Source organism: Saccoglossus kowalevskii, chromosome 5 (assembly GCF_978046115.1).
Source record: "Saccoglossus kowalevskii chromosome 5, keSacKowa6.1, whole genome shotgun sequence".
NCBI classification, from domain to species: Eukaryota; Metazoa; Hemichordata; class Enteropneusta; family Harrimaniidae; genus Saccoglossus; species Saccoglossus kowalevskii.
Window position 1 is genome coordinate 37,982,749 of NC_140645.1, and position 288,358 is coordinate 38,271,106.

The 288,358-nt window shown below is 35.3% G+C and overlaps 9 protein-coding genes and 1 pseudogene across 11 annotated transcripts in view; 4 read left to right on the forward strand and 6 right to left on the reverse strand.

Annotated features, from left to right (window-relative positions):
* The window catches only part of LOC102805485 (GPN-loop GTPase 1-like), an 18,628-nt gene extending 12,871 nt beyond the window's left edge, over positions 1–5,757 (reverse strand). The window contains exons 1-4 of the mRNA XM_006822704.3: positions 5,618–5,757; positions 2,546–2,639; positions 1,528–1,672; positions 138–216 (exon numbers count right to left, since the gene is read on the reverse strand). Coding sequence (XP_006822767.2) covers positions 138–216; positions 1,528–1,672; positions 2,546–2,639; positions 5,618–5,752 — 453 coding nt within the window. The 5' untranslated portion in view covers positions 5,753–5,757. The remainder of the gene's footprint in view (positions 1–137; positions 217–1,527; positions 1,673–2,545; positions 2,640–5,617) is intronic.
* A 34,315-nt stretch (positions 5,758–40,072) lies between these two features.
* On the reverse strand, positions 40,073–46,056 carry LOC102805360 (homeobox protein BarH-like 1). Its single transcript, XM_006822703.2, has 3 exons — positions 45,837–46,056; positions 41,638–41,927; positions 40,073–40,702 (listed from the first exon to the last, which is right to left on the reverse strand). The coding sequence occupies exons 1-3, from the start codon at positions 46,054–46,056 to the stop codon at positions 40,616–40,618; spliced, it is 597 nt and encodes a 198-aa protein (XP_006822766.2). The 3' UTR covers positions 40,073–40,615.
* Positions 46,057–106,324: 60,268 nt separating this feature from the next.
* On the reverse strand, positions 106,325–108,976 carry LOC144357229 (uncharacterized). The gene has a single exon (XM_078011649.2). The coding sequence runs from the start codon at positions 108,974–108,976 to the stop codon at positions 106,325–106,327; it is 2,652 nt and encodes an 883-aa protein (XP_077867775.2).
* Positions 108,977–111,943: 2,967 nt separating this feature from the next.
* LOC100376254 (short transient receptor potential channel 4-like) lies at positions 111,944–129,034 on the forward strand. The gene is made up of 15 exons (XM_078007454.2): positions 111,944–111,976; positions 114,670–114,877; positions 117,707–117,834; positions 118,431–118,538; positions 119,880–120,047; positions 120,243–120,470; positions 120,815–121,002; positions 121,648–121,865; positions 122,947–123,095; positions 123,536–124,194; positions 124,879–125,074; positions 125,206–125,373; positions 127,041–127,082; positions 127,401–127,525; positions 127,914–129,034. The coding sequence occupies exons 2-15, from the start codon at positions 114,709–114,711 to the stop codon at positions 128,305–128,307; spliced, it is 2,940 nt and encodes a 979-aa protein (XP_077863580.1). The 5' UTR covers positions 111,944–111,976; positions 114,670–114,708; the 3' UTR covers positions 128,308–129,034.
* Positions 129,035–130,897: 1,863 nt separating this feature from the next.
* LOC100376101 (short transient receptor potential channel 4-like) lies at positions 130,898–153,732 on the forward strand (annotated as a pseudogene). The gene is made up of 15 exons (XR_014929450.1): positions 130,898–130,982; positions 137,542–137,731; positions 138,588–138,706; positions 140,614–140,721; positions 142,426–142,593; positions 142,919–143,146; positions 144,000–144,187; positions 144,502–144,719; positions 147,738–147,886; positions 148,327–149,009; positions 149,564–149,759; positions 149,907–150,074; positions 150,636–150,677; positions 151,792–151,916; positions 152,156–153,732. The product of XR_014929450.1 is annotated as a short transient receptor potential channel 4-like (transcript).
* Positions 153,733–156,146: 2,414 nt separating this feature from the next.
* LOC102802814 (uncharacterized) lies at positions 156,147–165,961 on the reverse strand. The gene is made up of 6 exons (XM_006813796.3): positions 165,875–165,961; positions 162,840–162,958; positions 161,368–161,464; positions 160,949–161,158; positions 160,024–160,112; positions 156,147–159,179 (listed from the first exon to the last, which is right to left on the reverse strand). The coding sequence occupies exons 1-6, from the start codon at positions 165,947–165,949 to the stop codon at positions 159,128–159,130; spliced, it is 642 nt and encodes a 213-aa protein (XP_006813859.1). The 5' UTR covers positions 165,950–165,961; the 3' UTR covers positions 156,147–159,127.
* An 85-nt stretch (positions 165,962–166,046) lies between these two features.
* On the forward strand, positions 166,047–201,167 carry LOC100375955 (TBC1 domain family member 23-like). 2 transcript variants are annotated; one of them, XM_085499397.1, is made up of 16 exons: positions 166,047–166,186; positions 177,660–177,768; positions 183,261–183,366; positions 183,884–184,088; positions 184,920–185,043; positions 185,655–185,779; positions 187,064–187,214; positions 188,383–188,520; positions 190,073–190,168; positions 192,074–192,244; positions 192,723–192,765; positions 194,865–194,971; positions 195,095–195,231; positions 195,565–195,647; positions 196,981–197,116; positions 197,708–201,167. In XM_085499397.1, the coding sequence occupies exons 1-16, from the start codon at positions 166,161–166,163 to the stop codon at positions 197,982–197,984; spliced, it is 2,034 nt and encodes a 677-aa protein (XP_085355523.1). In that variant the 5' UTR covers positions 166,047–166,160; the 3' UTR covers positions 197,985–201,167. The 2 variants fall into 2 exon arrangements, with proteins under 2 accessions (XP_085355523.1, XP_077863578.1); XM_078007452.2 differs by lacking the exon at positions 166,047–166,186 and adding an exon at positions 176,342–176,586.
* Positions 201,168–201,174: 7 nt separating this feature from the next.
* LOC100375807 (uncharacterized) lies at positions 201,175–209,739 on the reverse strand. Its single transcript, XM_085499398.1, has 9 exons — positions 209,630–209,739; positions 209,135–209,267; positions 206,969–207,101; positions 205,072–205,150; positions 204,713–204,801; positions 204,097–204,112; positions 203,146–203,213; positions 202,883–202,987; positions 201,175–201,905 (listed from the first exon to the last, which is right to left on the reverse strand). Exons 1-9 carry the CDS (start codon positions 209,736–209,738, stop codon positions 201,759–201,761), a joined length of 879 nt encoding a protein of 292 aa, XP_085355524.1. The 5' UTR covers position 209,739; the 3' UTR covers positions 201,175–201,758.
* An 8,491-nt stretch (positions 209,740–218,230) lies between these two features.
* LOC100375359 (uncharacterized) lies at positions 218,231–223,289 on the reverse strand. The gene is made up of 7 exons (XM_002732561.4): positions 223,152–223,289; positions 222,584–222,764; positions 222,088–222,313; positions 221,751–221,865; positions 221,377–221,537; positions 219,972–220,155; positions 218,231–218,706 (listed from the first exon to the last, which is right to left on the reverse strand). The coding sequence occupies exons 1-7, from the start codon at positions 223,216–223,218 to the stop codon at positions 218,360–218,362; spliced, it is 1,281 nt and encodes a 426-aa protein (XP_002732607.3). The 5' UTR covers positions 223,219–223,289; the 3' UTR covers positions 218,231–218,359.
* A 106-nt stretch (positions 223,290–223,395) lies between these two features.
* Positions 223,396–231,750, forward strand: LOC100375663 (intraflagellar transport protein 57 homolog). Its single transcript, XM_006813795.3, has 9 exons — positions 223,396–223,890; positions 224,576–224,684; positions 225,661–225,833; positions 226,361–226,451; positions 226,650–226,724; positions 227,049–227,243; positions 228,619–228,750; positions 229,403–229,532; positions 229,962–231,750. The coding sequence occupies exons 1-9, from the start codon at positions 223,724–223,726 to the stop codon at positions 230,141–230,143; spliced, it is 1,254 nt and encodes a 417-aa protein (XP_006813858.1). The 5' UTR covers positions 223,396–223,723; the 3' UTR covers positions 230,144–231,750.
* The last annotated feature ends 56,608 nt before the right edge of the window (positions 231,751–288,358 follow it).

Consider the following 288,358-nt stretch of genomic DNA (forward strand, 5'->3'; position numbering starts at 1 on the left):
ATGTTGTTTATTGTGTGGGTGTAAATGTGCTTTGGTCAATTTCCATTATTATGTAAATGATATGCAAATGATATGCAAATTAGACCGCCACAGTGGTTTAAATTCCTGGGGAGAACACTGATATATTATGTACTCACCAGTGTTTCTGATATAATAGCCCCTGACGCAGACCATGTAAAAACTTCAATCTGTCCTGGTGTGTCAAATAATATATATCTAATAATGCAAATAGTGAGAAATACAATGTTAGTTTAAAAAGCTGGTTTTATTACAGCCATGTGACACCATGCTTGGCCCCTAAAAACAAAGTTCACATATGTTGAATTGCAAACTATAAGGTACTGACTTAACATGATGTTCATGGCGAAACTGAATTTCTAAGCATGTCTTCAGTTCGCACCAATTTATCACAATTCACCATTAAAAAACTAATGGTTGACCCATCAATGTCAGCAAAGTCAATCCCAGATGTAATTACAAGCAAATTTCAATGTGATTTGCATTGTAAGTGTGTCTCTGTATATCTACTGTAGCATTTCCCCTTTCAAGGTGAGTTTCAGTTGTTTTAATTAATAACTGACGATTCATCAAACCAATGTAGTTGTTTAACATCATAATTGGTAACAATATCCATGACATCCAGAGTTCATTTTATTATGATCTGTCCTGTACTCAGCGGCAACACTGGTTTAGATCATTCCCCAAATTTTTGACAAACAAAACACAGGGCAGTAAGATTAGAAGAAATTTGCTGCCAAAAATTTGTGTATCCCATATACACACATTTTTGGCAGCAAATTTCTTCTAATCTCTTTTAAATAAATACTTTTTGTATAATTTAAAGTGCTGCAACACGTTATCGTAAGTTTCACACATTCTAGTGGACCATCAGAACCACTTTCACCGGTTAAGGTGATTTTATTACATATATTATCCACAGTTGATTTTTCACACCAACCGTTTATGCAATGTCAGTCTAAGCCAAATACAGTTCAACTATTTTTTTGAATCGCAACATGATAACTGTGAATGCTACAGTCAGTGTGTTGTTCAAAGTCTGCGATGTACAATGTTTCTCCTTTTTCCTTGCTTAGAATTCACGCACGTCTTCTTAGCACAGGTTAACATTTTTGAACTTTTTTTACCTTTAGCTCGTGCTAAAGAGCTGTATTTGAACGCAATTATCATCATTCAAAAAATGACTGAAACAATAGAAAAGTTGGGATGACATATGCATGAATATATGACAAGCACAATACGATAAATGTACGTTATCCTTTTCACCACCAGACTTTCTCACCCAAAACGGTTTTGTACTTTTTTCTTATATTCTTCAATATTTCTGGAAATGAACCCTAATTTTGGAGCAAAGGGACAAAATTTGAGTCAATTTTCAGTTTTTACTCACAAAAATTGAAATTTGCAGACTAGCACAGGGACTATTTTGTGAATTTGTGATAAAAAGAGAGAAATGGTGGTGAAAATGTTAATCTGACTAATTACAATTTACAATGTATATATCCTTACTCGTATTCTTGACTTCTTTTGTCAATAAACTTCATAACTTGATCAAACCTAGTAGCGAATAAATTTAGCGATGTCATAATTCCACCATTCGGTCCCAATCCGTACTGCTTCATCACTTCTTTGTAATTCACAGTGTCGCGCACATCTATAAATAACCACAATTGACAGCATATTTACGACATGGTTTGTAACTTACAATCAGTTCTGGCAGGTTTACTTCTCTCAGTCTTTAAAGCAAATTTTGTTGTATTTTTTGTAATATTTGCCACTTTCACTGATTTTTAGTACAAACAAGTAGAATTTGATATTGCATACAGAAAAATGAAAAGTTTAAAAATTGTGGTTACATGTATTAAAATTTTTGGGAGAAATTACTAAATACACAAATGTAGAATAGGAGACTTGTTGTGAAATGCGACAGAAAGTAACAAAGAAGGTTAATGGTGTAAAGGTCGAGGGTTCAGGGTCCAAAATAATAATGGGAGTAAAAAGCTGTTTTAATACAATTTATCGCAAATACCATAATTTTCCTTCCAATATGTTTTTTTTTCATTATATGGATTAATCAACAATCAGTGTTTTATTACAAATGTACTGCAGTTGATTTTGATTTGTCACTGAAATAAAAATCGGTATTTCCACACCTCATATGCAAATGAGGTCTGACAGCAAACTAAGTAGGCCATTCAGGAGTACCGTTTTTCGAAACATAGCAGAAATGAACAATATTTAGTATGATATTTTTCCCTTGGGGTACCATGAATATACTTGCCAAGGGAAATGAAATTTGAACAAGAGTAATGGTATTTTTAGGCAGTCACTTATTTTGACTAAAACTAATTTGCGTGTCACCCATGCAATAATGTTTTCGGTATTTTCACGGTCTATAGGCAAATGAACATGGTATGCTTGTGCACGGCCGCAGGATACACCGCATCACTCGTGAAAATAACTTCCATACGCAACGAAAGCCACGGGCAGGGTGTGGGGTTCTGTCATATTATTAAGAAACAGTTACCTATATTTGCAGGAAATGGCACATCATGAACGGCAGGGTCTAAATTCACGACATACGGCGGCCGTTTCTTGGTATATAAATATGCAGTAAGGCGCTGAAAAAAAGATGAAGAGTAAACGATGAACATTACATAATAAGAGGAGGGATGTAGTTGGTGTCATGTGAGATAATTATAAAACAAATACTAATTAGTGAGTCTGTGAACGAATTGGTTGGTGTTCATCTTGGGTTGGTTGGTTTGTAAAGCAAATGCTATGTAGAATACAGCAATAATTTCACTCATTTCTGTTCATGCAATCAGATATTTACAAACCTCTACAGTGTTATTGACAATTTTGTTTGGAAATATGTTTCAGACTTTCAATGCCTATCTGCATACATAGATATCTGAGTTGTATCTTATCAGTCATTGATATATCATGTATTTCATAAATCCTTAATTATATGTTACTATGCCAACAGACAGACATGTTAATTATATATATAGTATAATTTTATAAATGATAAATATACCTGTTTTCATTTGAAATCCACCAGGCACCTCTCTCCATTCAGGCAAGTGTTTGTGTATAAATTTGATTATGTTAGAACAGCCTACGTCACTGCGCACTGTACAATATCTAACTGTCATTTATAAATATTTTCGTTTATAAAAATGTAAAAGTACCTATGTAATGTTCTTTCTACAGTGAATGGCAGAAACATGGGGACATTATAAACATTTCATAAAATTTTTTTTTTATAAATCAAAAAAACTGTTAGATTTCAAATAGACAAATCCAGAAAAGGAGTTGTACTAATATTCATGCACATTTGTGTCCAGATGTCGAATGGCGAGAGTGTCCAAACTTGCAGGGCCATATCGTACGACCTAGGGCAGCATAATCCATATCCAGTCCATAAAAGTTTATCATACACCTTATAGGTGTAATTTTACCATGGCGTGACATCAATTACACAACATAATTTAGAATGATGCATTTTGTTTTGATTGATGAATGCCAGGTAAGCTGGACCGAGCGCGATATGGGTAATTATTGCCCTGATGTGAGGGCGCCCTTCCCCTAGAGTTACAAGGCCGGACAATACACGGTATATGATAATCTCAACATAACAAACCCAATAAGTCATATTCTGCTCACTGCGAGATCTCGCGTGGCCAAGCTTTACATCCTTAGCAACCAGTTTTGATCATGTGACACAGGTCAAGCTTTCCCCTAGAAACGATGGCAGTGCCATTGATCACTCTGTTGTATTCTGTTCACACAACAATATCAACTGTAAATAAATGCAACAATGGGAGTTGAATCGTGCTCTTACAATGAAAGCAAGCGTGATTCTCGATTTCATTTAAGGGATTACACGAAAATGCGTGAAATGGGACAACTATCACGCCTAGTGGCATCACGATAACTTATTCAAGATGGCGGCAAACACAGGGATTTCGCTGTAGTTTTTCGCGGTTTTCGTCTTGAAATCGACCAATTTCGGACCATCGCCCTCAAAATAATTGATGAAATAGTTCTCGGACCCATCAACAGTAGAAAGGTAGAAATTAAGGAAAATAGTGAAAAAAACGGCTGTTACGACCAGACATGATTTCAGTTCGGTAAAATAGGGTAACTCGCAAAGGATGGAACTGTAGCTCCATGGTTTCACGTTAACACCACGACGAACGAAATAACCGACAGCAAAACCAAGTGAGCTACAGAATTGCAGCTAGGTTCAACCACGGTTTCGTTCAACACAATGGCAACAGCAGACTGCAACCTCTGCGGTCGATCCACACAACCACAACTTTCGGAAAAGACTTCTGCCAGTCACTAAATTCCACGCAAACATGATTTCGTCAGTCCCAAGAGTTCCACAACATTCATAACCACTTTAGTTCAGTCTTTGGAAGGAATTCAGTCGATTTAACAGAAGAATCGACCTGCCCACACAGACGGAAACAATTTGACTGACCGGCACGGGACGCACAGACTTATTCATAAACAAAGTTATTCCAACACCATACTATAGATGGCGCTCTCTCTATAGACCGCCACAGTAGAGTTTTGGGGGGCTAATTTGCATAATTTTTGGCAGATCGACTTCTCATGAACAAATTACCATCTACACTCATCAAGGCATCCACACACCAAAAATCGAGTCAAATGGTTGGGTGGTTTTTGAGAAGAAGTCATGCACAGACAGAGAGACAGACAGATACAAATGTAGACAGACGGACAACAGACGCAGGACAGAAACCCATCCCATAGGCTCAGTGGACCTATGGTCCCTTGAGCCAAAAACAAGCCCCTCAAGAAATATTCTCCCTAATAGTTCTGAGTGGATGTATTCTGGCCACAGTCCTGGCTGACTTTACGTTAGCCACAGTCCCTCTATAGTCTATAGAGGAACTGTGCATTAGCCATTCGGCCGTTACGTCAGCTGACGTTACGCCAGTCATTCCAGTTTGTATCCACACCCCCTACATGGATGGTTATAGTAAAAAATGTACCCCTCGGATTAGTTTTTGATAACTCCTCCCTGGAAATATACAACAGCATTTCAGCATCCAGGAAAACATTTTTTTACCCAAAATGTACCCCATGTAATTAACAGTCCAAAATTGCAGATACAAACTGCAATAACCCAACCCTGTAGGAGCCCACAGTAAAATCATCACCCTGTGGATTCATTTACGGTGACCCCCCTCCTCCCGGAACAGAAAAAGTACATTATTTTATACCCTCCGGAATTATACATGTACCATCCATATGGGGGGTGTGGATACAAATTGGAATGACCCGTAAACAACACCAAGCAACAACGTTGCATGTACATGTACGTGTTGTAAGTATTCAGAAATTGCAGGAATATATAGTACATCCTTCTGAGGCCATAACGTTATGGCTAACTTCAACGGAAAATTCGTATTATTAATGAAAGGTGCCGAATACCTGTGGAAAATGAAACAAGGCAGAAACACAATCACGACGTGCAGCCTTCGTACATGAAAACTCATGTCGTTGGTGTTGAGAGGCTGTGGTTTAGGATCGTTGCCTCAGTATCTTTAGAATTACTTACTTGTACAAATGTAGTCTTTCCGGATCCTGCCATGCCGAGAACAATCAAACACGGCGGTTTTTTCCCCTTTTTTACGGGGTCTGCTTCGCTGGACCCAGAAGCGGCAGACATGCTTTCTTCATTGGCAGCAGCCATTTTGATTTTGTAAATAGCGCCAGCATAGTCTAAATTACAAGTGCTTTTTTTTTTTTTTTTTTTTTTTTTGCTTTTGATTTGAGGGCGCCAATCAAACAGCATTACAACTATGCCGAACATTGTAACGTTTAGGTGTATCGTGGAGGTAAAAGACATATATAAACCATGATTGATCACTCTGACGCAACACACAATATAGAATCGAATATTTTATTTGACTCGAAATAATGTAAGAAATTACATAACTTATGGCCAAAAAACAACATAGTAACGCACAAATACAACAATAATAAAATAAAAATTAAAAATTAATTTCTAAGATTTTATGTATATAACTCCTAAACTGCTGGCAATGAAACTTTCTTTAGAACTCACCAGTTTCTTAAACATGATCTGCTTAGGCAAACTTTGAAATTCTTTGTGCATTGAGATTGCTCTCATAAATTTGCCCCTAGCAGATTCAATCTCTGGGTTCCTGTAATCTAAGAAAGCATGCATCTCATTGCCAACAGCTAGATCATCACATAGCATACATAGCCTTTCCTTTGTAAATACCTTAATTTCTCTATTGGTAGTTTATGTGCAGAAATTCTGAATTTAGTGATGGCAACTCTGTGTTTGACATTATTTACATATTCCAAATATGGTTCCAAAGAGTATTTAGATTTGAAATTGTTATATGTACGTAGCTTGTTATTTTCTTTTTTATGTAAGGTAGGAGACCACAAATCTTTTATAAATTTTTGCTTTAATTTGTTTTCAAAACTGTCAACATCATGGCCAATCTCATTGGTTTTAGTATTTTCTGGTAGTTTACGTACAAAATTTGTCCATGTGTTGCCTGTATTTTTGCTTTCATTGTTGTAGACAGAATGCACTAACACATTACATTCATCTGTTACAATTCTGTCATGATACCTAATCATCTGTCTGCAAGTATCAATGATAATGATATAAGACTACATTATTCAAAACAACGACAACAACCTAAACACGGCAGTCAGAGTTGTAATTATATTATTCCAGTCGTTATGGGTGTTTTGTTCTATTTTCTATGATTTCCCACTCTATTCAAATCTATCATGGTGAAAAAATTCTTTTCCGAAACGTTTATTTATATTGCATAATTAATTATTACAATTACCTACTACCATTTTCTATATATTATATATCGCCAGAGGGCGAAGTTGTGATAACATTACAACAAATCCAAAAACAAACAAACAAAACTGAAATTGACAATACTAGTAATATAATTGCACTGACAACTGTGAAGTCACTTTTAAATATTAGAATTGATGGCTGTAAATTTATTCTTTAAGGTATTTTGAAAGTTGCATTGCAAATCGCATAATTGTCACAAACATGGAATGTTTATTTTTAAGGCTTATTTCGACCGGATGCATTACCCCCACACTCAACTATGAACTGTCTCTCGTCTCCAAGTCTTGCGTCTAATGGCGGCCAGGTAAATTTCTAATATGTTCTGGATTCTAGCATTTTGTTTTTTGACGTTATTTTAATTGATTAATTGGCAATAAGTAATCACAATTAAGATTTTAGCTGTGATTCTCGTAGTTAGAAGTTGTGCCTGTGGCGGCGACATTTAGTGTTCGACGACAACAGTTTGAAAGGACGACAAAAATCAAAATCCTATTTTCATTTTGAGACGTTTCAATTTATTGAATCGCTAGGGGGCGTTTTCGGTTATTTGTAGATCTTCATTTGACGCCAGGCCAATAGCAAATGATAGTAGATCAAAGAATAGTGCAAACTGCAATGCTACCAGTCAGTTTCCGTTCTGATGGCTCTCTTTCCTGGGACCCACAACTACTGCTGGAAATAGTGTTGATTCCACTTGCATTTGATGTATCAGTATTTTCTGTGGGGCAAATAACTAAAAATACTCCACGGTCGTCAATAAAATGAACAGTTCCAAATTAAAAATAAGATTTTGATGTTTGTTGTTCATTTCAAAATCCTGTTGTTGGAAGAGACTTCGTTCTCGCTAACGCCAATTCATTAATTCAAATTACGCCAAAAACCAACATTCACTTGGCCGTCATTTGACACGGATCCTCCATTCACACCAACATTACATTTTCACAGATACTTTTTCCTTTTAGACCTTGTTCAATTACTAAATCATGAACACTGAGGCGAAATTTAGAAATAATTTACGTTCAGAAAAATTCTTAATTTTGTCGAGATATTCTTCTAACATTGCAACTTGACTTGTTTGTGTGTTCTGAGTTTTGTCCCTGTCTTTTTACGACAGTGGTTATTTTTTTATTTTCATTAAACCAATCACATGTTAGCTACATTACAATATTTCGCCTTTTTATAGTAAAGTATTGTTAATAAAGTAAGTCAATTTCTGTTTTAGCATCAATTAGTGATAAAAGTGAGTGTTAGGTCCAACTTTATATCCCAGAAGAGACCACACTTATCCTACACTCATCGGCCAATTTTTCTAAGTATGTGATTTGAGTTGATTCATGAACTAGATTTGGTGCGCCATGTTCTTTTAAGTCAATGGTGATGCCATTGAGCTATTTGATGATGTCACTGAGCTACTTGATGATGTCACTGAGTTACTTGGTGATGTCACTGAGTTACTTGGTGATGCCATTGAGCTATTTGATGATGTCACTGAGCTACTTGGTGATGTCACTGAGTTACTTGGTGATGTCACTGAGTTACTTGGTGGTGTCATTGAGCTATTTGATGATGTCACCGAGCTACTTGGTGATGTCACTGAGTTACTTGGTGATGTCACTGAGCAACTTGGTGATATCACTGAGTTACTTGGTGATGTCACTGAGCAACTTGGTGATGTCACTGAGTTACTTGGTGGTGTCACTGAACAACTTGGTGATGTCACTGAGTTACTCGGTGATGTCACTGAGTTACTTGGTGATGCCACTGAGCTACTTGGTGATGTCACTGAGTTACTTGGTGATGTCACAGAGTTACTTGGTGATGTCACTGAGTTACTCGGTGATGTCACTGAGTTACTTGGCGATGTCACTGAGTTACTTGGCGATGTCACTGAGTTACTTGGTGATGTCACTGAGTTACTTGGTGATGTCACTGAGCTACTTGGTGATGTCACTGAGTTACTTGGTGATGTCACTGAGTTACTTGGTGATGTCACTGAAATACTTGTTGATGACACCGAGCTACTTGGCGATGTCACTGAGTTACTCGGTGATACCATTGAGCTACTTGGTGATGTCATTGAGCTACTTGGTGATGTCACTGAGTTACTCGGTGATGTCACTGAGTTACTTGTTTTTTAAAAAAACCGAATCCAACGGATCTTTGAGGCTTACTTTCAATAGATGCTTACTTTCAATTTGATGCCATTGAGCTACTTGCTGATGTCATTGAGCAACTTGGTGATGTCACTGAGTTACTTGGTGATGTCACTGATTTACTTGGTGATGTCACTGAGTTACTTGGTGATGTCACTGCGTTACTTGGTGATGCCATTGAGCTACTTGGTGATGTCACTGAGTTACTTGGTGATGTTACTGAGTTATTTGGTGATGCCATTGAGCTATTTTGTGATGTCACTGAGCTATTTGATGATGTCACTGAGCTACTTGGTGATGTCACTGAGCTACATGGTGATGTCACTGAGCTACTTGGTGATGACACTGAGCTACCTGGTGATGTCACTGAGCTACATGGTGATGTCACTGAGCTACTTGGTGATGTCACTGAGCTACTTGGTGATGTCACTGAGCTATTTGATGATGTCACTGAGCTACTTGGTGATGTCACTGAGCTACATGGTGATGTCACTGAGCTATTTGATGATGTCACTGAGCTACTTGGTGATGTCACTGAGCTACTTGGTGATGTCACTGAACTACTTTGTGATGTCACTGAGCTATTTGATGATCATTATTACAAATAGGGTTGATCGTTATTATAAACAGGGTTCGTCGTTATTACAAACAGGGTTGATCTTTATTACAAACAGTGTTCGTCGTTATTACAAACAGGGTTGATCTTTATTACAAACAGGGTTGATCTTTATTACAAACAGGGTTCGTTGTTATTACAAACAGGGTTGATCTTTATTACAAACAGGGTTGATCGTTATTACAAACAGAGTTGATCGTTATTACAAACAGGGTTGATCGTTATTGCAAACAGGGTTGGTCGTTATTACAAACAGGGTTGATCGTTATTACAAACAGGGTTGATCGTTATTACAAACAGGGTTCGTCGTTATTACAAACAGGGTTGATCTTTATTACAAACAGGGTTGATCGTTATTACAAACAGGGTTGATCGTTATTACAAACAGGGTTGATCTTTATTACAAACAGGGTTGATCGTTATTACAAACAGGGTTGATCGTTATTACAAACAGGGTTGATCTTTATTACAAACAGAGTTGATCGTTATTACAAACAGAGTTGATCGTTATTACAAATAGGGTTGAACGTTATTACAAATAGGGTTGATCTTTATTACAAATAGGGTTGATCGTTATTACAAACAGGGTTGATCGTTACTACAAACATGGCTGACCGTTATTAAAAATAGGGTTGATCGTTATTACAAACAGGGTTAATCGTTATTACAAACAGGGTTGATCGTTATTGCAAACAGGGTTAATCTTTATTACAAATAGGGTTCGTCGTTATTACAAACAGGGTTGATCTTTATTACAAACAGGGTTGATCTTTATTACAAACAGGGTTCGTTGTTATTACAAACAGGGTTGATCTTTATTACAAACAGGGTTGATCGTTATTACAAACAGAGTTGATCGTTATTACAAACAGGGTTGATCGTTATTGCAAACAGGGTTGGTCGTTATTACAAACAGGGTTGATCGTTATTACAAACAGGGTTGATCGTTATTACAAACAGGGTTCGTCGTTATTACAAACAGGGTTGATCTTTATTACAAACAGGGTTGATCGTTATTACAAACAGGGTTGATCGTTATTACAAACAGGGTTGATCTTTATTACAAACAGGGTTGATCGTTATTACAAACAGGGTTGATCGTTATTACAAACAGGGTTGATCTTTATTACAAACAGAGTTGATCGTTATTACAAACAGAGTTGATCGTTATTACAAATAGGGTTGAACGTTATTACAAATAGGGTTGATCTTTATTACAAATAGGGTTGATCGTTATTACAAACAGGGTTGATCGTTACTACAAACATGGCTGACCGTTATTAAAAATAGGGTTGATCGTTATTACAAACAGGGTTAATCGTTATTACAAACAGGGTTGATCGTTATTACAAATAGGGTTGATCGTTATTACAAACAGGATTGATCTTTATTACAAACAGGGTTCGTCGTTATTACCAACAGGGTTTATTACAAACAGGATTGATCGTTATTATAAACAGGACTGATCGTTATTACAAATAGGGTTGATCGTTATTACAAACAGGCTTAATCGTTATTACAAATAGGGTTGATCGTTATTACAAACAGGGTTGATCTTTATTACAAACAGGGTTGATCGTTATTACAAATAGGGTTGATCGTTATTACAAACAGGGTTGATCTTTATTACAAATAGGGTTCATCGTTATTACAAACAGGGTTGATCGTTATTACACACAGGATTGATCTTTTTTACAAACAGAGTTGATCGTTATTACAAACAGGGTTGATCTTTATTACAAACATGGTTGGTCGTTATTACAAACAGGGTTGATCGTTACTACAAACAGGGCTGACCGTTATTACAAATAGGGTTGATCGTTATTACAAACAGGGTTGATCGTTATTACAAATAGGGTTGATCGTTATTACAAACAGGGTTGATCGTTATTACAAATAGGGTTGATCGTTATTACAAACAGGATTGATCTTTATTACAAACAGGGTTCGTCGTTATTACAAACAGGGTTTATTACAAACAGGATTGATCGTTATTATAAACAGGAATGACCGTTATTACAAATAGGGTTGATCGTTATTACAAACAGGGTTAATCGTTATTACAAATAGGGTTGATCGTTATTACAAACAGGGTTCGTTGTTATTACAAACAGGGTTGATCTTTATTACAAACAGGGTTGATCGTTATTACAAACAGAGTTGATCGTTATTACAAACAGGGTTGATCGTTATTACAAACAGGGTTGATCGTTATTGCAAACAGGGTTGATCGTTATTACAAACAGGGTTGATCGTTATTACAAACAGGGTTGATCGTTATTACAAACAGGGTTCGTCGTTATTACAAACAGGGTTGATCTTTATTACAAACAGGGTTGATCGTTATTACAAACAGGGTTGATCGTTATTACAAACAGGGTTGATCTTTATTACAAACAGGGTTGATCGTTATTACAAACAGGGTTGATCGTTATTACAAACAGGGTTGATCTTTATTACAAACAGAGTTGATCGTTATTACAAACAGCGTTGATCGTTATTACAAATAGGGTTGAACGTTATTACAAATAGGGTTGATCTTTATTACAAATAGGGTTGATCGTTATTACAAACAGGGTTGATCGTTACTACAAACATGGCTGACCGTTATTACAAACAGGGTTGATTGTTATTACAAACAGGGTTGATCGTTATTACAAACAGGATTGATCGTTATTATAAACAGGACTGACCGTTATTACAAATAGGGTTGATCGTTATTACAAACAGGGTTAATCGTTATTACAAATAAGGTTGATCGTTATTACAAACAGGGTTGATCTTTATTACAAATAGGGTTGATCGTTATTACAAACAGGGTTGATCTTTATTACAAATAGGGTTCGTCGTTATTACAAACAGGGTTGATCGTTATTACAAACAGGATTGATCTTTTTTACAAACAGAGTTGATCGTTATTACAAACAGGGTTGATCTTATTACAAACATGGTTGGTCGTTATTACAAACAGGGTTGATCGTTATTACAAACAGGGCTGACCGTTATTACAAATAGGGTTGATCGTTATTACAAACAGGGTTGATCGTTATTACAAATAGGGTTGATCGTTATTACAAACTGGGTTGATCGTTATTACAAATAGGGTTGATCGTTACTACAAACAGGATTGATCTTTATTACAATTAGGGTTCGTCGTTATTACAAACCGGGTTGATCTTTATTACGAACAGGGTTGATCGTTATTACAAACAGGGCTGACCGTTATTACAAATAGGGTTGGTCGTTATTACAAACAGGGTTGATCTTTATTACAAATAGGGTTCGTCGTTATTACAAACAGGGTTGATCGTTATTAAGAATAGAGTTGGTCGTTATTACAAACAGGGTTGATAGTTATTACAAATAGGATTGATCGTTATTACAAACAGGGTTGATCGTTATTGCAAACAGAGTTGATCGTTATTGCAAACAGGGTTGATCTTTATTACAAATAGGGTTGATCGTTATTACAAATAGGGTTGATCGTTATTACAAACAGGGTTGATCGTTATTACAAACAGAGTTGATCGTTATTATAAACAGGGTTGGTCGTTATTATAAACAATGTTGATCGTTATTGCAAACAGGGTTAATCTTTATTACAAATAGGGTTCGTCGTTATTACAAACAGGGTTGATCTTTATTACAAATAGGGTTGATTGTTATTACAAACAAGGTTGATCTTTATTACAAACAGGGTTGATCGTTATTACAAACAGAGTTAATCGTTATTACAAATAGGGTTGAACGTTATTACAAATAAGGTTGATCGTTATTACAGATAGGGTTGATCTTTATTACAAATAGGGTTGATCTTTATTACAAACAGGGTTGATCGTTATTACAAACAGGGTTGATCGTTATTACAAACAGGGTTGATCTTTATTACAAACAGAGTTGATCGTTATTACAAACAGAGTTGATCGTTATTACAAATAGGGTTGATCTTTATTACAAATAGGGTTGATCGTTATTACAAACAGGGTTGATCGTTACCACAAACATGGCTGACCGTTATTAAAAATAGTGTTGATCGTTATTACAAACAGGGTTAATCGTTATTACAAACAGGGTTGATCGTTATTACAAATAGGGTTGATCGTTATTACAAACAGGATTGATCTTTATTACAAACAGGGTTCGTCGTTATTACAAACAGGGTTTATTACAAACAGGATTGATCATTATTATAAACAGGACTGACCGTTATTACAAATAGGGTTGATCGTTATTACAAACAGGGTTAATCGTTATTATAAATAGGGTTAATCGTTATTACAAACAGGGTTGATCTTTATTACAAACAGGGTTGATCGTTATTACAAATAGGGTTGATCGTTATTACAAACAGGGTTGATCGTTATTACAAATAGGGTTGATCGTTATTACAAACAGGATTGATCGTTATTACAAACAGGGTTCGTCGTTATTACAAACAGGGTTTATTACAAACAGGATTGATCGTTATTATAAACAGGAATGACCGTTATTACAAATAGGGTTGATCGTTATTACAAACAGGGTTAATCGTTATTACAAATAGGGTTGATCGTTATTACAAACAGGGTTCGTTGTTATTACAAACAGGGTTGATCTTTATTACAAACAGGGTTGATCGTTATTACAAACAGAGTTGATCGTTATTACAAACAGGGTTGATCGTTATTACAAACAGGGTTGATCGTTATTGCAAACAGGGTTGGTCGTTATTACAAACAGGGTTGATCGTTATTACAAACAGGGTTGATCGTTATTACAAACAGGGTTCGTCGTTATTACAAACAGGGTTGATCTTTATTACAAACAGGGTTGATCGTTATTACAAACATGGTTGATCGTTATTACAAACAGGGTTGATCTTTATTACAAACAGGGTTGATCGTTATTACAAACAGGGTTGATCGTTATTACAAACAGGGTTGATCTTTATTACAAACAGAGTTGATCGTTATTACAAACAGCGTTGATCGTTATTACAAATAGGGTTGAACGTTATTACAAATAGGGTTGATCTTTATTACAAATAGGGTTGATCGTTATTACAAACAGGGTTGATCGTTACTACAAACATGGCTGACCGTTATTACAAACAGGGTTGATTGTTATTACAAACAGGGTTGATCGTTATTACAAACAGGATTGATCGTTATTATAAACAGGACTGACCGTTATTACAAATAGGGTTGATCGTTATTACAAACAGGGTTAATCGTTATTACAAATAAGGTTGATCGTTATTACAAACAGGGTTGATCTTTATTACAAATAGGGTTGATCGTTATTACAAACAGGGTTGATCTTTATTACAAATAGGGTTCGTCGTTATTACAAACAGGGTTGATCGTTATTACAAACAGGATTGATCTTTTTTACAAACAGAGTTGATCGTTATTACAAACAGGGTTGATCTTATTACAAACATGGTTGGTCGTTATTACAAACAGGGTTGATCGTTACTACAAACAGGGCTGACCGTTATTACAAATAGGGTTGATCGTTATTACAAACAGGGTTGATCGTTATTACAAATAGGGTTGATCGTTATTACAAACTGGGTTGATCGTTATTACAAATAGGGTTGATCGTTACTACAAACAGGATTGATCTTTATTACAATTAGGGTTCGTCGTTATTACAAACCGGGTTGATCTTTATTACGAACAGGGTTGATCGTTATTACAAACAGGGCTGACCGTTATTACAAATAGGGTTGGTCGTTATTACAAACAGGGTTGATCTTTATTACAAATAGGGTTCGTCGTTATTACAAACAGGGTTGATCGTTATTAAGAATAGAGTTGGTCGTTATTACAAACAGGGTTGATAGTTATTACAAATAGGATTGATCGTTATTACAAACAGGGTTGATCGTTATTGCAAACAGAGTTGATCGTTATTGCAAACAGGGTTGATCTTTATTACAAATAGGGTTGATCGTTATTACAAATAGGGTTGATCGTTATTACAAACAGGGTTGATCGTTATTACAAACAGTGTTGATCGTTATTATAAACAGGGTTGGTCGTTATTATAAACAATGTTGATCTTTATTGCAAACAGGGTTAATCTTTATTACAAATAGGGTTCGTCGTTATTACAAACAGGGTTGATCTTTATTACAAATAGGGTTGATTGTTATTACAAACAAGGTTGATCTTTATTACAAACAGGGTTGATCGTTATTACAAACAGAGTTAATCGTTATTACAAATAGGGTTGAACGTTATTACAAATAAGGTTGATCGTTATTACAGATAGGGTTGATCTTTATTACAAATAGGGTTGATCTTTATTACAAACAGGGTTGATCGTTATTACAAACAGGGTTGATCGTTATTACAAACAGGGTTGATCTTTATTACAAACAGAGTTGATCGTTATTACAAACAGAGTTGATCGTTATTACAAATAGGGTTGATCTTTATTACAAATAGGGTTGATCGTTATTACAAACAGGGTTGATCGTTACCACAAACATGGCTGACCGTTATTAAAAATAGTGTTGATCGTTATTACAAACAGGGTTAATCGTTATTACAAACAGGGTTGATCGTTATTACAAATAGGGTTGATCGTTATTACAAACAGGATTGATCTTTATTACAAACAGGGTTCGTCGTTATTACAAACAGGGTTTATTACAAACAGGATTGATCATTATTATAAACAGGACTGACCGTTATTACAAATAGGGTTGATCGTTATTACAAACAGGGTTAATCGTTATTATAAATAGGGTTAATCGTTATTACAAACAGGGTTGATCTTTATTACAAACAGGGTTGATCGTTATTACAAATAGGGTTGATCGTTATTACAAACAGGGTTGATCTTTATTACAAATAGGGTTCGTCGTTATTACAAACAGGGTTGATCGTTATTACAAACAGGATTGATCTTTTTTACAAACAGAGTTGATCGTTATTACAAGCAGGGTTGATCTTTATTACAAACATGGTTGGTCGTTATTACAAACAGGGTTGATCGTTACTACAAACAGGGCTGACCGTTATTACAAATAGGGTTGATCGTTATTACAAACAGGGTTGATCGTTATTACAAATAGGGTTGATCGTTATTACAAACAGGGTTGATCGTTATTATAAACAGGGTTGATCGTTATTACAAATAGGGTTAATCGTTATTACAAACAGGGTTGATCGTTATTATAAACAGGGTTGATCGTTATTACAAATAGGGTTGATCGTTACTACAAACAGAGTTGATCTTTATTACAAACATGGTTGGTCGTTATTACAAACAGGGCTGATCGTTACTACAAACAGGCTGACCGTTATTACAAATAGGGTTGATCGTTATTACAAACAGGGTTGATCGTTATTACAAATAGGGTTGATCGTTATTACGAACAGGGTTGATCGTTATTATAAACAGGGTTGATCGTTATTACAAATAGGGTTGATCGTTATTACGAACAGGGTTGATCGTTATTATAAACAGGGCTGACCGTTATTACAAATAGGGTTAATCGTTATTACAAACAGGGTTGATCGTTATTACAAATAGGGTTGATCGTTACTACAAACAGGATTGATCTTTATTACAAACAGGGTTCGTCGTTATTACAAACCGGGTTGATCTTTATTACGAACAGGGTTGATCGTTATTACAAACAGGGCTGATCGTTATTATAAACAGGGTTGATCGTTATTACAAATAGGGTTGATCGTTATTACAAACAGGGTTGATCGTTATTATAAACAGGGCTGACCGTTATTACAAATAGGGTTAATCGTTATTACAAACAGGGTTGATCGTTATTACAAATAGGGTTGATCGTTACTACAAACAGGATTGATCTTTATTACAAACAGGGTTCGTCGTTATTACAAACCGGGTTGATCTTTATTACGAACAGGGTTGATCGTTATTACAAACAGGGCTGACCGTTATTACAAACAGGGTTGATCGTCATTACAAACAGGGTTGATCTTTATTACAAATAGGGTTCGTCGTTATTACAAACAGGGTTGATCGTTATTACGAATAGAGTTGGTCGTTATTACAAACAGGGTTGATAGTTATTACAAATAGGATTGATCGTTACTACAAACAGGGTTGATCGTTATTGCAAACAGAGTTGATCGTTATTGCAAACAGGGTTGATCTTTATTACAAATAGGGTTGATCGTTATTACAAATAGGGTTGATCGTTATTACAAATAGGGTTGGTCGTTATTACAAACAGGGTTAATCTTTATTACAAATAGGGTTCGTCGTTATTACAAAAAGGGTTGATCTTTATTACAAATAGGGTTGATCGTTATTACAAATAGGGTTGATCATTATTACATACAGGGTTGATTGTTATTACAAACAGGGTTGATCGTTATTATAAACAGGGTTGGTCGTTATTATAAACAATGTTGATCGTTATTGCAAACAGGGTTAATCTTTATTACAAATAGGGTTCGTCGTTATTACAAACAGGGTTGATCTTTATTACAAATAGGGTTGATCATTATTACAAACAGGGTTGATTGTTATTACAAACAGGGTTGATCTTTATTACAAACAGGGTTGATCGTTATTACAAACAGAGTTGATCGTTATTACAAACAGAGTTGATCGTTATTACAAATAGGGTTGAACGTTATTACAAATAAGGTTGATCGTTATTACAGATAGGGTTGATCTTTATTACAAACAGGGTTGATCGTTATTACAAACAGGGTTGATCGTTATTACAAACAGGGTTGATCTTTATTACAATCAGAGTTGATCGTTATTACAAACAGAGTAGATCGTTATTACAAACAGGGTTAATCGTTATTACAAACAGGGTTGATCGTTATTACAAATAGGGTTGATCGTTATTACAAACAGGATTGATCTTTATTACAAACAGGGTTCGTCGTTATTACAAACAGGGTTTATTACAAACAGGATTGATCGTTATTATAAACAGGACTGACCGTTATTACAAATAGGGTTGATCGTTATTACAAACAGGGTTAATCGTTATTATAAATAGGGTTGATCGTTATTACAAACAGGGTTGATCTTTATTACAAAGAGGGTTGATCGTTATTACAAATAGGGTTGATCGTTATTACAAACAGGGTTGATCTTTATTACAAATAGGGTTCGTCGTTATTACAAACAGGGTTGATCGTTGTTACAAACAGGATTGATCTTTTTTACAAACAGAGTTGATCGTTATTACAAGCAGGGTTGATCTTTATTACAAACATGGTTGGTCGTTATTACAAACAGGGTTGATCGTTACTACAAACAGGGCTGACCGTTATTACAAATAGGGTTGATCGTTATTACAAACAGGGTTGATCGTTATTACAAATAGGGTTGATCGTTATTACAAACAGGGTTGATCGTTATTATAAACAGGGTTGATCGTTATTACAAATAGGGTTAATCGTTATTACAAACAGGGTTGATCGTTATTATAAACAGGGTTGATCGTTATTACAAATAGGGTTGATCGTTACTACAAACAGAGTTGATCTTTATTACAAACATGGTTGGTCGTTATTACAAACAGGGCTGATCGTTACTACAAACAGGGCTGACCGTTATTACAAATAGGGTTGATCGTTATTACAAACAGGGTTTATCGTTATTACAAATAGAGTTGATCGTTATTACAAACAGGGTTGATCGTTATTATAAACAGGGTTGATCGTTATTACAAATAGGTTTGATCGTTATTACGAACAGGGTTGATCGTTATTATAAACAGGGCTGACCGTTATTACAAATAGGGTTAATCGTTATTACAAACAGGGTTGATCGTTATTACAAATAGGGTTGATCGTTACTACAAACAGGATTGATCTTTATTACAAACAGGGTTCGTCGTTATTACAAACCGGGTTGATCTTTATTACGAACAGGGTTGATCGTTATTACAAACAGGGCTGACCGTTATTACAAATAGGGTTGATCGTTATTACAAACAGGGTTGATCTTTATTACAAATAGGGTTCGTCGTTATTACAAACAGGGTTGATCGTTTTTACAAATAGGGTTGATCGTTATTACAAACAGGTTTGATCGTTATTATAAACAGGGTTGATCGTTATTACAAATAGGGTTGATCGTTATTACAAACAGGGTTGATCGTTATTATAAACAGGGCTGACCGTTATTACAAATAGGGTTAATCGTTATTACAAACAGGGTTGATCGTTATTACAAATAGGGTTGATCGTTACTACAAACAGGATTGATCTTTATTACAAACAGGGTTCGTCGTTATTACAAACCGGGTTGATCTTTATTACGAACAGGGTTGATCGTTATTACAAACAGGGCTGACCGTTATTACAAATAGGGTTGATCGTCATTACAAACAGGGTTGATCTTTATTACAAATAGGGTTGATCGTTATTATAAACAGGGCTGACCGTTATTACAAATAGGGTTGATCGTTATTACAAATAGGGTTGATCGTTATTACAAATAGGGTTGGTCGTTATTACAAACAGAGTTGATCGTTATTATAAACAGGGTTGGTCGTTATTATAAACAATGTTGATCGTTATTGCAAACAGGGTTAATCTTTATTACAAATAGGGTTCGTCGTTATTACAAACAGGGTTGATCTTTATTACAAATAGGGTTGATCGTTATTACAAATAGGGTTGATCATTATTACAAACAGGGTTGATTGTTATTACAAACAGGGTTGATCGTTATTATAAACAGGGTTGGTCGTTACTATAAACAATGTTGATCGTTATTGCAAACAGGGTTAATCTTTATTACAAATAGGGTTCGTCGTTATTACAAACAGGGTTGATCTTTATTACAAATAGGGTTGATCGTTATTACAAATAGGGTTGATCATTATTACAAACAGGGTTGATTGTTATTACAAACAGGGTTGATCTTTATTACAAACAGGGTTGATCGTTATTACAAACAGAGTTGATCGTTATTACAAACAGAGTTGATCGTTATTACAAATAGGGTTGAACGTTATTACAAATAAGGTTGATCGTTATTACAGATAGGGTTGATCTTTATTACAAATAGGGTTGATCTTTATTACAAACAGGGTTGATCGTTATTACAAACAGGGTTGATCGTTATTACAAACAGGGTTGATCTTTATTACAATCAGAGTTGATCGTTATTACAAACAGAGTAGATCGTTATTACAAACAGGGTTAATCGTTATTACAAACAGGGTTGATCGTTATTACAAATAGGGTTGATCGTTATTACAAACAGGATTGATCTTTATTACAAACAGGGTTCGTCATTATTACAAACAGGGTTTATTACAAACAGGATTGATCGTTATTATAAACAGGACTGACCGTTATTACAAATAGGGTTGATCGTTATTACAAACAGGGTTAATCGTTATTATAAATAGGGTTGATCGTTATTACAAACAGGGTTGATCTTTATTACAAACAGGGTTGATCGTTATTACAAATAGGGTTGATCGTTATTACAAACAGGGTTGATCTTTATTACAAATAGGGTTCGTCGTTATTACAAACAGGGTTGATCGTTATTACAAACAGGATTGATCTTTTTTACAAACAGAGTTGATCGTTATTACAAGCAGGGTTGATCTTTATTACAAACATGGTTGGTCGTTATTACAAACAGGGTTGATCGTTACTACAAACAGGGCTGACCGTTATTACAAATAGGGTTGATCGTTATTACAAACAGGGTTGATCGTTATTACAAATAGGGTTGATCGTTATTACAAACAGGGTTGATCGTTATTATAAACAGGGTTGATCGTTATTACAAATAGGGTTAATCGTTATTACAAACAGGGTTGATCGTTATTATAAACAGGGTTGATCGTTATTACAAATAGGGTTGATCGTTACTACAAACAGAGTTGATCTTTATTACAAACATGGTTGGTCGTTATTACAAACAGGGCTGATCGTTACTACAAACAGGGCTGACCGTTATTACAAATAGGGTTGATCGTTATTACAAACAGGGTTGATCGTTATTACAAATAGAGTTGATCGTTATTACAAACAGGGTTGATCGTTATTATAAACAGGGTTGATCGTTATTACAAATAGGGTTGATCGTTATTACGAACAGGGTTGATCGTTATTATAAACAGGGCTGACTGTTATTACAAATAGGGTTAATCGTTATTACAAACAGGGTTGATCGTTATTACAAATAGGGTTGATCGTTACTACAAACAGGATTGATCTTTATTACAAACAGGGTTCGTCGTTATTACAAACCGGGTTGATCTTTATTACGAACAGGGTAGATCGTTATTACAAACAGGGCTGACCGTTATTACAAATAGGGTTGATCGTTATTACAAACAGGGTTGATCTTTATTACAAATAGGGTTCGTCGTTATTACAAACAGGGTTGATCGTTTTTACAAATAGGGTTGATCGTTATTATAAACAGGGTTGATCGTTATTACAAATAGGGTTGATCGTTATTACAAACAGGGTTGATCGTTATTATAAACAGGGCTGACCGTTATTACAAATAGGGTTAATCGTTATTACAAACAGGGTTGATCGTTATTACAAATAGGGTTGATCGTTACTACAAACAGGATTGATCGTTATTACGAATAGAGTTGGTCGTTATTACAAACAGGGTTGATAGTTATTACAAATAGGATTGATCGTTACTACAAACAGGGTTGATCGTTATTGCAAACAGAGTTGATCGTTATTGCAAACAGGGTTGATCTTTATTACAAATAGGGTTGATCGTTATTACAAATAGGGTTGATCGTTATTACAAATAGGGTTGGTCGTTATTACAAACAGAGTTGATCGTTATTATAAACAGGGTTGGTCGTTATTATAAACAATGTTGATCGTTATTGCAAACAGGGTTAATCTTTATTACAAATAGGGTTCGTCGTTATTACAAACAGGGTTGATCTTTATTACAAATAGGGTTGATCGTTATTACAAATAGGGTTGATCATTATTACAAACAGGGTTGATTGTTATTACAAACAGGGTTGATCGTTATTATAAACAGGGTTGGTCGTTATTATAAACAATGTTGATCGTTATTGCAAACAGGGTTAATCTTTATTACAAATAGGGTTCGTCGTTATTACAAACAGGGTTGATCTTTATTACAAATAGGGTTGATCGTTATTACAAATAGGGTTGATCATTATTACAAACAGGGTTGATTGTTATTACAAACAGGGTTGATCTTTATTACAAACAGGGTTGATCGTTATTACAAACAGAGTTGATCGTTATTACAAACAGAGTTGATCGTTATTACAAATAGGGTTGAACGTTATTACAAATAAGGTTGATCGTTATTACAGATAGGGTTGATCTTTATTACAAATAGGGTTGATCTTTATTACAAACAGGGTTGATCGTTATTACAAACAGGGTTGATCGTTATTACAAACAGGGTTGATCTTTATTACAATCAGAGTTGATCGTTAATACAAACAGAGTAGATCGTTATTACAAACAGGGTTAATCGTTATTACAAACAGGGTTGATCGTTATTACAAATAGGGTTGATCGTTATTACAAACAGGATTGATCTTTATTACAAACAGGGTTCGTCGTTATTACAAACAGGGTTTATTACAAACAGGATTGATCGTTATTATAAACAGGACTGACCGTTATTACAAATAGGGTTGATCGTTATTACAAACAGGGTTAATCGTTATTATAAATAGGGTTGATCGTTATTACAAACAGGGTTGATCTTTATTACAAACAGGGTTGATCGTTATTACAAATAGGGTTGATCGTTATTACAAACAGGGTTGATCTTTATTACAAATAGGGTTCGTCGTTATTACAAACAGGGTTGATCGTTATTACAAACAGGATTGATCTTTTTTACAAACAGAGTTGATCGTTATTACAAGCAGGGTTGATCTTTATTACAAACATGGTTGGTCGTTATTACAAACAGGGTTGATCGTTACTACAAACAGGGCTGACCGTTATTACAAATAGGGTTGATCGTTATTACAAACAGGGTTGATCGTTATTACAAATAGGGTTGATCGTTATTACAAACAGGGTTGATCGTTATTATAAACAGGGTTGATCGTTATTACAAATAGGGTTAATCGTTATTACAAACAGGGTTGATCGTTATTATAAACAGGGTTGATCGTTATTACAAATAGGGTTGATCGTTACTACAAACAGAGTTGATCTTTATTACAAACATGGTTGGTCGTTATTACAAACAGGGCTGATCGTTACTACAAACAGGGCTGACCGTTATTACAAATAGGGTTGATCGTTATTACAAACAGGGTTGATCGTTATTACAAATAGAGTTGATCGTTATTACAAACAGGGTTGATCGTTATTATAAACAGGGATGATCGTTATTACAAATAGGGTTGATCGTTATTACGAACAGGGTTGATCGTTATTATAAACAGAGCTGACCGTTATTACAAATAGGGTTAATCGTTATTACAAACAGGGTTGATCGTTATTACAAATAGGGTTGATCGTTACTACAAACAGGATTGATCTTTATTACAAACAGGGTTCGTCGTTATTACAAACCGGGTTGATCTTTATTACGAACAGGGTTGATCGTTATTACAAACAGGGCTGACCGTTATTACAAATAGGGTTGATCGTTATTACAAACAGGGTTGATCTTTATTACAAATAGGGTTCGTCGTTATTACAAACAGGGTTGATCTTTTTTACAAATAGGGTTGATCGTTATTACTAACAGGTTTGATCGTTATTATAAACAGGGTTGATCGTTATTACAAATAGGGTTGATCGTTATTACAAACAGGGTTGATCGTTATTATAAACAGGGCTGACCGTTATTACAAATATGGTTAATCGTTATTACAAACAGGGTTGATCGTTATTACAAATAGGGTTGATCGTTACTACAAACAGGATTGATCTTTATTACAAACAGGGTTCGTCGTTATTACAAACCGGGTTGATCTTTATTACGAACAGGGTTGATCGTTATTACAAACAGGGCTGACCGTTATTACAAATAGGGTTGATCGTCATTACAAACAGGGTTGATCTTTATTACAAATAGGGTTCGTCGTTATTACAAACAGGGTTGATCGTTATTACGAATAGAGTTGGTCGTTATTACAAACAGGGTTGATAGTTATTACAAATAGGATTGATCGTTACTACAAACAGGGTTGATCGTTATTGCAAACAGAGTTGATCGTTATTGCAAACAGGGTTGATCTTTATTACAAATAGGGTTGATCGTTATTACAAATAGGGTTGATCGTTATTACAAATAGGGTTGGTCGTTATTACAAACAGAGTTGATCGTTATTATAAACAGGGTTGGTCGTTATTATAAACAATGTTGATCGTTATTGCAAACAGGGTTAATCTTTATTACAAATAGGGTTCGTCGTTATTACAAACAGGGTTGATCTTTATTACAAATAGGGTTGATCGTTATTACAAATAGGGTTGATCATTATTACAAACAGGGTTGATTGTTATTACAAACAGGGTTGATCTTTATTACAAACAGGGTTGATCGTTATTACAAACAGAGTTGATCGTTATTACAAACAGAGTTGATCGTTATTACAAATAGGGTTGAACGTTATTACAAATAAGGTTGATCGTTATTACAGATAGGGTTGATCTTTATTACAAATAGGGTTGATCTTTATTACAAACAGGGTTGATCGTTATTACAAACAGGGTTGATCGTTATTACAAACAGGGTTGATCTTTATTACAATCAGAGTTGATCGTTATTACAAACAGAGTTGATCGTTATTACAAATAGGGTTGAACGTTATTACAAATAAGGTTGATCGTTATTACAGATAGGGTTGATCGTTATTACAAACAGGGTTGATTGTTATTACAAACAAGGTTGATTGTTATTACAAACAGGGTTGATCTTTATTACAAATAGTGTTGATCGTTATTACAAACAGGGTTGATCTTTATTACAAATAGAGTTGATCGTTATTACAAATAGGGTTGATCGTTATTACAAACATGGTTGATCGTTATTACAAATAGGGTTGATCGTCATTACAAACAGGGTTGGTCGGTATTACTAATAGGGTTGATCTTTATTGAAATAGGATTAATCGTTATTACAAACAGGGTTGATCGTTATTACAAATAGGGTTGATCATTATTACAAACAGAGTTGATCGTTATTACAAACAGGGTTGATCGTTATTACAAACAAGGTTTATTGTTGTTACAAATAGGATTGATCTTTATTGCAAATAGGATTAATCGTTATTACAAACAGGGTTGATAGTTATTACAAATAGGATTGATCGTTATTACAAAAAAGGTTGTTCGTTATTACAAAAATTGGGTTACTGTAAAATAACTAATTTTCACTGATGTGCTATTTCAGACATATTCATTGGGTTTTAAATTTACGATTTTATCATTTAGATAATGTGTTCTATGCTAAATTTTACATATTCACTGGGTTTTAATTTAGCGCATTTTCCAGTCAGCGAAATAAGCAAAATTAAAAACCAGTGAATAATTAACTCTTTTACAGTAATATCACAAATAAAGTTGATTTTCACAATTTGGGGTGATACAGTAGCAAACACGATATCACAGTAGTGACCTTAGCGGGCGCTATGACCACGATCTATCTAGGTTTATTATGCCAAAACTGTTACAGATATAAGTGCCGCCCATAACAAAAATAGAATGACTCACATAATGAAATAAACGCATGGAAATTATAAACTACCAGAATGGATAGTACTCGCTTGAAATAAAGAAAGGCCACTGAAATTAAGGCACGGAGAGTTGATGCTACAACAATGGACAGAATCCATAAAAGCACGGAGAGTCTAAACGGTCAGAAATAACAGTACTTGTTTGAAACATGGAAGGTACTAACGGAAGGAGCCACGACGCCAATCAATTGGCCACTTAAGCCACTTAACTGGCTTATTTCCTTTTGTTTCAACCAAAATTAATCCTGATAAGGCCATTGTCTAGCTCATCTTTGATGTCCATGATAGTTTGCGATTGTTTACACAAGTAACGAGTTAGCGGAGTATGATACAACCCCGCCATTTTTTTAATGTGACTATAAAATATATGCGCATTATGAAACTACGGTCATCACACATGCGCACTGGGTTTGTTTAGGTGTAAAAGGTCAAAATACGTATTTCACAACCGGAAATTCAACTGATGAACGTTTGACTTCACAAATTTCCCATGTTTTAAATATTAGCAACTGTAACTAGAACAAGATTTCGAGTGCATACAACAACAATTCCTAAGGACTCCTAAGAAATATTATCACAGAGAATGTGTCGAGGCATGCTCTTCTTTCGATACTATCTTTTCTGTTGGTGTTCGCCGATGTCCGGTGGTCAAAAATTTCGGGCGCCAAACCTACGCACTGACAATGGTACCATTGAATAATGCAATCGTCACAAGCAATCATTGATTAACTCTCATTACCATTACAAGTACAAAATTCACGATATTTCATCAGTTCTTCTTCAATCAATGTTATATCTGACAATTTTCCATTAAGTTCGCCATTTTCAATATTGTACAAGCGAGGTACGACTATCGCTTCCGAACATGCTCCGAATATTACCGAATGCTCTAGATGAGCATAACCCATTGTGTAAAGCTAAAACAATAGCGTCGTGGCTCCTTCCGTTAGTACCTTCCATGTTTGAAAGAAGGGCACGGAGAGTCTTGGCCAACATACGGGCACAGTCCCTCTATCACTCTTATAGAGGGACTGTGATACGGGGAAGCACCCGTTCGAAAGTGTATACAGTGTCGTATTAGTTGCAATATTGTTGATTATCATAACATGTACGTGCGCTGATGCCTGTTTGTTCAAGGCGCACTACAAGACATCGGCTTCGTTGCATCCATTATTGTGAATGTGGGGTGTAAAACTTAATTTCTCGCAACTGTTTGCGAGAACGCGTTTAGTCTCACTTTTTAACTGTGAGAATTGTATCTGTGAGATTTTCGGTCGTGGAAAAAATAATTTTCACAGTAAGATTATTAGAATAATGGCATTCTTTCCAACCAATGGTACGAAGTCTTACAATCTGTTTGCGGGATTTTATATACTAGTACACTAAATGTCTTCTTCTCAAGTCAAATCTCTCATGACTTTTATATAGGTCACTTGATATCAACGTTTTACTGTGCTATGAAGAAACAAAAGAAGTTGGGTTCGACATTACACAACGGTCGACTTCACGAACACGCTATTCACTGAATTATCTGGAATTTGATGTCGTATTTGGCTTTTAGGCTAAGCCATGAATATTCATAAGTTAGTCCCTATGCTGATGAAGCGTATAACGGCCCATCTGCCCTAATTTCAGTATGAAAATTGTAGGAGAACAATGACCAAACAAAACCCGAAAGGTCAACACTCACGCACATGTGTACTGGATTCAGACAAAGTGTGACACATTTTATAGCATATGCCATTTGAAAATAAAAACATGGTCCTTTTCCCAATTTTCTTGCAAAACAGGACTCACAGAGGGTCTTCAAAATATGAGAATTTCCGCCAAATATATATCTATAAATGGTTTGAGACGGTGGATTTTAAGTCAGATTAAGCCCTCCTACTTAGACTCTTTAGGGGTAATGTGTCCTGCCCGCGACACAATTTTATTTCGGGTAGGACTTTATATCAAACAAGATTCCTCGTAGTCAGACGTTATCTGACTAACGACATAAACACGTGTAACTGGTGTACATATTTATATAATAATTCATTTTATCGGTAATACCTAAAAAAACAAATGTTGAAAACTCAAAATTGGTTGGCACAAATTGTATCTGTTTAATATGCACATTTATGCAAATTTGAACTTACGGCGTACATTGGTGTAAGCTAATTTCGTAAACAAATTATCCAGATAAAATGTTAACACATTACTATTTGCAATAGTGAAATGGTTGTTTAATTTCTTAGCTTTTGGTTCCATATGGTCATGAATATTCGAGCTATGAGAAAATAAGCGGAGAACACGTGCACGTCTACCTCCATGTACCACATGGTAGTGGAAACAGGGATATGTGACAGTGATAAACAACTTCATGACAAGTTGGATTTTTGTACTATTTAACTAAATACAGGGATCACTATGTAATATTAACACACTGAATACAAACAGATGTTTTGAATTATTCTCCACCAACAAGGTAAAGGTTACGTTGAACTTCAACGTTGTTATTTGATATTGAAACATATTTGTGTGAAATATCCGCATTCCACGGCCATAAGTTGTCACCAATTCTACAGAACATCTGCGCATGTCGTGTTCTAAGTTATGTTTATTTCATTACATGTAGTCGTATAAGTCCAAACAGAATGAAACCGCACGCTTTCACATGCATGTTTAAAATTGTCGTAAGTGTCTGTTTAGAGTTTTGTGTGGTGTATGTTTCCACTAAACACTAGGCTGACAACACAGTGTGTAACAGTGGGCCTTCATCTGTATGTAGTTTGCATACCTTCCTATTAAATCTAATATTGTTTAGAATCTAAACATTTACGTACGTTAGTAAGAAGCTTTAATGATATCAATGGTGTTACTATAAAAACATCCATTGCACGATAAGACCATGTCAGATAATAACATAGATTATACGCCAAGGGCAGTCGGGTATTACCACTCCTACATCAGTGTTTCACAATCCTAAAACGTTTCTCTTAAGGAAGTTGGCTATCATTAAACAAGATGGTGATATTTCCTTGACTTTTACAATATGGTTTTTTTTTAATGTTTTTTTTTCCATAAAACTCAAATAAAAATCTATGGTAAGCGAACAACTTTTCGGGCATAACAATGCATATGCAATTAAGATTCTAGATCAACATTTCGACCTGTGTCTAATATTTGCGTGATATTTTTGAAATACTAAGCACATTATTGATTACTGCATGCTTATGAGAATCGTCTCTAGATTTGACGCACAGTTCATATCTGGACACTCTCGGGAATCTCCAGAAGGTTTATTTTGATTTATTTATACACTCATTTTGAGATTTTTGCAGTATGCTATTGTGCTATAAATAAATAATTATCGATTCCAACTCATCATAGAAATGAATATTCTGGACATAGTGTCGTTCAGGGCTGGAATCAGCAAAAGCAGTGTCAACTAAACAGTTCAACAACACATTGGTGCACGCACACACGCACACGTCCAATATTAGTCTTATTTGTTCCGTATAATGCCGAGCGTAACCTTACTTGACACTCTCACAGTGTGAAAAGTTAACCCTACCGATAATTAGGCATAGATCAACATCTCACATCACCGGGATGTTGGTTTATCTTGTTGTTAAAATGTTTTCTGTGTCAATACGACGCGCGTTAATGAAGAGTTGATACCACGCTTCATTGATTAGACAGAGGTTGGGCAGCTCCCTAACACGAGATAACACATCAAGTTATCGTCTAGAGTTCCGTTACAGAACGCTGCATATATTCAATAGATCCGAGCTGCTCCATGTCTCCACGGGAGACACTCCCGGGCTGCGGCCGCATGTCTTTACTGTCATACCAGAGTTCATACCATTAGTACGAGTGCCAGTATCTTCATTTTTTGTATGCTTGAAAAAGTCGAAGTTTATTCGCAACTAATAAATTACCAAAACAAATCGAACATTAAGTAATAACGAGCCTTGTGGACTGAAACAGAGCTGGCTCTCTCTTTTTTGTTGATTTAACCGATTTTGTTCTTCCATTTTTAATTCAACGTCTAGGCAGTTCCTTGACTCGCTCATTTAGTGAAACTATAGCGAAGAGATATCATAATCGTGCAATTATTTTAAGATCGAGTTGTATCTGTTTCATCGTATTTGATCATAATTGTTTTCCTCCGTGTGTGTGGATCAGCATGTTGTACCCAACACATATACCGCACCAGATATGCCATTTACATTGCTTGTAGATCATATATAGAGCAAAGTGCTAGTAACATTGTTATTAATGGTGATACTCTGGCATTTCTCTGAAGAAAATTTCTCGTGAAATATCGATTCTCTATTACAACGTATGTATGTACTACAAAGAACAGTAACACCAGCATCATCATTATAGTAAAAGTGTTTACGGTGTTCCACTCACTATACTAAGCCACTGCACTAATGTCTTTGCACGGTGCTAGTGTTTCATTACCTAGTCAGATTTATGCAAATATACCGCGAAATAAATACTCATTGTACTCCGGTCACATTAACTTCTGCGTTCATGATATTCACCATACCTATGCAATCTGCGGGTGATTGGTTCTGTTTTGTTACCGGTACTTTCAATCAAACATATTCGTGATTCATTGCTGACGGAATGTAAACATTTTAGAATCGTATCTCTATGCATTTGCGCAGTGAAAAGAAGACTGCGTAAATTCAAGGAAGGAATCGCCATTACATCATAGCTGTAATAAAGATGCTAATTTATCTGAGCACCTCAACTTTGAATCAATTTATTTGTTTTGTGACAATAACGACTATGTCACATGTTTCTAAGAAATAACCATTTCAAAAAACTTTTGATATGATTCATAGAAAATGACAACTATCACAACGTCAAATGTCGCATACTTATAAATACTTGGTTGAAATATAATGTGTATGACGTCATTAGTGTTTAATAAGCATATTATGTCAAAAATGTATCCTACTTCCATCCGACCCTTTTTGGAAAGCTTCAATGAATCGAAATTAATACTAGTTACTTGAGAAGTTACGAATGATGATTAAACTAATAATTAGTCAGTAACCAGTCTAACAGTAAACGTCGTTGATATGGGACCTATACGACGAATACATCGGGTCGTCTTTGATATTGGTCTCATACGGCGAATACATCCGGTCGTATTTGATATGGGTCCCACATGTCGAATACATCGGGTCGTCTTTGATATGGGTCCCATATGACGAATACATCGGGTCGTCTTTGATATGGGTACCATACGACGAATACATTGGGTCGTCGTTGATATGGGTCCAATGCGACGAATACATCGGGTCGTCTTTGATATGGGTCTCATACGACGAATACATCGGGTCGTCTTTGATATGGGTCTCATACGACGAATACATCGGGTCGTATTTGATATGGTCCTATACGACGAATACATTGGGTCGTATTTGATATGGGTCCCATATGGCGAATACATTGGGTCGTATTTGATATGGGTCCCATACGACGAATACATCGGGTCGTATTTGATATGGGTCCCATACGACGAATACATCCGGTCGTATTTGATATGGGTCCCATACGACGAATACATTGGGTCGCTTTGATATGGGTCTCATACGACGAATACATCGGGTCGTCTTTGATATGAGTTCCACACGACGAATACATTGGGTCGTATTTGATATGACTCCCATACGACGAATACATCGGGTCGTCTTTGATATGGGTTCCATACGACGAATACATTGAGTCGTCATTGATATGGGTTCCATACGACGAATACATCGGGTCGTCTTTGATATGGGTTCCATACGACGAATACATTGAGTTGTCTTTGATATGGGTTCCATACGACGAATACATAGGATCGTCTTTGATATGGGTCTCATACGACGAATACATCGGGTCGTCTTTGATATGAGTTCCACACGACGAATACATCGGGTCGTCTTTGATATGGGTTCCATACGACGAATACATTGAGTCGTCATTGATATGGGTTCCATACGACGAATACATAGGATCGTCTTTGATATGGGTTCCATATGACAAATACATTGAGTCGTCTTTGATATGGGCCCATACGACGAGTACATCGGGTTGTCTTCGATATGGGTCCCATACGACGAATACTTTGCATAGTGTCTGATATGGGTTCCATACGACGAATACATCGGGTCCTCTTTGATATGAGTTCCATACGACGAATATAACTCACCGTGTTTGGCGTGAGTCCCGTACTTTGTTCAAACGTGTAATACGTAGGCACTTTAATTAAAATATATGTGTATAATAAAATTTGACTTAGCTGAGTAAATACGCTACAAACAAACATATGTACAGAATGCATATTGGAGGGTTTATTTCAAGACAGTAAAACATGGTTTCAACTCGCGTATTTACAGTTTAAATGAATTGCATGACGGGTACAATCATATTTGGTATATATCAAAAGATGATGGCTTATATAACCCAGATCGTTTATTAGTTTATACGACCTTGAACATTCTGAACTAGTTGTCCTACATGTTCGACAATGCATGACATGTACGGCTACTCATGAGTGAATAATAAAGGAGAATCCAGTAGTGACTCAGCACTGAAGTCATAATGACCGAATTGTTATATACCGCGGGGGGGGGGAGGTATTCAAAGTCCAACCTGGTACCCACACTGAAGTATAGCTTTTCAAAAAAAGTCTCTAAACACGTACTTATTTTAGTGAAATTATACCCCTTTTCAAGTGCAGAAACTTAAAATAGATACCCTATATACATACTAACATCATACTGTTTCCAAGTTGAGGTAACATGAATTCATGAGATTCCTTTTTTACACTTTATTTATATATTTTAAAATATTCGACCCTAAATACGGTACACGCATATACGCGTCAAATAACTAAATAGCACCCCCGTTTTTTTTATTTCAGCTTGCGTACCATATTTTATTCAGAGACCCCACCCTTGGGTGATATATATGTCCGATCCCAGTTGCCTCGTTGATAAAACCCAAAACTACCAGCTCATATTAAAGTAAACACGTAACACGTGAATCTGACACTAAATAAAATAACGTCACATTGCTGTTTTCGTGCAATGTTGTAGTTGGCATTGTGATATGTAAACAATCTTCTTGAGTGTGACACGGTTACTAAAAGACTAATATCTTTTTTTAGTAACCGTGAGTGTGAGGATTACCCAGTAATAAAACAAACAAACAATTTATTAACTCATAACAACCTACTGAAGGAGGTTAAAGGTTACAACAACAACAAAAATTACAGATAACAATTAATCAAATTCCAATGGCTAATAGTTTAAAGACAACCAAAAACAGACTAAATTGAAGTTAGTAACGGAAATATATAATAAAGTAAAATGAAACACCAACAAAAAACTATAAACTGAATATAAAAACAAAAACCCAATGAATAGGTTTAAAAAAAAAAGTTAATGACTAAGTAGGTGCTGCTGTCTAATAGCAAAGCTGTATTTCAGATATTGTGCCAGAGGAATTGCTAAGTTATTATTTGACATTATTTTTATGAATTTATTTTCAGGTGTGAGATTAGTAAAGTCAGGAATAATCTTTTCAGCTTCATTGTATAAAATGACCCTCTCTTTACTATATACTGGGCATATTATGAGGAAGTGATGTTCATCTTCAATATCATTTTTATTACACAATTTGCAGATTCTGTCGCTACTTTTGATTCTGTTGTGTCTTCCTTTTTCAATTTCTAAACTGTGATTGCTCAGTCTGAATTTAGTTAGGGTACTTTTCAGTTCTTTATTTTTTAGCTTAATTAAGTAGTTTTCCAAAATGAAGTTTGTTTTAAATTTTTTGTAAGTAATGTGTGGACCGGTTTGGTAAACTTTTTCCACGAATTACTAATAAAACAAAATGCAATCAAAGACAGCTAGAAAATACATGTATTTTATGTAATGTATTTTCGTGTGTCTTTGGTGCAATTTATGCACGTCTGTCTATGACAAAGAATGACGGCATGGTTTACACAGAGATGTTGTTAATGCACGGGATGCGGTGATTAACAATCTCTAATGTACAGACAACACAGTGGTTGTTTGCCTTTCCTCCAAAACTAACAATTAAACAAACAATCACACAAACAAACTGATTTTGCGGCTACCAAACTTTACCACTAGCCACATTCCCTTTATAGTAGAGGATAGATAGACTGTGCACTAACGTTAAACGGTTCAACGACCCATTGTATGTAGGGAATAGGTTTGTACCCCCTTGCCTGTCAGCAGATAGGGTACACATTTAGGGGAGGTACCTCATTGCGCGTTTTTATATTTTATATCTGTATACCACTGAACTTGATCAATGTGGTTTTCGCGACGACACATGTACGATGATGTTATAATGAAGTGCCAGGTCATTGCTACAGTGTTTCTACTCGGCAGAGCTAATTACTTCACACGTGCACGCCTCATTTAGACACCGTCCCGCATCAGCTGAAAACACGATGCCATGAGATCAGAATGTGCCAGTGTCCGTTGTCCACAGCTTGCAGGCAGTAGTCGGCAAACTATTATTGCGGTGCGGACTGCGATAAAGGCTTACCAATTTCACGGCTAGCTAACCGGAAAATGGACTGATTGAAAAGTTATTAAAATGTGCAAATAAAGTATCACTTAACTGTTTAAGAAAGCAAAGGTGGTGAGTGTTGCCGACGGCTATTGGTATACAAAACCCATTTCGACTACGAGGCTTGATCTTCTACTTGGTTTACAAGGACGATTATCGTAGATTGCGATTTAAACCATAGACCCTCTTTTAGAGTATGACTTATAGACCCTCTTTTAGAGGGTCTATGTTTAAACGTAGTATAATCATCCGCACAGTATGGTTACAGGATTATATTGTGGTAACTCTCCTCGTATTAGCTATATCTCCGTGAACTTGGGCACATGCACGACGTAAACCATGCAATACTTATAGCAAAGCAGTAGTAAAGCGTGAATAAAAAATACTACAGACTAATTTAAATCTCGGGATTTATCAAAGAGATTAACATGCGTATTTTTGTTTTCAGTGAATAGCAGAATGTATACAACATAGATCTATATTTCCTGGTTATAATTGTACTACATTTGTGGAAATAATTTTGGAAATCGCCACCAGTGTATTAAAGTGATCCCCTAAGCTATTCAGATGTTTTAGAAGTTTTAAATTTTAAATTCAGACGCGTCATAACACAGCGCGTATTTTACGTAAGCAAGCACATTACCATATTTGATCATAGGCTGCCATTAAAATAAACCTTTTTATCAAAAAAGGATTTTAACGATTATAACCCGAACGCCGGATTGAGTGACCGCTTTATTAATGTGAAGCATCTGTTTATTAGTTTATTACGGAGAGTATCAGTTAACATTGTCACAGATTTTATATATCCGCTTACGTTAGCTTCTGCAAGTATTGAAACCAATCGATTGATTTGTCTGGTCTGTATTTTTGACTGGTTTATCCACAGTTGTCATAGAAACGATGCATAGTTGTTGGATTGTCATGTTATAAAACTTTCATTTGTATGTCGTATCATATATCAGTGATATTTTATCGATTTCGTTCAAATATGTCCCGATTTAAACTTATCATTTATGATCCTAGAGTATTTTGTAAAACATGTAAATATGAGTATGACTTATAGATGGACAATGGTAATTACGCTACAGATATCAAGCCATCACACGAAATAGTGTATGGGTATCGATCAAAAATCACACTTTCACTGTCAAAAACATTTTCTTCGTTTTGTGCCAATGGCAAATTAATGGACACATTTTTCTTCGCAAATCGTGGTAGGTATTTTTGTGGAACATATATTGAAATATCCAATATGTTCGATTATAACACTGGAATATAAAACACCAATTTTCGATTCGCTGGCGACTTTGTGACATAGACTCTAGAGTATCAATTAAATAATAGTCTGGTGGTGTGTGCACTTCCTATAAGCAACAAAATGATCACAGTTCGGTAAAATGTCCATTGTATCTCTTACATGTCATGATTGATCGGAATTCGTCAAATTCTGGGGTCAACATGTATCGAGCTAGCCACGTAGATTATTCCGTGACTATTGGCAATGTTCACATTCTATCCAGTAAAAAAATGTAATAAACGACATGTGAGATATGCGAAGACTCACCAACCAACTATTTCCCCTGAGTGCGAAGGTTTGCTTTAGTAATTTGCCAATCACTATATAGCTTCATCAAATATGACGCTAAGTATTGTCTGGTAATTATGAACAGAATCATTGAATTAAGGTATTCAAGCAGCAAGGGCAATGCCAGGGGTGTCCAATACCATGTTGTTTGCAGCGAGAACATTCCTGCGTAACATAGTTGTGAGTTTCGCTCCTTTAAGAAATTATCGTGAAGGTCACACTGTACGCATACAGATTGGTGTATCTGGTATTCATAGACTACTTTATGTTTAACATGCAAGATAGTTTTATTTCAACGCGTTTCATATTAGTAACCAAACTATTATACCCAGACACTACTATAGTATGATATATTTACCAATAAACGCGCTTGAAAATAACGTTGCTCCGTTGAGTGTACTGTTGTATCTCCTGGCACTGTCTGTCATTTCTAATAATGCATATAGCGCATATTTTACCAGAAACCATATTCATGTTTGGTAAACGACATTTCTCTATCAAGTGGCAAGTTAATCAACGCCGGCATCAACCGGGCCTACTGGAACACAACTTGCTTCACATATGTCTGTGTGACTTCCCTTATCGAGTATTTGGCTCACTGAACCAGGGACCGCTTTGTTGGTGTCCTGTTGGTGGGTCCATAATCCTAGGTAGGATCTGAATTCGGAACCTACACTTTCAACAATTATAAGTTGTGTGTAGCAATCACAACGCCACCACTGACTTAGATCAATTTTCCTATTGTTATACGTTTTCATTGTGTAAATATACTTGATAATACAGAACTTGTTTCGCTTGTTACGAAGTGATGTCAGTGATGTGAAAGTATAACGACCAAGGAATTATGTTATACGACCCCCACCACAAAAAATAAACTAGCGAATATACCTAAACCAAATTAACAACTTGATTAAGGCTTAATTTGAACCCAAACTCGCACCTAATTTCTCGAAGTTCTAATCTTTTGTAGTACACATTTGTCGATAGTCAAATATAAAATAAAGGATATAACACCCCTCCCCCTCCCCCTCACACACAAACACGTTCGGTAAATACAACACATGATGATGGTGAGAACTAGTGAATGGTTGCGAAGTGTATTAATTAGATAATCGCCCAGTTAGTTAACCCCCTCTTTAATATTTAATATCATGGAATACGATATACCCTATAATCTCAGTGAAGATCGTAATAGTTGGTGTCACTTCACAAGAATTAAATATTTTACCCGAAAGTATGGAAGATATAATTTCAGTATGTTATGTAACCTTTCACCTTCATCTGGGTCTTTGACTATTTTAAGGTGTTTTTCTGAATCCCTTCGTTTCTCCGTGTATTCATGAACAAGATTGGTCCAAAGGCAACGATATTCATATTCACGATGTGTTTACACACTATAAGTACGCGACTATGTATATTTAATAGATTATAATCAATAAGGCGTAAACGTGAATTAAACATTTAATAACTGTATGGAGTATTTTATTACAAATCGACTGTGCCAGCCCATCGCATTCTATCTATGGATGTGTCAAAATAATCAAGATAAACATGCTCGTTTAAATTAGGAGATTGTGTCACAGATGTAATCGCAGTTGTTCTCGACACATCCGTCATAAATCTATGTATTTGATTAAACAACAATGGAGGGGGAGTGATGCTGTGAACTATATAAATGATCACGCAGTTTCGTGTCAGTTCAACATCTGTACATTTCTATCAACTTCAATATCACAAAGTATGACTAAATCTCGTGAGACCAATTATATCTGTCCGTGTTTGTTTCCGTCTCGATTACGTGTGATTGCAGGGAACGTTTTGGACCAAAGCTACCGGATGGTCTTATTCGTGATGCATTGTGGGTATATATGATCATTGGATAAAGGTTGAATATGATTGTATGTTTATGTCACCTTTGCGTGTAGACTCATGTGGCGAATCTATGACAGAAATCTAATAAACTTTCACTTTAACAACAGTAGAAATTCCGACTCACTTAGATACTAATATGTGTCTGCTTTAAGTTTATATTACAGCCTGAAAAAGTCATTTTCACAGCACTTCGTGTCAGTTGGAAGTATTTCAAAACGGCAAGTGTTTGTGTCAGTGCAGCGGACTAAGTGAGAAATTAATTAAGGTAGTTTTGTAGGACATACCGTTAATTGTTAGTATTCACTACGACATTAGACCACCAATGTAGTTACATGACTTAAAACTACTGGGATACATAATGACAATTGGACTCCCTAGCTCCGTAAACAATTTATAGACCAATATAACAGTCTGTCGCGCGCACTGACACTGATTTATTTCCTGACATGGGATGATCGCTTGGGGCATTGTATCTTTCGACAAAAATAACAGGTCGAGTATGTGCTAGTCGGTAACATATTTCAGTTTCCAGTGGAAATTTTACAAGTTTTTTTTTCTGTGTCTCAAATTGTGGGAAAAGGACGACATGTGTTTTCTGCATAGTCGAAAGTTGTTGTAAGCAAACTTAGTTGTATTTCGTATTGTAAAACACTGAATATGTCGACCCGAGAAGTTCGAAAGTGAAAGTCACGTAGTAGCAGCCGTCGATTCGAATATACTCACTGTATTTTAGGGAAGTCATCATCCATATTGTCGTTTTTTGTTGGGAATTTTGTTCCTGTGAATCTAACGTATTCTTCATGGTATAAAATAAACCCGTGTACTCGTGGATCACGATCATATCATCACCAGTCGAGCGCCTCGTATTCAAGATCATTGAAACTAAACGGTTTGTAAGCGTTTCACGGAGCCACGCAAAAGGGGGTTTCAGTGTGACAAGGCCGCCGTAGAAAAGTGAGTGTGAATCATCATAAAAGGAGAGCTGCATTAAAATATTAGAATATTGGGATGAGGCGGCGGAGAGGGAGGGAGGGAGGGGGGGGGGTAAATAGTATATACGGAATACAATTAAATATTGAATTGCAATGCTTTAAAAACATGTTTATGTACTATATTAAAAATAGAATGTCATATTTACAGAAAAGCGTAAAAAAATAACTTGAATATCGTACAGATCAGTTGAAGGTTGGCAGAAGTATGATTACACCGAGAGCTAATACAGTCACGTAACTCTTGGAATGTTCCGGGTTTATATGAAAAGAGTTGATCACAGGTTAACCAAACTATATGAGAATTTACAGAGCTGTCAACAATTAGATAATTGTATCACTAGTAATCATAAAGAGTTTATAACAACAGGAATATTTGCAGCATTGTTTTTTTTCTAGTCGCGTACAGTGCTCACTCAAAGTTTGATAGATGAAATAAAAAAATACACAAAATGTAGCTACAATACAGTATTGCCATTACAGACATCACGTGACGGTTCTGTCACTGAAATTCATTTTGTTGTGTTCAATCTGGACAAATACGTAACTGTGGATTGCGTAGAATGAATAATCGATTCAACCATGGCATAGTATGACGTAGAAGTAAGCAAGGAGATTGCCATGCAGTAAGAGGATACTAAAAGTTATGCTTAAAACATAAAAAAACATGCATTTTATTTGAACAAAGCACTATCATAACCTGCATATATCTGCCGTCAGATTGTTTCAGGGCGTGGTATTGTTGGTGATCAATCAAGTTTGCAACACATGTCGGATTTCATTGTATTCTCCGTGTTTCTGCGCCAATTGGATTATCGCAACACATTTCAAATGGTACTTTAATACCAATATCGGTTCAAGAAAACAATCACCACAGTCACGTGACTATACACTTATGACCAGCTGAGTGGCATGAATTTCATAATCGTTAGAAAAAATGACTATAATAAAGCAGCAAACCGTATTTGTGAATAAATGTAATAAAGTATTTACAGAAAAAAATAAATAATGCTAGTTTGCTACCAGTACGACAAATGTTAACGCTACCCCGGGCTTTCAAAATGAATTATTTGGCGCTCCCAATACACCAACGATTCGACTAGTCTCCTCTTATTTCCAACTATGATAGTAAAAAAGATTGGTCCGTGTTCATATCATAAAAAAACGCTCTTTCACTAGACGGATCATCAGTCAGTGTTTTGTGGAACTGTTTGTATTTTCTTCGGCCTTCCCTTTGGCTTCGTTGGTGCTTCGGTACTTCCCCCTTGAAGGACCTGCGAATAAACAAACAAACCGGAATTTAATTTTGGTTTCAATGTATCACATGGGGTAGGTCAATTAACGCATGATTTGTGCCACCATTGACTACCTTCCCACGTTACTCGTAATCTGGAAAATTTAAAATGGCCGCAACTTTAAATCATTTACACTATTGTCGACATTTATGCATGTTTTCGTAAATCGAATTATTCCATCGAAATATAAAAAATAATATCATGTATTGTCTATTTATTTATCTGTCTATCTATTTTGTCTATTTAAAACAATATTGAATTAACAGAAGTTTAAACAAATCCCGCAAATAATTGCGCCGAAAAAGCAGAGAACATTCATTCCGTAAAACAACTTTGAAGTACATGAAATTTTAATAATCTGACACCAAACTTGAAAATAGAGGCAATTGATGGACTCTGGCCTGAGAGCGGATGATGATAAGTTGTAATAGATACGTATTGAGTGAGATCAGTAATTTCCATCGAATAAAGTTTCTTTCGTCGGAATATTTAGGCAGTATGAATGAGCACACCTCGAAATTGTTTTCACGGAGAAAACTAGTTTGTAAGTAAATCTAGCGACCATGAAGCCGCCATGTGTTTGCGTCACAAATGAGAAATCGTAAAACGTAACTTTGGTATATCAACATGCGTCTTAGATTGAACCAATCATTTCTGATTGTAATTTTGATATTTCGCTGCCGATGCAATATGAACCTTCCCTCCATTTCCGTAAAAGACTGTTAAAAATGGGTTGTGTTACAAATTCACAATATCGATTTGGTCAAAATGTTACACAACTTTATTCTAGGCACACTAAGTTGATAAATATCAGCACCGTTACTTTTCTCTAATATTTCGCCTAGCAACATTGTTTTTAAATCTTCGTACCCCACTTTCTAGTTGTTGCTGCTATTAGAAGTCACGTGACTGACCTGTTTTTTCCATTTCATTCTTCTATTTTGGAACCATGTCTTCACCTGTAACTGAGTCAGTCCAAGCGTCTCGGCTAGATCCATTCTGTCTGGCGTTGAGAGGTATTTCTGTTTGTCAAATCTTTTCTCTAAACCAAGCAATTGCATTTCTGTGAACACTGTTCTGCTACGTCGACATTTCTTGTGTTTGGAACTCAATTCTGGTGACGTAGACCCCTTTCCTCTGAGATAGACTGGTACTGGGATGGACAAGGATGATGGCGACGATGATGACGTCAGTGTTTGGAAACCTGGATACGAGCAGTCAAACAATGACATGATAAATAACAAAAAAAGCATTTTATGGTGATACTCAACACACAGAGAGCCATGATTTCCATGGCAACCAACGGTTAATGTTCGACGGTAAGTTTTTTTATAATCGTTACTATTGTGAGTATTGTTGAGACGTTCGGGATTTTGCATATTAGAATACCATTCTAGTTAATATACTAGCTTTGGGCAAAAAGACGACTGACGCGTGTTTTATTCTAAACCCCGGTTTAAATTTCCGGATTGTATAGAACATTTTAAAACGAAGACAAAATTATAATTTTAAAGGGCATTTGTCGTTCGAATTTATGTTGTTACAAACAACAAACAGACAATGTATTTTGCGCGCGAAGTACGCGTTGCACGGGCGTCCTATCGAACACTGTAAGCCGCGATGACCGCCACCCTTTAATGTAATGAATGAACTCGCATTGGTTATCTCAACGTTTTTCGCGCGAAAACAAATAGATGTATGTCTTCGTGTTTGCGTTTTTCAAGTAGTTCTGTAGAATACCCAGCATGGTATCATCGTTGGACACAGCACCATTGTATCGCTGCAGTGGTCGGTGTAGTCGGATATTCACTGGTTGCATGCACGCTACTCTGTACGCTCCATAAGGTCAGATCATTTCTATCCGGCAGGCAAGTCGGCAAACCGCTAATTAATTGTTTTCAACAACTTAAGCGTTTAGCCCTCGAAATCTGAGATAAGGTCACGAATATGATAGGGAACTTTAAGAAGGCGATAATATTTCCTCCTCTGAATGAGTCCAACTTCATCGCTCAATGCCGACAACTCAACTGTGTAGAGGTAACGCTAGGAGAGTGACGTCCAACGATTCATTACCGTGTGACGACATAAAACACATACGAAAAGTTAGTTTACAGATTACCACTTTGCGCTGGCAGTAGATAATACGGAGCAGGGAAATAAGTTGCTAATCATCATTAAGTTACTATTATCGCCAGACCTTGACAAACTAGAGTACAGAGTACATTTCTCATTCCAGTCCAATGTTTGACAAGCGACAACAAAAGCGACAACAATTATTTACTCACACTGTATACAACAGTATATCATTATAAGTGTCTTCTGAAACGCGCCCGAGGCTTGCAACCTTGATGGAATCGTCCACAAAGAGGCGACACGTGTCAGTGTCGGGCCAGGTGGCAGACGCTTGTGAGTCTGTCCTAAATCAATAGATTGATATATTCAAGCAGATTACCCATGTGACAAGACATATTTCTGGTCTTTGACTTTCCTGAAAGACTCTTGTATGTAGATGAATCCAAATCTACAAGCACCGACATCCAACGACAATCGTTCTAGTAGTTGTGGAGTCTTGTCTCGATACCGCGACTATGACCACTTTAATGGAGGCAAGCACTGTTAATAACCGAGTATTTGTAGTATGCTAAATAAAAGAGCTTGACATTATATCTTCACATGAACAATATAGAGCCATTTATTATTACAATAAAACACCTTGGTCTGCAAACATAACAGTATTCGATGACAAAATTATGAAAAGCGAAATACAACGTGGCTCATATTTGCATAGTATACGTACACGTAATTCGAGGCGCATGCGCACTAATATGCTGCCAAGACAACGTTTTTATTTTACGATAAATCATACCTCTTGTTTTGTTTTGTTTTGTTTTGTTTTGTTTTGTTTTGTTTTGTTTTGTTTTGTTTTGTTTTGTTTTGTTTTATCTTGACCAACTATCAAACAGGATTATTTAAACATGTTCATCACTGAAAAATTTTCAAATTCAGAATTGATTTCAAGTCTAATCATGTATTATTTACACGAGGGTATATGCCTGAGGTATGCGCCGACTGTGAAACAAATATAGTACATATCTAGTTTTGTTTTAGTTTGGATAAATTAATTATTTAGTGAGTTTTAGTTAGGGTTCAGTCATTCTTTCGATTCGAGAATTCATTCATAAAAAATCCTGAACACCGTTTCCCATAGCAGCCCCTAACAAATTAAAGCGTCTTGTTTGACACATAGCGATCTTTCGAATCTTGTATACGTCGCATGTTATTCAACTCATCGGATAAATTGTGGTCTTATTTACTTGCGTATCGAAGATATATTCTGAATATTCGAAAGAAATGTATTGATGGGTATTGAAGAGTTCATTACCTTTTCAGAGCGCATTGTGGACAAGATAAGGACTGAAATTTTCATTTATCAGGCAGGGATTGAAATAGAATTTTTTCCCTGCATGCACAGTGTGCATGTTGAATTTGAAATTTACCTGCAAATGTATTGATGGGTATTGAAGAGTTCATCACCTTTTCAGAGCGCATTGTGGACAAGATAAGGACTGACATTTTCATTTATCAGGCAGGGATTGAAATAGAATTTATTCCCTGCATGCACAGTGTGCATGTTGAATTTGAAATTTACCTGCACAAACTTGTTGTGAAATGCACCACTTTTAAAGTTTAAATAACATTTACGGTTTATCGATTGATGATTGATTTTTTAGTTGTCTTACAATGTTGGTTGAACTTAATTTAGGAATATAATGAATATAATGAGAAAATGTTAATTTCTACATGCACAGTGTGCACATTATATTTTGAGTTTACTTGCACTAGCTAATAATCTATGTGCATAGTGCAGTGTGCACACTATATTTTGAGTTTACTAGCACTAGGTAATAATCTATGTACATAGTGCAGTGTGCACATTATAGTTTGAGTTTACTTGCACTAGCTAATAATCTATGTGCATAGTGCAGTGTGCACATTATATTTTGAGTTTACTAGCACTAGCTAATAATCTATGTGCATAGTGCAGTGTGCACACTATATTTTGAGTTTACTAGCACTAGGTAATAATCTATGTGCATAGTGCAGTGTGCACCAGAGTATTTCGACCCCTGTCAGGATCATTGTATTTGCATGTCTCTGTTGTTTCATTTCCAAAATAATGTTGTTGTTTTTTTTACAATAAACCGTTAATCCGTTACAATTTGTCGCAAGATGTGTATTTATCTGGCGTAATACCACAATTTGAAAGACACTTTTTGTGACAAAATTCAGAAACGAAAATAACGCAATTATTTTGGTTCATGATTCTCCTTTATGCGGTAGTAACCTGCTTTCATTTGACACGACCACGAATAAACTTGTCCCGTTTATTGGGGAGACACTGAATCGGCGGCAACCAAATGTGGAAATCGATGAGGGTTGATTGAATAATCTATGTGTGAGTTTATAAAGGAGAGCGAGGAGTAAACGTATCACAATTAGTTGTTTTAAAAGTGTCACATAATTATTAAGTTGCACACATGCCATCAACTTGTCGTTTATTTTGTGCAGTATAAAATATTGTTTTGCTAAAAAAATAAACTGAAAAAATTAAATCCACGTTAAAGCATTAAAAAAATAGGTTTTATAAGAATCTCCAATAATATGATATCCATTTTTTAACTACATATGTTTTTTTTCATCTTATGTAACTTAGTGAAATCATGCGATATGATGGGACCTCTTATCTTTTGAAACCAATTGTACTCAAAAATTACCATTTTCATTGATGCTACACCCTGGTGTAGTACGAAACGTAGCAACTGAACATATTTATCTGCTTTTTGCGATCAACAGAATACAATTAAAACCATTTTGTAAATATTACTGAATTGTGAAACTCTGTTTGAATGATAGCCAACTTAATATAAAACGATAAAAATGTACGTCGCTCGCTATCGATCTATATAAACCGATGGACATGGACACCAAGTATTAAATGAAATAGGTTTTCATGGATGTGCATTTGCGATATGTGTGTAACGGACAGTGTGTTGAAAGCCAGTGTGTAATAAAACTGATTAAGCTGGCGTAAAAGAAAACTTGTTTTAATTACCTGTAAGGGGGTCATTGCAATGCCTTGAAACGTGTCTAAATAAATCGGATACACCGTATCTTGACTCTGCATCGCAAACATTACCGACTGCAGGAAGGTCATCTTCTGGTCGTTTGGAGTCTGATTTTAAAATGTCATCAATGAAAAAAGTTGGTTTTCTAGAACGACAAGCCGGTATATGACGCGGTGCGAAGACTGGCATTGCCGGCATAGGCCCCATCATGAAGTTTTGCCCGCCGAGAGATGTGAAAATCGACTGTGGCATTAACGACATAGGCTGAACCCGTATACACTGCATGGTTCCAAAGAATACTGGATGGTGTAGGCGTTGTCACTGCACTGGGTTGCCTGAAGTTGTTGAAGAGCGCTACGTAATATATTGCACGATTAGCCACAAATAACCAGTATTGTTGGTGACTGGGTCATTGACTAGTTTACTGGGCACGTTACTACAGGTAGAGAGACTTCGCTAGAAAACTTCTTCTGAGTCATGCTCTAGCCACGCTTTATGTTTACACTTTCCCTGGGCGGATTGTTCGATTATCCCATTGAGGGGTGGAAGCCACTCCACGGATAATCTTCCATCCGTAACCAAACTCTACACCCACCGGTCAACCAAACGTTTTTCGTGGTATGCAGTCCATATTTTGTCACAGACGCGACTTTTTTGTTTTTGCTTAGTTTTAGACAGCTTGAGTTTTTTTTATCAGCTACCAATAACAGTACAAGATTTCCAATCGACGGTCAGTGATGGACATACTTGATTTAAGATGAACAACGAATAGAGCCTCATTTCAAAGGATGTTACTGAGAATGATGTACTTTTAACCCCACGCTAGTTACACTAATGAATTCCCATAGAATGCGAGCGCACACCATGTAATGCTGCATAGCTGAATCGCCCCCATTTTCAATTGTTGAATTTCCGTCGGCAAAGTCCGTGTGACATTTCACAAAGTGGCATACCGCCTGCCATTGCACATGGATGAGTTTAAAGAGCGTCGCCATCTCTCTTCAATTCATAGGTTTCTAGACCATTACCAGTGAGCGGAGCTACGCTCTGGTCGAACAAACCATCCCGAACAAATTACTTACCAAATATTTGCGTCAGAATTCTCAACTGACTTGAAATTTCAATAATTTTAAGTTTGGTTGCAATAGAATTCCCTGTAACATGGTTGTATAAACTAAATTCGGTGTAACGTGGTCGTATAACGCCCTCATAAGTTACCCCAGATGCATGTTTAACATACGATACCACTGATGTTATACTAATGGTACAAGAACACGTCAATGGTAGCACAGTTATGTGCGTTCATTACTACACTTGTATCGCATAAAACAAATAATTCTATCATATGTATTTGCATCCCAATAGATGGCGCTGTATATTCACGGAGCTTTGACACTCAAGAGAAAGCAGGTTTTCACATACAAATATACCTAATATATATGAGTTTTTTTTGTTTATTGATTACAAACAGTATTGTAAAATCACGTAACCGATGCAAACAACCGATACTAGAAGTTATAATTTGCACAGAAGGGATATAATTTGCCGTTTGGTTTTAGAAAAGCGAAAAGTTGACTTGGCGTACAGAGAATCAAGAGCGAACGACGCCTAGTGAATAGTGCGGAATATGTATTTATTTGTGTTTTTGTGGATATTAAGATACAGTTACCTGTTGTACTAAAATGTTCGTAATGTATTTTGTGACGTCACCGTTATTGATTTATGTATGTGACAGGATAACGTAAGATCGAACTTGTCTTGAAAGTTTATTACATTTTACTAAGTGACAAATACGTCTATGTATATCCTACTCCGATGATCGTAGTTGTCGTTGTCTCAGTAACCGGTAGACTCCGATTACGAATTCAAATGGAAGGTAAAATACTTCGTCTGAGATTCAGTCACTAAAGAATGGAACTTTCGAGACAGATGATTGTGTTGACCGGACCATGATTTCCATAGCAACGTGCATTAGAAATATATATACTCAGCACTTGTAATTATAATAATAAGGTTATCTAGAGAATAACGCTACGTGTCGGTTGATACGATCACCGCATTGTATTCGTGCATAGTTTGCAATACCACCGTAATAGCCTCATATTATTATACACCTGGCATCGAAATTTGCAAAACGCACAAAACGTTTTTCGCTGCCAATTCATGCTTTTCATACAAGCAGAAAAATATGTGTAATAATACGGTTAGCATGAGATTACTGCAAAGAATGCACTAAGGCAGTACGGGAACGCCTTAACCTCCTGATACGCGGCGGTCGATTTAATCCCGTCGTTTAGTATGACTTTTGTTTTTATTTAAAATGCATAAAACGGGAAAATATTGTCGAGGATATTTATCAGGATAGAGGGCGCCCGAAGAAGTCTCTGGACATTCTACTTTGCGATAAAATCGAAAAAATCCATCTATATATTTATAATTATATTTTCCGAGACACTCAGTTATCAGCATGATATGGATGGGAAACAGGGCTATGAAGTTGACTCAAAACAAACTAGTTGGGTCATAGAGTAGTCCGCATTCCCTCTGTCACTATTAGAAGGACTGTGAATAGACGAGCGCTTCACGTAATACGATAGACGGTTAACGTGGGTTATATGGTAGGCAAGTTGTAGGCTGTTATTGTAGATGATTACTTCGGGTCATAGAGTAGACGAGTAATTCGGATCATATGGTAGACAACTTGAAGTACTTAGATTAGAGAAGTACGTCCAGTCATAGGGTAGATGAGTGATTCATGTTATATCGTAGACCAAATTTCAGGGCCATAGATAATCGTCACAGATTATACGAAAACTTCGGGTCATGGGGTAGATGAGTAATTCGGGGTACAGGGTGGACGAGTAATTCGGGGTATAATGTGGTCGAGTAATTGGGGTATACTGTGGTCGAGTAATTCGGGGTATAGTGTACACGAGCAATTCGGGGTATATAGGGTAGACGAGTAATTCGGGATGTAGTGTAGATGAGTAATTCGGGGTATAGTGTAGACGAGTAATTCGGGGGATAGTATAGACGAGTAATTCAGGGTATATAAGATAGACGAGTAATTCGGGGTATAGTGTAGACGAGTAATTCGGGGGTATAGTGTAGAGTAATTCGGGGTATATAAGATAGACGAGTAATTCGGGGTATAGTGTAGACGAGTAATTCGGGGTATAGTGTGGTCGAGTAATTGGGGTATACTGTGGTCGAGTAATTCGGGCTATAGTGTACACGAGCAATTCGGGGTATATAGGGTAGACGAGTAATTCGGGGTGTAGTGTAGATGAGTAATTCGGGGTATAGTGTAGACGAGTAATTCGGGGTATAGTATAGACGAGTAATTCAGGGTATATAAGATAGACGAGTAATTCGGGGTATAGTGTAGACGAGTAATTCAGGGTATATAAGGTAGATGAGTAATTCGAGGTATAGTGTAGACGAGTAATTCGGGCATATAAGGTAGACGAGTAATTCGGGGTATATAAGGTAGATGAGTAATTCGAGGTATAGTGTAGACCAGTAATTCAGGTATATAGGGTAAACGAGTAATTCGGGGTATAGTGTAGATGATTAATTCGGGGTATATAGGGTAGACGAGTAATTTGGGGTATAGTGTGGTCGAGAAAATCGGTGTATATAAGGTAGATGAGTAATTCGGGGTATAGTGTAGACGAGTAATTCGGGATATATAAGGTAGACGAGTAATTCGGGGTATATAAGGTAGATGAGTAATTCAGGGTATAGTGTAGACGAGTAATTCGGGGTATATAGGGTAGACGAGTAATTCGGGGTATAGTGTAGACGAGTAATTTGGGGTATAGTTTAGACGAGTGATTCGGGGTATAGTGTAGACGAGTAATTCGGGGTATAGGGTGGATGAGTAATTCGGGGTATAGTGTAGACGAGTAATTTGGGGTATAGTGTAGACGAGTAATTCGGGGTATAGTGTAGATGAGTAATTCGGGGTATAGTGTAAACGAGTAATTCGGGGTATAATGTAGACGAGTAATTCGGGGCACAGGGTAGACGAGTAATTCGGGGTATAGTGTAGACGAGTAATTTGGGGTATAGTGTAGACGAGTAATTCGGGGTATAGGGTAGACGAGTAATTCGGGGTATAATGTAGACGAGTAATTCGGGGCACAGGGTAGACGAGTAATTCGGGGTATAGGGTGGACGAGTAATTCAGGGTATAGTGTAGACGAGTAATTTGGGGTTTAGTTTAGACGAGTGATTCGGGGTATAGTGTAGATGAGTAATCCGGGGTATAGGGTGGATGAGTAATTCGGGGTATAGTGTAGACGAGTAATTTGGGGTATAGTGTAGAGTAATTCGGGGTTTAGGATGGACGAGTAATTTGGGGTATAGTGTAGATGAGTAATTCGGTGTATAATTTGGAAAAGTAATTCGACAATTGTGTTAACGAGTAATGAGGAATTCGGGGTATAGGGTAAACGAGCTCTTATCTATTTAATAATAAATATATTTCCCAGTACACGGCTAGACAGGTAATGATGTCACTCATATTGGCTACTCGAATCAAATACCTCGTCGGAAAAATAAATACAAATTCATTTGTTAATGTTTGCATCAGGTCGTTAAACATCAGCTGGGCTTAGCCGCGAAAATTGAATTCACGTCGTGTTCAGAGTGCTACAAATACTAACAATGTATTGGATATTGCGAACTCTTTACTCGTTACTTAATACTTTAATTATGTTTCTCAAGCCTGAATAAACTTAACACCTCACAACAGGAGCTCTATGCAAAGCTCTGCTTACTTTTGGATATTATAGCAATGTTCCAAAACACACACGGAAATCTGACACGCCAGAAATCCTGCGTGTACGTCGGATTGTTCCTTGGCGTGATTCTTTGGGTTGTTTACATTAGGTTAAGTTGCTGATACTGTTAGATGGAAGGCAGAAATGGTTATTAGTGAGGCTCGACGTGTGATTTAACCAAACGTTACATAGTTATTAAGCCATATCCGCTCCATTGCGCACAACTGTGCCGAGGACGGACCTCACACGAAATTGATCTCAGTCTCATTTCAGGCGTTACAATAAGAATTTTGTTTTTTTAACGAATTTATAAAAAAAAAAAGAACTGCAATAATCATCAATTACGAAGTCAATGGGCGAACTTTCGTAACAAAATATTAATTCCAAAGTGAGTTTTACAGTTCATTACTGTAAAATGACTAAATTTCACTGGGTTAAAATTTCGCCGATTTACCATTTCAGGCATATTCCGCAGTGGGTTTTAAATTCACGGTTTTATCATTTAGATAATGTGTTCTATGCTAAATTTTACATATTCACTGGGTTTTAATTTAGCGCATTTTCCAGTCAGCGAAATCAGCAAAATTAAAACCCTTCTACAGTATTATGTAAATGTGTTACTGTGAATTACTTTTATTATATTTAAATTACAATTGTTGAATTTAGTGACACAAAATCTAACTGTACGTCGATAAAATATAATTTATTATACCTAACTATTGCTCTGAGAACACAGGGAAGCTCTGTTTAAGTTCTCTTATTTCAAATCAAAGATTCGTTGTTGAAATGTATATTATTGAATTTGTTACACGGGCATTGACGACAACAGTGGTGGTCTTGTAGCTGAGTGGGTGGTATTTTATTTTTATCCACACCTGGTCCGTTGGGCTGCATCCACGTACAGACACTGCACTGTTTTCTGCAATACAACTAAGCGTGTGTATAACGTAATGTAGGAAGAGGTGGTCAAGGCGTGCACTGTAGCTGATGGTAATGTTACCGCTAACGCCACAATCGTTACTCTTTACTTGGTAAGAGCATATGGTCACACGTGCAGAGTGTATTCGATTACCGTGTCTCACTTCAACTTGTTCCTTGCTGCTTTTGTTGGTTCTCCGATAAAGACGATACCATAAGCTTCGCCTAATTGGCAATAACTGCCTTCCAAATGATGGATCACTTCACCTCATGAAGTTTTCAATGTCGGTTAAAATTAGATCGATATGATGTCATCACATTGAAATCTCATTGGTTAATGCAAATCATGTGATATACGTTACAAGCGACCAATGTTTCGAATGTTCGGAATTTGTACAACGAACAAGAATAAGATGTATGCTTCTAGCCGTGGAATTACAGTTAAACCTCTTTCATCATGATGAAAAAAATAAATTTGAAAAAAAAACATTCAACAATACTATTTAACCGTGCTCCTATAAACGCTAAAATAAATATTTGTAAAAAAAATATTGTCAAATATATTGCTCAAAACTTAAGGAACAAGTTGAATAAAAAATAATAAAATCAATGAAATTAAAACAGTACGAAATGTTCCAATATCTAGGCGGAGGAATTATGGCGATAAAGAGGTTGTGAAGTTCACTTATTATTAAGGTACCAGTTATACGGGTTAGATGTTTAATCTGAAAGGGTTCCGTCTATTTCCCCATTTTTAACGTTCAACCACGAGTATCCATGTTCCAGCATGGCTAACACTGCACTTCCGTATCCTCGTTTTTTTTTTTTTAAATCACGCCAAGTGCTTTATTTATTACCACTTCACAACTATATTAACACCGGGAATTCTACATCGAAATCTGCGGTTTGTGTCGTTCGAGTCACACTCACAGAACATGTTTACTTTGATTAAACCTCAATAGTAGTCAGAGATTAAACCGCAGTCCCTCTATAGACTATAGAGGGACTGTGATTAAACATAGTATTTACCTTTCCGTGTTATGACGGACGCTGTTAGTTTGACATGCACTGTTTACATACGTACTTTTTAATTAAAAATATATCCCAAACTAAACGCATTGCATTGTGGTACACCATCATGGTTCATGTACGTGTTCAGGTTAAAGGATGTGTTGTCACTCCCTGGGATTGCACCATGTCATCGTAAGAGCCATTTTACTGTATTGTGTAAATTGTGACGTATAACTGTCAGGCACCAAGTCATTGCACCGATGCATCATGGGACACCGGTACCGCTGTCTGTAATGCATGTGGTCTGTGTTTTATCCGATCCATTATAGTTAGATCCATTGCAATAATATTCAGTCATTTTTCTGAGATAAAACGTATGTAATTGTTTGCCTATTACGTTATTACACAGCTCTATATTTTTTCTCAAACGACCAGTGAAGATAGGAATCCGACATCCCGATATTTGGGTTACGGCGACTCACCCCCGTGTCGTGTAGTGTAAACAACGAACACAGAAATGTAAGCGAAAACCTGATACTATCGGCAAAATAAACTTTTCTGGCCAGTGGGTGAGAAAAGCAAAGTCTTGATTACTGTTTATTGAGAAATCAAGCTGTCAATGGTAATGTTGACACGAAACGATCAACAAAACAAACTATTAAACGGCCAATGTCAACAAAGTCATCTTGTGAACGAGTAAGTAAAAACGGTAATGCGCTATTGTGATAAACACCCCGGGGTAAACACGGACATTGGAAGACAGGCTGATTGTTTAGAAATTATTTTTGGCTGATAACACATATAATACATTGTATTAATGAATAGAATCTTAGGTAATAGCTGAAACAACCAATCAGTACAAATGAGATTGAGAACCAAACATATAATACATTGTATTAATGAATAGAATCTTAGTTAATAGCTGAAACAACCAATCAGTACAAATGAGATTGAGAACCAAACATATAATACATTGTATTAATGAATAGAATCTTAGTTAATAGCTGAAACAACCAATCAGTACAAATGAGATTGAGAACCAAACATATAATACATTGTATTAATGAATAGAATCTTAGGTAATAGCTGAAACAACCAATCAGTACAAATGAGATTGAGAACCAAACATATAATACATTGTATTAATGAATAGAATCTTAGGTAATAACTGAAACAACCAATCAGTACAAATGAGATTGAGAACCAAACATATAATACATTGTATTAATGAATAGAATCTTAGTTAATAGCTGAAACAACCAATCAGTACAAATGAGATTGAGAACCAAACATATAATACATTGTATTAATGAATAGAATCTTAGTTAATAGCTGAAACAACCAATCAGTACAAATGAGATTGAGAACCAAACATATAATACATTGTATTAATGAATAGAATCTTAGGTAATAGCTGAAACAACCAATCAGTACAAATGAGATTGAGAACCAAACATATAATACATTGTATTAATGAATAGAATCTTAGGTAATAGCTGAAACAACCAATCAGTACAAATGAGATTGAGAACCAAACATATAATACATTGTATTAATGAATAGAATCTTAGTTAATAGCTGAAACAACCAATCAGTACAAATGAGATTGAGAACCAAACATACAATACATTGTATTAATGAATAGAATCTTAGGTAATAGCTGAAACAACCAATCAGTACAAATGAGATTGAGAACCAAACATATAATACATTGTATTAATGAATAGAATCTTAGGTAATAGCTGAAACAACCAATCAGTACAAATGAGATTGAGAACCAAACATATAATACATTGTATTAATGAATAGAATCTTAGTTAATAGCTGAAACAACCAATCAGTACAAATGAGATTGAGAACCAAACATATAATACATTGTATTAATGAATAGAATCTTAGGTAATAACTGAAACAACCAATCAGTGCAAATGAGATTGAGAACCAAACATATAATACATTGTATTAATGAATAGAATCTTAGGTAATAGCTGAAACAACCAATCAGTACAAATGAGATTGAGAACCAAACATATAATACATTGTATTAATGAATAGAATCTTAGTTAATAGCTGAAACAACCAATCAGTACAAATGAGATTGAGAAACAAACATATAATACATTGTATTAATGAATAGAATCTTAGTTAATAGCTGAAACAACCAATCAGTACAAATGAGATTGAGAAACAAACATATAATACATTGTATTAATGAATAGAATCTTAGGTAATAGCTGAAACAACCAATCAGTACAAATGAGATTGAGAACCAAACATATAATACATTGTATTAATGAATAGAATCTTAGTTAATAGCTGAAACAACCAATCAGTGCAAATGAGATTGAGAACCAAACATATAATACATTGTATTAATGAATAGAATCTTAGGTAATAGCTGAAACAACCAATCAGTACAAATGAGATTGAGAAACAAACATATAATACATTGTATTAATGAATAGAATCTTAGGTAATAGCTGAAACAACCAATCAGTACAAATGAGATTGAGAACCAAACATATAATACATTGTATTAATGAATAGAATCTTAGGTAATAGCTGAAACAACCAATCAGTACAAATGAGATTGAGAAACAAACATATAATACATTGTATTAATGAATAGAATCTTAGTTAATAGCTGAAACAACCAATCATTACAAATGAGATTGAGAACCAAACATATAATACATTGTATTAATGAATAGAATCTTAGTTAATAGCTGAAACAACCAATCAGTACAAATGAGATTGAGAACCAAACATATAATACATTGTATTAATGAATAGAATCTTAGGTAATAGCTGAAACAACCAATCAGTACAAATGAGATTGAGAACCAAACATATAATACATTGTATTAATGAATAGAATCTTAGTTAATAGCTGAAACAACCAATCAGTACAAATGAGATTGAGAACCAAACATATAATACATTGTATTAATGAATAGAATCTTAGGTAATAGCTGAAACAACCAATTAGTACAAATGAGAGTGAGAACCAAACATATAATACATTGTATTAATGAATAGAATCTTAGGTAATAGCTGAAACAACCAATCAGTACAAATGAGATTGAGAACCAAACATATAATACATTGTATTAATGAATAGAATCTTAGGTAATAGCTGAAACAACCAATCAGTACAAATGAGATTGAGAACCAAACATATAATACATTGTATTAATGAATAGAATCTTAGGTAATAGCTGAAACAACCAATCAGTACAAATGAGATTGAGAACCAAACATATAATACATTGTATTAATGAATAGAATCTTAGGTAATAGCTGAATCAACCAATCAGTACAAATGAGATTGAGAACCAAACATATAATACATTGTATTAATGAATAGAATCTTAGGTAATAGCTGAAACAACCAATCAGTACAAATGAGATTGAGAACCAAACATATAATACATTGTATTAATGAATAGAATCTTAGTTAATAGCTGAAACAACCAATCAGTACAAATGAGATTGAGAACCAAACATATAATACATTGTATTAATGAATAGAATCTTAGGTAATAGCTGAAACAACCAATCAGTACAAATGAGATTGAGAACCAAACATATAATACATTGTATTAATGAATAGAATCTTAGTTAATAGCTGAAACAACCAATCAGTACAAATGAGATTGAGAACCAAACATATAATACATTGTATTAATGAATAGAATCTTAGGTAATAGCTGAAACAACCAATCAGTACAAATGAGATTGAGAACCAAACATATAATACATTGTATTAATGAATAGAATCTTAGTTAATAGCTGAAACAACCAATCAGTACAAATGAGATTGAGAACCAAACATATAATACATTGTATTAATGAATAGAATCTTAGGTAATAGCTGAAACAACCAATCAGTACAAATGAGATTGAGAAACAAACATATAATACATTGTATTAATGAATAGAATCTTAGGTAATAGCTGAAACAACCAATCAGTACAAATGAGATTGAGAACCAAACATATAATACATTGTATTAATGAATAGAATCTTAGTTAATAGCTGAAACAACCAATCAGTACAAATGAGATTGAGAACCAAACATATAATACATTGTATTAATGAATAGAATCTTAGGTAATAGCTGAAACAACCAATCAGTACAAATGAGATTGAGAACCAAACATATAATACATTGTATTAATGAATAGAATCTTAGTTAATAGCTGAAACAACCAATCAGTACAAATGAGATTGAGAACCAAACATAAAATACATTGTATTAATGAATAGAATCTTAGGTAATAGCTGAAACAACCAATCAGTACAAATGAGATTGAGAACCAAACATATAATACATTGTATTAATGAATAGAATCTTAGTTAATAGCTGAAACAACCAATCAGTACAAATGAGATTGAGAAACAAACATATAATACATTGTATTAATGAATAGAATCTTAGGTAATAGCTGAAACAACCAATCAGTACAAATGAGATTGAGAACCAAACATATAATACATTGTATTAATGAATAGAATCTTAGTTAATAGCTGAAACAACCAATCAGTACAAATGAGATTGAGAACCAAACATATAATACATTGTATTAATGAATAGAATCTTAGGTAATAGCTGAAACAACCAATCAGTACAAATGAGATTGAGAACCAAACATATAATACATTGTATTAATGAATAGAATCTTAGTTAATAGCTGAAACAACCAATCAGTACAAATGAGATTGAGAACCAAACATATAATACATTGTATTAATGAATAGAATCTTAGGTAATAGCTGAAACAACCAATCAGTACAAATGAGATTGAGAACCAAACATAAAATACATTGTATTAATGAATAGAATCTTAGGTAATAGCTGAAACAACCAATCAGTACAAATGAGATTGAGAACCAAACATATAATACATTGTATTAATGAATAGAATCTTAGTTAATAGCTGAAACAACCAATCAGTACAAATGAGATTGAGAAACAAACATATAATACATTGTATTAATGAATAGAATCTTAGGTAATAGCTGAAACAACCAATCAGTACAAATGAGATTGAGAACCAAACATATAATACATTGTATTAATGAATAGAATCTTAGTTAATAGCTGAAACAACCAATCAGTACAAATGAGATTGAGAACCAAACATATAATACATTGTATTAATGAATAGAATCTTAGGTAATAGCTGAAACAACCAATCAGTACAAATGAGATTGAGAACCAAACATATAATACATTGTATTAATGAATAGAATCTTAGGTAATAGCTGAAACAACCAATCAGTACAAATGAGATTGAGAACCAAACATATAATACATTGTATTAATGAATAGAATCTTAGGTAATAGCTGAAACAACCAATCAGTACAAATGAGATTGAGAACCAAACATATAATACATTGTATTAATGAATAGAATCTTAGTTAATAGCTGAAACAACCAATCAGAACAAATGATATTGAGAAACAAACATATAATACATTGTATTAATGAATAGAATCTTAGGTAATAGCTGAAACAACCAATCAGTACAAATGAGATTGAGAACCAAACATATAATACATTGTATTAATGAATAGAATCTTAGTTAATAGCTGAAACAACCAATCAGTACAAATGAGATTGAGAACCAAACATAAAATACATTGTATTAATGAATAGAATCTTAGGTAATAGCTGAAACAACCAATCAGTACAAATGAGATTGAGAACCAAACATATAATACATTGTATTAATGAATAGAATCTTAGGTAATAGCTGAAACAACCAATCAGTACAAATGAGATTGAGAACCAAACATATAATACATTGTATTAATGAATAGAATCTTAGTTAATCGCTGAAACAACCAATCAGTACAAATGAGATTGAGAACCAAACATATAATACATTGTATTAATGAATAGAATCTTAGGTAATAGCTGAAACAACCAATCAGTACAAATGAGATTGAGAACCAAACATATAATACATTGTATTAATGAATAGAATCTTAGGTAATAGCTGAAACAACCAATCAGTACAAATGAGATTGAGAACCAAACATATAATACATTGTATTAATGAATAGAATCTTAGGTAATAGCTGAAACAACCAATCAGTACAAATGAGATTGAGAACCAAACATATAATACATTGTATTAATGAATAGAATCTTAGGTAATAGCTGAAACAACCAATCAGTACAAATGAGATTGAGAACCAAACATATAATACATTGTATTAATGAATAGAATCTTAGTTAATAGCTGAAACAACCAATCAGTACAAATGAGATTGAGAACCAAACATATAATACATTGTATTAATGAATAGAATCTTAGGTAATAGCTGAAACAACCAATCAGTACAAATGAGATTGAGAACCAAACATATAATACATTGTATTAATGAATAGAATCTTAGTTAATCGCTGAAACAACCAATCAGTACAAATGAGATTGAGAACCAAACATATAATACATTGTATTAATGAATAGAATCTTAGGTAATAGCTGAAACAACCAATCAGTACAAATGAGATTGAGAACCAAACATATAATACATTGTATTAATGAATAGAATCTTAGGTAATAGCTGAAACAACCAATCAGTACAAATGAGATTGAGAACCAAACATATAATACATTGTATTAATGAATAGAATCTTAGTTAATAGCTGAAACAACCAATCAGTACAAATGAGATTGAGAACCAAACATATAATACATTGTATTAATGAATAGAATCTTAGGTAATAGCTGAAACAACCAATCAGTACAAATGAGATTGAGAACCAAACATATAATACATTGTATTAATGAATAGAATCTTAGTTAATAGCTGAAACAACCAATCAGTACAAATGAGATTGAGAACCAAACATAAAATACATTGTATTAATGAATAGAATCTTAGGTAATAGCTGAAACAACCAATCAGTACAAATGAGATTGAGAACCAAACATATAATACATTGTATTAATGAATAGAATCTTAGTTAATAGCTGAAACAACCAATCAGTACAAATGAGATTGAGAAACAAACATATAATACATTGTATTAATGAATAGAATCTTAGGTAATAGCTGAAACAACCAATCAGTACAAATGAGATTGAGAACCAAACATATAATACATTGTATTAATGAATAGAATCTTAGTTAATAGCTGAAACAACCAATCAGAACAAATGATATTGAGAAACAAACATATAATACATTGTATTAATGAATAGAATCTTAGGTAATAGCTGAAACAACCAATCAGTACAAATGAGATTGAGAACCAAACATATAATACATTGTATTAATGAATAGAATCTTAGGTAATAGCTGAAACAACCAATCAGTACAAATGAGATTGAGAACCAAACATATAATACATTGTATTAATGAATAGAATCTTAGGTAATAGCTGAAACAACCAATCATTACAAATGAGATTGAGAACCAAACATATAATACATTGTATTAATGAATAGAATCTTAGGTAATAGCTGAAACAACCAATCAGTACAAATGAGATTGAGAACCAAACATATAATACATTGTATTAATGAATAGAATCTTAGGTAATAGCTGAAACAACCAATCAGTACAAATGAGATTGAGAACCAAACATATAATACATTGTATTAATGAATAGAATCTTAGTTAATAGCTGAAACAACCAATCAGTACAAATGAGATTGAGAACCAAACATATAATACATTGTATTAATGAATAGAATCTTAGGTAATAGCTGAAACAACCAATCAGTACAAATGAGATTGAGAACCAAACATATAATACATTGTATTAATGAATAGAATCTTAGTTAATAGCTGAAACAACCAATCAGTACAAATGAGATTGAGAACCAAACATAAAATACATTGTATTAATGAATAGAATCTTAGGTAATAGCTGAAACAACCAATCAGTACAAATGAGATTGAGAACCAAACATATAATACATTGTATTAATGAATAGAATCTTAGTTAATAGCTGAAACAACCAATCAGTACAAATGAGATTGAGAAACAAACATATAATACATTGTATTAATGAATAGAATCTTAGGTAATAGCTGAAACAACCAATCAGTACAAATGAGATTGAGAACCAAACATATAATACATTGTATTAATGAATAGAATCTTAGTTAATAGCTGAAACAACCAATCAGAACAAATGATATTGAGAAACAAACATATAATACATTGTATTAATGAATAGAATCTTAGGTAATAGCTGAAACAACCAATCAGTACAAATGAGATTGAGAACCAAACATATAATACATTGTATTAATGAATAGAATCTTAGTTAATAGCTGAAACAACCAATCAGTACAAATGAGATTGAGAACCAAACATATAATACATTGTATTAATGAATAGAATCTTAGGTAATAGCTGAAACAACCAATCAGTACAAATGAGATTGAGAACCAAACATATAATACATTGTATTAATGAATAGAATCTTAGTTAATCGCTGAAACAACCAATCAGTACAAATGAGATTGAGAACCAAACATATAATACATTGTATTAATGAATAGAATCTTAGGTAATAGCTGAAACAACCAATCAGTACAAATGAGATTGAGAACCAAACATATAATACATTGTATTAATGAATAGAATCTTAGGTAATAGCTGAAACAACCAATCAGTACAAATGAGATTGAGAACCAAACATATAATACATTGTATTAATGAATAGAATCTTAGGTAATAGCTGAAACAACCAATCAGTACAAATGAGATTGAGAACCAAACATATAATACATTGTATTAATGAATAGAATCTTAGGTAATAGCTGAAACAACCAATTAGTACAAATGAGATTGAGAACCAAACATATAATACATTGTATTAATGAATAGAATCTTAGGTAATAGCTGAAACAACCAATCAGTACAAATGAGATTGAGTACCAAACATATAATACATTGTATTAATGAATAGAATCTTAGGTAATAGCTGAATCAACCAATCAGTACAAATGAGATTGAGAACCAAACATAAAATACATTGTATTAATGAATAGAATCTTAGGTAATAGCTGAAACAACCAATCAGTACAAATGAGATTGAGAACCAAACATATAATACATTGTATTAATGAATAGAATCTTAGGTAATAGCTGAAACAACCAATCATTACAAATGAGATTGAGAACCAAACATATAATACATTGTATTAATGAATAGAATCTTAGGTAATAGCTGAAACAACCAATCATTACAAATGAGATTGAGAACCAAACATATAATACATTGTATTAATGAATAGAATCTTAGGTAATAGCTGAAACAACCAATCAGTACAAATGAGATTGAGAACCAAACATATAATACATTGTATTAATGAATAGAATCTTAGTTAATAGCTGAAACAACCAATCAGTACAAATGAGATTGAGAACCAAACATATAATACATTGTATTAATGAATAGAATCTTAGGTAATAGCTGAAACAACCAATCAGTACAAATGAGATTGAGAACCAAACATATAATACATTGTATTAATGAATAGAATCTTAGGTAATAGCTGAAACAACCAATCAGTACAAATGAGATTGAGAACCAAACATATAATACATTGTATTAATGAATAGAATCTTAGGTAATAGCTGAAACAACCAATCAGTACAAATGAGATTGAGAACCAAACATATAATACATTGTATTAATGAATAGAATCTTAGTTAATAGCTGAAACAACCAATCAGTACAAATGAGATTGAGAACCAAACATATAATACATTGTATTAATGAATAGAATCTTAGGTAATAGCTGAAACAACCAATCAGTACAAATGAGATTGAGAAACAAACATATAATACATTGTATTAATGAATAGAATCTTAGGTAATAGCTGAAACAACCAATCAGTACAAATGAGATTGAGAACCAAACATATAATACATTGTATTAATGAATAGAATCTTAGTTAATAGCTGAAACAACCAATCAGTACAAATGAGATTGAGAACCAAACATATAATACATTGTATTAATGAATAGAATCTTAGGTAATAGCTGAAACAACCAATCAGTACAAATGAGATTGAGAACCAAACATATAATACATTGTATTAATGAATAGAATCTTAGTTAATAGCTGAAACAACCAATCAGTACAAATGAGATTGAGAACCAAACATAAAATACATTGTATTAATGAATAGAATCTTAGGTAATAGCTGAAACAACCAATCAGTACAAATGAGATTGAGAACCAAACATATAATACATTGTATTAATGAATAGAATCTTAGTTAATAGCTGAAACAACCAATCAGTACAAATGAGATTGAGAAACAAACATATAATACATTGTATTAATGAATAGAATCTTAGGTAATAGCTGAAACAACCAATCAGTACAAATGAGATTGAGAACCAAACATATAATACATTGTATTAATGAATAGAATCTTAGTTAATAGCTGAAACAACCAATCAGAACAAATGATATTGAGAAACAAACATATAATACATTGTATTAATGAATAGAATCTTAGGTAATAGCTGAAACAACCAATCAGTACAAATGAGATTGAGAACCAAACATATAATACATTGTATTAATGAATAGAATCTTAGTTAATAGCTGAAACAACCAATCAGTACAAATGAGATTGAGAACCAAACATAAAATACATTGTATTAATGAATAGAATCTTAGGTAATAGCTGAAACAACCAATCAGTACAAATGAGATTGAGAACCAAACATATAATACATTGTATTAATGAATAGAATCTTAGGTAATAGCTGAAACAACCAATCAGTACAAATGAGATTGAGAACCAAACATATAATACATTGTATTAATGAATAGAATCTTAGTTAATCGCTGAAACAACCAATCAGTACAAATGAGATTGAGAACCAAACATATAATACATTGTATTAATGAATAGAATCTTAGGTAATAGCTGAAACAACCAATCAGTACAAATGAGATTGAGAACCAAACATATAATACATTGTATTAATGAATAGAATCTTAGGTAATAGCTGAAACAACCAATCAGTACAAATGAGATTGAGAACCAAACATATAATACATTGTATTAATGAATAGAATCTTAGGTAATAGCTGAAACAACCAATCAGTACAAATGAGATTGAGAACCAAACATATAATACATTGTATTAATGAATAGAATCTTAGGTAATAGCTGAAACAACCAATCAGTACAAATGAGATTGAGAACCAAACATATAATACATTGTATTAATGAATAGAATCTTAGTTAATAGCTGAAACAACCAATCAGTACAAATGAGATTGAGAACCAAACATATAATACATTGTATTAATGAATAGAATCTTAGGTAATAGCTGAAACAACCAATCAGTACAAATGAGATTGAGAACCAAACATATAATACATTGTATTAATGAATAGAATCTTAGTTAATCGCTGAAACAACCAATCAGTACAAATGAGATTGAGAACCAAACATATAATACATTGTATTAATGAATAGAATCTTAGGTAATAGCTGAAACAACCAATCAGTACAAATGAGATTGAGAACCAAACATATAATACATTGTATTAATGAATAGAATCTTAGGTAATAGCTGAAACAACCAATCAGTACAAATGAGATTGAGAACCAAACATATAATACATTGTATTAATGAATAGAATCTTAGGTAATAGCTGAAACAACCAATCAGTACAAATGAGATTGAGAACCAAACATATAATACATTGTATTAATGAATAGAATCTTAGGTAATAGCTGAAACAACCAATTAGTACAAATGAGATTGAGAACCAAACATATAATACATTGTATTAATGAATAGAATCTTAGGTAATAGCTGAAACAACCAATCAGTACAAATGAGATTGAGAACCAAACATATAATACATTGTATTAATGAATAGAATCTTAGGTAATAGCTGAATCAACCAATCAGTACAAATGAGATTGAGAACCAAACATAAAATACATTGTATTAATGAATAGAATCTTAGGTAATAGCTGAAACAACCAATCAGTACAAATGAGATTGAGAACCAAACATATAATACATTGTATTAATGAATAGAATCTTAGGTAATAGCTGAAACAACCAATCAGTACAAATGAGATTGAGAACCAAACATATAATACATTGTATTAATGAATAGAATCTTAGGTAATAGCTGAAACAACCAATCATTACAAATGAGATTGAGAACCAAACATATAATACATTGTATTAATGAATAGAATCTTAGGTAATAGCTGAAACAACCAATCAGTACAAATGAGATTGAGAACCAAACATATAATACATTGTATTAATGAATAGAATCTTAGTTAATAGCTGAAACAACCAATCAGTACAAATGAGATTGAGAACCAAACATATAATACATTGTATTAATGAATAGAATCTTAGGTAATAGCTGAAACAACCAATCAGTACAAATGAGATTGAGAACCAAACATATAATACATTGTATTAATGAATAGAATCTTAGTTAATAGCTGAAACAACCAATCAGTACAAATGAGATTGAGAACCAAACATATAATACATTGTATTAATGAATAGAATCTTAGGTAATAGCTGAAACAACCAATCAGTACAAATGAGATTGAGAACCAAACATATAATACATTGTATTAATGAATAGAATCTTAGTTAATAGCTGAAACAACCAATCAGTACAAATGAGATTGAGAACCAAACATATAATACATTGTATTAATGAATAGAATCTTAGGTAATAGCTGAAACAACCAATCAGTACAAATGAGATTGAGAAACAAACATATAATACATTGTATTAATGAATAGAATCTTAGGTAATAGCTGAAACAACCAATCAGTACAAATGAGATTGAGAACCAAACATATAATACATTGTATTAATGAATAGAATCTTAGTTAATAGCTGAAACAACCAATCAGTACAAATGAGATTGAGAACCAAACATATAATACATTGTATTAATGAATAGAATCTTAGGTAATAGCTGAAACAACCAATCAGTACAAATGAGATTGAGAACCAAACATATAATACATTGTATTAATGAATAGAATCTTAGTTAATAGCTGAAACAACCAATCAGTACAAATGAGATTGAGAACCAAACATAAAATACATTGTATTAATGAATAGAATCTTAGGTAATAGCTGAAACAACCAATCAGTACAAATGAGATTGAGAACCAAACATATAATACATTGTATTAATGAATAGAATCTTAGTTAATAGCTGAAACAACCAATCAGTACAAATGAGATTGAGAAACAAACATATAATACATTGTATTAATGAATAGAATCTTAGGTAATAGCTGAAACAACCAATCAGTACAAATGAGATTGAGAACCAAACATATAATACATTGTATTAATGAATAGAATCTTAGTTAATAGCTGAAACAACCAATCAGAACAAATGATATTGAGAAACAAACATATAATACATTGTATTAATGAATAGAATCTTAGGTAATAGCTGAAACAACCAATCAGTACAAATGAGATTGAGAACCAAACATATAATACATTGTATTAATGAATAGAATCTTAGTTAATAGCTGAAACAACCAATCAGTACAAATGAGATTGAGAACCAAACATAAAATACATTGTATTATTGAATAGAATCTTAGGTAATAGCTGAAACAACCAATCAGTACAAATGAGATTGAGAACCAAACATATAATACATTGTATTAATGAATAGAATCTTAGGTAATAGCTGAAACAACCAATCATTACAAATGAGATTGAGAACCAAACATAAAATACATTGTATTAATGAATAGAATCTTAAGTTATAGGTGAAACAACCAATCAGTACAAATGAGATTGAGAACCAAACATATAATACATTGTATTAATGAATAGAATCTTAGTTAATAGCTGAAACAACCAATCAGTACAAATGAGATTGAGAACCAAACATATAATACATTGTATTAATGAATAGAATCTTAGGTAATAGCTGAAACAACCAATCAGTACAAATGAGATTGAGAACCAAACATATAATACATTGTATTAATGAATAGAATCTTAGGTAATAGCTGAAACAACCAATCATTACAAATGAGATTGAGAACCAAACATATAATACATTGTATTAATGAATAGAATCTTAGGTAATAGCTGAAACAACCAATCAGTACAAATGAGATTGAGAACCAAACATATAATACATTGTATTAATGAATAGAATCTTAGTTAATAGCTGAAACAACCAATCAGTACAAATGAGATTGAGAACCAAACATATAATACATTGTATTAATGAATAGAATCTTAGGTAATAGCTGAAACAACCAATCAGTACAAATGAGATTGAGAACCAAACATATAATACATTGTATTAATGAATAGAATCTTAGGTAATAGCTGAAACAACCAATCAGTACAAATGAGATTGAGAACCAAACATATAATACATTGTATTAATGAATAGAATCTTAGGTAATAGCTGAAACAACCAATCAGTACAAATGAGATTGAGAACCAAACATATAATACATTGTATTAATGAATAGAATCTTAGGTAATAGCTGAAACAACCAATCAGTACAAATGAGATTGAGAACCAAACATATAATACATTGTATTAATGAATAGAATCTTAGGTAATAGCTGAAACAACCAATCAGTACAAATGAGATTGAGAACCAAACATATAATACATTGTATTAATGAATAGAATCTTAGGTAATAGCTGAAACAACCAATCAGTACAAATGAGATTGAGAACCAAACATATAATACATTGTATTAATGAATAGAATCTTAGTTAATAGCTGAAACAACCAATCAGTACAAATGAGATTGAGAACCAAACATATAATACATTGTATTAATGAATAGAATCTTAGGTAATAGCTGAAACAACCAATCAGTACAAATGAGATTGAGAACCAAACATATAATACATTGTATTAATGAATAGAATCTTAGGTAATAGCTGAAACAACCAATCAGTACAAATGAGATTGAGAACCAAACATATAATACATTGTATTAATGAATAGAATCTTAGGTAATAGCTGAAACAACCAATCAGTACAAATGAGATTGAGAACCAAACATATAATACATTGTATTAATGAATAGAATCTTAGGTAATAGCTGAAACAACCAATCAGTACAAATGAGATTGAGAACCAAACATATAATACATTGTATTAATGAATAGAATCTTAGGTAATAGCTGAAACAACCAATCAGTACAAATGAGATTGAGAACCAAACATATAATACATTGTATTAATGAATAGAATCTTAGGTAATAGCTGAAACAACCAATCAGTACAAATGAGATTGAGAACCAAACATATAATACATTGTATTAATGAATAGAATCTTAGGTAATAGCTGAAACAACCAATCAGTACAAATGAGATTGAGAACCAAACATATAATACATTGTATTAATGAATAGAATCTTAGGTAATAGCTGAAACAACCAATCAGTACAAATGAGATTGAGAACCAAACATATAATACATTGTATTAATGAATAGAATCTTAGTTAATAGCTGAAACAACCAATCAGTACAAATGAGATTGAGAACCAAACATATAATACATTGTATTAATGAATAGAATCTTAGGTAATAGCTGAAACAACCAATCAGTACAAATGAGATTGAGAACCAAACATATAATACATTGTATTAATGAATAGAATCTTAGTTAATCGCTGAAACAACCAATCAGTACAAATGAGATTGAGAACCAAACATATAATACATTGTATTAATGAATAGAATCTTAGGTAATAGCTGAAACAACCAATCAGTACAAATGAGATTGAGAACCAAACATATAATACATTGTATTAATGAATAGAATCTTAGGTAATAGCTGAAACAACCAATCAGTACAAATGAGATTGAGAACCAAACATATAATACATTGTATTAATGAATAGAATCTTAGGTAATAGCTGAAACAACCAATCAGTACAAATGAGATTGAGAACCAAACATATAATACATTGTATTAATGAATAGAATCTTAGGTAATAGCTGAAACAACCAATTAGTACAAATGAGATTGAGAACCAAACATATAATACATTGTATTAATGAATAGAATCTTAGGTAATAGCTGAAACAACCAATCAGTACAAATGAGATTGAGAACCAAACATATAATACATTGTATTAATGAATAGAATCTTAGGTAATAGCTGAATCAACCAATCAGTACAAATGATATTGAGAAACAAGCATATAATACATTGTATTAATGAATAGAATCTTAGGTAATAGCTGAAACAACCAATCAGTACAAATGAGATTGAGAACCAAACATATAATACATTGTATTAATGAATAGAATCTTAGGTAATAGCTGAAACAACCAATCAGTACAAATGAGATTGAGAACCAAACATATAATACATTGTATTAATGAATAGAATCTTAGTTAATAGCTGAAACAACCAATCAGTACAAATGAGATTGAGAACCAAACATATAATACATTGTATTAATGAATAGAATCTTAGGTAATAGCTGAAACAACCAATCAGTACAAATGAGATTGAGAACCAAACATATAATACATTGTATTAATGAATAGAATCTTAGGTAATAGCTGAAACAACCAATCAGTACAAATGAGATTGAGAACCAAACATATAATACATTGTATTAATGAATAGAATCTTAGTTAATAGCTGAAACAACCAATCAGTACAAATGAGATTGAGAACCAAACATATAATACATTGTATTAATGAATAGAATCTTAGGTAATAGCTGAAACAACCAATCAGTACAAATGAGATTGAGAACCAAACATATAATACATTGTATTAATGAATAGAATCTTAGGTAATAGCTGAAACAACCAATCATTACAAATGAGATTGAGAACCAAACATAAAATACATTGTATTAATGAATAGAATCTTAGGTAATAGCTGAAACAACCAATCAGTACAAATGAGATTGAGAACCAAACATATAATACATTGTATTAATGAATAGAATCTTAGTTAATAGCTGAAACAACCAATCAGTACAAATGAGATTGAGAACCAAACATATAATACATTGTATTAATGAATAGAATCTTAGGTAATAGCTGAAACAACCAATCAGTACAAATGAGATTGAGAACCAAACATATAATACATTGTATTAATGAATAGAATCTTAGGTAATAGCTGAAACAACCAATCATTACAAATGAGATTGAGAACCAAACATATAATACATTGTATTAATGAATAGAATCTTAGGTAATAGCTGAAACAACCAATCAGTACAAATGAGATTGAGAACCAAACATATAATACATTGTATTAATGAATAGAATCTTAGGTAATAGCTGAAACAACCAATCAGTACAAATGAGATTGAGAACCAAACATATAATACATTGTATTAATGAATAGAATCTTAGGTAATAGCTGAAACAACCAATCAGTACAAATGAGATTGAGAACCAAACATATAATACATTGTATTAATGAATAGAATCTTAGGTAATAGCTGAAACAACCAATCAGTACAAATGAGATTGAGAACCAAACATATAATACATTGTATTAATGAATAGAATCTTAGGTAATAGCTGAAACAACCAATCAGTACAAATGAGATTGAGAACCAAACATATAATACATTGTATTAATGAATAGAATCTTAGGTAATAGCTGAAACAACCAATCAGTACAAATGAGATTGAGAACCAAACATATAATACATTGTATTAATGAATAGAATCTTAGTTAATAGCTGAAACAACCAATCAGTACAAATGAGATTGAGAACCAAACATATAATACATTGTATTAATGAATAGAATCTTAGGTAATAGCTGAAACAACCAATCAGTACAAATGAGATTGAGAACCAAACATATAATACATTGTATTAATGAATAGAATCTTAGTTAATAGCTGAAACAACCAATCAGTACAAATGAGATTGAGAACCAAACATATAATACATTGTATTAATGAATAGAATCTTAGGTAATAGCTGAAACAACCAATCAGTACAAATGAGATTGAGAACCAAACATATAATACATTGTATTAATGAATAGAATCTTAGGTAATAGCTGAAACAACCAATCAGTACAAATGAGATTGAGAACCAAACATATAATACATTGTATTAATGAATAGAATCTTAGGTAATAGCTGAAACAACCAATCAGTACAAATGAGATTGAGAACCAAACATATAATACATTGTATTAATGAATAGAATCTTAGGTAATAGCTGAAACAACCAATTAGTACAAATGAGATTGAGAACCAAACATATAATACATTGTATTAATGAATAGAATCTTAGGTAATAGCTGAAACAACCAATCAGTACAAATGAGATTGAGAACCAAACATATAATACATTGTATTAATGAATAGAATCTTAGGTAATAGCTGAATCAACCAATCAGTACAAATGAGATTGAGAAACAAGCATATAATACATTGTATTAATGAATAGAATCTTAGGTAATAGCAGAAACAACCAATCAGTACAAATGAGATTGAGAACCAAACATATAATACATTGTATTAATGAATAGAATCTTAGGTAATAGCTGAAACAACCAATCAGTACAAATGAGATTGAGAACCAAACATATAATACATTGTATTAATGAATAGAATCTTAGTTAATAGCTGAAACAACCAATCAGTACAAATGAGATTGAGAACGAAACATATAATACATTGTATTAATGAATAGAATCTTAGGTAATAGCTGAAACAACCAATCAGTACAAATGAGATTGAGAACCAAACATATAATACATTGTATTAATGAATAGAATCTTAGGTAATAGCTGAAACAACCAATCAGTACAAATGAGATTGAGAACCAAACATATAATACATTGTATTAATGAATAGAATCTTAGGTAATAGCTGAAACAACTAATTAGTACAAATGAGATTGAGAACCAAACATATAATACATTGTATTAATGAATAGAATCTTAGTTAATAGCTGAAACAACCAATCAGTACAAATGAGATTGAGAACCAAACATATAATACATTGTATTAATGAATAGAATCTTAGGTAATAGCTGAAACAACCAATCATTACAAATGAGATTGAGAACCAAACATAAAATACATTGTATTAATGAATAGAATCTTAGGTAATAGCTGAAACAACCAATCAGTACAAATGAGATTGAGAACCAAACATATAATACATTGTATTAAGGAATAGAATCTTAGGTAATAGCTGAAACAACCAATCAGTACAAATGAGATTGAGAACCAAACATATAATACATTGTATTAATGAATAGAATCTTAGTTAATAGCTGAAACAACCAATCAGTACAAATGAGATTGAGAACCAAACATATAATACATTGTATTAATGAATAGAATCTTAGGTAATAGCTGAAACAACCAATCATTACAAATGAGATTGAGAACCAAACATATAATACATTGTATTAATGAATAGAATCTTAGGTAATAGCTGAAACAACCAATCATTACAAATGAGATTGAGAACCAAACATATAATACATTGTATTAATGAATAGAATCTTAGGTAATAGCTGAAACAACCAATCAGTACAAATGAGATTGAGAACCAAACATATAATACATTGTATTAATGAATAGAATCTTAGGTAATAGCTGAAACAACCAATCAGTACAAATGAGATTGAGAACCAAACATATAATACATTGTATTAATGAATAGAATCTTAGGTAATAGCTGAAACAACCAATCAGTACAAATGAGATTGAGAACCAAACATATAATACATTGTATTAATGAATAGAATCTTAGGTAATAGCTGAAACAACCAATCAGTACAAATGAGATTGAGAACCAAACATATAATACATTGTATTAATGAATAGAATCTTAGGTAATAGCTGAAACAACCAATCAGTACAAATGAGATTGAGAACCAAACATATAATACATTGTATTAATGAATAGAATCTTAGGTAATAGCTGAAACAAACCAATCAGTACAAATGAGATTGAGAAACAAACATATAATACATTGTATTAATGAATAGAATCTTAGGTAATAGCTGAAACAACCAATCAGTACAAATGAGATTGAGAACCAAACATATAATACATTGTATTAATGAATAGAATCTTAGGTAATAGCTGAAACAACCAATCAGTACAAATGAGATTGAGAACCAAACATATAATACATTGTATTAATGAATAGAATCTTAGGTAATAGCTGAAACAACCAATCAGTACAAATGAGATTGAGAACCAAACATATAATACATTGTATTAATGAATAGAATCTTAGGTAATAGCTGAAACAACCAATTAGTACAAATGAGAGTGAGAACCAAACATATAATACATTGTATTAATGAATAGAATCTTAGGTAATAGCTGAAACAACCAATCAGTACAAATGAGATTGAGAACCAAACATATAATACATTGTATTAATGAATAGAATCTTAGGTAATAGCTGAAACAACCAATCAGTACAAATGAGATTGAGAACCAAACATATAATACATTGTATTAATGAATAGAATCTTAGGTAATAGCTGAAACAACCAATCAGTACAAATGAGATTGAGAACCAAACATATAATACATTGTATTAATGAATAGAATCTTAGGTAATAGCTGAAACAACCAATCAGTACAAATGAGATTGAGAAACAAACATATAATACATTGTATTAATGAATAGAATCTTAGGTAATAGCTGAAACACCAATCAGTACAAATGAGATTGAGAACCAAACATATAATACATTGTATTAATGAATAGAATCTTAGGTAATAGCTGAAACAACCAATCAGTACAAATGAGATTGAGAACCAAACATATAATACATTGTATTAATGAATAGAATCTTAGGTAATAGCTGAAACAACCAATCAGTACAAATGAGATTGAGAACCAAACATATAATACATTGTATTAATGAATAGAATCTTAGGTAATAGCTGAAACAACCAATTAGTACAAATGAGAGTGAGAACCAAACATATAATACATTGTATTAATGAATAGAATCTTAGGTAATAGCTGAAACAACCAATCAGTACAAATGAGATTGAGAACCAAACATATAATACATTGTATTAATGAATAGAATCTTAGGTAATAGCTGAAACAACCAATCAGTACAAATGAGATTGAGAACCAAACATATAATACATTGTATTAATGAATAGAATCTTAGTTAATAGCTGAAACAACCAATCAGTACAAATGAGATTGAGAAACAAGCATATAATACATTGTATTAATGAATAGAATCTTAGGTAATAGCTGAAACAACCAATTAGTACAAATGAGAGTGAGAACCAAACATATAATACATTGTATTAATGAATAGAATCTTAGGTAATAGCTGAAACAACCAATCAGTACAAATGAGATTGAGAACCAAACATATAATACATTGTATTAATGAATAGAATCTTAGTTAATAACTGAAACAACCAATCAGTACAAATGAGATTGAGAACCAAACATATAATACATTGTATTAATGAATAGAATCTTAGTTAATAGCTGAAACAACCAATCAGTACAAATGAGATTGAGAACCAAACATATAATACATTGTATTAATGAATAGAATCTTAGTTAATAACTGAAACAACCAATCAGTACAAATGAGATTGAGAACCAAACATATAATACATTGTATTAATGAATAGAATCTTAGGTAATAGCTGAAACAACCAATTAGTACAAATGAGAGTGAGAACCAAACATATAATACATTGTATTAATGAATAGAATTTTAGGTAATAGCTGAAACAACCAATTAGTACAAATGAGAGTGAGAACCAAACATATAATACATTGTATGAATGAATAGAATCTTAGGTAATAACTGAAACAACCAATCAGTACAAATGAGATTGAGAACCAAACATATAATACATTGTATTAATGAATAGAATCTTAGGTAATAGCTGAAACAACCAATCAGTACAAATGAGAGTGAGAACCAAACATATAATACATTGTATTAATGAATAGAATCTTAGGTAATAGCTGAAACAACCAATCAGTACAAATGAGATTGAGAACCAAACATATAATACATTGTATTAAGGAATAGAATCTTAGGTAATAGCTGAAACAACCAATCAGTACAAATGAGATTGAGAACCAAACATATAATACATTGTATTAATGAATAGAATCTTAGTTAATAGCTGAAACAACCAATCAGTACAAATGAGATTGAGAACCAAACATATAATACATTGTATTAATGAATAGAATCTTAGGTAATAGCTGAAACAACCAATCATTACAAATGAGATTGAGAACCAAACATATAATACATTGTATTAATGAATAGAATCTTAGGTAATAGCTGAAACAACCAATCATTACAAACGAGATTGAGAACCAAACATATAATACATTGTATTAATGAATAGAATCTTAGGTAATAGCTGAAACAACCAATCAGTACAAATGAGATTGAGAACCAAACATATAATACATTGTATTAATGAATAGAATCTTAGGTAATAGCTGAAACAACCAATCAGTACAAATGAGATTGAGAACCAAACATATAATACATTGTATTAATGAATAGAATCTTAGGTAATAGCTGAAACAACCAATCAGTACAAATGAGATTGAGAACCAAACATATAATACATTGTATTAATGAATAGAATCTTAGGTAATAGCTGAAACAACCAATCAGTACAAATGAGATTGAGAACCAAACATATAATACATTGTATTAATGAATAGAATCTTAGGTAATAGCTGAAACAACCAATCAGTACAAATGAGATTGAGAACCAAACATATAATACATTGTATTAATGAATAGAATCTTAGGTAATAGCTGAAACAACCAATCAGTACAAATGAGATTGAGAAACAAACATATAATACATTGTATTAATGAATAGAATCTTAGGTAATAGCTGAAACAACCAATCAGTACAAATGAGATTGAGAACCAAACATATAATACATTGTATTAATGAATAGAATCTTAGGTAATAGCTGAAACAACCAATCAGTACAAATGAGATTGAGAACCAAACATATAATACATTGTATTAATGAATAGAATCTTAGGTAATAGCTGAAACAACCAATCAGTACAAATGAGATTGAGAACCAAACATATAATACATTGTATTAATGAATAGAATCTTAGGTAATAGCTGAAACAACCAATTAGTACAAATGAGAGTGAGAACCAAACATATAATACATTGTATTAATGAATAGAATCTTAGGTAATAGCTGAAACAACCAATCAGTACAAATGAGATTGAGAACCAAACATATAATACATTGTATTAATGAATAGAATCTTAGGTAATAGCTGAAACAACCAATCAGTACAAATGAGATTGAGAACCAAACATATAATACATTGTATTAATGAATAAAATCTTAGTTAATAGCTGAAACAACCAATCAGTACAAATGAGATTGAGAAACAAGCATATAATACATTGTATTAATGAATAGAATCTTAGGTAATAGCTGAAACAACCAATTAGTACAAATGAGAGTGAGAACCAAACATATAATACATTGTATTAATGAATAGAATCTTAGGTAATAGCTGAAACAACCAATCAGTACAAATGAGATTGAGAACCAAACATATAATACATTGTATTAATGAATAGAATCTTAGTTAATAACTGAAACAACCAATCAGTACAAATGAGATTGAGAACCAAACATATAATACATTGTATTAATGAATAGAATCTTAGTTAATAGCTGAAACAACCAATCAGTACAAATGAGATTGAGAACCAAACATATAATACATTGTATTAATGAATAGAATCTTAGTTAATAACTGAAACAACCAATCAGTACAAATGAGATTGAGTACCAAACATATAATACATTGTATTAATGAATAGAATCTTAGGTAATAGCTGAAACAACCAATTAGTACAAATGAGAGTGAGAACCAAACATATAATACATTGTATTAATGAATAGAATTTTAGGTAATAGCTGAAACAACCAATTAGTACAAATGAGAGTGAGAACCAAACATATAATACATTGTATTAATGAATAGAATCTTAGGTAATAGCTGAAACAACCAATCAGTACAAATGAGATTGAGAACCAAACATATAATACATTGTATTAATGAATAGAATCTTAGGTAATAGCTGAAACAACCAATCAGTACAAATGAGATTGAGAACCAAACATATAATACATTGTATTAATGAATAGAATCTTAGGTAATAGCTGAAACAACCAATCAGTACAAATGAGATTGAGAACCAAACATATAATACATTGTATTAATGAATAGAATCTTAGGTAATAGCTGAAACAACCAATCAGTACAAATGAGATTGAGAACCAAACATATAATACATTGTATTAATGAATAGAATCTTAGGTAATAGCTGAAACAACCAATCAGTACAAATGAGATTGAGAACCAAACATATAATACATTGTATTAATGAATAGAATCTTAGGTAATAGCTGAAACAACCAATCAGTACAAATGAGATTGAGAAACAAACATATAATACATTGTATTAATGAATAGAATCTTAGGTAATAGCTGAAACAACCAATCAGTACAAATGAGATTGAGAACCAAACATATAATACATTGTATTAATGAATAGAATCTTAGGTAATAGCTGAAACAACCAATCAGTACAAATGAGATTGAGAACCAAACATATAATACATTGTATTAATGAATAGAATCTTAGGTAATAGCTGAAACAACCAATCAGTACAAATGAGATTGAGAACCAAACATATAATACATTGTATTAATGAATAGAATCTTAGGTAATAGCTGAAACAACCAATTAGTACAAATGAGAGTGAGAACCAAACATATAATACATTGTATTAATGAATAGAATCTTAGGTAATAGCTGAAACAACCAATCAGTACAAATGAGATTGAGAACCAAACATATAATACATTGTATTAATGAATAGAATCTTAGGTAATAGCTGAAACAACCAATCAGTACAAATGAGATTGAGAACCAAACATATAATACATTGTATTAATGAATAAAATCTTAGTTAATAGCTGAAACAACCAATCAGTACAAATGAGATTGAGAAACAAGCATATAATACATTGTATTAATGAATAGAATCTTAGGTAATAGCTGAAACAACCAATTAGTACAAATGAGAGTGAGAACCAAACATATAATACATTGTATTAATGAATAGAATCTTAGGTAATAGCTGAAACAACCAATCAGTACAAATGAGATTGAGAACCAAACATATAATACATTGTATTAATGAATAGAATCTTAGTTAATAACTGAAACAACCAATCAGTACAAATGAGATTGAGAACCAAACATATAATACATTGTATTAATGAATAGAATCTTAGTTAATAGCTGAAACAACCAATCAGTACAAATGAGATTGAGAACCAAACATATAATACATTGTATTAATGAATAGAATCTTAGTTAATAACTGAAACAACCAATCAGTACAAATGAGATTGAGAACCAAACATATAATACATTGTATTAATGAATAGAATCTTAGGTAATAGCTGAAACAACCAATTAGTACAAATGAGAGTGAGAACCAAACATATAATACATTGTATTAATGAATAGAATTTTAGGTAATAGCTGAAACAACCAATTAGTACAAATGAGAGTGAGAACCAAACATATAATACATTGTATTATTGAATAGAATCTTAGGTAATAACTGAAACAACCAATCAGTACAAATGAGATTGAGAACCAAACATATAATACATTGTATTAAAGAATAGAATCTTAGGTAATAGCTGAAACAACCAATCAGTACAAATGAGAGTGAGAACCAAACATATAATACATTGTATTAATGAATAGAATCTTAGGTAATAGCTGCAACAACCAATCAGTACAAATGAGATTGAGAACCAAACATATAATACATTGTATTAATGAATAGAATCTTAGGTAATAGCTGAAACAACCAATCAGTACAAATGAGATTGAGAACCAAATATATAATACATTGTATTAATGAATAGAATCTTAGTTAATAGCTGAAACAACCAATCAGTACAAATGAGATTGAGAACCAAACATATAATACATTGTATTAATGAATAGAATCTTAGTTAATAGCTGAAACAACCAATCAGTACAAATGAGATTGAGAACCAAACATATAATACATTGTATTAATGAATAGAATCTTAGGTAATAGCTGAAACAACCAATCATTACAAATGAGATTGAGAACCAAACATATAATACATTGTATTAATGAATAGAATCTTAGGTAATAGCTGAAACAACCAATCATTACAAATGAGATTGAGAACCAAACATATAATACATTGTATTAATGAATAGAATCTTAGGTAATAGCTGAAACAACCAATCAGTACAAATGAGATTGAGAACCAAACATATAATACATTGTATTAAGGAATAGAATCTTAGGTAATAGCTGAAACAACCAATCAGTACAAATGAGATTGAGAACCAAACATATAATACATTGTATTAATGAATAGAATCTTAGTTAATAGCTGAAACAACCAATCATTACAAATGAGATTGAGAACCAAACATATAATACATTGTATTAATGAATAGAATCTTAGGTAATAGCTGAAACAACCAATCATTACAAATGAGATTGAGAACCAAACATATAATACATTGTATTAATGAATAGAATCTTAGGTAATAGCTGAAACAACCAATCAGTACAAATGAGATTGAGAACCAAACATATAATACATTGTATTAATGAATAGAATCTTAGGTAATAGCTGAAACAACCAATCAGTACAAATGAGATTGAGAACCAAACATATAATACATTGTATTAATGAATAGAATCTTAGGTAATAGCTGAAACAACCAATCAGTACAAATGAGATTGAGAACCAAACATATAATACATTGTATTAATGAATAGAATCTTAGGTAATAGCTGAAACAACCAATCAGTACAAATGAGATTGAGAACCAAACATATAATACATTGTATTAATGAATAGAATCTTAGGTAATAGCTGAAACAACCAATCAGTACAAATGAGATTGAGAAACAAACATATAATACATTGTATTAATGAATAGAATCTTAGGTAATAGCTGAAACAACCAATCAGTACAAATGAGATTGAGAACCAAACATATAATACATTGTATTAATGAATAGAATCTTAGGTAATAGCTGAAACAACCAATCAGTACAAATGAGATTGAGAACCAAACATATAATACATTGTATTAATGAATAGAATCTTAGGTAATAGCTGAAACAACCAATCAGTACAAATGAGATTGAGAACCAAACATATAATACATTGTATTAATGAATAGAATCTTAGGTAATAGCTGAAACAACCAATTAGTACAAATGAGAGTGAGAACCAAACATATAATACATTGTATTAATGAATAGAATCTTAGGTAATAGCTGAAACAACCAATCAGTACAAATGAGATTGAGAACCAAACATATAATACATTGTATTAATGAATAGAATCTTAGGTAATAGCTGAAACAACCAATTAGTACAAATGAGAGTGAGAACCAAACATATAATACATTGTATTAATGAATAGAATCTTAGGTAATAGCTGAAACAACCAATCAGTACAAATGAGATTGAGAACCAAACATATAATACATTGTATTAATGAATAGAATCTTAGTTAATAACTGAAACAACCAATCAGTACAAATGAGATTGAGAACCAAACATATAATACATTGTATTAATGAATAGAATCTTAGTTAATAGCTGAAACAACCAATCAGTACAAATGAGATTGAGAACCAAACATATAATACATTGTATTAATGAATAGAATCTTAGTTAATAACTGAAACAACCAATCAGTACAAATGAGATTGAGAACCAAACATATAATACATTGTATTAATGAATAGAATCTTAGGTAATAGCTGAAACAACCAATTAGTACAAATGAGAGTGAGAACCAAACATATAATACATTGTATTAATGAATAGAATTTTAGGTAATAGCTGAAACAACCAATTAGTACAAATGAGAGTGAGAACCAAACATATAATACATTGTATTAATGAATAGAATCTTAGGTAATAACTGAAACAACCAATCAGTACAAATGAGATTGAGAACCAAACATATAATACATTGTATTAATGAATAGAATCTTAGGTAATAGCTGAAACAACCAATCAGTACAAATGAGAGTGAGAACCAAACATATAATACATTGTATTAATGAATAGAATCTTAGGTAATAGCTGAAACAACCAATCAGTACAAATGAGATTGAGAACCAAACATATAATACATTGTATTAATGAATAGAATCTTAGGTAATAGCTGAAACAACCAATCAGTACAAATGAGATTGAGAACCAAATATATAATACATTGTATTAATGAATAGAATCTTAGTTAATAGCTGAAACAACCAATCAGTACAAATGAGATTGAGAACCAAACATATAATACATTGTATTAATGAATCGAATCTTAGGTAATAGCTGAAACAACCAATCAGTACAAATGAGATTGAGAACCAAACATATAATACATTGTATTAATGAATAGAATCTTAGTTAATAGCTGAAACAACCAATCAGTACAAATGAGATTGAGAACCAAACATATAATACATTGTATTAATGAATAGAATCTTAGTTAATAGCTGAAACAACCAATCAGTACAAATGAGATTGAGAACCAAACATATAATACATTGTATTAATGAATAGAATCTTAGGTAATAGCTGAAACAACCAATCAGTACAAATGAGATTGAGAACCAAACATATAATACATTGTATTAATGAATAGAATCTTAGTTAATAGCTGAAACAACCAATTAGTACAAATGAGAGTGAGAACCAAACATATAATACATTGTATTAATGAATAGAATCTTAGGTAATAGCTGAAACAACCAATCAGTACAAATGAGATTGAGAACCAAACATATAATACATTGTATTAATGAATAGAATCTTAGTTAATAGCTGAAACAACCAATTAGTACAAATGAGATTGAGAACCAAACATATAATACATTGTATTAATGAATAGAATCTTAGGTAATAGTTGAAACAACCAATCAGTACAAATGAGATTGAGAACCAAACATATAATACATTGTATTAATGAATAGAATCTTAGGTAATAGCTGAAACAACCAATCAGTACAAATGAGAGTGAGAACCAAACATATAATACATTGTATTAATGAATAGAATCTTAGGTAATAGCTGAAACAACCAATCAGTACAAATGAGATTGAGAACCAAACATATAATACATTGTATTAATGAATAGAATCTTAGGTAATAGCTGAAACAACCAATCAGTACAAATGAGAGTGAGAACCAAACATATAATACATTGTATTAATGAATAGAATCTTAGGTAATAGCTGAAACAACCAATCAGTACAAATGAGATTGAGAACCAAACATATAATACATTGTATTAATGAATAGAATCTTAGGTAATAGCTGAAACAACCAATTAGTACAAATGAGAGTGAGAACCAAACATATAATACATTGTATTAATGAATAGAATCTTAGGTAATAGCTGAAACAACCAATCAGTACAAATGAGATTGAGAACCAAACATATAATACATTGTATTAATGAATAGAATCTTAGGTAATAGCTGAAACAACCAATCAGTACAAATGAGATTGAGAACCAAACATATAATACATTGTATTAATGAATAGAATCTTAGGTAATAGCTGAAACAACCAATCAGTACAAATGAGATTGAGAACCAAACATATAATACATTGTATTAATGAATAGAATCTTAGGTAATAGCTGAAACAACCAATCAGTACAAATGAGAGTGAGAACCAAACATATAATACACTGTATTAATGAATAGAATCTTAGGTAATAGCTGAAACAACCAATCAGTACAAATGAGATTGAGAACCAAACATATAATACATTGTATTAATGAATAGAATCTTAGGTAATAGCTGAAACAACCAATCAGTACAAATGAGATTGAGAACCAAATATATAATACATTGTATTAATGAATATAATCTTAGTTAATAGCTGAAACAACCAATCAGTACAAATGAGATTGAGAACCAAACATATAATACATTGTATTAATGAATCGAATCTTAGGTAATAGCTGAAACAACCAATCAGTACAAATGAGATTGAGAACCAAACATATAATACATTGTATTAATGAATAGAATCTTAGTTAATAGCTGAAACAACCAATCAGTACAAATGAGATTGAGAACCAAACATATAATACATTGTATTAATGAATAGAATCTTAGTTAATAGCTGAAACAACCAATCAGTACAAATGAGATTGAGAACCAAACATATAATACATTGTATTAATGAATAGAATCTTAGGTAATAGCTGAAACAACCAATCAGTACAAATGAGATTGAGAACCAAACATATAATACATTGTATTAATGAATAGAATCTTAGTTAATAGCTGAAACAACCAATTAGTACAAATGAGAGTGAGAACCAAACATATAATACATTGTATTAATGAATAGAATCTTAGGTAATAGCTGAAACAACCAATCAGTACAAATGAGATTGAGAACTAAACATATAATACATTGTATTAATGAATAGAATCTTAGTTAATAGCTGAAACAACCAATTAGTACAAATGAGATTGAGAACCAAACATATAATACATTGTATTAATGAATAGAATCTTAGGTAATAGCTGAAACAACCAATCAGTACAAATGAGATTGAGAACCAAACATATAATACATTGTATTAATGAATAGAATCTTAGGTAATAGCAGAAACAACCAATCAGTACAAATGAGAGTGAGAACCAAACATATAATACATTGTATTAATGAATAGAATCTTAGGTAATAGCTGAAACAACCAATCAGTACAAATGAGATTGAGAACCAAACATATAATACATTGTATTAATGAATAGAATCTTAGGTAATAGCTGAAACAACCAATCAGTACAAATGAGAGTGAGAACCAAACATATAATACATTGTATTAATGAATAGAATCTTAGGTAATAGCTGAAACAACCAATCAGTACAAATGAGATTGAGAACCAAACATATAATACATTGTATTAATGAATAGAATAATAGTTAATAGCTGAAACAACCAATTAGTACAAATGAGATTGAGAACCAAACATATAATACATTGTATTAATGAATAGAATCTTAGGTAATAGCTGAAACAACCAATCAGTACAAATGAGATTGAGAACCAAACATATAATACATTGTATTAATGAATAGAATCTTAGTTAATAGCTGAAACAACCAATCAGTACAAATGAGATTGAGAACCAAACATATAATACATTGTATTAATGAATAGAATCTTAGTTAATAGCTGAAACAACCAATCAGTTCAAATGAGATTGAGAACCAAACATATAATACATTGTATTAATGAATAGAATATTAGGTAATAGCTGAAACAACCAATCAGTACAAATGAGATTGAGAACCAAACATATAATACATTGTATTAATGAATAGAATCTTAGGTAATAGCTGAATCAACCAATCAGTACAAATGAGATTGAGAAACAAGCATATAATACATTGTATTAATGAATAGAATCTTAGGTAATAGCTGAAACAACCAATCAGTACAAATGAGATTGAGAACCAAACATATAATACATTGTATTAATGAATAGAATCTTAGGTAATAGCTGAAACAACCAATCAGTACAAATGAGATTGAGAACCAAACATATAATACATTGTATTAATGAATAGAATCTTAGTTAATAGCTGAAACAACCAATCAGTACAAATGAGATTGAGAACCAAACATATAATACATTGTATTAATGAATAGAATCTTAGGTAATAGCTGAAACAACCAATCAGTACAAATGAGATTGAGAACCAAACATATAATACATTGTATTAATGAATAGAATCTTAGGTAATAGCTGAAACAACCAATCAGTACAAATGAGATTGAGAACCAAACATATAATACATTGTATTAATGAATAGAATCTTAGGTAATAGCTGAAACAACCAATCAGTACAAATGAGATTGAGAACCAAACATATAATACATTGTATTAATGAATAGAATCTTAGTTAATAGCTGAAACAACCAATCAGTACAAATGAGATTGAGAACCAAACATATAATACATTGTATTAATGAATAGAATCTTAGGTAATAGCTGAAACAACTAATTAGTACAAATGAGATTGAGAACTAAACATATAATACATTGTATTAATGAATAGAATCTTAGGTAAGAGCTGAAACAACAAATCAGTACAAATGAGATTGAGAACCAAACATATAATACATTGTATTAATGAATAGAATCTTAGGTAATAGCTGAAACAACCAATCAGTACAAATGAGATTGAGAACCAAACATATAATACATTGTATTAATGAATAGAATCTTAGTTAATAGCTGAAACAACCAATCAGTACAAATGAGATTGAGAACCAAACATATAATACATTGTATTAATGAATAGAATCTTAGGTAATAGCTGAAACAACCAATCAGTACAAATGAGATTGAGAACCAAACATATAATACATTGTATTAATGAATAGAATCTTAGTTAATAGCTGAAACAACCAATCAGTACAAATGAGATTGAGAACCAAACATATAATACATTGTATTAATGAATAGAATCTTAGGTAAGAGCTGAAACAACAAATCAGTACAAATGAGATTGAGAACCAAACATATAATACATTGTATTAATGAATAGAATCTTAGTTAATAGCTGAAACAACCAATCAGTACAAATGAGATTGAGAACCAAACATATAATACATTGTATTAATGAATAGAATCTTAGGTAATAGCTGAAACAACCAATAAGTACAAATGAGATTGAGAACCAAACATATAATACATTGTATTAATGAATAGAATCTTAGTTAATAGCTGAAACAACCAATCAGTACAAATGAGATTGAGAACCAAACATATAATACATTGTATTAATGAATAGAATCTTAGGTAAGAGCTGAAACAACAAATCAGTACAAATGAGATTGAGAACCAAACATATAATACATTGTATTAATGAATAGAATCTTAGTTAATAGCTGAAACAACCAATCAGTACAAATGAGATTGAGAACCAAACATATAATACATTGTATTAATGAATAGAATCTTAGGTAATAGCTGAAACAACCAATCAGTACAAATGAGATTGAGAACCAAACATATAATACATTGTATTAATGAATAGAATCTTAGGTAATAGCTGAAACAACCAATCAGTACAAATGAGATTGAGAACCAAACATATAATACATTGTATTAATGAATAGAATCTTAGGTAATAGCTGAAACAACCAATCAGTACAAATGAGATTGAGAACCAAACATATAATACATTGTATTAATGAATAGAATCTTAGTTAATAGCTGAAACAACCAATCAGTACAAATGAGATTGAGAACCAAACATATAATACATTGTATTAATGAATAGAATCTTAGGTAATAGCTGAAACAACCAATCAGTACAAATGAGATTGAGAACCAAACATATAATACATTGTATTAATGAATAGAATCTTAGGTAATAGCTGAAACAACCAATCAGTACAAATGAGATTGAGAACCAAACATATAATACATTGTATTAATGAATAGAATCTTAGGTAATAGCTGAAACAACCAATCAGTACAAATGAGATTGAGAACCAAACATATAATACATTGTATTAATGAATAGAATCTTAGTTAATAGCTGAAACAACCAATCAGTACAAATGAGATTGAGAACCAAACATATATTACGTTGTATTAATGAATAGAATCTTAGTTAATAGCTGAAACAACCAATCAGTACAAATGAGATTGAGAACCAAACATATAATACATTGTATTAATGAATAGAATCTTAGGTAATAGCTGAAACAACCAATCAGTACAAATGAGATTGAGAACCAAACATATAATACATTGTATTAATGAATAGAATCTTAGTTAATAGCTGAAACAACCAATCAGTACAAATGAGATTGAGAACCAAACATATAATACACTGTATTAATGAATAGAATCTTAGGTAATAGCTGAAACAACCAATCAGTACAAATGAGATTGAGAACCAAACATATAATACACTGTATTAATGAATAGAATCTTAGTTAATAGCTGAAACAACCAATCAGTACAAATGAGATTGAGAACCAAACATATAATACACTGTATTAATGAATAGAATCTTAGTTAATAGCTGAAACAACCAATCTGTACAAATGAGATTGAGAACCAAACATATAATACATTGTATTAATGAATATAATCTTAGTTAATAGCTGAAACAACCAATCAGTACAAATGAGATTGAGAACCAAACATATAATACACTGTATTAATGAATAGAATCTTAGGTAATAGCTGAAACAACCAATCAGTACAAATGAGATTGAGAACCAAACATATAATACACTGTATTAATGAATAGAATCTTAGTTAATAGCTGAAACAACCAATCAGTACAAATGAGATTGAGAACCAAACATATAATACATTGTATTAATGAATAGAATCTTAGTTAATAGCTGAAACAACCAATCAGTACAAATGAGATTGAGAACCAAACATATAATACACTGTATTAATGAATAGAATCTTAGGTAATAGCTGAAACAACCAATCAGTACAAATGAGATTGAGAACCAAACATATAATACATTGTATTAATGAATAGAATCTTAGGTAATAGCTGAAACAACCAATCAGTACAAATGAGATTGAGAACCAAACATATAATACATTGTATTAATGAATAGAATCTTAGGTAATAGCTGAAACAACCAATCAGTACAAATGAGATTGAGAACCAAACATATAATACATTGTATTAATGAATAGAATCTTAGGTAATAGCTGAAACAACCAATCAGTACAAATGAGATTGAGAACCAAACATATAATACATTGTATTAATGAATAGAATCTTAGTTAATAGCTGAAACAACCAATCAGTACAAATGAGATTGAGAACTAAACATATAATACATTGTATTAATGAATAGAATCTTAGTTAATAGCTGAAACAACCAATCAGTACAAATGAGATTGAGAACCAAACATATAATACATTGTATTAATGAATAGAATCTTAGTTAATAGCTGAAACAACCAATCAGTACAAATGAGATTGAGAACCAAACATATAATACATTGTATTAATGAATAGAATCTTAGTTAATAGCTGAAACAACCAATCAGTACAAATGAGATTGAGAACCAAACATATAATACATTGTATTAATGAATAAAATCTTAGGTAATAGCTGAAACAACCAATCAGTACAAATGAGATTGAGAACCAAACATATAATACATTGTATTAATGAATAGAATCTTAGGTAATAGCTGAAACAACCAATCAGTACAAATGAGATTGAGAACCAAGCATATAATACATTGTATTAATGAATAGAATCTTAGTTAATAGCTGAAACAACCAATCAGTACAAATGAGATTGAGAACCAAACATATAATACATTGTATTAATGAATAGAATCTTAGGTAATAGCTGAAACAACCAATCAGTACAAATGAGATTGAGAACCAAACATATAATACATTGTATTAATGAATAGAATCTTAGGTAATAGCTGAAACAACCAATCAGTACAAATGAGATTGGGAACCAAACATATAATACATTGTATTAATGAATAGAATCTTAGTTAATAGCTGAAACAACCAATCAGTACAAATGAGATTGAGAACCAAACATATAATACATTGTATTAATGAATAGAATCTTAGGTAATATCTGAAACAACCAATCAGTACAAATGAGATTGAGAAACAAGCATGTAATACATTGTATTAATGAATAGAATCTTAGTTAAAAGCTGAAACAACCAATCAGTACAAATGAGATTGAGAAACAAGCATGTAATCTGTCGTATGATTACATATCACCGTCAAATTAATGTATCGTTTAAATTTAATTTTTATTAGAACACACGAAACGTTCTGTGGTATTCTTCCGTTCATCTACGGGAATGATTATTGTCGATATTGCCGGCCATCACACAAAAGTTGTGAAAATTTGTTTTTTAAATGTTGGTTATTTTCATAAACAGATTTTATATGCCATTTGCGAATCAAGATCTCGCTGAGAGCGAAAGAACCACGTGACTTGTTTTCGATCCCCAAAATAGTGTCCCATTTGTCATCGTCTACTATTCTAAATAGCATGGTTACATGTTCTGAATAGCATGGTTACATGTTTGGTTATGTCATGAATTTGTTTTCGCGTATCTGTTGGTCGACTTAATTAGCTGATTATTAGCGAATTGCTGTGTTATGTCTGTCATCGTTTAGGTCTATTTGAAGTTTTGGGCGGAACTTGGCTCAGTGATTTGGAACTAATTACCAGATAACCGTCGCGATTTTGACAGTTGGTATTCATAGTTATTAATGTAGTGAACGATTAATCAAAAGATATGACGTATTCAGTACTTAGTGTGATTGGCTTTATGATTGAAGGTTACGCCCTAGAGTCTTTTTACTGTTTTGTAATTGGTTAGAGTTTTGAAAATGAATAAAGGGAGTTTGAGTTGGTCTTGGCGAATACTCCACGACAGACGCAGTCGAGAGTCCAGTCCAGGGGCGAGCCTTGAGGCAGTCCAGTCTTGGGCGAGTCTTGGTTCAGCCTTGTGAGAGTCTTGGGGACTTTTCCCCAGGGCGCTGTGTCTTATAGAGTGCTCCAAAAGATCGACTAAGACGAGAGTTGAAACGTATTTCGTTGTGTGTGCCTTATTTGACTGTAAAGTTAAAGTGACTTTCCCGATCCCGTACCTCAAGGAGACGCGATAGAGAGACGAGACGAGATTTCCCCCCTGACAAGTGTGGAGACCCCGAGAGAGAAGAATTTTACCCCCTGACAGTTACATGTCCGGACGGGATGTGGAATAACACACCTTTTTGGAAACAACAAAACGTCGCGTGGTCAACTCTCGCGCTCTCGCGCAAATACGGTCATTTGATAGTGTATCCAAGTTACTGATTAGTCTGTATTTATGAAGAATGAGGCAGACTCGTTTTCATCGCAGTTAAATGTGGGCAGCATACACGTTAATTGCTAAAAACAAAAATGTGAAGAAACAAAAACAAAAGATCATGTTGCAATTAGAATTCTGTTGTTACATATCAGTAACATTAATTTCATTTTTTTTATTAAAACCATTAAACAAGCCATCTCCGAAAATATGTTCTATTTTAATACAGACCCGCGGGTAGATGGCAAATTAGATGGGAGCTGAATCCATCCATTGTTTGTTTTTGGCGTTCGACGTACATATATGGTGAAAACGGTAGTTTAATATGGAGGCTGATGTCTGCAAATTGCATGTCAATCACAGTTTGAGTGAGCATTGGGTATTTTATTACACCTCCAGGCTTTAAGAAAACTAAAATGGTGACCCCCTTGATGTTTATTCAATCTATAAAGCTTGTTGATTTACAAACAGTAAAAATGTAAAAACGTAGTGTCACGGTGTCTAATCCCTTGTCTTTAGTATAACAATGATTTGTGACCTCCCAGATACCGTTGTGATAGGTATTTTTGATGGTTAAAAACCTTTCACTTAGGTAACCGGGGTTCGGTCGTTTCCACGCTAGGCTAACAAAAGACACACACAAGCTTCGTTCATGTTCCCAAAACGATTCTCTGCCAAGTCCCTCATTTTCACCCGAGACAGCATTAAATCCATCTTTATTTCTTGTCACCCCTTAACCAATTACAATCAGTATAAGAGACTCCAAGGCATTGCCTTCCAACAAACAACCAATCACATGAAAGTTTTACACATCATAATCAATTAATTACTCGTCAAGCTGTCTAGAGAAAACATTTCTATACATTGTCAACGCTAACTAATATTGATGGGGTAATAATCTCGCACTAACATTCCACAAAGATACTACCTTATTTAAAATCACAAACAACATTGGTTTAGAATTACAGCTACTGTCTTGTATCTTAAAAACTCCAGAGTCATAAGATGTTTTTGGTTGATTTCGACCAGCTCGCCATCTGGTCTTGTCATTAACATTTATCAGTATATGTCATGGCAACCACTGTCAAACTGACTGAAATATAAATCATGATACAACCCCCTGTTTTACATTCTGCATGTTCTCCGAACATACCGTTCCAATACTAAGGATGTCATCACATTTATATTTCACACGTCAAATACATCAACAATTGTTAAGCAAGTAAAATACACTCTAATATAACAAAATACATAGTTTCAAATGAGTAAATACAATGATTACATATGGTGATTATAATTTCAAATAAAAAGCTATAAATTTAAACACTACCGTTATGATTCTAAAATACAATAGTTATATATATTTAAATAAAAAGATTATGAGGTTAAATACATTGGTTATATTTTCGAATATCCTACTCTATCAAGGAGAGGTGCCAGCACTTCACTTGCTATCCCAATTATTCAGTATTGGGTTCCCTATCTACTGCATACTAGTAATATCCCTGGGAATCTCGGTATATACTTCAGATAGACCTACCAATAATCTATAATGATTCCCTACCCCTTCCACAGCCATGCACTTACTATCTTTCCACTTTGGTATCTTAACGGCTTTGGGCAAAGGAATTACACGTTCTACACCATGAAATTTGTATTTTAAATCACCCCATTCGGTATTCAACACGGACGAAATTATACCACGTTCAACTGTTAAATTCTCTATCACGGGTCGCTTTGTAAAGGCCAAATGACTCGGAGACACGTACAGGGTCATAACATTTACCAAGACATACAGCTTGTCATTGGATATCTCTAAAATTAACTTAGTACGGGGCAATTTAGGTGCACGATACATTATAGAGCGATTACGATAACACTTGCACAATCGAATAACCGCCAATATTAATAAGAATCCTGAACACATTAAAATCAGAATTAACGTTTCATTTCGAAGTTGGATCATGGAACTCTTCAAATCTCGCAAGGGATGATCCGTAATTAACTCGTCTACTGGCAAATATAATGTTTTAGCCCGGGCCCTGGGAAGGGTTGCAATCAATATGCTCAAAGTTCTCACCTTACAAACTGTATATACTGACAAAATTAGTGACCCTGTGCTTATAATAGCCAGAATGGTTTCAATTATAGTAATAGTTTTGACTTCCAAAAACGGTAAGGCAGGGGTTTCATCCGTAATGTCGCTAAATAATTTGTCTACTTTAGAATAATAAATTGGTTTATTTTAAATTTCCTTAATAAATCTGCCGTTCTGTTTAAATCTACCACCAAACGTGCATCAGAACGTACAATTTCCTCGAAATTCCCTCTGTTAATGGTGATGTTAGGGAGTTGTACTCGCCACGGGTTTTCAAACATCGATTCCCCCGTAATTTCTGTCAAATCATCTGGGTCATAAAAGGGTATTAAAAATGGCAAATTTACCGGATGCAGAAACGTGGGGGCCTCGTCTTCTGTGCAACTGGTTAACAATGGCGATATATAGAGATTGTCGGAATTTATAGCGCATCCACAGGGCAATTTAATTATACACATTGTACAACCTTCAATAGGCTCAGGGCTTTTATCCCCGCATGCTATTAACCATTTAGTATCATTGCTATTTACCAAAATATTCCCCTGTCCGATTTCGAGAATCTTAGGGTTGTATACTGGGTTGAGTATTAAATCTATTTTACATGTGTTATGAATTTCCTCTTTATTATCATAGAACAAGGCCTTCGTACACGACGACTTACGCATATTTATCATGGTAATCACAGAGGGACAATCTTTTACTGTCAGACCAGTACAAGACGAAATTTGGTCTGCACTCATTTCAACGTAGTAAGTTTCATCTTCATTAACCCCAAAATACTCTGCAACTGACGTTACCTTCGTGCGCCCGTTCTTTGCTGTATTATTGTCGAAATGCTGAGGTTTATCACCTAAATCATAAGGGAGGGGCATAGGCATGACTATCACTTTATACACTTCGAATATGTCGTTTTTTATAGTAATGGGGATTCCAACCTTTATGTACACATTATTGTCTGTACGCCGAAATGTCACTCTCGCATTATGGTAATAATAATTCAAATTCGTGTATGCTATATCAAAATTAGGATATTTCTTTCGTAGTTTCTTTCGCACTGCCCTTAAAGCATCCCCTAACACTCTCGGTCCTATCAACTGCAAAGGTAACCTTTCTTGTAATAACACGTCAATCGAACTCACCCTACGTTGTGTCTCCCTTTCAAGTAACTGTAACGCTTGTAGGCGTTGAATAGCATATCGAAACATTAAATGTGTGGATCGCCGTTCATAATTTAATTCTTTTTCTAACGCCTCTTGATTTAGTTCCATTCTGTTCAAGCGCTTTCTCCATTGCGATAAATCAGATACGATCGAATAAATGGCCTCATGATTTTCCTTAATCCCATTCAGAGCATTCTCTATTCTTTTATTCGTTGTGAAAACATATGAATTTAAATCATCTTCGTACGCAACAATTTGATCTGTCATAACCTCGGTGGAACTTTCCAATGCCGCTACATGTCGTCTCAAAATATTTACGTCGTTCGACGTGGCCGTTCCGAATAAAGATTTCGATACCTTCCCTACAAAGTCTAATAATCCCCTTTTCTGCCGTTCATTTCCCAAATTCTTTTTCTCTATCTTTGGAAATAACACACGAATCGCTCGTTCATCTCTCGAAATATGATACATATAGAACTTATTCTGTTGTTCGACTAACTTCAAAGTTTCCCCGTATTCCTCACAAAACTTCGGAATGAGGTGAACTGTTTCGTTCGAACATAATGACTCATTCACACTCATCATAGGAATATCTAAATAAGGTATTGCGAACGTATGATGCCAGTACGTTAGGCTGTTATCGATGTTTGCTACCCGTTCAAACAATACTCCATAATTGGGGCGCAGAACATAATCTCTCATCTGCACAGACGGTTTCCATCGTACGACCAGTAATACACTAATAAATATCAACGCTATTCTCATCTTGACATCAATTTCTCGGGAGACGCACTATAAATTAGTAATGAAATGAAAAGAAAGGGGTATGACACATGATAAATGAAAAATTCGTGGCCAATTCTCAATTTGCGTGGTCGAATGGTAGAATTAAGTACCCACCTAAAGCGTTTCCTAAGTTCTCATCAAATTGTCCATGGCGTCACCGCCCGGCGTCTTCATGAAAGTGTGACCCCCAACACCAAACCCGTACGTAGCTATAGTGCGGACATCACACCTCCATGTAATTTAAACTTAGGCTTTATCATGGATTCTTTCCACGCTCCTTGAGAAATGATCTCGTATGAATGAATTCGTTAAGTATTATCGTTAGTAATGAATGATGTGCGTCCCAGGGCCTAAATAACACTCGTCTTGTCACACACTAATCTCTTTTTAATATACTTCTAAACCATTAATCAACTTTTCCCGCCTTCTTTTATTCGCTTTTGTCGACCCCATAAGGGGTATCGGATGGTCTTCTAAAAATAATCTCGCCTGTTCGTTTAAATTCTCATAACATTCCCAAGAATTTTGATCTTTTGGGTACCCCACCCATTTAATAAGATACTCTTTTCTACCGTTCCTTAGCCTACCCTTAATAATCTTTTCGATACCAAAATATCCGCTATTCTTACTATTCATCTCTGTGTCTCTGGGCATACATACAATTCAATACCACAAAAAAAACGGTAAAAAAAGATAGAAAAGCAAGCAATACATTACATTACTGAGCAATAGGGTTAGGGTTCTGGAAAAGAGTTCAACGTCCTGAGTTACACAGTGTCAGTTACAGTGTCCAGCGAGCAGTTCTCTAAGCAATACACAGATAGCTAAAGTTCTAATTCAAAGTCTATATAGCGTCTTCTTCTTTCGTCGCGTTAGTCCGGGGTCGTTCTTTCATCTTCTTCTTGTCTTTAATGTCGCACAATTCTTAATTATACAGTCCTATCCGGTACTGGTCCTTCCGAAGGGGTTCTGAAATCTTCATCTCTTCTGCGTCGTTCATCGGTGCCATACTGTTAACGGTGTTAGTCGTCAAGCGCGGTTTCTGAGTCGTCTCTGCCATGGAGCTGTTAGTTCGGTTCACAAGAAAGACACCTCTTCGTCATTTCACTTTTCTTCACAGGATGATTTTTGTGTTGAACACAATGCCCAAGGGTTATCCACCACGTGTGATAGGTATTTTTGATGGTTAAAAACCTTTCACTTAGGTAACCGGGGTTCGGTCGTTTCCACGCTAGGCTAACAAAAGACACACACAAGCTTCGTTCATGTTCCCAAAACGATTCTCTGCCAAGTCCCTCATTTTCACCCGAGACAGCATTAAATCCATCTTTATTTCTTGTCACCCCTTAACCAATTACAATCAGTATAAGAGACTCCAAGGCCTTGCCTTCCAACAAACAACCAATCACATGAAAGTTTTACACATCATAATCAATTAATTACTCGTCAAGCTGTCTAGAGAAAACATTTCTATACATTGTCAACGCTAACTAATATTGATGGGGTAATAATCTCGCACTAACATTCCACAAAGATACTACCTTAGTTAAAATCACAAACAACATTGGTTTAGAATTACAGCTACTGTCTTGTATCTTAAAAACTGCAGAGTCATAAGATGTTTTTGGTTGATTTCGACCAGCTCGCCATCTGGTCTTGTCATTAACATTTATCAGTATATGTCATGGCAACCACTGTCAAACTGACTGAAATATAAATCATGATACCGTACCTGTAGATTTCGTTTTCTTTTTCTTTCCAGTCATATCCGTTTTAAAAAGAGTATAGAATAATTATGTCGTGATTGTACCGCACAAGTTATTAGTAGACGAAAACAAAGATGCAAAGCTTGTTGTACCACGCATGTACACACGTTTTTAGTAACAAGAACATAAATAAATGGTGCTAATCGTATTCACCATGAAAATAAATCGGTTTGTGATACAGCATGAGCAGGGCCGAAATAACCGCTTTCTAGACGTTTGTAAATTTAAAATTTCGCAATTTTTCATTGTACTTTTAATTCTCAGTATATTCAGTCTGGTTCAGTTGAATAATGAAATCGCAAATCTGAGCATATTTCTTCTTCATGCGTATGTACGGTAATGTCAATAATAATATATTTACTTGGGACCAAGCGCCATCACGTGACCTGTGCGTGATAGCCCGATTAGTAGCATGACATTAAATAGTTACTGTTGGTATATAGCACACCTACTATTTCAACATATTTGGGGCACTATACATTTGGTAAAACCACGGCAAAAAATATGCCATTGTACCTTCTTAGAAAAAGTTTGACAAATGTTGGCAAAAGTCTACCCCAGGCGCTGGAGGTTTTAATGTTCCGCCCGCCCGGTTGAATAATGCTTGTGTAGCATTATCCTATCGGGCGGGTGGGACATTACAACCACCAGCGCCTGGGGTAGCAAAAGTAAATAACAAAAAATATTTCCCTGAATTTGCTCATAATGTATTTGTGGTATTCTGGGGTGGACCCGTAGCAAAAGCACGCACACGCAGTACAATGACAAGACACAAACACGACCAAGGCTTATAGAATACTGACCACATTTTATTGAATTACATTTCTTTTATAGCAGCGCATGCCAGATGTACTGGCATACCAGGTGTACATTAATTAGCATATCAATAGTGTGTACAAATCACGACACCTCTCTTCACCTTTAAATAGTAAGCTCTACAACAAATTATGATTAACCAGTATTCGATTTTTTTATATGCAATACATGAATAACTATACTTTTACAAATACAAATTACAATTGTTAGTACATACAATACTTGTCTAAATATATACTTTTTTTAATTAGTTTTATTTATTATTCAATTTTTTTTTTGGATTAGAACAATTGTTTTTATTTATTTTATTTAATCTATACATTTAATAAATAATCTAATAATATAAATAATCTGATCTACTATTTGGTTTTCTTATTCGTGTTGACCTTCTAAGTGGTCGTGCTTGCTGTGTGTTTTGTTGCGTAATCTGTGCATCTTGCACTTCAATATTTGGTGCATTGTTTTCCGCAGGGAGTTTTTGGTTATTAATTTCATTCATAATTCTTTCTAACTCTTCATCTTCATTATACTCATCCATATCAACATTATCTACATTTGGACCATGGTGACTTTTAAAGAAGGATTTATCTCGAGTAATTTGTTTATTATGTGCGTTGCTGGCTGTCACCATACTGCCTTTGGAACGCACAACACGGAATATATCTTTCTTGTACCTTGGTTCATATTTTGTTCGTTTCGTATTTTTCACAAACACTCTCTCCCCATCAGGAAATGATGTTTGCTTCACTCTAGCATGTTTATCGTGAAACATTTTATTTTTTTCATGCTACGATTATGTCTTAACAGTATACTCTGATCACCTTTAGATAATTTCGTATCGAGATCAAAAGAAGGAAGTTTATTTTTAATTTTTCGATTGAAAATAACTTCTGCTGGACTTTTCCCAGTTGACGGATGGGGAGTCGAACGGTAGTTGAACAAAAATTTTCTGATTTCAGTTTTCCAATTTTTTCGTTCTACTAATGAGCAACGAATTATTTTACCCAAGTTTTTCATAAAGTTTTCTGCCAACCCATTCGCTCTAGCGAATTCGGGGGTGATTTTTTGATGTTTAAAACCAGAAACCTTTGAATATGTCTTGAATTCTTTTGAATTAAACGGAGGTCCGTTGTCACTTTTAAGTTTATCGGGGTATCCATAAGAAGTGAAAATGCGATCAAGCTTTGGTATAACCGCTGCCGAACTTATAGAGCTCGTAATTTCAACTTCTGGAAACCGCGAATACTCGTCTATAACTACAATTAAATATTCACCGGACGGCAGAGGGCCATACATATCCGTTGCTAGGGATGACCATACCGCTTTAGGTAGTTTCGTTGGTTTTAATGGTTCTTTGACCTTTGTGTCAATATTAAGTTGACATGCATAACAATTAGACACTGCAGATTCAACGAGAGAATCCATTGCAGGGAACCAAATTTTCTCTCTTACAAGGGCCTTTGTTTTGGATGACCCCAAATGACCTTCATGTGCAGTCGAAATAATTTGATGCTGTAGTGAATTTTTCATTGTACTTTTAATTCTCAGTATATTCAGTCTGGTTCAGTTGAATAATAAAATTGCAAATCTAAGCATATTTCTTCTTCATGCGTATGTACGGTAATGTACACTTAACTAATCAATAATAATATATTTACTTTGGGACCAAGCTCCATCACGTGACCTGTGCGTGATAGCCCGATTAGTAGCATGACATTAAAGGGCTCATACCACTAATTGAATTTCCATAGACGACAATGTTAACATATGACGAGATTGCTATATGAAAATGACGAAGAAAGTTGAAAATATGGCTCAAAAATGGGAAATCAACATGCCAGTAATCAACCATATGAAAAAAACTAACATGTTGGCCAGCTCAAACTCTTGCAAATCTCAGGTAAACAAGACACACCTACTGTATTTGGATTGCACCAAGAGAAATCACTGGAAAAACACCAAGATTAGAACATCCATTAACACACAGAATAAACCCACAGGTACACAGCCGCTAAGTAGTAAACAAAAGACCACATGTTGGTCTCACCTCTGACCCAGGTGATTACGCCCTCAAACAGGGAGCACCTGAGAAAAATAATATTTAAAAAATTTCATTGGTTCTTGCAAGGCATTTAAATTGGTTAATTAGTAGCATGACATTAAATAGTTACTGTTGGTATATAGCACACCTACTATTTCAACATATTTGGGGCACTATACATTTGGTAAAACCACGGCAAAAAATATGCCATTTTACCTTCTTAGAAAAAGTTTGACAATTGTTGGCAAAAGTCTACCCCAGGCGCTGGAGGTTTTAATGTTCCGCCCGCCCGGTTGAATAATGCTTGTGTAGCATTATCCTATCGGGCGGGCGGGACATTACAACCACCAGCGCCTGGGGTAGCAAAAGTCAAAATAACGAAAAATATCTCTCTGAATTTGCTCATTATGTATTCATAAGTGTTGTAGATAAAAGTATCAAAGATTTACCGATTTGAACTGAAACAACAGCCTTCAAAATTTTAATGCTCGTATATTTCATTTCCGGTTAGAGCTGAACTTATTCAACTGCGTCACGGTTTGTCCGATAATCATGGCAGCCATGTTTTACAGCCAGCTCTCGACTGCATTCATTTACAAAATCAAAAGTTGTTGTATTTCGTTTTTTCTGCAGTTCAATAGTTTGTCCATTCTATTTGCAGTCTGCTGTGTGTAAAATATATGTTTGTATATCATTTTGTTGGCATAATATTCAGGCTCAGTGCGACAGGAAAACAGGACAGTGGCGTTTGACAGAGCAAATCGTGTCCGGTTTGTTTTTCCTTTGTTTATCGGTTATTGTATTTAAATAAGTACTAGTATTCATTTCATAGGATGTTCACCCCAGCCGTTGCTATTAGCGACCAATGAGACAGAGGGGGGGGGGTGGTATTGGAATGCCAACTTGATACAATACCTAGGATTGAGCGGTTCTCCTTTAAAAAAATAAGTTGTCTGAGGAGATACATTACTTGAATTGTTATTCATGTGATATTAGAAAATCGCTCCGCTGTGTAATATGTAGTGGAGGCATGAGTTATATGAAGTTGAATCGAAAAGTTTATCCGAAGCCAGTGTACCATTGCTCTGCCGAGTTCGGAGGTAGACTATTTTTCTACAAATTCGTATAGGAAAGTCTCTGTGAACATTGCAATATAGCGATGGACTTTTTTATTGGCGCTATTATACGATCAAATGTTCTTCTCGGCAAAGCAAGTAAAGAAATAAGTTGTTTTACTTGTCGTATATATTTATTAATTAAAGATTTAAAAATAAAAATACCGCTCCCATGTTTCCTAAATCCCAATTGTGATTCTTGGAAGTATTGTAATATTGGAAGAACGGTTTGTACTCTAGTATATCTAGAATTGCATTGAGTAATTTAGAAAGAAATATAAAGAGCAATATTTCTGTAATTATTTACATTTTTAATTTCATCGGATTTACGTAGTGGTATTAGATGGCTTACACTCAATATTCAGTACATGTATTTTATCTCTGAGTCACGTGATAAGAGGTCAAACATGCAGACGTTACTGTGATCACATGTTCAGAGTGACACGATATGTTGGTTTAAATAATGTCAAATAAAAGTCATATCACACATGTTATATGTAATTTGATCTTACTTTAGGTGAGAGAATAATTGCCAGTTGGAATCAGTTCGGTCACGGAAGGAAGCAGGTGTTCGTAACGTGGGGAAGGAGAGGTGGTGGGTGTCTCTATTGATTTATAAGATTTATTTTCTTTGTAAATAAGCTACCAGAATTATTGTAGAGTTATCACGTTTTACCGGTCAAATTTGACGTGTTTTACAGGAGATTACGTGTGTTGGTCAAATATAACAAAAGTAAATCACTTCCATCGACCCGATTTATGGGACTAGCGCCCTCTATGGCTGTTTTCAAGAACGTTTGCAGGAGGAATATTTAGACTTACATTCAGTCTCTTGTTATATATAAATATTAGGTGAGTATATAAATGGCAAAGCCTTGGTACCGAGAAAGCCAAATTACCACAATACAAGCACGAGACTTGTGTCCCCTGAAAATTGGCGTAATTTACACATCATAGGACTTTATAGGCGGAATATTTATACATATACATTACATTAGCCGTGAAGTTAAATACATCAATTATTTTGTGGGTTTTCTGTATTCAGTCAATGTGTAGATTTCACTACATATGACTGGAAATTTTTGCTGATGAAAACAAATTGGATTGATTCATTCTTTGCTGTTATAGCTTCGAAATTAAATTTTTGAAGACAATATTCAGCAAAGTTAACAATGCACAAAACCAAAAATAGATGCACAAGTGTCAATATATTATATATCCGTTTAAATAGTCTCTTAAACTTAGTTAACATATAACTTTAGCAATGTATACGTTTTGGGGAAAATATGAAATAAACTACACATTACGAGTTATTATATTGAAATTCCCAATAGATCAAGTCAGTCAAGTTAACAAAACTGTCGTGAACAGTCGGGAAATACGTGAAAATGCACAAATACGGTCAATTGGAAATAGTTTACAGCTTGAGCTTTTTTTTCCTGGCTGCACATGGGGGTAATCATGTATTGTATATGCTAGTACTAGCCCAATTAAAGGGCGGTAGTCGTCGCGCCACGCATGCGCGAGATATATGGGTCTCATATTAGCAAAGATGGCGACTTTGACTGTTGTGCAGGTCAACGAGTATAGACTGAGACGTTGTCAAGCTTTAATTAGGTATTAGTGCAAGTCGCGCCCAGGTCAAACCTCATACTTGTGATTTCCATTAGAAGTGCGCATGGGATTGTGGGAAAATCAATGTATATCAACACAAATGTCGCACATGCGCAGCGCGATCATGACCACCGCCCTTTAACGTAATAACATAAATCTAGTTCATGTGTGAATGGTACGGACAACATTTCATCAGAGTACTTCTGGCAAATTATAGAATTGATTTAAACATGCATATGGCATAGTGTAACAGTAACACAACTATACAATGATACCACTTTCCTGGCAAATTGATCAAGCTTAGAAATATTAATATGAATATTGAATGTACACGTGCCCACGATGGGACAGCCATATTGAGTATCTAACAATAAGGTACCAATGCACGACTAACAAACGCACATTCACATTTATTTAATCACTAGAAAACAACAAAAACCCATAATATATAACAAACCGTACCAGTTTACAAGTGGGGGAAAGGTGACTACATTAATACAGATTCTATTTGAAAGTGGAACCAAATATGAATTTGACAGTGCAGCCACAACCGCTGAGGGCGTAACTGGTTATGAGTCAGTCAGTAACAAACATCCCAGGCTGCAAACATCCCAACTAAGCAACTGAAAGACTGAACGACAAAGTAGCTCTGATTGAAACGAACGATCAAGATAGACTGTGCTTGCTTGAATGAGGGCGCTAAATAAATATATCCAACATAATCGTTAACAATTATCTATCGCGGTAATGTACTAGATATAGCAATGTATATATTTTCAAAAAGTTGGGGTGTAATATATGAGAATACTGTATATAATTTAGCGTAAAGATTAAGTTACAAAAAACCTAATAACACAAAGTTTTTTTCTTGTTGCTGTGTTCAGCAATACTATACTACTTAAACTACAACAATTGATTTGCAATTAAATATGATTTAGATTTATTAGTATTTGACTAAAAACAACAATATTGCGACCATATGGCGGAAATCGAGTATAAACACATGTATTATATGTAATTTAAGAATAAAAACAACAAACTATACGAGACATACTAATTATAGTAGGAATCGCATGAGAAAACACATGATGTGTTACAATTAGAAACAAAAATATTGCAAAGAGATCGCAAATTAATAAACTTGTTAGTTGGGGTTTAGACCTTAAACTTGATGTACTGCATATAAAGGTGAATGGCTTTCTTTTTAATATGTTGACAGGCGTGGCAGATTGTTTTAAAGCGGGAGGGTCGTCAACTGCGCACGCTCGGGAATTGAGTTTCAAGCCGACGATAACAACACACGCTAAAAACGCAAAGGCTCATGGGTAGACGCTTGCTTGTAAACAATGACAATCACCACATTCTCTAGGAAGGTAAGAGTATGTATTAGAAACGGGTATCCAGTGTGTTGGTGACCTACTCAGTGTGAGGGAAACTTAAATAGAACTGAAGACAGGCCTCAAAATACTAGTAGATTGTTTATGTGGTGTGGTATTATGTCTGCATCATGATTGTCAATTACCAGTAAGTGGAAACGTTGACATGTCACAATCAAATTAATATGTTGGGTATAAAATGTATTGGAGCACATTATAATTTATCTCAGTGTCTAGTTAGGTCGATGGTTTCGGGTATATAATAAATCAATACTTTCATCAAAATTAGAAATCTATTTTGTTAAAATGTTGGATACCTATATACGCCATTTAAACTCACAATTGATACAAGAGCTTAGAAAATTTCAGTGTAAAATTATACATTATGTCCTGCCCATCAATACTTTTTTGTTATACGAATGACGTCATCAAAGTGCATGCAAAAAAGCAATGAAACATTGTTTCATCTATGTGTAAGTAGATTTTGGAAATTCTTTCAAAAGAAACGGGGGAAAAATGTGTGTTATCCTGTTGGGAAATCTGACCTGAATTTGTTTTATTGGGGTTAATCTGATGTCAAAACTTTTAGGTTTTTTTCTCTCGGTTGTCTGGAAAATCATTATATAAAGCGATGTCAACAGCACATCAAGAAATAGAAAACGTTTCTAGAAGTGCTGCGCAGACCTGATCTGCATTCATGGTTTTTGAATTATTTGTTATAAAAGTATAGTTTTGACGAACATTGAAAAATCAATAAACGCAAAACATATCTCATGAGTAAGCATAACGTTCAATCAGTTGTCAATTTGTTGCATAATATAAGTTGTTGTTACATCATATAAGTTGTTGTTACATCATATAAGTTGTTGTTACATCAAATAAGTTGTTGTTACATCATATAAGTTGTTGTTACATCATATAAGTTGTTGTTACATCAAATAAGTTGTTGTTACATCATATAAGCACCAGTTGGTAGAAGTATAATGAACTTTTTGCATGTACGTGTTTTGTACTCTCTAAGTTTGTTGGTGTAAGATATATATCTTTAACCGGACACTATGGCAGTCATGTTTTCGTTGAATAAGCTACTACCAAGATTAAAAATATGATATATACATCATAATAATGCTACGTCACTGGAGGATGATACTCAGACGGTAAATTATAACGTAATATTTTTATCCCAAATGACAGAGGAACGAGTTTAAGAATGAGACCTCAATAACTGTAAAGTCATTTTTGTTTACGATGTAATAGTTTGATTCGCAGCTTTTGTCGCTCCCAGCACTCGCATATAGTGAACAACTGAATAAAACGCTCCTGTGATTAGAAAGGACATGATCTAACATTCTCGGATTTTAATTCATTATGTGCTTATCAAAACTGGTTGTTGATCGCCCTCAAGATATGTTTGTTTATCATTTCATTAAACTCGATGTCAGTTTGACCATAGAAGTTACCTTCAAAACTGCCTTTTTGTCGTGACAAAAGCATTAGTTATTACACTATTTGATAGACTAGGAATGGTCTGTTCTAGTCTTTCTGATAACCTAAAATAAAACTCCTTACTTCATTTACAATGACGTTTTATGTAGTTAAAAGTTAAACATTTAATATTCCAAAGGAAACTAAAAAATAACGTAATAGATGCTCAGTGTGAAAATGTCATTTTTAAAGGCGACCGCGTTGCAGCTGATAGAGACAAGCCATTGTGTTAGTGGCCATAGCTGCAACTGGCCTGGTAGTTTCAGTGTTGCTGTTGCATTCATCCCAAGTCGGTTCGTCCCACAAGTCGATTTGTCCCACAAGTCGATTCGTCCCACAAGTTAATTCGTCCCAAAGTCGATTCGTCCTACAAGTTGATTCGTCCCACAAGTCGATTCGTCCCACAAGTCGATTTGTCAGATTTAAGGTTAGCCCACTACTAACTCGCCCAGTAAACACAAAAAGATCTGAACAACAAACTGTTCACGTGCTCGTCATACACTGGCATGTGTAAATGTTCATTACGCCATTTTGTTTTTACCGACGTTGGGTTATACCACGTTTTCTAGTAACCGTGGTTATACCATTCGAATCATCAATTTTACTACAGGAACGAAGCAGTCCATCGTCTACTCAGCTCTAAAAATCAAGAGTCAGACACGTTTTGTTGAGTAAATAAGTGGACGCGATGACGGGTTGAAAGGAAAAATAGACTATGAGACTTAAAACAAAAGGCTTGAAACAAAAGAGTTAAATCTGGATTAAATTAACAGGGAGTAAAACACAGTATTGGAAGAGCTGTTCATACGGCCAATCACACAAGAACTCATAAACACCAACAACGTATTTGCTGTTGTGCACTCACTGTTATACTGTGGATTAGTGGCGGATCCAGAGGGGGGCCAGGGGGCCATGCCCCCCCCAAACGCATGACGATTCGTATCACCTGGATTACGCATAGCTTCTCTGCGATTTACGGTCCGTATATCTTAAGCATAGCTTGGACCCCCCCCCCAATACATTTTTCTGGATCTGCCACTGCTGTGGATTAAATTGTTTAAAAACTTTAGCCCAAAATGGACTCCCTGTTCAATCTTTGATTGTAGCAATAATGCTCACGTCACGGTCGCTGTACGTAAAAACACACTCTCGAAATTGAAAACATTCACTCTCGGTCCACTAAGCAAATAGATGGAAATACCAGTTACATTACTCATGAAGATTGATGATTCGATTGCTGACCGGGACAGTGTTCATTTTTATGCAATGTGTCTACACTTGCGATTCTCAATGTCCATGCGTAAAATCACATTGCTGCTGTGGACTACGACGGCTGACAGATTGTTTTGGTTCTGTGGCTCTCGGCATGGGAAAGTGACTTTTAGCTTTCCTTTTTACTATTCTGACGTTTTCGTGCTCACATTTTGTATATGTCAGTAAGACACTGACAAGAATAAACGAGCAATCCGATATTTATGCTGAAGTACACAGAATACAAGTACTGCAAACTGTCGAGTACATAGTGTATTCAAATCAGTAAGAAAAAATACTATGAATCCTATGGTATTCATGAAATGTAACTACAAAATAAATGCCTGTACAATATTTTTTTTCAAATCCTGTAGCTACCATGGACAAGTTGACAATCCCTAATATTGCTAAACCGAAAATTGTGAACTGCAAATCTCATTTATTGCCAAGCCAGTTTATAAAATTGTGAACAAATATTTTAGTTAATAACACTGACTGCAAAATACGCTCATTGAGAAGTGTTACTATTTCATTACTGACAATGATTTCTCTATGATTTCTCATCTATATTGAAAAATTGTTTTGGGGATTATTAATTTTAATCAACGGTAATCAACTATCCTTCTGCAACACCAATAAAATCATTACTTACAGTATTTCATTAAGCAGTATAACAAAAATGCACGATTCAAATCCCATACTATAAATGGTCAAATGTTTCTTGGTTGAAGTTAGAAACTAAGGGCAAATTAATAATAATAGCTCCTAAAATGGTATTCCCAAATTAGCACCAGTTGTTAAAGACACATAAAACATTATTGTAAAAGCCACTCGTCGCCAGAGCCACTCATCGCGAAGCTACTTGTAGATATTTATAAAAAGGGAACGATATGTGATGGGGGTAGTACGGGAGTACTGTGGACCGCCCACCACTTAGTACTGACACAAATCACAGCCATGTGTACATGAGGAGATACTAGTAGTACTTGTGGTAAAAGGGATTTGTGTTGTGTTCTGTTATATTGAAGCTTTCACAAGGTGTATGCGTAAGTGAGTTGTCAATTAAATTACAGCCCATGAAGGCGCGACAATGTCATATAAATCATTATCGGATAATTATCGTCTAATGAAATGTTGGCAAAGATGTCTAACGATATTATCTGAGAAAAACGAACTGCCCCAACAGTTACCCCAAAAAGAGATGTATAACTTAGTCATTTTTAGACATTATTAGACGATACTATACTATGACATCAGGAGTTTTTCCTTTATCCTTATACTGTTCATGTTTGTTGGATATATGTGTGACTGGATCCTTGCAGCTTTGTAGGTCTTGTCTGCCAGTCTGTCTGCAGTTGAGGTTATTGATCCATTGGCCTTAAATGTTACTCCAAGATATGTGTATAATCCTGTAGTTTTTATTTCTTCATTGCCACATGTAAATCGCCTTGTATCTGGTTTGCATCCCGAATTCCTGAATATAATCACTTGCGTTTTGTTTGTGTTTACTTGTAGCCCCCAGTCTGAAGTGTATTTATGGAGAAAGTCTATTGCAGTTTGTAATCCTTCATATGATTTTGATAGTAGTGCAATGTCATCAGCATACAATAGGCTATTGATAGTTTTATTATCCAGTTCTGGTGCATTTGTTTCAATTTCTGTGAGTCCTGTGATAAAGTCATTTATAAAGATGTTGAACAGGGTTGGACTCAGAGGGCAACCTTGCTTAACTCCATTTTTAGTTTTAAATTGTTCTGTTATTACATCACCTAATTTGACTACTAAATCCATATTAGTGTACATGTTCTTAATTATGTTGTATACTTTTCCGTTGATGTTGTTACGTAGTAGTTTATAGTACAATGCTTTCCTCCAAATTGTGTCAAAACACTTTTTGAGGTCCACAAAACAACAGTACATTGTTTTCTTTTTTTCTTGTTGTTTCTTTATAATTGTGTGGAGAGTCAAAATGTGATCAACTGTTCGTTTTTTTCGTCGGAATCCTGCTTGGTTCGGATGAATAATCTTATTATTTTCTGTATGATTTGTGATTCTGTTGTTTATGATTATACTAAATACTTTAGCTATGACATTACCAACTGATATGCCGCGATAGTTGTTTGTGTCCATCTTGTCTCCTTTCTTGTGTATTGGAGTAATAACACTAGTGCTCCATATTTCTGGGTAAATTCCTGTTTCTAGCACACGATTGTACATATGTTTCAATGCTTGTTTAATTTGTATGTTGCTGTATTTTAACATCTCTCCTGGAATACCGTCTGGTCCACTTGCTTTGTTATTTTTTAATGCTCCTGTTGCCTGCACAACTTCTGTTAATGATATTGGTTTATTCAGCTTATGGTTGTCTTCTGTTTTATTCTCTAACTGTTCTAGTTGTGTTTTCATTTGTTTTATTCTATCTAATGTGGCAGAGTTATTGTTTCCAATTCGTTGAAAGTGTTCAGTCCACACTGAGTGTGGGATTTCTTTCAGTTCGTAATTTACTTTGGTTTTCGTGATTGAGTTTATTTTCTTCCAGAATTCTTGTGCATGTTCATTTTCATTTGCTGATTCAATGAGAGATAATATTTTTTGTTTCTTGTCTTTTTGCATGCTTTTTACATACTTCCTGAAGTCTTTTTTCTTAGTGTAGTAAAGCATTCTGAGAGTCCCATCTGAAGGTTTTTTTTGTAATATATTTGCAAGAGTTTGTAGTTCTTTTTTCTTCATGTTACATTGCCTGTCTGTGTACTTAACTTTCCTACGCATGGTCTTCTTCTTTGTTTTTAATTTTATGGAGCATTTGTTTGCTATTTTGTGTATCATCTCTTGGAATTGTATTGCCATATCATGACTTGTGTTGTTATTATTGTTTACTATGAATGTGGACACAATATCTTCACTCTCCTTTGTCTTCATATATAGCTTGTACATGCCTTTATTCATTGCATTCCATTGATAGCATTGATGTACTGGTTTAAGGACTTCATTCATATCAGTGAATTGCTTGTATTTTGGTATTTTCAAGATAGTTTTGATAGGACAGTGGTCACTTGCCTGTTGTAGTTGTTCAACTTTAAAATGAAGGATATTCTGTAGTAGTGTTTCACTTGTGATTGCATAGTCCACTGTGCTGGCACCATGATAACCGTAGCATGTCAGTTGACCTGACCAATCTCCTGAAGTCCGCCCATTTAATATCCGTAGACGATTTTCTTTACATAGTTGTGTTAGTTCCTCTCCAAATTCATTCTTCCATGTATCCGTGTTTCTCCTTTTTTTGACTATTTTATCATATGTATATGTATCTGGTAATGGCATGTTTATGTGAAGGTTGTCCTGTTCATCTTGAATTGTATCTTCAAGGTCTTTTGTTCTAGCATTAAAGTCTCCTTGTATAATGACATGTCCATTGAGGCTATACTGTTGGATTTCTTTGTTGATTTCGTCATATGGATTGCAGTCATTGTCATTGTAGAAAGTGGAATTTTTTGGTGGAATATATATAGTACCTATGTAGATGTCCATTTCAAGGTTGAAGAAGTCTTTCGACATTTGACACCAAATAGAGAAGTTGCTAGACTTTGACATGATCTTGACTCCACTTTTGATACTATTTCTGATGAAAATACTGATTCCTCCTGATGACCTCCATGCTTTTTTATTTTTTGTCCTAATGTTGTGATAAGTATAATATCCCTTAGGTTGTGGTATTAGTTCTTTACTTTCAGTATTCAGCCATGTTTCTGTCATTCCATATATGTGATAATCTTTAATGTGTGGTTCTATATCTAGTGAACCTTCTGTTTTAATGTCTATAGTTCCTTCTCTTGGTTTGTAGTTATATCTTAGACCAGCAGTGTTCCAATGACCAATTGTAATGCAATTTGGTGTCATAGTATCATTGTACTTTTTATTTCTTTTTTGTTGTACTGTCATTAACAGGTTATTTCAAATTGTGTTTCAATGCTATGCCCTTTGTTGTATCGATCATATCCTCTGGGAGTATTTCTTTCTAAGGGCAGTACATATCTTCTTTGTCTTCTTGTATCACTGTACTCATTTGTGGTGTCTAGAGGATCACTTTTTTGTTGGTGAGTATGGTTGGAGTGACTATATTCTCTGGATGCAGGAAATTATCTTGGTTCTCTTGGTTGATTTCTTCTCGGTCTTCTTTCCAGTGGGTAAGACTTGTTGATTTTTGTATTTATGTTAGAAATGAAGCAATGAGTTCCTGTATCAATGTTAAGATGTATTCCGTCTCTTCCTAACAGGTTGGGTGTTATGTTATCCATTACAATGAATGCTGTATCATGTGATTCTGTGTTTCTGATGTATCTGTTTACTGCGTTCATAGTGTTGGATGTTGATTTGCTCCAGTGTTGGCGAGGGAAGATTTCACATAAGAACACCTTTGTTCTTGGATACTTCCTGTGTGTTTCTTCTAGTAATTCTTTCATTTCATTCTTTATTGATTGAACATCTGAGTCATTGTCGATATCATTTCCACCAACGTTGATTGTAATACTTCTAAGACTTGTTGGAAAGTTATTATCAGCTATGACTTCTCTAATGTTGGATATTACAGCACTGCTGTAGGTGAGTACCATTTGGTTCTTGGCGAGATATCTGTTTTGTATGTATTTTGACTGTGAATCACTGATGAGTAAGTGTTCTACTTGTTCTGGGTTTCGTCTTATTTTGGATGGTCGTACATTACTCATGTCTTTTGTATTTGGTGTTAAATTTTCCCTGCTGACTTGGTTTTCTTTTGGTGTGTGAGAGTGTTGTCGTACTACGTCACTATATTTTTTGTTTTGATTTCGCACTGGACTTTTATGTGGTGTTAACATTTTTTCTTGAGTATAATCATCCTTCTGGTATTTGTTTCTCTTTGATACCACTGTCCATAGTTGTTCATTTACTGGTGTACAAGTAGATGTATCTATCTTCTCATGAAGTTGTTGGAATTCTGTCATAATTGTAGTTGTTATGGATGATTTAATGTCTTGTACTTCCTTCTTAGTTTGTTCTTGTGCATTTATTTTGTCACTTTGGAATTGTTGTAGTTGTTTTGTATGTTCCTCTTTTAGTCTTTCAATTTCTGCAGTTTTCCTTTGTACATCATCTTTAAGTCGTGTGATCTTGATAGATTTCCAGGCATTGTCTTCTGATTCCTTATTTAATGACTGTTTTGTAGTTTCTAATATCTTTTCTTTATTTTGCAGCTGTTCTTTTAGGGACTGTATTTCTTTATCTTTCTTTGATATTTCACTTCCGATTTGTCCTTTGTTGGTGTCATTAGATATTTTCTTGAGAATGTCGTTATGACTGGTTGAGACTTTTGCATCCAGTTCAGTTATCATCATCATATATTTGTCATGTTTTTCTTCCATCATTTCTATAATTGTTTGTAGCATATTAGTATCATCTTTGTTGTAATCATGACTTGTTATCGATTTGTTTATGCTTACAGGAATTTTACTTGGTGTTTCTTCTCTTATCATCGATGTTGGTGTGTGTTGATATCTGGGCCTGGTGCTTGGTGTTCTTGTTCCAATATTTGTCGTAATTGAGTTAGCGATCCTAGTCTGATTAGTTGTGATGTCATCATTCAGTTGATGTTTGTTGTCAGGATCAGTGGTTACCTCTTCAGATTCTGAGTCACTTGAACTACTATCTCTGTATCTTATAGGTTTTGTGGTCGTTCTTCTTAGCCGTTGTCTTGTTGTATGTTTCTTTATTGCTGATTTTTACTTTCAGTTGTAGTTGTTTCTGTATGTGTCTCATCAGTATTAATCCTTCATTCATTATCCATTTGTGGTAGGAGTTTCCTTGTATCAGCAGTGTTCCATTTCTATAAACCTTAATAGTTACAGAATGGCCATCTTGATTTGTTAAATGCAGTTGTTCAGTTTTTTCCTTCAGTTTAATTTCATATTGGTGTTGGTTCTCTGGGTACGCTTTCTTCAAACAGCTTAACCAGATGTCAGTATAGTTCCTATTTGATATCAATGTAACTGATTGTTTGTTTATCTTGACCTCCACATTGTTTCCTTGTAACTGGTCAAAGGAACTGAAGAAATCTTTCAAGCTCTCTTCCTTAAATGTTTCAACTGGTATTGTTGCTATGACATCTACAGTATTACTGCCCATTTCAAATTTGACCTGATTTGACCAGTTTCGTAGTAGGCTTTCACTGTGTTTTGTTTTGAGTAATTTGTCTCTCCTTTGTTCTCATTGTTGTTCTTTGTTCAAGTGTCCATTTTGTTTTTTGAGCATTATTGGTCATACAATGCACAAACATGTAACAGTTTTACAGATGATTTGGCTCAAGTTTTACAGATGATTTGGCTCAATTAGACTTGAGAGTCCTCTAAATGGTTTTCTTCTGAGCAGTTAACTTTACTGGTTGTCTTCTATTGTCCTCCAGTTAATTTATTAGTGTAGCCATTGTTTACTCTGCTTGTTCTTCTTCCTGTTGTCCTTGGAGTGTACATGACAGCATGTAGTCAGAGTTAGAGTAATCTAAAATCACTGTAGTTGGCTTCAGCAACAAAATTCAGACAAGAAATTGTACTCACTGTTATCACTGTATATTCATGTAGCTGTAGGGTATAATTCTCACTGTAAAAGCTTCTAAAAACGGGTGAAATTTTAGCTTTTTAGTAGAGCTAAAACAATGAGACAGGCTATTATGCTGGGAGACTTAAAATTGTGTTTTACGAGCCTTTACAGCCAACTTATTTCATGTTATCTGTCGAATTTTACAATTTGGTTATTGTTATGTTAATTTAATTAAACAATTAAAGCCGTTCTTGCTGTGAGTGAAAGCCCCGGATGAAAGGGTGTGCCCTATGACATAGTTAGTCGGCGTGGGAGCTGCTGTAAACACAGGTATGTATTGTGTACTGTACATGACTTATTCCGTTGAGTCTAAATGCCGTTTTCTGTCTTACAGCACATCAATGATCGGGTTAAATTGTGGAGCGGACGGTGTCTGATCACAGTGTGTTTTGATGTACAACAGCCCCCCGGGATGTGCGTCGTGAAATCGAACACAAGCCACTGGTAGCAGAGAGTGATTTCGATGTAAATGTACGCACACTGAGAAGTGCTTTCGGCTGTAATGCTAATGTACATGCAAATATTTCAAGCGTGACTTTGGCTGTTGGGGACGTCACGTAGAACACACCAGAATCAATAGCTTGTTGCTATTGTTGATGGGTCTCTATAGAGCATGTGACCGACCATGTTTATTAACTTATATCGGAGAGCAGTTGTTGTTGTTGTTTTTTTTGGATCTGAGGAATCGTTTTGTATTTGTGGGGACGATATGATCCCATGTGCCGTGGGGTGACTCCTTCACGAGTTACTCAAGTCTAAATCAACAGGGAACCACCTTGAACAAGAACGATTTACACCAAACGTTCGTCATAGGTAACAAAATCGAAGGTGTAGTCTGAAATCGAAAGTGTAGTCTGAAATGAAATGTTGTAATGTATTAGAATGAAGCTGAATTATTTCTGAAAAGTAATATTCACCATAGACTCGTTACGTAACACTATAGCGTAAAATTGGCACCAAAATCTTAAAAATCAATCGACTGCACCATTTTCGGTCTATGAATGCACAGGGTGACCTCGGAAAAATGTCACTGCACATGTCCAATGACATTGTGTATGAGACGCGTATTCTATTTTATGAAAGGGTTATTTATTATCGGTGGAAATCAGGGTTAAACACTTCGTTCAACTGTACAAACAACCATGCCGTGTAAAGACCATACCATGGAAGGTAATTGGAAGGTATTACCTTCCATGACCACACTATGCTAGCAGTATCCAAATACCAATGTGATATAAGTGCATTTTTGATTTTTAATAAGCAGGAATCACAGTGCCTCTATCATAATAGAGGGACCTCTATCATAGAGGCACTGTGTAGAAATAAAGGACAGTTTGGCAGTAAAGCGTCGGTGGCACCTAATTAACACCTAAGATTGTATTTGTCGAAACGAAAGTTACAGTGCTCCTAATTATTCACCACTTTCTTCCATATATAACATGAATTGCTAAAGTTTTGTATTTATTTTATCCATTAAAATTAAGACATTCGGCGAATTATTGACTACAAATGAAAAATTGTTTCATGGGGAGGGGTTGGTGCATCAACACCCAGTCTTAGTGAAGTAGTCCCGTGAAATACCAGTCGACACTTGGGCGAATATAATTGAATATAATAATGGAAAGTCAGTTCTAAGCCCAAATTCACAGTGCACACATTAATTCATTAAAAGCCGGCGTATCAAACACATGGGCAATTTCAAACATCTCTTTGCAAACCTTATAAAAGATGGGGTATATAGAGATATCATCTGAATCGTAGTCTGTACCACACTGGCTATGGTTGGAAATATTGCATCATGATAAGTTAAAGCGGAAGGGTCGTCACCTGCGCACGCGCGGGAGTCCCAAGCGACGATAACAACACACGCTAAAAACGCAAAGGCTCAATTATTAAGTTACTCCTACGTGAACTCCAGCCATGGTGCGCCATGTTCAAAATAGATTTGCACACAACACACACTGATTTCCGGTGATGTTTGTTTCAATTTTCTAAATAGCTTTTATATTGTGATCTAACTAGATCAGAAAAATAAATAAATTAAAAAGGTCATGTCATTGTTTGGCGCACCAAGTCATTGACTTCACGTCACGACTTTATACAAAGAACCTTCGAAGTGCATCGGTTGATATGGTATTACGGGTATGCTACTTTTACTAATACTAATACACACGTATTAGTGGTCAAATGACACTGTGCTATGAAAACCATTTTCAGTGAAATTTAAACAGAACAGTCATCTAGGATTTTAATTAAATTGTAACCGCTGAGAACATTTCTTGTTCATAATAATCAAATGACTTCTCAACTTGGTAAACAGATCTGAGACTCCCTAACTTGGTATTAAACAGATCGATGATTCCTTGAAGCGCGGTAGTCGTCGCGCTGCGCATGTGCGAGATATATGGGTCTCATATAAACAAAGATGGCGACTTTGACTGTTTCGCAACGAGTACGAACTGACACGTTTCCAAGTTTTAATTAGGCAATTTTCATGTGATTGGATGGTATGGAAGGAGTCACTGTCGGTAATCAATGCAAGTCCCGCCCAGGTCAAACCTCATACTTGTGATTTCCATTTGAAGAACGCATTGGAATGTGGGAAAATCAATGTTTATCAACACAAATGTCACACATGCGCAGCGCGACGACTACCGCGCTCGGTAAAAATATACTCTACTTCCTAAGTTGGTAAACAGATCTACGACTCTTTAACTCCATGGTTTGGTAAAAAGATCGTTGACTCTAACGTGGAAAAAACGATTGATGACTTCCCAACTTGGTAAAACGATTCTGACTCTTCAATTCAGTAAAAAAGTTATATGACTCCTTAATACCTTAACTATGCAAGAAGATGACTTTCTATTTGTTTGACAGTTTCTAATATATTGTGTATAGAAATCAAATAATTTGCGAAATTAAGGTAATGAATTCATCGCAATGACATTCTTTTTGTTTTACAGAGAAACTGTGTTGTTCAAGATACGACTACAGTGTTCAAGATGAATAATTCGGAAGAAATATTCGCATCACTGTACCTGAATGCAGTGGAAGAAGGCGCAGAGGACGCTGTTCAATATGCTCTCCAAAATAGCCATCTTTTTGACAAAAATTGTGTGGATTATAAAGGCCGATCAGCGCTTATATTGGCAATTGATAATGAGAACATAGGTATGTTTATAACCAACTGTCCTGTTACACATTGGTTCCTATTGTACGGTCATCTACGATTGTTTTTTTCTTTGTTTTTTTCTTTTTTTTTAAATTTTTTTTTTGTGCCAGGCGACAGTTCTGGACATTGAATGTCACTGCTGTCTCTCCTGACATTTTTTTTGTATGTGCAAATTGCAAGTGCTAGTGCTGACACATTGTGCATTTTGCCACAGAAGTCATATTCCTGTTTGGGACTACATGACAGGGCTGTGTGGCCATCTCTCTGTCAAATGGCATTTTTTTATGCACTATCCTGGCGTCAACCAGGCTCGGTCAAACACAAGCACCTGCGGACCTTAACCAAGGTTCCCCCAAAGTCGCATTCGTTAGTGAATGAATCTTGGCCAGTGGAATTGGCCTTCCCATTGAGTCTGTGGCACACTAACCCAGGGTAGGGGTCAACCCTTTGATGTTCAGCCTAATGTAGAATTTGAACTTGGGTCTACCGGTCATGAGTCTGATGATCTACGATTGTTTGATGTAATGTTCGCCACAAACAAATGAGGTGATTGCGATATTTGAAACATGATTACGTTATCCATTTGAAATTGGTTCGTCAATGTGATCAGCAGACGACCTTCCGATGTCGGCCTAATATCGAGGATACCAAGACACTGATAGTACTCAACAGTAAACGACATTCTGATATGAGCCTAAAATCGAAGATATGTTGATCAGCAGACGACATTCGGATATGGGACTAAAATCAGAGATATGCTGATCAGCAGACGACATTCTGATATGGGCCTAAAATCAGAGATATGCTGATCAACAGACGACATTCTGATATTAGATTACAATCGGAGATACACAGATGAGATACAATCGGAGATATGTCATGAATTTGTTTTCGCGTATCTGTTAATCGACTTAATTAGTTGATTATTAGCTGAATTGCTGTGTTATGTCTGTCATCGTTTAGGCCTATTTGAAGTTTTGGACGGAACTTGGCTCAGTGATTTGGAACTAATTACGAGATAACCGTCGCTATTCTGACTACGATTTATGACAGTAAATATCCGTAGTTATTAATGTAGTGAACGATTAATCAAAAGATATGACGTATTCAGTACTTAGTGTGATTGGCTTTATGATTGAAGGTTACGCCCTAGAGTCTGTTTACTGTTTTGTAATTGGTTAGAGTTTTGAAAATGAATAAAGAGTTTTGAGTTGGTCTTGGCAAGTACTCCACGAGAGACGCAGTCGAGAGTCCAGTCCTGGGGCGAGCCTTGAGGCAGTCCAGTCTTGGGCGAGTCTTGGGTCAGCCTTGCGATAGTCTTGGGGATTTTTCCCCAGGGCGCTGTGTCTTATAGAGTGCTCGAATGACCGACTAAGACGAGAGCTGAAACGTAGTTCGTTGTGTGTGTCTTATTTGACTGTAAAGCATAAGTGACTTTCCCGATCCCGCACATCAAGGGGACGAGATATAGAGACAGAGACGAGATCCCCCCTGACACGTGTAGAGAACCCAGAGAGAAGAGAATTACCCCCTGATAGATACACACTTTCACGCCAAACTTGTTAGCAAAATGCGTTTTCATCATAGCGGTTATTTATTCACTACTGATCCGGTTTTGTCTTCGAATACCGTGACCTCCATTCGGGAAAATGCATTTGTACGGTAACAGCTTTTTCTATAAAATGCTAATTACCCAAACTTTCTACTTGTGTTTACCAATTGCTGTAACGTGTCAGGTCAATGACCTTTATATTAACGAGTTTGCCATGACATCACTCCAAAACAGCCTAAATTTATCGATTACTTATGCCTGAATAATTGAACTGTAGCATCTGAATCTAGCCCCGCCTAATCTAGTTCTTGACTGAAACTAGAAAAGTACTATGACAGAACCCCACACCTCCCCCGTGGCTTTCGTTGCGTATGGAAGTTATTTTCACGAGTGATGCGGTGTATCCTGCGGCCGTACTTTCACGAGCAAAGCGAGTGAAAGTACAGCAGAATACACCGCATCTCGAGTTATTGCATGGGTGATATGCAAATTAGTTTGGGCCAAAATAAGTGACTGCCTAAAAGTACCATTACTGTTGTTCAAATTTCATTTCACTCGGCAAGTATATTCATGTACCCCAAGGGGAAAATACCGTACTTCTAAATATTGTTTATTCCGAAAAACTGTACTCCTGAAGGGACTACTTTGTTTGCTTTCAGACCTCATTTGCATATGGGTTGTGGAAATACCGCTTATATTTTGATTTCAGGGACGAATCAAAATAAACTGCAGTACATATGTAATAATAGACTGTTCTATTTAAACGCGCCATTGAGGGCATTCAACCCGACGTAACTCGCTTCACCAAATTTAGCTCCGTGTATGTAAATGTGGAGGCTCTCGTTTGAAATTGGGGCATTGTCGTGCCGTCACGCCCCATGTAAATATCACCCCTACAGCAGCCTTGTTCGCAGACCCACATGTGTGGCACAATTGTTAGAGTGACCGCCCACCAGTATATTATGCCCACTTGCCAGGTTCGCGACATAAGTATTTTTTTAATTTATATATTAATTTGGGAGAATGGTTCCGTATTCTGTTCCTAACTTCAGTGCACTTAAAAAATCGAAAGTAGCAGTTTCCATGGGAGAACTGACGGATTCCTCGGAATACATATGCATGCTTGAGTTGTGTTCAATGCGGTAATATGCATCTTCAATCCGATAAATAAACTTGAGATACAACTACATCGTGACTGACCCTTTTGGATAAGTTTACTGATGATTCCACATGATAGCATATTAACTATTGATTGTTATATTTCATCTCTTTAAAGATATGTTACATTTGCTAATCCAGAATGACGTCATAATAGATGAAGCCTTCCTTCACGCCATAGATGAGGGTCAGTATGCAGCCGTTGAGGTATTCTGTAAGCGCGCCCTCTACCTACGGGTAAGTTACGTGAGATTCACCTGATTACATTAGATATTTAACCTTTGACCTTTGTGCTGATCACCGTATTAATCCATGACACTCCATGTACGTCATGGGTCAGTAAATTGTACGGGATGAATTAAAGGAAATTATTACTTACAGAACCTTTGTAAGACATTCTAATCATAACGAAGCATGTACAATATTTATAACCTTGACTCTGGATTTTCACATATTGTACACGCTTTAAATAACTGGTACGTACTAGTAATTCAAAGCGTGCGTATGTGTTAGTTAATTATTTTCTCAAATGAATTAATTATAAAAAAAAATATCAAAATTGCGTAATACCCTTTTCAATTAAGTTAAGGTATACGAGTATGCACCGCTGTTTTTGCCGATCTTTTTGACCCCAATTTTAAAATTTCTTTCCATTTTATAAAAATTTCAGTTATTTTTTTGACGAAAAACGCCATTTCAGGCTTAAAGCGCCCTTAACGTCGATCTTTTGGTCCAGTATTCAACTGGCTGCGGAGCACTCCTACCCTAAATGAAAGTGAGCACCCCGGATATAATACAATCACTAAATCTTGCTAAGATTTCTTATGAATTTGACCAATCAGGCACGTGGTATTGATATCCTCAACTGTGGTGCGGACAGTTCGTTGTCGTCATGTGACGTCACACCTATTGTAAAGGCAGCGCAGTGTAACGAACTGCACATCATCAAGGTGGGTAAGCTTTACTTAATTGCAAACTAGACTGATTTGTATCCATACGTATTTGTACCATGAATTGTTTTTTTTAGTAGCTGGAGTTATTTTGACAGTTGGATGTATAACACTAACGTTGCGTGTCATAAAATGTCACAGTTGACACTGGTATTTATAATGACCGTACCTATATATATAGTGTCATAATTATATATGTTAACATAAGTGTTTGAACCCGAAATTACTGATGAGTTATCATTTGAATCACGATTTAATGATGTTATCAAAGTAAAATATGTATGTGATTGATCGTTGTCGTTTTATGGACGTATACTACGCCTAAGCATTTTGAATTCAAATGTAACAATTCTATCTAATGTAATCATTGCGTAACATAGTGAGCAAAATACCATTACATTTAGGGTGACATCATGGTACTTACCGACGCTTTAGACACAATGGGTTACATGTACCAAGATATACATTGATATTCTATATTGTTCGAAATCAAGATGAAATCACAATCTACTATTTAGAAAGGTAGAAACACAAAACCCGAAACAACACTGTGTATGACAAAATTCTCTCACAAAAAACAACAGAAGGTGAAATATGATTTTTTTTTAGATTTCGCAAAACGATATTGAAAGAAATAAACTGCTAAATAATATATTACAATTGTAACGTATCGTCCAATCGCACGGGTGTGTATCTGTTCATCTTTCTATCTATATATGAGTCAGTAAGTTGGAACATTATACCTTGATTCAAGATGTGGCAATCATAATTAACATATTTATCGTAAAATAATTTTACAATCAAGTCATTGTATTACCAAGCATGCAATTTTAGGTCATAAAATTGAATATTGACATAATTATTTATGATTGTTGAATAATTTTATTTAACTTAAATGGCGGTAGTCGCCGCGCAGCGCATGCGCGAGATATGGCTATCATATAAACAAAGATGGCGGTTATGGTTGTAGCACACAGAAACTAGTATAAACTGAGAGGTTACCAAGCTTTAATTAATTATTTTATTTTGGTGTTTTGGAAAGTATTGAAAGAGTCGCCGGTAGTAATTAGTGCAAGTGGTGCCCAGGGCAAAACTCGTACTTGTGTTTTCATTAGAAAAGCGCATTGGATTGTTGTACAAGCAATGTTTATCAACACAAATGTCGTACATGCGCTGCACGACGACTACTGCCTTTTAAGTAAATGCAATGTGGATTTCACCGAGTATTGTTGGGCATGTTTAAATAATTTGGTTAAATAAACGATACAAATCATTCGAAAAAACAGGTGTTGTATTGGAAAAAACAGTAATATTCGTGTTTAATGAAAACCCTTTTCGTAGCTTCTTCTTGATTACGGAGCTGTAATGCCAGACCCGGCAGTGGTATCCCCAAGATCAGAGCCAAGTTCATTACAATCATCATTAACGCGATTGCATATCTACCAAGCACTGTCCAGCGAGGCCTACATTTCACTGACTTCAGTTGACCCTATCGGTGATGCTTTTGTTGTAAGTATACAACGGTATATTCTCCAGTTTCGTGTAATACCAATCATTGCGCATGCGCACAATTTATAATTTTTCATTTGAAAAAAAGTTTTATTTCATGATTATTCATAATCTAATAGTTCATCAACACCACCTTGCAATACTGACAAAATGCATGTTCAGTTTAATTTATTATTTTTCCGCCGTCGTATTCAGTTAAGTGTGACATTACGAAAGTTGAGTAAAGAAGAATACGAGTTTTCACAGGAGTACGAAGAGATGTCTATCAGATGTGAACAGTTTGCTGCTGATTTGCTGGCACAGACACGTGACCAACGTGAAATTAGAAGCGTATTGGAGTACGATTCTAAACTAGATGCAGAAAGTGTGTACGATGAGTCTGTACAACGTGTCACCGAGGCAGTTAATTACCGACAGAAGAAGGTGAGATGTTCGTAAACACATGTCTTTATTTCCCAAATATGCAATGATTATGTTGATACATTTTTAAATTGTATATATTCTTGTATATTTGTGTAACCAATGTCTGTTTAAATTTCCGTGAATCATTTAAGAAATTTTGGTTATTTTTTTGAGAATTGGAGATGCATTACGAGAATGTCAAGATCGTAGACAACACACATGGAATTCAGTTTTATTGTTTTGATTGGCAAAGCAATTTTCACATTAGTACAACCCTCGGATATATATGCGTTTTATTCGTCTCATTAGACACGTGTGACTTTATCTCGCAACTATTTATATAACTACAGTATTTATTTCATTAGTTTATAGCACAGGCACATTGCCAGCAGTATCTGATTGGTCAATATTATAAGCAGCTGAAGAACAAGGTGGATACAAGTACATTCGTCATGCTTTTGACGTCATTTCTCATCTCAATTAGCTATCCTGTACTATCAATCATATACCTTTTCTGGCCAAAAGGAAAGTTTGCTGATTTTATACGTATTCCGTGAGTATTCATATACAACACATGTGCTATTTATTGCAACGGCGCCACCAACGTCCATATCTTTGGATGACATGACAAAGAACATCTAAACTCATTGTTACCAATTTTATAAGTCTTCCTCTGCTCGTTTGACTGCTTATTTTGCTTTATTAGTAATATAATTAATTAGTATTATATAATTAATTAGTATTACTGTATCAGTTCCGCGTTCTAACCGATATTCTTCTCGGTATTTTAGTGCCACTTGACACTTTTGTCCGAGTACTTCATAGAACATGACGTCTCGTTCGTAGTTAGTTCATCACTACAATTCTTCTTCAAATATCTGTTTTCGAATCACTGCATGGAAGAAATTGATTTGTAACTTCGCGAAATCTTGAAAAGTTGCATTCACGTTTGGGTTATTTGTATGAAAGCGACAATGTATACCAAATGCGAACGAGGCTACAAACTGCTGACGTAATCAATATCACGTGAACTCGAATCTCGCAAATGATAAATTGTAGGAGGACCATTATTTCTACTGGGGTGGGGTAGTATACTATTGATTTTAGCAATATTCACTTTAAAGATTTTTTTCAATTTTACGCTCGCGAAAAATAGTATCCATCCTTCAATGTTATAATTATCTACATTTATCTGTAGATATATCAAGTTCTTGATGCACGCCATGTCTTACCTAACCTTCCTAGTGCTGTTGTTTATGACCTCCACGGAAGAAAACAATGCATCAGCCGAATGCAGTGCGCTATACACAGAGAGAAAAGATGTTTTGAAGTGTCTGAAAGTAGCTGAGCTTGCGCAGCAACAAAGAGGACCACCGCCCTCTATACTTGAATTGATAATAGTTTTATGGATTGTAGGTGAGTAGAATATTCAGTGATTCCCAGACCAATTTAGCAATACTGTGATCAATACAGCGATTCTTTGATCGATATATAGCTGATCGGATCGATACATTGATTTCTTGGCTGGTTAAACAATTCTTGGATCAATACACCAATTCTTGGGGTGGTCACACCGATTCACTGGATTTATACAGCGTTTTTCGGGGTCAATACATCAATTTATGGATCGATACAACAACTCCTGGATCGATACAGCTATTCGTGGGTCGATACAGCAATTCGTAGGTCGATACAGCAATTATTTGATCGATATATCGATTCCTGTATAGATGTAGTGATTTCGTGATCGATACAGCATTTCCTTGGTAGATACACATATTCCCGGGTCGGTACAATTATTCCAGGATCGATACATCGATTTCTAGATCGATGCTGCAATGCCGGATCGATGCAGCGATTCCTAGATCGATGATTCACACAAGCATGCGATAAACATCCAAACATTTACTTGACTTATTTCAATCTATTCGTTATCAAAGATAGATGTTAGAGACACAGATATAAGCATAAAAATATCACAAACTGTATCATCCATCGGATTTGTAAATTCTTTCCACGTTCATTGGATGTTGTGTATTTCGATCCCCCTTGCTATATGTTGACTGACATATACACATGAGTCGCTCCCTCTTGCGGCAAAAAGTTCTGTGACGTAAACTGATAAAAGGGCGGTGGTCGTCCCGCGACGCGTGTTCGATTTTCAAACAAACAATGTATTTTACACGCGTTGTATACGTCGCTATGAGTCCCACATCGAAAAGTATGCGGCTCGACGACCACCGCTCTTCAAACAAGAACCTTCGTAGAGTTATTATCATTTTAATATATACTCGTATGTCAATAAAACAATAATTTCCTTGAGAGATTCACTATATTCTAAATGTTGGCGTCACAGATGCATATCTATGTTATTATAGTAAATACGTATTGGAGAATTATTCGCTGTGGAAATAACATCTCGAGGCGGGGTTCTTGTGACGTCATATTGCGTAAATCAAAACACAACACTAATATGTCATATGTTACTGTACTACAGGCATGACATGGAGAGAGATTAAGGAACTCTGGAGTGGTGGCGTCGCTGCATATTTACGTGATCCTTATAATTTCATAGATTGGAGTCAGTTGGCATTATATTGGGCTGTTATAGCACTGCGGATTGTCGCATATCTACACGTATATGATGTAAGTACAGATTTTTCTTTACTTTGGGGTCACTGTTTAGTTTTTTAGAAGCGACTGTTTTGGCATTGTAATTTAATGTGTTCGAAACCTTGGAGGCGAATGTCATAGTGCTGGGTTTACGTGAATTTGAATGACGCGCCACACTTTTAGTTTATTTTAGTCTACTAATCAAAAAACATCATATACAGTACATTTCAAAAGTGCAACAAAGACAACTAACTGACTCATATCACTCCTATTATTCTTAATTGTCTGTAGTTTCATGAATGATTTGCGTTTTCAACAAGAAATGTAATGTACAATGTAGGGTGTAAAGACTGCCATCAACGACGCATCACTATTTTGTGGAGCATCTTATGAAGTCTATATATCATATGCACTAATTGATGACGTGTGCCATTCCTGTAGGCTAATGAATGTGATTTGTTTTACATTGACAGTATATACCGAACTTTGCTACTGCTGATGGAAGCATAATTTCAGTGAGTAAACGGCAGACGACAGATGATTTTGTCAGAAAACAACACAATGGAACCCGTGTCTTCACAGAAGAACAGATCACATCTGTTGCCAACGATATTATTGGGACTCTGTCTTCGGAAATGCAGATATCGCACGAAAGACTTGGAGAATCTATTACAGAATTAAGCATTGTCTTAGGGCAAATCCTTGGTTTGGAGGCGATATCCAATGGCACGACGAAACAGGACGATTCCGTCGGGTTTGATGACGATACTTGGTGGCAGGACGATTCCTACTTTCAAGAATTCCAAGATGATCTATCCTATATTATCCCACGTTCTCAGTGGAATCAGTGGGACCCAACTCTAATTGCTGAATGTATTTTTGCAGTTGCTAATGTTCTCAGCGTTCTGCGCATCCTCAGACTTACCGTTATCAGTCAAAAGATAGGACCCATGCAAATCACACTTCAGAAGATTGTTTTGGATATCTTTAAATTTTTGTTTATATTTTTTTGTGCTTGGACGGCTTTTTCTCTTGGTTTGACACAGATATATTGGTCGTACAATGCCGAGGCAGAAGTACAATGTTATCAAACACCAAATGCGACAGACTGTGACAAACAGCCATTTAGCAGGTAAATGAATTCTGCTCTAGAGAGGGCGCATTTCTATGCACCCAATTATAAATATCGAATTCTTCTTTAACTTCTAAATTGTTTAACTTGTTTTAATAACGAGCATGTGTAAGCTAATATTTAATTTATGTGATTTGCATAGAGGAATGGGGCATGCCGGTCATTAGATGTGTAATGGCATACAAATATCTTTCACTAAAAAATAATTGATCCTGGAGTTTCATGCTGAATATTATATTTGTTTCATTAATTTGACATTATAGACTCTACTACCTGGCAAAATAAGCTATTTGTACAGTTAGTGAACCAATATAATGGATAACATGTAGAAAAAAATAAAGCGGGTTAGTAGACACCTGCGCGTTCGATAAACGACCATAGCGTGTCCTTGTTTACGAACAAGCGTCCAATCACGAGTGTTTTCGTGTTTGGCCTACGTTGTTATCGTTGCTTAGGACTCAATTCCCGTGCATGCGCAGGTGACAGCCCCTCCGCTTCAACGACATGTCGAAGGCGTGTATATAAAGTATATTAGTTCACAGCGTGATTTGTTGGTTTACTCTGTATATGCAACATATCCTACATCTACTTTAGATCCACCAGTTATTTTTTTACTTCCATCACGCTACCTTACTATGTGATAAATTACCAGTATTGTTACGTCATATGTTTGTGTGCTTGCAGTGTTGGTTCGAGTATGGCAACTTTACTGTGGTCACTATTTGACCTTACTGCTCTGACAGATCTGAACGTGAAAGCCGATCACCAATCATCGGAAGGGTTTGGACGATTTCTCTACGCTATGTATATGATAATCGCTGTAATCGTTTTATTAAATCTACTTATTGCTATTATGAGTAACACGTATTCTAAAGTACAGGTAAGATGACGTCATCATAGTTGATGGGACCCAGCAATGATAAAATACTAGTACATGACAATTCAGTAAATATAGCAACATTCTAAAAATCATTCTAATGTGTAATTAATAAATATTAACTTGGTTTACAGGACAATTCCGACATTGAATGGAAGTTCTATCGGGCTGAGATGTGGGTGGGTTACTTCCAGGAAGGCGGTACTCTCCCTGTACCATTCAACATTATACCAAGCCCAAAATCTGCTTTCTATTTCCTAAAGTCTATATTTTGTTGTACCCCATGCAGGAGAAATCCAAAGGTGAGTGTAGTGTATTTTTACGTAAGTGTATCTTGGACAATTACAGTATTGGAAAATATAAAAAGTGAGTTGAGTTTCCTGAATACTAGGATGCTTTGCGTCGCTGTGTAATAATATGTTGCACATTGTTACGTCATACTCCATTATGTTGCACATTATTACGTCATACTTTATTATATGTTACACATTATTACGTCATACTCCATTATATGTTACACACTATTACGTCATACTCCGTTATATGTTGCACATTATCACGTCATACTCCAATATATGTTGCACATTGTTACGTCATACTTTATTATATGTTGCACATTATTACGTCATACTCCATTATATGTTACGCACTATTACGTCATACTCCGTTATATGTTGCACATTATCACGTCATACTCCAATATATGTTGCACATTGTTACGTCATACTTTATTATATGTTGCACATTATTACGTCATACTCCATTATATGTTACGCACTATTACGTCATACTCCGTTATATGTTGCACATTATCACGTCATACTCCAATATATGTTGCACATTGTTACGTCATGCTTCATTATATGGAAAAAGGTTGAATGAGTTTCAGTTTTCAGTGTTTATGAAATTTGTTAAAAGAATCAAAGTCTCGGAACAAATATTAATTATGATTATTACACGAGTTTAATAAATCTAATATTGTATGGTCACGAATATTATATCTTGATAATATCGTTGGTAATATCGTTACTAATGTTGAAGTCAATTCACATCGTGGTCGTTTCACAATCCGTGACGTCACTATGCATAGAAGTTTGTGTTTGGTAAATTTAATGAGTTCTCACATATACGCGGCTTTATATCACCCACGCGTTTTAGTCGGCATCTGAAACTACCAAAATATTCGAATTAATATAATAATAATAATAATAATAATAATAATAATAATAATAATAATAATAATAATAATAAATAATTCGAGAAATATTGTGTAAAACCAATATCTTGAAATATTAGCCTACTAGTACTTCGCTATAGGCAGTCACAATGCCTAGTGAACAATCTGCTTGCGCGGACCAATCAGATTGCTGGGATTTTCATTACATGGTATGAAAATATAGACAATCACTACACTGTTTTATTACACTGCCACGATATGTGGGATAACACGTGGTAGTACAATAAATGTCGCAATTCATTTCGTTGTGTCTCATTTGTAACGTCATACAGTTTTGTCTCATTTTGACATTCTGTAGTGGTGTGTCCCATTTAAATCATGTTGATGTTTTGCGTGAACTTAAAACTGCGTAACATGTTTTTGTGTTATGTTGTCATGGGCCAAATTTCCCAAACCGTTCTCCGTGTGGTACATTACACTGCATAAAACATTACACTGCATAAAACCACGGCCCCTCCTCTTTATGAAATGACTGTAATATATATTTTGATCTAAATCCCATCTTAAGATATCCTTAATATTATTGTATTGAACAATATTCCCGTCAATCATTTTTTAATGTATACTCAATGTGTGGAATGCCCGGTTTACTGGGGGTTTTGGTGGTAAAAATCAAAATGTGACTATTTAAATTTTTTGCAGATTCGCACGACCTTAAAAATTATATTATGGCGCTTTTTCATACGTGTATATTGACAAATGCGTTAGCCAACTTTAATTGTACATTTTCAGAAAAACTTGGAGATGCTGAAACGAAAAGAAGTTTACTATCGCGTAAGTTTTATATGATAACAATTTTATAACAGTGTTTGTGTGTGGTTTGCATTACACAGACTATTACATGTACAACCTCATTTTTGCAAACCAAGGTTCGTTTATTTGGTCATGATCTCACGGTGATTGACGACCGTGGTACAACATACACTTGTCTCAATAAATGATTTTAGTGTGAATTTGATGCAGATGGCCTCGCTCTCGGTTTCATTATCATCTGTTTACTGATCTCATGATGGTTCTGTTTGTGTCTGTTTACGTAATCACACGTATAAGTTACACTTGTCATATATTGGTGTTGATTTCATCTTCCCTCAGAAAACTGTACATCAACTTGTAGAACGTTATTTTGCCAGAAGACAGTATGTAAACCGACATCACGATTCAAATCCATTAACTCTCTCAGAATTCAAAGAATTTAGAGATGAGATGACGTCATTCAGGTGTGTTTTATTTTTTATTCAGTTAAAGCGAGGGAGTCGTCACCTGCGCATGCGTCAGATGACCATATCGTGTAAATGTTTACAAACATGCGTCTACCCATGAGCCTTTGCATTTGTAGCGTGTGTTGTTATCGTCGCTTAGGACTCAATTCCCGCGCGCGCGCAGGTTACGACCCTCCCGTTTTAACGTGAGATTGCTTAGCGCTAGTACGACAGGTTATTCTATAGAATATCCGCATCAATGCCCTTCCTTAAATGGATGTACATGTACTACATTATTATAGGCATTGAATTTCGTCGGTGTTTAATAGTAATATTGATCATATTCACTGGGTTTTAAATTCATGGTTTGTACTTTAAAATATACCGCTGTGTCCTTGTATTACAGGAAGAATGTACAAGACATAACAACTGATGTGATGAACCGAATATCACAACTCGAAGGCAGTCTTCAGAAGACAGGCAGTGTACCGTTATCAGCATATGACGGGTTGAATGTTAACAACTTGAAAGACGAAGACACTAAATCTCGATATAAAACGCTTAAGCAGAGAATGATCGAAGAAAAACTACAGATAATGGGAGCGAAATCGACGCCAGAGAACATCCGCCATCGAAAATTTGATCCGAAAGCTCCTCACTCTGAGACCACTTTTATACATCCTATCTCGCATCACGATGTTATTGCACCCAAGTTTGCTCAAGCAGGTCCGTTTGGCCCCAGACATAATGTTATGAATCCTATGTTTCATGTAGGTGACATTGAACTTGAAATAAGATAGTAATAATCAACTTAATTAATTTGTGGACAATAATTAATGCAATATTCACATATTTACCGGAGGTTATTATCATGGTCACGTAACCACAACGAGACTGACATTGACAAGCAATTAAGTAATACCCACCATTTTTAATAGTCGTTAATTGTAAAAGAATATACTATTTGTTGTTTTTAATTATGGTTATTTTAATAGATGAGGATATATGATGTTATAATATTGTCGGAAATCACGTAATTACTATGTGCGCGAGAAATATAAAGAAACCACGTTTGAACGGGTATTCAGATGAGATGTCATTTGTTACTTCTGACTTTATACCTACATGAACGATCGTCTTGAAGACAATGGAAAGCAAACTAGATCTCGTAATGTCGGATTGTTTGGTGACTGTAATGCCATATACGTATATATTTTTTAAATGCCACTACGAAAAACTTTTAAGGTTCTTTTTGTATGCAATATTGGGGGAAAATAATTTACCTCTGAAGATGAAATATGATGGGATAGAATTGATCGAACATCATTTAAACTATGAAAGCTGACGGATTATATATATCCGCATATTTTAAGTCTTAATGATATATATATATATTTTATTTCACGTGTATTTTTATTTCGAGGTTTGAGAACGGCTTGCTAAGATACTGGTCAATATTTGAGTCTTTTTTATTTTGTTATTGATGTATATTTTGTTATTGTAAACTAAGTATGATAATTATCCAAATCAATGTGTTCTGTTTGAATCTTTTACTTGTATATGTGTATTGTGTCAACGAATTTTCAGCACCGTCATTTTAGTTTTAGTGCCCGAGAAGTTTGCAATTCTTACTCAAGTAACTTCATAGTCAAATCAAGTCAAATTCTGTAAAATGTATGCAAGATTGAGTTATAAATTGAAGTAGGCTTTATTTTCGAGAAGCACGAGATCTCTCCAGGTTATTCTTCTATTAGCAGGAACACCATTTGATCACCACTTATCTATCGTTTTTATTAGTCCTCGTTCGGACACAAATTCAAAATGGCCAACTGGCAGGCATTTTTGTGTTAAAAAATTGTCAAAAATCAAGCATTTCTGGCATTCCAGAACTGGATCTTGGTGCTTATGGATGGATTTTGTTCGAACTTGGTACATACTTTAAAGATTAGGGGTTCCTGATGCACGTCATTTTATTTTTCAGATATGACTGACTGGCGGCCATTTTGTTTAAATGAATGCGCTTCAAGAGCCATATCTCTAATGTGCTTTGACTGATTATGTTCAAATTTTATATAATCGTTTTACATCATGTTATAGATATATACATGTATTCAAAGTGGCTGATTTTGTTTTAATTAATGCTGTTCCAGAGCAATATCTCTCAATATAGACAAGTACTCGTTTGACGATCAGATACAAGATGTCAATCATTTTAATGTTAAAAAATCATCATAATCAAGCATCATCTTCTGGATCCATACTTCTGACATGTTTATGTTCCTATATTACTATAAACAAAACTATACTATTATATCTAAAATTTGATAACTAATGGGGACTGTGCAATGCATGGCTTGTTAATATTAGTATACATTTACGATAGCAAGACCGTAGAGCCAGCTACGGAATTGGTGAATACACTCCAGTAGAAATGATATATTTTATCTATTCGGTAAGTTTACTAGATTATCCATATTTGTTTGAAAAAAAAAGTTATCAAAACATCTGACATACAGCGTAACATAATCATATTATAGTTTATTGGCTGAATATATTAAAAAATATACCTAGAAATTGGATTGGCCTTGCGCACTATAAAGTGAAATAAAAAAAGAAAGAAAATACAATTATTATACTAGATGCAGCAAAGACTACTATACCTAGGGGCCTTACATAAATTTGACGTCATGCGTCGGACGGCTATAGGGTAGAAGCATTTGGCTGACCGGAACGATGTGGATGCCAGAGTCCGATAGAGATAAAATAGTGATGTAATGCCGTGGTAGCCCAGCGTCAGGAAAATGATAGATTCACTCTACTGTCAACTCCCAGTGGCTGGCTGCCTACTTAGCAGTGAAAAATGTGGCATTCATGTTTAACATTGTGGCGTCTACTCTGAGGGAACGTATAACTGCTGGGCCAGTGTGCTGTGTCTGTCCTCAACGAACAATCACAGTATTCTTGTCGTCACATGTTGTGGGTCATCGCGGAACAATGGAACTGTCTACTAAACTCGGGCTGCTGGGAAACCAAACATTATAATGATAAATACAACTTCACAAAGTTTAAGTTTTCCCTAACAACTGAAATTCACAAAAAATATCTTCCCAGAATACACGGGTTTCCACTCGTCTACTATAGTGGTTCAAAATGTGCTTTCCCTCTAAGATATAATAGCATTACAATTAATACTTCTGACAGTTTTATGAAGTTTCCTATTCCGTGACTGAAAGCAGTGAAATGTCCACTGAAATGTTCGTTATATATGGAGACGAAGTGACTAGAGAGCCCATATGAACACACCATCAGAATGGCAGCCATCAACTCCGTCCCTTGGTTAGAAACAGACCATTGTTATGTTGATTTACACATTTACATTTCACTTTACTGTTTAATGATGTCGATATCGTAAGCCTGGGTGAAAGGAGTGTTCAAGTTACAGAAAGGCGGCGTAAGATTCGCTGTATACGCATAGGTATGTATATCGAGTGTCGAAAGTAACTAGTTTTTTTAAATATACAACAGCAATACTTGGAATCTAACTATGGTATTTGTATGAGGCACGAGACCACCTTGGTGAACGAACATGAAGGTTATTTGTCGTTTTCTATCGTACGCCATGTCACAGTCATGGGTCACCTCATTGTGTTCAATTAGAAAGTGCTCGGTGCACTAGAGTGACGCATTAAACTAAATACGTGGAGTCATTTCACTACAATAACTCAAAGAAGTTCAAATTGTACACATAGAGTAGTTTCATCTGCAATGTACATACAACTGTGATTCTAAATGTGGTGGACGTGGTAAGACGTGGAACAGGCCCGGTAAAGTTGACATTGAGTCAGGCCAAGGACGTCCATGAATCAGACAAATTGAAAGTATAAACTCAGTCTAAATAAGATCAGTGACTCTATGTAACTATTGAGACCCTCGCCACTCCCAGAGTGTCCCATGAACATAATTGAACAGGTATGATTACTGTCGACTCGTCTTGTCGTGAAGTGTGTCTACAAAATTAACTACTTGAACAATGTGTTACTCGACCCCAAGCGAGAGCAGAGGTGTAATACTAGCACATATTGACACTAGGGCGAACTCGATAATCATCGAATAATGGAAAGGTAGTCGTATAGTCATATAAAATTAGTTGCAGTTGACATCAGTGTTCTCAGCAGAAAACTGTCTTCGGTCTGCGGCTGATTTGCATATTAATTTGTTGATAGAAATGTTATTTACTGTATGAAGTGACGCCCATTAGTTGAATAAAATAAGATTTATTACCAAAATTATATTTTTCAATATTAATAATTAGTTAACATTATGTAAAATTCGTTAATCAAAATACATGAAAAAAATATAGTTCTGCTGTGTGAGAATCACAATTGTCAAAGGAGTTTGATCCAAAATATTGAAGTTGACAATACAAACAGAAACCCCCTATGTGCATAAACCCCAGTTAACTAATACAAGCTAATTGGCGAACATTAATCGGGGAAATCAAGACTTATTGTTCACCATTAAAAACAATCTCAAATTTGACAGTGGATTTGAAACTTCAGCATTATTATTATAATCAAACATTACATTTGTATTTGAATTCCAAAAAACAAAATGAATTAAATTGAATTAAATCGGGTTACTATATTTTACAATTATTTTGAAATAATAAATTTTTGAAACTCATTAAAATCGATCTATATTTGAATAAAATACTAAATTAACTAAAATAAATTAGGACGCAAATAACATATATTGTTATCCAAAAATATAACTTTGTTTTGATAATCGCATGCAACCACATAATATATTGTTGGATTGTGTATTTTTCTGATTCATAATTACATCATACCATTGTTCAAATGATATAAATAACAAACTGGCCATGAATACAGTGTTCAAAAAGTTTATTTTTATTTTATTACATGTGAAAAATGATTCCATACATCACAAATAACTTTGTTTGTTTAATGGTGGAACTGCTAAAAATGGGAAGTTCTAGAAATAAGATAATTAATATTCACAGATGTCAGCCGAAAAGTAATCGGATCTGAATATCACAATTTGTGTATCGTATTTCATTGACATATGTAGAACGGTTTATGAGATATAAATCGAACAGTTACAAATCGTTTAATTATTATGCATATTAGGTAATTAATAAGAACAGATTTATACCATAACCTCACAATGGCTGACAATCAAGATTCATTGAAATAACTTGAATTGGCTCAAATGCAAATGAGATTATTAATGTGCAGGTCAACAAAAAACTTATCAGGTCTGCCCACTATCTCAAAGTATCTGTATACCAAGTGTCATGAAAATCCAAACACAGGTTTTTGAAGTACTGGTGATGCATATTAACTATCTGGAATAGACAGACTGATCGAAGGACGGACGACGACAGGCGGAAGTATAAACAAGCGTGCCGACAGACGGACAGACATACATACGTCGAGGGTCGGCAAAGGGTATTTTCTTAATCAATTGTTTTTATTTTCGTAATAATGTAGACATGAGTAAAGTGTAAAATGTAATCAGCTATTTTATTCGTCCGTAATTTTTACAAAGATATTATTTTTTGTAAGTGTATAAAGCATTTTTCAAATTAAGTTTCATGATTCGTAGTCAATTTCCAATTTTGATTCTTAAACACAAATTATCAAATATATCATACAAATGTAAAATCTAACTTGAAATTTGCTTTATCTGTAAAGTGTAAAAACCTATTTTTTACTGTAAATGGAATTTTCATTGTATTTCCTGTAAAAACGTAAAATGCAGTTTTTATATTCTGTAACCTTTACCAGCTACCCCCTTGCTCCCCTCTATGTACCCTGACCTTTTTTTCCTATTTTGCATAGCACATCAGATCAACAGGTGGCCGTAGGCAACTGTTCATTATAGTTGGAGTCTATTTGTAATTTATTGTCAAAGCGCAGGTTTATTGAGTTTACTAAAAAATTCAACTGCATTCCTTTCTTAATCAGTAAGTAAATAATCAGCTGATTATGAAACTAAATGCACGTAGTGACGATTTACCCGTAAACTTCCTTTATTGTGTGTGGTCGTCGAGACATATGCCACAGACGTATACAGTTTACTTATGTATTTCAAATCATGACCACACTGACACCGCAATATTTTTTTTAAAAAGTATGAACATCCAACATGCATGCCTTATACCGGTACATGTACCACCTAAACTTAAGACCACAGGGACCTTACCCCGGGGCTCTTACCAAGCATGAGCAGTCCTTGAAATATCAACACATTTTTGAGGTCACTCCAACAAAATGACCAAATCTACAGTATCAAATGTAGCACTCAAGTCTAAAAGGACTTGTGCTTTTTAAACTACCAGGTTTCATTATGCAGATGACGCTCAATCGTTGTACAAGGATTCGTGCTTCTCGGAAAGCATACAACGCGGGTCTTTGCAGTTAGTCTATCTGTGTGTGTGTGTGTTTGTCCGTTCTACTGATATCCCAAGAACCACATGTTGGTCTTTGATAAAATTTGATGCATATATGCTCTGGAATAATGCGCAGATTCGACTAGGTTTTGCATGATAATAAGCTAATTTTTAGCTGTTCCATGACTGTTACACTGATATCTAAAGAGCCACTCATTGGATTTTGAAACTTGTACATATATGCTCTGGACTACTGCACATATTTGATTAGTTTTGGGTAAAAAAATCCATGCATATTAATTACCCAGTTTGCATAATTTTCGGCTTTTCCACTGATATCCCGAGTATTAATCATGACATTTCAATAGAAGTTATAGGACAATGCACAAGCAGGTTTAGGTTAATAACCGTGCATATTAATTACCTAATTTGCGTAATTAATTTTGATATTTCAAGTATATACAAATCATTACATTTCAATGAAGCTTGGTACATAGTTACTCTAGGATTATGCAGAGAACTGATTAGTTTTGGATAAATATTTGTGCATATTAATTACATAATTTACATAATTAGTTTATTTCAGCTTTCACACTGATATCTCAAGTATTAATTATTCCATGCCAATGAAACTTTGTACATAGATGCACATACCTGCCCAGTTTTTGGTTAAAATTTGTTCCTATTAATCTTCTAATTAGCATAATGATTCAATGAAACTTGTCACATAGATGGCCTGTGACATTGCACAGACCTCATTAGGTTTGCACTCAACTCTGTGCATATTAATTACAGTATTTGAATTTGAATTAATTTTTATTGTGTCTACTCAGCACACGGGCGATTTTTCTGAGCTTTATTTTTTTCTAAGTAATTGCATGAAATAATCGAGCTTACTTTTGATCTCAGCTTTAAAATTATCACAATCAGATCGATTCGCATGCGACACCTCCCACCAATAGACCATTTTCCGTTCACTGCGAGAATCACGCGTTATGCGTGAAATCGAACGTAAAAACAGGACAAACAAAGGTCATAGCGTCGTAGTCGCGTCAAACATCGCGTGGGATCCGACAAACGCGAAGTATTTTGGGGGACATTTCCATGTTTAATAATGTGCTGTCCACATTTGATGATAGGCAATTTTGATTAAGTGAGGGTATTCGAAAGCAATATTCCTCTGTCGAACATCGGCCGGTCGATATGAGTTACGAAATAAAGAAATTCGAGTTCAAAATCAAATCGTTCGACTTTTGCGGCAGACGTTCGACGCGCGTCTTTCATGCATCTCGCGAGATCTCGCAATTGTACGGAAAATCCCGCACACAGCTTGTTAGCACGTGTCTGGGTTGAGATAATAATTCTTACCTGGTCAAGCCGCTAGCGCAGTTTGCGCAAAAGGTTAGCGAGGGCTACGCTGGAATGTATCATGCTATTGTACAAAATGCTATTTTATTCGTTGTTTTTTAAAGATTTACTATTATATCCATATCGATTCAGTTTGAGCAAAAAAAGTTACAAACTTCGAGTTTCAGACTTTATAGAAGATGATTTTATGGTTCCATCGAATTAATTTGTGTTATAATGTACATTATTATACATCTGTCATGGGGGAAATTTTCGTCTTGTCTCTATCACGTCTGCTTGAGATGCCGGACCGGGAAAGTCAAATAGACGCACACAGCTAAATACGTTTCAATAGCTAGTCTTTAGCCACATCGTGAACGCCTCAAAGCAAACTGCCTCGTCGGGGTCTCTGTCCAGCACTGACCAAGACTCTCTCGCCTCGTGGAGCTCTCTCCGGGACCAAGGACGTAGACCGTTTATTACGTATCAAAACTTAACCAATTACAAAGAAGTTTAACACATTCAACTGGCAGATGGCCAATCACACTAAGTACTGGATACGTCATATCTTTTGATTAATCGTTCACTATATTAATAACTAATACCAAACGTCAGAAATAGCGGTCCTGATGACGACGGTTATATCGTAATTAGTTCCAAATCACTGAGTTAAGTTCCGTCCAAGACCTCGCATGAGCCTAAATGGTGACAGATATAACACTGCCATTCACTAGTAACCAGCTAAATAAGTCGGTCAACAGATACGCGAAAACTAATTCATGACACATCTCTCACCGTGACGCCATAAAAGTACAGCATCACGTAAGTTTGCGGTATTTTACGTGGTATTTTCATCCTACCATATTAGGAAAAGCGAATTCCAAATATGGAATGATTACACGCATAAGCGTCCTCTAATAATTATAAAGCAAACATGACTGCCAGTAGGGTTCGACCGGACTCCATACAAAGAAGTTCGCTGATTCTGTTCTAAACTTTTTAGATTTCGGCATTCCCATGATGTATCTTTGGAAGGAAAAGATGTATAATAATAAGGTTATTACGAGGATACCTTAAAGTATGTACTCAGACAATACACCGTCGCATCGACCTCCGCTGCCCGTTGGTCGATACTCCCACTGTACTGTCTTCGTGCATACTTTGAGGCATCCTCTTTATAACCTCATAGTATTCTAATCAGAATTAAATGAAGATGTATTTGACGAAAATTTTGTATCTTCTGTAAATTTTGCCGTTTACCCGCTCGGCCTGTGGCTAATGGCAGTTAAGAGATTTTCTAATATTTTCTGGAATCTAACGTTTTGGTTTTGGACGTAATTTCCCTTGACGAATTTGGTGGTACGTAAGTAATCACAATTTAGATCTTAGCTGTGATTCTCGAAGTTATGCCTATGGTGGCGACATTTAGCTTTCATTAAAAGGATTTCGAAATGAGCGGCGAATATCAAAATTCTTACATTTTGTGATACTCAGTCATGATGTCAAAAGTTCAATCTGCTTGCATGGACCAATCAGATTGTCGTGATTTTTATCACATTGTATGGAGATATATAAAATTATCACACTGTTTTATTACACTAAAATACCGTGAGATATGGGATGATTTCTAGACAGCGGTGTGACCTCAAACATTTGATTTAATCATCTAGTTTTGTGAACATGACGTTTTACTCAGTCTAATACTAGTAGTATTTCATAAACGCAAATTTTATCACATTGTCTGTTTTGCACGAACTCCGTATGAGTTGATTTTTCCATTATGCTGGAAAACTAACTCAAATCCTTTGGGATTTCATTGAATCGTGGCACTTATTTGTAGACAATAGCTCACCGTGATAATATTGTCACTTTGTATTCTTGCTTTTAAGGTAGTTTATAAATGAACAACACAAGAATGGATCATCGAAATCGTTCCAATGAAAATTGTCTTTAAAATTAGAATATAATTCAGTGTATTATTGAGCTCTATCTCGGTAAACATATTTATGCCCCCCTCTACCTTAGTAAAAAGATCGGAAACATCATAAATTGGTAAAATGATCGACGACACCCTAACTTGGTAAAAAGATCGGAAACATCATGAATGGGTAAAAAGATCGACGACTCCTTAATTTGGTAAAAAGATCGGTAACGCCATAAATTTGTAAACATGATCAATGACTCCCCATTTTTTGACTATTTCAAAATATATTGTGTATAGAAATTGATGATAAATTATTATTATATAAATTAAATTTTTGTTGTTTTACAGAAGAAAGTGATTTTTTTCAAGATGAAGAATTCGGAAGACATCTTCGCATCACTGTACCTGAATGCAGTGGAAGAAGGCGCAGAGGACGCTGTTCAATATGCTCTCCAAAATAGCCATCTTTTTGACAAACATTGTGTGGATTATAAAGGCCGATCAGCTCTTATATTGGCAATTGATAATGAGAACATAGGTATGTTTATAACTCCATTCAGTTACACATTGACTCCAAAACACACAGCATTTTACAACTGTTCACCTCAACAACGGTCACATATAATTTTAGCGACCCGAAGAGGTCAACCAAGACATTTGTATTATTATCTTCGGGGGCGGACATCCGGGCATTTTCACCGCCTGGCAACCCGCGGCGGTGAAAACAAAGGCTCAAAACTCGCAGAAAACGGTACTTTGGGGGTGATTGTTGAGACTTCTCTGAACAGTGTAACAAGATTAGCCCTACGTGTGTAACATATATAAATTTGATTGTTCGGGATTACTTCAAAGTTGAGTTTGTGTTGTTTTCTCGAATTTTCACCGGCTCGACCGGCGTTCCACAGCAGTGCGCAGAGAGCCCATAGAAATGCATGGTACAGTGGTGCGCGTCTTAGCAACGTGGAACGTCTGTGACGTAGCTCCGCCCCCGAGGATACCAAATAAATCCAAAACAGAAATGGTGGCACTCAATCATGGCAATCTTTCAGGTCACGCTCGTAGGTCTGAATGCATGTATGAACACAAATATACAAGTTGAAAGATTTCAAAAGCAGATTTTTTACAAACACACTCGGCACCACCCTGTGCGCAACTATGCGCCTCACTGCTTTCCAGATCGTATTAGAACACTGAGACGAGCTGCACGCGAAGCTGCACACTGCTCGAGTATAGGTTTATGTAAGAAGTCCCTTTTTTCGGACTTTGTCCTTGGTGGTTTGTGACAAAGATACAATAAGTACCCTTACATCGTCACTTTTCGGACTTCTTCATCACCAAAATGGCGACACCGGATTTGATCGAATTACTAATCGTTATATTTATTGTCTTCAAAGATATGTTACATTTGCTAATCCAGAATGACGTCACAATAGATGAAGGTTTTCTTCACGCCATAGATGAGGGTCAGTATGCAGCCGTTGAGGTATTCTGTAAGCGCGCCCTCTACCTACGGGTGAGTTACCAGTTATGTAAAAAATGCTTCAGAATAACATTTAGAGGGTTAACCTTGCCTCTTGTGTTGATTATCGTAATAATCGCCACACACGCACATACATGCTGGAAGAAAACGCCCTCTCAAAGACGTAGCTACGTCACGATCCCCCAAACGTTGCCAGGACGACTACAAACAAGAATAGACAATGACTTTTCGGATTAACACCTCTGTTTTCCCACTCTAACGAAAACATCTTTTTTTATATCTTCTACTGAGTTCCTCTTCCGGCCAGTCTTTGAGAATCGCTTATACGTCATGGTTACCAATAAATTGCACATGAAGTAATTGGTTTGTTTTCCAATTTTTATTTTTGACATACGCCCTACCGCGTTGCGTTTGATAGGTAGATAGATAGATAGATAGATAGATAGATATTTTATTTGACACAAAATTTAGCATGAATGAAAAAAACATACAATAAATCAATGGTCAAGAAAAACACAAATAAAACAATAGACTAAACTAAAGCTTAGATATAAAATCAATAAATTTTCCCAAGCAATTGACAATAAAGCTATCTTTAGTGCCTAGCAAGCACTTGAATTTCTCATGAGTTGATAACTTGCAAATGTTATCATCATAAATTGCTAATTCAGCTTCAAATTTAGTACGAGCTTGTACAATCTGACTATTTTTACATGTGAGTAATACATGAAATTCATCCCCAATAGCCTGTTCATTACATAGAAAACAAAACCTTTGCTCTGGAGGTGTTTTATTATATCTAAGTTTTTCAATTGGCAACGCGTGAGAAGAAATGCGAAACTTAGTGAAGCTGACCCTGTGTTGCACATTTTTGATTTGTTCTAAATATGGTTCAAATTCAAAATTTTGTTTAAACTTGTTAAAAGTACGTAGCTTATTCTTTTCTGGTTTAAATACCGTTGGCAACCAGACTTTATTATAGTAAACTTGTTTGAATTTGGTTTTGAATTCTATAGTGTTAGATTCATCGCTAATTTTAGTTAATGTGAATAATCTTTTAACAAATGCTGTCCATGAATTACCGTTCATTTTATTGTCAGTATTAAAAGCACAGTCCAGAAGATGATTATGTTTAATTGATTTTAGCCTTTCATAATACTTCAATGTTTGTGAACTAATGTCAATAATGAGAGGATAGCTACCAAGTTCAGCTCTAGTTGCTGCATTGCTGGCCTTATTATTAACACCTAAAATCTGTTTGCAAAGTTTAATGTGGAGTTGTTCAAAGTATGTTTTGTCATTAAACAGACTTTGTATAAAATTGTCTTCAGTTATTTCGTTATTTTTTGTTTTAACAAGTTTGAAAGTAAAAGCCCCCCATATCTCAGATCCATATAATAAAATGGGCAGGATTGTACTGCGATATAACTGAATAGCATTTTTTGGCGAAACTATATAATTGTGTAGGCTAAGTGTTTGTTTTAATGCACCTATTGCACGCATTGCTTTTTTGACTAGATTATCGATAGCAATTGTAAAATTACCACTACTTTGAAAAGTGATACCTAAGTAGGTATATGTTGGGACAACTTTTACCTGTTGGTCTCCTAAGTAAAATTTGCCATCTATCTTTCTTCCCCTGTTATTAAAAATAATAATTTTAGTTTTGTTAATATTAACTCCAAGTCTCCATTTGATACAGTAGCTTTTAAACAAATTAAGATTATCTTGTAGTCCTGTACTTGTGTTTGAAAAAATGACAATGTCATCTGCAAAAAGTAGGCAATTAATATTGGTGCCATTAAGACTGACAGACTCAGATTTTTGATATGTGACACATGCGACGTACAGAGGGGTATTCATTCCGATGCACGTGACTAAATGTAACATCTTTGAATAATGCTATGGTTATTTATGATTTTATGGATTTGACCAATCAGGCACGGGGTATTGATATCCTCAACTGTGGTGCGGACAGTTCGTTGTCGTCATGTGACGTCACACCTATGGTGAAAGCGGCGCAGTGTAATGAACTGCACATCATCAAGGTTAGTAAAATTTGATCGATAAAAATGGCCGCCGTGATCTCGTAGATGGCAAGTGAGTCACGAACGAAACTTGTCCCCATCCCCGTGAGGAGTGTTTTTTCTCTCTCACGTCATCGCGACCACTGTCCCAAATACCATGATTAAATAGATTAGAGGTGTCCACTACACGAATAGGGCATTATTCGTGGTTCTCTCGTTCTCAACGAGATCTTAGCGGCCATCTGGTTGAAGGTCCATTACAAACTGATTTTTACAGTGCAACAACATTATTGAATTCAACAAGCAGTACACCACGGTAAATACGATGTAGCATCAACTACTTGACAAAATAACACATTCACATATTTATTTTACAATAAATCCAGTCGATATTTGTATTAACTAAGTAATAGGAAATAGTTTAAGGTAGCGAGACTATTATTTGTGTTGAAAATTACGATTTTCACATTTATTTATTAATTGATGAAATGCACCATAAACTTTCATATGATAAAGTCAATATAACATAGAATGTCATGTAAGTTGGTTAAAATATAGATTTTCTGAAGGGAAGCAAGGCAGCCTCAGTAGTGTTTTCCAAAATCAACAACACAGGTTTAATCTGTGTGCCTATAAGTTTCAAAGATAAACTCAAGACAAAGCAATGTTAGGATGTGTTATCAGTAGCTATCTGACACACAATGAGTGTTTCCAAACATTTGAGTGGTTTGTCTCCGCCCCTGTTTGTTTCACAGATTAGTCATTTGCATATGAATGTGTCAGACACAAGGTCACACAGCCACTGAAAAAAAAATCATTGATTTTGGTATTTTCATATGCCGAATTTATCCAATTATAGCTATCCCATTCCTTTATTTTTTGGTTTCCAATAGCCTTACACATTTGGATGTCCCTACACATGGTAAAACAGACCTTGATGGGAAAACAAATTGATTGTGCCGATAAACAAGCTTGAAAATCTTTGCTGTTACTTCATGGACGTTTTCTAGGAGTTTATGTTTTTTCAAAATACAAGGTCTTTAACAAAAAATAACATATACTTATTGTCGTCGGATTAACACCAAATTTTCACAGCTTTAAGGTGACAATGAGAGGAACTTGAATGTGTCCAGACAAACTATTTCATCGATTATTTACCAATGTGTTGTGGTTTGAGTTGGGGGCAATGCGACTAAAACAGTAATTGAAATTCAGGACACTATTTTTTAAAACGCGTTGCTTGAATATAACTAACCAGACACATTCAATTTACCAGACTATTGAACAACTAGGAAAAGTGAAAAAAATACTTCTTATCGCCAGCATAAATGCGTAATTATTTTTTTTACAGAAAAAGTAATTTTTCAACTTTGATTGAGTAACGCGTCGTAGATTGCAGATACGGGCATGCAAAATACACTTGTGAAAAGCTTGAAGTTAGGCGATTCTAAAAATATATACTTTCCCGGGTCTATTTGTAGTCATTTAGTCACAATTAGAAGATGAAAATAAGTATGCAAATAATAGTCCCGCTACCTTAAGGTCATAGAGTTGAATAGTGCATACTCACAATTTATAAAACCAGTTAAATGTATATATACCTAATTTCTTATTTTAAACATATTCATTGTTATAACCAGATGTAAACACATTTTCCGATGAGACAATACATATTATTATGTAAATGTAAATGATGCTGAGCACTGACGTCATTTCATTTTGTAGCTTCTTCTTGATTACGGAGCTGTAATGCCAGACCCGGCAGTGGTATCCCCAAGATCGGAGCCAAGTTCATTACAATCATCATTAACGCGATTGCATATCTACCAAGCACTGTCCAGCGAAGCATACATTTCACTGACCTCAGTTGACCCTATCGGTGATGCTTTTGTTGTAAGTATTCAACAATATATTACTCCAGTTCCATGAAACATTTGTACCTAAACATATGAATGACAATATGGATGGGTTTTGCAACGCTCAATGAAACAATGACAGACTCTAACACGCGCATGCGCAATGATTGTTCTGATGCGCACAATACAATCGGCATTAGAAATATGTACTTATTAGAACTAATACTATGTTATGTGCTAAAAATATATTTATTCTACGACAAATACTATTCGAATGTGTGCATTCACGTGTAGCATTAAATAACCTCATTAAAAAAATAAATGTTCAGTTTAATTTAATGTTTTCACTCCGTCGTATTCAGTTAAGCGTGACATTACGAAAGTTGAGTAAAGAAGAATACGAGTTTTCACAAGAGTACGAAGAGATGTCTATCAGATGTGAACAGTTTGCTGCTGATTTGCTGGCACAGACACGTGACCAACGTGAAATTAAAAGCGTATTGGAGTACGATTCTAAACTAGATGCAGAAAGTGTGTACGATGAGTCTGTACAACGTGTCACCGAGGCAGTTAATTACCGACAGAAGAAGGTGAGATGTTTGAACTTATTTTGTATTGGTTAGATGTTGAAATAATTCCATTTGATATTCTGAACCTCTCAAATGATCAATGGTTGGTTTTGTTGACAAAACTAATACCTATTTAAATTTTCGTGAATTATGCGAGAAATGATGGAATGAGTGTAATAGTGATATGAACACAGCGTTGAGTTCAATGATCAGGGAACCCAAATGAACACACATAAGTTCATTACAGATAGTCCACCTTTATTCACACAAGCAGTCAGCTGACGTAAACCCTCGCTGCACCGTTCTCTGGTTCTCCCCTTACAATTGCTGCAGTCGTTGACATGATCACGTGATTACCAGTGATGTGTCTTAGACGGTTAAAGCCTTGCAAAGCTGCCACTACTAAATACAATCTATTTGTCATATTCCTGTAATATATGTTTATAATCTCCACCCTAAATATGCCAGTTGTTAATTCTAAACAATAGTCTAACGGCGTGTGGGCCGAATGTGCAAACGTGAAGTCTCTATTATAACAATAGTCTAACGGCGTGTGGGCCGAATGTGCACACGTGAAGTCTCTATTATAACAATAGTCTGGACTTAATACACGTTAGATATAAACAGAGATTATGACATCCAGGACTACGCAATGTAAGTGAAATTGATTTTTAGAACCTAGTCACGTGCAAAGCACGTGAGGGGATTTGGGTCTATGTCATGTGAAAGTAACGTGATATTTACAACAAGCGTACAAGCCATGCGGAAGTACGAGAAAAAGTCGCGTGAAAAACATGTTCAGATTAGTCGCATACAATACACCTGTGATCTGGGTACTTTGTCTCTAACTAAATTACACTATGCATTTCTTTAGTTTATAGCACAGGCACATTGCCAGCAGTATCTAATCGGGAAATTTTATAGGCAGCTGAAGAACAAGGTGGATACAAGTACATTCGTCATGCTTCTGATGTCATTTCTCATCTCAATTAGCTATCCTGTACTATCAATCATATACCTCTTCTGGCCAAAAGGAAAGTTTGCTGATTTTATACGTATTCCGTGAGTATTCAAAACTATGATAAACGGCCATGCGTTATTATTTTATACTTGCGTTATAGTTTTTTAATTTACTTTTTTAAAATTGTTATCAATATTTTCTTCCAAGATTTTTCCATTAAAGCGGGAGGATCGTCACCTGCGCACGCGCAGGAATTGTGCCCTAAAAGCGCAAAGGCTCATGGGTAGACGCTTGTTTATAAACAATGGCACGCTATGGCCATCTGACGCATGCGCAGGTGAAGACTCCTCAGCTTTAACCTTCGTAAAACGAAGTTCTTTTCCTTAATTTAAAACGTATTCTTATTTATCTGTAGTTATATAAAATTTCTGATGCATACCATGTCTTACATGACCTTCCTTGTGTTGCTGTTTGCGACCACTATCGCCGAAAACAACGCAGCAGCTGATTGTACAGCGCTACATACAGACAAAAAAGATGTTTTGAAGTGTCTGAAAGTAGCTGAGCTAGCGCAGCAGCAAAGAGGACCTCCGCCCTCTATACTTGAATGGATAATAGTTTTATGGATTGTAGGTGAGTATTCACTTGTGTTGTCTTTTTATTCGATCAAGACGGATACAGCTCCTGAAGAAGTTCTTTTAATTAAAATTATGGTATTTTTTTGGTCAGAGCGCCCTCTAGTATTTGTGAGGAGTCATGTTTATTTGGAATGCTCTGATTGGATGGAAGTTTGAGCCTAGCAAGGTGTGATAGTCAATAAGCATGAACTACTAATTTGACAGGGAAGTGATACTCAAAATGCAGCAAGCTGTTTTAATTGCTGTTGTGGTAGAGTTTTTATCCCTGTCAAATGGATTTATTGGTCCACTGAAAAATCAAAATAACGTTTCCCTGCAACTTAGACTTATATTAATCAAGGCATTTTTAAAATCATGGGTGTTACCTCTCCTCAAGTTACGACCCGTTTCCCCCATAAAATAATGGTTGCATCTAATAATAAAATAAAGATGGCGGACTATAAGTTGATTCATCTCGTTCTACTCTGGATTAGTTGGAGCAAATAAAGACCCTAGAAAGTTAGTATGTATATGCCTGTGTGTTTTTTTACTGTCTTTGACTTTCCCTATGTATATGTTTGTTGCTATTGACAACAATTCAGTTCTTTGCAATGCTTCAGTCAATGTTTGTCTTCACTATCTACCCAGCTCCTCGTCGGACGCTATGTGGCTCTGGTGTGGTATATTTAGCACAGACAGTAGGATAATTGTCACATTTATTGCTCCAAGAAAATATTCTCTGTCCATGTGTATTTATATAAATAGATGCAGTTTCTTTGGCTTGAATAACATTCACTGGCTTCATACATACAGGTATACTGGTTTACCTGCTTCTAGTTGAAATTTAACCAATTTTATTACCTAAGACAGTTGGACATTTGCCACATGTCACAACACTCATGTTCAAGTGCCACAGCTTGAAACAAGTAGTCAAATCTAATATTGGCTGGAGCTTTTGTTTATATGGAAATTGTCATGTGAATGGAAAACTCGATGGTCAGAAAGTAATAAAAATAAGCACAGGCTTACTCTGCCCACCCCACTATGAATTAAAAGACTGCTTATAAGGCCATTTATGATGGTTTCATCGTGTTTTTTATGGAAAACAATTTTAATTATAAACTTCTATGCTCTTGTAACCAACCGTGGGGATTCATCAAACTAAACAACATGTGTCACTATTACTAAGAAAAATGTACCTATTTTATATTAAAATTGCTGATATATATATATACCAAAAGATTAACTAATACAGTACGAGCTATCACCAGACTGTCTCCAAATATGTTTTTAAATAAATTATATTAAATTGCATTATTAGTTTTAGTTAACTTATTGCACTTATTTTTTGCTGGTATTGGTGATACCACCCACAAAAGCCTTTTTCGACACTGTTTTGGCATTAGATGAGAAAGATATTATTGATAATGTGAACAATATATATCGATATAAAATTCTATGTTAGAAAGGAAATGAGACGAACTTGAAATTATGACGCATAACTGGTTGTGAATTAATACAAATTTACAACAACAAAAAAATATTTGTATATGTTATTTTATGCTGGCGACATCGATATATCGAGCTCTGTGTAGTTAAATACCTATATTGCCGTTTGACTCATGCAGAGAGCGATGAATGTTTACTTCCGAAAACGTACAGCGTCCTTTATCAGCATTTGCTATGGAAGTACCGTTTCGTTGTTCTTTACATTCCTTACCAAACAATACAGATCGAAGAGGCGTACATGTGTTGGTGCATGGTCCATATGAGGGTCGGCAAGGGGTATTTTCGTAAGCTGTAATCTATTGTTTTTGTTTTCGTAATAATGTCATTTAAATAAATAAAAAAAAATTAAATTTGTAGACATGGGCAAGGAGAAAAATGTAATCAGCTATTTTATTCGTCTGTAAATTGTACAAAGATCTTATTTTTTGTAAGCCTATAAAGCATCCTAAACACAAATAATCAAATATACCGGGGGTATTATGAAAATGTAAACTGTAATTAGGAATTTGTTTTATCTGTAAAATGTAAAAATATATTTTTTACTGTGAGTGGAAATGTCATTGTATTTCCTCAGGCTGTAAAAACGTAAAATGTTTTTTTTTTATTTCCTGTAACCTGTACCAGCTATCTCCCTTGCCCCCCTTCTCATATCACTGAATGAGCTAAGCAGAATGTTGTTGGAATGCAACATGTAGTCTATGATACACATATTTATAAGTGTTTTATCCACAGATCCACAGATCATTGGCATATTGTAATAATAATAATAATAATAATGTTTATTTGCCATAGATTACATAAAAAAATAACAATACAGCAATAAATAATAACTAATAAATAATAATAATATTAATCTATGGCTGGGAAACAGAAATTAGCTCATGCAGAGCTAGTCTAGTCTATTTCCCATCAAAATATATTTGTAAATAGCTATTTATTAAAAAGGGCAATCAAGTAGACAGAAGTTATACAAAAGGAGTTGCGTAACACATACGCTGTGATAACACAAACCCCGCAAATGAGCTACAGACAAAATACACCTAAAACGTAAAATAACCGACTGTGTTTTGAGTCCTAGGCTCTAAACATTCCGTTAGTCATATTCTAATTAACATAAATAGTAGTATAAAGAAGCAAGAACAAGTTCGAGCGTACGAATCACCAGAAAAAAAAGCAAAAAGACGTGTGGTGGCGTGAAGCTAGGCGATTAGGTGCCGTACGCGAGCGCCGGTTCGAGTCACGCACGCAGTACGTATTTACTATAATTAGACATAGTCTTTACCTTGCCGTTTATTCGGTGTTATTTGCTTACTTTACTTCCTATGTCGACAGCAACTATGAGAGAAAAAAAAGCAAGTGGGTGTGAATACTATGATTTCGTTTAGTAGTATTATCCAATACTTCATATGATGACAGCAATTTAGCTATTGACGGGCAGTGTGGATATACAGGCAAAATGTAACACAGTGAAATGGGGTCACCTTCAACCTCAAGTCATAATATACCATATGTTACTGTACTACAGGCATGACATGGAGAGAGATTAAGGAACTCTGGAGTGGTGGCATTGCTGCATATTTACGCGATCCTTATAATTTCATAGATTGGAGTCAGTTGGCATTATATTGGGCTGTTATAGCACTGCGGATTGTCGCATATCTACAGGTAAATGATGTAAGTACAGATTTTTCTTTACTTTGGGGTCACTGTTTAGTTTTTTAGAAGCGACTGTTTTGGCATTGTAATTTAATGTGTTCGAAACCTTGGAGGCGAATGTCATAGTGCTGGGTTTACGTGAATTTGAATGACGCGCCACACTTTTAGTTTATTTTAGTCTACTAATCAAAAAACATCATATACAGTACATTTCAAAAGTGCAACAAAGACAACTAACTGACTCATATCACTCCTATTATTCTTAATTGTCTGTAGTTTCATAAATGATTTGCGTTTTCAACAAGAAATGTAATGTACAATGTAGGGTGTAAAGACTGCCATCAACGACGCATCACTATTTTGTGGAGCATCTTATGACGTCTATATATCATATGCACTAATTGATGACGTGTGCCATTCCTGTAGGCTAATGAATGTGATTTGTTTTACATTGACAGTATATACCAAACTTTGCTACTGCTGATGGAAGCATAATTTCAGTGAGTAAACGGCAGACGACAGATGATTTTGTCAGACAACAACACAATGGAACCCGTGTCTTTACAGAAGAACAGATCGCATCTATAGCCAGCGATATTATTAGGAATCTCTCTTCAGAAATGCAGATATCACACGAAAGACTTGAAGAGTCTATTATAACATTGGGCAATGCCATAGGGCAAATCATAACACCAGAGACACTGTCGAATGTCACAACGACACAGGACAATGACATAGATTTCGAGTTCTCATTTCTTGACGACTGGTATGATGAGATATGGTGGCAGGAAGATTCCTTCTTCCATGAATTCCAAGATGATCTATCCTACATTATCCCACGTTCTCAGTGGAATCAGTGGGACCCAACTCTAATTGCTAATTGTATTTTTGCAGTTGCTAATGTTCTCAGCGTTCTGCGCATCCTCAGACTTACCGTTATCAGTCAGAAGATCGGACCCATGCAAATCACACTTCAGAAGATTGTTTTGGATATCTTTAAATTTTTGTTTATATTTTTTTGTGCTTGGACGGCTTTTTCTCTTGGTTTGACACAGATATATTGGTCGTACAATGCCGAGGCAGAAGTGCAATGTTATCAAACACCGAATGCGACAGACTGTGACAAACAACCATTCGGCAGGTAAATGAATTCTGGGACAGAGAGGGCGCATTTCTATGCACCCAATTATAAATATCGAATTCTTCTTTAACTTCTAAATTGTTTAACTTGTTTTAATGACGAGCATGTGTGTAGTTTTACTGTAAATGTTACAATAGTTCATCCTTCAACTGCAGTTTAAAGGGCGGTAGTCGTTGCGCTACGCACGCGCGAGATATATGGGTCTCATATGAACAAAGATGGCGACTTTGACAGTTGTGCAGATCAACAAGTACAAACTGGGACGTTTCCAAGCTTTAATTGGGTATTTTTTAGGTGATTGGAAGGTATCGAAGGTGTCACCGGTGGTATTTGGTGCTTGTCGCGCCCAGGTCAAACCTCATACTTGTGATTTCCATTTGAAGAGCGCTTTGGATTATGGGAAAATCAATGTTTATCAACACAAATATGGCACATGCGCAGCGCGACAACCACCGCGCTTTAAGTGTTTCATGTTGTATATGTGTGTGTTTGTTTTCTTTTGTACAATTATTAATACAAATGCGGTACAATGACCATTATGTGATTTTTTGCAGTGTTGTTTCGAGTATGGCCACTCTGTTTTGGTCTTTATTTGACCTTACTGATCTGACAGATCTGAACGTGAAAGCCGATCACCAATCATCGGAAGGGTTTGGATGATTTCTCTACGCTATGTATATGATAATCGCTGTAATCGTTTTATTAAACCTACTTATTGCTATTATGAGTAACACGTATTCTAAAGTACAGGTAAGATGACGTCATCATAGTTAATTAAGTCCAGCAATGATGAAATACTAGTACATGACAATTCAGTAACTATAACAACATGCACTAAAAAAATCAAAATCATTCTGAAAGTCATTCCTAATCATCAGATATTAAATTGGTTTGCAGGACAATGCAGACATTGAATGGAAGTTCTATCGGGCTGAGATGTGGGTGGGTTACTTCCAGGAAGGCGGTACTCTACCTGTACCATTCAACATTATACCAAGCCCAAAATCTGCTTTCTATTTCCTAAAGTCTATATTTTGTTGTACACCATGCAGGAGAAATCCAAAGGTAATTTCTTCATTTATATCACACTACTATGATTATGAGGTTATTACGAGGATACCGAAAAGTATGCACGAAGACAGTACAGTGGGAGTATCGGTATCCTCGTAATAACCTTATTATTATACATCTTTTCCACCCAAGGATACATCATGTGAATGCCGAAATACAAAAAGTTTAAAACAGATTGAGCTAACTTCTTCGTATGGGGGTCCCGTCAAACCCTGTAGGCTGCCATGTTTGTTTTTATTTTTCTTAAAGGACGTGTAAGCATTCCATATTTGGAATTCGCATTTCCTAATATGGTAGGATGAAAATATCCAGTGCAATATCGCAAAATTACGGCACCCTGTAAATTTTGGCGTTACGGTGACAGATGTATAACAATATCTTTTATTGAGTCTCAATGTAATAATTATTTGTATACGGTACCACGCTATGGCCATCTAACGCATGCACAGGTGACGACTCCCCCGCTTTAAATTACGTTACTATATGGTAACATCAATCAATGTATACCCATGTGATACAGCGACCCATGAATAAACCGTCTTTGTTTATTTTAAGAAAAACTTGGAGATGCTGAAACGGAAAGAAGTTTATTATCGCGTAAGTCTCATGCCATATACACTACACGTGCATGTACAACAAATACATAATGTGACATATTATCGTAGTAAGCCCAACGAAACAACGCACTCACAATACAAATCTATCACCTCTCACACTTAATAATAATAATAATAATAATAACTCTATTTAATTAAGCGCAACAATTCCAACATATGAAGATCAAAGGCGCTGATACAATAAACAATCAGTCAAATATTAAAAGCACATTTAAATAAGTGCGTTTTCAGTCTGGATTTAAAAATGTCTACTGAAGGACTAGAACGAACAGACAGAGGTAATTCATTAAAAAGTTTAGGACCTAAATTTTCAAAAGCACGGTCTTTGTATAACACCTTGGACTTTTTACTACACATCTGACGAGTTTTAATAAGAAACTTCGATTCAGATCTTAAACTACGACTCGGTACATAAAATTCGATTAATTCACATAGATAATTTGGGGCAAAACCATACAAAGATTTATACACTAGTAAAAGTAATTTGAAATTGATTCTTTGTACAACTGGTAACCAATGAAGTTTAATAAAAATGTCTGTAATGTGGTCATATTTTCGAGCACGAGTGACAAGGCGGGCTGCTGCATTTTGTACACGAATAAGAGGTTTTATCTTAGTTACAGGGAGACCAGACAATAATGAATTACAGCTGTCTAAGCGAGAAGATATGAAAGCATGTACCAACTTTTCAGTATCAGATTGGGATAATGATTTACGAATACGATTAATATTTTTTAGATGGGAATATCCAGATCTACAAATAGTAGAAATGTGTGTTTCCATAGATAGCTGCGAATCAAACAAGACACCTAAGTTTCTAGCACTTGACGAAGCACTAACCAATTCTTCACCAATTGCGATACTAGACAAAGGACACGAGTCTTGTGAGAATCTCCGAGACGACATGCACACAAATTCGTAGTTATCGTAGTAAGCCCAACGAAACAACGCACTCACAATACAAATCTATCACCTCTCACACTTACACATTGTCTGTTTTTTTTAATTTTCCGGTGGATATGTTTGTGTATGTTAATGTATTTATAAGTATCACGTGACACTTGTTGATTGGTGTTGATTTCATCTTCCTTCAGAAAACTGTTCATCAACTTGTAGAACGTTATTTTGCCAGAAGACAGTATGTAAACCGACATCATGATTCAAATCCATTAACTCTCTCAGAATTCAAAGAATTTAGAGATGAGATGACGTCATTCAGGTGTGTTTTATTATTGATTTAGCTAATGTGAGATTATTTATCATTATTACGACCAACTAACCCATAGAATATCCGCATTAATGCCACCATTGAATTGATATACATGTACTACATTAAGTGATAGCTTACTGTGGGCATTGAAATTCATGGATATTTTAATAATCGTATTGATCATATTCACTGGGATTTAAATTCACGAATTTGATACTAAAACAATTCTTTGTGTCCTTGTATTGCAGGAAGAATGTACAAGACATCACAACAGATGTGATGAATCGAATATCACAACTCGAAGGCAGTCTTCAGAAGACAGGCAGTGTACCGTTACCAGCGTATGACATATCGAAAGTTAATGAAGACGGCTACACTAAATCTCGATACAAAACGTTGAAGCAGAGAATGGTCGAGCAAAAATTACAGATAATGGGAGCGGAATCGACGCCAGAGAACATCCGCCATCGAAATCCAAAAGATTTGCATTCGGAAACCACTTCCATCCATACCATATCCCATGATACCATGGCCAGGTTTTCTCAAGCAGGACAGTTTGGTACCCAACTGGGTATTAGAAATCCCATCTTCAATGAAGATGATATTGAACTTGAAATACGACAGTGATAGTTTCTCAAACATACTTTATGTAATTTCAATACACATATGTAACAAACTAGTGAGATTGAAACACGCAACACGAGACAAGAAGCAATTAAACATATCCACCGTTTTAACTAACGAATTGACCTCCGTGAGTGCGTCTTTCCGGGTGTGCGTACGTATCCATATCCTACACATGCTTAGGCCGGTCAAGTTCAAACACTTGCATCAGACATTATATCGTACATATGCACATGAATTTGTTTCATGATTCCATTCAAGATGGCCAACTGGCAGCCACTTTAAGGCCAAAATCATCGAAGTTACACTTTTTCACCTTTTCGGAACCCGACCTTCGTCTTGAATGGACGGATTCTGTTCTAACTTGGTACAGACCTTGAACGTAATTGGGCCTCAATGCAATTAAGTTTATTTCTCGTGTCAAGTTCAAAATTGGCGACTGGTGGCCATTTTGTTTCAAAGAATGCAGTTCCTAGTCCATATATTCGACATGCATGCACTGATCTTTTCATTGTCAGTGGCATATTAAGTTGTAAATAAATGTACAATTCAGTTTTGATTACTGTCATTTTGATAGGCAAGGAGAATCACCGAATTTAATGTGTTATGTAATCGGAAAAGTGCACAAAATGCACAAACTTTTGAATGGATATTCAGAGGTGGTGCTCTTTTAATATTTATTAAATAATATTCTATCGTTTTGAAGTCGATAGATATATTTTGCGAAAAACAATGTTCGTAGATGGTTTTCAGCAATTTAGCCATAATTTTTGTAATATTGGAAAATATAAATCCATTTCCATAAACATTTGGCTAATAAAAACACGATAAATACCAGACACGTTGGGGAGAACCCCCCCCCCCCATCTGACGACACGTTCGTATAAGCTTTGTATTCAAACTTGCTAGACATGTTCAACAATATTTGATTAGAATACTGGAGACTGAAAGTTAATTTTATATCCAAATATTTGATAAAATTCATTCATTCATACTATGACAACTTTTGGTTTTATATTGTTTATCATCTTTTTTTTTTTATTTCATATTTTTTTTTTTTTTTTTTTGAAACACATCATAATTTTTACACCATGGTTTCAGAACATCTTCACGAGTTGCTGGTCAATATTTTAAAACTTTTTTTCATTTTTTAAAATTCAGTTTCATTATTGATTAAACCTACTTTTGCATCCCTACACAATGTTCTCTGTTCTTCCTTTTCGCGTGTATATGTGTATTGACATACAGTAGAGATAGCCCATTCCTTTAGACTTTTTTATTTATTCACTTTTATAACTACATAGTCTTAAACCAAGTCCAATTCTACAAAAGGTGCATGATCTGTGTAGATTGAAGAGTGTAAAATAGATGATAAACAGGAATCATATTAAATCAAATCAAATCACCAAGTTGTTCTTCTATATGTTACATTTTATACGAAGACTTCCTCAAATTCATCACCAATCACTCCCACTGACACGTTGTAATTATCGCTAATTATTTTATACATTCGTTAAGAATTCATTAAGGATCTGAAAAACACTAACACTAATGGAAATTGGGAAGATCCTGAATAAGATTACACAAGAGCATACGACGATTTTAATTTCGACGTTTCAACAATAGGATTTTGAAATGAACATGAAAATCAAAATTTTAAATTCCTCTTTTGGATTATTTGCATTTCCATATTTCATTCGACGGCCTAACAGCAAATGATAACAGATCAAAGACAAAAACTTAAATCTTACCAGTCAGTTCTGTTCCCACAATGATTTATGACATTTATATACTAGTAAGTTGTTAACTTTTGTGAAGACAGTCGATTTTGTATGTTAAATGGAAAGGAAAATAACGATTATAATTGTTATAACGTCGGTCTTTACTGGAGGCTTCACAGTAATAGATCACTGTTTAGTCCCAATTCAGGAAATGTATACATAACGCTCGTGTACATAATAAATCGGAAGTATGGCCTATTGGGAGTGTACCAGACCACGGTGTTTTTACTTGGCATGTTAAAACAGAGCACTATGACAGATATCTGCAAGTGGAAAATAATACATTGCTAACATGTCTGCGAATATATAAATTTCACCACATACTGATGAAGTTCATGTCATCCCCAGAAACCTGCGTTGACTATAAATTACCTACAAGGTGTAATTCGATCAACACCCAGGAGTAGTAACAAAAAAAAAAAAAATCTAATGAATTACTGAGGAAATTACCGGGTATGTGTTTAAAAGAAGATGAGGAATAACTTTGATCATATCTTTGTTTTGTATCCAGTCATAGCACAGGGAGCCCAGGAACTATGATCAACTGTACACACTCCCTATGAGGGGGGGGGGGGGGGGTATCGGCTGGTATCTAGTGTAAGAAATAGACAAGGGATGAATGCTCCAGCCAGCTCGTATTTTTCAAAAAAAATGGAAAAAATAGATGTACAGAGTGAAAAATAAAATCTATAAAAAATACCAGGTTGAAGAAAATTAGTTGCTCTTTCAAACTTCGCCAAAGCCCTGCCTATATTTTACCGATATCTGCAGAATAAATCAAGAAAACTACACAAATTGACTCCATTTACGACTAATTAACGGTTTGCCGGAACGCACGGCACAGTTGGAGGCGTGGCCTGTTCAAAATTTGTCAACAACCAATCACAAGACTGGTTACAAACCAGTTGAGCATAGCTAACCGAGTCGTGACCTCGACGTGCTCCCTGTGGTCATAGGCTGAAAATAGTACCTGCGTAAAGCATTCTCTGGAAATGATCACAACTACCTGTGGTAGAGTACAAATGAGTGTTCGGCTAGAGATTTTGTACTTTCAATTTATGTAATACGTTAGACTTAGATCTGTATCACTATACTAAATATTACTACTACGTAGTCAATAATGCAATTTTTTAATGTTAATTTGTTTGGTTTCCCTATTGCATAGTGTCAGCATCCTTTATTTTATGTTTTTGTCATATTACCACAAACCCTGCAAATAAGTGTGCATGGAATCATGGGAAGAAACAGTGTGCATTGTGATAACTGTCATAAAGGTGATTGACAGGTCATACTTGTTACAACTCTAGAAGGATGATTGGGATCTACCAGGTGTGCTTCAGATTTACATAATCAAAGAATCTACTGAGTTGCCTACATCAGACAGCTGCTGGCAAGACCACATTCTGATTGGCTCATGTGAAAACCCAGGTGGTGTCCCTGAATCTGGGCCATTTATAAATATGCTAGACTGATACATGATCTTGTAATTATTTTGAGAAGTATTAAAGCCAGGCGCTTTAACTTGATATTTTTGTTTATGTGTATTTCATTTCCAGTGCTATTGTCTTGTCTACCCCATACTAGCAGTGAAAGAACCCCCTGCCCAGTGTGAGTTCTGTGGATGCCCCTCTTAATAGCAATAAGCAGGCCTTACACTGTGACACAGCCAGGGAGCAGTACAATTTGGGTAAGGAAATAGTTGCCATATTGAAACCAATAAATTCATAATGACTAATATCACTCAAGGTTCTTATAATTTTGGTACATAAATTGTGATGAAAGTTTTGTCTTGAATTTACAGTACCGGTAGTTTTTGAAAAAAACAACTCAAATCTTGTGTTATTATAATTAATCATAAAAACATTTCTCATTTATTTCTGGTATATGTACAATGATACAAATACATCTTTGTAAGAATTATTTTTTAAATTAAGTAAAATCAAAATATACAAAAATCAATTAAGTGTTCAGATGTCAATACAAATATTCACATAGAAAGAATCACATAACATAGTCTGAAGTCACTAGAGTTTGACCTCTGAAGACTGATTAAAAGTAAACTTAGAACAGAGATGTGAAAGAAACAATGAGGGAAAAGAAGTGCAGCATACACTCATTCAATATATGTTCCACTCTCTGTACATACTGAGCCATGTCAAGTTCAATCTGCTTCCAAGGATCAATTACTGGGAATTGTACAAAGATATAAAAATTATTACACGGCTTTAACACACTAAACTGCCATAATATATGGAATACACATACTATAATGCATACATACATACATGTACATTGCCAACAAATGTACCAGATTTGTGTATTAAGACTGGCTATCATTTTAATACTTTAGAAAAAATCACAGAAAAAATGTGACATGTACCTTTCAAACTGACATGCATACTTTCAAGAAATAAATCTTTTTGTTGGCATTATATAAAAATATACTGTGTTTCTGTTTACAAATTTACATGTACATATTTTGTATTCACTGATTGGTTGTATCATATATTAAGTGTAAAATTAATCTTGCAGAACTTGCACTCTATAGACAAATTTATTTCAAGTCTAAATACAATTTGATTATTATCAGATCCTAGTAGTTTTCTTTTAAATATGTATTCAATTATTGTTTTTTCATACATATTTCATTCTATTTTAATATACTATTTAATAACTGTACTGGTAGTTTTTTTAAAGTTTTTGGTAATCATAAAAAGTTCAAAAAACAAGATGCATATAATAAATAAAAAATCGACAAAAAATTACAAAATAATAAAAAATACATGCGGTACAATACATTAGATTTTACTCAGATTGGACTACATTTGAAATACTTGCATGGAGTATTTTATACAATTACTGGTTTTATATTGAATAGAAAACTCTTAGAAGTGAAAGAGAGAACCTGATTTCCCACTGGGTGACAACTTTCATCCATGAAGATCCACTTTACTGAGTAGTTCCAGCACATTTATGCATGAAATGTGACTGGTAAAAAACGTTATGCAGTTTGTCATTGTTTTTCTAAAAACGTTTCTACCATATGCGTTATTGACATTTGGAAATGTACAATCAAATGAAAAGGTTTAATAATTCAATTTAGATAATTCAAAACACTTTATTTCAAGTAGGATTTTTCGTAAAATCATTGTAATCATCATGTTTATAAAAGCAATTTCTATCTATGAAAACTATTTTCTTTCGGTTTTATCAACACATCACCATCCACTGAAAAAAAAACATTTATTTTTTTAGTACCGGTAGCACATGTGCTTACAAAAATAAGAGTTTTTTTTCTATGGTCAAAATAGAAAATATTTTCATTATTCACAGCTGCCACTATTGCAAAGTTAAAGATTCATGACACTTTTCAAGATAATGGAATGTGTGACGATTGAGTCGCTTAATTTGTACTCAAGATTTAATGTTTTGAAACTTAATTATTCATACGTTTATATGTTGTCGCTATTACATTAGGTAATCCTTGAATTATTTCTATATCGAATAAGTTTATTGACAATTATTGCTTAGATTACTTTTTAGCTATAGATAGCCATTATTGTTTTATCACTTATTGTTTATTTACAAATAGCTTTAGTTAACCCCTCCTCCTGTATCATATACTATGAGGTTATTACGAGGATAGCTCAAAGTATGTACGAGGACAGTACAGCGGGAGTACTGATGCACAGCAGAGGTCAATGGGTCTGTGTACAGTCTTAGTGTATACTTTGAGGTATCCTCGTAATAACCTTATTATTATACATCTTTTCCTTCCAAGGATACATCATGGGATGCTGAAAGCTTAAATTTAAGAACAGAATCAGCAAACTTCTTTGTGTGGAGTCCGGTTAAACTCTGGTGGCAGCCATGTTTGTTTTTATTATTAGAGGACGCTTATGTGTGTAATGATTCCATATTTGGAATTCGCATTTCCTTATATGGTAGGATGAAAATACCCCGTGAAATACCGCTAAATTATGGCACGCTGTAACTTGTGGCGTTATGGTGACAGATGTATAATAATGTAATTTAATTATAGATTTCTTAGTGAATAAACCAGTTGTTAGTTGGCAGTCATAGTGAAAACATTGTCTTGCACATACCATCTTTTCTTGCCGACCATAAGTTGATACAAGCATAAAGACCCAATCTTATAACTACATATACCGGTAATTATTTTTCTATGTGTTAATTTTTCACCATAGAAACTAATGGGAAATGGCCCAAAAATGGTCATTTTTATGGGTGCTTGGTAACCATACATTTTTTTCTGGCTTTCATGAGCAACTATATAAAAAAAAAAAAACTGTATGGTAAAATGGAATGAACACGATGCGGCTTCACTTTTGTGTAAGAAATATTATGAAATTAGAAGAAATTTTGAAGCATTGGATAATCCATTTCGGTTCTTTAGACGCAACGGCAAAATTACCGATACCTTTGTGAAGAGTAATTCTAAATTATTAATCTGTATACTTGATAATATCTTTGAGAGATTCAGGTTAAATACAGTCAAGTGCTTTCATATGGTAATGTAGTTTGTTAATTGTATACTATGTTTTAGCTTGTGGAAACCATCGACAGAAAATATGTGAGTGATATTTAAATAAATAAATATAATAAAAATGTTTGACATAAGATAGCACCTGTTGTTCCTAATCACCTGAACCTCAAGTACCTGCACTACTATATTGGTAATCACTTATATAACACGGTTTAAAAATGACAGTTTACACTGGTGCATATAGAAAAATGCATGCTGGGAAGAGGTCACCATGGAAACAAATGATAATGCTCCATCCTTTCATTTCTCTATGAGAAAGGATCATCGTCTTTAGGTGCCTGGGTCTGCAGCTGAGTTCTCCTGAAAAAAAAAAAACATCCATATTTTTCAGTGTTGAAAGTAACATTATCTATTATTTTGTTCTCAAATATCATTAATTGTTAATTTGATTGCTTTGTTTTAAATTTAAATTAAAGGTGTATTAGTCTTTTGCTACATTTAAACTCTCTGCAGTTGAAAATATAAAAACTTAAAGCTTACACATAGAGCTTATCACAAATGTCCAAAATTGTGTTTCTATTTTAAAATAATTGATACACAGTATAATAATAGTACAGGGTATCATTGCAAGAGATGAATATCCTACTGACCATAGAGGCAAAATATTAGAAGAAATTCCTGATTTCTATAGAGAGTAGAAAACCAAAGATACTCTGGTACCCAGGCTAATTTATTGACAAACTCTTCAACTACTGTTAAATTACTAATTTTCACTGGGTTTAAATTTCGCTGATTTACCATTTCAGGCATATTCAAGGGGTTATAAATTCATGGTTTTATCATTTAGATAATGTGTTCTATGCTCAATTTTACATATTCACTGGGTTTTTCCAAATAAGCGAAATAAGCAAAATTAAAACCCAGTGAATAATATAACGCTTTTACAGTATTGTGGTGAACCCCGATGCTACTCCAAAATGTTCAAACAAAAAGATTTGTACTGTATTTGAGCTATTAGAAGTGCAAAGATGATGAACTCTCTCGGTTTCACTGCACCAATGTGGCTACACTCAAAGATCTGATTCATCAGCAACACACTGTTCAGACTTGGCTTGAAATTATAAAATGCCATTAAATACAAATGTGTGATTGATTAGAAATTCAACAAGGTTTGCTAAAAACATCCCTGAAAACATATACTTACAAAAACTGATTGACTTTCTGTAAATCTGCAATTTTCTGTTCAGTTTGTTGCATCCATTCTCTGTACTTCTCTCCCCATTGTAACTTGAGCTGAAAAAGATGATATGAATAACTATAAGCAAAATAATGCAATCAATTTCTAGTATATAACACAATACACATTATATAGAATCCTCCATCATCATCATCAGCATATATAGTAACACACTCCTAATGTAATGAGTATTTCATTTTTGTGTAAATGATTTTCAAAATTCTGTGTTGTATTCATTTTATCAACCATGACATGGAGCGGTGATTTAAAGCTGTCAGTATTCAAAACCAAAACATTTTATTTATGGAATAAATATCCATATCTTGAAACAATCCATGCAAGTACTAAATCATATACTGTGAAATACTTTATTTTAGCTGGAATTAATTTTCACTGAAAATACTTGGGTGTTTTGTATGCAATTGATTTTCACTGATTTTTGATGAGTTGAATGTAAAATATAGGAAAAAGGTATATTCGCTGGAATCTATTTTCACTAAAGCATCCTTTCAGCGAAAATAAATTCCAAGCGGAAATGAAGAATTGATACTTAAGTAAATCACAACTAATTTGTATCACAATAATTTTTTTTAAACAGATTTCTGTACATGGGTCTGTAAAACCACAAAAAACAATTTGTTGATACTGGTAATTTGAAATTTTTATTTTTTATGTGTAATTGTGGAGGATCACTATTTAATAGGTGCTGGTCATCTATGTAACCCATTGTGTCAAAGTTGAATGAATGAATGAATGAATGAATGAATGAATGAATGAACAAACAAACAAATAAATGTAAAGTATGTATTAAATCAAAAACTTCCTTGAATATAGACATGTTTATTATATAAAATGGTATTTTATAATTGCATGATTTTGCTGCCCTACATACTTTTATATTAAGCTGTTCCTCTTTTTCACACCATTCTGCTTCCTTTATACTCAGTTCTGTCAGTAATTGCTGATATTTCTCACTCAGTTCTTGGTTTTCTTTACCCATGATATCATTCAAGTATAACGCTTCCTGTTTTTCCTTTTCTAAGACTTCACATTTTTTTGTCATCTGGTCAATGACAGAGGCATGTCCACAGTCTTTGTTTTCCTGTATACAGAAGTTGAATATTTCTCCTCTGTATCCTTATAGCAAACACAGGCTGCTAATGATCTAGACTTGCATACAGTCTCTTCTTTGTTTTTTTTTAGTGTTTTTTCCAATAAAATAAATGTTACTGTATAAATTACATTATTATCAAAATTGAAGTGCAATCTATGTTTATGTAATGTACTTTTATTACACAATTTAAAATTTACCTTCACTTTTTCATCTTGCAGTTCTTTGCTGTGTTTTATTTTCAGTTGTTCAATCTGTTTTTGTAAATCACTAACTTTTCCGTTATCAGTAGTTGATCTGCAAAGAGTCAAACTTTTTCAAATCATTCTACTGGAATGACCAAAAAAAACAAGAACAGGTAATTCAGACATAGAGAGTATGTGTGTATCTCTCAGTCTTTCGGACTCAATACAATATACATATTGTATTGAGCTTCTACTGAGGATAAAACAGTAGGTGGTTAATGCTATGCTGCTTTTATCAGTAAATTACAAAAATGTTTAACCGCTTCAGAAACAGGGTGAAAGATACCTGTACAAACTAAAATAAACTGTATTTATCTGAAACAACACCCTGGGTGATATTTTGGATAATGGGTCATATTTTTGTAGATCATCGAAACCAAATTTAATGACATCAAGAGACTTCCAATGGGACTTTCAGTCACTGAATGATTTAACTCCTCCAAACAGCGCCCTCAATGTTCATTATGTTGTTATCACAGTTTTTCCTATAGAATCTGTACCTATCAGAATATCTAATTATCCTATAACAATTTAGGAACTCTACATAAATCAGTGGTCACAAGTGAAAACTCTCATTGTAATGATAACTAAATTTGCATATTAAAATGTATTTTAAAAAATTACCGTAAGTCAATGACAATACTTATTTACACTTATGTGACAGACATTGTACAAAGTGGAGCCAGTTTGTTTGTGTGATTTGTGTGATGACATTCATAATGCATTTGTAACACGAAAATGGTGATCAGTCATCTTGAATCAGATTTTGAAACAGATGTATGTGTAAAGTTTGAACTTGATGGCCATCAGTCAGCCATTTTGAATCAAATCTGTCAAAAAAATGATGTGCATCAATGACTCTTCGTGTTTAATACCAGTTAGAAATAAAATATATCCATGCATGACTAAGATCCAGTTTCTGAATGGCAGAAATTATGATGAAATTTCCCATCTTGAATTGGATCAAAAACACAACTGCATATACATATGTACATGTATGTATAATATAATGTGTGTGAGGTTTGAATGACATTGGCTTAGGCTTATCTGAGATACAGATGCAAACAGATGCACAGATGGAAGGACACACAGAGGTGAAATTATAAGTTTCCAATTTTAGACTACATCTAAATAGGGACTACTGTAAAACTATTTATTTTCACAGGCATTTAATTTCACTATTTTTATGTTTTTAGCATATTCACTGTGTTTTAATGTCAAGGAAATAATGAGTAGAAAAAAATCTGTCTACCACAATATTTACTGTAAAAAGTTCACAAATTTTAAAAGGCAATGAAAATCATGAAGTTTTGTAGCTGTAAACATTTTGCAAAATTTTGTCTACAAAAAAAATTTCCAGCAGTGAAACAGTGTATAGTAGCTAGCCTGTTACTGGAAACACAGATTTTTTCAGTTTATAGTCTTACTTTGAAATGCTTGGTTCTCCAACTGACACATACTGCTTTTCTTTTTTCAATATAGTGGTGTTCTTAGCTTTTCTTAACTCATCTAATCTTCTCTTCAATGAGGATACTTCACTTTCAAGCTGAGAAATAATCATATCATGAAGTTTTTAAATTCACTGGTTTGTGAAAGAATATATTCTGTGGACAACTTTGTATATTCACTTGACCTTCATAAGTGAAAAAATTAACCAGCACATGAGTTTGTTCATACAAGTTTCATATGATATCATCTGGACAATTAATATTTAATAACCAAATATTATTGTAATCCATTATTCTTGCTTATTTCATTACTGTTTATTATTACTGTGTGACGCTACGTATAAATATACATATGTTAAATGATATGATATGATATGATATGATATATGATATGATATGATATATGATATGATATGATATGATATGATATGATATGATATGATATGATATGATATGATATGATATATGATATGATATGATGGTTTATTACCCATATTATTTGAGAAAAATACAATTCTGAAATAAAATAAATATATTTACAGGTAAAAGGAATTTGAAATAGCTTTAGGAAGCTAATCTTGTCAAATTCCTTTAAACATAAATAAATATACAATAATTTAAATATTTGGCGCTAAACTGGATAAGTAAATAGAAAAAAATGCAGCCATATAGTACTTCATGAAATACTGTTTTTACAAAAGCGAAGAATATAATAAAACAGCAATATAAAGTTATGTGGTGTATCTCGCCAATAGTAAATCCTTCAGTTTTTGTTTGAATATATGCTTTGGTTGTGATCTTAATGTGCCAGGCAGACTGTTCCATAATTTAGTTCTTAAATACGAGATTGAAAATTGGCCTATAGTTCTATTCATTTTTGGAACAAGTCAGTCACATCGGTGCCTTTGTCTGGTATTGTGACAGTGCTGAATGTACTTAAAGTTGTATGTTTGCAGAGTGTGTGGAAGATTACCATGGATAATATCATATACAAAATTACAAATTGAGTATGTGCACAATTTAGGGACATCAAGTTGTTTGAAAATAGGTGTTTAGTAAGTTTAGTAATCTTATAACCACATTGTTTTACCAGTAATAAAGTAGTTGTTGAAATTATTGTCGTGTCAGTGTTGTGTGACTTGTATATTGTTGAAGAGTCTGTGGCTAATGACAGCCAAGTGAATTTCTAATATTTTCTAGAATCTATTTTTTGTGTAATTTCATTTCAATTATTTTCAATTTGAAGTTATTTGCACATTGAGTCGGTGGCCATGGACCGAATGAGAATAATGATAGATAATGGGCTAGTGGAATCAACAATGTTTCTAGTAAGTTATTATTTCATGCTTCGTTTACATGATGACCTGCAATGCACACTATAGAACTGTGATATTTTTCATTGTAACAAAATTCAGTTGTATTTTCAGAAAATACAAGTTGGAATATTATTGGGGGACTTTTGAGTTATTTTCTGGTCCGTTTTATATTGTGAGGCAATGTGCTGAGAGTTTTACATAACTTGACATCAAAAGAAACAACAAAGTACAAACAATGTTGTCATTCTCGTGCAGAGAATCAACCAGTCATTCGTTAGTTATTATTCAAAAGTGTTATCCCCTTTTTGAAATCGTCACTTCAGTGCTTGAAAGTGTTGAATGAGTGATTTTAGGGCTGGAGTTGAATCGTGCAATGTCCATCCATATTCACATTTTTAAATGAAGTGTTCAGGCTGATATCTTTTGTTAACTGTGGTGCAGCTCAATACTTTGTCTGGTAACAAGGTCATGTATCAGTTAGTACCACTTCAATTCTACAATATAATGTAATGTAATGTACATTTATACTGTACTGTAAAGAGGTTAAGTATTCACTGGCTTTTAATTTTGCTTAATTCGCTGACTGGAAAATGCGCTAAATTAAAACCCATTGAATACGTAAAATTTACCATAGAACACATTATCTAAATGATAAAACCGTAAATTTAAAACCCACTGAATATGCCTGAAATGGTAAATCAGCGAAATTTAAACCCAGTGAAAATTAGTCATTTTACAGTATGCATGACAATATGTTGAACTATATGAATATTACAAAGTGGGTGTTTTTTATTAGAACAGTAGTTGTGGGTCTTCGAATTCCCACAGCCGCATGACAACAGACCTGACTGGCTTGTCTCTAATTTGTTGTCATTTATTGTTGGGCTCCCTGTCAACTAAAAGTACGCAAACCTAACTGTGAAGGCCCCCTAAGTGATTCAATAAAATTAAATGTTCAAAAATGAAAATAGATTATAATTTTCACCGTTCATTTTAAAATCCTATTGTTGAAAACTAAATGTTGCCACCACAGGCATAACTTCAAGAATCACGGCTAAAATCTAAATTGAGAATACTTAGTAACTTACTATCAATTCATCAAATGAAATTATAACAAAATTAGAAATTCACTTGGCCGTCATTAACCACAGACCCAAAACTGGTACTTCTATTTTATACTTATTTCTCTCCTCTTATGGGGGAGTATGAGTGTTATGAATTCTTAATATTGACCAATCTCGAAATGGTGTTGTCACATCATTGTCAGATCTAATTGATATTAGAGCGAGCTTACTTTTTTTTACTGTGCATACACCCAACTCCCGCACCTGGTAGGCAATTACCGAGGGACTTTGCAACATACCCAGACACCACTCAGGTAACAATAGAATTAGAATAGTTTGCGAGATACAATTTGAAACAATGGCAACATTATCTAAAACTGATAAAGTGTTATATTAACTCAACTTTGTACACCAACCCTGTTAACTGTTAACTCTGAAACCCCTGTCACAACAAATGTTAATAAAATATCAATCACCATCCATCGATGAAATCTACGTTAACGCAAGCGATTGTTTGCTTTATCTGTGAAACATGTTTATTGTCAATAACGTTTAACAGTTGAGTTACGACTGTGTTATAAATACAATTGTTTATAACTGTCAGAGTTTACTCTTGTTCAAGAATACGTCTCACCTCACGGACTCGTTCTTTGAGCAGGGAATCGGTGACCTTTTCACCTTTGGATGGAACGCTTGCACGGCGAGACATATTCTATGTAGTTCTTCAAACACAAGTCGATATCATTGCGAGCTATGGAAGAGAAGACGTAACGGGATATGGTGTTTGTTGTGAACATACAAAACTTTGACCCCCGTGTACGTTTGTCGGTTGTTTGTTACTGTAAATTGCCGCAAAACTAAAAAATCCATTTTACGACGTAGTCACTCTTTTGCGACTAATCCAACGTCACTGATTCAAGATGGCCGACATAGAAGATACAGTGTGGTAAGCAAAAATACACATAATTTTTTTATTTTAGTCATCACATTGATACACATTTGTGTGACACCAAAGTCATATTAAATCAAGTCATGCTTCGGTGTAAATCTAGTGTAACCTGACAAATCTACTGACATTTGTTCAGAAACTTGTTCTTCCACCCAGAGTCTGTCACTACTATTGTGCGTGTGAGGTCATCGTTCGTCTCTTGCCAACGATTGTTGCATTCGTGTCAACTTTGACACAATTAAATCAGTGCGCCCTAATGATTCATCTAATAGGACTATATAGTTTAACGAAATGTTGTGTCCACGGATGTTTAAGATAGGTAATTTCAGATAGATTATTATTACGGAAGTGGTAATCAAACGGGCATTCGTGCGTCTCCGTTCACTTAATTATATCTATTTATAGTACATGTACTCGTTCACCTGTATCTGATGTGTAAATGTGTATATACATCGATGGTCGACAGTCGAATTGTATCATTAAAGTAATAAGTTATCATTTCTATATGACAACACTGAATTAATACACCCTTATAACTAATAATTCATTGGTGTACAGTAGTAAATGTGTATGTAATAGTCCTGTCATACACCATTTGTAATTACCCTAGTCAAGAGTGCAATACTTCAGGATTATTCAGTTTTGGGTGAAAAATTAGTGTTCAGGTTGGGGTAAGTTAGGGGTATGTAATAATAATAATAATGTTTATTGTTATTGCATCCTCTATGGGACTTTGATTATAAAATACAATAAAGGTATAGCAATGAAAAAAACTAAAATGAAATTAAAAGAGTAAAAGGGTTTAGTTAAAGGAGAACCGCTCAATCCCAGGGATTGCACCAAAGAATCATGGGACACTATTGTTTATGTTGTTTACAAAGTTAATCTATCTTTTGTTATCCATTGTAATTTTAATCCAGAAAGTAAATTTGTTGTGAGATTAGGCTTAACTGGAAGTGCCTCTTTAAGGTTTGCCATGGTTTGGGGTTTGAAACCTTGAAAATAATAATTATATATCAGCGGTGACATAATTTCACCCTGGAAGCCTCTGATATAAATATCTATGAATATAAGCACGGAATTTAAAATTTAATGCAGTAGAAGAATAGAGAATAGTATAGAATGTGTTCATCATAACATATTTCTATTAGGCTATAAATGGTAATACTGTAGAATATTTTATTTTCGCTTGGAATTTATTTTCGCTATTTTCGCTGAAGGGATGATTCCGTGAAAATAAAATCCAGCGAATATACTTTTTTTTCTATATTTCACATTAAACTCATCAAAAATCAGCGAAAATTAATTCCAGCGAAAATAAAGTATTCCACAGTATTAGGCAATGTCTGGCGTGTGAGAACAGAAGATTATAGATTTACAAAAAAATTCATATAACCATACAATGGTGACCTATGTGAACTGGGCGCAGGAGTTATTAATTCATGTGGATTGAAAATGGCACTATGCATGACTTGGCATCAGAATGACCCCAATCATTCATTTAGTTAAACTATGGTCAGTCCATTGTCAGAAAACAATTGCCGTATCATTAAAGAACATTTCTGAAGTTGTATTGCCATGAATGAGCTGGTCGCTTTGGATAATTTGTGAAAAACAAAACAATGGTGTCTCCCATAGATCGGAAGTGCACCATTTTCAAACTCTCAGGGTACATGTATTTATGATATACATTTTATCTAAAGTGATTGCTTCATGAATGGCTAAATGTTCTCACTGTATAGAAATGCATGTACTACTACTACTACTACTAATGTTAATAAGAAGTAACATTTTTTTTAATTGTCAAGTGCTAAGAGAATTGCTGTAAATATGACTGAGACAATTATGTAAATATTTTTCTAGCAAGTAAATCTGAAAGAGGGTTGCACAGCTGCCACTTTTATTGTCTCACTAGTGAATAATTCTTATTCTATGAAATCCCAAACCATGAATGCTACCGCTGCATGTACATGTAACTTTAGCATACCAATGCTGCATGCTAGTGATCAAATTTGCTAATCAGCAATGCCACTTTTAGACAAGCATCTGCTTTTAAAATTGAAACACCACTATGCGGAATGAATTCAAATGAATATATTTTATGTCCAAATTCATAATTTGTAAAGAACAGCCTACCATGTACCCCAATGCTAACTCAGACTAAAATATGACTTAAATAATAGACTAACATCAGTTAGCTGCACTCATTTCTAATTTTGACTGCATCTGTCACTTGCTCTCACTTCATTCATCATAATTATTCTAACTTTGAAATGCCTGTGAAATGGCTGTTATTTTCACGCCTAAAATTATCAATTGATACATAAATATTTTACTTAACAGGGACTAAATGGTCTCTATAAAATGATAATCAGGATCGCAAAAAAAGTCAACTGATTTGAAACACTTGCCGGACGTCTCTCTCTCTTCTGACAATCGCCTCGGTGATCATGGGCTGGTCTGGAATCTATTTCTTTCAAAAGTGTTGCGCCAGGTTTAGGTTGTCAGCGTTTCTCTTTAAACCTAGTCGTTTTTTTTATGGACGAGGACAGTTGAATGAATCTATTAAAGGTTAAGTGATGTCGCACCTTTGGATCGATTAGAAACTTGTGAATACATACACTATGGCTATACGTATCACTGCAACTGCCCACAACACAACATCTAAAAACTCTCTCTCTCAAAAAAAATGAAATAGACAAAAAAAAGAAAAAAACGCCGACCAAAAAATGTATATCGTTTAAAAGTATACTGAACGACCAGTGTTATTACATTTTGTCATTTGGTGGCGCACTTTCGGCGAGAGTCGGAAATCCGGAAACAGTCGACCGTTTCACGATAGGTGGGCGTGGCTACAACACGAGAAATATCCCAAATTTACTTGGATACGAGTAATCATTTTCAGCAAAAAAATCAATATCTACCCTTTTCAGTGGGACACAGATCTAAAATAGGAAACGTGAGGGTGGGTATTTCACAGGCACTTTAAACTGATGTTAACACTCTGACTTATATAGAACGCATACAAAATGAGGAAGTAGTGGAGACTGGCTGTTTCCTGTTCTTAGAATTGGAATTTGTTTTTGTTTACAGTGGTTTGATGTTAGAACACTGCCCAGTACTGTAGTTATAAGGGTTATTATCTGATTAATTTAGCAGAAAATCTACCGAGTAAATTAAAATGACAATAGGGAACAAAGGACAGATTCTTAGGTGCAAACAACATGGCAGTGATTTTCATAATAATCTCAGAGACAATAGCTTTCTCCTTTGGGTGATAAGAATTTCTATTTCCATACTAATGTTACAGTAGCATTTCTGTGATAGGGGCACTAGGTATATTTGCAGGTAGTTTGTTCTTGATCATTTGCTTACCCTAAAATGATGAAATCCAGTATTCATCCAAATAGTGTAGTGATATAAGGGACGACGTCAAAAGATCGATGTTAGATAAAAAAGCTTTAGTTTGCGGGGGTGGAGGAGGAGTGGGGTGTTTGACCTCAAAAAGTTTCCATCCTACAAAAACGATTTTATTTTTTAATGAAGTTAAAAAAATCTTGTAGACTTTGTAGTTCGTTTTTTTTCTATCCAATCTTAGAAAAAATAACAGTAAATGAAAAAAAACACATCCAAGCCGGGAAAAAAATGGTTTAGTCCGAGTGTAAATATGTGCATCAAATGAGGTCAATTTCAGGGCATCGACCTAGAGCATGCGCAGAACCAGAAAAGTAGTTTGCGCATGCGTATACTTCCCTTCATAACTACAACCAACTGCTATGCCATACTACTGCCCGATTATCAATTTGTATTTAATGGTGAATGTAGTCTGACGCCATGATCAATATTTTTGGGAAAAAACTAAAGGAATTAAGTTTTTTTATCCGACATCGATCTTTAGACGTTGTCCCTAACAAAATTTCAAGTAAATGTTCTTTTAGACTCAGGGAAATTAAGATAATAACACAATTTCAAAACATTTTATCTTGTGTGTACCATACCATACTGTGACAAATAAATTTCTCATAATATTACCTTGATTAACATAGGATGAGCAAATTGTGTGCGTCTTGCCAGACAAAAAATGCAAAACTGGGTCTAATGAAGGTCACTGATCCATGTACTTTTTTCGATATTCTTTCGTGCTCGTGATCAGCAGATATTTTAGTATACTAACAAATTAGGCCCGAGGACTGTCGACAGTCTAGCGCCCTCCCTATACATGGTTTTGTTGTCGCAAGGTGCCAAACTCTGTGTACCATAGATTTATTCTAATTCTAAGACCTACATGTTAGTTAGTACATGTTAGTCAGTTATCTTATATGGATTGTAATTTGGTACATGAATATACTTTACATATATATACTTTTATAATATTCAACTTGGTAGACGCAAGGGGTTGGTAATGTAAATATGTTTGTATCCGCCTTCAAACAAAGATCGTCTGATATTGCTGCATGACAATGGTCAAGCTTGACACCTATTGTCTCTATAAAAATTATCTGGTTTTAGAGGAATATCTGTTCTTTATTGATAAAGATAACTCGTTTCTACTGTTTCAAATCAAGATTCAATATTATTTTCAATGGCGTGATCATTCCTTTGTTTTTGTGAACTTTTTGTTGTATACTGTATAAGGCCAACAGCCTACAATACTGCAATAAAATTAACTGAACTGAATTAAAGTTTTTATTGTTCAAATTCCATCATTTAGGTGACACTGGACACATGGTGGTGTTAAAATGTTTGATCTTTATTTGGAACATGAGTTCACGCCACAGTTGATTCTAGAATTTTAGAAATTGGGTTGATATGATATAATACTGTATCTGTGTGTTCTATGAAAACTCAAAAATTGCTAAAAAATAAAATAACAATTTTGACATGCAATTATCTCAAAACTCAAAATATAAGTTGTTAATTAATTAATACTCAGGATTAACAGGATTGTTATCCACTGTTGACTAATCTTCTTTGTGAATACACAAATTTAGACATGCATATTGTGGTTTCAGGTTATTCTAAAATAGGCCAAGTAAGTTTTTTTTTTTTTTCTTAAAAGTTGCATGTGATTCTACATTTGAAATTACACTTACACTTGTTTTTGACTCCTGTATGTGAAGCACAGTTAGCCTGTCTGTCTGTACGTGTTTGTGTCGGGTAGTGTGTATGTGCGTCTGTCTGTTCCACTGATATCTCAAGAACCATTCATTGGATTTTGATGAAACTTGGTACATAGATGCTCTGGACTAATGCACACATTTGATTAGTTTAGGGTAAACATATATGATGTAAATAACCTAATTTGCATAATGATTAGTAAATTTTCGGCTTTTCCACAGATATGTGAAATATTAATTACCTAATTTGCATAATTAATCACTTCATTATTTTCAATGAAACTTGGTACATAGATGCTCTAGAATATTCCAAAGACCTGCTTAATTTGTGATAAAATGTGTGCATATTAATCAAATAATTTGCATAATTAGTTAATTTTTGGCTTTGCACTGATATTGCAAGTACCAATTATTTCATTTCAATGAATCTTGGTACATAGATGTTCTAGGACAATGCACAGACCCGCTCAGTTTTGGGTTAAAATCAGATCATATTAATTACCTAATTTGCAGAGGACAATGTAGACAATGCACAGACCTGATTAGTTTCGGGTTAAAATCAGTTTGTATTATTACCTAATTTGCATAATTAGCCAAATTTCAACTTTTACACAGATATCACATGTACTAATTATTCCATTTCAATGAATCTTGGTACATAGATGCTCTAGAACAATGCACAGACCCGCTCAGTTTTGGGTTAAAACTCAGACTAGTAATACAACAGACTCGCAACGCCTATTGTTTAAGGTGTTAATCGGCTTAATTGTATATGCTATGTGTGCCACGCTCTGTAGCATTGGCATTGACACCGTCAAAGTTTACCGAGCACTGGATATTCTGCAAACTTTGCGCTTCTTCGGAAATTGCGTATTTCTTCGTAAAACGGATCAGGATATTTTTAAAAAACGGGAGATGCGTTCTGGACATTTTGACCTTTGCAGCTGTGTAAGAATTTTAAGAATCGACCAAGAATCAGGGGAGTTACAAGTAACTGAATGTCTTAGTGTTTACCTCAAATAGTTTTTGAATATATAATGAGCAACTTTGAAACGATATTTCTCACTGTTGCGGATTATGCAGAAGATTTCCAATATTTTTTCGGAGAGAGCATATCGCTGTGTTTTGAACAATCATACTTCTTTGTGTGTTACCCGTTTTGTTTTCGTGTTCCGGGATGCCGAAACATGAGATAGCTAGTGTCATGTACATACTAATTCTCTCAGCATATCAGCGTGATTCGGTAACGGTAAAAACTGGAGGTGTTATTTTTGTCGCGTTCGACTTCATAGTACGCGATATTCGCGTTGTTCAGTGACTGTTTCAATTTTCTATTGCGTGTCAGTATTGTTGCTATTTCGAGTTTCACTGATTTTGTTAGACTTCCATCTTAGTTTTGTATAAAAATAGCCCAGTATATTTCTTTTTATTCTTAATTTCAGGAAATGAAAAACACGAGATCGATCAGGGGTTGCAAAGTTCTACAGAGAAATTGTCATTACCTTCGTCAAAATGTTCTACTAAAATAGCTTCCCACTCGTAATTATCGTCCTCAGATTCGCCACATTTTTCCGTAAATGCCATTTCCGAAGTTCACTGACAACTGCTGTCGTCTATGTCACTTCCTGTCTTTATGTCTCGCGATGCATCGCGATAGTTGATTGTAATATGAATAGATCTCGCGTTATTTTGTGAAATATAATGAAAATGTTGTTGCTCAGCAACGTTTACTCGGTACGATAAGAACTGATAACCTAAACAAACGTGGCATGCATTACTTCAAAAGAAAACGCCGCGTTGCGAGTCTGTTGTATTACTAGTCTGAGGTTAAAATCAGATCATAATTAATTACCTAATTTGCAGAGGACAATGTGGACAATGCACAGACCTGATTAGTTTCGGGTTAAAATCAGTTTGTATTATTACCTAATTTGCATAATTAGCCAATTTTCAACTTTTACACAGATATCACATGTACTAATTATTCCATTTCAATGAAACTTGGTACATAGATGTTCTAGGACAATGCATAGACCCGCTCAGTTTTGGGTTAAAATCAGATCATATTAATCACCTAATTTGCACAGGACAATGTGGACAATGCACAGACCAGATTAGTTTCGGGTTAAAATCAGTTTGTATTATTACCTAATTTGCATAATTAGCCAATTTTCAACTTTTACACAGATATCACATGTACTAATTATTCCATTTCAGTGAATCTTGGTACATTGATGCTCTAGAACAATGCACAGACCCGCTCAGTTTTGGGTTAAAATCAGATCATATTAATTACCTAATTTGCATAATAATTCAAATTTGTTTGGTTTTAATCACATTTCATTGAAACTTCATACATACTAGTAGATGGTTTGTGACAGTACTTATCTTAATTCAATGAATCCTGGCACATATATATTCTAACACAATGTGATGATCTAATTAGTTTTAGGTTTATATACATCTATAATAGATACCTAATTTGCATAATAATTTACTTTTCAGTTTTCCACTAATTTAGTTAGGATTAATCATCACATGATAATGAAACTTTGTACATGTGCGCCCTGCAACAATATACAGACCTAAATCTATGCATAATAATTGCTTAATTTGTATAATGCTTCATTTGGTTCATTGAGGCAATCCACAGACATGATTAGTTTAATGTTGATAAACATGCATATTGATTATCTATTATTAGCCCATTTCTGATATCTAAAAAATCAGATTTAAATTGAATTCATCATAGAGGTGCTCTGAAAAACCATGGATGAAAAATCAAATGTATTTTCTGTATGTATTATATATTTTAATAATGTGACTCGCATTGTTTTCATGTTGTGCATCTCAAATAGCAGACAAAGCTTCTCGTTTGAAAGGCAAATCTTAAATTTTGAATTAATTTTAATGTGTCTCCAATACTCTCAGCACACAGGAGTTCTTTTAAGCTTTCTTTGATTATTCAATGTCATGTGACTGATTCTCAACCAATCATAGCATACGTAACAACAGTGAGATGTGATAAAGTATTATATCCAGTATAGTTACGTGATAATACATCATATTACTACATTTTTGTTTTTAATCAGATATCGATTCCTGTTTCCAGTCTTGAAATGTCGGACTACTTACTGTAAGATTCTATATACACTTCTGTCTAATGTGCATGTGTACAGTTACCTTAGCCTATCACCTTATTTTAAATATGTTGTCTTGTTTGTCTGGCTAAGTTATCTTTACATGTGGCTATGTAATTTATATGTAACAGCCTGTGAGCATGGACTGAATTAATACAATGTAACCAGAGACATTGATGATAATATTATCCGGCCTCAAGGTATACTCATTGTAATTACATAACATTTTACAGAGGACAATGTCATTTTACAGTGACTGAAAAATAACAAGAAAATATGAAAAGAACATGAACTGTCAGACCAAAAACAGAGAACAGAGTTTTATTAATGAGCCAAGCTGACTTTTGTATAAACATAGGGTGAAATATTAGGATATACAAATTTACACAAAAACACCTAGACAAGCAGCTTAATTAAATTAAATTAAATTAAATTTGTTTGGACAATATTTATTTCTAGCCATAAAATAGAATATTTATTACATTGGTTTAGAAAATACATTTCTTATTTTTGTGAAAAGCAATAAATGTTCACAGTGCTTACAAGGAATATTTCATCTGCATATAAACATGGATTACAAAAAATTGCAAAAATATATGCTTTTGGACCTTTAAAATAATAATAGCTAGTTACAAATCCCTTTATCCAAATATTAATTGCTATTGATTTTTAAGATATATATGCAGTTGTAGCCAATCACAGTAAGTTTACATTGTATATCAGGTCCCTGCTTTTATTTCTATCACTAAGAACATGAATATTGCATGTCTGTGAATATTCATAAATTATGAATAATTTCCATGAAATTAAAATCCAGGGTTGGGGTTTGGTTTCACAAATACAGGCTCATCCAGCCAGGCTTTTCTCTCACACACATTATTCACAGCTGTTGATTTATCTTAAGTTAATATGGTAAATTCCTGAATCCAATGGACACGTGTTCATTTTTATTTTAACTGCTACTCCTAAAAAATAAATACACAAAAAAACCTGTACAAAAATAAAGTTTTATTTCCAGTTTAAGCCATTTGAATATTTTGTACAGTTCGGTCCAGTTATAACTTGACTTCAAAGCTGCCTGTCAGCTGGCCTTTTCATAAAAACTTCTAAATTTGCAAAGCAAGTATCATTGCCATTACAACTTATTTTTAAGACATATTCCGGCACATTACTCTGCATAATTTAGTTTGAAATCATAAAATGTTAAAGCGGGGGAGTTGTCACCTGCACATACGTCAGATGGCCACAGCGTGTCATTGTTTACAAACAAATGTCTACCCATGAGCCTTTGAAGTTTTAGCGTGTGTTGTTATCGTTGCTTAGGACTCAATTCCTGCGTATGCGCAGGTGACGACTCTCCCGATTTAAGTGGTACTCAGACCATATTATATATATCCATTAGTATAATGTAGAAATGACAAGGGTGTCATTTTTTGGAAAGCACAGATGTCATTCATGTGATACATGTATGTCAACAATAATCAATTAGTTTCTGCCATTTGTAGATTCTAAATTTAATTTAAAACATTCACATTCATTTGAATTCTTGTTACTATATTTCATCAACACAACATTGTATTAATAATAATCACAGTAGTGTACATTTGTATTTTTCAAAATAATCATTCTTTAAAAATTAATCTGTTTAGCTACATGCCTCCTCTACATTCTGGCTGGTTTATCTCTTAGAACGCAACTCAAATTTTATTGTATTTCACAAAATAGGCCTGTGTCCATAGTCCAGTTTATGTTCATGTAGCTCAGAACATGGAGGTACCTCCATGCTCAGATTAACAAACACATTTGGGAATAACAAATGTTCAAAATATGGGTGCAGAATAAATCATCTAAATAAATCTATGTGACTAGGATTTGTAAATAAAGCTGTAATGTATTCATCCGCACTGCATGCATGCACAGCTGGCTTGAAGTATCGTCTGTTTTCGTGATCGCACCACTTCAACAAATGGCTGACTGTCTGAAACACTGCGTATGAACTGAAACAAATCATATTTCAACACAAAATGGAAAACAAAGTCCAGAAAGATGGGAAATATTTCAAGTCAATTTTTGAAAATAGTACTAATGTTAATGAGGATGCATGTACTTTAGAGAAACGAGAAGAAAATGCTGCTGAGATGTAAGTTTTTATCCACAATCAAACATTGGGGTAATAATCCTTTCATTTGTTTAAATCTAATTTATTCTTTTGTTAATAATTTTGTGACTGTAAAGATTGGTCCTGCTTTTTTTGTGATTCAAGGAAATTTCTCCAAAAGGTGGATTCCCTGTAACTCATGTGATGCCATACATACTGTAGTAACAAGAATCAGACAGTTGTGCACAGATTGTAGTGGTGTTATGATATCACTTATTGTCTTGTATGCAGTAAAACAAGTGGTGTTTTTTAGCACCATTTTAATATTGTGATGTTTTACTTTGCACCAATTGACAACCAAAACCAGAACAGAATAGTGTCTCCTTTGCATGTACATGGCATCGTGTAATACACAAGTTATCATTATTTTGTTATTTACTGCCATGTCTCATGTGGCAGTGCTTAATAATTTTACACGCTTTTTTACTGTGCAAGGCATCAACCACCACAAAAAACAAGGCAGCATGTGTGTGCTTGATAAACATTATTTCAATACCTCAGTTGTATATTTGTTTCTCTCTCGCATTAATTCAGTCCACTCTATATTTATTTTTCTGCATATATGTCCATGTAAATATTAAATTGTTCTCTGATTCCAATTCTTCATATCGCGATTGAGATCCAAGCCATATTGAATGTGATTGATGCATTTTGCTTTGTGGCTATAAACACTAAACATAATATTAATTAACATAGAATGTGTGTTCATCAGAGATTTTCTTCATCTTGACAACAAAAGTGATTTAGGGACATGTACATGTATACTTGAAGCTTATTGAATAAATCACTTATAAATTACAAATAGCATTACAAGGCTTGAACTTCACAGAAGCATTAAAGGCAATTGCCTCCAGGCCCAAGGAATTTTCAGCTTCTCTCCATACTATCATTTTCATGAAATTTTGCCTGGAAAATGGATGCCCTCTCAACTCTGAAATTCAGGCCCTGGTTTTGCAATCTGTGGAATAGTAATAATGGTAATGCAGTACAGATAATTTCCTCATAAGACCAACTCTATCCTCTATTAACTCTCCATATTGTTTGGTGTATTATAGGCATCGTGAACTGGAAGAGGCCCTTATTGAAGGATGTGACTTTGGCGCTCTGAGAAATATTTGTAAAGGAAGGAAAGTTCCTGATAAATTCAGGTCACAGATATGGAAGGTGGGTGTGTTATATTACATTGAGTCTGAGAAAGGGCAGAATACACTGTAGCCTCGCTATAACGAACTCTTTGGGAGACATACAATTAGTTTGTTATAGTGAAATGTTCACTATAATGAAGTACATAATACATTGGGTTTGTTGTGAGAGGGAGACACGCTATGTGTTCATTATATCAGGAAGTTCATTATAACGGTGTTCATTATACTGAGGTTACAGTGTATTAGCAAACTGCCTATCTTTAGTCTAGATTAGCGCTTGTACATAAAGACAGGAAGTGACATAGACGACAGCAGTTGTCTTGTATTCATGTCTGCTCAGGATAACCTCATTAAAACAAAGACTGCTGCTCGATTATAAGTTACCATAAAAAATATGTTATAATTACGACTACCATATAATTTGGTATAACTTATGATGCATAAAATGGTCACATTACCGTGAGTATAAACTGCTTTGTGCAGGCTTGTACAAAAGCCACAGTTCAGTTCAAGACTCCATAGCTCTCAGCAGATCTTGTCTTTTCATCCAATTATAATTTTTAAAGTGAAAATCAATGTCATCAATAATTCCAATGTGAGGCATATTCAGCCTGATTGCTCAGCTTAATTTAGATACATGGTATTTTGAAAGCAAAATAAGCTAATGTTAAGCCACCTGAAATGTTTAACACTTGAACTATTCAGTATATACATGTATACAATGTCTGTACGTTATTTGCATAATACATTACATTTCCCAAATTTTCTAATTGTGATTACCCTGGTTTTCATCCTCAAATTGTTGTGTATGAACTAATATTGTTGGACAATATTATTGCGAATCCATAATAACTCGGCATACCTGAATATATTATATGCACATGCAGAATTAGATAAACCAAATTTTCTCTATTAGGAGTGCACTCAGGTACATCATAGGTGTATTTTTAATGGGAAAAAAGTAATATTTTAATGATTCTGTATACAACACATGTAATTTTTGTATTATAGGTGCTACCGGTACTATTAAAAATGGTGCTTATATTAGAGCAAATACAGTACATGTTTTATCATATTTGATAACTATTTAAATTTTCTACTCTCTGCTAAATACAGACTATAATAACCATCAGTAAATTTCCTCTGCTAGGATTTTTGCAGTTTGATGATTTAATTGCGAAAGTCACTGTCAAATTTTACTGTGCAAAAATTTGTCATTGTATCTTAGTGAATAGTAATCATTGTAATTGTTGTGAGAATATACCATAAATATATGTTTGCTATTTCATAAATGTCACTAAACATTACATAATATGTTATGTATGAAGGTATTTGATTCAAACAAAACAAAATTAACAAAAATTTATAACTGTTGTGGTGTTGAATTAATTTAGCAAAGATTATGTATAGGTAATAAACTGTTTGGATTCAGAACGAATCACCTAAATCCACATATACATTCTACTGTGGAATACTTTATTTTCGCTGGAATTAATTTTCGCTGAAAAGGCTTTCTGGATGTTTTGTATGGAATTTATTTTCACTGATTTTTGATGAGTTTAATGTGAAATATAGGAAAAAAGGTATATTCGCTGGATTTTATTTTCATGGAATCATCCCTTCAGTGAAAATAGCAAAAATAAATTCCAAACGAAAATAAAGTATTCTACAGAATATGAATTAATTGACAATAAACCATTTCACAACATTCTGTGGTTGCGTCACTTTTCTCTTGATAAGTTCTCGCAAACATGACAAACCCTAATAAAATATAGGTACCTCAAATAACCAATACAGACAGGATAGTATTATTTGGGTTGTTGTGTTTTATGCACAAGCTATTCTGAGTATAGGGATTAAGTATTTGGTAACATATGGCATATAGATTGCAGGCAAATCTGACATGTTAGTACCTATGTCTATGCATTTATTACCATATGTTGGTGTTATTATTAAATATAGAAATACAATATCAATTTTTTTCTGAAATAAATACCATTGTGACTAAGTGAAAAAGATTATCATATTATAATGTGCATCTCCAATAGATACTTGTACTATGGAAGTGTATCTCTCATACATGTAAAAACATACATAAAACAAAAATTGCATTTTCTGTATGCTTGATTTAGCTGGCTTTTTAAACAGCTGCTCGAAGAAATTTTAAAAACTATACATGTAGTTATTTCAGCCAAAATATACACATGTTAGTAATTTGATAATTTTACATTGGATAATTATGGTAGAGCAATTTCTGTATTTATTGTTATGGATTGACCTCTGTGTGTGCGTGCGTCCGGTCCTATATCTTAGACATGCCTTGCCTAATTACATTCAATCTCTACATGTACATCATACATATTATTATACATATGCACATCAATTTGTTTCACGATCGGATTCAAGATGATCGAATGGCAGCCATTTTTGTGCTGAAAAATTATTGAAATCAAGCATTTCTGGAATTCCGGAACTGGATCTCAGCTGTTTACAGATGGATTTTGTTCAAACTTGATACATACATTGGATATTATGGGATGCATGTCATTTTGCTTTTCGGATCCGATTCAAAATGGCCGACTGGCAGCCATTTTGTTCTAATGATTGTAGTTCTAGAGCCGAACATGTATTCCTGACATGATTTGATGTTCAAATTTTATATATTTGTTATACAGATGTATTGGTTTGACGATCTAATTCAAAATGGCTGAAGAATGGCCGTTTTTCTGCTAAAAAATAATTAAAATCCAGCATCAGCTACTGGATCTATATCTCTGACATATTTATGTTCAAACTATATTACTATAAACAAAACTTAAATCTTAAATTTGATAACTAATGGACTATCCCATGCATGATTTGGCATATATGTATTTGCCTGCTATGATAAAAGTGGCAGTATGGAAAAAACATGAATTTCAACCCCTGTGTCTGTCAATTCTTTGACATCAGATCAGGATGCTTGTTTGAACACTAAATGAAATCCACTAAAATTGGGCTGAAAAATCAAACATTTATTTAGCATGACAGTAATAAACTTGCAAATTCTTAATGTACAGTGTACTAGGTGGTATTTTGATTTTCAAGTAGATTTGATGAATGGCAAGCTGATTGAAGTTCTCAAATTCGCTTACCGGTAATCTCAGTATTTAACTTTTAACTTCTTTTACATTTTACTACGCATTACAATACGTAGTGAGATTTTCAAATAATGTCAAAGTTGTCATTGCATGTACCGTATTTGTTCTATTAGTAGTACACAAGTCACTGACATAAGACAATGATCTAACTATTTTTTAATATTGTATTTGCTATAATAGAATTTTGTTATAATAGGTTACAATTACGAAACAGGTGGTATGCCTGTTTTTTTTAAATGTGTTTTTTCTTTATAAAAAGTCTCGCTACTGCAGATGCACTTAATATAGCAACTACAGTATGATTTGAACGCAACTTTCATCAATACTGCCACATATCTAAATTGTTCAGAATATAACGCCTTGTATTATTGACATTGGTAAATACTACAAAGAATAATTTAGTTTAAATTATTGATGACAAGGATACTCAGTTTAAAAATTGTTATGGAATTTTTTTAAAGTTTTTATGGAAAATCAAAGCTATCTGATTGCTAGTGTGCAGGTGTAATTGTTATGACACCAAATCAAAATTCAGTTGCATTAGCAGTATTTCTTGTCACTCATGTCTGTCTGTAGTGTGAGTAAAGGTCATGAAATGAACTTTAAAATCACAGCACATTTGAGTCCTATTATATTGTTAGTGTTATAAATGGTGTAGACTAATAGATGATGATTACTCTCTCTTTGTCAACTGCCACAACAAATTTACCTTTTCTAGTCAGTCTATATAAATAACTATTCACATGATCTGCTCACTGGTAACACCTTGAAATACCGTGAATGACTTTATTTTAGCTGATATTTATTTTTGATGATTTACCTCTACCCAGTATTCAGCAAAATATTCAAAGTACCTACCTACATATGTAAATGTAATTATTCTGAATTTTTCTCAGTGCACAATCTGATTGATTGTGGGGTTATTTTGTTATTTCTTTCCCGTTTTCATTATTTCGATGTCACTCTATTTTTTCTCTCTGATCATGAAATCTCCACATATTCAAAAAAAAATGAAGTGACACTAAAAATAATGAAAAAGGGAAAAAGTAACAAAATAACTGAACAAAGATCTTGTTTTAATCAGATTGCTTAATGCATGAATTATCAGGAACTTAATTTACCCGAGATGCCAACAATAATTATAGTGTTTTGTTGAATCTGTCTCATCTTGATTTAGATTGCATCAGTCTTAAATCTCCCAAAATGATTGATGAAGTGATTTGCTACAAATTTGAATCACAGAGATTATTTAACTTATTGAATTCCATAACTCTTGCCAACATTTTGTACATTTTTAGGTAACTTTCTATAATTTTGAACCAAGTCTCCAAATTTTGTGAATAATGAATAAAGTTGACTTTGGCACACATAGGGTTAAAATTATCATAAGGTCACATAAAATGAATAATTTGTTTCTAGTTAGCGCAAAAAAAGTTTTGAGGTAAAAGTCAATTGGTTTATAATCACTCACAATATTACTGGAAATGTTGCAGATACAATTAATGTAATCTTAATGTTTGTGTCAAAAAACATTTCCCACAAAACTAATCTAATTCACAGAGAACAAAAAGTAAAACAAAACCAAATGAATAACAAAATAAAAATAGTTTTTGGTGGGGGTTAGCAACTTAAAAAAAAAAAAAAGCTGCATTTCAGATAGTGCTTAGCAGTAGGGGGTGCAGATGACAAGTGTAATAGCTCAATTTGTTAGCTGCTTATATTTACATATTCTTATAAGATGGTGTTGTAAATTACCTTTCTGTCTGCGTCAATCACTTCACCTTTTGACCTGCACAGTAATTAGGTGCTAAATTGAGATAGTACATTAGGCAGCTGAACTGCGGCATTCCATGGTGATTTCTGTACATATTTCAACTCATAGTTAACAACAATTGTGGATCAGTGCCACAAGTCAAGAGCTTTTTGAAGGGAGAAAAGGGATATTGGAGGAGTGTTGTCTGATTCAGTGAAAGAGACTGGTCATGGTGAATGGTAATACTTCACTGCCAAAGACAGCATTTAATAATAAAAATTAATAAAAAGAATGTTTGATTGTACTTGTCCCCGCATTAACATAGGTCATGTCAAATGTCCACATACATACCTGTATTGCTTTCATTCAAGATGGCTGACTTGTTGTTATTTTATTTGTAAAAATGCATGAAAATAAAGTATTTGTACCATAATTTCAGACACAGATATCATTGATAATTTTAGCATTTTTAAACCTGCATAATTTTGTCCATTTGTAGCTTGTGTCTGTTTGATCCAAAAATAACTAAGAATTATAGAAAAATACATGAAAGTGAATATTCAAAGGGTTAATTGTGTGACTCATTGTATAAATATTCTATGCATTTCGTTATTTCAGATTTGTTTGAATGTTGCCGGTAAAGGAGACTCATTGGACTCATTTGATGGCATATTTGATATGACAGAGCAGGACACACTTAGAACTGATAGCAAGGATTTTATTGGTAAGATTTTCCTGCATTTATGCTTTTTTTTTGTTATTTTAGTCACTGTTCGAATGCAGTCCAAAAAAACGACTTATAGACATCAATGCGTGCAAACGTGTGTTTGCGTGTGCGTCCAGACATGTATCTTAGACATGCCTGTACCGATTACATTCAAACTTCACACATACATTATACATATATACAACAGTTTATTTCACGATCTGATCCAAAATGGCAGCCATTTTTATACTGAAAAATCATTGAAATCAAGCTTTTCTGGTATTCTGGAACCGAATCTTGGTCGTTTACTGATGGATTTTGTTTAAATTTGGTACATACATTGGACATTATGGGACCTTGATGCATGTCATTTTGTTTTTCAGATCAGATTCAAAATGATCAACTGGCGGCCATTTTGTTTTAATGAATGCAGTTCTCGAGCCATATCTCTGACATGCTTTGACTGATTATGACTGATATATCACATTTTATAATATAGTGATATTTATTCAAGTATACTTTTTTTGATTTGCAGATAAATTCAACAACTCAGAAGAAGAAAAGTTGTCGCTTGTGAGTGACTTGGAATCTGTAATTACGTTTTACTGCAAATCACGGGATTTGACGTACACAAGTGGCAATGGCTGGTTGGATATACTTGGTGCTTTTATTGCCTTAAACCTTGAACGATCAGATCTTTATAACTGTTTTTATGCTGTTATGAGTAAATATATTCCTAGGTAAGTAAACATACGTACTCAGCCTAGTTAAAATACAGTCTATGCATGAACTATGCAGATGAGTGCATATAATATTGCAGTATAAAAGAGATTCAAACTGCTAATACCGTAAAAGTCCTAATATAAACCGTGCTTTATATTAAAATGTATCAATTTAAAAAATTGGGGTCGAAAGCTAGAGTTTGGGGTGCAGTTTATATTACAAACATATTGCAATCACTTAATGGGCGTGGTCATTTTTTCTCACAACAAATGCAATACACCGTATAATCTGTCGAATAAGCTTCACTCTAATTTAGGAAGAGTGAGACCCTAAAATAGGCGTCATGAAATGTTGAAAAATTACCGTCAATCATAAAAAAATACTTAATGTAATTATTTCTTCAGCGAAAATAGCGAAAAAGTATTTTACAGTAATTTATTCTTTTCAGAATTTCATATTGGTGTTATCAACTTCTTTGGATCAGATTTCCTCTAACAGTAAAGCTGTATGTAAATCACCCAGTGATGCCAATTTGTCAATCACTGGTTCAATTCTAACTTGGCCACTTTTCATTGGCTACATTTGTATATCTGGAAGTACTAAAATGAAACTAACTGGGACTATGTTATAAAATAACTTGTTATTCATTTAATGAATTTATTCATGTCCAGATATCAACTTGAAGCGATTAAAACTAAGTAAGAGAACCTTAAGGTTGTACTTTCATAATACAGAATGAATGAAGTCTGATTTGTTTCATAATCCCTGCAAGATTATGAATAGCAAGTGTTGTACTCACAGTAGGTGAGTGAGAAAATAATGCGGTATTTATATATATTTCATTTCAGGGATTGTAAAAAAGACAGTAAAGCATTTAGTTTATTCAGATTATTATTATTATACCATGATCCAGAATTATGTAATTTTCTAGATACAAAACGAGTAACTCCAGATTGTTATGCTAGGCTTTGGGTAAGTCTTACATGCTATTATATGTATTTGTGGTGTGTAAAGGGTGGTAAGTCTACCCTCTTGTGTCTGGTGGCACTGTGCTTCTTCCTAAGCTGATACCGTAGTTGTCTGGGTAAGCACCAAAGGTCCTGAACATGGATAATTGGCCAAAAATAGGGGTGGGCATATGGCCGGACATCCCCTGCAAAAAAAACGAAAAGTCGGAAAAATTGACGACACGCAAATCGAACTACAACAGGGAAAAGAATGGCAAATGTAAACATGCAACGAAAATAAATGAACAATATGCACATTATAACGTGCAGCACTGAAAGCAGAACCTGAAATTACCTATTTTGCTATCACAGATATTTCACATTTTTCAAGAATTGTTATTAGAATCACAACAAACTGCAAGGAAGTCAACTGTTAATATAATGAACAAAAAATAGGTTTACCTAGATAACCATGGTATAACATTTTGATAACATCAAAAGGGAGCATTCCTGGGCCTAATTTTGTGCAAGTGGATGTACATGTAATTCTGTAATTTATCACATATAATTAGAGACTTGTGTAGTAGGAGTTATGTTCTGTATCTTTGTACTTACTGAATGATATTTTCATTACAGCTTGGTAGTTTATTTACTAACAGTTGTACATTATCGGTTGTACAAGCAATGTGGGATATTTACGTACAGCAAGGGGATCCATTCCTTGTCTTCTTCCTATCATTAGTCATACTTATCAATGCAAGGTAAGTAGTCATCAGCTAATACCAATAGTTTAATGGTAATCAGGGTCTGAAGTTCATTTGAAGTGGTGCCCCCAGGGCTTGGTTCACCTCCCCCCTAAAGGCCTTTGTGCCCCTTCCAGCCCTTGGTCCCCCATTCCTATAAAGCCCTTGGTTCTCCATTCCTCTAAAGCCCTTGGTTCCCCCTCCTCCTGAAGGCCTTGGTTCTCCCTCCCTCTGAAGGCCTTGGTTCTCTCTCCCTTTGAAGGCCTTGGTTCTCTCTCCCTTTGAAGGCCTTGGTTCTCCCTTCCTCTGAAGGCCTTGGTTCTCTCTCCCTTTGAAGGTCTTGGTGCCCTCTTTCCTGAAGGCCTTGTCTATATATATCTAATATTTATTTTAGAATTTCAATCAGTCTTTGAAAGATTTTAAGACATTTTGTCTTGAAAATTGGGTGCACTGAGAATGCTAAAGCTCAAAATTGGAGCAATCAATGTCAGTGTACATGCATGTGAGGTATATTTGTGGATATTAAGGTTTGTAAAATAAATTGTCTTGCCAACTTACTCTTTTTAGATCCTGCAAACTGGAACTTTTAGATTGACCTCTTGACTTCTGTTTTTGTGCATGTGACATTCAAACTTCACAAATACAAGTACATCATACAATTATGTTTGTTTCATGATCTGATTAAAGTTTGCAAATAGTGACAATTTTTATGCTTAAAATTCATCAAAATCAAGTATTTCTGTAGTGTATGGGTGGATTTCAATATACATTTGACATAATGAGACCTTGGTGCATGTCAATATTGGATTCAAAATGCTAGACTGGCATTCATTTTGTTTTAACAAATGCTGTTCTCGAGCATATCTCTGCCATGTCTAATCATGTTAAAACTTTGTATATACATCATACATCATGTTGCACATTCGTTTGACGATCAGATTCGAGATGTCCATCAAACAAATTGTTTCTTGTATGTAGTGTGGACCGCTAATTTTGTATTTTTGTTATTATTTGGTTTGAGCTTTAATATTCGCTGCCAACCATTACAATTTCCTACTTCTGAATTCAACGCTTTCAGTGTCTTACATTACAAAATACACTGCTTGTTTGGTGAGGAAATCCTAGAGGGAAGTTATAACAAACATCTACCATTCTTTTTATTGTGTGTGTGCAAAACAAAGTGACATCATCCCACATATTTATACTGAGAATTAACATTAAAATTAAAACAATTTGGATTACGAAATCACATAAACCATATCAATATTCCCATAACAACGTCTTTTTCTTCTCATTTTGTAGAGAACATATTTTAGCTTTAACAGAAGAAGGTAAACAAGCCATCATTACGAATATTTCATCATTTCCATGTCAGCTAGAAGCAGATGATGTTGAAGATTTCTGTACATTAGCACAATATTATGCATCCAAAACACCACAGTCTTTTAGAAGGGTAAGCTAGTCTATGTACAAGTATATAAATACAGGTACTGATTAAAGCTTAGGCCAAAAAAAAAACAAAAAACTTATGTTGCCCTCAAGTTGAAAAATTTGGTCGGTCGGTCGGATTTTTTTTTTTTTTAAATTCGTGAAAACTAAGAGTATTGTAAATAGCCAAGGTATAGGGACTTCATAGTATTCGGAACATGTCAGAGAAATACAGATCAACCCAAGGTTCAATGTCGCCACTTACAGGGACTCTGGGGATCAAACAACGGTCCGGGATCATTAATTTTTAGAGGAAACACTTTTTTACTGCTTAAAATGGTGAGTTTTTAATAGTTTGGCCTATTAAAAAAAAAAAAAAAAACGCGATCCGATATTTCATATTTTTCGGTCGGTCGCTGAGGGCAACAAAACCTTTTTTTTTGGGCCTTGTACACACTTAAGCCTATGCAGTAGTCATATTAGCCAGAATGAACCAACAATGATGAGAATTTTGCCAGAAAGTATCAAGAATGGAAGAATACAGTCAATACAGAAACTGTTGAGCTTGTCCATGCGTTAGAAAAATGTACAAATAGTGAATCATAGTCACTTGATAGTTATGGCACAAAATTGACTTGTACTACTTGATGTTGTTTATATGCTGTATGGTTGATAGCTGCATAAGAACCAAGTGAATATATATATTCTTTGCATTTAAAACAGTCAATTTAAAACCTAGAAATATATATATATACAACATTAATCCAATAACACTTTTTCAGTATAATTCAACATATGGTAATGATTTCTGTATTCATTCTGCCATATTACTGGTACCGTTGGTATATTTACCTTTAGATTGATACATTTTACCACAGAATATAAACTGTATACACAGGAATGACAGACACTACCAAGGTATTCACACACATGTATGCTATATTTTCACAAAATGATTCATTTACACACTGAAAACAAAGAATAGAGATCATTTATTAGCACTAATTAGAAGGCTATAGAAATTAAGAAAGAAAAATTCCCACAGTGAGAAAATGTCCACCATTTTTTATCTTGTTTTAAATTTTATTGGCCATACAGCCAAAAAATAAATGTCAACTTCTATTCAGTTCTGTTCCATACAGTGCTATATTCAGAGCATGTGATACTGAAAATGAAATGATTTGTTTTTCCAGGAATATCAATCCATCTTTGGTTTATCCATTGCTAATATACGTAATGATGAAGCGGCATCTCTCTCTCAAGCATTGTGCTTACCTGTGTCAATGTCAGAACTTTTACAGACCAATCAACAATCAGTAACAACAACAGATGTAAGTAACTTATTGATTCCATTTTATATCAAGTTTTTTAGCTCCGCTGTCGACTTTGTCGAGCGGAGCTTATCATATGAGTGATTGTCCGTCGTCCGTCGTCCGTGTCAATGTTTTACTTTTTCGACTTCTTCTTGAAAACTACAAGCCTAAATGCTTTGATACTTGGTGTATATGTACCTTGGGTAGACCTCTCTTAGGTTTGTTCATTTCATGTTGATATCTTTAATTCTCTAATTTTGGTGAATATTTTTGTCATTTTTGGTAAAAACTGATATTTTCGACTTCTTGTTAAAAACCGCAAGTGCAAATGCTTTGATATTACATATATAGGTACTACATGTGGACCTCTCTCAGATTTGTTCATTTTGTAATGATATCTTTAATTCTCTAATTTTGGTGAATATTTTTGTAATTTTTTGGTGAAAAGTGATATTTTCGACTTCTTGTTAAAAACCGCAAGTCCAATTGCTTTGACACTACATATATAGGTACTACATGTGGACCTCTCCCAGATTTGTTTATTTCGTGATGATATCTTCAATTCTCTAATTTTGGTGAATATTTTTGTCATTTTTGGTAAAAAGTGATATTTTTGACTTCTTGTTCAAAACCGCAAGTCCGATTGCTTTGATATTACATATATAGGTACTACATGTGGACCTCTCTCAGATTTGTTCATTTTGTGATGATATCTTCAATTCTCTAATTTTGGTGAATATTTTTGTCATTTTTGGTAAAAAGTGATATTTTCGACTTCTTGTTGAAAACTGTAAGTCTGATTGCTTTGATATTACATATATAGGTACTACATGTGGACCTCTCTCAGATTTGTTCGTTTTGTGATGATATCTTCAATTCTCTAATTTTGGTGAATATTTTTGTAATTTTTGGTAAAAAGTGATATTTTCGACTTCTTGTTAAAAACTGTAAGTCCGATTGCTTTGATACTATTCATATTGTTCATTTTCTAATGATGTCTTCAGTTCTTTAATTGAAATGTGCATTGCTAACAGCGGAGCTATCTCAGCCGATAGGCTGCTTGTTTATACTTTTTAGAACCTTCTTAATTTTTAGGATTTTTTTTTTAACCAGTTATAAATAGTGGTTGCTCCAATGTTTATAGAACAGGGCATCTTACACATCTTAGGCTGTTTATTCTCATATCGTATTTATATTTGAACCACATTTAAATACATGTACAAGCATGCTATGGAATGTAAAAACTTGTTTTCCAAAAAAAAGGAGTTGAATTCATTGGTGCTTATGTGACCTGTGTATTATGATGCAAGTTTGAAACGTGGAGTGAAACCTTGAATCCATCAGATATGCTCAATTTACACTCAATGAAATTACTATATACTGCTGTAATTTCACAGTAGAAAAATATTCAATTTTGTAAGTCTAAGAAAATTATTGTACAGGTAGTTGTGCAGATTTTGTGAACACTCACTTATAATGAAATCACTGACATTTCAGGTGGTGACAATTTGACAGAATGCTTTTCATGTGTGTCTTTCATTAATAAGTTTATCTATCCATATTTCTGTAGGGCGAAGGTGTAAGATTTTTTGTTGTTGATTGTCGTCCTGCTGAACAGTATAATAGTGGTCATTTACCGATAGCCTTTCACTTAGATGCAAATCTGGTAAGTACTAATGCATGTTGAATGCTGCCCATCATTTGTTGATTTTTGTGGATGATAATGTACATTTTAGTATATTACGTTTTCTAAGAACAGTATATTTAGTCATATGGAAATTATTAGCTTGGTTAGCAACAGTTTATATATTGTATTGTACCCACAGTACTATAATACTGTTCCAAATCAGAACTATTGTGTCCAATGAGAGAAATGTAGTTATTTTAAAGACATTGAAATTTTTAAAGTTAGGTAAAAGTGAGGGAGTCGTCACCTGTGCATACGGCCATAGCATGACCCTTTGTACTTTTGCATTATCGTCACTTGGGACTCGATACCAGCACCTAAACAGGTGATGATCCCGTCGCTTTAAAAACAAAAGAATTTTCAAGGTCACATTGCGGGGGTGCTATAACCATGTCACTCATGTTACCCTTTCCAGTAAACCCTTGTACTCTTGGAACTTCAATCTGTCACTTTTCATAATGCCAAATTTGTTTTCATTTTCTTTCAAAAAGTTTGGCAGAGACCTGTAGCCAGTGGGAAATTTTTTCCATTTGTTCAAAATTTAGGAAGAAATTTTACAAATGTTCACAGTATTACCATTTTTGCTCTATTAGAAGCACACTTTAAAAAAAGACTTTAGAAACACTTTACGCAATTTTCATAATGTTATGTGCTACTAATAGAGCAAATACAGTACGCCAACATTTAAGGTAGTAAACCGACTGCATTTAAATAGTGAAACAAACTGCACATGTTAAATGGTTTCCTTACTCCTAAAAAAGTTAATATAATGCATTGTTGATAATGATAGTAGTTGAAGACAAACCCAACAAATAGTTTTATTTCCTTAAGGTAGAGATACAGTTTACCTGACAGGTATTTTAATTAGTTAATTAGGAAACCAAGATGACCTCCCTTGTCCACAAAACTATATATTTTCGGAAAGCTTATTGTATGAATTTTAAAATTTTGTTAGTATTTTTTCTTTATGGACACTGTAGTTTGAAATATGCACAAAAATGATAATGTTTGCACCTGTTATCTATATTTTAAAATCGTTTTTTGAGTATGTTCCACTAATCACAATTTTAACAATTTCACTCCCAAGTGTCCACGAACCTGCATCTCTACCTTAATCATGCCTCTGGATCTATGTGTACATTTGACGATCATATCATGTAATCTCTATTGCAGAAAATCATGAATAAATTTACAGGGATGGGATGCCCATGTACCTCACTCTTTCTGTTATCATGTGTTATGCTGATGTGTTTTAATTACCATATTGTATCTTCTGATGTTATAGTAATGTCAGGGCACAGGTCAACATGCGTGTTTGTTAGTTAGTTAAATGCATAAGAATATGTATCAATACATTTCTACATTTAGATTTATTCATCTAATGTTATCTTTATAAAAAGTTTAGATTATACTAGTTTATTCATAGTTCCCTATTAACTGAGGAAATTACCCTATTATTTCACTGTTAGATCGTTTACATGTTTTCTTATATTAAGAGTTACCCCCTATGAGAAATGGAATCGACCTCAAACATGCTAATTATTATGCAGTGTTACCCATGATTCCTACTCTCGATGGATATGGCGGTCATCAATGGAGTCCACATTTGAATTTAGTTCATAGTTTCTCAAGTTATTCACCTATTTGCCCCTCATCAAGGGCATTCACAGTTTTAATACAGAAGTTTGTACTACTGCTGTAATTACTGGTTGAAATGTTCAGCGTTCTACCCATGAATAAAGAAGTCATTAAGACTTTCTTTTGAACTCGATCACTTGAGTCTGCTGTATGTTCTGTGGAGATTTGTTAAACATGTCGATTTATTCGAACCGAATTCCCACAGCCACAAGTAATGTAATAAAATGATCATATTATTTGTTTCAGTTATTAGAACAGCCAACTGAGTTTTCCCAAGCAGTAAAGGCATTATTTGCAGCACAACAACAGGCAATTAAGGCACAATCTCTTGCTGGTGGTGAACATTTATGTTTTATGGGTAGTGGTAGAGAAGAAGAGGACCAGTACGTACATATGGTGGTAGCACATTTTTTACAGGTAAACCCCTTCATTACTACAGTAACAAATGGCTCCCACTACCTATTTTCCTATTACTGAAAAGCCTAATTAGTCCCCGGCGAACGTATTCTGAAACGGGGACTTATGTTTTGGGGTGCGTCCGCCTTAATCTTTTCACCATCAGACGTTCTTGCCCAAATTTTCCTGCACTTTTATTCAACAATATTTCTGGAAAATAACCCTAATTTTAGAGCCAACAGACAAAATTTTAGTCTATTTTCAGTTTTTTGCGGAAAAAATACTTTTTACTTTTACTCAAAATTATTTTTCTTCCAACCTTCTGAAGAAAAGTGCAGACTATAAACAAGACTATTTTTTGATGAAGAGAGGGAACCGGTGGTGAAACGATTAATTCAATGATTTATAGAGAAATTCTGCATAGATGCCATGTACTTGTACCTATACTACTCATAGTAGTAAGTTAAGCCTAATCTCTACTACATTCTATTTTTTACAGAGAAAAAGCCAGTATGTTAGTATGGCGGCCAAAGGATTTAGCTGTAAGTAGATCAACTGACATTTGTAAACATTGTCAACAAAAACTATAACTTTACCTATATAACCAGACATTTTAGACAAGGTATACTTCAGTATATCATTATACAAGATATCTACCAATGTACTTATCCGGGTAAGTGCCCATGCCTGAACAAACACCCACCCCCCACTTTTGACACAATAAAGAAGTTGCGGTCATATCCGGTGCATACGCCCAGGGGGTCTTTTTCTACACAAAATAAAAAATAAAAATAATATTTTTTATTCGTTGACTGTGGTTGTATTAACAGTTGACTTTCTTGAAGTGTGTCGTGATACTTATAAAAATTGTTAATTGCGTAAAACAAAGGGTGAACGCAAAATAGCTGTGACAGCTTTCTGCCTTCAGGGCAGCGCGTTCACTGTTGATTTTTTTCAGAATCATAACAGTCAGCAAGTCTATAAAAATAAATATTAAAGCAGAAACGGAAGTTCTCTTTTTGAAATATGTCATGGCTCTAAAAAGGGCCGGCCGTTTGGTTTGTGCTTTCTTAGAAACGATTCAAGCAAATCGTATAAGGAGAGCCGCTAAGCAAGTGTTGCACTCGTTCGGCTTTAGCGTTGTCGACAGTGAAAACAATGTTGCAATATTGTAGCAACCCGTACCAGGGAGAATGGTTGAAATCACGTTATTTTGGCTTTATAAATATTTTGTAGCAACTTGCGAATCCATAACTGGGGCCAGCAATTTTGCAATGTCATGCCGAAGACTGCCAACTTTTTTACCATCTTTTATCACCGCTATTGCATTTCTGTCATGAAAACTATTCTTCTGACGTTGGATAAAAAATAAACTTCCTATTTCAAGTCCACCGCGATATCCATATAGTGAGACATTCCAACCGCCGGAACTTGCTGAATGATAACTTTCACCGTGATTAATAAGCGTCAAGTCTGATAAGAAAGCAATGTCACGATTTGACCTGTATGACGAAATACTAGTAGTGATGTCATTCTTAGCCAATCAGTAAAGCAGATGCATAAAGGTCAAAGATGATTGCTAGAATGTAAACAAAAGCATCGTGTGCCATCGCAGCAGAGCGACCCCATTTTCTTGTCTCTTTATTATGATTAGACATAATTGAAAAGTGCCAAGCTGACAGACTGCGAAATCCGTGGATTAAAAGTGCTAAGTCCAAACTGTGTGGGACGATATCGACGAACTTCAGGAATAAGTTGTAGGGATTTTGTTTGACTGCTACAGCGACGCCAACTTGGACATTTGAGGGTTTTGAGTTTGACGAAGATGGCAATGAACGTACAAATAAAGATCTGAGAAGTTTTTTCAAACAGCTATGAATTTTTATAATTTTTACTGTGTAAATTTGTAAATTATTATTGATCTTGTATGACGGTTGATTCGTAATTTGTCAAGACCGGAAATCATTTTACACAGTTCAACCTCTGACATTTTAATTCATTTTGAGTTCACGCGTATTGGGCGTGTTTGTTGGCGGGGAAAATCCTAATTCAGATGATTTCTCACTGTCGATTTTTATTATTTCTGGTTTATTTGTCACATTATAAGCAGTACGGTACATTATTTTTGTTTTACTTCTAGTGTTGCATATTGTTCAGTTATTTTCGTTGCATGTTTTCATTTGCCCACAGTCCCTGTGATGGAGGGACTGTGATTTGCCGTTCTATTCCCTGCCGTAGTTCGATCTGCGTGTTGTCAATTTTGGGGAATTTTCGTTTTTTTTGCCGGGGATCTCCTGGCAAACGCCCACCCCTTCTTTTTGGCAATTTTCCATGTTCAGAACCCTGGGCCTATACCCGGATAAATACGGTATAAGAACTAATTGAGAATAGTGAATAATTACCAAACAATATGATTACCTACTATCAATGTTCTATTTATTAGAAAAAATACTGTCCAGTTTGGCCAGTATTAACAATACAATAGGCCACTGTAAATAAAACATTCTACATCTGGCAGTGGTTTTCAATGTACTAGTAGTTAAAACATCATCTGCTGAAAGCTTCCACAGAGATACCAAAATCAATAAGAAAAAAGGACATCAGCAGTTAATGTGTTAACAAAACTTTGTTTCATATTCAGCTCTTCATCAGCTTTTATCAGATGATCTGAACAGTGGTTTAACAGGACACGACAATAAACGGTGTATTGTCTGCACACCGGAAGCTGCACAAAAAGAAGTTGAAATAGTAAGTTGTGCTGTTCAACTTGTTTCTTACCGTATATTCTTGTCAAGATTTATTCACATGGTGTATCACATTGTCGTTATTGCATCTCTCTAATCTAAGCATGTTTTTGTGATATTTTATTAGACTGAAGATTTAACAAATCACAATGAAAGAGGAGCATCATTTATGAATAAACTTACATCGACTTTTAAATCAAAATCTGCCACAGTCAAGGAAAAAATGATAGATTTTATTAAAAATGAACAGCCTCCAATTGATAGGTGAGTGTGATTTTACTTCAAATAAAACTATTTATTAAAACTTGTTCAAATATGCTACCATGTACCATAATATTGGGAATTGGAATGTTATTAAATAGGATTCTAATACAGTAAGGTTCAATGAGGTTTATGTATGCAGCAAATTAGTACTGTGATCATGTTGATTAGGAGGTCTAGGAAAGTGTTGGCACAGTTTTGAATGATCAGAAACTCAGTTTTTCACACAATGCTAAATTCTATTATTTTCTGCACCAGATGTTAATACTTTCATTCAGATGGAATTATCTATTGTTTTTAGTAGCAGATTTGTAATAATGATTATTTTTGTTTTAGACATGTGAGTAGTCATGATACGGGGAAGCCATATCGTGGAGTGAAACCAGTATTTACTATAAATGATGATGAAGATGATGGAGGTGAGGTCAAGGGTCAATATGTACTGCCATCTATATTACAGTATTCAAACATACTGACTTACAACTGTCATTTTCTTTATTCACAAATTTCCGCCAAAATTGCGCTGAGAGTGAGTGAGTAACCTGACTTGTTTTGTCGCCTGAATAATGTTCCATTGTCTGCCACCATCACGTCATTGTTGTAAATAGCATGTTACATCGGTCAGTGGAAGAGTGGACATGTGGTGATAAAGAATGGAACACTATTGAGGGGGGGAAAATAAGTCACATGTCTCTCCAACAAATAATCGCTATTGACTCTTGGTTTAAAATTAAAATCCTAAATTTACTTGCGAGTAAAAAAAATGGCAATTTATTCACCATGCCCTATCTGCAAGTGTAATTCTTATAGAGGGAATGTATGCAAATACATCTATTCTATGCATCACTCTGTAAACGAAAAAAACTCTTCTGTAAAAATATATATGGGTGAAACCAATACTGTTCAAATTGACCACTGTGATTGTGTAGACGTTCTTCATTTATTTAGAATATAGTGAAGCTCCCAATTATTTTTTTTTTTAAATTGACAAATTGATGATTAAAACAATATCATTTCAATATCAATTTTGTGAATGACCTTCCATTCACCCATTTACATCACAGAAGTGTTTCACCTCTAGAGGGCGCAACTTATGCAAAAGATATGTTGCATGGGGGGGTGATTATGCTGTACAAATATCAAAGTGAATATGCAGTCTGTAGGTTTATCTTGACATGAGGTTTTAAGTCTAAAAATGATACGTGATATCAATTGATGAAATCTGCCTTTAAACATACTTCTTTATAACTGAAATATTGATCTATCATCTAGGATTTAATAATACTGTTTTGTGATTAAATAAATTATGGTGTTTCTGAGCACAAAATTCTGCAAAAGTCGCTGTATCCCCATGTCTTTAGGACATACTCCCTGTGAAATTTTCATTGCTACACAATAAATTTTCCTTTCATGAATCTATCTTTTAGGATGCAATATTGTAAACTGTTTTGTGATGAAATAAATTAATGGTGTTTCTGAGCACAAAATTCTGCTACAGTCGCTGTATCCCTGTGAAATTTTCACTGCCACACCATAAATTTAACTAGTTTACAGTTATTTGTGTTATGGGCATCTGGACAAGATGTGCCCATGCATGTGACGTGATTGTGCATCAATGCATTATTTGCATGCAGAGAACAAAGGTACATGGTGAGTGGTATAAATGAAGTTAAATTCAAAGTACCACTAATACAATTGAAGCCTTTTATCATAACTAGCTTTCTGACTTGCTATAATGTCATTGGTAACTAGATGAAGTTGGTAGTTTTGGTTCATCAGACGACGAGAGACGAGAAATAATTCACATAGAGACATGGCTGAAGAAATCAGATGTAAAGTATAGTTATCAGTGTCAGGAAGTCAACGAAAATGGCTACATGGTACCAAGGTAAACAATTACTGTCAATGACATCACTACAGGAATCTTTAAAAAAATCATCAAACATCATGTGTGCATCACATGGATATCAAGAATGATGTTTATTCATTCAATTGTTTCTGGCAGGAGCTCATCCCAAAACTGTGAAAAAAACAACATCTTTTAGTTGATGACCATTCATCACTATTTCAGTATCCAGAACTAGCCTGTGAATTAAGGCATGAAAAGAGCCAGGCAATTTGCTGTATAGATGTGAAAAACTGAAAATAAACCAGTGCACATTGTTTGACTAGCAATCTGTATTCCAAATGATAAAGCATGAGATTGTTGAAAGTTGAATTGGCTATGTACTGTGGAATACTTTATTTTCGCTGGAATTAATTTTCGCTGAAAAGGTATTTTGGGCATTTTGCTTGGAATTTATTTTCACTGATTTTTGATGAGATTAAAATAAAATATAGGAAAAAATGTATATTCGCTGGATTTTATTTTCACGGAATCATCCCTTCAGCGAAAATAGCGAAAATAAATTCCAAGCAAAAATAAAGTATTCTACGGTACCTACATGTTATTCATATCTGCATGTATCTTCATTTACAGCTATTTATTAGTGACCAATAGCCACTTGTATATCCTGAGAGAAACAAGTCATAAACCAGGATTTGCATTGATACAAGGACGCCGACCTCTGAACACAATTGTGAAGATTACTTCAAAGAAGAGACACCCCGAGCTAATAACATTCAGATATGGGACTTTAAATGACGATGGAATGAAAATAGAATCACTGAATAGGTTTATAATACCTAAAGCTGGTGATGCCACCAAATCGATTAAAATGCAAATTATGAAAGTTTTGGACGCTTTGAGTACGTAAACACAACTTGCCATCTCTCATATGTGAATTATTAACTAATAATGTGCAATTTTAGAAGTGAACTGGTCATGTGATTCAACCAGTCATGTGACAATATCAGGTGATTAATGTCCTTAGTAGGTGGATTCAAGCACTAGTCATACTAATCATCTTGTACTCATAGAATTAGTGGAGCACATATTTTTTTATTTAAGCAGAAAATACAAAAATAATTACTTTGGATAAAAATAAATTTAAATAATACAAAGTGAGTTTGCTTTTTAGAATATTGGGTTCTATAACCAACTCAGCATCGGAAGCTCAGAAAATTTAATTTCTGGATTACATAAGTAATTATTGATATATCATTCATACCTTGTATTCTCAGAACACAATTGTTATCTTTAAACAAAATCTTTTTTTTTTATGAAGAGAACTGGTTTGGCCCTTGTAGTTTCCGATGAACATCCAATGATCTAGCACACAGTAACTGGCATTGTTGTATGTGTAATCTACATATAGTTATATAAAGCTTTTTTTATCATTTTTTTATTCTTTTTAGATAATATATATATATATAACAACAAAGGTGGATAAATATGTAAGGGTATGTAACTTCCATATCCTTGTTTGATGACATGTGATAGAAAAAACAAACATTTTATTAATTTCAAGAAAATTGCAATTTTGTGTAAAATCTTGGAGATATTCAGCACATGTCAACAGTTACATACCTTTATCTACTTTTGATAAGTTGAGAATGCAGACATAAGTTTAACTTTGTATCATTATGGCCCTTAATTCACATTTGACTTTCCTGCTTGGATCACATGACTGTTCGATTTCATTGCAAATAACCTTTGACATATCCTGTCTATTTGCAAATTTTGATACCAATATGAATCATAAAAATATTAGTAGTACTTGGTGCAATCCAAGGCTTTGTCCTCAATAAAATTAAACTTGCCAGGAATTTTATATATATTTGCATACATTTGCATAATTAGTGAATTTGTAAATGGTGATTGGGCATTTGAAATGTGACACATGTACATATATTAGCTGGTACAGGATATTTACTGCCTGCATTTTTGACCAGTTTGCTCACTTTCATATAGTACCGGTATATACATTTATAACAAACAAATGTTCTCCTGTCTTTTACTAATTGGTAAATCAAATATTTCTCTTCCAACTCAGTTTGCTGCCATTTCCCACAGAATTTTCTAGGAATACTATTTGCTTGATTTATTTCATCTATGTATGTATGTATGTCTGTTCATTCGGTAAAAATTGGAGTATATTAGACTTGCAGGTTTCAATATCACATGGTATTTTTGTCAGTCTTAAATTTTGCTGTCTCATTCATGTTTGAATTGAAAGATTGTAAAATCCTGAAAAAATTGGCCTTTATTTGGTACAAGTTGGTGACCATACCGGTACATGTCATAAACCTACAGGGACCTGACAGACTATGTCCCAGTACAGGACCTTATCCTTGCTCAAAATAATAGAAATTATAGAATTGAAACAGTTTGTTAATGTAAAGCAAGCATATGTCAGAAAATTTAATTATCCACACTCTAAAAAATCACAATTACTTGTTATCTGCACTATACTTATCATTATGGATTAGTGTAATTTCTATTTTTTTGAACAAGGATTAGTTTCTGCAACCAACCAGATGAATAAATCGTCAGGCTCCTGTGCATAAACCATCTTTGAAAGCACCACAGTCTGCTGATGTAATGTGACAGAATATCTTGCACATGAGAAATCCTTAAATGAGGCATTGTTACTACACTATGTCAGCAAAATACTAAATACCCATATTTTTTATGTTTGGTCCTTGTGTTGTATTTTATCATAGCCATGGTGATATCCAGTGTGGTTGTATCTTATTATTGCCAAGGTGATAACCAGTGTGTGTGTTGCATCACATGAACCTTTGCCATGGTAATCGTCCGTGTGTTGCATATCATTGTTGCCAATTTTTTTACACATGATTTCAATACAAACAATATCCCTGTTCAAGCCTTTGGTTGTTATTGTTAAAATGCATGGACTATGATTACCGGTAGTTAACATTTGATGGCAAATTGTTTAAGGATGTTTGATAACTTTGTTTGAAGGCAATAGATATCATGGTTATCTATTAATTCAGTTTCAAATGCATTGTGATGTTAGTGCCACCGGTGAGTGTTGTAAATAGTATAGAGGGGGGGTGTATGAAAGCCTCACAATTGGTCTCTGTTTGAAGCACAGCAACTGAAAAGTGTCTGTCATCATACACACCACATGTTAGAATGTAAACAAATATCAGCATTTCACATGTCCTTGTATCAAACACAGAATGGTGGCGACTGATGCTTCAACTTCTGACATTCACGAATTTCTACTGCTGTATACTGAATCATTAAAATTTGACTTGTTTTGTAATTTACAGAAATGCATGCGCTGCTAGTAGAACAAATATGTTAATCAAATCTGATGCATTCCTTCTGTCGCCTTCACTCTTTATTTTATTTTTACTGAGCTTGTAAGATAATAAGGACCAATTTGGGTGAATTGTGCAGTTATGTATGTGAAATATTTTTTGTTCACCCATGCATGTAAATATAGAAATTATATTTTGTTTAATATTGTGACTGAAGCATCGGCTAGAAGCCACTTTGTGATTGGCTGATGAGTTATTGCCATTAGCAAGAAGTAGATTAGTAATTCATGTAAAGGGAACTGATTTTTGATTGGCTGAAAATAGCGATTTTGTATAAATGTACAAAATTAACTCTGACTTTCGTATAGATGAATATTACGATTCTCAGTGGAACAAAGGCATTCTTTTTGTCTTTATAAATAGTTCATTCAATAGGCCGAAGGAAACCACGTTTTTCAGTTTGAATTGTGAAACATTTTCAAATAATGTGCGTTGATTGGCTGGTTGAATTCAACTGCCATTGAAAATATTTAAAAAGATTAAGGGAATGCGTTAGTTGCGCCAAGAGTAAATATAGTGGAGTGGATTCTATCATGCAATATTATTTTAAAATTGAAATGTAATGAGCATCATAGGATTGTATTATTGAAACTATTCTTTGTAAGAGTGCCAAGTTTTGTGCTTGGGTAGTCTTGTGATATTCAACAATCCAACTTTTATGTATATTCAGTTTTTAGATTGGTAAAGTGTAGTAAAAATACATCAAATTGTCTGTTTATTTACAAAAGTCTTTTTATTTGTATGCCACTAACCCCATGCTGTCTTCACATGTCCTTCAATATACTCTGTATAAATCTGCTGCCCCAAACCATCTATAAATATATATTTTGGTGCTATTCAAAAAGTTCTGTCAATAATGCTCCTATTTTCAAATAAAATATACACGTGTTCACGAGCTTTGACTTTTCAGATCTGCACAATGCTCTAACTTGATCAACATAGTGTTCAAGATAGTTCAATGTTATTTATACGAGAGTGATTTATTTCGCTTGCGGTCATAAAAAAACACCCTCTCGCAAACAGCACATGTGGTGTGTATAGCGTTCTAATTGAGAAGCACAAAGTAGATTTTAGATTTGATCATTTTTGCTAATCAGCAATCGTGTGCATACCTCTTTTGTGGTGTTCCCCACCACAAAATACTTTTATATATGGTGCCTTAGATTCTATTTAAAGAGGGCGGTATTCACATCAGCGAAGTAGATTCTCATTGTGGTATGCAATATGTTGATAATCACCATCTTAGATTACATGAAAACTACAGAGTAAAATATATATCTGCTTTGGACCATAAATTGTCATGTGGCACTACATATAACAGCTGGTTCGACTTTAATACTCGGTACTGGCATTGTCTTTTCATTCCATACAACATATGGAAATCCAGGATACTCGGTTGCATTATCACTCCATGATTTGACCGTTCCAGCTGCACCACAATTACCCTGAAATAAAATAAATATAATACCATACATGACAATGTTACAAAGATCAAAATATTGTTTTAATTTGTTGAAACCACATGTAATAGAATTCTTGCCAGTAAAACACATGTTACCCAGCTCAACTCCTACAAAATGGATGTAAACAAAACACACAGATTTCTCAGAAAAGCAGCCAGTTTCAAAGTGTCTAATCAAGAGTTGCCCAGATCCACAGGTCTTCGGTACATGTCAATAAGGCCAGACTTTTATTATCCCTTGTTTCGTGAACCCGCCAAATGAACAAGGAGCCGAAAATGAAATAAAAATATAATTTTATTTCAGCGTAATTTCTTGCGCCCGCCAACTTGTAGGCGCAAAAAAATGCTAAAAAAATATTATTTTTATCTTCATTTTTTTACTGCCCGCCGCACAACATATCCAAGTTGCATTTTCGTGGGAGTATCATGATCAAAGTACCGAGGTCTAGCACAGATGAGAAACAAGATTATACATGGAATAAAATTTTATTTCATTTCTTTTGTCCGATCAATGATCTCACTTACAATTCTTTGAGAATCACACAAATCTAATGGAAAAAAAGAATTAATTTTATTTTTTTCCCGCCCTCCTATAAAAACTCGCAAAACAAGGAATAAAAAAGGTCTGGCCTAAGCAAAGCTACACACACAAGTCTAACAGCTGACGTAATTGAAGTACTCCCTCACACATCGGAAAAAACGCAATCATGTATAACAGTACTGGCATCCATCAGGCATTCTTATTTTTGTCCAATTTTACAGGTATCCCTAGTTCAGAAATACTGTACACTAAGAATCCCTAGTTTAGTGTAATTGCCCACCAAGCATCCCTCGGCAATCATATTGCCCATGAATCTTAAATGGGGTTTAACTGCACACCAGGCATCCTGATGCAGTCTAATTGCACATCAGGCATCTCTGGTTCAGTTGTATGTTACACAACAATGTTTACTTGTTTACCTGTTTGTCCATTGCGATAAATCCTACTTCAAATATATTATTCACTCCAATTCTTTCAGAGATATTCGTTACCATCTGTTGACAAGCAGATTGCACATCCAAACCCTGAAACGAAAATGATTCAATTCAACAATGTCTGATATAATGTATACTACAGTAGTTCCACAGATTAAATCATACATTGAAAAATAATGGAAGCATCCAAATGGCTCATTAGAGACAATATTGTCAGTGGATGTGAAATTTCCAATAAAGTTGCATACTTGTTTCATGTACTGTACTATCTGAAAAGTGCAACAAAACCTCATAATTTCATCTCCATTACCAGTTGCTGTGAATAAAAATGACATCAATATGTTTACAATATAATGTGACATACACGGGATATTAAGGGGGTATAAGCTAGTGCTAGTTCAATTATGCCACTAGCAAGGTAAACTGGTTTTGTAGCAATGTGTACCAGTTTTGTTTTTGATGCACTTCTAGACAGCAAATTAATTCTCATGCGAGGACATTCAGTCATTTTCACCACCTGGCAATCATTGCGGTGAAAACAAAAGCCGAAAACCATCAGAAAATGGTACTTTAGTATAGTTGTCCAGGCTCCCCTGAATATGGTAAAAAGATTATGCCTACATGTGTAACATATATAAATTTGGTTGTTCAGGATTACTTCAAAGTTGAGTTTGTGCTGTTTTCTTGACTTCAGCTGTTTTCATAGGCTTTGACTGGCATTCCACAGCAGCTAGTGCAGGGCCCATAGAAATACACGGTACAGTGGTGCACGTCTTAGCAACGTGGAACGTCTTCAAATTGTCAACATGCCTTAAATTCTCACAAGGTGCCAATACTAATCAAATTTCCTTTCTTCTACATGCCTATTAATCAATTTTTCAAATCTAATTACAATCATATGCCTACTAATCATATTTTCACATGCTTCTAATCAAATTTCCACCATATGCCTGCCAATCGAGTTTCCCCAATATGCCTACTCATAAAATTACAATCATGTGCTTACTAATTCAACCATTTTATGAATGAAGGGAATCATACAGCTGTTGACTAGAGTCACTGTAGCTATAACAGAGACAACACATGAAGTTCTTAGAAGAAGCTAAGGATACATTTTTCCTTATATGGAAATTGCATTACCTAATAAGGAAGGATGCAGAAAGGAAAATTTATTTTATGTCTAACAAAAGTGAACTCACCTGCTGCAGCCCCAATCTGAGAAAAAACAAAATAGATTATTTGCATACCATAATTTTTTTAAATGACAAATTATTGTGAAAACTCCAATACCACATACAACTACACTTAATATTTTATTTATTAATATTGTTATAAGGAATCGCAGACAAAGAGCCAAATTCCAGTTTTGGAATGAGGGCAAGTTGAAGACATTTCACAGTATTCTGCTACTTCAGGTTTTTTTTATTTGATAATTCCAAGTTAAAATGGAGCATTCTATGGCTTCCTTGGGGCCAAAATTACTATCAGACAGGTCACAGTTGAAGACTGTGGCCACATGTGATCCCTGGTCAATCAGAATTTTATGGTTGCCAGAGGATCTGCTCCTGAGGGTAAGGGGGTCCATGGCCATGACATGAGGGCGCTGTGCCCCTGTTCCCTTGTTTAATAAAATCCCCACAAAAGGATGCTGGACTTTTTTTATTTGCCAACTATTCAAATTCCCACAAATTGTGCATGATTGTTCACAGATAGGGAAACTACAGAAATGTTCAGTTTACTTTTAATCTGGTTGTAGTTATAAATACTGTAGTAGTCATGGGTCTGCTTGATAAGCACAGTGTGATTGAAACCTACCTGATTATCAGCATAGAGTCCACACCCAGGTAATGGTGAGTCACCAACTCTACCAACATGTTTATTTGGTGAACCACTTGTAGATGAACCTATCATACAATAACGATCATTAAATATTAATACATTGTTTCACACATACCGGTACCATAGTATTATTTCATACAGACTGGTAACTCACCAAATTAAATCTATATATAAACATTTACATAAACATTTTGTTTACTAGCCATTTTATTTATTACTGTTTTATAACTTACTGTATTTTTCATTTGAATATTGATAAAGATATGTCATCAATTAATTATTGTACATCTTATAGTATATATATTTATTAAAATTTAAAATTACTTAATTCTCACCTACGGCAATGTTTCCATGACGATCTAAGATTATCATACACACAGTGTCATGACATGGTGATGAACTATCTACTGGTACCTATTGATTGAAGAAAAGAACAAATGTACAACCAATCATAGTGACTGGCGATCCACCAATCAAAATGACAGTCATGTAGTTAATTTACATGTGTTTAATAAATTACAATATCTGAGAAAGAATGTAACATTTTGACTGAATTCTGTAACTTTAAATGTCAATTTTAATTTATAGTGCCATCAATGTGTTTCCTTAAAAAAACCTCTTCAAAATAAAGTTAAATGACAATGGTCCTCACACTGATGACGACCATCACCCATTAAGATACTACAGACAATGCCTCAATTATATAGAGGCTGCCCCCTGGCGAACTGGTGTAATTAACTTTTGTTTTTTTAACAAAAATTATTTTTTGCACTTTTGCTCTCAGTTTGTCTGTTTAGAACATTTACCATGGCAATGATATATTTCCATGTCTGAAAATTGTATTACAGTGGCCCCTCGCTAAGTCGCGGGTGTTGGGATCCAAGCAAAAACCGCAACTTATCGAGGGCCGCGACTTACCGAGGGACGTCGTGAAAGAGGGAGGTCGTGCATTGAAAAACATATAAAAAGCACATATAAACCCTCGGTTTAGTTAATTGATGTATCATCACATGTGTCAGGCAGTATTCGAATAAAATCATGATTATGTTTGCTGTAAACATTGCGTTGATTATTTTGTTTGTGTCTGATATTATGTGGGCCGCTTGCTGTTGTTTGCGACTTCGACGGTAACAGCTTCCAAAATAAACCAGTTTCATCGCAATTATAAACATGTTCGTCAAAATAACCACCTTCATAGATAATTTCTCTCAGTTTTTCGGGAAAAGTTCCGACAGCGTCAATGTTCCCAGATCGAGCTTCGTCTTGGATTGAGACTGCGTGTGTCGATAGCGTGTCTTCTTTGCCATCGCAAGAACCACCCTGAACTGGCCTTAAATTCAAAGTCGTCATATCTGAGTTGTATGCTTTGCATTGGGTGATGGGACCAGATAGTGGAGTTCCGGGAGACCGTTCTTAAAGAAACGTAAACAGCTTTATCGGTGTCATCATTGTCGGACACTTTCGCTTGTTTTTCTGTTCAGTCCCGCCTCTTGGTCAACTTTGAAAACAAATTTACTTTTCATTTTTTACCCACCCACGAATAGTGGGCTCAACCACGTGCAACCCTTAACTTGGTTTGACACGGTCGATCGCCGTGAGTTTATGGCGTACGAACAGGCTGTATAGCTTTCGCTTTGACATGCTGCTCAATTGAGAAATAGAGATCAGAATTCTATGAATTCAACTCATTGTAGCGAGTTTTTGTAGAGGTATACCAAAATCGGACCGGCCAAGAAGTACGTACGGCCACTACTCAACATCCCTGTTGACACCTTGAGTAAGGCCGCCTTCACCTATTGCATCTCAGCAATTGACGGACAGTGGGTGTTAAGTTGTCTCTTTAACGGTTAGTTAAAAATACTATGCCACGAAACATTAGTCTTTGTACTTCAAAACTGCTGTCAAAACACAATAGAAATTTTGGGAGCCATCCAAGTACCCGCGACTTAGCCGAATCGCGACTTACCGAGGCGCGACTTAGCGAGGGGCCACTGTATTATTTTAGTGCAAAAATTTTATTTGATGCATGACAGTTTTTCTCAACAAACATTGAAATAAACATAAAGAACTTGACACAAATATAATTGTCACTGTCATACACACTAAAACATACATCTATAATCATTAGTAGTATTCTACCTTGAAATTGGTGACTTTATTCATTAAAGAAAGTAGAAAATTGTTCACCAATATACATGTAAATGTATTTTTCAGAAACTGAAATGATTCTACCTGTTTTTCTGTTATCAGTGGTTGTAATTTAAATCCTTTTTCCACTGCAAACTGTGTAGCTCCTTCTCCAACAATCAAACTGTGATGACTGCATTCCAAGACTTTGCGGGCAACACTGATTGGTCTATCAATTCTTTTGAAAAGAAAGTTCAGCAAAAGGGCCTATTTTACATTCAATGAATCAAATACACATGTAGATTATATTATATACCGTATATTGTTTCGACCAGCACTGTGGCAATAACAGTCAGGTATTCAAAGTGCTACAGTCAATATTTTTTCTGTGTTATTACTGTAGAATACTTTATTTTTGCTTGAAATTAATTTTCGCTGAAGGAATGTTTCAGTGAAAATAAAATGCAGCGAATATACCTTTTTTCCTATATTTTACATTCAACTTTTCAAAAATCAGTAAAAATAAATTCCATACAAAGCACCAAAAATGTCTTTTCAGCGAAAATTAATTTCAGCTGAAATAAAGTATTTTACAGTTTTATACACTTAGCACTGAAAACAATAAAATTTGGCGTTCCACAAAAAGCCTTCCCAGCATCCACTCAATAAATCAGCACATGATTGAATTCCCCCTTTTATTGGGAAAACTATGTCTCCAGCGTCAACAAGTTCAAGGTTATCAACATCACATTGAACACTTTATTTATAACTATACTACTCTAGCAACAGATGGAAATAGAGTCCCATTATTGAACACAAATGTTCATACATTTTTTGTTCCCATTTTGGGCTATAATCTCTCATCAAATTATTACACCAAGTCAGACAAAGATGTACAATGTAAGTGGCCAAGACTTCTCATCAATACTATGCAAATACAATACGATAAAATAGGTTATACAGATGATTTAACAATGCATTTTCTCTCCATAAAAGACTACTACAACCTTAAATTATTTTCTTGTTATTTCATCAAATTATTTTATGGAAATAGCAGAAAGAAATAGACAATATACAAAAATAACAAATTTAGAAAATACACAGATAATAAGACTTTCGGTTCCCAACCATAATGAAGATAAGTGGGGAGAAAATATTAAATTTAGCTCTGCTACAAGAAGTTCAACAATAACAAGAGAAATGTTAATCACATATACAATGACCAATTTTAAGGTGATCCAACTTATGAAAAATGTACTTGCCCATGTTGTCAGGGGGGAAGATAAAACCTCAAATTTTGAACAAAGAAAAAAATTAAATTGTTCAAACAATTCCTTGCAGTCATATGGAGTCCAGACAAATGTTTTTAGAATAACCTAAAACACTCTTGTTTAAATGTTATCATTTTTGTGTATTTCTTTCTTAATTCTAACATTTGATCTAATTTTTGTTTATGTTTATTTTGTTATGTATATATTTATTTATTTAAATAATGAGTCGCTGATTTAAAAGGGCTGCAACAAACAAATAAATAAATATTAAGGAATTTGGCAATAAAATCAGTTTACACACCAATTACTTTCTTGATGAATAAAAGTCACATGATATAACAATATCAATAACATAACATTACCAAACTAACTTTCAAAAATATTCTTTGATTGCATTGACTGAAATTCAAAATTATCAAAAAGTAACTTGCCATGACATCATATTTTGTTTACACATAACAAAATACGTGGCCATGTTGAATCACAGTAATCCTGTATTTACTAGTTCACAAGACTTTTCGTGACATTTTCTTCATGTTTAGGTAATCTGAGTGTAGGTTTTTCCTAAAATTATTAAGGTCATTGTGAAGTTTATTCATCAAGAAACTATTTGGTTTCACAATTAATAATAATAAAAACTTTATTGCATCCAGGAGTTTATTTACTTGCATATTTTTCAAATCCAGTGGCAATACATTCCCACTAAATAAGTATACTGTAAAATACTTTATTTTAGCTGGAATTAATTTTTGCTGAAAAGATATTTTGGGTGTTTTGTATGGAATTTATTTTCACTGATTTTTGATGAGTTGAATACAAAATATAGGAAAAAAAGTATATTTGCTGGATTTTATTTTTACTGAATCATTCCTTCAGCGAAAATTAGCTGAAGCAAAAATAAAGTATTCTACAGTATTTTTAGGTTGGGGGGGGGGGGGACTAATAAGGATACAAACAATTTACATGGAGATTTGTTTGTGTTGATAATACCGGTATGTACCTTTTCATGGCAGCCACTCCTCCAAATTGCAGCATATCTCCTTTCATGATAGCTGCATCTAGTTGTAGCTCACCATGACTGTTTGGTATACCACTCAAACCAACACTTTTAACAGAATTGTCTAACTCAACAACTGAAAAAATATACACATACATGGAAATCATTTTTTGTAACAGGTCTAAACCATATAACCCCCCCCCCCCCCCCCATTGTTGCAATGCTACATTGGCTCACTCACTCTGTATTTGGAATCTTAAAAGGGTGGCAACTTGGCAATGACCTTCAATGACCTTCAATGCGAATAATATATAATAACATAACACACACCACAGGTGACACGCACCACCCCCACCCCACCAAATTTATCTCCGAGTCCGTCCGGGAAAGAGTTCAACCTCTGACAACTTTATTAGTTGTCCGAGGTTCAACTCAAAACGTGACGTCATATACGGAACTAACAGAGAACGAGAAAAAATCATAAACATGACCACCTACCGTTAATACCGCGTTCTAAAGCTGTGATGTAGTCGTCTCCTAACAGCAATGATTTTGACGACGACTCTACAGCCTGCAAGAAATTCCACGTTACCATGCAGGCCGCCATCGTACTTTATATTCTATGTCATGTGAGGGCGCTTTTATTCAATATTTATAAACAGAGGGAAGGAAATGTTTACAAATAAAAAAAGAGAAGAAAAGAGAAAATCTGAAAGAAAAACAAATTATAAAGGAGGTTTGCTATTTTTTACCATTACTTTTACTCGCATATTATACTGTGCTACATAAGTATTTTTGTATTATTGAAGACACTGAATCGCTCTTTTTTTGGTGCATCTGTGAAATGCAGTAACCCTGATTTTGGTAACTTGAAAAATTTCCCGAATGTCAGTATAGCTACTACACTCTATAAGAAGATGAAATTCATCTTTAAATACAGCCATTATTTTTTTTGTTACATGTCACAGGGGCGCGCTTATAGTAGCCAGACTCAATTTTGAGATTGTGGTCATGCAAGCGGAGCTTAACCAGTGAGCACACAGGTCAGTATTACGGAGCTTGATCAGATATGGCTGAAGTTCAATATCAGATTTAATTGTTCTGTATCTTCTAAGCCTGTATTTCTTGGTATAATTGCCACGCCTGTCGTTTTTAATTCATTTCAATTTTTCAAAAATAACAAGAATAATTTTTACTTTTATTAATTGAATGGCTGTGAAGGTTGGTTTTTTGCATGTTAATTGGGGTTAATTTAGTGTTTTTGGATAATCTAACTAAGCGAATGTGAAAACCCTGGTAACAATTAAGCTGCATATAATAAGTTAAATGGACACTAAATGGTTACGTGACTCTGCGTTTTCATTCAGTAAAGCCATCGTGATATACTGAATTTAGGGAAAAGTGGGTTCTCCACGCTTTACCCCAATTTCACCAGTATTCATAAATTTTGAATAATATTGAAGGATGGCAGTGGACTAAGTCATAAATTATGGAGAAATGTTTTTGAGCCTAACATATGTTGCATCTATAATTGTATTAATTATGCTCAGTTCTTGGGAAAACCTACTATTTGAACTTTAATCAACTAATATAATTTATGAAAAGTATTGTCAAAAATTCGGGTGGCTGAGACAGGTTTATTCTGCATAGACAACGCAATAATGAATGTACAATGTTTTGATGGATATAAATTTATTTGTTATAACAATATTGTACTTTTATCTCGCGTCTTTAAAGGCATGTACACGTGTATTTCTCACAAATACATTCAAGTTGCTGAAGCAAATTCGTCGTTTTGGGGTGGTCATGTGAGGGCGCATTAATTTTCGATTAACGTTTAATAGAATACGTCACGATGATATCATCAAATCATAACTTTCAATAATTAAATACTCATATGAGAATATAATATATTGTTATTCAGTATGTTGCTTTCTGATCAACAGTGCATAGCAATGGTAACCACTTAAAGTCAGACAGTGATTACTAAAAAGCCTGCGGAATAAAAAATTGAGAAATTGGAAGCAAAATTCCAAATTTCATTTTCGGGTTGAACACTTTGCGTTCAATATATCTTAATTCACCGTCATTAAATTGTTATTTTCAGACATTTTTTTAAAGACTAATGTTGTGATGGAAATTAAATAAACGAATGTCCACCAGATGCACATCGGGGGGGGGGGGCTTAATTTCAAAAGTGTAAATGTTTGTTTTGTTGTAATAAATGAAACATCAAAATATCGGTCTTTTAAGAAAGCCTGTGCATTGTTTTCAACAGTTGGAATTTGACACTTTGCCCTGTTCTCAACTTCGTTAATGCATTGTACAATGATGAAATAAACGAATTCCCACCATATGCCATGGATTATGCATGTTTATGTGTTTGAATGAGTGAAATAACATTTCTCTTAGATCTTATATAAAACATAGCAGAAGATGGTCGTCATCTGTATAATCTGTCCTCGTAGTCGCATCATCGTTCCTCATGTCTGGACACAGGCTTCTTTACATCGCCAAGTACCAAATCATGACGTCATAAGTGGGAATTAGACGCGTAATGGACATGGGGCGCTTGTCGTTTATGTGGCAGTTCTGTTTCCTTATCTATGAACACACAATGCAAATATTCACATACATACACTGCACTACAGGATTATACAAACTCCACTTTTTGCATGTGTTCTGTTCTCTTTGTCTTCTATGAATATTTGCCTGTGCCTCCTAGGAAAAATGTTACCAGGGTTACATGCCTGAATTACCTGGATACGAACCGCGTCTTCTTCCTCGCATTCGTAAATTGTGATAAACTTGTTGTGATGGTCCACTGCGATCACTTTTGGTGGGTCACGTTTTGCAACTGTAACACCGAAGTAGTTATGTCTAATTCCCGGATGTTTAGATGATACCTGGTTTATGTATAGTCCATCTTCGCTGTATACATGGATCCCACGTTCACTGCTGACGTAGATGTTGTTCTGAGAATCGATTGCCACCCCTCTTGGATACGTTAACGGTTCGTTTTCACCCCATTGGCAGATAGAAAATTGATAAAATCCTTGCGAATCTAGTATCTGTACTCGGTTATTGTAATTATCGCTAATTATCAACTGGTCTTTAGAATTAATAGCAATAAACATGGGATGGTTAAATTTCCCATGACCATTTCCATTTCCACCAAACGTTAAACGAAATTTTCCTTGGAATGAATAAATCTTTACGCAGTGGCTGCCATAACTAACAACATATATACTGCCATCTTTGCTTATCGCGATCCCTATTGGTTCGACTATGTCTCCGATGGTTTTCTCCAGTTTACCATTTGAATCTATAATCACAACTCTATTATTTCTGCAGTCTGATATTATTAGTTTGTTTTGTCTTGTTATAGCAATACCCTTAGGGTCAAATCCTGTAATATTTGGGGTAACATTTTTGATATACGCCCCAAATTTGTCAAAAAGTTGCAAAGTCTGATTTCCATTGTCACTGACAATAATGTCATTATTTAGACACAGAGCGACGTCATATGGATTACGTAAGCTTGGTTTCAAATTGGTGGAGGATGACGGGAAAGTGAGCTTTTCACGGTATTTACGGGGGAAAATCACAGATTGGCAATCACGACAGTGTCCCAAGTCTTCAATCGTCGAGTTTCTCAGGAATTCTTCGTTGCTGGTGAAATGTACGTATCGCCTTGGCTGGATCTGATAAACCGGTAAAGGCACACTGCGCAGGCGCAGTAACCTTTCCTTCGCCTCCCGCTCGTGTTTCAAGAAACCAACATCATTGCTATCCTCTATTAACTGACTCGTGTATGATTCACAGTTTTGTATAGTTTTTACCGCATCCTGCCATCCTTGGTGTATCTGTTGGACGCGCTGTAACTGGTTATTGGTTTGTCTCTCCAGGTCATTAATTACAGTTCCTCGTTGCTTCTCAATAAGTTGGATCTGTCTCTGGGCGCGTTCGTTGATTTCCGCCTTAGTCGTATCTAAATCCTGCCCAAGTCTGCTCTTTAGGTGCTGCAGTTGTAAAATATTTCCATTAATCGTATGTGTAGCTTCTTCTAATCGTACACACATGTTGTGCAGATCTCTCCTTCGATGCGTGCTCACATCAGTCAAAGCCTCATACAGATGGTCACCATGGTGACGCAGGCATTCGTAGCATACCGGTTCCTCACATGTGATACAGTAGATATCCAGATTCTTTCTATGGGATTTGCAAGTAATGCTGGGATAGAATCCGGGCGATGCCGGTCTCTGGCGGGAGGGGCTCACTAATTCTATAAGCGCGTTCGAAAAATGGTCATCCTGCAGTGCCTCCACGCCAGATTGCGGGATGTTCGTTACAAATTTACAGGAAGGACATGATATTTTGTTGCCACGAAAACTTCGTCGCAGACAACCCAGACAGAAACTGTGTGTGCAACTTAGTTGTTTTGGATGCTCCAGACGACCGTGACATATTAAACACTGAATTCTTTCTTCTATCTCTACTTGGCTGATAAAGTTGTTGGCCATCTACAGTTGTGACGTCACTGCCTGGAGGCGGCACTGAAATAAACAAACAAACAAACAAAGAAATGTAGAATTACTCATGTAACTATGTGACGTCCTATTTTTATAATAAGACTCTTAATATAATTTCAACTGAATGACTGAGTGATTAAAGAGTCGATATCTTTATCTAAACTACATTTACAACGAGTGTCGATTTTATATCTATATATATATATATTCTTTTATCTCTTCGTTAATTTAAGACTTTGAATCTATTCAATTATTTAAATATACAACTATGTACCTGTATATAACTTATTAATATTATTATTATTTACTGTTTATTTTGTTCATTCTGTATAAAGGGTCACGGACTAGACTAGTTCTAGGAAACTATTTTCGTGATCCTCACTATAAACAATTTATATAAATATCTAAACAATATTTATATTTAAAATTCAAATTATACACTTATTTGCTTAATTTTATTTACTCATTTGTTTATATACCACATTTATATGTATATTATTATATGTATATATGTTTATAGTGAAATAAACTTCATCACTAGTGCGTCATTTATTGCGCTTTATTAAATATAATTTCATTGTGACAAGAAAAGTGCAGTGGAAACGAACTTGACATAATAAATACAGTCACTTGCACATATTATGTATTCATTTTGGGAAATAAATAACATTAATTTTGTAGAATGGAACATAATTTTGAATTTTGGGGTATTATTTTCAGAATGAAAAATTAAAGGGCGGTAGTCGTCGCGCCACGCATGCGCGAGACATATGGGTCTCATATAAACAAATATAGCGACTTTGACTGTTACGCAGATCAATCAGTACAAACTGAGACTTTACCAGGCTTTAATTGGGTATTTTTTATGTGATTGGAAGGTATCGAAGGAGTCGCCGGCGGTGATTAGTGTAAGTCGCGCCCAGATTTCCATTAGAAGAGCGCATTAGATTATGGGAAAATCAATGTTTATCAACACAAATGTCGCACATGCGCAGCGCGACGAACATCACCCTTTAACATTTGGTTGTTGAATTGCGAATACAGCGTTTTACTTCCAATAGTGTAAACAGTGAAAGGGATACTATATGCATTACATTTTTGCTGATCCTTTGTCCAGTCGGCATTTAGGAATAAAATAAAATAGAACAGAGTAAATCTGTATTGAAACCGTAAGAAAATGTCTGAGACACCTTAGTAACCATTTAATTTCTAACTTGTGACAACTCAGTCTGATATGAGTTGTCTTTCCGCCAGAAATATTTGGTGATATTCAATTGTTATTTGCAGTGACAAATTCTGTGTATATAGAACTTTTAATACAGCAATTGCGGACCCAAGACCCACAAAAGTTCAAAAGTCGCATAGATCGCGCCACCGCGAGACTTTCATGAACCGAATAGTCATATAAAGAAAGTATGGTAGTGTGATGAAGTAATTATCAATTCCCTGATTTTTTCAAGCCCCTTTGTTAAACTGTTTTAGTATGTTTTTGTTTATGTATTTAGGAATTGTTATCTAGTTATAGATTGGACTATGTTCTATTCAAAATGAATAATGTCAATAAAGTTAAAGTTATAAGAGGGCGCACTTTACTCAAGTATCTATGTTAATGTGTTAATAAAAGAACCGATATATTGTCTCACCGTCAAAACTAACAACTAAAACAGACACGTCAATACATACATTTTAAACCGGTATAATATACTAGTATTATTCGTTTATCTTGGCGTGCATGACAATATAAATATGCAATATCAACGAAAACACATATTTTTAAACATTATTATGATGTTATACTGCATGTATCACGATGTTAAAATTGGACTATGATTAAAGTCAACTAATATGTTGCTTTTGTAGCACATGCAACGATATTCTTAAAATACTAACAAGTATGTGCACTGATTGTTATTGTATGTACGAAAATAACCAGGACCCTTGTATGTTGAGTATTTCGTTATTTCATTGAACACTAAGTCATATATGTATTCATCAAAATGCGTTTACATATAGTAATATTATAATTTAAGTGTCCCATCGCTTACTAGTATTTGTACTGCCACGCTTTGAAGCCACACATCCTCGGTTTAAAAATCAACAAATGTATTCCGTGTCCGCGTTGTTTATCTGTCCTAATAAACACAAAGAACACAGAAATGGCCGCTAGCCGGGGACAGTAAACGCAGCATCGTGTTAGAGACAATGCACAACAGAAGAGGGTATATTTTATTGTCATTGCTGCCCCTTTATTCAATTATAACAACCGTGTGGCATTGTACTACGGTAAATGACCTCGATCCATCTATAAAAACACAATAACATCGTTATTGTCATGGAACAATGTATGCGATGTGTGTAGGCAACCACGAATGCTATCGTCAATATAAAGTATCGGATTAGAAACGAAGACACGATAACAACTTCCCGGACCTTCAACTAATTAACAGAAGGACGGTTTTAGGAATTACAATATTTAATGATATCAATTACTTGATTTTCAAGTTGCTAAGTTACATTCCTGTTTGAGTGGCGATTGGTTCTACTCATTGTTTAATATACTTAGTACACTTGTAAATGTCCAGACTGGAGAGTATCAACTCCAGTTTCGTACTTCGATGTACACAAACTAGAAACTAGGATACACCATAACGTGCCGTGAATACACAATACAAGTTTAGTCCAACATTGTTTATGTGCATTAGAAAGATTTAAAAATGTATCTAAAAAAGCTGATTGGAATATTAGTGTGCAATTACTAGTACATACAATTATTGAAACAATACCTACCGATAACACTTGATAACTAGCTTGATTTCCTGTAATATCCGACAGTTCCTGTGCCCGAGTATCCGTCCGGTGGCTATGTATAAAATATATGACAGAGGACAGAGGAGGACAAATCATTTGCATTCGAATAGACACTCATTTTAAAGGTCCCGTAGATCAAGTCGATGGATCCGCATTCAATACAACAATAGCGTTGACATTCTTATTACTGGGACCTTTCACGAACGTTTCTCACCCTGGCTACAAAACACTCTGTCGTACAAGACACATATTATTCTGTTCTTATCGTTACCAATCTACTGGCGGAGGGTGAGGTCTAGTTGTATTCATCAGCATCTTTTGCAATGTCTTATGAGGCAGGTGTAGAATGCAGAGAAGTATCAGCTAAAAGGTCTCCAACTAGAAAATTGGTGTTGGCGGGGCATTTTTTTATTTAAAAAAAGTTCGATGATTGCATTTAAAGGAATTGGAAAAAATATGAATAAACAATTGTCAATCATTATACACGAATACAATGTTGGTCACGTTAAGTATTCAGTTATATTGAAAATTACTAGTATCTGTACAAATCTAAACTATTCTCATCCCAAGATTACATCGTATATCTATAAATAAAGATGATGTACAATTTAGGGAAAGTAATCTTTATCGGCCAACTTGTTACACGTCTATTGGCTACAGCCAATGAAAACCCGAAAGAATTGTTATTCGTTGACATCACGCCACCAACGGCAAAAACCAGTCTCGGCATTTCTTTTGTCCTTTGAACATCGAATATATTTTGATTACACAGATCCTTGTTCTAAGCAAAAACATTTTATAGTGTCTTTGTTCTAAGCTATAATATCGTTAAACAGACTTACAAATAACTGTCTTCGATGAATTCTTAAGATTCACTGGCCGAACAAGATCAGCAATCACAATCTATGGATGAGAGCCCAACGAGTGCCAGCAGAAGAGGAAATTGGCAGAATATGATAGAGGCTGTGACTGGTGTTATTTCGATTAACATGGTACACGGCTAAAATACGATAAATGTGTTACAGCCTATTCGTTATACAACACATTTAGCTGTAATCAGCTGGAAATAAAACCCACCTAATAACTAAGCCATATACAGTATTGACTTTCAGTGTATGTATACTGCCCTCAACGATGTTTGTTTAAAATGTATGCCGCAAGAGGTATGCTGGATACTGTGCCGGGAGTGGAAGTGGAAATCGTTTGAAATTCAAAAAGTCATTTATTATATCACATTGTGACAATGTCAGTTCAATACTCATTTGTATATGTAAGAATGAATATTACATTCACAGGGAAAATACCTTCTATCTGGCTGCTGAATAATTTTACTTAAAAAATATTAGCCGAACATTTAACCAAATTTGATAAAATATAAAAAATGGCTGAATTTAGCAAGATTTTTTCTTAACAAGTTGGAGATTTTTTTTCTGGACAAATGAATGCATATACTTTCATATACTGGTACTAATAAGAATTAACTTGACACTATCAACTTTTCGCAAATATAAACAGATTTTTTTAAATAAGTGTCAAGTACTGTTGCAAAAAGTTTTAAAAAGTTCAGAATATATTATTTTGGAAAACACAATATAAAAAAATAAAAAAGAAAAGCAGTTAATTTAATGTGTAGACATTTATCCACATAAGTAGTAGTATGGTCAAACTTCAATAATCTAGCATTTATATTGGAAATATACTTCCAATTGAGCAAATAACAGAACCCTTTTGAATAAGTTGTAGTGAAACTGTGGAATGATAAAATAAAAAAGAAATTGTTTTATTGAAAAAATAGTATAAGACAACACATAAATGTGTATACCCTCTAAGTGTCGAATACTTAAAACATATTTCATAATATGAATATTACAAGACGTTTTCAAAATTCCTAAGTCAATCTGAAAAATGACATAGCATTATCTGTTGTTGCCTTGGCAACCTCTTCTGGCTCAAGTCCCATAAGTATTGCAATGATTTGATTGGTCACTGCCAGTGTACAAGGCTCATTTCGATGTCCCTTGCAGTATGTTTTCAACAACCTCTCTAAGTTATCAAATTTGGATTTAATGTCTGATTTTGCATACAACTGTTTTGCAGCATAGTTTTTAAGAAATCGTTTGATATCTGGAAACAGGAATGGGCTATCGGTTTCTATCATCAGTTTATCCAGTGGCATTAATTTATCTATCAGGATTTGCAGAGGTCCATGTTGTTGTGTGTCTCGAAAAACAGAACCTGCAAAGTGAAATAAGACTAATATTAGGAATTACATAGAAAAGTTAGCATCGTGTCTTTCTTATTTGTATTACAAATCTTTCTATTAAGAGATAATTTATGAGTTTCTGTGTCCAAATATTTTTGTCCAAATACATTAAATTTTTTCTGTCATTTTGTCATCCTTGTTTGTAATTGGTCGTTATAATAACTAAGATAATCCTTCAAGTATTTATTTGATATACCTGGTATACCAAGTGTTTGCTGGTAAATCTTGTACAGTGATTTATATAGTACAGTAAACTTTTAGAAATGTACAGTCCTGTTTGTGTGTGTGCATTCGCCTTATCAACGTTGTGACAACTTCCATTTAACTTTACACCTACTAAGTGACGACCCTCACAATTATTATTTAATCAAATTTAAGTTTGCATAGCTTAGGGTTAGTGAAGGAGGAAAGTATGGTACAATTGCACCATACCTATCCCCCTACTAACCTTAAGCTTTGCATTTCTATGTTAAATCACAAGATGCATGATGTTATTTCTACTTTTATTTAATTAAACTTGAACTAAAACGCAATTCTATGTTGAATTGCATTGCAATTGAGTTTAACTAAACTCCAATCAAAACCCAACTATATATAGAGTCATGTTTTAATCCAAAATAATGCAACTATATAAAAAGTTAATTGAACTATTTTGAAAGTTAATCCAATGTGTATCATCACAACAATGGTAAGACAATGGTACGTGTGTGTGTGTGTGTATTGTGTGGGTGAGAGGGTGTACTTCCATTTCAAAGATGTATACCCTACTCCTCTCAGAATACCAAAATGTGAAAATGGATACCCATTTTCAGACAATTTTCATATTGTTCAAACAAAACTGCATAATATTTCAGTTAATAAAGTACATAAAAAACATTATGCCTGTAGGTTTGAAACAGTTGATTTTTGAAACTAAATACAGTACTACCAAATTTAAACAAAGTCTGCAAAAGACTATCAAAGAGATTTGTATTTGTAAAATTTACAAAATGGCCACCAGTCAGCCATTTCTAATCAAATCCCAAAACAAAATGCTGCACATCAGTAACCCACCAAGAATGATATCAACTCCAAGTTTGAACACAATTTTATCCAGAAATGCCTGTTTTTTTGGACAAAAATGGTTGTCTGTTTAAGTTTAACAAATTTTGGACTAAAGAAGTCAAATTGAAATTAGAAAGTTTCCATCAGTGGTAACATGATTGTATAATTATCCAAAGCATTGTATAAAATTTACCAGTGAGTCCAATGTAGAATCCGTTTTCTAGATAAGTCTCCAGTTGTACGTCAGTGCCTCCAAAGCAATGTATAACTGTAGGGGGTAAATCTTTCTTGTATTTCACCAATAATCGAAGGACATCATCAAATGCTTTTCTTTCATGAACAAACAATGGTTTTTTGAGTTTACATGCAAGTTGAATCTGTAAAAAATCAAAACAAAGTGGAATACATTTTCAAATGTGATCTCAATATTGGACAACACATTGTGTCAACCTGTTTGATTGCAAAGGTGTGTAAGAGTCCCAGTCACAATGGTTTTAACAGATTAGCCTATAATGTACATATTTAGACATATTACGCCAAAGATTCTACAATATTTACTGATAAAATCCACAGAAAAGAACAAAGATGCAAAGCCACAACTCCAAAAACACTACAGCGGACACAAACAAGATTTGGAACAGCTTCCCTGGGAACGTCCTAATCAATGTTCCAATAACCCCATCAGCTTACCCAGATGGTTGAAGCAATCACAAACAAGATTTGTACAGGTAAAATGTAACTTCCTTTGTATAGTCACAACAATGTTGCCATTTGAAAACAGACTTTAATAGCCATAGTATGTACCTAGACAAAAATTAATTAATTAGTCCAAATCAAGTAGTGCCAGATAAAGTGAGATTGTCACCATAGAATAGAATAGAATAGAATAGAATAGAATAGAATAGAATAGAATAGAATAGAATAGAATAGAATAGAATAGAATAGAATAGAATAGAATAGAACAGAACAGAACAGAATAGTGCTTTATTACATCCTTAATGAAATCTGACATTTCAGTTTTGGTAATTGCTGTATTAAAGCTTTTTAAAATAAACGACAATTAAACTACCAGTATTACACATACAATACAATGTGTAGCAAATTGTTAGATCATTAGATAACACCAATGAGAAAGTCCCTTGCTATATTACAATGTTCATTGGGACTTTCCTAGGACCCATACAAATCTTGTTTGCACCCACTGTAAAGTTTAATTATACTGAACACAGTGCATCAAACCTCTTGACTGAGATAGCCCCGCTGTTAGCAATGCACGTTTAAATTAGAGAATTGAGGATATCATCACAAAATGAACAAATCTGAGAACGGTTCATCTGAGGTACCTACATGTATAATATCAAAGCAATCAGATATCACTTCTTAACAAAAATATTCACCAAAATTAGAGAATTAAAGATATCATCATGAAATAAACAAATCTAAGAAAGATCTACCAAGGAACATATACATCAATACTCAAAGAATTCAAAAACATGAAAAGTTGATGCGAACACAAGACGACGGCAGATAATCGCTCAACTTGAGCTACGAGCCCATATTCTCAGGTAGTCTCAGATTGTACAGTGAAGTGAATTTACCTGTTTTTCAAATACTGTTTGCTGTACATCTTGGGGAGAGAAATTCCTCTCAAAATCTAACCCAGTTTCACCCACGGCTACGCAGGCAGGGTCTTCACAGAGTTTCTCAATCCTTTTTGCCACGTCATCATTCCAGGTAACAGCATCATGGGGATGAACACCTGAAATAAATTACTGATATCATCAGTTTGGAATAACATTCCAAAGCTACATACAATGTCATATAGTATTTTAGATGATCTTTATCTGTATCTGCGTCCAAATTTGAAGATGTTGCAAGTGTTTGTCTTATTCCTTGCAATGAGGATATCATGGCTCCTAGATGTACTGAGGACATGTACAGAAAAAATTACAAAATATAGGCACATATTTACCTGCAGTAAAATAAAGATAATCTGTGTGTTCTTGTGTCAGTTTCTGTGCACTGTAACTCGTCTTCAGAGACGTACCTGTCACAATAATCTTTTGAACACCTACAACCTTAGCATTCTGTAAATATGAGAATTGAAAGAGATGTTTTAATTTAATGCAGATACATAGAATAGAATAGAATAGAATAGAATAGAATAGAATAGAATAGAATAGAATAGAATAGAATAGAATAGAATAGAATAGAATAGAATAGAATAGAATAGAATAGAAAAACTTTAATCACATAATTTTCACTTTTGGAAACTATAATTTTGAACAAAATTTTAATTTAATACTTACATTTAGAATTCTGGGTAGGTCCTTTGTGAAAGAGGCATGGGCTAAATTTGCACCAATGTCAATGACATGAGGCCAACTTGACATATCAGGTTTAGGGTGTACAAGAATCTGCTTGCTTGTAGACACATGAACACCATGTCCAATACCAACAAACTGACGATTTGTCATTTTCAAATACCGACCAGCCTTAGCACGTTCAACTTTTAATTTTCTACCATGAAAATCGCTGAAATAAATATTAGGACATTTAACTTGTACATGAGATTTAATTAATAATATTTAAATTACACGGTAATAAAAAAGAATTATTTACTGTGGATTATTTCATCACAATTCTCAAGTTCTGAATTGATATATTGACTTCTTTAGTTTCTTCTCTTTTTACAATGTAAATTATCATAACAACTGAAATGCTGAAAATAAATTACACCTATATTTTTCATAGCGCTACAAAGAACAGAACCCAAAAGAGATGAATAATCTTTTAGTTGCTAACCGTTCATGGAATTCCATCACACGATCTGTTAAGTAACGAGGCACACCAATAAATCCATGCCCCTTAGGTCTATTATGTTTATCATTGATGAGCTCAACTCTGGCAAGATCCTGTCTCCACTCCACTTCAAAATTGAAGAACTTTATGATATCCTCAACTGTTACATCTCTGGCGAGATTACCTGTTAATAGAAAATGACTGTGGTCAAGCACTGATTACAGCCCTACTGGTTGGCACATCTTCTAATATTTGCAATCGACTAGGGAATGACTGCAGCTGGATTGTTTTACGAAGGCCCCATCACTATACAGAGCTAAAATTAGCTCCAATACTGTGTGCAGGTCCGTGTTGTCCTCGTATAAGCTACAGTTGTCAAGGCAACGTGAATGATGCGTCAATGTTAACAATTGTTATAGTAAGTCACGTATACATAATCTTTATTGTAAATATTGAGCATGGGCCTATAAATACCATGGAGGTAGTTTCTACCTCCACGTAAATGCGAAGGTACATGTACATAATTAGAAGGGGCGTATGTCAATCAACCTGAACAGAAATGAACACATACCTAGAAAAAACCAGGTTCTAGTCACTTTCGGCGAGTCTGGTGTTGCTGCTCCCGCACACTGAGCCATATCGTATGGTGCTTTCCTTGTTAAGAATGATAACTGTCTCAAACCATGCTTGAATAATTAATACATCGTTTCCTTACAGTTTCAGTTTGTTGTGAAACACAAACTGACCTATGACCTCAATCAGGTGACTATTTACCCGACAAGCCAAGTAAAACGTCATTTCCGGGTAACAAATATTTTGACCAGACGTATTTATGTTGAATGTTTGAATTCTGGTTTGATGGTCATCGGAGATTTACCGGCGAATTTCTCGTATTTATTTCATATGTATACCTTTTAGCTGCTCCGATTATTCGTGGGATCTGACGAGACTGATCTGTGCGTGTTAAATTTGTAAGTGAATCGGTAAACTCGCGAAAAGACGTCAAGTCAAGACGTCGAGTTTGTAGTGACAACACAAACTTTGTCTTCAAAATTGTGATAGAGCTCATCTATGCACTGTGTGCATGACATTTTTACACTTTGCGAAGAAAACTCGGCTCAATCTGTATAGATTAGACGAAACATGGCAGAGGAACAGCAGCAGCGTCGGCCGACAGAAGGATCAGCTGAAGGCGGACCGGGAATGGCATACATGCCGTTTGTTGTGATGGAAGACTTGCTTGATAAACTAAAATTATTGAATTATGAAGAGGAATTCCTCAGAGGCGTTGGTTTCAAACCATTGTCAAGGTAACAAAGTGATGTTTCGATGAAAATCATATCTATTCATTTTTGTTTGGCAGTGCATCTAATAGATAATTGTTTCTTATTGGTAATTGTTCTATTTTGCTAATACCGGGTAGGTATGATAATGTATACTTTAGTAATTGATTACCCGGTACATATGATTCAAGTTTTTTTGTATTTATTAAAAATTTGTGTATATTGTACCCACATGATCAGGAATTCAGTTGTCTCAAGGTTAGAACATTTATTTATTAGACAACACTGTCTCCAGAGGATCAGCAGTAATAACACTAAGTTATGTAACAAGAAAAAAAAATGAGGAAACCAAACAAAAATGAACATATAATAAAATTTAAAAAAGAAATGTAACTTGCCCTCTCTATATGATGATTTGTTGTTACTGCCTTGTAGAAATTTGCATTTATATAATTATGTGGCAACTAGCATCATGGGGCATTTCTAATTATTTGAATATACATACAATAAATTAACAGCAACACTCAGACCCTGTCAGCAATGATTAGACAATATTCAGAACATTTGTAGCAAATTCTGCTTTCAATGAAAACCTGTAGTGAAGTATCTGACAGTAATGCCATTCAGGACAAGAGTAGCCTGTCACTGCCTTATAAGAAAACCCCTGCTGTAAATGTCTAAATGAATAAATTAATATAATTTTTCTTTGCAGACATTATTTTGCTATACAAACCAACCCTGGCGAACAGTTCTATATGTTTACATCATTGTCATCTTGGTTAATTAATTTATCTGGAAAACAATTTGATCCACCACAGGAGGTATGGAAATAATTATGATAAACATATTTACACTGTTTAGTACTGCATTTACCTGTTTATCGCTTATGTAAATGACTGAGTTGTGTCTATGGTCAAAATAGGTCCAGCATACAATATTTTGGTTTATATGCCCTTCTTTTTGAGTTATGCTTCCAATGAAGCAGATACAGTATGTGCCAATGTGCTCTATTAGAAGTACTTCTTCAATGGGAAATGGACATTAACCCCAAAATGCATGTATTGTATGTTAAATCTTTAAAGTATAAATTATTTTGACCATAGACACATCTCTGCCATGTACATAATCATATGCGCTACTAATACTGCTAATTATTTCACTGTCACATATGACTTATTTACCACTTCCGTGTCACTGAGAATGTTCTAGAACCGTACTGTGTCTAGATTTTTTTTAGAAACTGGTTGAACAGGTAATAGAACACTGTAGGAGGCAATAGAAATTAATGGAACATTCTAGAAATTTGTAGTAAGTTCCAGACTCATTATGTATGCTGATGTAATGGTCTATTTATAGACAGTGGTATAGAGGAGTTGTTCAGCACTGAGTTCAGATCGGAGATCTCGTTGAATTGTATTGGAGTTTAAGTATCTAGTTATTGGAGTAGCGGAGTTTTACCGCGTTATTGTACTTGATGATTGCAGAGTATAATAATACCAGTACCAGTTGAAACCTCATCTGTTGACTCCGTGTTTGTATGTTATCATCGCCGCCAGGGAAGTCTTTATGTTACTGTTGCCATTTTGGTATTTGAACCATCACACCTGTACTATACCAATTACGGTAATATTACGTTGCGTGTGACATTCACCACTGCTAAATTCTGGTGTTTTTTTCTGATGAGCAACCCATGTCATTTCACTTATATTTTAGTTTGTTCACAGTCATGTTTAATCTGACAGCGATTCTGAGTTTAACATAAATACTAATAACTACATGTCATTGTTTTTTTCTCAGTATGATGATCCCAATGCTACTATTTCTAATATCCTTACTGAAGTACGTCAACTCGGAGCCACAGTAGATTTCCCTCCTTCCAAATTAAAGTCTGGATATGGAGAACATGTCATCTATGTACTTGACAAGTTTGCTGATGAAACTCTTAGGCAGACAAATTTTAAATGGAATAGGTATTTATGATTTTGGTTTTTAAATTTAGTTCGAGGAATCATGTGAACACACTACTGTTGTGACATCAGAAAAGTCATTTCTGTGGAGTGCCTATTTAAAAACACCAATGAAAAATGGATTTATTGTAGTTATAAAGTTATAATAATAACTCAGTTGATAAGTAGTAAGTTTCAGCCCGGATAGTTCATGAACATTGGTTTGTTTTTTAACCTAAGTCTCAGTATTTAAATATACTTCAACAGAATGTTCCTGATGGTATAACTTCAACAGACACAGATTATCATGTGTGCATTTTGTGTAAATGCATGCAAGAAACTAACTTGACCCACATATGTTGCTATGAACTCTGTAACACATACAGTCACAATGATCATCTCCTTCAAATTTATCATGACACCACAGAACAACAATATTTTATTTTATTCCATGATTAGCTAAAATCTTGACATTAAAATTTTGAACAAATTTTCACCGTGCTTGGGAGTTATGTTTTGAAGTGTATGTATTTGGTATGTGATTTTTACAGACCTGAATATCCGGAAGAAGAAATGGAAGAGGAATCAACCATGGATGATGATGCTGAGTTAACTCTGAATAAAGTAGAAGAAGAGATGGCTGTAAGTGTTTTAATAGTCGGTGTACTGTGTCAAGACAAAATGTGACACTTACTTGCAGAATTTGATTGTCATCCTGAAATCTTAAATGCAATATGTGTGAAAGGATATAGTAGTTTAAAACCTGGCTTGTATTTAGTTGATGAGTGACTTCAACACTAATAAGTGGTTTTACTCTGTACATACATTTCTACTTTACAGGAAGATTATGAAGATGTTGAAGATGAAGAAAGTTTCTTGGATTTAGAAGGGCTGAAAAACTTGAAAAATAAGACAGTGAGTATTAATTACAATCTGAGATTGATTTATTAGTATTAGAAAGTTTGCAATTGAACAGATCTCCAGAAAACATCACATATGTTTGCCTATACCACCTTTGTTTTTTGATGATTATCAAAGAGTTTTTATTGTCGCTCATTAGTAATTTGATTTCATCAGTCACACTGTATGATTTTTATGACCTTTACAAAGTGTAGAAATATGCGTTTGTAGTAGGGAACTATGGCAGTAACCACTCATATCTGCTGGCATCAAACTAAAAGAAAATATCTATTTTAATTTTGCTGACTATACTTAACACTATTTCTGATAATATTCTAGATAAGTAGTGAATCAAGCAAACCGCAAGAAATTATGGAATCTACCACAGATGCCATTGACTGGAAACTAGAGGTGGAACGTGTTATGCCATCTTTGAAAGTAATGATACGCACCGATAATAAAGACTGGCGTACTCATGTAGATCAAATGCATCAGCATAGAGATGGTATTGAACAGTCACTATCACAAACTAAGGTATGTATATGCCTGTTACATCTAGTCTATGTTTTTTAGGCCTTGCTTTTTGAAAATAGCCTGATAACTAAAACTGGTTGTCCTGAACACAGTAATGTGAGTATTTAGGGAAATTATGTTATGGAATGTTTATGTTTATGCCATTTACACTACTATTAGTCTGTGTTATGTTTTGCCATTGTTATTTTTAACCCAGTAAAGTTCCACTTCAGTTCTCTGAATGGTAGTCAGCTTTTACATGTAATACATGTCATCGGAACCACTATTATACTAATTATGCAAATCCATTCTCCTTCCCAGAGTTCCTTGCGGTTAGATCACCGAAAGTATCTCTGCCACCACACACCGCCATTTTGTGGTGAAACACCACAAGACTTTTACTACGCCAATTATTTGCGTATTTTTGTTATGAGAGGGATCTTGTGTTGATTTATTCCTACTGATAAACTAGTTTTAAAAGATTTCATCGATAGCTGATAATGATTTTTTTGCTAACGCACTGAAAACGGTGAAATAGTTATAATTTACAAAACAAAATAATTCCATTGCGTAATAACCGTTACCAAGGTGTTACTCGGTTCATCAAACTGACCGTCCTGTCGATTGCCAGGCAAAGAATTACAAACTAACGAAAGCACTTCCTAGTATTGACGACTAAATCGTCCTACTGCAACACCGTTTGTGTTACAGAAAGAAAAAAAAAAGCTTCTAACTTTGAAAACAGGCAAAATCTGCAAACAACGCATACACATTCGTCGGGTTCGAAAATCAAACATTTGCATGGCAATGTTTTGTTGGGCGCCTTTGAAAGTAGTGCCACTGTGATGCATCGACCAATCAACGACAAGCATAAGATCGCGTGGTGGCAGAGATATATTCGTGGAATAGAACTCTGCCTGGGAGATTGATGCAAATCCTGCTAGAGTAAATGCTCTACATGGTTTAGAATTAGTATTTTTCAGTCTATTGAAACATGTATTAACTGCTGCTATTTGTACAGACTGTATCTAAGAGAATGTCACCATGCACATATCAATAAAGTAATATTTGGTTGTGGTAGTATATGTATATATATTAAAAGATCATTTGCTACTTGCACTCGTATTTATATAGGATGTAATATTTGTATCAGTTAATATACATGAAGATTACTCAGAAACAATCACAGCAGTTAACTAAATCTAGCCAAAATAGGGGGATTGGGTCTTCAAAGTGGATCAGACATATTGTTTCTCAGCCCGTACTAAGCTTTCAAGAACATTTTCTTAGTATAGGTTAACTTATTTTACCTCTTTGCTCATGCTAAGTGGTTGTGTGCAATTAAACTTGCTTGGTGCACCTTGCTCTCTTACACTACATTGTAATTTTTTTACAGGGACATCTCGACAAATTACACAGTGAGATTTCAAGGACATTAGAGAAGATAAATAGTCGTGAAAAATATATCAATAATCAGCTAGAGCATCTATTAGGAGAATTTCGGCATATGCAGGACAACTCAGCAGAGGTGAGCAGATAATGTTATAATGATAATGTCAGTATTGGGCACAGTGAATAGCATTATACTATATTATTATACATCTACATGTATCACCGTAACGCCATAAGTTACAGTTTGCCGTAATTTTGAGGTATTTTACGGGGTATTTTCATCCTACCACATAAGGAAAGGCAAATTCCAAATATGGAATGATAACGCGCATAAGCGTTTTTTAATAATAAAAATAAACCAGGGTTTGACTGGACTCCACACAAAGAAGTTTGCTGATTCTGTTCTAAACTTTTTGGATTTTGGCATTCCCATGATGTATCCTTGGAAGCAAAAGATGTATAATAATAAGGTTATTACAAGTACTGTCTTCGTACGCTGTACTGTCTTCGTGCTTACTTTGAGGTATATAATATGTGTCATGTAGAAATCTAGATCACTTATTGACATGTATATTTATACATGCACATAATTGTTATCTTAAAACATAATATTGGCTGATGTTTAATATTGTCAGAGTGTGCATAATTGCCATAAGGCTATTTATGTGCAGTACATCACAATGTATTATAATGGAAACCATCATTCTTGGATAACTTCTGTCTGTGGTTTTTCATTTACATGTATGTGTCATATTGTTGTCGTTTAAATAGAATTATTGTTGTTACAGATGAAAGAACAATATCGGCAGGCCAGTGGTGGCGTAACAGAACGTAGTAGGACATTAGCTGAGATATCTGAAGAATTGGAGAAATGTAAACAGGAAATGGAGGAAAGAGGATCCAGTATGACTGATGGAGGTGAGGGTGCTCTTTCATTTCTCATCCAGCCATGTTACACCTAGTATTTATCCAGTATATTCACCAATCATTATTTGAATCCTAAACAGAATAATGGCACTCTGGTTTCTGATTTCACTGTGTAGAACAAAATGATACCATAACTAACATTTTGCTATGTCATGTGTAGTGTGTATGCTTGTTTCAATGTACACTTTTCTGCTATACACGGAAAGTTAAAATAACATAGAAAACATTTTATTCAAAACAAAACATTGTTTTTCATTGTTTGTCTCTTTAAATTGAGAAAGTACTTTCTATGTAATGTAAAATACTGTCATAAGTGAAATGCCAGAAATTTTGATGCAGTGAGTATTTTTGATCTTAATGGATCTTAATCAATAACGATGAAATTTAAACATTTAACATATGTGATAATTTTTCTTACAGCTCCACTGGTGAAAATTAAACAAGCTTTACAAAGACTGAAAAATGAGGTAGTACAGATGGATGTACGCATTGGAACATTAGAACACTCGTTACTACAGGCTAAGCTTAAAGATAAAAGTAACATGCAGCGGGATATGAACAAAGCTATGTCAGCCACTGATACTTATAATGATTATGTTTAATAAATCTAAAGGCATAAGGTGTTTATCATCAGTTTGTTCATTGTTTAATCCATGTAATAAAAAATACAAGTATGTTATGATGACTAATTAGTAAACACACTCTGTGTCATGTAACATGGCATGTATTTATAATTTTATATTCCAGTTATGTAGGTACTGTTCGCATACTAGTATATGTAAAATAACAATCTAACATTTTTATTTATTATCACATGGATTATAAAAAATAAGAACAAATTGACAGATTTGTGTTTTCTGCTGATCATGGTGCAGTCCAGCAACAGAAAACAATAGATTCAAACTGCTAGGGTAAAAGTAGTTGTCTTATTCACATGATAGTAGGGTGAAAACTTAGATTAATGTACATTTCATTTATTCCAAATTCAAGTTTCTAGCCCCAAATTTTGTATACACACTTTAAAAACTGAAATTTTCTTGGAATTTGATGGTATCTCTCTGTAAAAATCTTCAACTATCGCTTGACAGTTGATGTTAATGTCTACAATACAATTTTTAGTTTAGAACTATACTTTATATGAATAAGACATTACAGTGAAAGCCACAAAGCTGGGCTTTGCTTAAAAATGTATTTAGAAAAATTTGCAAATACCGATCACGATCTTTCATTCAAATTTGAATCTGTAAGAGTGATTGCCCTGAGAGCTAAACATTTTCTATAACTATAATGCACACATAACCATTTATGTGACATAACAATTGACCATTTTCCGTTCACTGCGAGAATCACGCGTTATGCGTGAAATCGAACGTAAAAACAGGACAAACAAAGGTCATAGCGTCATAGTGGCGTCAAACGTCGCGTGAGATTCGACAAACGCGAAAGTATTTTGGGGGACATTTCCATGTCAATAATGTGCTGTACACATTTGATGATGGGCAATTTCGATTAAGTGAGGATATTCGAATGCAATATTCCTCTGTCGAAGATCGGCCGGTCGATGTGAGCTACAAAATAAAGAAATTCGAGTTGAAAATCAAATCGTTCGATTTTTGCGGCAGACGTTCGACTCGCGTCTTTCATGCATCTCGCGAGATCTCGCAGTAGTACGGAAAATCACCTATTGCTACTGCAAATTTATTATTGACACTTGCTAATTTGATAATGTTGAGCAAACTCATTCATATTAATTAGAACTAATAACAATGTCTCACTCCCATTTCTGGATTAGTCAATTTGAATTCTAGTATCCATTTTGATTTATAAAAAAATGTATAAAATGTTAATAACTACTTCAGCTTTCTGTACTTCACTATAATCCACTTCAATAGTCAATATTTCAAGCTTCTACTGCAAATCAGTGTACATCCAATAACAGTCTTTCTTTTAGGTCACATGACTGCAGCTGACCTATTTTCCGTCCATTCAAATATCATTTCCATTTGGACTGTACCATTTTGTCTGTATCATTGCTTGTATTTCTCTAAAAATTTGATTAGAATCTGTTTTTGTATATATGAATTGATAAATGTTTGATTGATTTCTACATTACGTTCTTAGCAGTGACATCAGCCCTAATAAGATGTAGCTACTGTAAATATTGTATTCCACTGAGATCTGTATTGTAATAAACTATGTTCATATGGCACTTTGTTATTTATATTGCGTTACATGCATTACTTTGTGTGACACTGGCTCCAGCCCTATGAAGTCTGGTACCAGCAGGGGATCCCCGATAAAAGCTGTCTGTCTGCTTTTCATAAATCATTTATTGTCAGGCTTTCCAAACAGATTGTCAGTTTGTTTGTTGTATAGGCGCCGTCTGCCTGTGTGACTACTGCAACATTTTTTTTTTTTTGCTTGGAATTTGTTTTTGCTGAAACGATGATTCAGTGAAAATAAAATCCAGCGAATACCAGTATTACATTATTTTTCCCGTTTACATTCAACTTATCAAAAATCAGTGTTAAGAGTTGGACTGGAAAAGGTCTATCATTGTATATCTGCCTTTGAATACCATAAAAACTTATTTTAACATTTTTATTTATTACTGTGATGAAAGCCAATATTTAGCATGTCCAGGTAGATAGCGAGTTTTTTTCCCCGTGCTCTGCTGCCATTTAGCTGTGAACAATTATATATCCTGCCTGCTCCTCTCCTCCCCTGGCCTGTGGCATTTCTAGTTTGGAGAATGGCAACCAGTCATCCAGTTGTGTGTTCTATTTTCATATCTGATTAATAATATTTATTTTGTTTTTTTTAAATTATCTTTTGTTTTAGTGTAGGTTGCCTATAGATTTTAATCAGATTATTCTATATATACTGTAACATTGATCCAGAGAAACATGTAGAGCACAGTAAAAAATGAATGAAAGTTTAGAACATTTTTGTCTGCTGAGGATATTGTAGGCACAAAATAAAATGGAAATATATAAAAATCATCATTATATAAAGACTATAAGGTTAATAAAGAAGAATTCAGTTTGTTAATTTACAACGTGGTAATCCTGTTACTGATGGAAAACTCAAGAATATAAAAACAATAAATTTGATTGTTTATCTGAGATATCCGAGACCAGCTATCGCTTCATTTAAATCTGTTAAAGTGTTTGTTTTTTAGAGATATCAGTAAAAAACATTGATTAATTATTATTCAAATGAGATTTGATATTCTCAACCAAAAACTAACCAGGTTTGTAAATTATTCCACAGCGCATATAAGATTTGTTTCTACAGCTACAATTAGCAAATTATACAAAATAGGTAAAATGCATGGTTTCAATCCCAAACCAATGAAATAAGGATTATTCTTGAATAGTGTGTCAAGTTCCATTAAAATCTGTTGAGTGGTTGCTTAGAAATCAAAGGAAAAGCCGATTCATGGTGGATTTGACATAAAGCTATATTGCTCTAGAAATTAAAATGGAAATATTTAGCCTAGTTGATTGAAAATGAAAAATAATGATTGCTTTATTTGTGATTTATTGATTCGCGATAAAGCTAATCTGTCCAGCCGGCCCGCCGTCAGTTGCAATTAGTGGGACGTTTCCAGCGTAATTACTGGCTTTTAAAAATTATTATTCCATTAAACCTAATGCGTTGTCTCAGTAGTTGTTTGCAAACAATTTCGCTGCACGTGAACCCACATGTTATCATTACGGCGTGTGGTGGCGCTAATCCTAATAATACAATTTTAACTTTATCGATCTTGGTGACGTCATTCCAGTACGTAAACTGCATCTAGACAGCCGGAAAATGACTTTTTGGTCGACAAAAAATTCTAGCTACTTGCCTGCTATTAGGCCAAAAAAAAACTTATGTTGCCCTCAAGTAGGAAAATTGAGAAATACAGATTAACCCGAGGTCACGGTTCAAAGTCGCCACTTATCCCCCGGTGGCCCCTGTGGATCAAGCAACGGTCCGGGATCGTTAATTTTTAGAGGAAACACTTTTTACTGCTTAAAATGATGAGTTTTTAATATTTGGGCCTATTACTTCAATCCTATTTAATTAGCCGGATATTTTTGAACACACGTGTGTATTAACATCGTCTCTCAATCTTTAACATTAACATATCGAACGGTTCATTTTAATACTAAGCGAGTTGGACAACACTTTGTGGAGTTTAACTTGTACTGCTGGATTTATATTCAAGTGCATTGTGACAAAAAAGAAAGAAAAGAAGACTTTGTCATTGTGCGACACGTTGGAATTTCATGTAAACAGACAATGTTTGTTTTTATTTAAAGCGGGGGAGTCGTCACACGCACATGCTTCAGATGGCCATAGCGTGTCATTGTTTACTGACAAGCGTCTACCCATGAGCCTTTGCATTTTAGCGTGTGTTGTTATCGTCGCTTGGGACATAATTTCCACGCGCGCGCAGGTTACGACCCCCCCCCCCCCCCCGCGTTAAACCCGTGCCGAAAACGACAAGTCGCGATATTTTAATTAGAGATAATTATAATCTTTCTCACTGATGTGATGGGGAACACGAACTCATCTTGTTCTAGTAAGGTGTACGTGTACGTTTTCATCAGTTACAGAGTCGTGTACTGACAGTCTCCACCCACAGCGGCATTCACACCATACACGCGTCGTTTATTTACGTTCCTATGGCGATAAAATCATAGAGATTAGCAATGAAATATTTGCAGAAAAAAATAAATTACATAAAAAAAAAATACATATCTTGATAAACCATCAACAAATGAACCACATAAACTATAGCGAAGAATAAACCAGTTGGATAATCAATCAACTTTCTTTGAAGCGTGTGTGTTTTTAATTCCCGCTCAACGCGTCCAATTTTGTTTATTTTGAACGTTACCTGTGGCGGAAAATTACTATTTACGATCGAATTGATCAGGAATCCATCACAAAAAACCATGGCAACGTCTGATAGTTTAATCTGTCATCCATCGCGTGTGCATAGAGTACAACGCATATTTTATGATTCATCAAGCGTTAGTATTACGCCATACAATTCGTAATCAATACTTTTTTTCAGTTCGTTCCACAACAGTTCATTTATTAAAGCAATTCGAGTCGTATTACTCAGTGATCACGCTCCTGAGTAAATATCCAAGGCAATTTGGGAAAACACTTGTTGTACATAACGAAAAACAATTACCACTCTCGAAATTGACTAAATTATAGGTCATTTTTTAAAGTTGCTTTAACAATATTATTTCGCATGCCACGGAGCACAATTTTAAATCATGGAGAAATAATTTTACTATAAAATGAGTTCTAAATGTCTATTTTGATCATCTTTCATGACATTTCGGTATGTTGTTACTCGAAAGAATGTCTGATGAACTTAATTTTATCTCTTGTACTCTGATGGCAATTGACCCACAATAATGAAAGCGTAAAGAAGATGACATATAATCTTCAATTCGACTCAAATCTTCTTAATCTGTCAGACTGCAAATTGCAAAATGATATTATCACAGCAGTATTGATTATTACTATATTCAAATCAATATTACCGTCTGGGCGTTGTCTGCTAATATGTAACAAAGAGATAATATTGTTTACACCTCTATGCTACTTCCAGTGAAATTGCGTACTGGCTAGTCCACTAGAATGTGCTGCAAAATATATTGAAGTAACTATACACGCCATCATTTTAGATTCAATGCATGAATTAACAGAATATTAATTTATCATTATGAGAATATGGTTTATTTTAAATTTGCAATATCTTGAATTACGGACTTTTACAGTACAGTATATCAAACCTACCACTAATAATAGTAATACTTGAAATTGACAAAGTATTGGAACCCGAATCTAGATTTCTGTGTCTGCGAAATAGTTGAAACACGGATTACATATCTTACTCTCACGTAGCATTTAGGCTGTTATAGCACCACCATACATTTTAACAACGGTGGCATTTGTATTACATAAACAGTTTACACTAAGACACTAGTGTCTTTGGTTTACGTCAGTGTGAAAATGGCGGATTTTACCGTGACATAGCGTAAAATGTCTGATTAAAAAAATGCGTAAAGTTACATAAACAGAGGCATCAATGCCCTCTACCAGAAATTCTCGAGTTCATTCAAGTAAAAAAATTGTCAAAAAGCTTCCTAATTTCTCTCTGCATTTGTAATTCTGTTCGGGACCCAAGAGCGAACACGATGATCCCCTCTTTAACTCCGACGAGGTGTAATTTTTGCCGTGGATTTGTTATATCAAAATTAGGCTATGCAACCTACGATGTTATTAAACTATGTCAAAACTGAAATTATCTGTTATTACTGTAATGTTGCGACCGCGCTAATCATTATTTTCATACGTTAAAGCGCGGTGGTCGTCGCGTAGCGCGTGTTCGAATTTCATGTAAATAAACAATGTGTTTTACACGCGTTGTATACGTCACTATGAGTCCCATATCGAACAGGACGCGGCGCGACGACGGCCGCCCTTTAACAATGTTGTTTAGTATGAACGTGACCTTCCATGGTATGAACGAGGTATAATTTTGGACAATTTTGTTTCAGATAATTCTAAGGCTTTAACACCATTGGCTTACTTTGGTAATTCATTTAAACAAGTTAACGACTATCCTTGGTATGTTATATATTGTCGTTGTTTTCTAGAATTATGCAACTATAAATAAATATGTATGGAAAGTTTATTTTTTTTGAAAAAGGGACGCGTTAACAGGGCAACTTGACAGGCGAACGGCGATTGAAACAATCGAATCACTGCTTGACTGTCATTGCATGAGGTCGTTTTCCAGGATTGATTCATTTCCAGAACTCTTCCTGGGCGATATATTAGTCAACAGACGAAAGACACAAAATAACACGTTTGAGTGGAACTTTAAAATAATACTGGTTAGAATATGTTAAATGTTTGGAAATTTAATATATAATGCTTCAATTGTATGATTACAAATGTTGTACACCTCTAATAATTTAATTTAATATGCATATATAAGGACCGGTAAATTTGTTGAGAACGAAATGTAATAAATGTAGTTGTTGCTATATACGTTACTATTATTGCTAAATTGTAGAATTCCTCAGTTACCCTGTCAAAGATTTTAATCAAATTTTAAATATAGTGACGATGTATACATGTTTAATGAAGACAGTGAATGAACTTTTTTGTTACATTTAATGCACCAAAGTTTCAGATGTCGATCACGGCTTTCTATATAAGATTCAATTTATTAGATATGTCAGTTGACTCTGATGTTTATTGACAACTGAGTATGGATTGTTAACGCCAGCGGCGACTCTGCTGGTATTCACTGTTGTCATGCTGCGTACTCGTGTCTTCTATCGGCACATCAATTGCCAATCAGTTTAATGATAGTGTATTTATTTCAACACAACTATTTTACCTCCTTACAATTTATACCTGGTGTTTATACTGTACATGTTTCCAACTTACTAGTAGTATACGTGTACATGATGGCCTAGTCGACTTTATAATCGTTTATGTTCGTATACAGCGCCACCTGGCGGCAATTCTGCATATCGACAAAAAAAAAAAAAAAAAAAAAAAAACTCGACCACATACGTTTTGTATACGAGCTAATATGATTTTACATAATTTCGCAAGATGCAGTCAAGATGTTTCTGTTATTTAAAACTTGTGCTTTAATATTGCTGTTTCCAACTGCGTTGCTCCCAACGGAAATCGAATGGTCTGAAAGTTTGTTATAACAACGCTTTCCGCAGATTGTTCTCTTATCTGAAGTGCCATAGTGGCAGAGAACAACGTTGGTGTAATTATTGTTTCCTGTCAGTCTTGTCACTTATTAATATATTTCTATATATATTGTATGTATGTATTACTTATTTGCGTACATGGGCCGTTGGCCTAAATATGAATAAAATGAATCATTATTATATAGGTACGCTTGGGAATTTATAATTCTAAACCTCACTGCTGTGGGTGAAATCACGGTTACAAAAAATATTACCGTGCTAGAGGACACGATTGCGCTGCATAATGGGGTTTACTGAATGCTTTGCCATTTTATCATGAATACTAGCATTTTAATACCGGGAAAGAATAATTTGATTTCGTAATTTGTCAGCGATGAATCAGCCAAATCCACCTTTGCTTACACGTAAAAGGCCATACCTGCTGTAATTACTGATTCGAACCGAACATTGGCAGTCGCTATATAACCTTCCCATTGTAGCACTCTCACCTAGAGTACAGTGGTTTTGGTATCCCCGTGTAATACAGTAGTTTTAGAATTTTGTTGAGGGTGCACTGGTTTTGTGCTCCACATAGTGTCAATTCCACACTCACCCAGAGTACAGTGGCTTTGGTCACCCCATTGAGTCTGTAACACACTCACCCAAGGTACAGTGGTTTTGGTATCCCCGTGTAATACAATAGTTTTAGCATTTTGTTGAGGGTGCACTGGTTTTGTGCTCCACATAGTGACGATTCCACACTCACCCAGAGTACAGTGGCTTTGGTCTCCCCATTGAGTCTTTAACACACTCACCCAAGGTACAGTGGCTTTGGTATCCCCATTGAGTCTGTGGCACAATCACCCAGGGTACAGTGGCTTTGGTTTCCCCATTGAGTATGTCACACACTCACCCAAGGTACAGTGGCTTTGGTTTCCCCATTGAGTCTGTTACACACTCACCCAGGGTACAGTGGCTTTGGTATCCCCATTAAGACTGTTACACAATCACCCAGGGTACAGTGGCTTTGGTTTCCCCATTGAGTCTGTGACACAATCACCCAGGATACAGTGGCTTTGGTATCCCCCTTGAGTCTGTTGCACACCCACCCATGGTCCAGTGGCTTTGGTGTCCCCATTAAGACTGTGACACAATCACCCAGGGTACAGTGGCTTTGGTTTCCCCATTGAGTATGTCACACACTCACCTAGGGTACAGTGGTTTTGGTCTCCCAATTGAGTCTGCCACACACTGGTACACATTGTACACACATGAAGGGTACAGTAGATTACAGTCTCCCCAAGTGTATGTGCCTCACTCACTCACAGTGGCGTTGGTTATCCCATTGATGATTATTATTATTATTATTATTATTATTATTATTATTATTATTATTATTATTATTATTATTATTATTATTATTATATTATATTATATTATATTATATTATATTATATTACATTATATTATATTATATTATATTATATTACATTATATTATATTATATTATATTATATTATATTATATTATATTATATTATATTATATTATATTATATTATATTATATTATATTATATTATATTATATTATTATATGTGTACATGTGTGGTTTTGGTTGCACCTTGAGTATGTGGCACACTCACCCAGAGTACAGTGGCTTTGGTCTTTCACTTGAGTATGTGGCACACTCACCCAGAGTACAGTGGCTTTGGTCTTTCACTTGAGTATGCGGCACACTCATGCAGGGTACAGTGGCTTTGGTATTTCACTTGAGTATGCGGCACACTCACCTAGGGTACAGTGGCTTTGGTCTCTCACTTGAGTATGTGGCACACTCACCCAGAGTACAGTTGCTTTTGTCTTTCACTTGAGTATGTGGCACACTCACCCAGAGTACAGTAGCTTTGGTCTTTCACTTGAGTATGTGTCACACTCACCCAGAGTACAGTGGCTTTGGTCTTTCACTTGAGTATGTGGCACACTCACCCAGAGTTCAGTAGCTTTGGTCTTTCACTTGAGTATGTGCCACACTCACCCAGAGTAAAGTGGCTTTGGTCTTTCACTTGAGTATGTGCCACACTCACCCAGAGTACAGTGGCTTTGATCTTTCACTTGAGCATGCGGCACACTCATGCAGGGTACAGTGGCTTTGGTCTTTCACTTGAGTATGTGGCACACTCACCCAGAGTACAATAGCTTTGGTCTTTCACTTGAATATGTGCCACACTCACCCAGAGTACAGTGGCTATGGTCTTTCACTTGAGTATGTGACACTCTCATGCAGGGTACAGTGGCTTTGGTCTTTCACTTGAGTATGTGGCACGCTCACCCATAGTACAGTAGCTTTGGTCTTTTACTTCAGTATGTGCCACACTCACCCAGAGTACAGTGGCTTTGGTCTTTCACTTGAGAATGCGGCACACTCATGCAGGGTACAGTGGCTTTGGTCTTTCACTTGAGTATGCGGCACACTCACCTAGGGTACAGTGGCGTTGGTCTCTCACTTGAGTATGTGGCACACTCACCCAGAGTACAGTGGCTTTGATCTTTCACTTGAGTATGTGGCACACTCACCTAGGATACAGTGGCTTTGGTCTCTCACTTGAGTATGTGGCACACTCACCCAGAGTACAGTGGCTTTGGTCTCTCACTTGAGTATGCGGCACACTCACCTAGGGTACAGTGGCTTTGGTCTCTCACTTGAGTATGCGGCACACTCACCCAGAGTACAGTGGCTTTGGTCTTTCACTTGAGTATGCGGCACACTCACCTAGGGTACAGTGGCTTTGGTCTCTCACTTGAGTATGCGGCACACTCACCCAGAGTACAGTGGCTTTGGTCTTTCACTTGAGTATGTGGCACACTCACCCAGAGTACAGTGGCTTTGGTCTTTCACTTGAGTATGTGGCACACTCACCCAGAGTACAGTGGCTTTGGTCTTTCACTTGAGTATGCGGCACACTAATGCAGGGTACAGTGGCTTTGGTATTTCACTTGAGTATGCGACACACTCACCTAGGGTACAGTGGCTTTGGTCTCTCACTTGAGTATGTGGCACACTCACCCAGAGTACAGTGGCTTTTGTCTTTCACTTGAGTATGTGGCACACTCACCCAGAGTACAGTGGCTTTGGTCTTTCACTTGAGTATGTGCCACACTCACCTAGGGTACAGTGGCTTTGGTCTTTCACTTGAGTATGTGGCACACTCACCTAGGGTACAGTGGCTTTGGTCTTTCACTTGAGTATGTGCCACACTCACCCAGAGTAAAGTGGCTTTGGTCTTTCACTTGAGTATGTGGCACACTCACCAAGGGTAGAGTGGCTTTGGTCTTTCACTTGAGTATGCGGCACACTCATGCAGGGTACAGTGGCTTTGGTCTTTCACTTGAGTATGTGGCACGCTCAACCAGAGTACAGTGGCTTTGGTCTTTCACTGCAGTATGTAGCACACTCATGCAGGGTACAGTGGCTTTGGTCTTTCACTTGAGTATGTGGCACACTCACCCATAGTACAGTGGCTTTGATCTTTCACTTGAGTATGTGGCACACTCACCTAGGATACAGTGGCTTTGGTCTCTCACTTGAGTATGCGGCACACTCACCCAGAGTACAGTGGCTTTGGTCTCTCACTTGAGTATGCGGCACACTCACCTAGGATACAGTGGCTTTGGTCTCTCACTTGAGTATGCGGCACACTCACCCAGAGTACAGTGGCTTTGGTCTTTCACTTGAGTATGCGGCACACTCACCTAGGGTACAGTGGCTTTGGTCTCTCACTTGAGTATGCGGCACACTCACCCAGAGTACAGTGGCTTTGGTCTTTCACTTGAGTATGTGGCACATTCACCTAGTGTACAGTGGCTTTGGTCTCTCACTTGAGTATGTGGCACACTCACCTAGGGTACAGTGGCTTTTGTCTTTCACTTGAGTATGTGGCACACTCACCCAGAGTACAGTGGCTTTGGTCTTTCACTTGAGTATGTGGCACACTCACCCAGAGTACAGTGGCTTTGGTCTTTCACTTGAGTATGTGGCACTCTCACCCAGAGTACAGTGGCTTTGGTTTTTCACTTGAGTATGCGGCACACTCATGCAGGGTACAGTGGCTTTGGTCTCTCACTTGAGTATGTGGCACGCTCACCTAGGGTACAGTGGCTTTGGTCTCTCACTTGAGTATGTGGCACACTCACCTAGGGTACAGTGGCTTTGGTCTCTTACTTGAGTATGTGGCACACTCACCCAGAGTACAGTGGCTTTGATCGTTCACTTGAGTATGTGGCACACTCACCAAGGGTACAGTGGCTTTGGTCGTTCACTTGAGTATGTGGCACACTCATCTAGAGTACAGTGGCTTTGGTCTCTCACTTGAGTATGTGGCACGCTCACCTAGGGTACAGTGGCTTTGGTCTCTCACTTGAGTATGTGGCACACTCACCCAGAGTACAGTGGCTTCGGTCTTTCACTTGAGTATGTGGCACACTCACCCAGGGTACAGTGGCTTTGGTCTTTCCATTGAGTCTGTGGCACACTCACCCATGGTACAGTGGCTTTGGTCTTTCACTTGAGTATGTTCCACACTCACCCAGAGTACAGTGGCTTTGATCTTTCACTTGAGTATGCGGCACACTCATGCAGGGTACAGTGGCTTTGGTCTTTCACTTGAGTATGTGGCGCACTCACCCAGAGTACAATAGCTTTGGTCTTTCACTTGAATATGTGCCACACTCACCCAGAGTACAGTGGCTTTGGTCTTTCACTTGAGTATGCGGCACACTCATGCAGGGTACAGTGGCTTTGGTCTTTCACTTGTGTACGTGGCACACTACCAAGAGTACAGTAGCTTTGGTCTTTCACTTGAGTATGTGCCACACTCACCCAGAGTACAGTGGCCTTGGTCTTTCACTTGAGTATGTGGCACACTCATGCAGGGTACAGTGGCTTTGGTCTCTCACTTGAGTATGTGGCACACTCACCTAGGGTACGGTGGCTTTGGTCTCTCACTTGAATATGTGGCACACTCACCCAGAGTACAGTGGCTTTGGTCTTTCACTTGAGTATGCGGCACACTCACCCAAAGTACAGTGGCTTTTGTCTTTCACTTGAGTATGTGGCACAATCACCCATGGTACAGTGGCTTTGGTCTTTCACTTGAGTATGCAGCACACTCACCTAAGGTACAGTGGCTTTGGTCTTTCACTTGAGTATGCAGCACACTCATGCAGGGTACAGTGGCTTTGGTCTTTCACTTGAGTATGTTCCACACTCACCCAGAGTACAGTGGCTTTGATCTTTCACTTGAGTATGCGGCACACTCATGCAGGGTACAGTGGCTTTGGTCTTTCACTTGAGTATGTGGCACACTCACCCAGAGTACAGTAGCTTTGGGCTTTCACTTGAGTATGTGCCACACTCACCCAGAGTACAGTGGCCTTGGTCTTTCACTTGAGTATGCGGCACACTCATGCAGGGTACAGTGGCTTTGGTCTCTCACTTGAGTATGTGGCACACTCACCTAGGGTACAGTGGCTTTGGTCTCTCACTTGAATATGTGGCACACTCACCCAGAGTACAGTGGCTTTGGTCTTTCACTTGAGTATGCGGCACACTCACCCAAAGTACAGTGGCTTTGGTCTTTCACTTGAGTATGTGGCACACTCACCCAGGGTACAGTGGTTTTGGTCTTTCACTTGAGTATGCGGCACACTCATGCAGGGTACAGTGGCTCTGGTCTTTCACTTGAGTATGCGGCACACTCACCTAGGGTACAGTGGCTTTGGTCTCTTACTTGAGTATGTGGCACACTCACTCAGAGTACAGTGGCTTTGGTCGTTCACTTGAGTATGTGGCACACTCACCTAGGGTACAGTGGCTTTGGTCTCTCACTTGAGTATGTGGCACGCTCACCTAGGGTACATTGGCTTTGGTCTCTCACTTGAGTATGTGGCACACTCACCCAGAGTACAGTGGCTTTGGTCTTTCACTTGAGTATGTGGCACACTCACCCAGAGTACAGTGGCTTTGGTCTTTCACTTGAGTATGTGGCACACTCACCCAGGGTACAGTGGCTTTGGTCTCTCCATTGAGTCTGTGGCACACTCACCCATGGTACAGTGGCTTTGGTCTTTCACTTGAGTATGTGGCACACTCACCTAGGGTACAGTGGCTTTGGTCTCTCACTTGAGTATGTGGCATGCTCACCTAGGCTACAGTGGCTTTGGTCTCTCACTTGAGTATGTGGCACACGCACCCAGAGTACAGTGGCTTTGGTCTTTCACTTGAGTATGTGGCACACTCACCCAGAGTACAGTGGCTTTGGTCTTTCACTTGAGTATGTGGCACACTCACCCAGGGTACAGTGGCTTTGGTCTCTCCATTGAGTATGTGGCACACTCACCCATGGTACAGTGGCTTTGGTCTTTCACTTGAGTATGTGGCACTCTCACCCAGAGTACAGTGGCTTTGGTCTTTCACTTGAGTATGTGGCACACTCACCCAGAGTACAGTGGCTTTGGTCTTTCACTTGAGTATGTGGCACACTCACCCAGGGTACAGTGGCTTTGGTCTCTCCATTGAGTCTGTGGCACACTCACCCATGGTACAGTGGCTTTGGTCGTTCACTTGAGTATGTGGCATGCTCACCTAGGGTACAGTGGCTTTGGTCTCTCACTTGAGTATGTGGCACACTCACCCAGAGTACAGTGGCTTTGGTCTTTCACTTGAGTATGTGGCACACTCACCCAGAGTACAGTGGCTTTGGTCTTTCACTTGAGTATGTGGCACACTCACCCAGGGTACAGTGGCTTTGGTCTCTCCATTGAGTCTGTGGCACACTCACCCATGGTACAGTGGCTTTGGTCTTTCACTTGAGTATGTGGCACACTCACCCAGAGTACAGTGGCTTTGGTCTTTCACTTGAGTATGTAGCACACTCACCTAAGGTACAGTGGCTTTGGTCTTTCACTTTAGTATGCAGCACACTCATGCAGGGTACAGTGGCTTTGTTCTTTCACATGACTATGTGGCACACTCACCTAGAGTACAGTGGCTTTGGTCTTTCACTTGAGTATGTGGCACACCCACCCAGAGTACAGTGGCTTTTAGGGTCTTTCACTTGAATATGTGGCACACTCACCCAGAATACAGTGGCTTTGGTCTTTCACTTGACTATGCGGCACACTCACCCAGAGTACAGTGGCTTTTAGGGTCTTTCACTTGAGTTTGTGGCACACTCACCCAGAGTACATTGGCGTTGGTCTTTCATTTGAGTATGTGGCACACTCACCCAGAGTACAGTGGCTTTGGTCTTTCACTTGACTTTGCGGCACACTCACCTAGGGTACAGTGGCTTTGGTCTCTCACTTGAGTATGTGGCATGCTCACCTAGGGTACAGTGGCTTTGGTCTCTCACTTGAGTATGTGGCACACTCACCCAGAGTACAGTGGCTTTGGTCTTTCACTTGAGTATGTGGCACACTCACCCAGGGTACAGTGGCTTTGGTCTCTCCATTGAGTCTGTGGCACACTCACCCATGGTACAGTGGCTTTGGTCTTTCACTTGAGTATGTTCCACACTCACCCAGAGTACAGTGGCTTTGATCTTTCACTTGAGTATGCGGCACACTCATGCAGGGTACAGTGGCTTTGGTCTTTCACTTGAGTATGTGGCACACTCACCCAGAGTACAGTAGCTTTGGGCTTTCACTTGAGTATGTGCCACACTCACCCAGAGTACAGTGGCCTTGGTCTTTCACTTGAGTATGCGGCACACTCATGCAGGGTATAGTGGCTTTGGTCTCTCACTTGAGTATGTGGCACACTCACCTAGGGTACAGTGGCTTTGGTCTCTCACTTGAATATGTGGCACACTCACCCAGAGTACAGTGGCTTTGGTCTTTCACTTGAGTATGCGGCACACTCACCCAAAGTACAGTGGCTTTGGTCTTTCACTTGAGTATGTGGCACACTCACCCAGGGTACAGTGGCTTTGGTCTTTCACTTGAGTATGCGGCACACTCATGCAGGGTACAGTGGCTCTGGTCTTTCACTTGAGTATGCGGCACACTCACCTAGGGTACAGTGGCTTTGGTCTCTTACTTGAGTATGTGGCACACTCACTCAGAGTTCAGTGGCTTTGGTCGTTCACTTGAGTATGTGGCACACTCACCTAGGGTACAGTGGCTTTGGTCTCTTACTTGAGTATGTGGCATGCTCACCTAGGGTAAAGTGGCTTTGGTCTCTCACTTGAGTATGTGGCACACTCACTCAGAGTACAGTGGCTTTGGTCTTTCACTTGAGTATGTGGCACACTCACCCAGAGTACAGTGGCTTTGGTCTTTCACTTGAGTATGTGGCACACTCACCCAGAGTACAGTGGCTTTGGTCTTTCACTTGAGTATGTGGCACACTCACCCAGGGTACAGTGGCTTTGGTCTCTCCATTGAGTCTGTGGCACACTCACCCATGGTACAGTGGCTTTGGTCTTTCACTTGAGTATGTGGCATGCTCACCGGGGGTACAGTGGCTTTGGTCTCTCACTTGAGTATGTGGCACACTCACCCAGAGTACAGTGGCTTTGGTCTTTCACTTGAGTATGTGGCCAACTCACCCAGAGTACAGTGGCTTTGGTCTTTCACTTGAGTATGTGGCACACTCACCCAGGGTACAGCGGCTTTGGTCTCTCCATTGAGTCTGTGGCACACTCACCCATGGTACAGTGGCTTTGGTCTTTCACTTGAGTATGTGGCACTCTCACCCAGAGTACAGTGGCTTTGGTCTTTCACTTGAGTATGTAGCACACTCACCTAAGGTACAGTGGCTTTGGTCTTTCACTTGAGTATGCAGCACACTCATGCAGGGTACAGTGGCTTTGTTCTTTCACATGACTATGTGGCACACTCACCTAGAGTACAGTGGCTTTGGTCTTTCACTTGAGTATGTGGCACACTCACCCAGAGTACAGTGGCTTTTAGGGTCTTTCACTTGAATATGTGGCACACTCACCCAGAATACAGTGGCTTTGGTCTTTCACTTGACTATGCGGCACACTCACCTAGAGTACAGTGGCTTTTAGGGTCTTTCACTTGAGTTTGTGGCACACTCACCCAGAGTACATTGGCGTTGGTCTTTCATTTGAGTATGTGGCACACTCACCCAGAGTACAGTGGCTTTGGTCTTTCACTTGACTTTGCGGCACACTCACCTAGGGTACAGTGGCTTTGGTCTCTCACTTGAGTATGTGGCATGCTCACCTAGGGTACAGTGGCTTTGGTCTCTCACTTGAGTATGTGGCACACTCACCCAGAGTACAGTGGCTTTGGTCTTTCACTTGAGTATGTGGCACACTCACCCAGAGTACAGTGGCTTTGGTCTTTCACTTGAGTATGTGGCACGCTCACCTAGGGTACATTGGCTTTGGTCTCTCACTTGAGTATGTGGCACACTCACCCAGAGTACAGTGGCTTTGGTCTTTCACTTGAGTATGTGGCACACTCACCCAGAGTACAGTGGCTTTGGTCTTTCACTTGAGTATGTGGCACACTCACCCAGGGTACAGTGGCTTTGGTCTCTCCATTGAGTCTGTGGCACACTCACCCATGGTACAGTGGCTTTGGTCTTTCACTTGAGTATGTGGCACACTCACCTAGGGTACAGTGGCTTTGGTCTCTCACTTGAGTATGTGGCATGCTCACCTAGGCTACAGTGGCTTTGGTCTCTCACTTGAGTATGTGGCACACGCACCCAGAGTACAGTGGCTTTGGTCTTTCACTTGAGTATGTGGCACACTCACCCAGAGTACAGTGGCTTTGGTCTTTCACTTGAGTATGTGGCACACTCACCCAGGGTACAGTGGCTTTGGTCTCTCCATTGAGTATGTGGCACACTCACCCATGGTACAGTGGCTTTGGTCTTTCACTTGAGTATGTGGCACTCTCACCCAGAGTACAGTGGCTTTGGTCTTTCACTTGAGTATGTGGCACACTCACCCAGAGTACAGTGGCTTTGGTCTTTCACTTGAGTATGTGGCACACTCACCCAGGGTACAGTGGCTTTGGTCTCTCCATTGAGTCTGTGGCACACTCACCCATGGTACAGTGGCTTTGGTCGTTCACTTGAGTATGTGGCATGCTCACCTAGGGTACAGTGGCTTTGGTCTCTCACTTGAGTATGTGGCACACTCACCCAGAGTACAGTGGCTTTGGTCTTTCACTTGAGTATGTGGCACACTCACCCAGAGTACAGTGGCTTTGGTCTTTCACTTGAGTATGTGGCACACTCACCCAGGGTACAGTGGCTTTGGTCTCTCCATTGAGTCTGTGGCACACTCACCCATGGTACAGTGGCTTTGGTCTTTCACTTGAGTATGTGGCACACTCACCCAGAGTACAGTGGCTTTGGTCTTTCACTTGAGTATGTAGCACACTCACCTAAGGTACAGTGGCTTTGGTCTTTCACTTTAGTATGCAGCACACTCATGCAGGGTACAGTGGCTTTGTTCTTTCACATGACTATGTGGCACACTCACCTAGAGTACAGTGGCTTTGGTCTTTCACTTGAGTATGTGGCACACCCACCCAGAGTACAGTGGCTTTTAGGGTCTTTCACTTGAATATGTGGCACACTCACCCAGAATACAGTGGCTTTGGTCTTTCACTTGACTATGCGGCACACTCACCCAGAGTACAGTGGCTTTTAGGGTCTTTCACTTGAGTTTGTGGCACACTCACCCAGAGTACATTGGCGTTGGTCTTTCATTTGAGTATGTGGCACACTCACCCAGAGTACAGTGGCTTTGGTCTTTCACTTGACTTTGCGGCACACTCACCTAGGGTACAGTGGCTTTGGTCTCTCACTTGAGTATGTGGCATGCTCACCTAGGGTACAGTGGCTTTGGTCTCTCACTTGAGTATGTGGCACACTCACCCAGAGTACAGTGGCTTTGGTCTTTCACTTGAGTATGTGGCACACTCACCCAGGGTACAGTGGCTTTGGTCTCTCCATTGAGTCTGTGGCACACTCACCCATGGTACAGTGGCTTTGGTCTTTCACTTGAGTATGTTCCACACTCACCCAGAGTACAGTGGCTTTGATCTTTCACTTGAGTATGCGGCACACTCATGCAGGGTACAGTGGCTTTGGTCTTTCACTTGAGTATGTGGCACACTCACCCAGAGTACAGTAGCTTTGGGCTTTCACTTGAGTATGTGCCACACTCACCCAGAGTACAGTGGCCTTGGTCTTTCACTTGAGTATGCGGCACACTCATGCAGGGTATAGTGGCTTTGGTCTCTCACTTGAGTATGTGGCACACTCACCTAGGGTACAGTGGCTTTGGTCTCTCACTTGAATATGTGGCACACTCACCCAGAGTACAGTGGCTTTGGTCTTTCACTTGAGTATGCGGCACACTCACCCAAAGTACAGTGGCTTTGGTCTTTCACTTGAGTATGTGGCACACTCACCCAGGGTACAGTGGCTTTGGTCTTTCACTTGAGTATGCGGCACACTCATGCAGGGTACAGTGGCTCTGGTCTTTCACTTGAGTATGCGGCACACTCACCTAGGGTACAGTGGCTTTGGTCTCTTACTTGAGTATGTGGCACACTCACTCAGAGTACAGTGGCTTTGGTCGTTCACTTGAGTATGTGGCACACTCACCTAGGGTACAGTGGCTTTGGTCTCTTACTTGAGTATGTGGCATGCTCACCTAGGGTAAAGTGGCTTTGGTCTCTCACTTGAGTATGTGGCACACTCACTCAGAGTACAGTGGCTTTGGTCTTTCACTTGAGTATGTGGCACACTCACCCAGAGTACAGTGGCTTTGGTCTTTCACTTGAGTATGTGGCACACTCACCCAGAGTACAGTGGCTTTGGTCTTTCACTTGAGTATGTGGCACACTCACCCAGGGTACAGTGGCTTTGGTCTCTCCATTGAGTCTGTGGCACACTCACCCATGGTACAGTGGCTTTGGTCTTTCACTTGAGTATGTGGCATGCTCACCGGGGGTACAGTGGCTTTGGTCTCTCACTTGAGTATGTGGCACACTCACCCAGAGTACAGTGGCTTTGGTCTTTCACTTGAGTATGTGGCCAACTCACCCAGAGTACAGTGGCTTTGGTCTTTCACTTGAGTATGTGGCACACTCACCCAGGGTACAGCGGCTTTGGTCTCTCCATTGAGTCTGTGGCACACTCACCCATGGTACAGTGGCTTTGGTCTTTCACTTGAGTATGTGGCACTCTCACCCAGAGTACAGTGGCTTTGGTCTTTCACTTGAGTATGTAGCACACTCACCTAAGGTACAGTGGCTTTGGTCTTTCACTTGAGTATGCAGCACACTCATGCAGGGTACAGTGGCTTTGTTCTTTCACATGACTATGTGGCACACTCACCTAGAGTACAGTGGCTTTGGTCTTTCACTTGAGTATGTGGCACACTCACCCAGAGTACAGTGGCTTTTAGGGTCTTTCACTTGAATATGTGGCACACTCACCCAGAATACAGTGGCTTTGGTCTTTCACTTGACTATGCGGCACACTCACCTAGAGTACAGTGGCTTTTAGGGTCTTTCACTTGAGTTTGTGGCACACTCACCCAGAGTACATTGGCGTTGGTCTTTCATTTGAGTATGTGGCACACTCACCCAGAGTACAGTGGCTTTGGTCTTTCACTTGACTTTGCGGCACACTCACCTAGGGTACAGTGGCTTTGGTCTCTCACTTGAGTATGTGGCATGCTCACCTAGGGTACAGTGGCTTTGGTCTCTCACTTGAGTATGTGGCACACTCACCCAGAGTACAGTGGCTTTGGTCTTTCACTTGAGTATGTGGCACACTCACCCAGAGTACAGTGGCTTTGGTCTTTCACTTGAGTATGTGGCACACTCACCCAGGGTACAGTGGCTTTGGTCTCTCCATTGAGTCTGTGGCACACTCACCCATGGTACAGTGGCTTTGGTCTTTCACTTGAGTATGTGGCACACTCACCCAGAGTACAGTGGCTTTGGTCTTTCACTTGAGTATGCAGCACACTCCCCTAAGGTACAGTGGCTTTGGTCTTTCACTTGAGTATGCAGCACACTCATGCAGGGTACAGTGGCTTTGGTCTTTCACTTGACTATGTGGCACACTCACCTAGAGTACAGTGGCTTTTGTCTTTCACTTGAGTATGTGGCACACTCACCCAGAGTACAGTGGCTTTTAGGGTCTTTCACTTGAATATGTGGCACACTCACCCAGAATACAGTGGCTTTGGTCTTTCACTTGACTATGCGGCACACTCACCCAGAGTACAGTGGCTTTTAGGGTCTTTCACTTGAGTTTGTGGCACACTCACCCAGAGTACATTGGCGTTGGTCTTTCATTTGAGTATGTGGCACACTCACCCAGAGTACAGTGGCTTTGGTCTTTCACTTGAGTATGCAGAACACTCCCCTAAGGTACAGTGGCTTTGGTCTTTCACTTGAGTATGCAGCACACTCATGCAGGGTACAGTGGCTTTGGTCTTTCACTTGACTATGTGGCACACTCACCTAGAGTACAGTGGCTTTGGTCTTTCACTTGAGTATGTGGCACACTCACCTAGGGAACAGTGGCTTTGGTCTCTTACTTGAGTATGTGGCACACTCACCCAGAGTACAGTGGCTTTGATCGTTCACTTGAGTATGTGGCACACTCACCAAGGGTACAGTGGCTTTGGTCGTTCACTTGAGTATGTGGCACACTCATCTAGGGTACAGTGGCTTTGGTCTCTCACTTGAGTATGTGGCACGCTCACCTAGGGTACAGTGGCTTTGGTCTCTCACTTAAGTATGTGGCACACTCACCCAGAGTACAGTGGCTTAGGTCTTTCACTTGAGTATGTGGCACACTCACCCAGGGTACAGTGGCTTTGGTCTTTCCATTGAGTCTGTGGCACACTCACCCATGGTACAGTGGCTTTGGTCTTTCACTTGAGTATGTTCCACACTCACCCAGAGTACAGTGGCTTTGATCTTTCACTTGAGTATGCGGCACACTCATGCAGGGTACAGTGGCTTTGGTCTTTCACTTGAGTATGTGGCGCACTCACCCAGAGTACAATAGCTTTGGTCTTTCACTTGAATATGTGCCACACTCACCCAGAGTACAGTGGCTTTGGTCTTTCACTTGAGTATGCGGCGCACTCATGCAGGGTACAGTGGCTTTGGTCTTTCACTTGTGTACGTGGCACACTACCAAGAGTACAGTAGCTTTGGTCTTTCACTTGAGTATGCGCCACACTCACCCAGAGTACAGTGGCCTTGGTCTTTCACTTGAGTATGCGGCACACTCATGCAGGGTACAGTGGCTTTGGTCTCTCACTTGAGTATGTGGCACACTCACCTAGGGTACAGTGGCTTTGGTCTCTCACTTGAATATGTGGCACACTCACCCAGAGTACAGTGGCTTTGGTCTTTCACTTGAGTATGCGGCACACTCACCCAAAGTACAGTGGCCCTTGTCTTTCACTTGAGTATGTGGCACAATCACCCAGGGTACAGTGGCTTTGGTCTTTCACTTGAGTATGCAGCACACTCATGCAGGGTACAGTGGCTCTGGTCTTTCACTTGAGTATGCGGCACACTCACCTAGGGTACAGTGGCTTTGGTCTCTTACTTGAGTATGTGGCACACTCACACAGAGTACAGTGGCTTTGGTCTTTCACTTGAGTATGTGGCACACTCACCCAGGGTACAGTGGCTTTGGTCTCTCCATTGAGTCTGTGGCACACTCACCCATGGTACAGTGGCTTTGGTCTTTCACTTGAGTATGTGGCACACTCATGCAGGGTACAGTGGCTTTGGTCTTTCACTTGACTATGTGGCACACTCACCTAGGGTACAGTGGCTTTGGTCTTTCACTTGAGTATGTTCCACACTCACCCAGAGTACAGTGGCTTTGATCTTTCACTTGAGTATGCGGCACACTCATGCAGGGTACAGTGGCTTTGGTCTTTCACTTGAGTATGTGGCACACTCACCCAGAGTACAGTAGCTTTGGGCTTTCACTTGAGTATGTGCCACACTCACCCAGAGTACAGTGGCCTTGGTCTTTCACTTGAGTATGCGGCACACTCATGCAGGGTACAGTGGCTTTGGTCTCTCACTTGAGTATGTGGCACACTCACCTAGGGTACAGTGGCTTTGGTCTCTCACTTGAATATGTGGCACACTCACCCAGAGTACAGTGGCTTTGGTCTTTCACTTGAGTATGCGGCACACTCACCCAAAGTACAGTGGCTTTGGTCTTTCACTTGAGTATATGGCACACTCACCCAGGGTACAGTGGCTTTGGTCTTTCACTTGAGTATGCGGCACACTCATGCAGGGTACAGTGGCTCTGGTCTTTCACTTGAGTATGCGGCACACTCACCTAGGGTACAGTGGCTTTGGTCTCTTACTTGAGTATGTGGCACACTCACTCAGAGTACAGTGGCTTTGGTCGTTCACTTGAGTATGTGGCACACTCACCTAGGGTACAGTGGCTTTGGTCTCTCACTTGAGTATGTGGCACGCTCACCTAGGGTACATTGGCTTTGGTCTCTCACTTGAGTATGTGGCACACTCACCCAGAGTACAGTGGCTTTGGTCTTTCACTTGGGTATGTGGCACACTCACCCAGAGTACAGTGGCTTTGGTCTTTCACTTGAGTATGTGGCACACTCACCCAGGGTACAGTGGCTTTGGTCTCTCCATTGAGTCTGTGGCACACTCACCCATGGTACAGTGGCTTTGGTCTTTCACTTGAGTATGTGGCACACTCACCTAGGGTACAGTGGCTTTGGTCTCTCACTTGAGTATGTGGCATGCTCACCTAGGGTACAGTGGCTTTGGTCTCTCACTTGAGTATGTGGCACACTCACCCAGAGTACAGTGGCTTTGGTCTTTCACTTGAGTATGTGGCACACTCACCCAGAGTACAGTGGCTTTGGTCTTTCACTTGAGTATGTGGCACACTCACCCAGGGTACAGTGGCTTTGGTCTCTCCATTGCGTCTGTGGCACACTCACCCATGGTACAGTGGCTTTGGTCTTTCACTTGAGTATGTGGCATGCTCACCTAGGGTACAGTGGCTTTGGTCTCTCACTTGAGTATGTGGCACACTCACCCAGAGTACAGTGGCTTTGGTCTTTCACTTGAGTATGTGGCACACTCACCCAGAGTACAGTGGCTTTGGTCTTTCACTTGAGTATGTGGCACACTCACCCAGGGTACAGTGGCTTTGGTCTCTCCATTGAGTCTGTGGCACACTCACCCATGGTACAGTGGCTTTGGTCTTTCACTTGAGTATGTGGCACACTCACCCAGTGTACAGTGGCTTTGGTCTTTCACTTGAGTATGCAGCACACTCACCTAAGGTACAGTGGCTTTGGACTTTCACTTGAGTATGCAGCACACTCATGCAGGGTACAGTGGCTTTGGTCTTTCACTTGACTTTGTGGCACACTCACCTAGAGTACAGTGGCTTTGGTCTTTCACTTGAGTATGTGGCACACTCACCCAGAGTACAGTGGCTTTTAGTGTCTTTCACTTGAATATGTGGCACACTCACCCAGAATACAGTGGCTTTGGTCTTTCACTTGACTATGCGGCACACTCACCCAGAGTACAGTGGCTTTTAGGGTCTTTCACTTGAGTTTGTGGCACACTCACCCAGAGTACATTGGCGTTGGTCTTTCATTTGAGTATGTGGCACACTCACCCAGAGTACAGTGGCTTTGGTCTTTCACTTGACTTTGCGGCACACTCACCTAGGGTACAGTGGCTTTGGTCTCTCACTTGAGTATGTGGCATGCTCACCTAGGGTACAGTGGCTTTGGTCTCTCACTTGAGTATGTGGCACACTCACCTAGAATACAGTGGCTTTGGTCTTTCACTTGACTATGCAGCACACTCACCCAGAGTACAGTGGCTTTTAGGGTCTTTCACTTGAGTTTGTGGCACACTCACCCAGAGTACATTGGCGTTGGTCTTTCATTTGAGTATGTGGCACACTCACCCAGAGTACAGTGGCTTTGGTCTTTCACTTGAGTATGCAGCACACTCATGCAGGGTACAGTGGCTTTGGTCTTTCACTTGACTATGTGGCACACTCACCTAGAGTACAGTGGCTTTGGTCTTTCACTTGAGTATGTGGCACACTCACCCAGAGTACAGTGGCTTTTAGGGTCTTTCACTTGAGTATGTGGCGCACTCACCCATGGTACAGTAGCTTTGGTCAACAAATGGCAAATTGGAAACATTGTTTAATTTGTTAGCACATCAACATCGAGCCCAGATTTCTTAAAAGAGGCCGAACAATAACATGTTTAAGACAATCTAAAAAAATACCAGATTTCTATTTGGCAGATAATCTAGGTAGAATTTGTGGACATATTTTCAAAAGTGAAGTCGGATTGGATCTAGACTACACGACATGGATAAAATCAATTTGGATAAAACATAAATAAAACTAACAAACGAATAAGTTACTATTATCAATAAATTCGCAATGACTAGTTTTACGTAGCTTAGAAACTTTGGCACAGAAAAGTCCGAAAAAGTTTTCGCTAAAATTTCCGGGTTATTATATTGCGGTAGTATTTGGGCGGTAGCTCTTTTTTCATTGATAATATTATCAATTACTGAAAACAGATTTCGTTGGCTAGATCTCTCAATTTTACTTCGAAAATATAATGTTCTAATGTGCTTAGCTTGTTTTAAATTATCACAGAACATTTGTCTATTCATTTCAAGAGGACTAGTTTTCCACTGCCGTTCCAGCAGCCTTTTGACCTCTTTCCGATGTTCTCGAAAGGTTTATCAACTTTGTATTAATTCAAATGTATTAATTCAAATGATGAACAACTACCTTTATAGTTCACCTCGGCGCTTACATTACAGTAACACCACCACCTTTACCCGATTTGCGCGGACAACTATGTATATTGTAACCATAAACAAGTGAGTGAAATTCATTTAAAATCCGCTTTGGCGAATTACTCAACCACAATTCCGTGGGGACAAAGACATTTGTCTTTTTTTCTGCGATAACTGAACACAGCACAGACAATTTATTATTAACAGACTTAGCATTCCATAAACTAAAAGTGAAGTTATTCTGTAAGTGTTGATCATCTTGAGGCAATTTACTCACTGTTTTCAAGTTAACTCTGTTTACATTCGCGTATCTTCGTTTTCTCCCGGCCTTAGTACCACGAGGTCTATATATAATCAAGCGATTTACAAGATCAATACCAGTACGTATATTTATTGTTGATAATCACATAATTCCATTCATCGTGACAATAGAAAATCACTCGAAAGTTTGTTGAACCCACCTTGTGTGGAGCATGTCACCCGTAAATGTTTATCCTTGTTGAAACATCTAAAAGCTGACATGTTGACCACTAAAATCACTATAAAACGTAGTTCCAAGTACAATAGTTCATAAAAACAGGTACCATTTAAGACTGAAAATACTCTTCCCAGTCATTATCATAGAAAGACAGTTTGGTAGGTAAAAATACTAAAATCCACAGCAAAACTTCAGAGCTAAAATGCAACGTGCGCCTGCCCATTGAAGCGCCACCAACTACATTCATGTTTGTGGCGCACCCCTCTCTGGGTTGGGACTGACCCTTTTTAAGTGTTCATCTCCCCAAACAGAATATCAAAACTGGTATAGCAATGACAATGTGTCCGATGCAACGCTCACTATACTGCATGTAATTATGTGTCTCTGTGAATACTCATCCCTTTACAACAAATCTATATACTCATGCATATTTACCATACCAAAATGAAATGATATTATGATTGAGACGACATCTGATTGGCTATATACTGATATTATGATTGAGACGACATCTGATTGGCTATATACTGATATTATGATTGAGACGACATCTGATTGGCTATATACTGATATTATGATTGAGACGACATCTGACTGGCTATATACTAATATTATGATTGAGACGACATCTGATCATATGATTGGCTATATAGTGATATTATGATTGAGACGACATCTGATTGGCTATATACTGATATTATGATTGAGACGACATCTGATTGGCTATATACTGATATTATGATTGAGATGATGTCTGATTGGCTATATACCGATATTATGATTGAGACGACATCTGATTGGCTATATACTGATATTATGATTGAGATGATGTCTGATTGGCTATATATTGATATTATGATTGAGACGACATCTGATTGGATATATACTAATACTATGATTGAGACGACATCTGATTGGCTATATACTGATATTATGATTGAGACGACATCTGATTGGCTATATACTGATATTATGATTGAGACGACATCTGACTGGCTATATACTAATATTATGATTGAGACGACATCTGATCATATGATTGGCTATATAGTGATATTATGATTGAGACGACATCTGATTGGCTATATACTGATATTATGATTGAGACGACATCTGATTGGCTATATACTGATATTATGATTGAGATGATGTCTGATTGGCTATATACCGATATTATGATTGAGACGACATCTGATTGGCTATATACTGATATTATGATTGAGATGATGTCTGATTGGCTATATATTGATATTATGATTGAGACGACATCTGATTGGATATATACTAATACTATGATTGAGACGACATCTGATTGGCTATATACTGATATTATGATTGAGACGACATCTGATTGGCTATATACTGATATTATGATTGAGACGACATCTGACTGGCTATACACTAATATTATGATTGAGACGACATCTGATCATATGATTGGCTATATAGTGATATTATGATTGAGACGACATCTGATTGGCTATATACTGATATTATGATTGAGACGACATCTGATTGGCTATATACTGATATTATGATTGAGATGATGTCTGATTGGCTATATACCGATATTATGATTGAGACGACATCTGATTGGCTATATACTGATATTATGATTGAGATGATGTCTGATTGGCTATATATTGATATTATGATTGAGACGACATCTGATTGGATGTATACTAATACTATGATTGAGACGACATCTGATTGGCTATATACTGATATTATGATTGAGACGACATCTGATTGGCTATATACTGATATTATGATTGAGACGACATCTGATTGGCTATATACTGATATTATGATTGAGACGACATCTGATTGGCTATATACTGATATTAGGATTGAGATGATGTCTGATTGGCTATATACTGATATCATGATTGAGACGACATCTGATTGGCTACTATGCTGATATTATGATTGAGACGACATCTGATTGGCTACTATGCTGATATTATGATTGAGACGACATCTGATTGGCTATATACTGATATTAGGATTGAGACGACATCTGATTGGCTGCTTGCTGATATTTCGATTAGGATAACCGATGAGTGTTCTTGTATACGTCAGCCACAGTCAGCTGGCGCACACGTGATGATTTATTTTATTATCACGTGTGCGCCAGCTGACTGTGACGTCAGCAATCATAAATCCTCCCCTGAAAATGTACTCGATACGAATATCATCAGTTCTTCAGTAACGAGAGCTTAACAACACCAGATTATATTTCTCAGTCTGCTTGCGAGAAGCGATGTTTGCAGTTTGTAAAAATCCGAGTGGGAATCGGCACACCAGGCCTAGAGCTAAAATAACACGTGGCGTCCCAGATTATTATTCTTTTCCAGTAGATTACAATTCCCATTTTGGTAATTTATCTTTATTTCTATATTGATGTTTTTGCGAAATAAAATAAGACAATATAATGTTAGGACTTGTGTTGTGGCCGTACAAAAGCATGTGACTGCACATTTCAATTCTTTTGACAATCAACTTGAAGCATCACCATCGTGAACGAGATTAACAGTTGCCTAATCAATTTAGCTAACATACACATGCAGGACAATAGCGTGACACGGACAGGGCCACAGTCAGCTGGCGCACACGTGATAATAAAATAAATACGATATTTACTATATGGGGGCCGCCATCTTAAATGACGCATAAAACTAAATAAGAGACAAGTTGTGAAACGCGTTTTTCAGATTCCTACAAATCAGGACAAAAATACAAATCTTTCACAAAAATACGGTCCGTTGGGGTTATATTAAGCCAACCGATAACAAAATTCGGCCTAATTCGTCGTTTTTGTGTGGAAAAATCCCTTGCATACAAACACCTAATTACACGAAATTAGAAAATAATGGTATTCATCTTCCATATCTGTGTCATTGAATTTTTTACACAACCTGATAATACTAACATGATATGGCTTGAATAAATTTAGTATGACAATTTAATAGCAGGTATTTTCCGGCTGTTTTAACACATGGCTTTACATTTATATATTTACATTATCCACTAAGGCAATATTGAGCTATTTTGCAAACACAATGCGTACATAATTCAACGTACTAATTTCATTTGTCTTTAATCGAGTTTCTAAACATCGAAACTTTGTTAGAGAATTAGTGTTATCATTTCTGCCGGGTGCATCTATGTTAAACCCCTGTTGGGGTGACCTAGTGAGTTTTACATTTACATTATCGTCATCATCTCAACAAACAAAAAATAAATCAAAGAAAGCTTAGAAAGAACTCCCATGTGCTGAGAGTATTGGAGACACATTAAATATAATTCGAAATTACTTAGCTGAAAACTAATTATACAAATCAGAAAATTAATATGAACAGATTTGAGTGTAAAACTAATGAGGTCTGCGCAATGTAACAGAAAATCTATGTTTCCAAGTTTAATTGAAATGTGATTAGAACCAAAAAATTATGAATTATTATGCTTATTAGGGAATTAATATGAACAGATTTTTACCCCAAACTAATTAGGTTTGTACATTGTCCTAAAGCATCTTTGTACTAAGTTTCATTGAAATGGAATAATTAGTACTTTAGATATCAGTGTGAAAGCTTAAAATTGGTTAATTATGCAAATTAGGTAATTAATATGTACAGATTTTAACCCACAATTATCCAGGTCTGTCTATTGTCCTACAGCATCCATGTACATTCATTGATATGTGATGTTTAGTACCTGAGATATCAGTGTGAAAGTTGGTTAATTATGCAAATTAGGTGATTAATATGCACAAATATTTACCGCAAACTAATTGGGTCTGCATAATTCTAGATTCATTGAAATGTGATGATTAGTACTTTAGATATCAGTAGAAAAGCTGAAAATTAATTATGCAAATTAGTTAATTAATATGCACAATTATTTGCCCTAAAACTAATCAGGTCTCTGCATAGTCCTAAAGGATCTATGTACCAAGTTTCATTGAAATGCGATGATTAGTACTTGAGATACCAGTGGAAAAGCTGAAAATTAACTAATTATGCAAATTAGGTGATTAATATGCACAAATATTTATCGGAAACAATCAATCTCTGCATAGTCCTTGAGTATGTAAGTACCAAGTTTCATTGAAATGTAATGCTCACTACTTATATCAAATGCTGAAAATTAATTAATTATGCAAATTAGGTAATTAATATGTACTGATATTACCATAAAAACTATCAGGTCTGTGCAGTGTCATATGACATCTATGTACCAAGTTTCATTGAAATGTGATGATTAGTACTTGAGATATCAGTGGAAAAAACAAAAATTGACTAATCATTATGCAAATTAGGTAATTAGTATCCACGGATTATTACCAAAAACTAATCAAAACCTAGCATTAGTTCAGAGCATGTATGTACAAAGTTTCATCAAAATCCAATAAGTGGTTGTTTAGATATCAGTCGAACAATCATGGAACAGCTAAAAATCAGCTAATTATCATGCAAATTAGGTAATTAATATGCACGGATTTTTACCAAAAAACCAATGAAATCTGCGCATATGTTCAGAGCATCTATGTACCAAGTTTCATCAAAATCCAATGAGTGGTTCTTTAGATATCAGTGGAACAGTCATAGAACAGCTAAAAATCAGCTAATTATCATGCAAATTAGGTAATTAACAATCATGGATTTTTACCAAAACCTAATCAAATCTGCGCATTGGCCCAGAGCATCTATGTACCAAGTTTCATCAAAAACCGATGTAAGGTTCTTGAGATAGCAGTGGAACAGTCGGACACACATACACACACACACACACACACAGACACACTAAACTGCAAAGACTCCCATTATGTGCTTCGCACATGGGAGTCAAAAACACTGTCGACGGCTCGATGAGACAACAACACATGCTGTTGTTGCAGTACGGATATGTTATTCCAAGGTGTCAGATGACCCACGGATATATACCAATTGTACAAGTACTTCAACTTCAAAATATTATTATCGTCGTTTATAAAAAAATACAGGTACAAATGCTAATTAGACACGTGATTGGATTATGTGTTCTAGAATATTTCTCTCTCCAATTAAATTAACACAAAATTTTCCCTTTTCGAAGCAGGTGTTTTGCTGCAGGCCATACATTAACGCTGTATTGTCGACACAATGTTGTTTGAAGCCTTTGACAGGTCAAATAATATGTATACTGAAATAAATGCAACACTTCGTAATGTATCTGCCGAGCCGATAGCCGAACATTGCCGAACAGTTCCGTGGATTCGGTTGTGAATGAGTTGTCAGCAACTTAGGGGGTCATCAATGGCACGCAGGATTCTTGGTCCTGACGATCGAAGATGGACTATATTACAAAATAATATTCGATGTGATTTTCATTTGGATAAAACAGAGGTGCACGCCGGAATCTTGAGTTGTTTCCTGTGCAACCATTAGGCCTTCCGTATTTAATTGAAAGAGTTTTAAACTAAGTTTTGCCAATATTGCAACTATAAGTGATAAACATGATGTCCTTTGTGTATTCCTGTGAGAAAAAAAAAACACAGTGTATTATTAAAATAAGCAAATACAAAATAAATTGCAAGATGTTTTCAGCACCTCCGGCGAACACAAAAACATCAGATTGAAGCGGTAGTGTTGTCACCTACGCACGCATCAGGTGGACATAGCGTGTCATTGTTTACAAACAAGCGTCTACCCATGAGCCTTTGAGTCTTAGCGTGTGTAGTTATCATCGCTTGGGACTCAATTCTAGAGCGTACTCAGGTGACGACGCTTCCGCTTTAACTACATGTTCTTGTATCCTTTTCATTATGAAACGTTCTGTTACGCATAAAATCTACCCTGAAAAAAATCGAACCTCTTTCTATGGCTGTACCAAGTTTATGTGATACAAAATGATGTGACGTCTTTTGAAAATACTATGAATTGTGTATTTATAAGGTGATTATATTACAAGGAGACAGCCTGTCCGCTATTTGTATTAAAAAGGAACACGCGCATCGCTATTTTTATGATAAATATATTACAAAGAAATCTGTTCTTGGCTGTTTGTATAATGAATATATAACTCACAAATGGAAGGGTTTGATAATGTTTATTAATATATATATTGAAACAACTGTTGTCCGTCTTAATGTCTGGGCATGTATACACCGTCATATTACAATAACAGACATGTGAACTCATGTTATTAATGTATACTAAATTGTAGAACAACAGATGCACGGTTGTGCCATAGAAATAGTCGTGACATCATAACAAACTCAAGTTAGACATTATAGACACGTAGAGGGTGCTGTGTGTTTCACTCTCCTCAAATCTCGCGAGACTGTAGGAAAGTTGACGTAATGTATCTTTTGAAAACATTTTTTTTTTTTTTTTTTTTTTTACAGATTACCAGTATTTGAGCCAGGTGCAATCCTTACTGTAGTCTTTTACATCTGGTTTCAGTGAGAGCCAGATGTCCCTCAGAAACCTCCCCTTACTTCACACCCGACGTCCTGTTCTCCCTACTCACCATAATTCAATTTACGCCACCAGTGTTAGATGAGGGAAAGGGTATATATCCGGCTTCGCTACTCGTATATCTTTTTGAAAACCCAATCCGCAGTGCAGACCACTTTACACTCAAATTACAGTTATGAAACACTAATACAATACTGATTATCATACCCTGAATTGAATACTTGCAATTCGACACTACATCATGTAATTCGAAAGGAAATTAAAAACTCGTGTCTGTAGTTTAAAAAAAAAAAAAAAATAGCATCCTTGCATGTGAAAAAAAAAACCCACAGAAAATAAAACTAAGTGACAGAAAAATGCAATATATAATGCTGTTTGATAGGGCACGCTGTTGTTGATTTTGTTTGGAAAATACAAATGTGAAGTGAATGTTATTGTGCATACTAACACAACATAAAAGTACTAGTAGTCTAGGTCTAGGAAAAGTAACTTTTCTATAATCGCAGATTTTCTAATGATCCATTCCTGATCTAGGTATGTAGACCACACACATGTATATAAAGCTTGTCTATAATACACAAAAGTAAAAGTGTGTTGACCCCGAGTGTTTAATTGGAGACCCGGCACAGGGAGGGGGCGGTAGGTATAAACAATATAGTTAACCGAACGTACTCTTATTTCATCAGTGTAACTTACGTAAGCGGGTATATAAATAAGATGCATTGTAAGGTATAAATTTCAGGCTGTTATACTTTCTATCAAAGATTTAAAACTGAAGAATAATGCAACCATGGTGCGCGACAAAGATCTCAGTCACGCAAATTGTGAGATGATGATCCTCGAAGTATTAATACAAATGAGCGAATCTGTGAAAGAAGTGGGCTTGTTCGTCAGATTACCGGTATACAATGTCACCATGATGGGTAGGCTTAAGTTTCCGGAAATAAACTAGTTCTCGTTTAAACTACTACTAAATATGCATGTGGAACTAAATCCATATATACGTAATTTCATTTATATAAAACAACGCTTTTTTTACCACATGCGTGTTTCATAATATTTGTGTACGACTGCCCTAAATTTACTGTGTTGTTTTGTGAATATTTTCAAATTGATGTAATTTATATCTTTAGACTTGTATATTCGTTGTTGTGGAATATGAATAGACGTGATTCGCGAATTGTCTCTTAGATTTCTTCAGAGTAAAATGGACGCAACTTGTTTTTCCTCAGAAAGTGTTCTATTTTCTACTATCAACTGTTCCATTTTTCTGTAACCATGGTATTTGTTCAGTATATAGAGTTACAACAACATTTCTTTTCTATCTGAAAGTTTGTTTTCCTCATAAAGTTACGTGTACTAACTCCATATAAATAAACAAAAGCAATAAATATTTGAACGCCGCTCATTTTGTTTGTTAATTGATTCGATTGCGAAATACTAAATTTTCCTCCTTAAATGGGTTCTTATTTATATATAATACGTCATCACTTACGATAACCCATTATACTATTAACGTTTTTTAAAATAAATATGCGTCCAAAATCTTACAATAACAAGTACGTGTACGCTCGCGTATGGTTTCGTGACCTTCTTTAAGTGGAATAGTGACATATATACTGAGCATTTGAGAGTTGTTTGTGGACTTTATACACATAGTTAATTGAAAACGTTATAAAACAAATTACAGCTTACGGGTTCGTTTAATAAATCATCAGCGTATGTCGCATTCTTCATAAGCATTTGGTGTGAAGATAATCCCGTTCATGTTTTCAAATCGATCAGCTAAGTCAGGGAGGTGAGAAATTGGTTCTCATGAATGGATACTAATCCGTGCAGTATCCCCACTGTAATACAAGTTCAGTTGAATGATTGGTTCAATGATATTATTCATGCAATCTGTATAATCGTGGAGGGCTGCTCGTCAACACGTATTGAAATCGATTAATCCGATAGCTATCCTTGCCCAATCCCCAGGCAGTATACATTTCCTGTATAATGCCAATAGCAAGATTATCAACTGACAGAACACGAAACCAATTTGCAAGACATCATTTGATCAGTTTAATACAGTATGTTATTAGGCAACTATCAATGACTAGGCGATGGAGTGATTAATTGTAATAATGCGACGATATTGCTTTGTTGACAGAATCGCGATATTGATAATTCATATTGAAACATTTTAGTTATTATGATAGAAACAAGATCACTCTCGTAACTCATTGGAGCAGATGTTATCGTCATAGTAACGTGAAGATACAATTTAATAATCGCTGGGTTATAATAGTTATCGTTAAATAATCTCCCCCCAAAACACCCTTATTCATACCATCAAACATAACACATATTAATCTTCAAAACAGAACTAAACAATGTAACATTTCAAAAAAAGTGAATAGTATAAATGGGTCATCGTAAGAACCCATTTTGCTTCCGTATATATTCATATTACTTTGAACTTTGTAAACATTGTGTATTTTCATGAGGGCATGTATATAGGCAACAACTGTAAAATGAATTCCATGGAATCACTCAATTGGTCGACAATTAGAGCTCTATTATTTAAAGAATGGTACGATCAGTCCATTATGGTTTTATGTTTCATCAACACGTACAGTGCTGAATGCATTGAATACTACAACGGTGTACGCACTGAATACGAATACAACGGTGCACGCACTGAATACGAATACAACGGTGCACGCACTGAATACGAATACAACGGTGCACGCACTGAATACGAATACAACGGTAAACGTACAGGATACGAGTACAACGGTGCACGCACTAAATACGAATATAACGGTAAACGTACTGGATACGAGTACAATGGTAAATGCGCTGGATACGAGTACAATGGTAAACGTACTGGATACGAGTACAATGGTAAACGCACTGCGATACGAGTACAACGGTAAACGTACTGGATACGAGTACAACGATAAACGCGCTGGATACGAGTACAATGGTAAAAGTACTGGATACGAGTACAATGGTAAACATACTGGATACGAGTACAATGGTAAACAAACTGGATACGAGTACAACGGTAAACGTACTGGATACGAGTACAACGGTAAACGTAGTGGATACGAGTACAACGGTAAACGTAGTGGATACGAGTACAACGGTAAACGTACTGGATACGAGTACAACGTAAACGTACTGAATACGAGAACAACGGTAAACATACTTGATACGAGTACAATGGTAAACATACTGGATACGAGTACTACGGTAAACGTACTTGATACTAGTACAACCTAAACGTCTTGATACGAGTGCATGGTAAACGTACTGAATACGAGTACAACGGCAAACGTACTGGATACGAGTACAGCGTAATTGTACTGGATACAAGTACAACGGTAAACGTACGTGATACGAGTACAACGTAAACATACTGGTTACGAGTACAACAGTGCGCGCACTGGATACGAGTATAATAGTAAACGCATTGGATACGATTGCAACGCTAAACGTACTGGACACGAGTACAATGGTGCACGGACTGGATACGAGTGCAACGTAAACGTACTGGATACGAGAACAACGGTAAACGTACTGGATACGAGTACAACGTAAACGTACTGAATACGAGTAAATGGTAAACGTACTGGATACGAGTACAACGTAAACGTACTGGATACGAGTACAACGGTAAACGTACTGAATACGAGTACAACGGTAAACATACTGGATACGAGTACAGCATAAACGTACTGGATACGAGTACAATGGTAAACATACTGGATACGAGGACTACGGTAAACGTACTTGATGCTAGTACAACGATAAACGTGTTGGATATGAGTACAACGATAAACGTACTGGATATGAGTACAACGGTAAACGTACTGAATACGAGTACAACGGTAAACGTACTGAATACGAGAACAACGGTAAACGCACTGCGATACGAGTACAACAGTAAACGTACTGGATACAAGTACAACGATAAACGCGCTGGATACGATTACAATGGTAAAAGTACTGGATACGAGTACAATGGTAAACATACTGGATACGAGTACAACGGTAAAAATACTGGTTACGAGTACAACGTGAACGTACTGGATACGAGTGCAACGTAAACGTACTGGATACGAATACAACGGCAAACGTACTGGATACGAGTACAACGTAAACGTACTGGATACAAGTACAACAGTAAATGTACTGGATACGAGTACAACATAAACGTACTGGTTACGAGTACAACAGTGCGCGCACTGGATACGAGTATAATAGTAAACGCATTGGATACGATTGCACCGGTAAACGCACTGGTTACGAGTACAACGGTGCACGTACTGGATACGAGTGCAACGTTAAGGTACTGGATACGAGTACAACGTACTGGATACGAGTACAACGGTAAACGTACTGGATACGAGTACAAAGTACTGGATACGAGTACAAAGGTAAACGTACTGGATACGAGTACAACGGTAAACATACTGGATACGAGTACAATGTTAAACGCACTGGATACGAGTACAATGGTAAACGCACTGGATACGAGTACAACGGTAAACGTACTGGATGCGAATACAACGGTAAACATACTGGATACGAGTACAACGTAAACGTACTGGATACGGGTACAACGTAAACGTACTGGATACGAGTACAACGGTAAACGTACTGGATACGAGTACAACGGTAAACATACTTGATACGAGTACAACGGTAAACATACTGGAAACTAGTACAACGGTAAACGTACTGGATACGAGTACAACGGTAAACACACTGGATACGAGTACAACGCAAACGTACTGGATACGAGTACAACGGTAAACGTTCCGGATACGAGTACAACGGTAAACGTACTGCATAAGAGTACAACGGTAAACGTACTGGATACTAGTATAACGGTAAAAATACTGGATACGAGTATAACGTAAACGTACTGGATACGAGTTCAACGTAAACGTACTGGATACAAGTACAATGGTAAATGTACTGGATACGAGTACAACGGTAAATGTACTGGATACGAGTACAACGGTAAACGTACTAAATACGAGTGCAACGGTAAACGTACTGGATATGAGTACAACGGTAAACGTACTGGATAGAGTACAACGGTAAACGTACTGGATATGAGTACAACGGTAAACGTACTGGATACGAGAGACAACGGTAAACGTACTGGATGCGAGTACAACGGTAAACGTACTGGATACGAGTACAACGGTAAACGTACTGGATACGAGTACTACGGTAAACGTACTGGATACGAGTACAACGGTAAACGTACTGGATACGAGTACAACGGTAAACGTACTTGATACTAGTACAACGGTAAACGTACTGGATACTAGTATAACGGTAAAAATACTGGATACTAGTACAACGGTAAACGTACTGGATACTAGTATAACGGTAAAAATACTGGATACGAGTACAACGTAAACGTACTGGATACGAGTGCAACGTAAACGTACTGGATACAAGTACAACGGTAAATGTACTGGATACGAATACAACGTAAACGTACTGGTTACGAGTACAACAGTGAGCGCATTGGAAACGAGTATATTAGTAAACACGTTGGATACGATTGCAACGGTAAACGTACTGGACACGAGTACAACTGTGCACGTACTGGATATGAGTACAACGGTGAACATACTCGACAAGCTGAGTAGAATGAGCTTTGTCTGAAGTGTTTTATCCTAAATTTGTAGGAGGAGATACATTTGGCGCAAAGCTATCCAAAAATCAGTTTTTTGGCTGTTGCTATGGCAACGGTGGGCCAAAATTTTTTTTCAGATTTTTCCTAATAACTGGGGTGAAGGTGTGACCTACCTGCCAAGTTTGAACGAAATCGGCCAAGCCAAAAAAATCACAGAAGAAATCATACGTGAAAACACTGGAAATGTACACACACAGACACACACACAAAACGACAAAAGTGATTATAAGGGCAATCCTAGCGGAGCGGATCGCCAATATGAGTACAACGGTAAACGGACTGGATACGAGTACAACGGTAAACATACTGGATACGAGTACAACGGTAAACAAACTGGATACGAGTACAACGGTAAACATACTGGATACGAGTACAATGTAAACGTACTGGATACGAGTTCAACGGTAAACGTACTGGATACGAGTACAACGGTAAACATACTGGATACGAGTACAAAGGTAAACACACTGGATACGAGTACAGCGGTAAACGTACTGGATTCGAGTACATTGGTAAACGTACTGGGTACGAGTACAACGATAAAGGTACTGGATACGAGTTCAACGGTAAACGTACAGGATACGAGTACAACGGTAAACATACTGGATACGAGTTCAACGGTAAACGTACTGAATACGAGTACAACGGTAAACACACTAGATACGAGTACAACGGTAAACATACTGGATACGAGTGCAACGGTAAACGTACTGGATACGAGTACAACGGTAAACATTCTGGATACGAGTACAAAGGTAAACACACTGGATACGAGTACAACGGTAAACGTATTGGATACTAGTATAACGGTAAAAATACTGGATACGAGTACAACGGTAAATGTACTGGATACGAATACAACGTAAACGTACTGGTTACGAGTACAACAGTGAGCACATTGGAAACGAGTATATTAGTAAATGCGTTGGATACGATTGCAACGGTAAACGTACTGGACACGAGTACAACTGTGCACGTACTGGATACGAGTACAACGGTAAACATACTGGACAAGCTGAGTAGAATGAGATTTGTCTGAAGTGTTTTATCCCAAATTTGTAGGAGGAGATACATTTGGCGCGAAGCTATCCAAAAATCAGTTTTTTGGCTGTTGCTATGGCAACGGTGGGGCAAAAATGTTTTTCAGATTTTTCCTAATAACTGGGGTGAAGGTGTGACCTACCTGCCAAGTTTGAACGAAATCGGCCAAGTCAAAAAAATCACAGAAAAAATCATACGTGAAAACACTGGAAATGTACACACACAGACACACACACAAAACGACAAAAGTGATTATAAGGGCAATCCTAGCGGATTGGATATGAGTACAACGGTAAACGTACTGGATACGAGAGACAACGGTAAACGTACTGGATGCGAGTACAACGGTAAACGTACTGGATACGAGTACAACGGTAAACGTACTGGATACGAGTACAACGGTAAACATACTGGATACGAGTACAACGGTAAACGTACTGGATACGAGTACAACGGTAAACGTACTGGATGCGAGTACAACGTAAACGTACTGGATACGAGTTCAACGGTAAACGTACTGGATACGAGTACAACGGTAAACATACTAGATATGAGTACAACGGTAAACCTACTGGATATGAGTACAACGGTAAACATACTGGATACGAGTACAGAGGTAAACACACTGGATACGAGTACAGCGGTAAACGTACTGGATTCGAGTACATTGGTAAACGTACTGGATACGAGTACAACGATAAATGTACTGGATACGAGTTCAACGATAAACGTACTGGATACGAGTACAACGGTAAACATACTGGATACAAGTTCAACGGTAAACGTACTGGATACGAGTACAGCGGTAAACATACTAGATACGAGTACAATGGTAAACATACTGGATACGAGTGCAACGGTAAACGTACTGGATACGAGTACAACGGTAAACATTCTGGATACGAGTACAAAGGTAAACACACTGGATACGAGTACAACGGTAAACGTACTGGATACGAGTACTACTGTAAACCTACTGGATACGAGTACAACGGTAAACGTACTGCATACGAGTACAAAGGTATATACACTGGATACGAGTACAACGTAAACGTACTGGATATGAGTACAACGGTAAACGTACTGGATACAAGTACAACGATAAACGTTCTGGATGCGAATACAACGGTAAACATACTGGATACGAGTACAAAGGTAAACACACTGGATACGAGTACCACGGTAAACGTACTGGATACGAGTACAACGGTAAACATACTGGATACGACTACTACGGTAAACGTACTGGATACGAGTACATTGGTAAACGTACTGGATACGAGTACAAAGGTAAACATACTGGATATGAGTACAACGGTAAACATACTGGATACAAGTACAACGGTAAACGTACTGGATACGAGTACAACGGTAAACGTAGTGGATACGAGTACAACGGTAAACGTAGTGGATACGAGTACAACGGTAAACGTACTGGATACGAGTACAACGTAAACGTACTGAATACGAGAACAACGGTAAACATACTTGATACGAGTACAATGGTAAACATACTGGATACGAGTACTACGGTAAACGTACTTGATACTAGTACAACCTAAACGTCTTGATACGAGTGCATGGTAAACGTACTGAATACGAGTACAACGGCAAACGTACTGGATACGAGTACAGCGTAATTGTACTGGATACAAGTACAACGGTAAACGTACGTGATACGAGTACAACGTAAACATACTGGTTACGAGTACAACAGTGCGCGCACTGGATACGAGTATAATAGTAAACGCATTGGATACGATTGCAACGCTAAACGTACTGGACACGAGTACAATGGTGCACGGACTGGATACGAGTGCAACGTAAACGTACTGGATACGAGAACAACGGTAAACGTACTGGATACGAGTACAACGTAAACGTACTGAATACGAGTAAATGGTAAACGTACTGGATACGAGTACAACGTAAACGTACTGGATACGAGTACAACGGTAAACGTACTGAATACGAGTACAACGGTAAACATACTGGATACGAGTACAACATAAACGTACTGGATACGAGTACAATGGTAAACATACTGGATACGAGGACTACGGTAAACGTACTTGATGCTAGTACAACGATAAACGTGTTGGATATGAGTACAACGATAAACGTACTGGATATGAGTACAACGGTAAACGTACTGAATACGAGTACAACGGTAAACGTACTGAATACGAGAACAACGGTAAACGCACTGCGATACGAGTACAACAGTAAACGTACTGGATACAAGTACAACGATAAACGCGCTGGATACGATTACAATGGTAAAAGTACTGGATACGAGTACAATGGTAAACATACTGGATACGAGTACAACGGTAAAAATACTGGTTACGAGTACAACGTGAACGTACTGGATACGAGTGCAACGTAAACGTACTGGATACGAATACAACGGCAAACGTACTGGATACGAGTACAACGTAAACGTACTGGATACAAGTACAACAGTAAATGTACTGGATACGAGTACAACATAAACGTACTGGTTACGAGTACAACAGTGCGCGCACTGGATACGAGTATAATAGTAAACGCATTGGATACGATTGCACCGGTAAACGTACTGGTTACGAGTACAACGGTGCACGTACTGGATACGAGTGCAACGTTAAGGTACTGGATACGAGTACAACGTACTGGATACGAGTACAACGGTAAACGTACTGGATACGAGTACAAAGTACTGGATACGAGTACAAAGTTAAACGTACTGGATACGAGTACAACGGTAAACATACTGGATACGAGTACAATGTTAAACGCACTGGATACGAGTACAATGGTAAACGCACTGGATACGAGTACAACGGTAAACGTACTGGATGCGAATACAACGGTAAACATACTGGATACGAGTACAACGTAAACGTACTGGATACGGGTACAACGTAAACGTACTGGATACGAGTACAACGGTAAACGTACTGGATACGAGTACAACGGTAAACATACTTGATACGAGTACAACGGTAAACATACTGGAAACTAGTACAACGGTAAACGTACTGGATACGAGTACAACGGTAAACACACTGGATACGAGTACAACGCAAACGTACTGGATACGAGTACAACGGTAAACGTTCCGGATACGAGTACAACGGTAAACGTACTGCATAAGAGTACAACGGTAAACGTACTGGATACTAGTATAACGGTAAAAATACTGGATACGAGTATAACGTAAACGTACTGGATACGAGTTCAACGTAAACGTACTGGATACAAGTACAATGGTAAATGTACTGGATACGAGTACAACGGTAAATGTACTGGATACGAGTACAACGGTAAACATACTAAATACGAGTGCAACGGTAAACGTACTGGATATGAGTACAACGGTAAACGTACTGGATAGAGTACAACGGTAAACGTACTGGATATGAGTACAACAGTAAACGTACTGGATACGAGAGACAACGGTAAACGTACTGGATGCGAGTACAACGGTAAACGTACTGGATACGAGTACAACGGTAAACGTACTGGATACGAGTACTACGGTAAACGTACTGGATACGAGTACAACGGTAAACGTACTGGATACGAGTACAACGGTAAACGTACTTGATACTAGTACAACGGTAAACGTACTGGATACTAGTATAACGGTAAAAATACTGGATACTAGTACAACGGTAAACGTACTGGATACTAGTATAACGGTAAAAATACTGGATACGAGTACAACGTAAACGTACTGGATACGAGTGCAACGTAAACGTACTGGATACAAGTACAACGGTAAATGTACTGGATACGAATACAACGTAAACGTACTGGTTACGAGTACAACAGTGAGCGCATTGGAAACGAGTATATTAGTAAACACGTTGGATACGATTGCAACGGTAAACGTACTGGACACGAGTACAACTGTGCACGTACTGGATATGAGTACAACGGTGAACATACTCGACAAGCTGAGTAGAATGAGCTTTGTCTGAAGTGTTTTATCCTAAATTTGTAGGAGGAGATACATTTGGCGCAAAGCTATCCAAAAATCAGTTTTTTGGCTGTTGCTATGGCAACGGTGGGCCAAAATTTTTTTTCAGATTTTTCCTAATAACTGGGGTGAAGGTGTGACCTACCTGCCAAGTTTGAACGAAATCGGCCAAGCCAAAAAAATCACAGAAGAAATCATACGTGAAAACACTGGAAATGTACACACACAGACACACACACAAAACGACAAAAGTGATTATAAGGGCAATCCTAGCGGAGCGGATCGCCAATATGAGTACAACGGTAAACGGACTGGATACGAGTACAACGGTAAACATACTGGATACGAGTACAACGGTAAACAAACTGGATACGAGTACAACGGTAAACATACTGGATACGAGTACAATGTAAACGTACTGGATACGAGTTCAACGGTAAACGTACTGGATACGAGTACAACGGTAAACATACTGGATACGAGTACAAAGGTAAACACACTGGATACGAGTACAGCGGTAAACGTACTGGATTCGAGTACATTGGTAAACGTACTGGGTACGAGTACAACGATAAAGGTACTGGATACGAGTTCAACGGTAAACGTACAGGATACGAGTACAACGGTAAACATACTGGATACGAGTTCAACGGTAAACGTACTGAATACGAGTACAACGGTAAACATACTAGATACGAGTACAACGGTAAACATACTGGATACGAGTGCAACGGTAAACGTACTGGATACGAGTACAACGGTAAACATTCTGGATACGAGTACAAAGGTAAACACACTGGATACGAGTACAACGGTAAACGTATTGGATACTAGTATAACGGTAAAAATACTGGATACGAGTACAACGGTAAATGTACTGGATACGAATACAACGTAAACGTACTGGTTACGAGTACAACAGTGAGCACATTGGAAACGAGTATATTAGTAAATGCGTTGGATACGATTGCAACGGTAAACGTACTGGACACGAGTACAACTGTGCACGTACTGGATACGAGTACAACGGTAAACATACTGGACAAGCTGAGTAGAATGAGATTTGTCTGAAGTGTTTTATCCCAAATTTGTAGGAGGAGATACATTTGGCGCGAAGCTATCCAAAAATCAGTTTTTGGCTGTTGCTATGGCAACGGTGGGGCAAAAATGTTTTTCAGATTTTTCCTAATAACTGGGGTGAAGGTGTGACCTACCTGCCAAGTTTGAACGAAATCGGCCATGTCAAAAAAATCACAGAAAAAATCATACGTGAAAACACTGGAAATGTACACACACAGACACACACACAAAACGACAAAAGTGATTATAAGGGCAATCCTAGCGGATTGGATATGAGTACAACGGTAAACGTACTGGATACGAGAGACAACGGTAAACGTACTGGATGCGAGTACAACGGTAAACGTACTGGATACGAGTACAACGGTAAACGTACTGGATACGAGTACAACGGTAAACATACTGGATACGAGTACAACGGTAAACGTACTGGATACGAGTACAACGGTAAACGTACTGGATGCGAGTACAACGTAAACGTACTGGATACGAGTTCAACGGTAAACGTACTGGATACGAGTACAACGGTAAACATACTAGATATGAGTACAACGGTAAACCTACTGGATATGAGTACAACGGTAAACATACTGGATACGAGTACAGAGGTAAACACACTGGATACGAGTACAGCGGTAAACGTACTGGATTCGAGTACATTGGTAAACGTACTGGATACGAGTACAACGATAAATGTACTGGATACGAGTTCAACGATAAACGTACTGGATACGAGTACAACGGTAAACATACTGGATACGAGTTCAACGGTAAACGTACTGAATACGAGTACAGCGGTAAACATACTAGATACGAGTACAATGGTAAACATACTGGATACGAGTGCAACGGTAAACGTACTGGATACGAGTACAACGGTAAACATTCTGGATACGAGTACAAAGGTAAACACACTGGATACGAGTACAACGGTAAACGTACTGGATACGAGTACTACTGTAAACCTACTGGATACGAGTACAACGGTAAACGTGCTGCATACGAGTACAAAGGTATATACACTGGATACGAGTACAACGTAAACGTACTGGATATGAGTACAACGGTAAACGTACTGGATACAAGTACAACGATAAACGTTCTGGATGCGAATACAACGGTAAACATACTGGATACGAGTACAAAGGTAAACACACTGGATACGAGTACCACGGTAAACGTACTGGATACGAGTACAACGGTAAACATACTGGATACGACTACTACGGTAAACGTACTGGATACGAGTACATTGGTAAACGTACTGGATACGAGTACAAAGGTAAACATACTGGATATGAGTACAACGGTAAACATACTGGATACAAGTACAACGGTAAACGTACTGGATACGAGTACAAAGGTAAACACACTGGATACGAGTACAACGTAAACGTACTGGATACGAGTACAACGGTAACGCACTGGATACGAGTACTACGGTAAACCTACTGGATACGAGTACAACGGTAAACGTACTGGATACGAGAACAAAGGTAAACACATTGGATACGAGTACAACGTTAAACGTACTGGATACGAGTACAACGGTAAACGTACTCGATACGAGTACTACTGTAAACGTACTGGATACGAGTACAACGGTAAAGTACTGGATACGAGTACATTGGTAAACGTACGGGATACGAGTACAACGGTAAACGTACTGAATACGAGTACTACGGTAAACGTACTGGATACGAGTACAAAGGTAAACACACTGGATACGAGTACAACGTAAACGTACTGGATACGAGTACAACGGTAAACTTTCTGGATACGAGTACAACGGTAAACGTACTAGATACGAGTACTACGGTAAACATACTGGATACGAGTACAACGGTAAACGTACTGGATACGAGTACCACGGTAAACCTACTGGATACGAGTACAACGGCAAACGTACTGGATACGAGTACAAAGGTAAACACACTGGATACGAGTACAACGTAAACGTACTGGATACGAGTACAACGGTAAACGTTCTGGATACGAGTAGAACGGTAAACGTACTGGATACGAGTGCAACGGTAAACGTACTGGATACGAGTGCAACGGTAAACGTACTGGATACGAGTACAACGGTAAACGTACTGGATACGAGTACAACGGTAAACGTACTGGATACGAGTACAACGGTAAACGTACTGGATGCGAGTACAACGGTAAACGTACTGGATGCGAGTACAACGGTAAACGTACTGGATACGAGTACTACGGTAAACGTACTGGATACGAGTACAACGGTAAACGTACTGGATACGAGTACAAAGGTAAACACACTGGATACGAGTACAACGTAAACGTACTGGATACGAGTACAACGGTAAACGTTCTGGATACGAGTACAACGGTAAACGTACTGGATACGAGTACAACGGTAAACGTACTGGATACGAGTACAACGGTAAACGTACTGGATACGAGTACAACGGTAAACGTACTGAATACGAGTACAACGGTAAACGTACTGAATACGAGTACAACGGTAAACGTACTGAATACGAGTACTACGGTAAACGTACTGGATACGAGTACAGCGGTAAACGTACTGGATGTTAACCACACTAAATCAATACAAATGTGATGTTTTATCCAGTTGTCGGTGTTTTCAGTTCTGGTGTTCACTGTGACCTCCCACTTATACATGAAGGAATGGTGTTGAACTACGTCAATATTCTTAATTAATACTCGCGATAATGTCACCATATCGTTTCTTGATTGGTGAATTTGAATTCCACCAACGCTTTTTATTTATGAAAAAAATACATTTATACACTGTATTGTTTGATATTATGTTGTGTATAGTTTGCCTCTGGCATTATTATGTAAGAATAAATCCAATATCTATTATTTTCAATATTCATTATATGTGTGCAATACATTTTTCCCATCTGTTATGGAATTGTACTTCTGTATTCAGGCGAGTATTTCAATGATCTGAAATATGAAAGAACGTATTCGTGTAAATGATTATTGTGCTCAACTTTGACTCAAATTGTTGGTTTTCTGTCCACCCGAACGACGCCAGAAACTCACCATAATCAGTTTTGTCATACCTCAACAGTCTGAATCCGCTATATCTAGCCTATATAAATATATAGAGTGTACATTTCCCAATCAATTCCCTATGTAAGGATAGGTAGTATACATTCCGAGTTGTGAAGCGATAATGCCTACCCACTTCCAAACTGTTAAATGAAGTTTTTTTTACAGAGACAATATTGCCTTCATTGTATGGCATATGAAATCATGGTATATCAACTTTGTCAAATTTTGGAAAACTTAATGTTTAAAAAAGTTAACAATTCATATGACGGACGACTCACATGCAATATGATATGCGCACTTTTTAAAATAAAGCATTGATGTCCGGCTATATACATGTATGTACTGGCGATATACGTGTTGTCGATATACACTTGCGATATATCAGTGCACTGGCGATACATGTACTGGCGCTATAAATAATGATATATGCACCGGCTATATATGTACTGGCAATATATGCACTAGCGACTGGTAATAACTAAAATTAAAAAATACTACATCCCTGCAGCAATTGTCAAAGTTGTCAGGGTTATGAGAGAATCTGAACAAACAACGCTAATGACGTCAGTGCAATGAGCACTATCTGGCAGCATAATCAATGACACCTTCAAATAATGTGCGAGTCGTAAACAAAAAAAAAACTCCCTCAAAGCTTTCTTTCTTTTTATCGAGGCGATCGTATAAGTAGCACATTTGTAATGACGTTTCATCGCTAATCGCAATGTACACACTAACTATGATTAAGACACGTACTGTCACCACGCATAGCAAGGAGCCAGCAGCAAGTTATCTAATATGGTTACTAACTAATCGTCCTTCTCATACAGAGAAGTGAACAGCATGAACAGCGGTAAATTTCATGTCATTCTTTTTGAATGAACTATATAAAAATAGTAAACCATATGTTATTTTAACCTACATGTAACGTGTGGGCCCTTCGACACTGTAGTAATTAAATATAACCTCATATACGACATATCGTCAAAGACGGAAACTGTTTTTACTGTGCTATACGGCTGGGGCTATTTCTTTTTATCACTACGCATGTTAAAAACTCTTCCTTGGTGTGTTTCAGGGCTGTTTTTACAACTGTTTGTGACCACCAATCTGCAATCTGCCTTGGCATGTTCAAGCTGGCATTCCACAGTAGACCGAGAATCATACAAAGAACACGGCGTTCACACTTGGAACGTTATGTTATAACTCTGTATCTACTTTCGCCAAGAATTTTCTATAATCGCACAGATAAATCCAAACCGTTGTTTTGTTTTAAACCAATTTAACCTTTTTCAAAATCGTTACTGGAATAATTTACCCAAGCTCGAAAGCAGGCATGATCAACAACATTTCATTGCTCGTCCGAAATTGAGCGTGTGCAATATCAATATAATGTAGCGTTCGTCTAATAACGCGTGTGCCTAGCGGACAACTAGTTCCAAACGAAATAACAAAATCTGCTTCAAAATGCGTCTGCATTTATCCCACAGCACATACAGATCGTGTAACCATGCATGATAAGTAGGTGATTACACGACGACATCGTGATATGGCGCCGTTGTACTCGCGATTATGATATTTTGACTCGTCACTACTCGACTCGTCAATATAACATGTTCACTCGAAAATACAACGCGATTTTCTGGTGATTGTTTATTAAATCGCAGTAAAATAAATATTACACTTATTTGGCCGTTCTATTTGATTTTTGTCGAAATGTACACTAGCATGTGAGCAAATATAATTATCTATCCTCGACACATATTCGTTCTTGTTCAACTCCTACAAAGGCACTAACATCAGCACATAAGTTTGTTTCATTGTATGTAATAACCTGATTGTTTAGTAAATAATTAAAATAATAGTTATCTTCATTTAAACCGAATCACTATGTAATAGATGCACAGATCTAATTAATAGATGCACAGATAAAATAACTGAACAGAAGTAAATAGGCAAATTTTAGAAATACAAAAACACACCACGTTTCGGGTGTACACCCTTCATCCTGACATTAATACACGATAAGACATTGGTTCTAGCTAATTTAATATTTAAATGAGTAATACGAAAGGCTATACCCCTATAATGTTTAGATATGAAGAGAGATGGGCCATACTAGTGAACGGTAAACTACATGAACAGATACTGAATTAAATGGCGAAAAGACGGAAAATACCAAATATGTAAAATCTACTGCAGACTTAGTGGTACGCCCTCACAAGTCTTCCACTTGGCAATATATGCATTACAAATATTCACCAACTAGTATTATATATCAAGGTACCCAGGCTCAAGTCGAAATCAGTTAAACAAATGGACGTACACTGAAATAACGAGTGAAATGATAAACAAAGTCTGCGTCGCTAATCAATGGCTTAGAGTGAATTGTTTATTGCAAAGCTGTGTTACGAGCAGGTGCCATGCCATTTCTTTTACGAACGTAGCTAAAACCTAATAGTTACAAACAGTTGGCGGACACTTGATTTGTTTACGGCATCTTCAAACGATCATCACAAGAATCGTCGTTACTCATCACATCCTGAAACCGACATGACAGGTTTAAAGTCTTAGAACACATACCCTGTAATCCACTGGAAAGCCACGTAAGGAAATAGAACGAGGCGAAGTTGGCGTAATTTATCACGTATACTAGTAGTTAGTTATTCCAGTGTGGCTGGTTAACAGACCAGTGTTGACATAATGTTTTACTAAAGTCGTTAGCTGTATATAGCATAGATAACACTGTATTCTGATCGTATTAATTTATAATGCGTTAGTAATGGATCTAGAAAATCCATAAGCAACGGTTGCTTATAATGCATGATGCCGTGTACATTTCATTGCGTATACGTATCAGTTATGTGAAACGGGTCCACTGGGTTCTTGAATTATATTACATTGCCCAGGCATTCACTGTTATGTGTTCTAAAGTAAAATTCAACGGTTTTATACCACCTTCCATACATCTTTACGTTGACGTTTATTTATGACGTTTTCTTTCAAGGCCCCTTATCGTGGTCAGTATAATTACACTAACATTTATTTACATACTGCTAGGGAGTCTAGCCGATCCCATATTATGGTCAATGTGATTAACCTGACACCTTTGTAGATGTATAAATTGAAATGTTTTAGGTGGGTGTCAGAAAAGACACGATGTGTGTAGATAATGGTGAGAACTCTAATTAGAACGAAGGATTGAGTTATGTGCGGATGTAAACCTTCTCTCTCAATTACGTCCAACACTGACAGTTTTTAATGCCAGTCAGTAGTGCTACTCACCAATTACGCACAGCCTTTCACAATTTCAGAAGGGCGAACGTAAGCAAGGATGTCTCGTTTACGTGGAACGGACAAAGCCAAATTGATCCAAAGTGTTATTTTATGTAAAGGATATTGCCTCATTTTAGTCCCTATTGTGGCACAAATAATCTCAAATTGTGTAAATCTGAGTCTAGGAAATTAAAGTTCAGTTTACCCTTAGTTAGACATCCAACATTCGCATATAAGTACGTGAGTACAATTCGTATTTAGTAACATAAAAATTAGTTGTCGTCTGTCTCATTACTTTCATCACAGCAGTTTGTACTGTATAATTTCCTTCATTTCCTCGTCAAATGTATTTTGTAAAACCAGGCCTAAGCCCAAGGAAATGTTTGACGTTGCGTTAGTAACAATAAGTGAGATGTCATGTCATTGCCAACTCAAGTATCGCACAGAAAAAGGTTTTATTGAGGCCTAATGACACAAATGACTCGTTCTAAGTACTAGAGACTAGATGGCGAAGCCGACTTCAGTAAGATACGAAATAAATGCAAAGTACATTAGCGTACATATCAATTCACATGAAAAATGTACAACTAGATAGAGGGGTATAGTTCGATTTGTATTTTTGGAAGGAACTTATCTATTAATATCTAGAGGGAATCTTTCCTAAATTACGAAAACTTGTAAATGCCACTGAAAATCTCAGAGTTTATAATTATGCGGGAAGTATACAACACACTCTGTTATCTGTAGTTGATTCAAATAGAAACATAATTTGTTTCATATTTCAAAAATGGTGAATGAACTACCTAGTGATCTTAGTGTTGCGTTTGACTCCCTGTTTGGCTTGGGGATATTTAATGATATTAATCGATCGCACCCAGAGACCCATTTTTATCGCATTCTGGCACAACGATGTTATACGGCGTGTTTCCACGACAGAAAACTTGAATTCCGCAGAAAGAGTTTCTCTAATATAGTATAATATGGTGTGATACCGTATAACATAAGAGAAACCCCCACTGTGCAATTTTGTTTCACAGAGTCGAATGTTCTCATTCGACGTTCAGGTTTATCTTCACTTGAATATATGTCATGTCATTTGGTCAGTTGATGACGTTGATTATGTCACGTGTGCAACAGGTAATGGGCGAGGCAATGGGGGCTCGTTTTGTTGGTTTCCGTAATTAGTTAGTCGTTCACATGTAATAAATCTGACCCCGTCTTGGACCATGTTATTGCAGAATATCCTATTGATGAATTGCATAAAATCCATATATTATGACAGATAGTCATTACACACCGGTCACGTGATTGACTGCACGAGTAGCCAATAGTCAGCGTCACGTACGGATTATAGTGTCCTGTAAAGAGAAATAGACCATAGTGTTACTAAATGTATATATAATAATATGTATAGGTACCACCACGGGGCAACGGACAGTTCCTGCGTAATACGCTCCTACTCATACATATAGTTCATGGGGAATTGGGCAGACACCCAATCTCCGTTTTCATTAAAAAAATGATGGTATAAAATATGTAACAAAAATGGAAACAAACTAGTAAATGAGGCAATTTTCTGTAATATTATTGATCAATCACAATGGGCAAAATCAATACAAGAAATAATAGGCGAAAGTGAAATTAATAATTATTGGAAAGAGACCAAGAAAAGCATACATCACATAAGTGATCAAATAGAAGCCAGTTATCATGTAGATTTGTGGAGTGCAATTAATTCAGAAAAATAATAAATTAAGATCATACAGTAAATTCAAGATAGAATTTAAAACAGATCAGTTCTTGACAAAAAATCCACTTTATAGAAAATATATATGCAAACTCAGAATTAGTGATAATAATTTAATGATAGAGAAAGTTTGTCATACAAGACAAAAACAAAAGCGGATGATAGAATGTGTGAAAAGTGTCGTACTAATAAAGTTGAGGATGAATTTCACTTTCTGATTGATTGTCCACAATACAAAGAAGCAAGAATGAAACTATTTCAATCAGCAAAAACCTCAGATATGTCGATAACGAAGCAAAATTTATATATATTATGGGCAACATACATACAGAACTGGCAGTTTATGTTTGTCTATGTTCGATTCAAAATGAATAATGTCAATAAAGTTATAATAATTATTATATGCATAGTACTATGTTTACAATATATGTGTTTTGGGGTTTTCAGTTACAAGTTTATAACGCTTGCAGTACAGTCGATTTCACGGTGTAATTCTTCTGGTCAACAAAAGCATACAGTTTTCTAGTATACCACATTCCATTTTACGTAATAAATATATATCTGCCATAATGGTATCAAATTAAATTTATCGGACAAAGTTCTACTCTTAAAATCTGCGCACTCAGTAACCCAGCATCCAACGAACAAAACAGTATTAGGTAGATCGATATCTTGCTGACGTCATCCCAGCGTATCGAGTTGTGTGTTCAGTTTCTGTTAGGCCAACAACTTGGGTAACCACGAGGCATGACTGCCATAAAATTCAACATTCTGGCGTTACGCGCTACATACCGGTAGATGCCGCGGTTTAACGTTAGCGTAGTGCGGGTGTTGTTCTCTATGTAGACACCCGAATAGGTGATTCAATGCTAATCAATCGCATTATTTTTTGAGGGAATTTATTTCAAAAATTTCCGTTAAATTATTGCAAGAATGAAATATCACATTAAAAAATCATATTATGTTTGTTTTTTTCACTTATTTGTGTATATCTCTAATTTTGAAACAAATATAAAGAAGATTCAAGTATTCTATGGGGATTAATTCTGTGTATGTGAAAGTAATAACAACACAGTTGTATCGTGTCAACGTTTTTAGGCTGCATTTATCGAAAATGTCATTTCAATATTAAAAGTCCCATTTTGTTGATTAATTCAGATTTAGGTCACTGTAATTAATTTTCGTGACTGGAATCATGTTTAAATGTAAGTTCGGCAAATTTAATCAAAATCATTCTGTACCTAATTAATCATTTCTGTACCGCAATTATTATTATGCTATTATAATAGAAAATGACAAGATTTGTTGTTAAAACCGCCATGTATTTAGAACATTAGAAGTTTTTCAATTAAAAGTGTGCCTCAACAAGTTTACATGTCGTATTACTCTTTATCCCATGTATCATGGCAGTACAATTATTATTATTATTATTATTATTATTATTATTATTATTATTATTATTATTATTATTATTATTATTATTATTATTATTATTATTATTATTATTATTATTATTATTATTATTATTATTATTTTGGTATTCGAGCATTTGTGGATCACAGATTTTTCACGAATTGTGAAACGGCCACGATTTGAATTGTCTCTAAAATTAGTAAATATGTCACTATTGCATCCCCGAAACTGAGAATATAGTGAAGGTTTCAAAAATAGCTATATTTATAAATTCATGCAAATAAGCCAGAACGCTCTACGACGCCCACAAATTACAATATTTGCCTTAATTTTTAGCCTTTAAAAGTAGCGAAATGAATACTAAACTCGTGTAGTCATTTTCACTTGTTTCTTGCCAAAGGCTCTGAACAAAACAAGTACTACACTCGTTTAATAACTCTGATACTATAGGGTGACTTATGGGATATCTTCTTTGTATTAAAACACATAATGGATTACACCTCAAATACATTCATTCTAATGACAAAACCACATCAACACTTTGCTTTCCTTTGATGAATTTTTAGGAATATACATAAAGTATTTTTATATACAATCCACCACATTGTTTCATAGGCTAAAGTAAGCACTTATAAATTATTTGGGTCTGAGTGTTGCATCGTCAAAGATCGATACTAATTTAGTGGGTAACCTAAGAGAAAATATTTTATGTTTATACTTATCACATGCATATTTCCACAGTCCGAATGTTGAATGTAGAAATATTGCTATATTAACCTCGGAAGCAATACAAATATATCATTTCGCGCTTTTCCTATCCCGATTGTGTTGATGCTATGGATAGGAGTAGAATATGCATGGATTTATCTGTGTGCAAAATATTCTGCATGTTGTTTGTGACACCAGGTGGGCGCATTCACTACATTTAATGCTGTCTTTTCAGGACAGTGCGATATAACGTAACAGGAGCGTGTCTTCTTACAATGACGAGACGCATTTGCCGAATGCCCTGTTACTTGTTAACATATTCGCATATGTGCTTGTAATTTCAATAGCGGAGTTCGTAGTGGTTAAAGATGAAGTAAGTACTTGACACCACGACCTTCCAGTATATGGAACTAGTCAAAGTGCAGTGCGATCAAAACAAAATGAAAGCATTAATCTATCAAATACAACAAATTGAGACATGTTAAAGCCCAGAGCAGCAGAGCTCCATAAATATCCAGGTGTATTTGACGGAACAGATTTACTAGCAAAAAAGTACCATCTCTACCAAGCCTGTTCATCCACCGAAGAAAATACCCATTGAAGTCAAAAATTAGTTGAAGTATGAACTAGACAGACTGACTGAAGATAATAGCACAGAGACAACTCTATGAGATCCAAGCTTAGTAACGATGTTAATACCAGGCAGCATTAGTATCCGTATTGACTTAAAGCGGGTGAGTCGTCACCTGCGCATGCGTCAGTGGGCCATAACGTGTCATTGTTTACAAACAAGCGTCTACCCATGAGCCTTTGCGTGTTCAGCGTGTGTTGTTATCGTGGCTTGGGACTCGATTCACGCGCGTGCGCAGGTGACGACCCTCCCGCTTTAAATACAACTTCCGTCACCAGTCATTGATGGCATATACTATCTGAATTAAGCAAAGGCAAAATTTACAGTGTATTCGATGCAAAGAGCAGTTTCTGACACGTTGAGCTAGACAGACAGGCAATGGAACTCAGACAATTTAAAGAATTCAGTAGAAAGTGGATTTTTCATAATATCTCACGAAATTGCCTGAACAGATCATTATCTAACTGATTCTTATCAATTTCAGACACACTGCAACAAGCCACGGGCGCTACTCAACAGCAGTTGAGAATGTAGCAAAGCAAAATAAAGCCAGACAGACATACACTATGAAAACAAGATGCTGCAATCAACAATATTTGTCAATGATAAAACTTTGAAATCAGTTGAAGTCAACAAACAAGTTAACTTCAACTCAAACAGAGAATAGACGGACATTCCGTAGCAATTGCAAACATTTGAGAGACACGTGAGAAATTTACATCAAATCCAACAGCTGACGATGTTACAGAAAATAACATGTTTCAGCCCACACCAAAATATGAAACGTAGTTATTTCAAGCTCCACAGCCACATAAGGACATGTATATCGAAATTCAAGTAGCGGCATAGAAACATGTCATCCACTACTAACTACACGATCAGGTCGTCTTTTTAAGAGGTCGCTACACTTGAAAGACTGTGTAAAGAAATGAACTACAGTGTAGTTAGAAAACAGTAGTTATGCAATCTAGTTGTTGTCGTTTTTTTCGACTGAAGGTGAAAAATGTAACAAGATATTGTATTGTAACTGGGACTATCACATGATCAAATGATTATGTATTAGTGCGCATGTGCACTCGGACTTTTTATTCAATCAATGTACAGATAAAACATTTACCACAATATCTCCACAAAAAGGGATGGACTGTGAGCTTAAAGAACGGTAGTCGTCGCGCCACGTATGGAGAGATATATGGGTCTCATATAGACAAAGATGGCGACTTTGACTGTTGCGCAGATCAACGAGTACAAACTGAGACGTTTCCAAGCTTTAATTAGGTAATTTTTAGGTGATTGGAAGGTATCGAAGGAGTCACTGTCGATATTTAGTGCAAGTTGCGCCCAGGTCAAACATCATTCATATGATTACCATTTGAAGAGGGCATTGGATTGTGGGAAAATCAATGTTTATTAACACTGATGTCGCACATGCGCGGCGCGACGACCACCGCGCCTCAAGGTAGAATGCTACTCATGAGTTTTTTCACATATGCGCATATGGCAGTATCAGCATTTTGTCTCTAATCTGTCTAGAATTATTAGTTTTAGTAGTAGTAGTCAACAGTATGTGAACCTTTCTGGTTCACTGCCAATCTGTATTTTGAGAAAAAGATGAAATATTATATGAATACCAATTTAGTAGCGGTTTCTATAGACCACAATGAAAACACATTTCTTTGATAAAATGACAATGGTAAAATGCTCTAAAACATAAGAACATGCTATTTTCACTCCATTTTTACATCGATTTTTTACGAACCGATTAGGTGACCCCATATTGTTTTATTCCTTTTTTTCATTCCCAGTACCGCCTTTTGAGAAAACGTGACAAATATTTTTCAAAACTTTTAGAAATCCAGATTTTTGAAATAAATTCACGATAACAAAATCTATAGCATCAATCACAATGTACACATTTTTTCACCAGTCTGCAAAATTAATGTGAGATAATGTTTCCGCCATAGAAACCCATAGTCAAAACTTCTAATATTAAAGGGCGGCAGTCGTCGTGCCGCGTCCTGTTCGATATGGGACTCATAGCGACGTATACAACGCGTGTAAAATACATTGTTTATTTACATGAAATTCGAAGACGCGCTGCGCGACGACCACCTCCCTTTAAGAAAATTGCCGCCATTCACTGAAATACAAAATTTTCTTGATAAATAAACTTGGATCCCAAACTGTTTCAAAGTCATTATCGTCAGTATTGATCGGGGGTACAATTTATTGCGATATTGATCCTTGGAATTGTCATTTATATGTAGGCGCTTATTGTAGGCTTACAATGTAAACCCAATAACCAACAATAATACATATAGATTTGTTCGAGTAAGCAAATAGTGATACAGAATACATGTTATAACACAATATTACATGTGAGTAACTTAAAATCCATGTCAATTGCTTGATGTGATTTAAAACAAACAAAAAACAAACACACAGATAATATAATTGATATTCAAATCAGAGTTGTTTTTCCTATATCTGCACGACGAAGTGTGACACATTGGGAATTGTGATTATCAATACATCTGATGCTTGTCGCTTCCACCATGATTGTCTAGCACGTCTGAGCCTAACAATAATCCCATGAGGTCGACAACCGCCATAGTAATCTTCACGAGAATGCCGCAAACGAGAATGCTCCAACGAGTTGCACTCGTTATTTGGTTGAAAAAAAATAATCAGACGTCTATGTAATGCTGCTGTTGTAAATGCCATACATTGTCGTCTGATGTCGTAGTAAATAAAACGATTTAATAATGATATACATCATCATTATCTTTATTAATAAGTTTATCAATATGTCAATTTTGTGTAATAAAGCAGTGAAATATTTGGCAATTGAAAGCAGATTGAAATCTTCACACCGTAACTGACAATATCAAAACATGGAAATTTTACACTATATTTCTTAAAAGATTGTTAAGAAATATACTAATTTGAATGTTATAAAGCCACATACTTGAAGTGATTCAATAATTATCATATTGGGTTATAAATGCATCAGCAAAATTTAGAATGGCGATGGTTCTAAAAATAAATCACACGGTGGTAAACTCACGGTAATATGTATTCATTAACAGAGACCGTTTATGCAAAACATATACCAGTCAAAGTTGAATGGAAAGGCGCCACCATTTAAACCATTGCACCCAAATCGAAACTCCTATTTTCTCAGGGTCTGCTAAACTTTTTCCCACAGAATGTGTAAATTCCAGTTACCAATGTATGTATCAGATCGTGAATACAATTACCCCCCCTCCCCCGACACACACACACAAATTATTCTCTGTTTAATTAATCACTTCTTATAAGATGCAATAATACAATACATTCAATACGTGCACGCACCTTACGATTCATATGTTTGATTTCATATTTACAAGCAACGGCAGGAACGCACAGGATATTAATTGGCCTTACAATGTCGTAACTAGGGTAGTAATTTTATTTGTTCCCCATTAAATGCTCGTAAATGTGATATTATGAGATATTCTCCATATCTCAATTGTTCGAAATTGATGCTATCATATGCTGACAGTCAGTCTTTTTCATTCTGTTTGCTTAATTTACAGTCATTTCATTCATTTACTATTCTGACCCAGGGGGAATTTATTTGTATCGTGTTGCACCAAGCA

What these genes read in the sequence shown, in the direction of transcription:
- LOC144357229 (XM_078011649.2), bottom strand. Translation starts at nt 108,976, where the DNA reads ATGACACCAAATTGCATTACAATTGGTCATTGGAACACTGCTGGTCTA.
- LOC100375359 (XM_002732561.4), bottom strand. Translation starts at nt 223,218, where the DNA reads ATGGCTCAGTGTGCGGGAGCAGCAACACCAGACTCGCCGAAAGTGACT. An exon ending in GTGATGGAATTCCATGAACG is followed by an intron (nt 222,314 to 222,583) that starts GTTAGCAACTAA and finishes TATTTATTTCAG; the next exon opens with CGATTTTCATGGTAGAAAAT. An exon ending in AAACAGTATTTGAAAAACAG is followed by an intron (nt 220,156 to 221,376) that starts GTAAATTCACTT and finishes GATTTTTTACAG; the next exon opens with ATTCAACTTGCATGTAAACT.
- LOC100376254 (XM_078007454.2), top strand. Translation starts at nt 114,709, where the DNA reads ATGAATAATTCGGAAGAAATATTCGCATCACTGTACCTGAATGCAGTG. An exon ending in ACGAACTGCACATCATCAAG is followed by an intron (nt 118,539 to 119,879) that starts GTGGGTAAGCTT and finishes CCCTTTTCGTAG; the next exon opens with CTTCTTCTTGATTACGGAGC. An exon ending in GCTGATTTTATACGTATTCC is followed by an intron (nt 121,003 to 121,647) that starts GTGAGTATTCAT and finishes ATTTATCTGTAG; the next exon opens with ATATATCAAGTTCTTGATGC.
- LOC100375807 (XM_085499398.1), bottom strand. Translation starts at nt 209,738, where the DNA reads ATGGCGGCCTGCATGGTAACGTGGAATTTCTTGCAGGCTGTAGAGTCG. An exon ending in TCATGGAAACATTGCCGTAG is followed by an intron (nt 204,802 to 205,071) that starts GTGAGAATTAAG and finishes ATTGTATGATAG; the next exon opens with GTTCATCTACAAGTGGTTCA. An exon ending in TTATCGCAATGGACAAACAG is followed by an intron (nt 201,906 to 202,882) that starts GTAAACAAGTAA and finishes ATTTTATTTCAG; the next exon opens with GGTAATTGTGGTGCAGCTGG.
- LOC100375955 (XM_078007452.2), top strand. Translation starts at nt 176,471, where the DNA reads ATGGAAAACAAAGTCCAGAAAGATGGGAAATATTTCAAGTCAATTTTT. An exon ending in TTCACTTAGATGCAAATCTG is followed by an intron (nt 190,169 to 192,073) that starts GTAAGTACTAAT and finishes TATTTGTTTCAG; the next exon opens with TTATTAGAACAGCCAACTGA. An exon ending in TGATGATGAAGATGATGGAG is followed by an intron (nt 195,648 to 196,980) that starts GTGAGGTCAAGG and finishes ATTGGTAACTAG; the next exon opens with ATGAAGTTGGTAGTTTTGGT.
- LOC102802814 (XM_006813796.3), bottom strand. Translation starts at nt 165,949, where the DNA reads ATGTCTCGCCGTGCAAGCGTTCCATCCAAAGGTGAAAAGGTCACCGAT. An exon ending in TCAAAGAACGAGTCCGTGAG is followed by an intron (nt 162,959 to 165,874) that starts GTGAGACGTATT and finishes ATTATTTCTCAG; the next exon opens with CTTGAAAGTGAAGTATCCTC. An exon ending in AGGAACAGCTTAATATAAAA is followed by an intron (nt 160,113 to 160,948) that starts GTATGTAGGGCA and finishes CATCTTTTTCAG; the next exon opens with CTCAAGTTACAATGGGGAGA.
- LOC102805360 (XM_006822703.2), bottom strand. Translation starts at nt 46,056, where the DNA reads ATGGGGCCTATGCCGGCAATGCCAGTCTTCGCACCGCGTCATATACCG. An exon ending in TTGCAATGACCCCCTTACAG is followed by an intron (nt 41,928 to 45,836) that starts GTAATTAAAACA and finishes GCTCGTATCCAG; the next exon opens with GTTTCCAAACACTGACGTCA. An exon ending in GAATGAAATGGAAAAAACAG is followed by an intron (nt 40,703 to 41,637) that starts GTCAGTCACGTG and finishes GTTTATTCGCAG; the next exon opens with GTCCTTCAAGGGGGAAGTAC.
- LOC100375663 (XM_006813795.3), top strand. Translation starts at nt 223,724, where the DNA reads ATGGCAGAGGAACAGCAGCAGCGTCGGCCGACAGAAGGATCAGCTGAA. An exon ending in ACAAATTTTAAATGGAATAG is followed by an intron (nt 225,834 to 226,360) that starts GTATTTATGATT and finishes TGATTTTTACAG; the next exon opens with ACCTGAATATCCGGAAGAAG. An exon ending in TGCAGGACAACTCAGCAGAG is followed by an intron (nt 228,751 to 229,402) that starts GTGAGCAGATAA and finishes TTGTTGTTACAG; the next exon opens with ATGAAAGAACAATATCGGCA.